At 46.3% G+C, this 288358-nt stretch overlaps 1 long non-coding RNA gene across 21 annotated transcripts; it reads left to right on the forward strand.

Moving 5' to 3' along the window:
• Positions 1-6: 6 nt before the first annotated feature.
• Positions 7-148061, forward strand: LOC113615468 (uncharacterized). Of its 21 annotated transcripts, XR_003431027.1 has the most exons (13): positions 19072-19124; positions 20521-20733; positions 22262-22381; positions 48702-48749; positions 50014-50357; positions 75382-75508; positions 77925-78113; positions 78310-78473; positions 78586-78720; positions 89783-89978; positions 130485-130562; positions 147343-147530; positions 147746-148061. It is a non-coding gene; the product is annotated as an uncharacterized LOC113615468 (long non-coding RNA). The 21 variants fall into 21 exon arrangements; XR_003431011.1 differs by lacking the exons at positions 19072-19124; positions 130485-130562; positions 147343-147530; positions 147746-148061 and adding exons at positions 7-131; positions 91722-93875; XR_003431030.1 differs by lacking the exons at positions 147343-147530; positions 147746-148061 and having other exon boundaries at positions 130485-130674.
• The last annotated feature ends 140297 nt before the right edge of the window (positions 148062-288358 follow it).

A 288358-nucleotide genomic window follows, 5' to 3' on the forward strand; every position in this document is an offset into this window, starting at 1 on the left:
CGCGTGCAGGTGCTTGTCCTTGCCGATCTGTACACGTGCGCCTTTCTCTGCAGGCGGCCTCCTTTTCCTGGCTTGTGATGAGGTTTCCAATTCTTGTTCCTGACTTCAGAAAGAAGATTAGAGAGACGCCGGTAGGTCTTTATGTTCTGAGGGTTATTGCTTGGGTGGGGGTGCAGGCTTTGGGGCCAGATTCTCCTGGCTCGCACCAGAAGGTTGATTTGCCCCATGTGGCACCCAGAGTTGCCCAGGCTGAGCGGAGTTGCTTCTGCTGATGACCCGGAGAAAGAAGACGTGGTGTGGGTTTGCCCAGAGCAGCTCACCGATGGCCTGAGCTGTGGCAGCCTCCAGTGCCAGGAGGAAGTAGCCATGTGGGCCCCTCGCTTACTGCCTCTGGACCTACTGCATTTGAAGGAGGAGGGCAGGCGGTGAAGACAAGACAATGTGGGAGGGTGGCCTTGGTGTGTTGCATCGCCCAACTAGAATGTTCCCAGATGATACTCCGAGGAGGCTTTGGGAAAGGGGCCAGCTTTCTGGCTGAAATAACAGGAGGGTTTGACGCTAGTAATGTGCTGCTTTGCTCATTGTGCCATCTGCTGGCCAGCTCTTCCAACTTCACCTTTTTTTTGAAGTATAGTTGATTTGCAATGTGTTAGTTTCTGGTGTACAGCAACTATTCTTTTTCAGAATCTTTTCCATTGTGGTTTATTACAAGATAATGAATATAGTTCCCTGTGCTATACGGTAGGACTTCGTTTATATATTTTATACATAGTAGTGTGTATCTGTTAATCCCAAGCTCCTAATTTATCCCTCCCCAAGCTTTTCCCCTTTGGTAACTGTAAGTTTGTTCTCTATGTCTGTGAGTCTGTTTCTGTTTTGTAAATAATTTCATTTGTATCATCTTTTAAGTGATATCTTAGAATATTTGTCTTTCTCTGTCTGACTTACTTCACTTAGTATGAGAATCTCTAGGTCCATCCATGTTGCTGCAAATGGTATTATTTCATTATTTTCTCATGGCTGAGTAGTATTCCATTGTGTATATGTACTACATCTTCTTTATCCATCCATCTGTCGATGGACATTTAGGTTGCTTCCATATCTTGGCTATTGTAAATAGTGCTGCAATGAACATTGGGGTGCATGTATCTTTTCAAAATAGAGTTTTTGTCTTTTACAGATATATACTCAGGAGTGGGATTGCTGGATCATATGGTAGTTCTATTTTTAGTTTTTTGAGGACCCTCCATACTGTCCTCCATAGCGGCTGCAGCAATTTACATTCCTACTAACAGTGCAAGAGGGTTCCCTTTTCTCCACACCCTCTCCAGCGTTTATTGTTTGTAGATTTTTTCATGATGGCCATTCTGACCTTTGTGAGGTGATACCTCATTGTAGTTTTGATTTGCATTTCTCTAATAATTAGCAACATTGAGCATCTTTTCATGTGCCTGTTGGCCATCTGTATGTCTCCTTTGGAGAAATGTCTATTCAGGTCTTCTGGCCATTTTTTGATTGGGTTGTTTGTTTTTTTTGCAACTTCAGTTTTAATTAAAGATGGTCGGTAATAAGAGCTTCCATGGCAGAAAGCTCTATGCAGTGCTTGGGGGGTATGAATGTAAAAACGAGGTGCTGAAACTAATATGTCAGTACGTTGTAAAGTATTTCTTCTCCTATTCCCCCTCTGACCATTTCTGCCTTCTTGATCTTTCTACCTTTCCCAAGGCATAGAGATGTCAGATACATCACAATGTATATTAAAACAGATTCTTAATGCTTGTTACCATGAAGATATAGCAACTGAGTTTGCATTTTCCGTATGTAGGGCTTATGCTGGGAGCCCAGGCATTGGCAAGGGAGCCCATTGTTTGTATCCTCTGGGTCCGTGAGGATGGATTGCCCTTTTTTTGAGTGGATGTGTGTCCATGTAGCTCATAGGCTGGGCCAGTGCATGGGGCACACAGAGGGGCTGCCAGTGTGTGCTCACAATGTGAATGATGCAATCCAGAGCCTGGGCTTTGGGGCCCGGGGACCTGCGTTGGGGTGTCAGCTCTTCTTTTCCTGTGTAGCCTTGGCACTTACTATCTCTGTGCGTCTCTCTCCTCTCCTGAAAACCAGGTGGCGCAAAATGCCACTAATGTCACAGGGCTTTTCCAGGGCACAGCCTTGGACGTCATGTCCTCTTCCACTGGGGCTTGGGGTCTGTCTTTGCTTCTACTTTTGCAGGTTAGAGGTTATTCCGGCAACAATGACTATGAAGATTTTGCTTGATTCCCAGGCTTGGTAAATTTCAGAGTTCTCTAACGGTGTTCAAGGGACTATGATGTGTCTTGGTAAAATTCCCTTATGCTCTTTGGAAGATCTCAGTTGTGCCATGTAGAAAATGAGATGATTGGTCTAGAATAGGGATTCTCCAACCTTTGTGCCCATGGAATATCTTAGTCTGGCTGGGGGTTCAACCTCCCAAAGAGATCAGAGGCAGGCTGCTCAGCCGAAGTAAGGCCTGCTCCCCACACCCCTTCTTCTTCCCAATCTCTTCCTGGCCCACTCCTCTTAAAGGCCCATGAAGCATTCCACAGAACCGAGTTTGAAACCCAGTGATCTAGATCTCAAACTTCAGTGTGCTTTCAAATCCCTCGGTGATCTTGTCAAATGTGGCTTCTGATTCAGAAGTTCTGGCGTGGACCTGAGATTCTGCACTTCTCAGCAGATCCCAGCTGATGCCTAAGTTGTTGGTCCATGGATATCATTTTGAAAAGCAAGGCTCTGATCACAGAATGCCTTTGATGTTTCACATCCTTTGATTCTGAGTTCTTTACTTACTGATACTCTGATTATATTACAAATTGAAAATTTGTGTAGAATGAGTGGTTTCCGTTGAGGGCAAAATTCTCAATTATACAGATGTGGAAACTGACCTGGGATGGAGGAGGAGAAGGATGAAGCAGACAGAATGTATTTGTTTCCCAACTTTGAGTGCCGGCAGCCTCTGTAAAATATTTTGTAAAGAGCACCGTGTGGGTTAAGAAGCCGTCGCACTTTGTTGAGAAGAGTTGCACTTTGGTTTGGTTGCAGTCTAGATCATAAGGAAGTCTCATTCTGAGAGTTAATGGACACTTGTCTAAGGGAACTTCTGGCAGAAACAAATGACCTGCTTTCAGACCCTGGCCGAGGCCTGTCTCCACGCTCCAGGTCTAAGTGAAGGTTTAGAACTGTGGACAGCTGTCGGTGTGTCTGGCATCCATGTGCTTTCTTGGTAATCTTAATGACGTGGCACGTAGAAAGAAGCCTTCGTGTAAACGGTCTCCATCCCTTCTATCCAGTGCTGTGTTGAGTGCCCCAGGTTCAGTGTTGGTAGAGTGCTCTGTCTTCTGCACTCCTTGCTGGGGCTCCTCCTGTGTGTGTCCAGTAGACCAGCTGCTTTACCAGACTATAGAGCTTTGCTTGTCAGCCTTTGTTTCAATTCAGTAATGTCATGGCTAAGGTGGGGAACCCACTTTAGCAAGGAGACGAAAGCTCAACTGCTAGAGTAGCCAGTGCGTTTAAATGTCACATGTCCTATGTGGAATATGGCAGAAGACCAGAATGTTCTTTGTGGCTTTGCCCAAGCCCTTCATTAAGAAGGATGAAAGCTTTCCCATGGGGGCAGAGGTGGCACGTGCACCGTCTGAGGAAGCGAGGGGAGACTGAACGCCAGGGAGGCTGGATCCCAACACAGAGGTGTTCTTTTTGTGCTCAGTTGGTGAGGTGAACAGTCTAGTAGATGTGTGTTCCAAGGGCTTGTCAAGGATCTTCTTTAGCATCAGGCGGGTGGGAAACAAAGAGGGAGTGTGCCCAACTTCCCCTCCTCCAGAAGCTGACCGTGTGGTGACTCGTCCATCAATAGCTCTGTCAGTGGCCATCGGATACCCTCATTCCTTCCTTCCTTCCTTCCTTGCTCCCCTCACTCTCTGGTGTGTGAGCACCTCCTTGGCGCCAGGCATTGGGTCTACAGAGATGGAGAAGACAGGGAACTTGCTGACAAGCCACAGACAGACAGGTGGAAAGCAGAAGGGGCCTTAAGAAAGGTGCATCTCATAGGTTCTGGAATCTCCGAGGAGGGAGGCATAACTTGTGGCCGGGCATGGTGAGGCTGGGGCTGTGGACTCTTCCCCAGAATATTCAGTTCACCATGGTTACCTCTGGAGGGTCTGTGCCTGAGCCTTCCTCGGACACCTTTTACAAAGCACAAGAACGTCTTTTCCCCGTCACCCCTCTCCCACTCAGTTTCCCACCCCTACCCCCGTTACAAAAGTAGCAGTGAGGAGTAGAGGAGCCGCAGATAGAATCCTCAAGGAGAAGAAGTTTCTGGAAGAACATCCTGTTCTTCTGGTGTTTCCTGAGCTCTTTTAAAGCTGGGGCCTTTGCTCACGTGACACAAGCAGATTTCTAATCCCTCTCCGGCCCCCTGTCACCCCAGCCTCCCCTGTAGCATAACCAGGCTTCCTAAAACACAGCTTTGCCCGGGGCAACCCCTGGCTCCCAGAGCTTGGCTTTCAAATGCCTGCACCTATCTGGCCTCAGCTTGCCATCTGTCAGATGAGGACAATAAAAATAGTCCTCAACTCGTGGGGTGACGATGAGCCCTCAGTGGGCCCGGGCTCAGCCATTGCTCTGTACACTTCACGAGGCTGTGACCCTAACGTGGCCTTCCTCATGGCGGCCCTCTCCTGCATCCTTGGTAGTGGCCGCACTGTCCACTCCCGCAGCCTGACTCTCCCGGTCCCCAGTCTTCCACGCTGCTCACTCACGGCAGGTGCCCTCCCTCCTCACTTTCTGTGTCCTCCTGAAGCCTCTGAGGCTGGCTTCAGGACCGTTCCTTCTCTACAACCTTCCAGAACCCTGTCTGTTGTACTCTTTTTGTTCAAGGTTACCTTGGGCGGTTTCTGTTTTATGTGTGTGTGTGTGTGTGTGTGTGTGTGTGTGTGTGTGTGTGTGTGTGCGCCCTGTTACCCCAGCTGGACTGCAATCCCTCTGAGGATAATGATCCCACCCAGGTCACCTTGGTACCGTCCCCAGAGCCTGCCCCTGCCCGAGGAGACACTGACTAGATGCTGACAGATGGTGGCGATGAACAGTTCTGTTCGTCGCCACGCGGCGCTCGTAGGCTTGACGCCACGACACGCTGCTGTGCTGCTCTGGACTCAGCAGGTGATGAGATCGGCCCTGCCCTGGGGGTCAGCATGTGTGAGGTGGGTCAGCAAGGCGGGTGTGTCAGTAATCTCATTGCAGGCAGGACCAGACCCTCTCCACAGAACCATCTGAAGTGCTGTGAGGCCTCAGGAGAGTCCGGGATGAATCTCCCTGGCAGATGAGGAAGGCTCCAGAGGGAGGCGGGCTCTGAGCTGTGCACCGAGGAGTGGGCAGGGTTTGGAAGGCGGTGATATAGGAGTCCACTCCAGAGAGGTGAGCTTTCGGTTGGGAGGACAGGAGATCAGAGGCGGTGAGGAAGAAGAGCCCAGGCAGAGGAGTTGGGGCCAAGGTGCCGCCCACATCTCACCTCCTTCAGTCCTGGAATCAGCCTGGCAAGACCAGTGCTGTTAGACCCACCGGGCAGATGAGGAAACCGAGAGCGCAGACGCCGAGGGACTCGGCTGAGCTCTCCCAGTTGGCCCAGGGAGAGTTGGGATTCAAACACAGGTTCAGCCAACCCAGGGTCTGTGTGGCCACCAAGCAGGGTGGGGACACAGGATAGACACTCCGAGCCTGGTGCCCAGGCTGTTGGCTGCTGCCCTGAGTTATGCTTCTGAAGTGCGGGGCCGTCCCTGTGCCCTGCATGTGTTCTTGGCCAAGCCCCTTTGCTACACATCTCCAAGGCAAGGGGCTCAGCCTCACTGCTTTGACCACTTCACCTCCTTCCAGCTCCCATGCAGTGTGGCTTAGGAACTTGGAATCGTGTTGTTCGTGAGCAGGTCCACAGCTTCCTTCAGGCTGCGGGGCGGGGAGCTGTTGCGCGTGAGTCAGGAGTATGCGTTTCACAGGGTATATATACTTCCTGATGGTACCCAAAGGGTCAGCTCACTCACCTGTGGCTGGTGCTCTCTTGAATGTAAGGGGAGGCCGACTCAGAGGGGAGGTTAAGGGCCTGCTGTGTGCCGCAGCTGTCCGGAAGCAGCATCCTTAAATTTTAATCCCTGGTACTGCAGTTGAGTGCTGCCAAAGCCAGCGGCTACATGTGTCCTCACACTTGAGGGTCCCACTGATGGATGCTCCAGAATAACCAGGGCACCAGAGTTTTCGTCAAGTCTGTCACTTGTTCCTGTGTGTAGTCCAAAGCCGTGTGACTTCGAAAAAGGCATACTTTGCTGCCAATCCCTTCCATATACATCTTCCTGCCAGGATAGAGTAGGGCTTGGACCAGGGTTGGTGGGGACATAAGGGAGTGAAAGTGTCGTCTGCCATCACAGCAAATCTGCCCTTGCTTTCCTCCCTCTCTTTCAGACATTTCGATGCTTCTCCCTCCTTCTTTCTCCCTTCTTGGCAAAACTACTTCTCAGAATACATCCTATTTGGAAAATGACTGTTATTCATATCAAGTTAATCCCAAAGAAGTACTGTCAAGTTCCCACTAAATAGCACCAAGATCGCAGTTTTAAATTGCTTATCCGTTCAGGAGAGGGAAGGGTCAGCGAGAGTCGGCGTGTTCTGAGCCACCCAACTGTCTGCAGAGAGGTGGGCGGGCACAGCTCCTGTGCTGCTGTCTGCGCTGGGGTAATGGCGAAGCTAACGGTCCTGCAAAGCTCTGCACTGCACAGCAGGCTTGCCTGCCGGTCCTTGTGTTCCAGTTCAGGAAAATGCCTCCAGATCCTTTTCCTCATCCCAGTATCACACTGGAATTTCCCTGGGCTCCTGGGAAGGCGTTATCATTCTCTTCGTTTTAGAGATGAGGCAGCTGAGAATCAGAGAGGGGACGTGATTTACCTCAGCTGGCACAGTAAGTGACCGAGGCAGGACTCAACCAGTCCTTCTGACTCCTACACCGCTGGCCTGCTCCCTGTCCCCACGGGGTGGGGGTGGGGGCGGGGGATGGAACATGGGACCTAGAAGGCCCTTTCAAGCTCGGGAAACACTGGATGCTGTGACTGTTCCATCTGGAAATTCAGTCTTGACCTATTCACAAGGTTGTCTTTCTCAGCCATCTTGTTGGTTTCTGCGTTGCTCAATTCGACTGTGTGCTGGCCCAGCACAGTTTTTCTCTGCTGGTGGTTCAAGAAGCCTGCCTCCCCTGAACTGCTTCCTCGTCCTGCCCACTTGGTGTCTACCAAACCTCATGCTAGATTTCTTGCCTCAGCCGTGGAGGAAAGACAGCTCTGTAGTTTGGGTTCCTTGTGTTGTGTCCCAGTTCAGGCTGTCTTTCCATCCCTTAGGTCACATGCTAATCACTCGTTCCCAGGTGCTTTTGCACTCTGTTTATCTGGAATTCATCCTGATTGCCTTATCTTTGCCTCTGGTTAGGTACCCTCCTCCCTTCTGCCTTATTATCTGGGTCCCAAGCCTTTTCTCAGTGTTGGTTCCCCTTCTGTAACTCTCTGGACCAGAGATGCACAGCGAAGCTAATGAAGTTCAAGATCAAGCTTCAGAGTCACTGGCATTGACAGGCCTGGAAGGGGCCCTAGCATTGTGGTATGCGCTAGTCGTATGGTTTGTAAAATCTACAAAAGGTATTTTAGCCACAGTTGGTTCAGAGCATCTCTGTTTCCATTCTGCTGTCTCCATCACTCCTGCTCTTATGTTGGGTGACAATACAGTGGCCATGGGCATATTGGGAATCTGGCTAAGGGGACATTAAATTGGGATACACTTAGTTTGGATTTGGAGAGACATATTTAAGGGGCTCCCAACCAATTCTGTACATGTTCCAAGTTATTGCTAGCCGTCTTGTATTGAACTTGCTTCCAGGAATACTCCTGCTTACCGTGCCAATGCGCACGGTACCAGGACAAGAGGTGTGAGGCTGGAGGGAACGTTGTGATGTCACTGTGCTTTACAGCACTAGGTACCAGAAGTATGTTGACAGTGGAAGAGCATCAAGGTTCACAATATATGGAGCCAGAAGCTAGACTGTGGGAAAGTCTTCCAGTCATGAATCAGATATGTAAACTCAACGAACACAAGTTCTGTCCTGTCAGGAATATACGCAGTGTGCAGTGTATGCAATTAGAAACACAAGCTATGTTTATATTCCTGTTTGGATGGGGGTTGTGTGAAATGGCATTCTTCAGAATTCCTGAGGTTGTGAGCACAGACACGAAACAAGAGTCCAAACATTGAGTGGTGTGCAGAAGTTAATGTAGCAGGCCTGAGACTGCTGTGCTTAGGAAGACCTGCTTGTGAGGGTGGCCTTCTGCTGGCATCTGGCATCGTGGCTCTCAGAGTGTCCCCAGTTAATGGAGAACTGATGAGAATGGCTCACTGTGCTTAGACTGTTTATACATACAGAGTGCTTTACGCTGGACCCCTGCTTTCCTTCTGGCAGTCTGGAATTCTCCCAGAAGGTGCATGCTAGGCAGACGCTGTCTATGTGGACAGCCTCGAAGAAAAGCCGTGGGCACTGAATCTGGGCTGCCCTGGGCAGCAACATCACACACGTCGCCGTGTTTTCTCTGCTGAGGGAAGAGTGTCCTCTGTGTGGTTCCACGTGGGAAGGAGAGAGCATAAGGAAGTCTGCACGTGGATTCTTCCAGGCTCTGCCTGTATCCTTCCCCCTTGTGATCCACCTTTGTGTCCTTGCTGCATTGCTGTACTAAATCTTAGCTGTGAGGAAAACTATGTGCTGAGTCCTGTGAGTCTCCGACTATAACAGAAAAGTGGGAATAATGTATTACAGAGGCTTATCAGGCAATTAATAAACATATGCTTTAGTTTCTTGTCATTTTTCCTGAGTTTTGAGATATGTCTAGCATTCGTCGACTTTTTCAAATGTGTACTCTATTGTATTTCTTTTCTCATTTTAAGTATTTACTTTTGTTCCTGATTTTGTATTGGTAATTTTGTATTCTTATCCTTAACGAGGGCCTCAAGTGTTATGAAGCCTCAGGTCCCACAAAACCTGGATCCGCCTCCGTCATGGATCCGAGACTTGCTCTCTCTCGTTGATTTTGTATTGTCACCTTGTATTTCGCGGGTGGGGAAATTAAAACCCAAAGGGGAAAGTCAAGCTTACTTGGCAAAACTGGGATAGGATCCAGGTCTTCCAACTCCCAATTTAATGCTTTTCTCCCTCCATTCCTTAAAGGGTTTTGATGATTTGTCTGTAAACGATGGCCATGATGCATTGGACGTACACTGGATGGCGCTTAGGAGACTGAAGCTCTAGTCCCTTCTCTTTCAGTAGATGGATAACCTTGAATGACCCCTTTCTCTTCTGCAGCACATTTTCTCCTTTTGTAAAATAAAGAGGCTGGACTAGATGCTCTTTAGAGCCCTTTCTCTCTCTGATGTTCCCAAAGATCATCATTCTAGAAATGCTGAATCACAAATCATAGTTGAAACCACTCATCTTCTTGTCCTTGGGTCTTCTCCATCTCTAAAAATGGAAATAAAATTCCCACCTCTACTGGTTGTTGTGAAGCCCCTGGCACCATTCATGATAGAGCAAGTAATCAAAAGTTGCTTCCATCCTTCTGTCCAATCAGGAACAAAGGTTTTCTTGTTTGATTTTTGGTCCTTGCCTTTGGAATCAAAGAATGTTTGACCAGCAAACCTAAATTTTAAAAAGGAAAGAAAATGAAATATACATACTCTGCTTTTAAACCTCTTTAAATGGAAGTATAGTATACTTTGCAAACAGGGAAAATGCACAAATATTAAGTGAACAGATTAACGAATATTCACAAAGTCAACACACCAATAAGCAGCATTTATATTAAGTAATAGAACATTGCTAGAACTCCCTTGTAATCCCTTCCAAGTCACTACTTCTGCCCAAGAGTAACCACTATTCTGACTTGTAACATCTTTGATTACATAAATGGAATCCTATATTACGTACTCTTATTATTGTCTGGATTCTCATACTTAATATTGCTTGAGATCCATTCAGGTTGTCACGTGAGCAGCCTTTCCTTTCTTCTCATTGCCATACAGTATTCCATTTTATGACTGGACTATGATTGATTGATCTATTCCACTGTTTGCGGATATTGGCGTAGTGTCCAGGTTTTTGCTAATACAGATAAAGCTGCTATGAATAACCAGGTATTTAGTTTCTTTGGTAAATATATGCCTCTGTTGCATATATGTCTAGAGGTGGAATTGAGGATTTGCAGGATGTACATGTTTAATTTTAGCAGATGGTGCCAAGTAGCTTTCCGTAGTGGCCGTAACAATTTACACTACCACCAGCAGTGTGTGAGTTCCCGTTACATCCTTGGTAGCACATGTTCTCACTTAGGTGGGTGTGCAGGGGGATCTTATTTTGGTTTATTTGGTTACATAGAGCAAACTTCTATGGTATACTTTTTTATGACTTCAGACTGAAGCACAGAGCCGTGTACCCATCACCACAATCAAGGTACAGAAAGTTCCATCCCCCCCCCCCCCCAAATTGCCTGGTGCTGCCTCTTTGTATTCCACTCCCCCTCATTCCTAAACCCTGGCAGCCACTGGTCTGATATCTATCCCTATAGTTTTACCTTTTCCAGATTGTCAATTACATGGAATCATGTGGTATGTAGTCCTTTGGGTCTGGCTTCTGTCACTTAGCAAAATGCCTTTGAGATTCATCCATGTGGTTGTGTGTATCAGCAGGTCACTCCTTTTAACTGTTGGATAGTGGCCCACTGTATAGATGTACCACATTTTGTTTATCCATTCACCAGTTGAGGGGCATTTGGTTTGTTTCCAGTTTTTGTCTCTTATGAATTAAGTTGTTATACATATTTGTATACAGGTTTTTTGTTTTCATTTCTCTTGAGTAACTATCTAGGAGCAGGATTGCTGGGTTACATGGTAAGTGGATGTTTACCTTTATAAGAACCTGCCAAACTCTTGCAGAGCGGCTATACCATTTTGCATTCCCACCAGCAGGCTGTGAGAGTGCCAGTTGTTCCACATCCTGCTGATGCCAGTTGCTCCAGCAGTTGGTATTGCTAATTTCTTTTTTTTAGCCATTCTGACGTGTGTAGTGGTATCTCATTGTAGGTTTTTTTTTTCTTTTTTTTTTTTGCGGGGTCCTCTCACTGTTGTGGCCTCTCCCGTTGTGGAGCACAGGCTCCAGACGCGGAGGCTCAGCGGCCATGGCTCACGGGCCTAGCTGCTCCACGGCATATGGGATCTTCCCGGACCGGGGCACGAACCCATGTCCCCTGCATCGGCAGGCAGCCTCTCAACCACTGCGCCACCAGGGAGGCCCTCATTGTGGTTTTTAATTTGCATTTCTCTGATGATTACTTATGTTGGACATCTTTCCATGTGCTTATTTGCCATCCATATAACTTCTTTGGTGAATTTTCTGTTCAGATCTTTTGCCCATTTACAAAATAGTGGTCCTTTCCTTTCCTTTTTTCTTTTCAGCAGCCATGAATGGGCATGGCTGTGTTCCAATAATACTTTGCTTACAAAAGCAAGCAGTGGGTCATATTTGGTCTGCAGAAGAACATAGTTTCCTGTTCCCTGCTCTGCACCCAGTGCTTCTCAAACTTGAATCTAAAGGTGCTTATTTTCTTATTGTTAAATTTATAAACTTTATTGTGAAATAATTATAGATTTAGTGGAAGTTGCAAAGAAACCTACAGGGACGTTCCTTCACTCAGCCTCCCCCAGTGTGAACATCTTGCATAACTAGAATATAATGTTAGAACAGGAAATTGACATTGGTGTAGTTCACAGAGCTTATTCAGATTTTATGAGTTACACATGCAAGTGTGTGTTTCTATACAATTGTATCACACGTGACTTTGTGTAACTTCCACCACAATCAAGGTACAAAACTGAGACATCATTACCATCACTATACGATCATCACTCCTCATACGCACCACTTTATAGCCTCCAGCACTTCCTACCTCACATCCCTTACCTTTGGAATCCACTGTTTTGTGCTCTATCTGTATAATTCTGTTTTTCCAAGAATGTTTTATACATGGAATCGTACTATAGTGTGCAACTTTTTGATATTAGATTTTTTTTTTTACTCAGCATAATTCCCTGGAAGTTCATTCAAGTTGTTGCCTGTATCAATAGTTCATTCCTTTTTATTGCTAGATACTATTTCATAGTACGGATGTACCACAATTTAACCATTCACACATTTTAATAGTTTCTAGTTTTTGGCTATTACGAACAAAGTGGCTATGAACATTCATGTACAGGTTTCTGCACTAATGTAACTTTTGATTTCCCTGTGATAAATGCCCCAAAGTGCAATTGCTGGGACATCTGATAAGTTCATTTTTAGTTTTTAAAGAAACTGCCAAACTATTTTCCAGAGTGGCCGCACAATTTTGTATTTCAACCATCAGCGTATGTAAGTGATCCATTTTCCCGGCATCCTCTCTGGCATTTGGTGTTGCCACAATTCTTTATTTTAGCCACTTTGAGACTTGTAGTAATATCTCATTGTGGTTTTCATTTGCATTTTCTGGACGGCTAACAATGTTGAAGATCTTTTCATGTCCTTATTTGTCCTTTGTATATCCTCTTTGGTTAAATGTCTCTTCATGTCTTTTGCCCATGTTCTAATGGAATTGTTTTTTCGATGTTGAGTTTTGAGAGTTCTTTATATAATCTGGATACAGATCTTTTGTGGGATATATAATCTGCAGAATTTTCTCCCAGTCTATAATTTGTCCTTACATCTCCTCTACAGGGTCTACAGAGCAAAATTTTCTAAATTTGATGAGGTATAATTTATCAATTTTTACTTTTTTGGGGGTAAAAAGTCAATTGAGCATCTTTGTGTGGATCTATTTCTGTGTTCTCTGTTCTGTTCTACTCATCTGTGTGTCTACACCTCCTCCACTGCCACACTGTCTTGATTATTGTATTGTTGATTTTTGAGAGTTCTTTATCTAGTTTGAATACAAGTCCTTCTTCAGGTATGTGATTTGCAGAGATTTTTACTCCCCCCCCCCCCCGTCTGTGTCTTTTCATTCTCTTAACAGTGACCTTTATTTTGTTTAATATCTTTATTGGAGTATAATTGCTTCACAACGCTGTGTTAGTTTCTGCTGTAAAACAAAGTGAATCAGCTATATGTATACATATATCCCCATATTCCCTCCTTCTTGCGTCTCCCTCCCACCCTCCCTATCCCACCCCTCTAGGTGGTCACAAAGCACCGAGCTGATCTCCCTGTGCTAAGCAGCAGCTTCCCACTAGCCATCCATTTTACATTTGGTAATGTACATATGTCAATGCTACTCTTTCACTTCGTCCCAGCTTCCCCTTACCCTGCTGTGTCCTCAAGTTTGTTCTCTACATCTGTGTCTTTATTCCTGCCCTGCCACTAGGTTCATCAGTACCGTTTTTTTAGATTCCATATATATGCGTTAGCATACGGTATTTGTTTTTCTCTTTCTGACTTACTTCACTCTCTATGACAGACTCTAGGTCCATCCACCTCATTACAAACAACTCAATTTCGTTCCTTTTTAATGGCTGAGTAATATTCCATTGTATATATATGCCACATCTTCTTATCCATTCATCTCTCAGTGGACACTTAGGTTGCTTCCATGTCTTGGCTATTGTAAATAGTGCTGCAATGAACATTGTGGTGCATGTATCTTTTTTTTAAATTTTATTTACTTTTTATACAGCAGGTTCTTATTAGTTATCTACTTTATACATATTAGTGTATATATGTCAATCCCAATCTCCCAATTCATCCCACCACCACCACCCACACCCCTGCTTTCCCCCCCTTGGTGTCCATACATTTGTTCTCTACATCTGCGTCTCTATTTCTGCCTTGCAAACCTGTTCATCTGTACCATTTTTCTAGGTTCCACATATGTGCATTAATATATGATATTTGTTTCTCTCTTTCTGACTTACTTGACTCTGTATGACAGTCTCTAGATCCACCCACGTCTCTACAAATGACCCAATTTCATTCCTTTCTATGGCTGAGTAATATTCCATTGTATATATATGCCACATCTTCTTTATCCATTCATCTGTCGATGGACACTTAGGTTGCTTCCATGTCCTGGCTATTGTAAGTAGTGCTGCAGTGAACATTGTGGTGCATGTATCTTTTTAAAAAAAATAAATTTATTTATTTATTTTTGGCTGCGTTGGGTCTTCGTTGCTATGCCCGGGCTTTCTCTAGTTGCGGTGAGCGGGGGCTACTCTTCGTTGCCATGCACGGGCTTCTCATTGCGGTGGCTTCTCTTGTTGTGGAGCACAAGCTCTAGGCATGTGGGTTTCAGTAGTTGTGGCACACAGGCTCAGTAGTTGTGGCTCACAGGCTCTAGGGCGCAGGCCCAGTAGTTGTGGCGCACGGGCTTAGTTGCTCCGCGGCATGTGGGATCTTCCCAGACCAGGGCTCAAATCCGTGTCCCCTGCATTGGCAGGCGGATTCTTAACCACTGCGCCACCAGGGAAGCCCACATGTATCCTTTTGAATTATGGTTTTCTCAGGGTATATGCCCAGTAGTGGGATTGCTGGGTCATATGGTAGTTCTATTTTTAGCAGTATCCTTTATAGATATCTTTTATTGATTTCCAGTATGTTCTGAAAACATACTTTTAATGATCACTATTCTTTAAAATCCATTGAGGTTTTTTTCTTTTAGTGGCCCATGATATGATTTATCTTTATGAATGTTCCATGTGCAATTGAGAATAATGTGTTGAGTGGCGTTTATACACACACACACACACACACACACACACACCAATTAAGTCAGATTGGTTGATAGTGCTGTTCAGGTAACCTATAGCTTTACTAATCTTCTGCCTACATGTTCTGTCAGTTACCTAGAGAGGAGTGTTGAAGTCTCTGATTGTAGTTGTGTATTTGTCCTTTTCTCCTTTCAGTAGTATCAGTTTTTGTCCAAATTTTTTTTTTGGCTGCGTTGGGTCTTCATTGCTGTACACAGGCTTTCTGTAGTTGCAGCGAGCGGGGGCTGCTCTTTGTTGAGGTGTGTGGGCTTCTCATTGTGGTGGGTTCTCTTGTTGCAGAGCACAGACTCTAGGCGCATGGGCTTCAGTAGTTGCAGCACGCAGGCTTCAGTAGTTGTGGTGCGCAGGCTCAGTAGGTGTGGCGCTCGGGCTTAGTTGCTCTGCAGCATGTGGGATCTTCCTGGACCAGGGATCGAATCCATGTCCCCTGCATTGGCAGGCGCGCCACCAGGGAAGTCCCTGTCCAATGTATTTTTAAGCTCTGTTATATATCTTATTTGAGAATTGACCTCTTTATTATGTAATGATCCTCTTTATTTCTAATAGTGTTCTTTGTCCTGAAGTTTTTGCTGGTGTTATTATAGCTACTCTGGCACAATATTTTACTATTTTTTCTTTAAACACCCAGTTATCTTTCTTCTTTCTTTAATTTATTTATTTTTCACTGCATTTGGTCTTCATTGCTGCGCGCGGGCTTTCTCCATTTGCGGTGAGTGGGGGCTACTCTTTGTTGCGGTGCATGGGCTTCTCATTGTGGTGGCTTCTCTTGTTGTGGAGCACAGGCTCTAGGCCTGTGGGCTTCAGTGGTTGTGGCACACAAGCTCTAGAGCGCAGGCTCAGTAGTTGTGGCGCACAGGCTTAGTTGCTCTGTGGCATGTGGGATCTTCACGGACCAGGGCTCGAACCCATGTCCCCTGCATTGGCAGGCAGATTCTTAACTACTGCGCTGCCAGGGAAGCCCCCAGTTATCTTTTAGGTCAATTAAATATAGGAAAAATCATGTATTTTACCTTCATTTATTTCTTTTTAGCATTCTTGATTTATTTGTGGAGATCCATGTTTCACCCTAATATATTTCTTCAGCCTGAGGAACTTCTTTAAGATTTCTTGTAGAGTAAGACTTCTGGCTATGATTTCCATCATTATTTTTATTTTTCTGAGAAAGTCTTTATTTCTTTTTCATTTTAAAAGTTAGCCTTATGGAGATAAAATTTACATACTGTAAAATTGACCTTTTTTAAGTGTACACTTCAGTGATTTTTAGTGAATTTGCAGAATCATACAACCATCACCCAAATCCACTTTTAGAATTCTGTCATCACCCCCAAAGATCCCCATACCATAGGTCAGTCACCTTTCCGCCCCCAACCCCAGGCAACCAGTAATATTCTTTCTATGCCGATAGATTTGCCCTCTTTGGAATTTCACGTAAATTGAATTGTACAATATTGAGTGTTTTGCGTCTGGCTTCTCTCACTTAGCATAATGTTTTTGAGGTTCATCCATTTTGTAGCATGTATCGGTTTTTTGTTCCAGTATTCCACTGCATGGATATAGCATAGTTTATTTATCTGTTTACTAGTTGATGAACACTTGAATTGTTTTCACTTTTTGGCTTTTATAAGTAATGCTTTTATGAACATTCGCTTACAAGTCTTTGTGTGGACATATGTTTTCTTTTTACTTCATACCTAGGAGTAAAATTTCTGGTTTGCATGATAAACTTATATGTAACATTTAAAAAATGTTTATTTCAGTAAATTAAACTATTTTTTGAAGAGATTGAATAAACTATTTAAGATACAATGTTTATATAATACTAGTCATTATCTATTTTGTTCCAGGTGATGATTTTTTAAATGTGAAACTACTCCTGTGTCATCAGACTATTATACCTTTTACAGCAGAAGCAGAGTGCACTATGTTTTACCTTTTAAGGAGCTGACTGCCAAGCTGTTTTCCAAAGTGGCTGGACCAGTTTACATTGGCACCAGCAATGGCACCTTGCATTTTTTTAAAGATATTTTCTGGGTATAGACTTCTGAGTTGCATGGTTTCTGATGAGAAATTTGATGTAATTCTTATTTTTCTCTCTCTATGTAAAGTTTCTTTTTTCTCTGGCTGCTTTCAAGATTTTCTCTTTCGTTTTCAGTAGTTTGAATATATGCCAAGAGGTGGTTTACTGGGGGCTCTGAACCTCTTGCATTTGTGGTTTGGTGTGTGTCATTTAATTTTGGGAAATTCTCACCCATTATGTTGTCATAAAATAAAAAATAAAAATAAAATAATCTCTCATCCCTCTGTCTTCTGGGATTCCAATTGGACTCATACTAGACTGTTTTATATTATCTTGGATATTCTTCTAAATTTTCTTTGTGTTTCAATTTGGGTAATTTTTGTTGACTGATCTTCAAGTTCACTGATTCTTTCTTTGGCTGTGTTGAGATTACTGGTGAGCCCATTGAAGGTATTCTTTATCTCTGCTACTGTGCTTTTCATTTCTAGCATTTCTATTTTGTTCTTTCTTAGTGTGTGTTTTTCTACTGCAGTTACCTGCTTATCTTGCATAATGTCCACCATTTCCATTTGAGCCTTTAACATGTTAACCATAATTATTTAAAATTCCTTGTCTGATAGCTCCAGTGTCTGTGTCATATCAGATTCTGGTTCTGATGATCACTTTGTTTCTTGGGAATGTGATTTTTCTTACCTTTTTGTGTGTTTTTATTTGTTTGTTTGAAGCCAAACATATCGTGTAGGCCAGTAGAGAATGAGGTATGAAGATTTTATGCCTGGCAATGGGCACATGTTTCCTTCTGCTGGGTCTTTAGAACAGAGTTTTGAGTTAACCTGGTTAGGAGTTGGATTGGGTTTGAGGTTGTTGTTGCTATGTCCACCCTCAGTGTACGACAGACTTCAAATTCCTATGGTGATTCCTTGTGCTTAACATGAGAGTTGGTTTTCCAGAGCAATGTCTTTTCGACACTGAACTTTAGGTCTTCCCTTTACACTGTGCCTCAGATGGTATCTTTGCATACTCTGTTTCCTCTTCTGTCCCTTTCCCAGTACTATTATGCTGTTACTAGTTACTTGAATTTATTTAGTTAGTGATGTGGGGAACTGGGATGTGGGCATTTTCTGTTGTTCTGCCCAAATCTCAGTCTTAGGTGCTAAGTCCACGGTATGGCCTCAGGAGTATGTGGTTCTGTGCCCAGTGTATATTTCTGCCCTTCCCCCAGGAGTAGTATTTTTTCCCCATTTGCTTCTCCCAGCTGCAGTGAATTTCCACCATTGCCCTAGAGTGTGTTGTCCTTTCCCCACAGAGAAAGGCATTGTTTTCCCTGGGGGAGATAGAGGAAATGCATGGGGTTGAGATTCGTATTCCTCCTGCATGGCTAACGCTCCTCTCTTCAAGGACCGCATCGCAGTGGTCCATTCTTAGGGCTCTTTCTGAGCTTTTCTGAAAGCCCCCAGCAGGATTCGTGGAGAAAGCGCTTGCAACAGAGTGCAGACCCCCCAGTCTCTGAGGCCCTCAGAGCCTTCCTCCTATCCTGCCAGTCCATAACCTGCCTTCACCAGTTCATTAGTGTTTGTTTCTAGCGGAACTCTTCTTACTGGTTTCTGGTAAGCTTACCCCAGATCAGTGAGTGCTCACGTCTCCTCTCCTCTGGTAGGGACTGTATCTCCTCAGATTTTGGGCAAGTGTGCTGCTCTGCAAACTCGGCTCTCCAATGCAGTAGAAAAATTCATGAATTTGAAGTTAATCTGGCTTATTTTTTGTCTTAACTATGGGAGTGACGTTTCTTCCACCTTACTTCATCCCAGAGTAGAAGATGAAGTTTTAGATTTTCTCAAGCCCACATTGCTCAGCCTCTCAAACGCCTTGTAGTTACTCCTCCATCGGCGTGTACAGAACCCTTCTTTCCTGTGACTTTTGTTCCTAAAATGTTCTGCTGTGCTTTGCAGTAAATACATGTTGACTATTTTGGGGTATTCCTATTTTCAGGTATTTCAGATGCCATTTTTTTTTTTTTTTTTTTTTTGGTCGGCGGCCCCTCCCTTCTTTGGCCTTTCCCCTTTGGGAGCACAGGCTCCGGACGCGCGGGCTTAGTGGCCATGGCTCACGGGCTCTGTTTGTGTTCGGGATGCGGGATCTTCCCGGACCAGGGCTTGAACCCGTGTCCCCCCATCGGCAGGCGGACTCTCAACCACTGCGCCACCAGGGAAGCCCGCAGGTGCCATTTTTATCCCTTCCTCCTCTCGGCAGATGCTGACACTTCACTGTTTCATGGCTGTTAGTGGATGATGTCTACCTGGTCATATTTTGGGTTTCATTGGGGGATGTTTTGTTGTTTTGTTGTTTATGGGTTGTTGTTCTATTATTCTAGCAGTTTATCTGTTTTATGTGAGAGATTCAAATTTAGGGAGATTCAGACCCATGATGCCACGCTGCTTAAAATCTTGCCTTCGTTTTTGGAAAGACACTTTTCCAGGGTTTAAAATTCTAGTTTGACAGTCTCTTTTTTTTTTCTTTAGTTTTTCAGTTAATGCAGTTTCAGAGTTTGGTAAATATCTTGAGGGGAAAACTGGCAGAATATTGGGCTCAGTTTCCCCTCTTTCTTTCTACCAGTGCTCTGCTGGTTTCTCTCCTCTTAGTAGAGGTCCTCAGTTCATGTTCTCACTCATATCCCCACCCGTTTACCTCATGCCCAGAATCCTCAAACATTCTGAGGAAAAAAATGGCTGCAGAGTGTCATTGCCTCTCTTTTCCAAAGTCCTGGCTGCCTCGTCATGCTCTAGTGCCTTCAAACAGACATTTTAAAATTTTATCTGGATTTCTTGGTTATTCTCGGTGAAAGTATTAGTCTACTACAAGTTACTCCATCACATTCATAATCAGAAGTCCACCTGTTTTCTGAGTATTTGCAAACTAAATTTCTTCATGAACTGCAATAATTGCTGAAGGGAGACATTTTGGGAGATTCCTTTTCATATAGATTCATCACTGCTTTTCAAGAAGAAAGACTCTTAAAGATGAACAAATATGACTGAGACTGAGGGAGACTGTTACATTAGTACATCATTTCCCTGACCTCTGTTTTAGCATGAAAAAGGTAAGGAGTTATTTAAGTTAGTACCAGATTAATTAGGTTAGAAACTAGTTTTTCATAGATATCAGTCCTAACTTCCGTACTGTTGGGGTCTGAATGCATGAGGCAGTGCTACTTTCCGGTCATTAGAAGCCCACAGTAGTGCTTCTACTCAAAATTCTTTCCCCTTGGTGTATTAATTCTTCTAGTAAAACACAAATAATACTCGGTTTTCTTCTCAAGGACTCAGACATAGGCACTCGCAGTAAATCACAGGGGCCATGTCCTGCTTTGGAGATAGAGGGCTTCATGCTGAGGAATCTACCAGGGAAGAGGAACTCCCTCAAGAATAGAATTTACTCTGCTAATTATTATGCTTCCTGCCACAGTGCCACAGATACCCTTGACTGTATGTTCCACAGCTGTGAAGAATGTTTCAAGAGAAAATTAGATTGTGTCTTCTGCAAGGTCTTCATCCTGGAGGCTCTCCAGAAAGGGTGATAGGGCTTCAGAAAAACAGAAAAATATCTTCTGTTCACAGGTGTTGTGTTTCCATAAAAGGAGTGTTTGGATCTTAGCTCTACTATTCACCAGCTGCATGACCTTGCGCCACTGACTCACCTCTGCATAAATTTCCTCATCTCTGAAGTCATTCTAACTACATTGGCTTCATAAAGCTGTTGTGAAGATCAACTGTAATAGTGGGAGGGAAAGTCATCTGTAGATTTCAAAGTGCAGCATACCAGAGATTGGGGTGAGCCCTATTGTTTCACCCCCCCTTTAGTATTCCTCGAGTCCTGGGGCTGGAAGAGATCAATCCCACATTTCATCTAATACAGTAATCTTCTTTGCAATGTCCCAGACAGATAGCCTTTTAGCTTCTGCATTCAGAGCTCTTTCAGAGATGGGATAGCTTTCCCTTATGCTTGTCTGCTAGCCCATACGCTGAGTCCCGGGATACCTGGAACTTCTCATCTCCTGTGACTGAGGAGGGAAGAGCAATGAAGACTTCAGAAGCCCAGAGCTATGCTGTGTGTTGAGTTTTGCCCTGCTTCTGATCTGGGACACTTGCAGCTTCCTGTTGGGATGTCTAGTCAGCTCTGAAAATGGGTTTGGTTTAATCTAGACCCCCTTCTCTAAACACATGGCAATTCCTAAGGGAAGGCAAGGGCTCGTCCACCCCTCCACGGCTTCTGTGGGTCTTTGGGATGGTTCTTCCCCTGAAAGGTCAAAATCACTTGTGTTTCTGGTAAGAACTGGAAACATCTAGTGACCTAAGTAGTGACTCTACAGGATGGGGAAGAAGAACTACTTAAGAAGCAGGAGGAACTGTTTAGCACCTATCAGATGAGCTAACTGACTAATTTATGCTGGCCATTTTTTTTTTTTTTTTTTTTTTTGCGGTATGTGGGCCTCTCACTGTTGTGGCCTCTCCCGTTGTGGAGCACAGGCTCCGGAAGCGCAGGCTTAGTGGCCATGGCTCACGGGCCCAGCTGCTCCGCGGCATGTGGGATCCTCCCGGACCAGGGCACGAACCCGCGTCCCCTGCATTGGCAGGTGGACTCTTAACCACTGTGCCACCAGGGAAGCCCCATGTTGAGATTTTAATTAGTTTGTTTGGTTGGTGGCTTATTATTATTACCTGCAAAGAATGTTATTTACAAGTTTATTCATTACTTGGATATATCTGTGTTCCTAAACTATCATTTCTAACCTTCTCTCATCCCATTTGCATTTTCCTAAGAATGCCTTCAGTTAATCTTTTTTTTTTAACATCTTTATTGGAGTATAATTGCTTTACAATGGTGTGTTATTTTCTACTTTATAACAAAGTTAATCAGTTATACATATGCTCCCATATCTCTTCCCTGTTGCATCTCCCTCCCTCTCACCCTCCCAGCATCATTACTTCTCATTCTGTAGGTGGAAATAATAAAGCATGGAGAGGCAAACATATTTGCCGAGACAGTGATTCTCAACTCCATTTTGGGGGCATTCCAGGGTGTCTCATAGGATCTCACAAAATTGCTCTAAAATTCTCAAAACCAAATTCATCTTAATTGGCTTTAATTTTTTAGAAAAAATTTCCAGCATTTTAGGGTAGGGTCAGTGAGTTTTACAAAAAAAATTTTTTTAAGTAAGACCAATGAAACGTCAAAATTACAAAAACGTTTGGGAAGCAGTGGACTAGTGAGTACCAGAACAAGCATTAAAATAATCCAGGTCAGGTACTGAGATGTATAAACTCGTGACTCATCCTCCATGGATCTGTATTTCCAAAGGCAGTGCGTTATGTGATGGCACAGCTAAAGATGCTTCTCTTCTGGGCAAGCTTTGCACAGCACTTGGGAAGGATCCTAATGGCCTTTTGTGATGACCTGATTTTTTTCACTGCTAGAGAGGTGAGAAAATATATGTACACTTGAACAGTGAGAATTTTAATTTGGCTGGACCACAGGCTCATTATGGGGGAATTATGTCAAATATGCTTGGAAAGGTAGGTTGGGGCCACATTTTGAGGGACCTTGAATACTAAACTGAGGTGTTGCAACATTTTTGATAGGCACTTTGGAAGCAGTGAAGATTTTTAAGCACGGGTTGGAGGAGAAAAGGCCGTATGAAATGGCCAGAGTTAGACTCCAAGGCTATTAATATGGCTAGAATGTGTAGGTTTGGCCAAATTGAGACAGTGAAGATGGAGAGATCCCTCAGAAACTTGCAGTGATCTGGATGAAAGGTGTTATGGAGGTTGTCCACCTTTATTATGAGCTTTGTCACTGTGCTGGTGTTTAAAAGCAGGTGGTGGGAATTCCATGGTGGTCCAGTGGTTAGGACTCCACACTTTCACTGCCGGGCCCAGGTTCAATCCCTGGTCAGGGAACTAAGATCCTGTAAGCCCTGTGGCACGGCCTAAATAAATAAATAAAAACAGGTGAGGTGTCACCTCTTGAATTCCACAGACTTTCTTGTTATGCTGGCTAAGATTTTGCCTAAAATCTTAAAAAAAAAAAACTAAAAAAAAAAAAGCTTTGCCTTGCCTTTCAGAGGTTCAAAGGCACTTACTTGTTCAGAATGTGCTTCTCAAGCTGTGTATAGTACTCTTGGCATCATGAAGTGTATGTAGTTCCGTGGAGCTCCGCATCCAGTTTGACCATCTCCAGTTTACTGCATTGGAAGAGAGGGCATCACTTCACACAGACCAACTCTGATCAGTTTCACCCATGCATGCTCTCAGATGTGCTGTGTGTGAGCTTGAACAGCGGGGCCTCAGTCCATTCTGACGCGGGAAATGGAGCATTTCCCTGTGATGTTTGACAGCCACTATTTGGCTTATATTTGAAGAGGAAAATAAAATAATTTTTTTGGAAAATATACTAATTTTGACCTCAGTTTTTCTACCCCTGAAAGCTTTTTTCTAAGAACACTAGTCAGTGGCTTGGGATACCCAGCAAATATTTACAGGATTAATTTGTTTCAATGAAAAAAAGTTATTTTTCCATACCTTTCATTATATGAACTTTTGGCAAAGGAAATTTCTCACTTTACATACTTCTTATAATAGACAAATTCCATCATCTCTCCACTAAGAGAAACAATGCTGAAAATAGTAGAATAATTCTAAAGTTATGGGAGTAACATAGTATCCACAGAAACCTTGAGTAAGTACCATGAACCTTGACCCTTATGATTAATTTGTAAGTCCTTGGCAGTGAGATGAGATGTGTTTTTTCACTGTGAAGCAAAGGAAACCTATCGTGTAACAAGTAAGTTTGTATACTGATGCTATATTGACTTTGTTGCTACCATGTCCTTACACAGACAGTTCATCTGGTCCCCACTGCTCCAGTTATTGTGATGAGTTGTGTATTTTTATTTCAAAGAAGATCTCTTTGAATTATTTTATTTCTATTTTGACCTACTTTAATCACTGCCCAGGTCTGCCCCATTCCACTAGGTGACACTCTTACCCATGAAACGACTTTAGTCATATCATCACCAGTAGTGGGCTGGGTTGTGCTTTTCTGTGAGGATGAAACACTTCTGGGTTGCTGGTATCCTTGCTCCCTACTCCTGAACTAGGCATCAAGATTCTGTTTCATACCTGCCTGCAAAGTCTCGTAAATGTTAATTGGTGCTATGGTAGGCACAGGGGCAAGATTTGAGCTAAACCACGGTCCCAGCCCTCCAGAAGCTCGCAGTGTAGTGGCAGGGGGCAGATTGCTGAAGAGCTAGAGAAGGGGGCCATGGCAGGGAAGGAAATGCTTTTGACTGGAAGCTCTGCATGACTAGAGGTTGTGAAGGCCTGGAGGTCCGAGACTCTGAATTGGGTGGCTGTTGGCATAGGGTGAGGGGCTCCCTGGCATGCAATGGAATGGAGAGACTAGCATCATTGCATTATTTCACTGGTAGTGCCTCTGGGTTCAACCCTGGAGGCCATAGAGGAAAGCAATGGCTGTGGCTGCTTCCTCCCATCCCAGAACTAACTAGGCTCTCCCACAGTCTCAGAGATAGACGATCAGAGGTTTCCCCACTGTTCCTGAACCAATGACTGGAAATATCTATAGCTCTCTCATTTGGTTTTATTTATCTTATTTTTTATTTTTGGAAAATTTTTTTAAAAATATAGAAAATCACACCCACGAAAGTAACCACCACCTATGTTCTACCAACAAGAATTAATCATTCTTATCATCTTGATATATTGGTTTCCGAAGTTTTCTGTTTATCCGTGATATTAATATATTGCCCCTATTCTCACTTATTTTAATCTATATTCTTCCCATTCATAACAGGACCAGTTCTTGGATTCAGTTATGGAATGCCAACATGCTTAGATATAAATGCCTCACAGCATGATGGCAGCAGAGAGTTGCTCCTCAAATGCAAACTTAAATTTTTTCTGGAGTTTAAAATTACATTGTAGAAAAAGTGCGAAATGCAGAAAGATGAAAATAAATTACCTGTAGCCCTACCACTTGGAGAGAACCAGAGTTGATGTTCATTTTGGTATATTTCCTTCCATTCTTTTTTCTATTTATACATAGTTTAAAAAAAATTAGCTTTGCATTGTATTTAATATTTTATAATCTACCTTTTCACTGAATGTTTTATGATTTAAATGTTCTTCTACCTCATGATTTTTAATAGTTGCCCAGTATTCCATCCTATAGCTATAGCTAGAGTTATGTCATACTTTATAATTACTATTGCTAGACATTAAATTGGTCTCCCTTTTTGGTTATTATAGTAATGTATGTTCTTGTGTGAATGTATGACTATTAGAATAAATTTCTAGAAGTAGAACTTCTCAAAGAGTATGAACATTAAAAGGAACTCTTTCACTGAATTTTTGTTTATCAAAGTAATATATGTTTACTATAGACCATGTAGAAATCACACATATACAAAAAAGAGAATGAAAAAGGATGTAAACGTCACCCATATTTTTACCACTCAGAGGTAATCACTATTAACATCTTATTATAATCCTTCAGTCTTCTTTTCTCTATATTCTGCGTCCTCTTTCATGAGCTTTTTACTTAATATATTCTGAACATTCTTTCAAGTTCATTATTCTACACTTTCAGTGGTTAACTAGCATTTCATTGTATGAAAGTATAATTTATTTGACCAACTCGCTACTGTTAGACATTTAGGTTATTTTTTTCCCTACTGCAAACAATGTAGATATGAGTATTCTGTTGCTAAGTCTTTGCAAAAACCCCAATTGCTTCTTTTAAATAAATTCTTAGATGTGCAATTATTGGTTCCACATGTAGGCACATTTTTCAGGCTTTCAATGAGTATTGCTAAACCACCCTATAATAATTGTCATGTTAGAGGTAGAGTATGGGCATGCCCCTTTTGTCTGAATTCTTGAAATCACTGAATTTTTGGCTGATTTGACTGCAAAGAATTAATATACTATTTTTTTTTACTTTTATTTTATTTTTTTAACATCTTTATTGGAGTATAATTGCTTTACAATGGTGTGTTAGTTTCTGCTGTATAACAAAGTGAATCAGCTATATGTATACATATATCCCCATATCCCCTCCCTCTTGCATCTCCCTCCCACCCTCCCTATCCCACCCCTCTAGGTGGTCACAAAGCACTGAGCTGACCTCCCTGTGCTATGCGGCTGCTTCCTACTAGCTAGCTATTTTATATTTGGTAGTGTATATATGTCCATGCCACTCTCTCACTTCGTCCCAGCTTACCCTTCCCCCTCTGCATATCCTGAAGTCTATTCTCTACGTCTGCCTCTTTCTTCCTGTCCTGCCCCCTAGGTTCTTCAGAACCTTTTTTTTTTTTTTTTTTACATTCCATATATATATGTTAGTGTATGGTATTTGTTTTTCTCTTTCTGACTTACTTCACTCTGTATGGCAGACTCTATGTCCATCTACGTCACTACGAATAACTCAATTTCGTTTCTTTTTAAGGCTGAGTAATATTCCATTGTATGTATGTGCCACATCTTCTTTATCCATTCATCTGTTGATGGACACTTAGGTTGCTTCCATGTCCTGGCTCTTGTAAATACAGCTGCAATGAACATTGTGGTACATGACTCTTTTTGAATTATGGTTTTCTCAGTGTATATGCCCAGTAGTGGGATTGCTGGGTCATATGGTAGTTCTATTTTTAGTTTTTTAAGGAACCTCCATACTGTTCTCCCTAGTGGCTGTATCAATTTACATTCCCACCAACAGTGCAAGAGGCTTCCATTTTCTCCACACCCTCTCCAGCATTTATTGTTTGTAGATTTTTTGATGATGGCCATGCTGACGGTGTGAAGTGATACCTCATTGTAGTTTTGATTTGCATTTTTCTAATTATTAGGGATGTTGAGCATCCTTTCATGTGTTCGTTGGAAATCTGTATAATTTCATCGGAGAAATGTCTATTTAGGGCTATTGCCCATTTTTGGATTGGGTTGTTTGTTTTTTTGATATTGAGCTACATGAGCTGCTTGTATATTTTGGAGATCAATCCTTTGTCTGTTGTTTCATTTGCAAATATTTTCTCCCATTCTGAGGGTTGTCTTTTCACCTTCTTTATAGTTTCCTTTGCTGTGCAAAAGCTTTTAAGTTTAATTAGGTTACATTTGTTTATTTTTGTTTTTATTTCTATTTCTCTAGGAGGTGTGTCAAAAAGGATCTTGCTGTGGTTTATATCATAGAGTGTTCTGGCTAGGTTTTCCTCTGAGAGTTTTATAATGTCTTTAATCCATTTTGAGTTTATTTTTGTGTATGGTGTTAGGGAGTGTTCTAATTTCATTCTTTTACATGTAGCTGTCCAGTTTTCCCAGCAACACTTATTGAAGAGGCTGTCTTTTCTCCATTGTATATTCTTGCCTCCTTTATCAAAGATATGTGCGTGGGTTTATCTCTGGGCTTTCTATCCTGTTCCATTGATCTATATTTCTGTTTTTGTGCCAGGACCATACTGTCTTGATTACTGTAGCTTTATAGTATAGTCTGAAGTCAGGGAGCCTGATTCCTCCAGCTCCGTTTTTCTTTCTCAAGACTGCTTTGGCTATTCGCGGTCTTTTGTGTTTCCATACGAACTGTGAAATTTTCTGTTCTAGTTCTGTGAAAAATTCCATTGGTAGTCTGATAGGGATTGTGTTGAATCTATAGATTGTTTTGGGTAGTATAGTCATTTTCACAATGTTGATTCTTCCAATCCAAGAACATGGTCTATCTCTCCATCTGTTTGTATCAACTTTAATTTCTTTCATCAGTGTCTCATAGTTTTCTGCATACAGATCTTTTGTCTCCTTGGGTAGGTTTATTCCTAGGTATTTTATTATTTTTGTTGCAGTGGTTAATGGGAGTGTTTTCTTAATTTCTCTTTCAGATTTTTCATCATTAGTTTATAGGAATGCGAGAGATTTCTGTGCATTAATTTTGTATCCTGCTACTTTACCAGATTCATTGATTAGCTCTTGTAGTTTTCTGGTGGCATCTTTAGGATTCTCTATGTATAGTATCATGTCATCTGCAAGCAGTGACAGTTTTACTTCTTCTTTTCCAATTTGGATTCCTTTTATTTTTTTTTTCTTCTCTGATTGCTGTGGCGAAAACTTCCAAAACTATGTTGAATAAGAGTGGTGAGGGCTTCCCTGGTGGCACAGTGGTTGAGAGTCCGCCTGCTGATGCAGGGGACACGGGTTTGTGCCCCGGTCTGGGAAGATCCCACATGCCGCAGAGCGGCTAGGCCCGTGAGCCATGGCCGCTGAGCCTGCACATCTGGAGCCTGTGCTCTGCAATGGGAGAGGCCACAGCAGTGAGAGGCCCGTGTACCGCAAAAAAAAAAAAAAGAGTGGTGAGAGTGGGCAACCTTGTCTTGTTCCTGATCTTAGTGGAAATGCTTTCAGTTTTTCACCATTGAGAACGATGTTGGCTGTGGGTTTGTCATATATGGCCTTTATTATTTTGAGGTAAGTTCCCTCTGTGCCTACTTTCTGTAGGGTTTTTTATCATAAATGGGTGTTGAATTTTGTCAAAAGCTTTTTCTGCATCTATTATGATGATCATATGGTTTTTCTCCTTCAATTTGTTAATATGGTGTATCACATTGATTGATTTGCATATATTGAAGAATCCCTGCATTTCTGGGATGAACCCCACTTGATCATGGTGTATGATCCTTTTAATGTGCTGTTGGATTCTGTTTGCTAGTATTTTTGTTGAGGATTTTTGCATCTATGTTCATCAGTGATATCGGCCTGTAGTTTTCTTTTTTTGTGACATCTGGTTTTGGTATCAGGGTGATGGTGGCCTCGTAGAATGAGTTTGGGGGTGTTCATCCTTCTGCTATATTTTGGAAGAGTTTGAGAACGATAGGTGTTAGCTCTTCTCTAAATGTTTGATACAATTCACCTGTGAAGCCATCTGGTCCTGGGCTTTTGTTTGTTGGAAGATTTTTAATCACAGTTTCAATTTCAGTGCTTGTGTTTGGTCTGTTTATACTTTCTATTTCTTCCTGGTTCAGTCTCGGAAGGTTGTGCTTTTCTAAGAATTTGTACACTTCTTCCAGGTTGTCCACTTTATTGGCATAGAGTTACTTGTAGTAATCTCTCATGATCCTTTGTATTTCTGCAGTGTCAATTGTTAACATCTCCTTTTTCATTTCTAATTCTATTGATTTGAGTTTTCTCCCTTTTTTTCTTGATGAGTCTGGCTAATGGTTTATCAATTTTGTTTATCTTCTCAAAGAACCAGTTTTTAGTTTTATTGATCTTTGGTATTGTTTCCTTCATTTCTTTTTCATTTATTTCTGATCTGATCTTTATGATTTCTCTCCTGCTAACTTTGGGGTATTTTTGTTTTGTTTTGTTCTTCTTTGTCTAATTGCTTTAGGTGTTAAGTTAGGTTGTTTATTTGAGAGTTTTTTGTTTCTTGAGGTAGGATTGTATTGCTATAACCTTTCCTCTTAGAACTGCTTTTGCTGCATCCCATAGGTTTTGGGTCGTCGTGTTTTCATTGTCATTTGTTTCTAGGTATTTTTTGATTTCCTCTTTGATTTCTTCAGTGATCTCTTGGTTATTTAGTAGCGTATTGTTTAGTCTCCATGTGTTTGTATTTTTTACAGATTTTTTCCTGTAATTGATATCTAGTCTCATAGGGTTGTGGATGGAAAAGATACATGATATGATTTCAGTTTTCTTAAATTTACCAAGGCTTCATTTGTGACCCAAGATATGATCTATCCTGGAGAATGTTTCATGAGCACCTGAGAAGAAAGTGTATTCTGTTGATTTTGTCTGTTCTTCTGCCTCAGTTATTCTGCTATTGATTCCTTCTAGAGAATTTTTAATTTCATTTATTGTGTTGTTCATCACTGTTTGTTTGCTCTTTAGTTCTTCTAGGTCCTTGTTAAACCTTTCTTGCGTTTTCTCCATTCTGTTTCTAAGATTTTGGATCATCTTTACTATCATTATTCTGAATTCTTTTTCAGGTAGACTGCCTATTTCCTCCTCATTTGTTTGGTCTGGTGGGTTTTTACCTTGCTCCTTCATCTGCTGTGTCTTTCTCTGCCTTCTCATTTTGCTTAACTTATTGTGTTTGGGGTGTCCTTTTCACAGACTGCAGGTTCGTCGTTCCCATTGTTATTGGCGTCTGCCCCCCATGGGTAAGGTTGGTTCAGTGTGTTGTGTAGGCTTCCTGGTGGAGGGGACTGGTGCCTGTGTTCTGGTAGATGAGGCTGGATCTTGTCTTTCTGGTGAGTAGGACCATGTCTGGTGGTGTGTTTTGGGGTGTCTGTGAACTTATTAGGATTGTAGGCAGCCTCTCTGCAAATGGGTGGGGTTATGTTCCTGTCTTGATAGTTGTTTGGCATGGGGTGTCCAGCACTGTGGCTTGCTGGTCGTTGTGTGGAGCTGGGTCTTAGCATTGAGACGGAGATCTCTGGGAGAGCTTTTGCCAATTGATATTGCATGGTGCCGGGAGGTCTCTGGTGGACCCATGTCCTGAACTCGGCTCTCCCACCTCAGAAGTTCAGGCCTGACACCTGGCCAGAGCACCAAGACCCTGTCAGCCACACGGCTCAGAAGAAAAGGGAGGAAAAAAAAGAAATGAAATAAAATACAAGTTATTAAAATAAAAAATTTAAATAATTATTAAAATGAAAATGATAAAAATAAGAAAGAAGAGAGCAACCAAACCAATAAACAAATCCACCCATGATAACATGCGCCAAAAATTATACTAAAAAAACCAAAAAAATGGACAGAGAGAACCCTATGACAAATGGTAAAAGCAAACCTACACAGACAAAATCACACAAAGAAGCATACACATACACACTCACAAAAAGAGAAAAAGGAAAAATATATATATAAAAAGGAAGAGCAACCAAATCAATAAACAAATCTACCAGTGATAATAAGCTCTAAATACTAAATTAAGATAAACACAAAACCATAAACAAATTAGATGCAGAAAGCAAACCCCAAGTCTACAGTTGCTCCCAAAGCCCACCACCTCAATTTTGGGATGATTGGTTGTCTATTCAGGTATTCCACAGATGCAGGTACATCAAGTTGATTGTGGAGATTTAATCCGCTGCTCCTGAGGCCGCACAGAGGAATTTCCCTTTCTCTTCTTTATTCGCACAGTTCTTGGGGTTCAGCTTTGGATTTGGCCCAGCCTCTGCATGTAGGTCGCCCTCTGGTGTCTGTTCTTCGCCCAGACAGGAGGGGGTTAATGGAGCAGCTGATTAGGGGGCTCTGGCTCGCTCAGGCCGGGGGGAAGGGAGGGAGGGGTGTGGAAAGTGGAGCGAGCCTGCGGTGGCAGACACTGGCATGACGTTGCACCAGCTTGAGGGGCGCCATGTGTTCTCCTGGGGAAGTTGTCCCTGGATCATGGGACCCTGGCAGTGGCGGGCTGCACAGGCTCCCTGGAGGGGAGGTGTGGAGAGTGACCTGTGCTCGCACACAGGCTTCTTGGGGGCTACAGAAGCATTTCATGCCCGTCTCTGGTGTTCACGCTGATAGCCGTGGCTCGCGCTCGTCTCTGGAGCTTGTTTAGGCGGTGCTCTTAATCCCCTCTCCTCGTGCACCCAGAAACAACGGTCTCTTGCCTCTTAGGCAGGTCCAGACTTTTCCCCGGACTCCCTCCCAGCTAGCTGTGGCGCACTAGCCCCCTTCAGGCTGTGTTCACGCAGCCAACCCCAGTCCTCTCCCTGGGATATCACCTCCAAAGCCCGAGCCTCAGCCCCGGCGGGTGAGCAGACAAGCCTCTCGGGCTGGTGAGTGCCGGTCGGCACCGATCCTCTGTGCGGGAATCTCCCCGCTTTGCCCTCCGCACCCCTGTGGCTGTGCTCTCCTCCGCGGCTTCGAAGCTCCCCCCTCCGCCTCCCGCAGTCTCCGCCTGCGAAGGGGCTTCTAGTGTGTGGAAACCTTTCCTCCTTCACAGCTCCCTCCCACTGGTGCAGGTCCCGTCTCTATTCCTTTGTCTCTGTTTTTTCTTTTTTGTTTTGCCCTACCCAGGTGTGTGGGGAGTTTCTTGCCATTTGGGAAGTCTGAGGTCTTCTGTCAGCGTTCAGTGGGTATTCTGTAAGAGTTGTTCCACGTGTAGATGTATTTTTGATGTATCTGTGGGGGGAAGGTAATCTCCACATTTTACTCCTCCGCCATCTTGAAGGTCCCCTAATATCCTATTTTAAAATTTACATTTATTTGGTTACCAGTGAAGCTGCTTTTTTTTTTTCTTCTATTCTTTACTCTTTTGCCCAATTTTCTGTTCTGCTGTAGATATTTTTTCTTAAGAAATTTAAGAACTTCTTTGTTACTCATGCAGGTTTTCTCCTTTGGCTAGTTATTGTGATATACTGTGTGCCTAGATTTACTAATATTAAATTGTACTCCTGAAATAATTCCTCTTTCCTTATGGTGTAGTATTCTTTTTAAAAAATTAATTAATTTATTTTATTTATTTATTTTTGGCTGCATTGGGTCTTCATTGCTGCACGTGGGCTTTCTCTAGCTGTGGCGAGTGGGGGCTACTCTTCGTTGCGGTGTGCGGGTTTCTCATTGTGGTGGCTTCTCTTGTTGCAGAGCACGGGCTCTAGGCACGCAGGCTTCAGTAGTTATGGCACAAAGGCTCAGTAGTTGTGGCTCGCGGGCTCTAGAGCGCAGGCTCAGTAGTTGTGGCGAACGAGCTCTGTTGCTCCACGGCATGTGGGATCTTCCCAGACCAGGGTTCGAACCTGTGTCTCCTGCATTTGCAGGCGGACTCCTAACCACTGTGCCACCAGAGAAGTCCTGGTGTAATATTCTTTTTGTCTTGCTGAGTTTGGTTTGCTGGTATTTTATTTAGGATTTTTGCATCTATGTTCGTAAGTGACATTAATCTTCAGTCTTCTCTCTCTCAGTGTTTTGCGCATGTGTTTACCAGGTTTTGTGGGTAGGATAACTTTAGTTTTATAACATAATGGGGCTTAGTTCCTTCTTTTCCTCTATACTGGAAGCTGTATTTAGAGGATGGAAATTATCTGTTCCTTGTAAATGATAAAGAACTTACTCATAAAACTGTCTGGACACTATTATATTCATTGGAGGAAATATTTTTAAACAGCACAGGTTTTTTTCCCCATATTTTGTACATCTTTGTGATTCTAATTGGCTAAGTTTCCTAGAAAATCATCCATTTTTGAGATTTTCAAATTCATTAGCAATATCAAGATTTATTGAGATATAATGCACATACCATACAATTCATCCATTTAAAGTGGTTTTTAGTGTATTCACAGAGCTGTAGATTCACAACCATCACCACAATCATCACAATAAATTTTATAACAGTTTTAAAACCCCCGAAAGAAACCCTATAGCCATTAGCACTCACTCCGTTTCCCCTTTATTCTCCCTAGCCCTAGGCAACTACTAATCTGCTTTCCATCTCCATAGATTTGCCTCCTCTAGACCTTTCATATAAATGGAATCATATATTGTAATCTGTAGTCTTTTGTGTGACTGGATTCTCTCACTTAAGGTAATGTTTCCAAGGCTCACCCATGTATTAACATGGACTAGTACTTCGTTCTTTCTTTAATTTTTTTAAATTAATAGACTTTTATTTTTAGAAGTTTTAGTTTTACAGACAGTGAGCAGATATTACAGAGTTCCCACATACTCCCCTCTTCCCACTCCTCTGACCATAGTTTTTCCCACCAACATCTTGCATTGGTGTGGTTCATTTGTTACAAGTGATGAACCAATATTGAAACATTATTATTAACTAAAGTTCATAATTGACATTAGGGTTCGCTCTTTGTGTTGTACAGTTCTGTGGGTTTTGACAAATGCGTCATGTCACGTATCCGCCATTGCAGTATCGTATAGAATAGTTTTGATGAATAGTTGGAGCACAGGGGATTTTTGGTGCAGTGCAGTCCTTGCCTCCCCCAGAACCGCTAGCAAACCACTGCGTCTATGGCTTCATCTTTTCCAGAATGTCGTGTAGTTGGAATCATACAGTATGTAGCCTTTTCAGATTGTCTTCTCTTAGTAATATGCATTTGAGGTTCCTCCATGTCTCTTCAAGGTTTGATAGTTCATTTCTTTTTAGCACTGAATAATATTCCTTTGTCTGGATGGACAACAGTTTATTTATCCATACACTAACCAAAGGACATTTTGCTTGCTTCCAAGTCTTGGCAATTATGAATAAAGCTGCTGTACATGTCTGTATAGAGGTTTTTGTGTGGACATAAGTTTTCAACATGTTTGGGTAAATACCAAGGAGCATGATTGCTGGATCAAATAGTAGGAGTATGCTTGGTTTTGTAAGAAAGTGCCAAACTGTCCTCCAAATTGGCTGTACCATTTTGCATTCCCATCAGTGATGAACAAGAGCTCTAGCTGCTCTCCAGCCTTCCTAACATTTGGTGTTGTCAGCTGTTTAGATTTTAGCCATCCTAGTAGTGCATGGTAATATTTCATTATTGTTTTAATTTGTAATTCCTTAATTATATTTGATGTGGAGCATCTTTTCATATGCTTATTTGCCATCCATATGTCTTTTTTTGTGAAGTGTCCAGATCCTTTCCCCATTTTTAAATTGGATTGTTTGTTTTCTTACTGTTGAGTTTTAAGGATTCTTTGTATATTTTAGGTACAAGTCCTTTATCCTACATATTTTGCAAATATTTCTCCCAATCTGTGATTTCTCTTTTCATTCTTTCAACAATGTCCTTCACAAAGCATAATTTTTGTGTGTGTGTGTGTGTGTGTGTGGTACGTGAGCCTCTCACTGTTGTGGCCTCTCCTGTTGCGGAGCACAGGCTCCGGACGCACAGGCTCAGTAGTTGTGGCTCACGGGCCCAGCCGCTCCGCGGCATGTGGGATCTTCCCGGACCGGGGCACGAACCCGTGTCCCCTGCATCGGCAGGCGGACTGTCAACCACTGCACCACCAGGGAAGCCCCCAAAGCATAATTTTTTTAAATAAAGTATAATTCTTTTTTTATAGCTAAATGATATTCCATTGTATGGATATACCAGATTTTCTTTATGCATTTACTAGTTGGTGGACACTTGGGTTTTTCCCTTTTGGCTATTATAAATAGTGCTACTATGAATATTTGTGTACAAAATTTTGTTTGGGCATAACATTTTTCATTTCTCTTGGATAGATATCTAGGAGTGGAATTGCTGGATCATATGGCTACTCTATGTTTAGATTTTTGAGGAACTGCCAGACTTTTCCATAGAAACTGCCTGACTTCTCCAAAGCAACGGCACCACTTTACATTCCCACTAGCAATGTAGGAGGGGTTCCATTTTCTCCATATCCTCACCAACACTTGTTATTGTCAGTCTTTTTGATTACAGCCATAGTAGTGGGTATGAGGTAGTATCTCTTTGTGTTTTGATTTGCATTTCCCTAATGACTCAATGCTGAGCATATTTTCATGTGCTTCTTGGCCATTTGCATACTTTCTTTTCCTCTTCACTTTGATATTCTCTTCCATGAGAATGTCCCTGATTCCACTGATACCTTCATACACGTGTTTTTCAAATATTAACTTCCAGGGCTTCCCTGGTGGCGCGGTGGTTGAGAGTCCGCCTGCCGATGCAGGGGACATGGGTTCGTGTCCCGGTCCGGGAAGATCCCACATGCCGTGGAGCGGCTGGGCCCGTGAGCCATGGCCGCTGAGCCTGCGCGTCCAGAGCCTCTGCTCTGCACCGGGAGAGGCCACAACACTGAGAGGCCCGTGTACCGAAAAAAAAAAAAATTAACTTCCACATCTGAGCTTTCTCCTGAGATTGTCTCGGATTCCCATCTGCTTACTAGAGATTAATGTCCCGATTGCATCTCAGAATTAGTATATCCCAACTGAAACTCATCAGCTTTCCTCCCAAGCTATTTATTCTTTCTGCGTTTCTAATTCTGTTATTTATACCATTATTCTTCTAATCACCCGAACTTGAAACTTGTCATCATATCTGGATGTAAGAGAAATGGGATAGGGAAGAGTCGATTCATTACCAAGTTCTATGTTACTTTCATAATGTTTTGCATCTGTTTTCTCTTTATTCTCTCCTTCTTGATCTCTAACCTCTTTTGACTTTCTCAGTCTCTTATTCTCCTGGTTCTCTTACGTCTGATTATTTTATCTCAGGTTATTTTTACCTTAAATGACCTTAATTTTTACCTTAAATGTTATTTTTACCTTAAATGATCTGCCCGTTTCTTGACCATCTTCTGTGATCATTATAAATCTTCTGCCTTGGTTATTTTTACGTAATCCCAAGATGTGAACTATCATTTACACACTTATAACTCCCAAATATATATTTCTAGCTCTGAAATATCTTGAGAACTTCAGACACATGTATCCAACCATCTGCAGGACATCTCTATTTCACAGACTTCTCAAACTCAGAACAGTAATCCTTTGGTATCCACGGGGGATTGGTTCCTGCACTCCCGTGGATACCAAAATCTGAGGATGCTGAGTACCTTATATAAAATGACACAGTATTTGCGTATAACCTACGCACATCCTCCTGTGTACTTTAATCTCTAGATTACTTATAATACCTAATACACTGTAAACGCTATGTAAATACTTGTAAATACCATGTAAATGCTATGTAAATGTTTACCGAAGCATGGAAAATTCAAGTTTTGCTTTGGGGAACTTTCTGAAATTTATTTTTCAAATATTGTTGACATGTACTTTGTTGAATCCGTGGCTGTGGAACCTGTGGCTCTGCCAGCTGTATGGTTAAACTGAACTAGTCCCATCCCAGCTGCCCCCAAACTTGCTCTGCCTCTCGGTCGATGGCAATGCCATTGATCTGGGGTCCTTTAGGATAGAAATCTGGCCATCATTCCTTTTCTCTCCCTCTCCCCAAAAGCCACACATTTACCAAATCTATTCTATTGGAAAATTGCCCTGAATCCGCTGTTTGTACCCCATGCTGCTGCTTTGTTCTGGCTTTTATCGGCTCTCATGTAGACGGTTTCAGTGACCTGTGATCTGGTCTCTCACCATGCTCCACACCCCCTTCCACCAACGCGAAGTTATTTTCCAAACTGAAAATTTAGTCATGGCCATTTCACTGCAAAGAACAAACAGAAACAAGAACACCACTAGTAACAACAAAATAAAAACATGAAAATATTTAGAGTCGCCCCGGTGGCTCCTCAGCCTCCTGAAGCAGATCGTTCAAGCTCTCAGCCGGGCGCATTGATGTGCCTCCTGCCTACTTCTTTAGCTTCATTTCTCACGATGCCCCTCCCCCATCTTAGCTCAGGCTCCAGCAATATTCTTCTGGGATGTTTAACAAGTTCCCTCTGCTCAGACTCTTCTTCCTGCCTTGTCTGCCTTCTTCATCCTTCAAAAGCCCTGTCTGGGTGTCCCCTCTTCTGGAGAGCCTTTTCTGAGGCTTCCAGCTCTGGGATTCTTCTGGACTTCATACAGTGTCATATTGCAACTCTTTTGTTTATATGTCTGTCTTTCCTACTAGGCTGTGAGCTCTGCAGGGACAGATTTTGGCTGATTTTCCAGCTATGGAGTAGATGCTCAGTAAATATTTATTGAATGAGTGATTGAGACGGTCCACGGGCCGAATGTTATCCTGGAAGTCTAACTCCATATGTCTAGTGTGCAATAACATGATAGCACAGGTCTCATCTTTTATTTTCTCTTAGTCAAAGAGCTCAAAACTTGCACTTTCTTGGAGGTAGGCATGATCACCTGGCTGGTATCCAGAAGGAATGCTTGATAAGAACCTGCTTCAGTGAAAGTGGACTTATGCTTTCCGGGGGTCTGTACATAAAGGAAATGCTTCTGTCTCCTCTTTGCCTGGCTCTTGGCATAACTTCTGATAGCTCCCCCATGCTAGGAGTTACTTCTGAGCCAATGAGACATCAGATTGCATTAAGGGATTGGGCATTATATCACATGCTGTCATTGCTAGATGCCTGCAGAGTTTTGGGTTCTAAGAAGCAATTGTTGACTGGAATTTCCCCGTAGAGGATGAACAACTGTATGGGAGAGAGTGGGAGATTAGAACAGGTCCAAGAATCTTTAGTCCGAGGATTTTAGTGAGTTTGTGATCCCCTCTGGGCATGCAGGATACAAGCCCTCAAGAACAGCAGTGTAATTTGGTAGAGAATAGCCCAGAGCTGCTCTAGGATCAAATTCTTCAGGTCCAGCAAATCAATTTGGTTTCCCTGGGCTTTGTGGGACTGAACTTTAAGACTGTTGCCTCTGGCAGTGACATCGCCAGAAATATCTCAGGGGACCCAGTACCCATCTGAGTAGACAAGCTTCAGGAAGTCCTGGATAAGCCTCAGGAAGTCAGGTTGTTGAGCCCAGTGTAAACTGCTGCATCAGGCTCCACACCCTTTCCCATGGAAACCTGAGCACAGGTCAGGCAGAGGTCAGTAGGGAGAAGGATTGGGGCTCAGTGACCTTTCTTCAGTGGTGCTCAGCTGTGACTCCTGTGTCCCTGGAGGATTAGCACCGCCCCTGCCAGAGCAGGTTCTCTGTATGTTATGCTTTCCCGGGCTGCACCTCCAATCCCAGTTAGGCCAGTGCCCTTCCCTCTGGGCAGAGTGACTTTACCCTGACACCTTGGTGAGCCTAATGGAAACTACAGCTTAGTAGACTTTGGTTTTATGGAATGAAATTGTTATTTCTGGTCCAGAGAGACTAAGCAAAAGCTAAAATTGCAGAAAAATTTTTGCAATACTGTGTAACAGTTTACAAAAATCTAACTGATTGGTTCAACCTTCACATAACCCAGTACCTGGCACTTAGTGGACATTCACATGTTTGGCGTATGAATGAAACTGGGGATTTATTATCTTATTTTATGGATGTGGGAACTGAGGCCCAAGCAGGTGAACTGAGTTTCCCAAAATCCAAATCTCCAGTTAGTCAGTGTAGAGCCTCGCTTGAAATCAAGTTCATTTCAGGTTGACATTTACTGAGTACCTCTCACATTACAGGCATTTGCCAGTGATGGATAAACGTGGTCCTCGGTTTTGAGGAGCTTTTAGGCTTGCCAGGGAGTCAGACACATAGGAAGTAATTTCAACACAGTGTGCTAAGTGCTATGATAGAGAACTCTGTGCAGTGTGATGGGGGTTACAGAGGAGGCGCGGCTGATCCACTCTGATGCGGTCACGAAAGACTTCTTGAAGAATTGACGCCTCAGTTCAGTTTTGAAGGTTCAGTAGAGGTTGGCCAAAGGTAGAAAGAACATCATAGGCTGAGAGATCAGTTTAATGGGGGACAGAGGTGTGAGCCAGCATGGTATGTTTCTGAGATCACTGGAATGTTCATTGCTGAGGGTAAAGTGGCAGGAATGATGACTAGAGAGGTAGGCAGGAATCAGATCACTGAGGGTGTCAACTTTGCCTCTCACGCCATTACTTCCCAACTTCGCTGACTCAGTCAAATCACCTGGGGAACTTAAAAAATATAAAGGTGTTCCATCTACATTCCCAGTGATCTTCTCGATCAGCTGGGTTTGACAGTCCCTTCTGGAAGCAACAGGAAGCCATTGGCAGGTTGGTAGCAGGGGAGGGACGTAGATCGTCATATTGGATCCCTCTGGTGGTGATCTACCTGGAGGCGGGTGGATTTCAGAGGGCTGCTACTGGAAGCACAGAGACCGTTAGGAGTCTGTTGAATTTGTCGAAGTGAAATTTCATGGTGAATGGAATAGGGCAGTAGCAGTGGGGATAGAGAGGAAGAGGCAGATCAAAAGAGATTTCAAAGTCTTGGAATCCTTATGATGTTGGGGCAAGGGTGCTGGCGAGGGAGAAAGAAGTGTCTAGTATAATTCTCCAGGTTTCTGGCATGGCTGCCTGGGTAGAGTGTGCTGTTTCTGACCAAGATCAGGAGTGGAGGGTGGAGAGACAATGAGGAGCAATTGATCAGTTCAGCCTGGAACCTGCTGAATTTGAGGTACTGTGAGACATCCAGATGGGAGGGCCGCTACTGTGTCCTGGAACTCAGGGCTAGAAACAGATACGGGCCCCTCTGTATGGGGGATTTAAAGCCACGTGAGTAGCAGAGATCTCTCAGGGTGACCTCATGGAGAGTACACCTTCAATTATTCTACCCCTTTCTGCCTTCAAGGGTTGTTCTCATGGGGAAGCAGAAACTTTATTTTTTTTTTAACTGTTTCAGCAAGACAAGGCAGAGTAATAAAAGTGGCATAGAAGATGGATTTAGGGAAGCTGAGTTGAAGCCCTGCCCCTGCCACTTCGCCACTTTGTGCAGAATTGAGTCTCTCTTAGCCTCTAGGTCTTCACCTATAAGACGAGAGTCGTAGGGACTTCCCTGATGGTCCAGTGGTTAAGACTCCATGCTCCCAGCACAGGGGGCCCAGGTTCGATCCCTGGTTGGGGAACTAGATCCCGCATGCCACAACGAAGATCCCGCACGCCGCAATGAAGACCCAGCGCAGCCAAAAAAATAAATGAATAAATATTTTTCAAAAAAACACGAAAAACAAACAAAAAAAACCCAAAACACTGCTATGCATCACATAGTTTAGAAAAAAAGATAAAAGTCGTAGGAATGTCTGCCTCACAGGATTATTGAGAAGGTCCACTGAGAACATGTATGTGAAAAATGCCATGTAAGGAACCATAGAAAACATTAGTCGTCCCCCCCCCCCAAGATATTTGGACCAATGTGTAGGAATTACAGGGAGGCAGGTTTCGGCCCCATGTAAAGAAAGGCGGTCTAATGCCTTGAGCCTTTGGCTGATGGGAAGAGCTTTGGGAGGTGGGAAGCTCTGAGGCTCTGGAGGTCTTTAAAGAGAAGCTGGGTTCCTAGGGCTTCCCTTGAGAGTTTTGTCGCCAGGGGTGCTGTAGCTCAGATAGTGTTTGAGTTATGAATGTACTTCTTTATCCTTCCTCTGAAAACTTTTACACGACTAGATTGTTTTCTAATTGTAAGAGTAACACAGGTACATGGTTGTTTCTTTTTCTTTAAAATCTCTTAAAGCCCTGGGTGTTTTGGCTCCTAAGTGGAGTCTCGGTTTATACACCCCTAATAACCAGGTAAACTGCTTCAGGGCTTATCGCATGGGGGCATTTATAGGCATTTTTATTCTAATGCTCTTTAATGAGGGTTTGGTGGACGCTGAAGTGTGTCTGTGTAGTGTAGCCGGGCCTCCCTAACATAGACAGGGCGGGCGAGGGGCGGAGGGAGGAGGGGGGAGGGGTGGGCATTCTGATGTCGAGACAATTCCGAATTAGACGTTCCTTTAAAATGATTGATCTTTATTACTTGCAAGCAGAAATGTTCTTATAAACAGCAAGCCAAATATTGCCAAGGAGAGGTCTTGATGGAGTATGTTCCAATGAATAGGTAAAGATCATTTGAAATCAGCACACTAATTATTTCTATGCAAATGAATGTTGTCAGAGAGCTTGGAAACAAGTTGTTCTCTGAGCCGGGTTAAACATCCCCTAAGAGCTCATGTTTATACTCCTAATTTACTCAGAAACCCATTGCTGCTGTTTTTTTTTAATAGATAGAGGAAAGGTAAAATATGCCAACCCATGATTAGATTATCACAAGTTTAGTAGTAGTTTGAATTGAATTATAGTTTTATGTATTTATTTTATTGCCAGTCACTAGTGTAACGCACATTTGCTAATGAGGCCGAATTTTCTTGCTAACTGTCTCTGCACAGCGATTATTGCTCTAAATGAAAGGTCTCCACCCAAGCTATTTGATGAGGAGTTATCTTTCTGATAGTTTAGGTGACTTCCTGGCTCTTTTAAAAACATCACCAAAACAATTGTCCCAAATAATAGTCATTTCATACCTAGCAAATATTCTAGCTAGGAAAATGCTACTATAAACCATATAGAGGTGAACAATTTAAAAAAGCCAAGAATGTAAGAAAATGCATTCAGTCCTAATTGTGGGTGGATCCTAATTTCATCTTTTCATTCGGCAGGGCCTTCATGACCTTTGCAAGGCCCTGGGTCAGCTTTCGATTATCCTTTTTCGTTGCACTGTAGCTATGCCAAGGGGTGGTGGAGAGAAGCTTCTAGCTGATCTTTTGAAAAAGCGAGTGTTCAAATAACCCTTGCCTCCGCCACCTCACCCCCTGCCCCCACTGCTCATCCATGGGGACTGGTGGGCCAAGAGGGAGGGAGGACTCTGTCTACGATGGCCTGGACTTCAAATCCTGATAGGGCCAGGTGGGGCAGCAGTAGGGGTGGAAGACTGAGGAACGGAATATGGTGGGATGGAAGTTGGGGGAAGGCAGTATTAGGTCACAAGCCAAGCCACAAGAAGATGGGTCAGAGTTAGGGGTAACAGATACGAGGAACGGTGGAGCATAGTTCAAGTCTAAGCCAGTCAAACCCTGCTTGGGCCATGGTGACCCAGCAAGGTGTTAAGCTTTGGCCTGACCACAGATGGAGGCTGGGCAGCTCAGTAACCAGGCTGTTCTGTAAGAGGCTTAGAGTTTACATTCGCTTACCCCTCACAGATAGCCCTCTATACCAGTAAATTACTCCACGTGACACACTGCCTGGACATTTTCTAGCGGGCTGGCTTTAGCGGGTGATGAAGTGTGTTGGAAAGAGGCCCGCCGGGAGAGGACAAAACTCAGGTTTTAGCCAGTCCTCTGCCACTAACTGGCCAGGAAACCTTAGGCGAGTCATCTAATCGTTCAGAGCCTCAGTTTCCCTGTGTATAAAGTGAGGCTCGAGGAGGTAGAGACGCACAGCTCATCCGTCACTTGTGAGTTCTGAAGCACGGAAGACAATTCTGTGGCCTTCGGCATTCAGCTTGTTTGACTTGAGGGAAAGAAACACACCCTCAGCACTACATTTGAGCTGAACCTCTGGAAACCCCAAGAGTCAAAATTGAACTCTCTATAGTCAAATCCTTTCCCCAGCTTGTTTGCCGGAGCCAGGAGTGTTGAAGAAAGTCTGTGTTCTGTTGGGCTATTTAGCATTTGTGGGAATAGCACAGAGCAAGCTGCACAGAGTTCTGCAGATGCAATAGCTTCTGTACTGTGTTACAGCAGAGGGCCGCTGTGTTCCAGGGACTCCGATGGGGCTGATAGCCCCCTAGTGACGCAAACACCACCAGCAAGCTGGAGCCCTTTAGTCCTTTGCCAGAATCACACATGGCTGCTTTGCTGAGGGCTGGGGTTAGATTGAGGGCTTTTCTGAACTGCCCACCCTGTCGGTTCCACCCTCGTGAGACAAAAGACATAAGGGCTGCCAGTGGACTTTAAAATGTAAATTTAAAAATAGCCCTTAATTACAAAGAATAGCTTTAGTTATAGCTTGCTGCAGGCAGACCACACATTCCTGAGTGGTTTTACAAACGAGGGAATGGCGAGTAGTTGACAGCACCGCACCGGTGAGTTCTTCACCGGCTGCTGGTCCGCACCTAAATTGTGATCCTGAAGCACCGCGGTTTTCAGCCAAATCACAAGCAAAACACATTAACACAATTCGTTTCCCTTTTAATTGCGCTACAAAGAGGAGTCTGTCTTTTGCCTTTTTTGACGTCTCATCTTAAAAGCAAAAAGACTTGAGCTAAATCTGTGTCTATACCCAATAAAGCTTGTTTTCATTTTCTTACCCAGCCAGCTAAGATTTATACATTAGTTATTCAACTGATGCATCTTAAACATCCTAGTTAAAACACACACTGCTGGCCAGGCACTGTTCACCCCCCAGCAGACTTTTGCTTGCCTGCAAGGAATGAATACTTGAACTGTAAATGGGTAAACTCAGACTTTCCATATGGCGAGGTCAACAGAACTCACGGTGAACATACAAAGGATAGAAAACTAATTATTACTGAGGTTCAGGTAAGCGATTTCTTAGGCATTTTAGCTGTCATGCTGTGGAATAATTGTAAACCCACCAGGAAGGAATTGCAAAACACAACCTACTTATCCCTTCCCCAGTGGCTATATCGAATCTTTTTTTTTTTTCTGTTCTGTAGTTTGTGCCAACCCTCTATTTAATCATTAAAAGGAACGTTATTTTAAGTGTTGCTTCCTCAATGACAGCGTTTGACTGAAATCGTACAGAATGGTGACTTTGCCCAGAGCGCGACTTCCACATTCTGGCATGATTTGAGGCAATCAGAGCTATTAGTAATGGAATGCAGAGTTCCGTGGCAATTTTATTTAAAGTTTTGTTTAAGTTAATATTACATCTGACTAATGTAACCATCTGTATCCAGCCAGTCCCATCAGTGACAACATAAAATCGTTAACCACCATGTCACAGGCATCAAGTGCTTTGGCTTTGGTATAATTTTATGAGCATGCCTTCTTGTACTACTTTATTACTATCACTGAGACATCAGTAACAGCAGCAACTTTTCCAGGCACAGCACAGAACCCAAGCTAGGGGTGTCCTAGCTTTGTGACTAAATTCTTGCTGCTCCTAGGTCTTGGCATGTGCTATTACCTTGGCCAGGAATGTCCTTCAAGTGTTGGTTTAAAGGCCTTCTCGAGAGGTCCCCCCTCTTCCCTCTGGTACTCTTGACCACTGTACCCATTTGTTTCCTTCGTAATATTTATCATAACTTAAAATGATAACTATATATTTTTTCTTGTCAATTGTCTCTACTGCGAGACTACAAGCTAGATGAGAGCAGAGAGCACGTCTGTTTTTGTTCACCCATATGTCCCCTTGCCTAGCGCAGTAAGGAGGGACTCTGGACATTTGGGGGAGGGGACTCTAAACGGTTTAATGAATAAACGAGACAATGTGGCAAAATTACAAGGAGGCAGGGACCCCGTATGCTGAGGACTTCCAGAACAATCTCGTGGTTGCGTTCGGTCCTGCGGAGACCTGTAGGACTTTACAACGGTATACTCACGGGCATACTGGACGTTTCCACCTGATGATCCACAGACATTTCACAGTCAACGTTCCAACCTTTAACTCATCAGCTTGCATCTCAAATCTCTTTTTCCTTCTCAGCGTCGTAGCTTGGATAATGGCACTGTCATGCGTGTCATCACCCAAGTAAAATGCTTGGCATTCATTCTCCCCCTCTCTCCTCAACCCCAGCACCCAGTCCTGTGAGTGTATCCTCCTGAATGCCACTTGGACCTGTCCTGTCCTTTCCACCTCCATTGACATGACTTTTTGGTTCGGGTCCTCTCTATCGCTTATTGAGACTCCTGCAAATGCTTCCTGATGGGCTCGCTGCCTCCCTGGTCTTATACCCTAAAGACCACCTCCCTCCCTGCAAAGACTCAAACACTATCTTCTGTCCCTCTTTCCAGAATTCAGTAAGGACTGGCAATGTGCAGAAGTAGCTGGAGCCTTACTAAGAGATAGTAAAAGATTGCAGATATATGATTTCTTCAAGATTAATTTCCTTTTTGTTTTTCTGCTATGGTTCCAACAGAATAAGCTATTAAAATGCTTTGAGCTTCTGAACGAAAGCACAGAACTGTGCCAGCAGAACACCATAGAGGCTTCCTTTATTTTCTGCTAGCATCTATCTGTGATGGATGATATGACCGTGAATCTTCACTTAAATATGGAATGCTGAAATAATCATAAAATCCCAGAGTGTCAGAGCTGGACAAAGGCCATCTGCGTCCTATGTCTTGAGGCTCAGAGAAGGGAAGGGCCTTATTTAAGGTCACAAAGTGATTTAACTGCAGAATTAGGACTCAAACCCAGCTCTCTGTATTCCTCAAGTGAGCATGAGGCTTCATTTGGATGTGTTATCAGAACATTTCGCAGCTCTGTGATCCACTCCCCGGACCACTGTACTGTGCTGTAACTTTTTCATCTGAACTTTTTTTTTTTTTTTTTGCTTCTCTTGTGCCTGAGTGCTAATCGGTGAGATTAGAAAGTCTGGTCTGATCTTAATAAAGTGACTTACGCTTCAGTGATCATTTCCAAAGGGAGCACTTGGGAGCACTAGAGGTTTCTAGGAGCTGCCCTGGGTGCCTCCATGTGTATCAGTCAATGGGTCCCAAGTAAACAGGGCTCTGGGCTGCCCATCCCCATTTCATACTCCATATGAAGTTTTGTTTTCATCTGTTTTGTACGGGCTACCGCTACCCTTGGATTGGAGTGACTTCGCGTTGAAGAAGTTTTGAAAACTGCCTCAGGAATGCATTGGTGGTTTGCTCCCCCATTTGCGTATTCCAATTAAACAATATTTCTGTGGTTTTGTGTTTATTTTTGTTTTTACCTATCTCTTTACAATGATAAAGGACAGGAAAAACTCCAGGCTTGCTCATGTGGGTGCGGTAATGTGAGTATAGATTGTCTGTAACTTGCTGGTGGACCAGTGCCTGAGGCTGGGGTTTTATGATGTCTTGGCTACGTGTTAGTGTGGATGGGTCCGGTCTACCTAAAGGGTCCTGCCCTTCCTCTCAGGCCAGGGAGTACGTGGGACTGCTTGGTAGAAGATGTGTTGTCTTTAAGAGTCTAGTATTTTTTTTCCAGCTTACTTGAATTCCACATCTTCAGTCTTTGACACCGACCACTGGTAAGCAAAGTGGAAGGTCGGACTTCTGAGAGCCAGACATTATGGTGGCATAGTAAAACACTACGTGGCCATCCATGGAAGGGGGAGGTTGATATTGAAAATTGATGGAATGTGTTCACTGTGACAGGTCCCAGGAGATGGCCTCCCAGTTTCTGGCATGGGAGGGGATGGTGGGAAGGATGTAGGGGCTTTGGAGGAGGGACAAATGGTATGTCTCACTTCACTGTTTTCCTTTGGTGCTCAGAGATGTTGACATACTCTTGATACTTCTTGACATGATGAAAGGCAAGGCCACCCCTAACTTTGGTGGGCCTGGGGCAAGGGCGCAAAATACAGGCTCACTGCAAACTCCCCTTTCTCTCCAAGCTCTTGGCTCTGTCCCTTACCCTGAGGGGCCCTCCACACAAGCCTATAGACACCAACCTTGCTCCTCAAATTGTGGACCCCAGCCCAGAGCATCAGCATTACCCAAGCACTCATTGGAACTGTCAACTCTCAGGGCCTACTCTAGGCCTACTTAACCAAGGTGTGGACTTTAATAAGATCCCAGATGATTCACACGCACATTAAAGTTTGAGAGGTACTGTTGTAGCCCACATGGTCAAGCTTCATCATCACCGGGTAGAAGGGTAACAGCTGCTCAGTGGACACCCGTCGTTCACCACTCAGGCCTAGGGTTGTGTCCATCTGTGGTTTGGTCCATCCTCAGGAAAGCAAAACTAGGGCAGAGGATTGCCAGGCCATGAACACAGGCTTGGGGCACATGGGCAGGGAATTTCAAGGTCTTGGGTAGTTTGAGAGTGGCATAGAAGAGGGAAGCATAGACGTTGGGTGGGCAAGTCCCCTTGGCCCCATAGATTCCTTGCTCTATGGGCAGTGGTGAGGCTGGAGTGGGGCCAGAGCAAGGCCCTGTAAAGTGTGAGGTCTCGGGCAGGGACCTTGTTGCCCCAGTGTAAGAGCGATGCTGTTGAAGGTTTTCCTAAATGTCCATGTGGATGGGGGTAGGGTGGGAGCGGTTCATGAGTCCTCAGGGTACTGAGCCGCTGCCGTGCCTTGCTGGCTCTTTGTGGTGTGGCGGAGTAGTAGTGGTGGGGCCATTATTGCTTTAAAAGGGAATCAAAGCGAACTGTTCCAAGCACACTCTTGAGTAGCTAGGGAGATACATCTGTTGACTTCTCTGTCGAAGGTAAACCGTGGAGGTGCTGCCTCTAGTGCCTAATGACAATTCAATTAGACCAGCTGTCGGCCTCTAGTGGGAGCCAGTTGGATGTGGGTGTAAAGGGCTTTGAACAGCTGCCTCCACACCTAGGTTGCAGGCAGTTTCCTCAGTGAATTAAGAGCAGTAGCTGGTGTGGTTGGGGTGAGGTGGCCAGTGGAGGGATGAGGATGCCATTTTGTATCCACTGCCACCTAGGTGATGCCACGGTTGTGGGACAGAAGCAGGTCTGAATGAAGTCCATTAAATCGCTATCACATCTCAGCTTCTTCATCTGTAAAATGGGTCTAACAGTCCTTTCCCTGCCTGCCTTGCAGAGATGTTGGGTGCCTCTAGTGAGATAATGAACGCGAAAATGATCTTTTGTCTGTCAAGTGGAGTCCACGTGAAAAAAATGATGGTCATCCTGGGGGCTTCCCTGGTGGCGCAGTGGCTGGGAGTCCGCCTGCCGATGCAGGGGACGCGGGTTCGTGCCCTGGTCCGCCGGGAAGATCCCACATGCCGCGGAGCGGCTGGGCCCGTGAGCCATGGCCGCTGAGCCTGCGCGTCCGGAGCCTGTGCTCCGCAACGGGAGAGGCCACAGCAGTGAGAGGCCCGCGTACCGCAAAAACAAAACAAACAAAAATGGTGGTCACCCTACCATTTGCTATCTTTCCTTTGTGAGTGTGCTTTCCATTGCATATGAGTTTTAGATTTAAGTTGTGTTCCCCTTAGCAATGCACAAGGCTCCGTACAAAGCCATCTCTGCCCCTCTGCCCAATGCCTTCCAGCCCCTTCCAGTGGTGAAGATGCCCTGCTGTGGTTCTTGTCTTTGCAGTTCCACAGGCGGGGGAGGAGGGTTTTGTATTGGCAAACATTTCTGAAAAGACAAATAATTGCTCTGGAAAGAGAATTCTTTTCCCTTCCAAATATTCATATTTACTGGTTTAAATTGATGTCACTTTATTTGTTGGCTAGCGCTGTACAGTATTCCACTGAGCAGTAATTATTCCTTTGCTGTTGCAGGAGTTTGCCGAGAGAAGGGAACTAAATCTAAAAGAGTGAATCCATCTGGTACGTATGTTGAAGCTCTCTCTGAGGCCACTGACACTGAAATGCTAATGCTAGATTTTTATCTACTGGTATCACTTAGACATTGATATAATTCGAGCTAGTGCCTTGGATTGCTGAATCAAAGGCTGAATTCCATTCCCTTACATGGCACTGGATGCCCTGCACAGTGGATTGATGACCTTGGCAGAGCACAGGGGTGAAATAGACCTTGCATTCCAGACCTGCCATCTGATTGTCAGACTCTAGTTGCCCCGGCCCCCCCCCCATCACGGATAGGTGCTAAAGGTCTCAGCCGGAAGACTCAGTGACGTTCAGTGCCTGAAGCATTAAGGACTGACCTTGGCAGGCGAGTAGTAATCCACCCCACCCCCGATGCTGCTCAGTAGATAACATCTGGAAGTAGTCTGATGACTCAGTACTAAGTGCCCCTGGGAAGAGCCCCTGAGGCCCGTGGGCGCTAATTAGTCTGCAGTCACCCTTCTTTTTTTTTTTTTTTTTTTTTTGCGTTACACGGGCCTCTCACTGTTGTGGCCTCTCCCGTTGTGGGGCACAGGCTCCGGACGCGCAGGCTCAGCGGCCATGGCTCACGGGCCCAGCCGCTCCGCGGCATGTGGGATCTTCCCGGACCAGGGCACGAACCCGTGTCTCCTGCATTGGCAGGCAGGCTCTCAACCCCTGCGCCACCAGGGAAGCCCTGCAGTCACCCTTTTTACATTAGGGTGTGGGTGAAGCTGGGACAAGCTCCCGGAACCCACTGAAGGCTGTCCTGCTTCGTTGGGGCTCTGACATCCCTCCTAGGCTTTGCTAGGCCTTTTTCTGGGGTGCTGGGCTCTGTCTCGCTACCTGGCTGCCAGCTAGGGTCCAGTTCAAGTAAACTCTTGTGGGAACACAGTGTTTCTACCTGCCTGATGACTAGTACTGCCACTGCTGCCCAGTCTTTCCTAACCGGATTGCCATCTGAAATAGCTAGCTTGCATTTGTCGTAGTTTTCTGATCTTTGTAACTTGGAGGGCCGGTCAGCCCCCTTGGGGACAACTCTGTGGCTCTCCAAGTTCTGCCTCCATTTGACCTGTGCTTGTCCTTTTCCTGCTCTCCTGGCATTGAAATCTTTGCAGTCCCCACTATTGCTATAAAAGCTTTGCTGCAAAATATGGGCAGTAGTCTATCTTATCCCATAGTCCAGTTATACATCCATGGGACACTCTGGGCATCTCACAGTTCACTTGGGGTGAACCCACTCACAGTTCTTGCCTCTTCTCTCCAGGAAGCATTAACCGAAGAAGCCACAGGGGGATCTGCCAGCCTCCTATGAAATAAAATGCTATGCGATACCAAACAGCTAACTGTCCAGATTTATTAGAAAAATCTGGCTGCCCTAGCTTTTTGACAACTTTCTCTTTCCTCTGTGGTCCAGCGTGAAATAGACTCTCCAGTGTGCCTTGTCATTGGGAGGAATTTGAAACTGCCGTGTGTCACTGGTGCATGGCTGAAGAGAAGGCAACGAAAGGATGACCACCATTTCCCCCCGAAAAAACTATTAGGGAAGGTTATTGATTATTTTCCAAATACCTTCCACCTTCATCAGAGGACATTATGATCATTAAAGAGGTACTGTCATGTAGCTTTTTAAAAATAGTTTTCTCTTTTTTGTTTTCTTAATAGCGACTGTGCCCAAGTCCCTCTTTACGGCCCAAAGGTGATGTTTTTGCTTTGCCCATAGAATTTCTGGCAAATGGACTCAAATTGCTACTGCTTTTGTCAGCTGGTGCCTGGGTTTACGTCAAGGTCTTTAGGAAGGCCAGACAAGTTCAATTACACAAACCGTTGTCGACTGCTACCAACACGCTGCCCCTCTCTCCTGTACGTCTTTTTCTACCCCTGCCTCCCGCCGCTTTCCATATAGGCTTGGAGGTGTCATTTTTCTTTCAGAACTCCAGGTTTTTGGTTAAAAATTATGCTACATGTACATGTTAGCAAACTTTTTGGTGACGTCTGAAATCGGGTGGCATTTGCTCTATACAGTAACCAGATCTCCATCATATGCAGATTATCCACAGCATATCTCCTTTAAAAGTCCTTAATGACATGCATTGTGCTTAAGCCCTCAAACCAGTTCATGGGGTTAAGAGGGAACCGTTGTAGCATTTCTGCCTCGTGCATGTAGTGAATGTTGGTGTTTGGTCTTTTAGTTGTGGCTCCTGGACTAACCTTCGCTGTTGTCATGGACCACCTGGACCTCTGGGCTGCTCTTTTGTGTTGAGGCGAGAGGGGATGTTTTGTTTCCTCTTGTTCTGCATTTGTTTCAACACCATGAGCATCAGAGATCTATTAACTAAGAAAACTGTGGCTCTGTTCTCCTGCCAGACTTCTGATTTCTCAGTGCCCAGGTGAGAAACAGAATCCTATCTGGAGTAGTCATTTGCTGCAAGCTCAGAGCACACGGAGGGCCCAGGAACATACACTGCACCTGTTTTGTTTTTTTTTTTTTGGAGTTGAAAGGCTTCCATGAGGCTCCTCCCGTCTTCTGGCCACACTGAAGTAGTATTTTGAGAAGTGAGGTTTTCCTTTCTTTTTTTTTCTCTTGAGATCTGAGATCACTGTTTGTTTGTTAGTTTGTTTAGGCTCTTTAGCTCATATATGGGGTATGTAAGCCTTGATATCGGCTGTTCTGAAGCATCATGTGGAGTAGTATGCTTCAGTTGGTACATTTGTTACTTTAAGAGATCAGCGAATGGTTTGTGGTGCCTTTTAAGATTTGTTTAACACATATTTATCGAGTACCTCTTATGGGCTACGTGCTATGCTGGGTGCCAGGAATGAACAGATGAGAAGGGCGCAGTCCCTACTCTCAGGTTGTCTCATAGTCTAGTGGGAGAGAAAGACATATATCAACAAATGGCTGTAGCACTCTGAGTGGGGTAGAAAATTCCTGGTCAAGGCACTGGCATGAGCAGAGGTTGACAGCAGGGAAATACATGGGTTGTTCGCCGAGCCACAAGTAATCTAGCATAGTGGAATGAGGTGTGGATGTTGCAGGAAGCTACTGGAGAAAAGACTGGAAGGTAAGGTAGATTTGGGTCAGATTTTGAAGAGTTGAGATTTTTAGCGTTCAGAACATGTTAGAATCCCTTGAACTCAAGATGTTGGATCAAAGTGACAATTTGGTCGACATTCTTAGAACTTTTGTTTAGTTTAGCAGGAGGTGGAAGAGAAAGCTATTAACGCTGAAAAACTGGTCCTAGGCCCTAGGGACCATGTGAGTCAGAGGTTAGAGCATCCAGTATGGCTTGGAGCTGCAGCTCTGCATCAGTCAGAGATGCATGTGATGTGTCTTTAGTTTAGGGAGGGGAGAGAAGATTTGGTCTTGGAAGAAGGATTGGGAAGGAAGGATAGTAGAGCTGCACCTACTCCCCAGTCAGAAATTTATAGTTTGATTTCACTATCATCTTGTCATGTCCCAGAACATATGGAAGTCCATATTTAAAAGTCAGTGTGAACACCTCACATCCAATTCAGATATAAAGGACCAATTTGGTTCATTTATGTGATTCCAGTTCACAAGCAGCCATGACATGATCAAATGACTAGGCTTGCAAGAGCAGCCAAAGATGGAGCCATTTAGGAATGCATTGGGCATATGATGGGAGCTGTTGTTGACAGTGCACCCTGATCCAGGCATATATAACTTACTCTGTGGTCCAAAGCTACAAGTACTATCCCTGTTCCCAACACACCATCTTCCAAATGGGTGCCGTGTTATAACAGGCAGTATGGTTGGATTGATGTGGCAGTACACACAGAAACACAGCTTTCACTAGAGGCTTCTCTCTCCTGATGTTTTGGATGAGTTGGGTATTTTGGGTGAGTCTCCTGACTCTTCTGGGTGATGAAATGGGCTTCACCATAAGCCATCATTCATCTTGCTTCATCTCTGTGTTACTTTGCTGTGAGATGCACAGGTCTTTCCTAGGCTGCTCTGCCTTATTCACTATTGGAGTGTAAGAGGTATTGCTCCTTTACAGAAGCACAGTACAAATTCCTCTAAACGTGAGCAGAGAAACTCTCTGAGGAAGAAATGTCTCTAGAACGAGGTATCAGGGTCCACTTGGGCAGCTGTCCTATTGTGACAGAGATGCTCCTAGGGAGCCCTTTTCTCCTCAGCCCTTGGAGAAACATGTACTTTCATGAGGATTTTATAATACAATCTCCAAGTCCTTCTGACGACTTATTCTAAGTATCCCTGATTACTTAGAATCAAAACTCTTCATTCATCCCTATCTACTGTTTTTATCATTGCTTCTTTTGGAATTATGATCCTGGAGATAAAAGTCCTACAAATATCTGGAGCCAGTGTTCAATCTAGAGGGACCTGTCTTAAAGGTCTCATGGTAATTGAGTTTCTCTATTAAAAACAACGTAGGCTAGACCCTCTTTTCTTCGTTAGGAATTCTAAGCACTGGAGAGGAAATTCACATACAACCCTGCTGCTACCAGCATCTTGTTCCTTATACTGGATCCCCACTAGAGTGTGCACATATAGGATGGTTTAAAATTATTTTTATCAAGGTAATAGTACAAATGTTCTTTTAAAACATCAGGCTTGTAACAACACAGACAACAAAAACAGGCCAGCACGGCTCCCTCTTAAGCCTGCTCCTTTGGAACAACCACCTTTTAACCATTTTAGTTATTGCCTGTGGTATTTACCTTCATATTTTACATGTTTTTACTGCTATTCCTTGGTTCATTATTTTAGATGTTGCTTGTTGACTTCCTGTAATGGTAGATGAGACTCTAGCTGTCTCGTAGTCATGCTTGGCTAGTGTATGCTGCAAACAAACCTCTCCTCATTACTGGTGGCTTGATACAACAAAAGTTTATTTCTTGCTCCTGCTACATGTTCACCCTAGGTGGTTAGGGAACCTCTGGCTTATGCTGGTCCTCTAGGCTGATGGAGTCTCCATCACAACACCCGATTCCATGATCTCTGCAAATAACAGGCTGACTACATCCTGGCTCTCAAAGCTTCTGCCCAGTTATGTCACAAGGCAGTTTCCCTCATGTTTTATTGATTGAAGGAAACCATAGGGCCACAGTTAATTTTAAAGAAGGCCAGAAAAGGGCAGTCCTACCACATGCCTGGAAGGAGATGCCCTGGAATATTTGTGAACAGAATCCCTCCATCTTCCCTCCCCTATTGCCCTAATATAAGTAAATTGCATATTTCTTCAAAATCGGTATTCAATGTTTATATTATTATAGCTTTGTAAATATTGGCCACTGGTAAGCCAATGCATTAAGCTTACATGTCCTTTTTTAAATAATATTTTATTTTCCCTGGGGTCAGTAATTGCTTAATTTTTATTTGCCTGGTTTTCTTTGTATTTATTCCTTAGTTTCTCTACAACATCCATCAGATTTGTCAAATAGTTCTCAGTATTATTTTCTAAATACTAAAAACTATCAGATAATATATCAATTTTATTTTTTCCTGGAGTGTTCCAGCCTCCTGCTTCAGTCTGGGCTAGTTGCTCTCTAGGCTTGCTGCACAGGTATCATCCTAGGACTTTCTGTCACCAGTTTCATGTGTTAGAGTCCTAGTTTTCTGGGTCCAAAGTCTCCCTCTGTTTTGGTTTACTCACTTGTTCTGTTGAGGCACATGCTCTAGTAGATTCCTAAATAAAGGCGTATGGGAAGTGTATTAGTCAGCTTTTTACTGACTAATGGTTATGCTGTGGTGGTAAATTATTCTAAAACCTCAATGGTTTACACAACAAGTTCTTTCTTACTCATGTCTTCTGTTCTTCATGGGTCAGCCACAGCTCTCTCTTGGTATTTTTCATTCTTGGACCCAGGCTGAGGAAGAAACCCCTTTCTGGGAAAAGCAGTTCTCACAGCAAAAGAAAAGGAGCACTGACAAAACCAGTGATGACTCTCAGTGCTGCTGCTCAGAATTGGCACATGTCACTTCTGTTCACATTTCATTGGCCAAAGCAAATCTTATGGCCAAGCCAGGTGTCAATGAGCATGGAAATGCAACTCTCCTAAAGGCAAAATTATATAACTCATCATATGAAGTAGATAGTTTAGCTACATATAAAATTATAGGTTGATTTTTTTCTCCCAGAATTTTAAAGACATTGTCTCCTAGTTTTCAATGTTGTTACTTAAAAGTCTGCTGCCAGTCTGTCTCCTAATCTTCTGTATAGGATTTTTTTTTCTTATACAGCTCTAGAAGCTTTTAGGATTTTCTTTTAACCCATATTATTCAGAAATTTTATGATGATGTGAATTGGTGTAGATCTTTATGCATTCATCTTTTCTGGCCCTTCCTTTTGCCCTTTCAATGTGGAAATTCATGTCCTTAGTATCTGAGAAATTTTCCTGTATTATTACTTTAATAATTTTCTTCCCTCTTTCTTCTTTCTGAAATTTCAATTATTTGGATGTTAGACCTCCGTGATTATTCCTCTACTTTTCTTATCTTTTACTCTCTTGGTCTTTATTATGTTCTACTTTTGGAGAGATTTCCCTATTTTAATCTTCCTACTCTTTTTTTCATTTTGATTATCATATTTTCAATATCCATCAATGCCTTGTTTTCTATCTTTCTCATAGCGTCCTTTCATGGTTTGTGTATACATATATATATGAAATACATAAAAATACACATTTATATATGTAAATATATGTAAATACATATAAACTTTTCTTCTATTCTCTCATTTTAGAGGCTCTCCCTAAATGTCTTGTGATCCTTGGCTGTCAATTCGTGTTTAAGAGTTGAGCCCTCAAAAGCTGAGTGGAAGCGTTGGATGGAAAGGCAGAGCTTGCCAACTAGTGGCTTCACTGTAGAGTGATTGGGCAGCGACTGCCTTTTTGTGGGAGGACATCCAAATGTCAGTATACAGGGGAATTTCCTCTAGTGACCTTTACTTATTCAAGGATAGAATCCCTTAGCCTGCCTGCACGTATTTTGGGATTGGGGGTAGGCTGGCTGGATTCCTGCCATTCCATATATAGACTTTCACTTGATCCCTCCATTTTCTGTCATGTGCCTCATCCCACCCTCTACTATACCCAGTGTTCCTAGTGCCCCGAGTGTGTCTGATCCAGTGTCTTCAGAGACTACAGCTTTTGTTTCCTGGGCACAGAAAGGGTGGATGGAACGGTTGCCTGGCTAGCTGCATGGGATGAAGGAAATGTGGGAACCTACTCCTCCACGTACATACTTTCAATTCCTGTTTTCCTGTATCTTACCCCTAACGTCTGTGGTACCTGGTATTTTTAAGTCCTAAGCCTTCCCAGAATTCTCTTGGGGCTAACTGGCTCACTTTTCTTTGGCATTTCCTTCAGTCTTCTAAATTGACACACACTCCTCCACTGACTTCCCATCTTCAAAAAATGTGTTGACAGCTCTCATCCACTAAGGTCTCCTTTCCTATTTTCTTAGTTTGTGTGGACTTGTACACTTCTCTCTCTTCTCTTTTCTCTCTCTCTCATTGTTTTGTTTTAATTTCTTTACTGTTGTTTTAATGGGGCTTCGACAGAGAGAGAGAGAGAGAGAGAGAGAGAGAGATAATCACATGTGGTCAATCTGCCATGTTTAACGAGAAGTCAAGCTGTGGTTAAAATGTAGTTTTCTTTACCTCATGCTGAACTAAACATGACCTTAAAATATACCCTTGATCTTCTAAATAAAAATAGCATTATACTTGGATAGGTGACATGCTTTCACTACCAGATTTCAAAGGCAAACTTGAATTTTGATGGGAATTAAAATGTATTTAGCACTTTCTGACACTGAACATGGTAAATAAGTAAACAAATGAATCGATAAATAAAAAGAAAAGTTGCTATAATGTATAGTCTCAGTTTAACACTTCAGATCCCCTTTTTACCCTTTCTCCCCTGCTCTGGGCCCCTGGAAGTAGACTTCTATGGACTGTATCACCCAGGCTTCCTTGACCCTTGGCTTCCAGTGGATTTGGCCAATGGGAGGTATCAGTGGGGGAGGGAGGAGGATTAGAGAGTTGGGAGGAAAGAGAGGTCTGGATATTTATTTCTCCAGCTCCCTCTCTGCCAGGTCACATTTGGCAATGATGGTGTTCCTCTATTTTGTGCCACACCTTCTGTTGGGTTGTCCCTTTCCAACAGCCTCAGTTTTTACCAGACTCTGTTCTCCTTCCCACTTCAGGACTAGGATGGTAACAGCTTTTCCCTGCTGCTGGTTCGGGCCTGCTGCCCAATCCCCTGGTCCCCTTTACCCTGCCCACACCTTCAGTTATACTTTGTGAATGTGTCCTCTGGTTGCTGCCAGGACCCTGGCTGACACAAATGCTATAGTAGAGCTATCTCATTATAGTCCAGGTACTTTTGGACAAAGTACTTCACTTGATGGGTCACAGTTTCTGTGTGTGAAAAAGTGTTGATGTGGCGAAAGGTGGTCTGGTCTCTTGCCCGAGAGCCCCTTCCAGTGCTGACATCTGCACTTCTGTATGATGCAGTGGTGGTCCATAGCCAGCTTGAGCTCCAGTTCTCTCTCCTGACTTTGTGGACCACTGTGGATAACCCTGAGTGGTAGATGATCACGAAACATTTTCTTTCTTCCTTTGTGAGGCAGTTTGCTGGAGTAAAAACAATACAGACTTTTGGAGTCAAACCAGGGTTCAAATTCAGGCTGTTACTTCCTTGTTGAATGACCTTGTGTACATTACTAAACGTCTCTAAGTCTTGGGTTCTTCATCTTAAGATGAGGGTGTATGATGAACACTGTTGGTTACCTGTCCAATAGCCATTTTCTTCTTCTCTGTTATAAGAATGCTGGTTTCCATAAGGTATGGAGTGGAACTTTTAGTTGGGTGTTGTGATACTTGCAGCTTGTGGTGGACACTACTAGTGTTTACTAACATCTGTTTCTTCCCTTCTGGGAGTGTGAAAGACGGTGGGACTGTGTGAGTACCTTCCCTGCTTAATTAAGGCCTTGCTGCCATTTCAATATCTTCTTTACCTTGTATTCAGAAATGTCCTTTGAAATCCACATACTTAATGACCATGAGGGAAAACGGCCTGTGTCACTTCTCGGCTGAAGCAGAGAAGAGCACGTGTGCCATCTCTGTGTGCTCTCTTCTCCCTGCTGTGGCAGCTGGCGGCACTACTTGTGGTAGAGCCTTCATCAGTCAGAGTCCCTAAGTGACCATGAAGAGCATAGAGCCTCGTCAACTTGCAATGAACATGTAGCATTAGTGAGAACAAACTGTTGTCATGTTAAGCCAGTGGAGTTTTGAGGTTAATTTGTCAGTTAATGGACAGCTGAAAGCCTCCCTATGGGCATAGGACATTATCTTCCTTGAAGGGTTGTATGAATTAGACTTTCTGGATTTGGTTCCTAGCTCTGTTATTTATTAACTTCTGTGACCTTGGTCAAGTTACTTAAACTTTCTGTGCCTTGGTTTCCTCATCTGTAGCACAAGGTTAAGCATAGCTCCTCCCGTGTGGAGTTGGTGTGTGTATTGAAGAAATTAATATACATGGAGGACTTAGAACAGGGCCTGGCAGGCAGTACGTGCTATGTAGTGTTTGCTGTCAGAAAGTATATATTTCAGAGTGTCCAGCACAGCATGTGGCCCTCATCAACAACTGTCGCTGGAACCTTCATTGCTGTTGTAAGCATTAGAACGCTCCATGTAAAGTCTTGGCACATAGTGATTGTGCTTACATTTTTTAAAAAAATTTATTTATTTATTTATTATTTTTGGCTGTGTTGGGTCTTCGTTTCTGTGCGAGGGCTTTCTCTAGTTGCGGCGAGCAGGGGCCACTCTTCATCGCGGTGCGCGGGCCTCGCACTATCGCGGCCTCTCTTGTTGTGGAGCACAGGCTCCAGACGCGCAGGCTCAGCAGTTGTGGCTCACGGGCCTAGTTGCTCTGCGGCATGTGGGATCTTCCCAGACCAGGGTTCGAACCCGTGTCCCCTGCATTGGCAGACAAGTTCTCAACCACTGCGCCACCAGGGAAGCCCCCTTGTGCTTACATTTGAATATATGCTCCTCATCTGTTAGGTCTCTTAGAATGAGATAAGCATTGCTCTCTAAGACTTCCTTTACAACATAGGAGTCATTAAGTGTGTGGATTTCAAAGGACATTTCCGAATACAAAGTAAAGAAGATATTGAAATGGCAGCAGAGCCTTAATTATGCGGGGAAGGTACTCATCAGAAGTGGCACTACCCATAAGGTTGAAGGCAAAGCGACCCACAGAGAATCTGCTCTTGGATAACGAACATTTGACTGCATTTGTCACTTAAACACTGTCTGTCCATGCTCTTTGTTTTGCAGCTGAGGGAACTTACGCCCCCGGAGAGGGGAAGGGGCTGGTCTGGAAAAACAGAGTCTGTCAACAGCATAGGCAGGACTAGAGCCCAGGTTTCTTAACTCCGAGTTCACTGGTAGGTAGAAAAAGCCAGGTTTGATCTTTTAACATGTGTGCTGTTTGGAAACTAACGCTGAGCAGGCAAAACTCTGGACTTGATGAGAAAATTAAAATAAGGCTGCTTTCTAGTCTGCGCTTTGCACAGCTCCTCATCTGTTTTGTTGGTGCTGGATAGCCCATGCCTTTGACTACATCAGAAGAAGCTTAATATTCTATCTTAATGCGTCGTCATTGGCTGTAAGAGTGTCCTGTCCATTCTGGCTTTTGGGTGGCCTGACCAGAATCACCACGGGCTTTGCTTCTTAGCCAACTAGAGGAAGGCAGAAATGAAAGCGGCCTGCCAGTGTGTTTTCTTTGTGTGCCTCTCCTTGGACACAAACACAGGAGGGGGGTTTCTATGGAGCAGCTAGTCTCCCCCCCATTTCGGATTTTGCTGAAGCAGGTAGTTGAACTCTTTGAGGAAGTCTGGGTCTTCTCTGTCTCGGGAAATTACTGATAACATCAGAGCCAGAAAGAGGTGAGTAAAATGGGCAAGAAAGAAAATTCATAAAAGTCACGCCAAGATTCAGATTTATAACCCCACCCAGTTCTCCCCCAGCAGTCCTTTCAGCTGTGACTTGCTTCCCAGGAAGCAGAAAACAATAGTCTACTGATTGAATTTCAGGCTAAACTTCAGGCAATTAAAAGTAAGGGAAGTAAAACCTAGTTACATTTAGAATCAAAGTCCAGATATCTCCATTGGGAGGCATAGTCTGTGTGTATACTTTGCAAGGTGGGCCTAGTTCTGAAGCCAAACTTGGAAGTGCATTCGTTTCGGTAATTAATCTCTCGCTCCAAGTTTCTAGCTTGTCTTTTTGGAGTTAATCACCTCCAGGAAAGTGCAAAGGTCTTATAAGTGAAGAGAAGGAAAAGCATATTAATTGTAACTGGACTAGGTCCGTATCATGAGAACTAGAAAAACCTGAGATCTTGGGATGAAGGGAAAGCCACTGGACAGCTGGATTTTAAGGTAGGGAACATGGGGTAAAGACTCCGTTGTTACTTCATGATCCCCCCTGCCACCCCAGGAGAATTTAACTGTCTCTTTTGCTTAGCTTCCCAGAGTAGGTACCATATTATTTAGAAAAGTATACTCATTTATCTGAAGTTCTCTAAACGCATAACAACTGCCACTTGTAAGTCATTTTTATCTTTCTCTGGTAGCCCTTTCTCTTATTCTTCTCTCTAGCACTCATTCCTTTGGTCAACGAATATATACCAGAGGGCTAGGGGTCGACTATGTGCCAGACGCAGTGCCAGCACCATGGATATCATGGTGACTGAGACGGTGTCCCTCTTGTGTATTGCAATATTCCATAATTCAGGAACTCATTCAGGGCTTAGCTGGGTGATTCTTGTCATTGACAGAGATCACTCAACGGTATTTAGCTGGAAGATGGGCTGGTCTCGTGAGCCCATCACCATAGCTTTGCTCATGTCTGGTGCCTTGGCGGATGGCTGGAAGGCTAGGCTCAGCTGGCCCTGTCAGCCAGAGCACCTACACCCAGCGTGGGGTGTCAGTGCGATTGGTGTTCTTTTTTTTTTTTCAAAGTACTAAATTCATTAACTTGAGATGTCGGGTTTTCTTTCATTAATAGTAATCTTTTATTTATTTATTTATTTTTATATTTATTTTTGGCTGTGTTGGGTCTTCGTTTCTGTGCGAGGGCTTTCTGTAGTTGCGGCGAGCGGGGGCCACTCTTCATCGTGGTGCGCAGGCCTCTTCACTATCGCAGCCTCTCTTGTTGTGGAGCACAGGCTCCAGACGTGCAGGCTCAGTAGTTGTGGCTCACGGGCCTAGTTGCTCTGCGGCATGTGGGATCTTCCCAGACCAGGGCTCAAACCCGTGTCCCCTGCATCGGCAGGCAGATTCTCAACCACTGCACCACCAGGGAAGCCCAACGATTGGTGTTCTTATGTGGAAGCTCTGGGCTCTAAGAGCTAGTGTTCTAGTGATCCAGGTGGAAGATTCATGGCTTTTTATGACCCAGCCTCTGATGTCCCAGAAAGTCATTTCCACTGCATTCTCTTGGCCTAATAAGACACTAAGGGCCAACCCAGATTCAAGGGGAGGTGATTACATTCCACTTCTCAGTGAAAGAAATAGCAATGACTTGGCAGATGTCTTTAACACCACAGACAGAGCTGCTCTCCTTGAGAAGATTGTACGCCATTGGAGCAGGGAGCAAACTGGTCAACAAACAATCCAGGCCACCTTGAAGAAATGACTAGAAAGCCTGTTGAGTTGTACAGGACTGCTGTTTCATGACTAAGCGGCAGAGAGCGTAGGGTTGTTCCCCTGTGTTCTCCTGGAGAGTTCCTGTGACGCCCCCTACCCCTTGCTCAGTGTTCCATATTGCACCCGAAAAACCAGCCAACTCTGCTGGCTAGCGCATGCTCACAGGGCATGGTGCACAGCCTCGTGTCCACCGCAGCGGCCTCCATCATTCTGATTGGCTAAAATCCAATTGTTTGACTGAGATGAGGGTTTGCTAAGTGATTACTAATTATTAGTCTTGTTCAGTCAGAATACTGGCATCGCTGTCCCATCCACTGGGACAGTTCCCCCTCTTCTTTATTTTGCTAACTTCTACTTATTCTTCAGAATTCAGTGTGAGGAGCCCCTCCTTCCTGGAAAACTTTTCTTGACCGTCCTTATCCCAGTTGGATTTAGATGTCTTCCTCTGAACTCCCTTAGCCACCCCTACCCCTGGCTTATCTCCATCATTATTATACTTATCATATTTTACTGTAATCTTTGATTTTCCAACTGCCTTCCCGCTCCCAGATACGTGTCTCTCCCGACATACACGGCTCTCCCAGGTGAAGGCAGATATTGAAAGAATCATTCCAAATGCACTGAGTGTTCCCAAAATGCCCAACTCTGAGCCACACAGGTGGTGATAGGGACTGTGTCATTGTCCCTGTTGTTGCCATGGTGCCTAGTATATAATAGCATCTCCATAAACGTTTATTAAGTACATGAATGAATGGTGGTGGTGTATTAGTTGAACACGTAGGTAAACTTACGTCACCCGAATGTCATTTTTTTTACTGTTAGAGCCCTCCCTAAGACTTTACCAAGCTGGGCCATGATCCAGTTCCATAAGGAACAATGGGGGCAGAGCCAACATCTGGGCCCAGCCCAACCCCTTTCTTGCCAGCCAGATTATGCGTGCCTCTGTTTATCCCTGGGTCAGTCTGATGTCTGGAGCTGCAAGGTGGTACCTCTCACGTCAAGGTTTGGTCTTCTCCCTTGTTAACCCTTGACTTCAGCCATCATGACCCTGTTGATGGATGAACTTCAGTGTCCTGCTGCCCATGTCCTGTCCTTCGGAATAATTTTAGGCAGCCCTTGACTGGGGACCGTGTCCTAGACCTGTCCTGAGCAGACATGCCTTGCCCTCTACCACCTTCTGGTGGACCTAGCTGACAGCTCTATTGATCGGTTCTGGTAGATTCTCCTTCCAGTATTGGCTTTTCCTGCACAGAATGTGATTTCTAGATCCTAGTTTCTTAGAACAAAAAAGGCATAGTCTTTGGAATCAGACATAATTGGCTTTGAAGGGACTCTTCTACTTGCTAGTTTTATCTCTCTGAGCCTAATTTTCTCAGCTGTAAAAATGGGGGTAATAATCACAACTTGGTAGAGTGTTTTAACTGTAGTGCCTGCCATGTAATTGCTAAGAAAAAGGCAGTTCCCTCACATGTTCCATAATGGTGTATTGACTTTTGTATTCAAAGCAGACATTGATGCCTTTCCCTTCGGTACGTCATTTTCTTTTAGGGTGTTTTCGTAGATGGTGATGGTGATTTCCTTCTGGGGCTGGCCTTGACCACACCATTACCAGAGCTTCTGGACTCTGGTCACATGGCATGTGTTGTATCTGTCACTAAGATGAGATTGAGTCAACATATAGGGCACAAGTAGCCATCATTGTTTAAGTGACCATTGTCGCAATAGATTTTTAGAAAATTTTATCAGACCTTTTTCAAGAGCATATGCAAGAACATAATGTACACCGAAGAACCCAATTATCAAAGCAGTCTGTAGTACGGTTTTCCAGAGAAACAGAACCAATGGGAGAAGTTCCACAATCTGCCATGTTCAAGCTGGAGACCTGGATAAAGCCGGAGGTGTAGTTTGAAGGCCTGAGAACCAGGAGAACCAAAGGCAGGAGAAGACCGATGCCCCAGCTCAATCAGTCAGACAGAGATTGAATTCAACCTCCCTCTGCCTTTTTGTTCTATTCAGGCCCTCATTGGCTTGGATGATGTCCACCCACATTGGGGAGGGCTGTCTTCTTTACTCAGTCTACCCATTCAAATGCTAATACCTTCCAAAAACACCCTCACAGATACACTCAGAAATCATGTTTAATCACATATCTGGTCATCTGATAGCCCAGTCAATTTGACACATAAAATTAACCATCACACTGCCAGGAAACTCCATTTGCTCCCTCCCTCATGTTCTGCCCAGCAAGGTATTTTCAGCTAGACCTGTAGGCATCTAGATCAAACTTGCTCGGAATTAATTTGCAGCAAGGTAGGAAGGGAATAGATACAGGTACCTGCAATTTGGGCAGCACTGCCCTTAGGGTCAGGGTCAAGGGCAGGGGCCTTGACTTGTTCTCTGGCCTGCCTTGTTTGCTTAGGTAGGACAGCCTTGCTGGTCTATCTGGCCTGTGAGTATCTTGTGCTGTTCCTTCAACATTTTCACTATTCACAGTCGCTGACGTCTATCCTTATTATACGCTTTCTTGTTGTAAAAGAAAACACGTGATAAAAATGCAAATAAAATAATCATATTAAGTGAAATGTAAGTCCCCTTCTCCTAGTGATCCTATGTCCCCTAGTTCCCTCCTCCAGAGGCAACTGGTACAGCCACCTTCTTGGGGTTCCCTCCAGAGTGAGTCTTACACACATAAGCATAAATGCAGATATTTGCAAGGTCTTGGGGCTTATCATCTGACTCTGCTCACCAGTTTGCATCCTTTGGCTTTCTGTTCATTTCTCTGGAATCATCTCTCTCTGCTACCCTGTTGTGGCTTCATCATTCTTTACTTCTCACCTGCTCTCAACCTGCTGCCCTGACCTAGTAAGACCTTTATCTGGAACAGGAAGAAGTAGAATTCATCGTTTAGAAAGAAAAAAGCATTTCTAGTTTCTATTTCCATTCTGTGTTGTCTAACCCTGCAAAATTAAATTACGCCTGTTCATCTGCCACTGACTCACTGCATTCCATGAGCAAAGCCATTTGCATTTTTCTTCACAACAACATCTTTCTCCTCAGGATGCTCTGGCAACTAATATTTTAAAATTCTCAGAAAAAGTCATAATAATAAAGCCTTTCCATCCTCAGCGTCTAGAAATTGAATTGAAACCAAAGCATAAAGAAGTATTATTGAAGAAGCTAAATAGTTTACAAACTCAGCAATGCCACGTAGAAGATTAAATCCAGTCGATTGGGAATTCATTTAGGGCACATCTGCATTCTTTGTTTCTAGACGTGGCCACATGCACAGTTCACCAAATGCATCTTCAGAGAGTAAGATATGTTGAGGTATTTAGAAAATGGTAGCATCGTACTGATAAAGGAGCAATTAGTTCTATCTGGGGAGGTGATAAATCCCTACAGAACACTGGGCTAGACTTTGAAGGTTGTGTGGGAGTTTCTCAGATAGGCAAGAGAGGGAAGGGCATTCAAAGCAGAGGGAAAAAATATCAGAAGAGTGCAGAATTGCAAAAGTGCCCTGGCGTATTCTGACAAAGGTGAAGAGTCCATTTTGACTAAGGCATGAAGTGGAAAAGTAGGCGAAAGACAGGCTTTGAAAGACACATTCTGTGCTAAGAAATTTGGATTTTTTTTCCTGTAAGATAACAGGAGGGCCCTGGAGAGCTTTAAGTATGGAAGTGATGTTGCCAATTTAAAAAATTTTAGATTATCATGGCAGCAGTGTGGAAATCTGACGGAGGGAGAGGGACTGCAAGCTGGGGTACCAGTTACCAGCTGTTTCTTTTGTTAGTCCCAAGTGAGAAAGGATGGGAGCTTGAGCCTGGGCAGCGACAGTGGGGATAGAGAGGAGGAGTGCATTTAGATGACCTGACGGACTACCTGTGGTGGCTGCGGAGGGAAGTGGAGGAAATGAGAGGATGGAAGATGGAGGACGGGAGTGAGGATGGAAATGAGCCCACAGAATTTCAGAGTTGGAAGGGGCCGCGAAGATCAGCTATCCTAGGCTAACTAAGTCCTTTCGGTTTCATCCCTACGTGTGATGGTCTTCTTTGAATATGTCCAGTGACAGGGTGCCCATTATATCTCATGGCAGCTTACTTCATCTACAGGTTGTTCTATTAAAAGTTCTTTAGGCCGCACCAAAATCCATCAACTAGTATCTTCTACTGCTTGGTCCTAGATTAAATTCCCTGGGGCCACCCGGGCCAAGGCTAATCCTTTGCCAATGTGAAAGCTCTTCACATACTTAAAAACAGCTTTCATATACTTCTGTGTCTGCTCTTGTCTAGAGTAAACATTTAAAGTTCCTTCAGCTGGTCATCAAATGACATTGTTTTCTACCCATCTATCATCCGAGAGGGCACAAAAGGCTTCCTGTGGAGTAAAGTGTGTCAGTTTCTTCCCTTGTGATTTTTTACTGGTCCAGATAAACTCAATGAAAGGAACCTCATATTAAAGTCAACTTGGAAAGGAATAATATGGAAGTATTTGAGAAAGAGGTAATAAAGGCCAGTCTGGTAACACGATTTCAGAAGCTTAAGCCTTGAATCGGTTAGGGTTGGTAGTGATACCATTAACACGGATATCAGAAAACAGGAGATGACTCTCACTATGACTTGCAGAATGAAAATGTTAGGAAACCACAGACTCTGGAGTAGGAAAGGCCTTTAGAGATGAGCCGTTCCAAGTCCATCATTTTACACATGGGAAGAGTGAGGTGTGAAGGGGCAAGAGACATGCCCAATGTCCCACAGCTGGTCATTGGCAGAGCAAAGACTAACCTAGGACTTCTGATTTGTAATTCAGTGCTTTTCACCTATACCATGTGTTCCCTTAATTTGGAAGGCAAGCAAGGGCCAGCTAATGAAGGATACTCTTTTACTATCTTGTCTCTAATCACTGTCAGCCAATTATATTTCACTCTGAAATATATTTCAAAGGGTATGTAATTATATAAGAAAGTTTTTGAGATTCTTGTATTGCTCTCCAAAGCACCCCTGCCACATTCACCAAAGACTTAGCAGTTCACGTCACTTTGAGTTTTGAATTGATGTGAACATCAGTGAGGATAAGTCCCCATTAGGGCAAGAATTTGTACACTGAATGTTTTAATCACATGGGAATGTTGGTAAGACATTTAGAAATAGGAATGGAAATATTGGCCAATAATGCATATTACTGTGTGATGAAACTACTGATGCCCTGTAATCATACTGTTGCAATATCAGTATAAATAGAAATTCAAAATGGTAGAATACCTCCTGACATGTGAGCAGTGTACATGAGTTTTCAAGTGTTGAAAATCGGGAGCTATTGCTAAGATTCTGGGGTATCAGAGACATGGCACACACTCTGAAGGCATTCCGTGGATACTTTTTATTTGAAAAAAAAAAGGGTGCCAATCTCCAGATTTCATATTTATGTAATCCCCCAAAAGTTCACAGTAGCAGACCTCCCATGAATCTAGGTCCCTCTCAAGCTGAGGGCTTCCAGGTGGAAATTACAGTAACTGAGACGAGCCACTGGCCTTGTGTGAAGATGTCCTGCCCCTGGTTCTGTCTCTGTGACGGACTTTCAGAGCTAAGTGAGGACTTAGCAGCGTGACCGGATGATAATCTTCAATCTCAAAGGCAGAGTCATTTATCATAGTTGTGTCTGCCAGCCCAGACGAAATGAATGTAGCACAGTGCAAAAGCTCTATAGTCATTTTACCAGAAACCAGTGCATGTTGGTCCATCAGGAGGGCGTCCCAGGGCTTCCCTGGTGGCGCAGTGGTTGAGAGTCCGCCTGCCGAGGCAGGGGACGTGGGTTCGTGCCCCGGTCCAGGAAGATCCCACATGCCGCGGAGCGGCTAGGCCCGTGAGCCATGGCCGCTGAGCCTGCACGTCCGGAGCCTGTGCTCCGCAACGGGAGAGGCCACAACAGTGAGACGCCCGCATACAGCAAAGAAAAAAAAAGAGGGCATCCCACTCCAAGATAGAGAAAGGAGGGACCACTTTGAAAACATGCTTCTGTAGGGTTATTCAAGAGTCTGCTATCAGAACTTCTTCACAAGTATCCATCGCCAATATGTTTAGACATCAGTAGAATAATCTCAGTATCTGTGTATGAATGATTTTTTGAAAAGTCCATTTAAACTCAGATACAGATTATAGTTTCCAGAAAATGTGTACCCGTGAAACGTTCACGGGAAAATTACCATCTGAGAGAAAGGATTACAAAAAACCTGCTAAATGCCCTTTTAAAAAATGGGCCTAACTCTATGTTTCAATCCTAAAGGATGGCCTGCCGTTTCAAATCCATGCCATCATTTATATGATACTGATTTTATTGTCACACTTTGAAAATACTCTGTCCTGTGTGTTTATGATGGCCGTAAATGTTCGGAATAACATTTGGAGACCAAGTCACTATTCAGAGTAAGGGAAATAGAGGCCTATGTAGAGAGGTTAGAGCCCATTAATGGGCCCAGTGTTTAGACCTAAGAAACCTACGTAAGACAACTTGTCTTGAAAAGCAAGCAAAAGAAGCTCTCAAAGTGACTCTATTTAAAAGTCCACATTTTGTCCTGTCCAGGAATCCTTAAATGGTATATGTTTGTAAACAGAATTGACACTCAAGCATCCAGCCACAGCCCGCCCTCCGTGTATGCTGAGGATGTGGAACCCATGGATACGAGTGGCAGGCTGTACTTCGCCATTTTATATAAGGGACTTGCGCATCCCCGGATTTGGGTATCTGCGGGTGGGGGTGGGTACCGGGGGACAACTGTATACTAGGCGTCAAAACTCTCTGGGTGAGCAGATTATAGCTTTGGCACGTTAGCACGTCCAGAGCACAGTAACTCCCCACTACAGACCTGGGGCTGCTTGCGTCATCAAGTCAGTGCCTGGGGACTCACTGGTTCCAGTTGTATTGGTGCTAGCTGGGGAGTCAATATGTTGCTTAACCCAGACTAGCTAAGGGGCTTTGCTCCTGGGGAGGGGTAGGAGGGAAAGTGAATGTTTTGCTCCCATTTTCCTCGTAGTACATTAGAAACAAAGCACAAAGTTGGCTGGAATCAGTGTTAGCATTGCCCAAAGCAGCTGAACTCTGATTTAACCAGATGCCATAACTATAGCAACAGGGAAATACTGGAATTTTGAGATTAACCATGCTACTGAAATTTACTAAATATAGCACACTTTGTGGTGAGGTGCATATTATAGGTATTTCCTTTATTTTTTAAATGACAGTGCAAGTCAGGCTATGGAAGGAAAGGTAATTTATTATATATAATGGCTGCTGAAGTCTCCCTACTCCCTATTGATCTATATCTATAAATGTGTGTTTTGAAACCAAATGAGATAAATCAGCTTGATTGTCCAAGGCATGGATGGAAATTGGGCTACCATAAAGGCTATCTTCAGATTTGTACCGGTGTTGGAATATTCATCTTTGGGATTTAATGGAAATAACTTCGGGCTGAGTTAGGAGCCCTGAGTCCCAGCCTCCGTTATTAAATCACTGTGCGATCTTGGGCAGGTCCCTAAAGGGATTCTGGGTCTCAGGTCCCGCATATTTCTAGTGCTGGAAGCTGAGCTGTTCCAGCTCTCCCATTCTAGGCTTCTGGAATATTTAGGGTTAAGTTTCCCCCTGCTTTGGCTCTGGAGGGTACTTACTGACACCGTGTGGAATGAGAAGGAGAGATTCACATCATGAGATCCCTGGATCAGGGAGGTGGTGACATGTACGACTGGGGGTTTTCTTACAGGTTTTCCTCTGGTCAGGGAAGTGCTGTCTCCACTCCGCAAGCCCTATAAAGAGATTGGTTATTGGCTTCGTGCTCCTTCAGTTCTCCTTTACCTCCTTGACCCACAGCTGGGCCTATGTGGCCTCCAGAGGTAGGCCATCGCCGCACTCAGCAAGGCTCTGAGCCCCATCCTGTCTGTATTCAAGGGAGACGTAAAGGGTCCAGGGTCATTGAGGCAGCGTAGCTGTAAGTTCTTCTCAGACTCTGTGCCTCAGTCCTAATAAATCGATTCTTGATATCTTCCCGTGACCAACCCCTTGCCTTCTCCTCCACGCCCAGGAGCTCATTGCTTGTCTGTTACCCACTCTTCTTTTACCAGAGAGCCTAGGTCCCTGCCTTGGCTTCATACTAGGTGTCCTTGTCCTTGGAAAACTGGAACTCTGCTGCTCTTTTCGGTCTTCAGGTCTGAGCCTGGCCACTGCCAGACCTCTCTGGATTTGTCCATCAGCCTGCAGAGATCTTTGTCTATAGCTTGTGTCTGAGACTCCACAATGCCTCCTCCTTCCGGTCCAGCATAGCCCCTTGTTGCTTGCTACTGGCTCTCACTGAAGCTGCTGCCTGCCTTGCCTGGACCTCTGTCTACTGCTTATTACAAGACCCTCTTAGGGTGTCTCCATCTGCTCTGTGGGGACACTGCCCTGTTACTCACTTCCGGGCCTTCCTGATGCTGCCTATTAGCCTCTACTTCTCGTATGTCATTGGAGATCCTACCCTTAGAGCCTTCCTGGGCCTATCTGGTCTCTGGGTCCTGGATCTCCCCAGCTTGGTCTATCCCAACCCCAGCCAATTTCCAGTTAGAGCCTACAAAGTCTTTGTGGACATTTCTTGGGCCAGGTTTTCCTACCTGGGCCCATCCCTCAGGATGGAAACTACTGTGTCCAGACTCACCCACTGTGTGCCAGTTAAAAAACAGCCTCATAAAACTTTGCAGTCAATGACTTCGTAGGATAAATTCAAGTTAAAAGTATGAGATGGACGGTGAGGGAGAATTTCTGTATCTCTGTAGCCTATGGTAGGGAGAAGAGATGCTGTTGCGAATTTTTGAGCCAGAAAGAGAGAATTAGGTGAAAGGTGAAAAATGTCCTTGAGATCTTTTGAGAAGCAAAGTTGCATGTGAATCTAAGGTGAGATTGTTATTGTTGTTAGTAGTCAGCCTAGTAGTATTCAGTTCCTTGCAAAGGTGCATCTGGCTTAATGAAATAACCCAGGATCCCAGCCCCCATAGCAGGGGCACGCGTAGTGGCTATAGCTATACGCCCTTGTGCTGACGACTTATTCTTTCTGAACCTCAGTTTCCTCATCTGCCAAATGAGGCTTTGTGGAGATAATATCTTTGCTCATTTATAAGCTCTCAGGGTGGTGTCAAGAATGCCAGTTAGTGGGCAGTGAACGTGAAAGTGTTTTAAGAACTGTAATGCATCCTACAGACAATTCGGTCTTCCTTGCCAGTTGGGTGAGAGCCATAGACATGGAACCTCTTGCCCGGTGTTGGTGGACAGCAAAGATTGGGATCAGTGAGGGAATAGCAGGTCAGAAATAAGGCAAGTGGTGTGACACGGAGCCAGAGAAGACTGGGGAGATAGAATACAAAGCCAAGTGCTTTAGGGAGCCAGCAGAGCCGGCGCACAGGGACGTTTGAAGGAGAGGAATTTCCTGAGTGGAGAGGAATTTCCTGAGCTAGAGCGCAGGGGCTACTGCCTTCTTTTTGTTTGCCACTTGCTGTTGCTGCTCTAGCAGCTCAGACTGAAGCTATTTTGGAAGCAGTTAATAGCAGTTAAAAGAAGAGTGGAACGAAGGTGAGGGATTATTCTTATAAGGTCTGGCAGGATTTAGGGACCAGGGAAAGGGTACAAGGCCAGTATCAGCTAGCCCAAGGTAAACCCAATTCAAAGGAGAGTGGTAAGTGGCCTAGGTGAGCAGCAAAGGCAGGCTGCATTTGGACACTGTGATGATTAACTCTATGTGTCAACTTGGCTAGGCCATGGTGCCCAGTTGTTTGGTCAAACACTAATCTGGATGTTGCTGTGAAAATCTTTTTTTATACGTGATTAACATTTAAATCAGTTGACTTTGAGTAAAGCAAATTGCCCTCCATGATGTGGGTGGGCCTCATCCAATCAGTTGAAGGCCTTAGGATGAAAGACCGAGATTTCCCAAAGAAGGAGGAATTTGGCTTCAAGACTGTAACATAGAAACCCTTCCTGAGTTTCCAGCCTGCCTGGCCTGCCCCCGCAGATTTTGAACTCAAGACCGCAGCATGAATTCTTACCTGAATTTCTTACCTGTCAGCCTGCACTACGAACTTCAGGCTTGTTAACCCCTACAGCTATGTGAAACAAGTCCTTCAAATACTGCCCTGCTCTCCCTCTCTCCATATATATATATATGTGTGCATGTGTGTGTGTATTTATATATACATGTATATGTGTATATATGTATTTATATGTGTATATTTATATATTATCGGTATGTGTATATACACATCTGTATCTATCTATCCTATTGGTCTGTTTCTCTGGAGAACCCTGACTGAGACAGACACATAAAGATGGCAGTGTAGCTTAGGGCAGAGACAGTTGCAGGATCATTGAGGGCCTTAAGTGTGTGGTCATTGTGAGTTCTTTTACTGAAGTTGTCAGTCAGTCACAAAGTATTAATTGAGTTCCTGCTCTGTCTACCAAGTGAGTATCTATTGTGCCACAGAAGCTGGTTGGTACAACCTCTATCGACGCAGATCCCTGAGAGGTCAACCCAGAGCCTCAGTGGAAGGCTCTCACTTTTACACCAGAGAAGTTTTACTCCCCTGGGAGAACATTGAAGGCTGGGTGTCCTCCACCAGGGGTTGGGGATCTGACTAGAGAGGGCTTCCAGCTCTTTCCGGCTGATAATGGGGTCAAGAAGGACTTCTGAGAGTCCTCTCACTCAGACTTAATAGAGTCAACGCCATCGAAAGTGACTGCTCGTTTGGTCTAGCTCCTCCTTATACAGATGAGCCCTGGAGAGGAGAAGCCGCTTCTCCAGGCCACACAGCAAGTTGGTGGTGCAGCCAGGCTGATCGTTCAGATGGCCAGACAATAAGTAAGGAAGGAAAGAAAGGAGAAGGAAATAGAGGTCTGAATTCCCCTTGTGGTTTTACTATAGGTCATTTGTTGAGTAATTGTCCCAAAGTTAGGAAACATTCCTATTTTTCCCAGCTGGATCACAAGGAAGGAAAAGAGAAGAGTCTGAAAAGTAAAGTAAAAGAAAATTTAAAAACATATTTATAAGGGCCCTCACTGCTAAATCACAGAGTTGAAGATGATCAGTGTAAGTGAGTTTCATTGGAGAGCTAATTAGCTTTCCTAGGGAATTCTCTAATGGCAAGAAAGCCACAGCACTGTCCAGCCACCTTACCACCTTGACCAAAGAGTATTTGCCCTTGTTAAAATAAAGGCACACTTGGATTGCTGTTCACCAGATCTCCCTGTTTCTCCCCATATTTGCTGAGGAATTTAGTTGTCTGCCATGAGCATACTAAATTGAATTGATCAATGAAAATGCCACATGTGTTCATTTGTTTTAACTTGACTCTGATAGCTCCATCCACTAAACCTACAATGAAGTCGTAACTCTTTGAAAAAATATAAATTAAAAAACATCCTGGCAGTTCAGAGTTCGGGATGAATCAGTAAAGGTAACTCTTTCCTTTGCAGTCAGTATTGCCGCTTTGTGCCCGTGTTTTCCATTTAGGATTTGTTAGTGTAAATCCTCCTCATACATCACTGAAAGCGTTAAGATTTATATGGCAGAATATAGTCTGCATTAGGCCTTTAGGAGAAAGTGGATGACCTAATAGGGTTTTCTACCTTTAATTTGTACTGTTCTTTGTGGGAGGACATTTTAAAATAAACTCTCATATTTGGGAACGTAGTGTTCTGCAAATGGCATATATCATTACCAATATGGGATGTTTTACTGCACTTTCCATGGAGTCCCTGGGCTCCTTACTGAGATGCATCCTCATGGCAAAGCATCTTTTGTGGGCAGGAGAAGGACATTAACTTCTGATCCACTCCTTCCCTGTTTGGAGCACAGCCCAGCTTTGATCAGCTCCTTAAAGAGCCTTCTGTTTACACCCTCTCATAGGTCTGCGGACAGTATTTGCCAAGTACATTGGAATCTTGGCCAACAGGTGCCACTGGGGCGGGGAAGGTATTCATCAGCTCCTTCCTTTGGTAGCTTTCCTTCTAGTTTTCCTCTTTTGAGGTAGTGAAAACTGCTCCAGGCTGCTTCTGTGATCTCTATATTCTCCCCCTTTTATTTCTTTTCTTTTTATATCCTTTTCTCCCTTCTCATATACCAACTGATGGGACAATTGAGTGACTTTCATCCATTCATTCAAGCATTTACTGGGTTCTACTTCATGCAAAGCGCCGTAAAATAGTCTGAGGTTTTAGTTATTCTCTTCTGTCTTGTTCCTTCTTAAATTATAAATGTAATACATATTCATAGTAAAAATGCAAACAGTACAAAAGGATATGAAGTGAAGAGCCCCTTCACGTCCCTAGTCTCACTCCTTAGGCATAATCATCAGTAACAATTTCTTGTGTATCCTTCCAGAACTTTTCTATGCATACAAAAGTGTATGTATGTATACATTGATGCAACCATATACATATAGGTTCATACATACACATATATGCTTTTTCAGGAAACACTGGCTAGAGCTAGAAACAGTTTTGTAAATTCACTTCTACGTATATATATCTTGGCACGCTTTCCACGTCAGTACATGCAGTCCTGCTGATTCCCTTTAAGGCTGCATGGTTAAACGTGACTTTAGGAAAGCCTGAGGTTTTGATGAGTTTTCTATAGAGGGCACTAAAGATGGCCAATTTTTTGAATGTATAAACTCAATTTTCATTCACTGTCCTCAGGTTTCTTTTACCTTTTCTGTATATTGAGGGTGTTACCCAGCTATGCATTCCAGCACTTGAAGGATTCCAACGGCTTGCAGATGCTTCAGGGAAATCAAAATTAGCTTGATCGGTTTCCCTACCTGCACACCATGTATCCACTCTGGCCTTGGACCACTTTCAAGGGAGCTGCCAATCCAGTCTCCAGGGCTTGTCTCAACCTTGATGACAGTTTCTTTCCTCCTTTTCGTAAGAGTTTCTCCTTCAGCTTCAGCCTATATTTTCTGGTCCAGCCTCATTGACTATAAAGTTCTTGCTTATTTGGACATGTTCTGTCCTTACTAGTTTTCATTTGGCCATGTACAATTTGAGCCCTCCCTCAAGGAACTGCTAATTCTAGCACACCCTTATTTGAACACTTATTGTACATCAGACTTGTACGTGGCATTTCCTTTAATCCTCCCAACAAACTCATGAGGGATGTGCAATAATTATTCCCAAATGATAGATGAGGCACAGAAAAGTTAAGGACATTGTCCAAGGTCACACAGCTAGTAGGTGGAAGAGCTGGTATTTGAACCCAGGTTCATCTGACCCTAGAAGCTGTGCTTTTAACCAGCACATGTACTGTCTCCCTAAGTCAGCAAGTACTTCTTGGCTAGCCAGTCATTGCAGAGCAACCCTAGTTTATCTGTGAGCCTGTGCTTCTCTAAGGACAGGCCACAACATCCACTTCCTGAGTATGTGCTGCATGCCAGGCTCGAGAGGGTGGCGCTGAATTCTCACATGCTGGAATAGCATATTCTTGGGAGCTAAACCATGGAGGGGATCTTGGGTGGGAGGAAGCACTTCCTGCTTACAATTCAAGCTGGAAAGGGATTCCCACATTACGAAGCCCCACAGTCCTTCCTGTGTAATACTGTTAGAAGACCTCAGGCAGAATCAGCAGCTATTGGGCATTTTTGTTTAATCTCTTCATGTTCCACCTCAGTTAAAGACACAGGCTTACAACCTCTACTTTGACCAAAACCACCAATCTACAAGAGGGAAGTGGTCTTTAATTTTATTTTCCAGATCAGAGTTCTCCACTTTCCCTACCAATGCTGCCTTCCCTGGGTGTTGCCTCTTGGAATTCAGATTGATCTGAATGAGGTGTCCAAGATAAAGTACATGGTAACTAGGAGATGATTTCTATTCTGGTCTCTCTCTCTCTCTCTCTTTTTTTTTTTTTGTCTCCAGTCCTGATTCTCCAACTGCCTTGCCTTCTTGTTTTGGGGATTCAGAATCTGGACGTCATGGCCCAGTCACTGAATTGGGAATTTCTAAGTCCCTTGGAGTCCAAAAGAAAGACCATTCTAGATGTCAGGTAAATGCCTTTCATTTCTTAACTGTCTGATAGAAATTGAATAGTTGGAAGAGTATTTACTTACTTATTTTCAGGTTTTCAGTCTTATTTACTTACTTATTTTCAGGTTTTCAGTTTTATTTTATTCCAAGCATGGGAAAATAAACCTGAAAATCTGGAAAGGGAAACGTCGAACCAATAGCAGTTGCCCTGGAATTGTGGGACTTTCGCAATAATAAATGTCTAGATGATGTGTTTATTCCAGTCCCAATCCAATTCAATTCAACAAATACTTGTCGAATACCTGCTGTGAAAAAGATAAAGAATGACTAAGACATGGCTCTCACCCTCCAGGAGTTCACAGTCTAACAGGGAAGTCAACATGTACACTGTTCATTCTCATACAAGGAAGATAATAATAAAGGTATATACAGAAGTTTAAACAAGGTGCTGTGGGAGTATTGGAGGAGTGAAAAATTAAATTTAATTAGGGAATCTGGAAATATTATGTTTGAAAGAAGATTTTGAGCTTGGTTTTAAAGGGTTGATGAGACTATTGCAGGAAGACTTCAGGTGTGAAAACCTAGGGGAATGGCGATCGGTCTGGAAATACAACTGGAGAGGTAAGTCTGACCGTTTATGGACTTGCTCTGCAGACAAAAGAAGCCTTGGATTACCACCCTTCCCTAAACAAAGAGGAATCTCTTCTGTAGCATCACAGTCTCTGTGTGCTTCTCAGTGGCCTCTTTGTACAGACGGATGCCTTCCAGTTACATTCGTATTCATTTGATGAAGATTCTCTATATGGGAAATACTTGACTTTATAATACACAACACATGCGATTGATTTAAACAGCTCCAATGTATCAATAATGCATTTAATTTATTTCTCTCCCCAACAGTGTATGTAGCTATATGTACTTTGATTATATTGACTAAGATTACAATCCACGTTGATATAACCTGAGAGTAGTTGTTCATGATCTGGGTGGTATTGCGTTTGAAATTTATCCTACCCTGTCATTGGTTCCACTCACTTTGAATTTATACTAAACCAGTTCTAGCTGTTACGTTAGGTTTCTCTTTTACTAGCTCTATTTATTGTCTTTCTCTGGTATTCCTATAAGAATGTCAGATGAAATTACATCAGATGCTTCTCTCTCTAAGATATGTTAACTTTGTTCCATCCTCTTTCACCATTCAGCTTGTCATCCTATCATGAACAGGAGTTAGCTTTGTTTGGTATGATTTGTGTTTGAAGAATCCATATTGACTACTGTTTATCACTTGGGTTTCCCCTAGGTACTCATAAATGACTGCCTTAATAATTGTCCCCACCGCTTACCAGATATTGAAATTAAATTTATGAGTTTAATTCCCTGAGTTCCCTGGGGATTTTTTTTTTTAAAGAAAAAGGAACAAGGCAGTCTCATGACTCACAGCAACTCTTCCATAATAAAGCGGTGTGATAAAGAAAAACATTTTGCAGGAAAACAAATTTTAGTTTTAGCCTTCCAAATGATTATTATAAAAACTAACGAAATACGATTTTTTGGAAATACTAAAACACATCCTGTATCCTTGAAAACTACTTATTTATTGTGCTCACACATATTTTTAAGGGCCATAACAGATGCCTAGGCAATTGGGAATTTGGTCTTTTTATATTCAAATTGTTGTATGCTTGGAAAATAGCCCAATAATGGCACTTTTTAAAAGGTTATTTTGTAAGTACTGTCCGTCAGACATATGCTAAAGTACTGTTTCAGGTTGCTGGGGCAACCTGCCTGCCACAATTGTGGTTACTATTTATGATTTAATGATAATGCATTGACCTGAAACCCGAGTCTTACCTTCACTGAATGCAGTGCAGGCGCACTGTAGGTAGGCTGTAGGTAGACCATAGCTACCTCTAAATCTCAGTGAATGACTAGCAAGGGATTGATGCACATGTGTTAGCAAACAGTAGGATCCCTTGAAAGGGATGGATGTGTAGAACATTGGACAACACCAAGAGCTCTGGTAGAGCTTAGATTTCTATACTTCCCCAGCTAAGACTCTGTTAACTGAAGCTAGGAATATGTGGAATGACTAGTTTACATCAGTCTTGGTAGAGAAGTAACCAATTTTCTCCGACGAAAGCAGTTTGGACCCAGTAAATGAACAACATGCTGACGCTATAGTCCCTTTTCTTAGTGTTCCTTTGAAAAGTGGTAAGGCACATTTCTTTTCCGAGCCAGTACCAGCCTCTTTCCAATGGCTTGGTCTAGAGGCAAATGATGTTCAAGGGCACTTTTTTTGTGTAATCTTTTTCAATAGGTGTGACAGGTATTCCGAAATTTGTATCACAGTGCCTTATGCTTTGGTGCCTGTTAAAACTATAATGCATAGGTTTTTGTTGTTTTTACTTGTTTGTGTGAATGTTTTCATTTCAAAGACTGCCATCCAGGGCCGTGCAGCAACTGAGTGATGAGAAAATACCCCACTATGCGATCCTGGCGTGCGCTAATATTGAGGGTGAGAGAACATGCTTAAATCGTCTTACCAATTTGACAGGAATGATTTCAAATCTGGCACACTGTGGCCTCACTCCTCGCCAGTGTGCCCCTGGAAGAGCAAGCCCATGGTGAGCTCCTCAGAGTTTGTTAATGGGAGGAAAGCCTTGGGTTTAGGGAGAAAGTATTTGGATAGCATTTTAAGAAGCCCTTCCATTTTTAGTAGAGTAGAAAAATCTACCTCTGAGTCTGCACTACGGTCTTTTCTCTGGATGAGTACAATGACTGTCTCTCTCACATTTTTCTGATATTTATTCTGCAAATCAGCTACATGAGTCCCTGCCACTCTCCTGAATAAGCTTCCAGGCATTACCTACATGTTGTGTTCCTGTGGAGGGGTGGCAGTAATCTCAGCTAAGATAAACCGGAGCTTCTGTGGATAAAGCGTAAAGGCAGTGAAGTGTGTGCTGTAAGATTTAACGCCTCTACAGGTAATTTTTTTTGGAGCGGGGATCTGGCATTTAATCAAATCCAGAGGCATTATGTAAATTTAATCACCTTGTAACACACTAGTAATTTTATTATCTCCTTTTCATTTGACAGTGCTTAGATGCAAGTTGAGCTTGGAATTCCAGAGGTAGAGCATTGCTGATTGGAGGCATATTAAGAGAAAAGTACTGTGGAAATGAGATAAAACCTTTATTCTTGCTATTGACTGTTGTCTTCGTATGTGTACAGGTATCCGACAAAGGGTTTTTAGAATAAAGTGTGCCTGTTTAAAGTTTTCCACCTTTCTTAAAGCCCCCAGTGAATTGCAATGAGACTGTTTTGAATGGACTATGTTAAATCTATTTCTGTCAAATGGAAAACCTTCACACAAATGCGATGTGATTCAAACTCTCCCTAATACGGGGGCCGCCTTTATACTTGTGTAGCCCATTTTGCTTGGCCTCTGCTTACTAGAATCATGTCTAGTGTTAGATTATTTATGCCATAAGGTCTATTTAAAATTGAAGACAGTATTTACATTCGTCAACACCAGTTTTGATAGGTTTTTAAAAGGTGCAATGGGGTCGATGATCTTGGATAGACAAATTATCCATCACCACATCACTGTTCATATTATGAGACTGAGGAAGAAAAAATCTGGTTAAGTTGAATTTCCCAAAAGGCACTTGGGCTTTTTGATCTATGATTCACACTAATGATTGTGTCTAATGAAAGTAATGAAGCTAAATACTTTATCTGTGATTTAAAGAATGAAATTAGAAAGGAGGCAAGAGGGAAGGCATGATAACCTGTTGAACTGACCTTGCTAAGGCAGGAGAAATGGCATTTTGGGTACATTTTCTTTCTTTGACTTCTCTGTTTTACTTTCCCCGTTCTCCTTCATCTCTTAACCTGAAAGAAACTCTTGAGAACATCTCTTCTCCTGAAGACAAAGATTCTATGAGCTCACCCATCCATATATTGGAACATGGAAGCCCCTGGTCAGCCAGGAAGTCTTTCCTTTAATCACCTGATGTCTCTCCTGCTGTATCTTGCAGGCATGAAAGCCAACAACTTGGGCAAATGCCCCTAATTTGGGTTCAGTTTAGATGACCGGGTTTCTCCTACCTAGAGTGCTACTTACTTCAGTGAAAACTCTTCTTCTTTCTAAAAACCCTTACTAGCTCTATGAATCATAACATGTCCTCAGTATGGGAAATCAAAATGGTATAATCTGAGATTAAGATTGAAGTGCCTTACTATCCAGTTTCCCATCAATCTTATTATTTTTTCTCTGTTTATCACTGATGCCTCAGTTTTTTCATCCTAAAATGGCGATAATGATCACTACCTAAATTGTGATTGGTATAAGGAATCAGTGAGACACTGGATGTGAAAGTATCCAGCACTAGGTCTGGCCTAGAGCACATGCTCAGTGAGGGCAGGTTGAATTAGAATGATCTTATGGTTAGGAGGATAAAGAGTTGACTTTTGAAAGATCTTTATATATTAAATACAAGTCCTTTGTCAGATATGTGGTTGGAAAATATTTCCTCCCAGCCTGTGGCTCGTCTTTTCATTCTCTTAACAGTGTCTTTCACAGAGCAAAACTTTAAAATTTTGAAGTCCAGTTTATCATGCTTTTGGCATCATATCTAAGAACTCTTTACCTAACCCAAGGTCATGAAGAGTTTCTTCTATGTTCTTTTTTTCTAAAAGTTTTATAGCTTTATTTTCTACATTTGGATCAATTATCCACCTTGAGTTAATTTTTGTGTAAAGTGTGAAGTTTAGGTCAAGGTTATATTTTTGCATATGGGTGTAAAATTGTTTCAGCACCATTTGTTGAAAATACTTTTTTCCCATTGAATTGCTTTTGCAACTTTGTCAAAAATCAATTGGCCATATTTATGTGAGTCTATTTCTGGACTCTCTGTCTGTTCCATTGATCTATGGCTCCTTCCCTTTGCCAGTACCACACTGTCTTGATTAGTGTGGATTTACCGTAAGTCTAGAAGTCAGATAGTGTTATTCTTTCAATTTATTCTTCTTTTTCAAAATTATTTTAGCTCTTTTAGTTCCTTTGCTTTTCAAATAAATTTTACTTATCTAAAAAAATGTTATGTTGGAATATTGACTGGAATTGCATTAAATTTATAGATCAGTTTGGCATGAATTAACATTTTTACTATGTTGTTTCTTTAAATCCATTAACACAGTATATCTATCTGTATATTTAGATCTTTTAAAAATTTCTTCTATCAGTGTTTTATGGTTTTTAGCATACAGAGTCTTTGCATATTCTGTTAGATTTACACATAAGTATATTTCATTTTGTTCGAGCTACAGTAAATGGTGTGTGTGTGTATATTTTTAAATTTTAGTTTCCAATGGTAACATTGGGAGTATATAGAAATATGATTGATTTATGTATGTTGACCTTATATCCTACCACCTTAGTAAGCTCACTTATTATTTCTAGAAAATTTTTTGGTCAATTCCTTGGGATTTTCTGTCTAGACGGTTATGTTCCCTGCAAATAGAATTTTATTTATTTCCAATATTTATGCTTCTTGTTTATTTTTCTTGCTTTGTTGCATTGGCTAAGACTTCCAGTGTGATGTTGAATTGGTGGCAAGAGACAATGTTTTGCATTGTTCCAGGTCATAAGGAGAAAACATTCAGTCTTTTTACCATGAGGTATGATGTTATCTGTAGATTTTTTGGAGACACTTTATTAGGTTGAGGAACTTTTCTTCTATTCCTATTTGCTGAGAATTTATATTACTAATATATATTGACTTTTTTCCAAATGCTTTTGCTGCATTGATTGATATACAGGCATATCTCATTTTATTGCTCTTTGCTTTACTGTGCTTTGCAGATATTGCATTTTTTTTACAAACTGAAGATTTGTGGCAATCCTGCATTGAGCATGTCTATCAGTGCCGTTTTTCCAACAGCACTTGGGACGCTTGTGTCTCTGTGTCACATTTTGGCAATTTTTGTGATATTTCAATCTTTTTCTTTATTATTATATTTTTTATTGATGATCTGTGATCAGTGATTGATGTTATTATTATAAAAAGATTAGAACTCGCTGAAGGTTCAGATGATGGTTAGTATTTTTTAGCAATAAAGTATTTTTAAATTAAGGTATGTACATTTTTTTAAACATAATGCTATTGCACACTTAATAGACTACAGTATAGTATAAATACCACTTTTATATGCACTGGGAAACCAAACAAGTCATGTGACTTGCTTTACTGTGATATTTGCTTTATTGCAGTGGTCTGGAACCAAACCCACAATATCTCCAAGGTGTGCCTCTAATCATGTAGTTTTTCTTCTTTAGACTGCTAATATGGTGGATTACATTGACTGATTTTTCTGTTATTGAACCAACCTTGTAATTTTGTGATAAACCCCACTTGATTGTGGTGTATTATTTCTTTATATATTGCTAGGTTTGATATGATAATATTTGTTGAGGCTGTCTATGTCTATATTCATGAGGGATATTGGTCTGTAGCTTGCTTTTTTGGAACTGTTTTTGTCTGATTTTGGTATCAGTATTAGGCTTGCCTCATTAAATCAGTTGGGAAACATTTCCTCCTTTTCTATTTTTTGGAAGATTGTATAGAACTGGTGTTATTTCTGCTTTAAATTTTGTATAGAATTTGCTAGTGAAATCATCTGAGCCTGAAGATTTCTTTTTCAGAAGGTTTCAACTACAGATTCAATTTCTTTAATGATAATAGGACTGTTTATTTCATCTTGGGTGAGTTTTGGAAGTTTGTGGTATTTAAGGACTCATTGCTGTTTTGATCTTTACAATAATTCTGTGACATAGGCAAGACGGATAGTCTTAAATCACTGCTCAGAACAGTTCCTGGTACATAGTAGAAGCTTTGTTAATTTTAGTAGGATGAATTTGTTAAATGAACTCCATTTTACAAATGTGGAAACTAAGGTTCAGATTGGTGAAAGCACTTGTTGAAAATTATTTAGCTCATAAGTCACACTGTTAGGACTCAAACCCAAAAATAAAAAATAGCTTTTGAAGAAGAAAGAAAAAACGAGGAGGGAGCTAATTCAGCATCTATTTTGTGCCAGACATTGCTGGATACTTTTATTTAACTTGTCTCATTTAAATTCTGACAGCAATCCTGTGATATAGGTGTTGCTATCTCCATTTTAAAGGCAATGGAAATAAAGCTCTGCATTAGTCAGGGTCCTAACAGGAAATATGGCACACTTCAGTCAGGATAGTTTGAGAAGGGTTTACTAAAGCGACTATTTACAAGACATAGGCAGGGTGTAGGGAAGCCATAAGGGCTAGCGAAATACCCTATGGCTAGTATAGTGGGGCTGTTACTCCACCACTATCACCCAGGCCCAAAGGCATGAAGGAGAGGAGAGGCTAGAAAGAGTGTCTGGAAGGAGAGACCTCTAGAGCAGGTAGCCTTCGGATGAGCAGTGGTATTTGGTCAAGGGACATAGCTAACTCCCCACAGGGTGACTTCAGAGGCAGGAAGCTAGGAGGAAACTACACTCTTCTCCCAATCTTTGATCAATGGCCAGAGTTCCTTTCTGACCAAATCCAACCAGAAGCCAGGGACCAGTCAAACCTGTTGATATAATCCATACCAGTTTCCTGGGGAGGAAAGCAGGACAGAGAGTGAATCCAGAGGACAAAGATGTTAAGTAACTTGTCCAGGGTCACACGGCAACCTGGTAAGAGGCAGATTTAGGATTCAAATTCCAGAGCTCTGGTTCTTGACACTGCGCTTGTCCATCTTCCCCAGGGGACTGACTTTCAGGACCAAAGTGGCAGAAAGGGCCTGTGATTAGTCCCCCAGTGTGTATATTTTCTCATTTTATTTCTCTTTGCCCTGTAATGTAAATACAGATACTTTGGTATTATAAAGCACCATTAGGGTACCAGAGAGAGGTTAGAAAGAGAACGCTAGGAGGTGGAAGGAGTTTTGCCTGAGTGAGGAACCAAGAAAGGCGATGGAAGTTAAGGGAAAGACTCTAAGAACTGGACTATGAGCAGGCCAGAAGCAAGCAAATTAGGCTACAAATATTAAGTGAGTGTTTGCTATGCTAGCTACAGAAGGTGACAGAGGCTAAAATGTTCTAAAAAGAATCAAGGTTGAGCAGAGTTCCCTGTGCTATACAGTAGGTCCTTGTTGGTTATCTATTTTAAATATAGCAATAGATACATATATATGTATAACTGAATCACTTTGCTGTACACCTGAAACTAACACAATGTTGTTAATCAACTATACTCCAATATAAATAAAAATAAAAAAATAATATTTTTAATTTAAAAAAAGAATCAAGGTTGAATGAAAAGGAAAGAAACCCTTTGAGGAGCTTATGTCATGCTAGGGGCTAGAGGTGAGAGAATTTGTATATTCTGACTCTGGAATTCAGCTGATAAGCTGTGGACCCAGGCTAAGATGGCTGCCTGGAGCAGCCTCAGGGTTCCTTGCTAAGAGCCTAACCTGCTGGTGGGTAAAATAGGTAAGAAAATAAGTTGCTGAGAAAGGTGGCCTCCATGACTTAGCTGGTACCTGCACTTTGCTTAGATGTATATAACCTGTACCTTAAAACCCCTCACATTGGACAAGGCAGGCCAACATGCAACCAGCAGGTACTGAGGTAAGGCTGTGGGCTCTGAGAGAGAGAGAGGAATGAGAGCCTCTCTTTAAAACTGAGTGTTTGACCTCCCTGCTTCCTTACTGTGATCTCTGTAATGACAGCCTCAGGCAGTGATACACAGTCTGGTCTCCTCCTCTCAGCTACTGTTGGGTCAGTCTCTCCATTCATGGTTTTCTGAGGGGCTCTGGTAGCCTGGGAGCTGGTTTGAGCAAGACCATCTTGACCACCAACCCTTGCAGTATCTGGCTCAGTAGTTCTCAACCTTGACTGAACATAAGAATCACAGCAGGTGGAGGGGGAGAGGGGACATGGACATCTTCAGAGTCATATGAGCAGCACAATTATACAGGGCCCCATGCTCAGAAGGGGGCTCCATGCCGTGGGTTTAATGCCTTGCGGTTGCCATTTGAAATTCTTAATAATTTTATTTTTGAACCTGTGTTTTGTAAGTAAAGTCCAGTGGGACAGTAGAGAAGGTACTGGGGGCTTAGAAGCTCAATTCACATATGGTTCCACCTCCCATTACCTCCCCATATCTTCAAGATGGGTTCTTGACTGCCACTCCCTTCGTTCCAGGTGCCCGAGTCTCCCTTACCCTCCCCCACCCGCATCCATGTCCATCCATCTCCAGCGGGAGCCTCGATGTGGGGAGGGTCAAGTCAGGTGCATGCACCCTGCAGCCCCTCAAGGTGGAGCATGGCAGTGACCATCCTTGCACTTGGTTCACAGCACCACGCACATTCAGTGGGGGTGAATCTCTTGCCCATCCCTGATCCAGATACCTAGTGCATCCTTGTGAGGAGGTGGTAATACCCTTGAGAGGTGCCTATATGCTGTCGGATGGGGTGGCAGGCATCTGCCTCAGGAAGGGAGATGCCTGGGTCAACTTCCCTGCCCTCTGATAAGGCACAGCATGTCAGGCCAGCAGCTAGAAGAAGGATGAAACCAAACAGTTGTCAGGCCCGAGCACACACATGTGACACAAGTCATGGGGTAGGGTTCTCAGGTGCCAGTAAGGGTCTACACTTGCCTCATGAGTGCCTTCCCATGCCCTAGAGAGTGTCCTTTGGGCCTACTCCACATGTAGGTGACCCTCTCTTCCTCCATTATAACTAACTTTCTTGAGTCTGGCTTTGTGTTCATCTCTTCTGGCCAGCTCAAGTCACCTTCCAGGGCTGGGGCATGCAGTACAAATTGTGCAATTTTGGTGATTCTGCATATGAATTAAATGCTCTGGTATTTTTATTTAAAACTGGTATTGTACAATGTAAAGATGAACGGTAAGATACATGTTAATAATTGAGATTTTTACTTTTTCTTGACTTAGAATAATATTGAGTAGCAAATAGAAAATATCATGACAAGTTGAATGAAAGGCTGCAGAAGAAAGGAAAAATCTGTACATTGTAGTACCTTAGTGACACTTTTACCCCGCTTTTTGAACAAGGAGCCCCACGTTTGCATTTTTCACTGGGCCCCACAAATGATGTATTTGATCTTGCCTGGGTGTATATTTAAAACATGGAGGGAAGGCTGGAATAAACTCCGTGGTACTGGATTAGAATCAGAGATATCCATATAAAAATGTAAGCTTATCTATATCCATATATAAATATATACATGTAAAGGTAAGTAGATTCAGGCATTAATATTTATATGTGTGTATACATGGATTATTTTACATGCCTGTGTTCCCTCGCTCTCTCTACTGGCAGGGCCTAAAAGCAGCAACATTCAAATAGAATTGAGCTTACCTAGAACCACATCTTGTTTTCTAAATACCATTCTCAAAAAAAAGAACTAGGCCTAGTAATAATTTTAGAGGGCAAGATATTTGCATAGCTTCAAATTGTCACCCCCAAAATATTTAATAATTGCTCTGGTGGTTTCAACATGTGTCCACAAACTCTTTGATACTCCTCCCTACAGGTGGTGGAGATTAATTCCCTTCCATTGAGTGTGGGCTGGACCTAGTAATTCAGTTCTAATAAAGTATGGAAAGGGACAGATAGTAGTTTTACTATTTACTATTTATATTTTCTAGTTAATATATAAGTAAGTTGAAAGTGAAAGCAGAAAAAGATATGCTATGCAAATATTATTCAAAGGAAAGTGGGAATGGCTATATTACTATCAGATAAAGTAGACTTCAGAGCAAAGAAAATTACTCCCTTGCTCTTTTTCCCGCCTTCTCTGGTTTTAACTGAGATTTTCTGTGATTCCATTTCATCTCCTCTCTTAGAATATCAATTATACTTTAAAACTTTTTAGTGGTCGCGCTAGAGTTTGCAATATACATTTTTAACTGAGTTCATCTTCAAATAACACTTTATTTTATTTTATTTTACATCTTTATTGGAGTATAATTGCTTTACAATGGTGTGTTAGTTTCTGCTTTATAACAAAGTGAATCAGTTATACATATACATATGTTCCCATATCTCTTCACTCTTGCATCTCCCTCCCTCCCACCCTCCCTATCCCACCCCTCTAGGTGGTCACAAAGCACCGAGCTGATCTCTCTGTGCTATGCGGCTGCTTCCCACTAGCTATCTATTTTACATTTGGTAGTGTATATATGTCCATGCCACTCTCTCGCTTTGTCCCAGCTTACCCTTCCCCCTCCCCATCCATGCAAATGGAAACCAAAAGAAAGCTGGAGTAGCAATTCTCATATCAGACAAAATAGACTTTAAAATAAAGACTATTAGAAGAGACAAAGAAGGACACTACATAATGATCAAGGGATCGATCCAAGAAGAAGATATAGCAATTGTAAATATTTATGCACCCAACATAGGAGCACCTCAATACATAAGGCAAATACTAACAGATGTAAAAGGGGAAATCGACAGTAACACATTCATAGTAGGGGACTTTAACACCCCACTTTCACCAAGGGACAGATCATCCAAAATGAAAATAAATAAGGAAACACAACCTTTAAATGATACACTAAACAAGAGGAACTTAATTGATATTTATAGGACATTCCATCCAAAAACAACAGAATACACATTTATCTCAAGTGCTCATGGAACATTCTCCAGGATAGATCATATCTTGGGTCACAAATCAAGCCTTGGTAAATTTAAGAAAATTGAAATTTTATCAAGTATCTTTTCCGACCACAATGCTATGAGACTAGATATCAATTACAGGAAAAGATCTGTAAAAAATACAAACACATGGAGGCTAAACAATACACTACTTAATAACGAAGTGATCACTGAAGAAATCAAAGAGGAAATCAAAAAATACCTAGAAACAAATGACAATGGAGACACGACGACCCAAAACCTATGGGATGCAGCAAAAGCAGTTCTAAGAGGGAAGGTTATAGCAATACAATCCTACCTTAAGAAACAGGAAACATCTCGAATAAACAACCTAACCTTGCACCTAAAGCAATTAGAGAAAGAAGAACAAAAAACCCCAAAGGTAGCAGAAGGAAAGAAATCATAAAAATCAGATCAGAAATAAATGAAATAGAAACAAAGAAAATAACAGCAAAGATCAATAAAACTAAAAGCTGGTTCTTTGAGAAGATAAACAAAACTAATAAACCATTAGCCAGACTCATCAAGAAAAAAAGGGAGAAGACTCAAATCAATAGAATTAGAAATGAAAAAGGAGAAGTAACAACTGACACTGCAGAAGTACAAAAGATTATGAGAGATTACTACAAGCAACACTATGCCAATAAAATGGACAACCTGGAAGAAATGGACAAATTTTTAGAAATGCACAACCTGCCAAGACTGAATCAGGAAGAAATAGAAAATATGAACAGACCAATCACAAGCACTGAAATTGAGACTGTGATTAAAAATCTTCCAACAAACAAAAGCCCAGGACCAGATGGCTTCGCAGGCAAATTCTATCAAAGATTTAGAGAAGAGCTAACACCTATCCTTCTCAAACTCTTCCAAAATATAGCAGCGGGGGGGACACTCCCAAACTCATTCTACGAGGCCACCATCACCTTGATACCAAAACCAGACAAGGATGTCACAAAGAAAGAAAACTATAGGCCAATATCACTGATGAACATAGATGCAAAAATCCTCAACAAAATACTAGCAAACAGAATCCAACAGCACATTAAAAGGATCATACACCATGATCAAGTGGGGTTTATTCCAGGAATGCAAAGATTCTTCAAAATATGCAAATCAATCAATGTGATACACCATATTAACAAACTGAATGAGAAAAACCATATGATCATCTCAATAGATGCAGAGAAAACTTTCAACAAAATTCAACACCCATTTATGATAAAAACCCTGCAGAAAGTAGGCCTAGAGGGAACTTTTCTCAACATAATAAAGGCCATATATGACAAACCCACAGCCAACATTGTCCTCAACGGTGAAAAACTGAAAGCATTTCCACTAAGATCAGGAACAAGACAAGGTTGCCCACTCTCGCCACTCTTATTCAACATAGTTTTGGAAGTTTTAGCCACAGCAATCAGAGAAGAAAAGGAAATAAAAGGAATCCAAATCGGAAAAGAAGTAAAGCTGTCACTGTTTGCAGATGACACGATACTATACATAGAGAATCTTAAAGATGCTACCAGAAAACTACTAGAGCTAATCAGTGAATTTGGTAAAGTAGCAGGATACAAAATTAATGCACAGAAATCTCTGGCATTCCTATACACTAATGAGGAAAAATCTGAAAGTGAAATCAAGAAAACACTCCCATTTACCATTGCAACAAAAAGAATAAAATATCTAGGAATAAACCTACCTAAGGAGACAAAAGACCTGTATGCAGAAAATTATAAGACACTGATGAAAGAAATTAAAGATGATACAAATAGATGGAGAGAGATACCATGTTCTTGGATTGGAAGAATCAACATTGCGAAAATGACTCTACTACCCAAAGCAATCTACAGATTCAATGCAATCCCTATCAAATAACACTTTAAATGTAGTGCAGGTACCTTATAACAGAGTATTATTAAATCTTCCTTTCCATCTCTTGTGACATTGTTGTAATTTACTTCACTTATTCATATGCTATAATCAATCAGTATATTGTTACTATTTTTACTTTAAACAGTTATCTTTAAACCAATTAAGAATCAGAAAAATAAAAGATTTTACCATACCTTCATTTATTCCTTCTCTGACACTCTTCCTTTATGAAGATCCAAGTTTCTGACCTCTATCATCATTTTCCTTCCCCTTGAAGAACTTCTTTTAACATTTTGTGCAGGACAAGTCTTCTTTTATTTCCCTCCATTTTTGTTTTTTTTCTGAGAAAGACTTCGTTTCATTTCTATAGGATAATTTTGCCAGATATAGAATTTGGATTGGTGTTTTTATTCTTTCAAAACTTTAAATATTTCATTCCAGTCTCTTCTTGTTTGCATGGTTTCTGACAAGAAGTCTGATATAATTCTTATGCTTGTTCCCTTGTAAGGTGTTCCCCCTACTCTGTCTTCCTTAAAGATGTTGTCTTTGTATGTGGTTTTCTAAAGTTGGCTAGAGGGAGGCTGGAGCGGGAGGAATGCCATTCCCCAGTTAGGATAAGGTGTGGCAAAGTCTTTTTCCTTGTAGAGTTATGGAGAAGGCTCTAGGCATACTTCACAATGATTTTTCTTTCCCTCCCCCGCCAGATTCACAAGAGGATCTTATTCACATCTTTATTGTGAGAATTTGGTGGATTTCCTGAAATTTGGGGGGTGCCCCTGTGCCTTCAGTCCTCAGAAGTTTCTCACTCTTACAGTAGTCCACATTCTTCCTCCAGCAATTTGTCAAAATTACCAGTTTTGGTGTTCCTACCAGTTTATATTCCAGAGCCTTCTTTTCCAGGTAAGTAAATTACAGCTGTATCTCTCTGGATCTTCCTAAATCTTTAGATTTTGGGGTGGTGGTTTGCCCTGCAACCTCGGTTCTCTAATGGGTCCAAGAAAAGTCATTGATTTTTTTTGGTTTGCCCAGTTTTCTTGAAAGGATGGGAGTGATCACTTCCAAGTTCTTTTCAGAAGACTATTTCAAAATGTATATGAAAAGGCACAGGTCCTAGAATAGCTAAACAATTTTGAAAAAGAAGAAGGAAGTAGAAGGAATCAGTCTACCTGGTTTCAAGACATTATATGGTTACATTAATCAAGACAGTGGGGTTTCGCAGAGGGATAAACACACACATCAGTGGAACAGAAAAGAGAACCCAGAAGTACACCCACACAAATATGTTCAACTGATTTTTGACAAAGTTGCAAAAACAAGTCAATGGAGGAAGGATAGCCTTTTTAATAAATGGTATGGGAGCAACTGAACATCCATAGGCAAAAAAAAAGAAACTTAACCTAAACTTCACACCTTATGCAGACACTATCCAAAAATGGACCATGTAAGTTTGCAAAATGTAAACTATAAATCTTTCAGAAAACAGACATAGGAGAAAATCTTTTGGATCTAGGGCCAGGCAAAGAGTTCTTAGACTTGACACCAAAAGCATGATCCATTATAAAGAAAAAAAAAGGTAAATTGGAACTCACCAAAGTTAAACACTTCTGCTCTGTGAAAGACCCTCTTAAAGAGGATGAAAATACGAGCTATAGACTGGGACAGAATATCAGTAAGCCACATATTCGACAAAGAATAAAGAACTCTCAAAACTAAACAGAATAAAGAATAATCCAATTAGAAAATAAGCAAAAAATGGCAATGGGCATTTAACTGAAGAAGATATGTAGATGACAGATAGACACTTGAAAAGATGTTTAACATCACTAGCCATTACAGAAATGCAAATTAATACCATTATTTGATATCACTATATGTCTATTCAAACAGCTAAAATTAAAATAGCGATAATACCAAATGCTGGTGAGGATATGAAGAAACTAGATCTCTTATACACTGCTGGTGGGAAAGTAAAAATAATACAGCCACTCTGGGAAATAGTTTAGTGGTTTCTTAAAAGACTAAGCATAAACTTACCATACAACTCAGCAGTCGCACTCCTGGTCATGTATCCCAGAGAAATGAAAACTTCTATTCATACAAAAACCTGTACATGAATGTTCATAGCAGAGCTATGTGCAATAATGAAAAGGTGAAAATAACCCAAATGTCCCTCAAAATGTGAGTGGTTGAACAAACTATGGTACATCCATTCCATGGAATACTACTCAGCAATAGAAAGAGTAAACTTCAGATACACACAACAACTTGGATGGATATCATGGGCATTATGCTGAGTAGAAAAAGTCAGTCTCAAAAGGTCACATACTGATTGATTACATTTATATAATATTCTCTAAAATGATAAAATTTAAAAACTGGAGAACAGATCTGTGGTGTCCATGGGTTAGGTATGTTGGGAGGAGGGTTGTGACTATAAAGAGGTAGCATGAGGAAGATCTTTGTGGTAATAGAATTGTTCTGTTTCTGATTGTAGAAATTGTTCTGATTGTAGTGGTATTTACAAGAATATACACATGTACCATTGAGGGAAACCGGGTAAAGGGTACACAGAACTTCTCTGTATCACCTTTTCAACTTCATGTGAATCTACAACTATATCAACATAATATTTTTTTTAAATAGTAGCTTTACAGTGGAGAAAACTGGAAGAAATCTCCTTAACCAAGTCATCAAGGCTGACATCACCAGTATGTCATATTGATACCATGTACTTCCTGATACTATGTGATGAGAAAGGTACTTCACTTCTGTGCTATCCTTTCCCAAGATACATAATCCCAATTTAATCATGAGAAAACATCAGACAAACCCAAACTGGGGGACATTCTACAAAGTACGTGACGATCTTTAAAATTGTGAAGGTCGTGAAACACAAGGAAACATTGAGAAATTGCCATAAATTGGAGGCAACTAGGAAGATAGGATGACTAAATGCAGCATAATATTCTGGATTCAATCCTGGAACAGAAAAAGGACATTAGTGGAAAGATCTGTGAGGCACATTATACAAAATAACTGCTCAGTGCTCTTCAAGATCATGAAAGATGTGGAAGGACTGATAAACTGTCATACATTGGAGGACACTAAAGAGATATGACAACTAAATGCAACATGGTGTCCTGAATTTGATCCTGGAACAGAAAGTGGACATTACTGGAAAAATTAGTGAAATCCAAATAAAATCTATAGTTTAGTTAATAGTATTGTACCTAGGTTAATTTCTTAGTTTTGATAACTGCACTATGTTATGTAAAATTTTGATGTGAGAAATGCTAAACGAAATGTCTGTGCTGTTTTTACAACTTTTCTGTAATTTTAAAATTATTTCAAGATCAACTTAAAAGCTAACACCCCCCCTCCCCCCCAGAGATTCTAATGTGTAGTCAGGGCTGAGAACTGCTGCTATCTCATCCATTAGGTCCTGCCTCATGGGTTTCCACTGTGTTCTCCTACTCTCCTCCATCAAAATTGCCCTGCTCTGGAGGGATTTGTTCTCAACTGGCTGCTGGTCTAAATAGAATGAGGGAAAAATATTTCTACCACTATCCCAGTGGGAAACTCATTTCAAAGTTACTAGTATGGGTACTATCCCATCTGCTCTAGCCAGGTGCCATTGTATAGTAAGAATTTCCACCTGAGAGATTCATTCCTTTGTGTAAAGCATCATTACATCATCATTTTTCAAGCAGCGCTTATGGATACTGGAACATAAATTCAATAAGAATTATGAGTCATGTGAATTGGTATATCAGGGCATTTTCTACAACACCACAAAACACTGGGCATCTGTGGAGGAGAGAGCTAAATTTGTCTAGAGTTCGCCACAATCCATTTTAACTCTCTAAACAGAGAAGGCCAGTCCTTGGTGGGAGGCAGGAGGCTGGCACTGTGGGTAGTTAGAGCCAGGTAATTCAAGACAGCACTCAGAGCGTGATTCTCAGGTCTTAGAGAACTGCCTAAGGTAGAGAGATGGTCGACATCTTGGATAGCGAACTCCTGTTGCTATGACAGCTTCCGGGAGCACACTTGTCTCATCGGAGTCTGGGGCTTATTCAGTTGGCTCCGCCCTCTCCTGGAGTGCTCTGTTTCTTAAAAGGGACTTGCCCTTTATTTTGCTAGGATTAGTCATTATGGGTTGGTGAATTGCCCTTTCCCCGCCTCCACCCCAGCTTTTCATCTGCACCCTAGAAGGGAGGCTTGTGTCTTTGGGCCTGCTGAGAGTCCTCCAAGAGAGCTGAGCTGAGAGAAAATTAAGAACAGCTGGGGGTAGACACAATGACATCATGTGCCTCTAGCATAAAAAGCAGCTCACAAACTCTGATTCAAGGAGAGAAAAATAATGGGAACTGGAGAAAGGGGCTGAGACTTGGGAACTATGCAAAGGCTGATTACCGGGGAAGACAAGAGAGATTAAGCTGGGAGCACAAGAGCTAGCTGAGCTATTGGAACTCTTAGTAAGGACCTATTAATCTAGTATTTAGCACTTGGAGTCTATAGATTTAGCAGCTAAAACTAAATGGGAACAGATTGGTGAAAGCTGTGAAAATGCCCTGAGGTAGTCTATAGCTAGGAGTAAGATTAATAAAGGAAATGGTTAGAAACTGAGCTTTATTGCAGAGTAACTTGCAAATTGGACTCTTTGCATATACTTTCCTCTTTTCTCAATTATTCTATAGGAAGTTGCATGGTTTACACATAAAAGTAAATTTATTGGTGTGCATGTATCTTTTCAAATTAGTGTTTTTGTTTTGTTCGAATAAATACCCAGGAGTGGAATTGCTGAGTCATATGGTAACTCTATTTTTAGTTTTTTGGAGAAACTTCCATACTGTTTTCCACAGTGGCTGCACCAATTTACAGTCCCACCAACAGTGTACAAGGGTTCCCTTTTCTCCATATCCTCACCAACATTTGTTATTTGTGTTCTTTTTGATAATAGCCATCCTGACAGGTGTGAGGTGGTATCTCATCATGGTTTTGATTTGCATTTCCCTGATGATTAACGATGTTGAGCATCTTTTTATGTGCCTGTTGGCCATCTGCATATAGTAGTATTATTTACAATAGCCAGGACATGGAAGCAACCTAAGTGTCCATCAACAGATGAATGAATAAAGAAGATGTGGCACATATATACAATGGAATATTACTCAGCCGTAAAAAGAGTGGAATTTTGCCATTTGCAACAACATGGATGGACTTGGAGGGTATTATGGTAAGTGAAATAAGTTAGAGAAAGACAAATACTGTATGGTATCTCTTATATGTGGAATCTAAAAAATACAACAAACTAGCGAATATAACAAAAATGAAGCAGAGTCACAGATATAGAGAGCAAACTAGTAGTTACCAGTGGGGAGGGGAGACAGGCAATGGATGGGGGAGTGAGAGGTACAAACTATTAGGTGTAAGATGGGCTCAAGGATGTATTGTACACCACGGGGAATATAGCCAATATTTTGTAATAACTGTAAATGGAAAGTAACCTGTAAAATTGTATAAAAAGTAAAAAAAAAATCTTTTAAATAGCTTCACAACTGATTATTATAGTGTTTCTAATTCTCATATTTACATGATTCAAACATTTCCAAACACAGATTTAAGGGCACAAGGTGGGTGTGAAGAGTTGGGTCAATAGTTTGGAATAAAAAGAACTGTTTTTTGGTTGTCTTTTTACAAAAGTAAATTTATGTATTTTTTTTTCTAAAGCAGTAGATTCCTCTACATAAAATACTGATGTTTCTTTGGAATGGTATATCCGTATGAGACTGAATGATAGACTTGTACAGCTTGAAGGGACCTTAGAGATGATGCAGTTCAACCCTAATTCTACAAATGAAGAAATTGAAGCCTAGAGAGTTAGGTGATGTGTCCAAGATCACACAGCTATTGTGTGACAGAATTGTGGTTGGAGCTTAGGTCTACTAATTCCCAGGAAAGTGCTATTTTCACCCCATTTTTTTAATTTAGTGCAGCCATGCCCAAAGAGAGTCCAAACTTCTGTCAGTGGTTATCATAGGTGAAAAGCAGAGCCCCTCAGGTGAATTCTGCCTCTACTGAATTTTCTCAGAAACCTTAATGTATTAAGCATGACGTGGAAAAGTTTGTTTCTTTGGATGGGTGAATAAACCCCTGGAAGGATGAATGTATAACCTAAACCTAACAGAATGAGAGTGGAGTCACTAACATTAATCTGAGAAATCTGATTGAAATTTATAACAAAGGTGGTCTGCCCAATCAAAAAAGAAAACTGCTGTGGTAACCTTAGGAGTTACTGAGCATTGATCCTCTTAAATAACATAACTTATGAGTGCAACTATTCCAAAAGAAAGACAACAAACTTAACAGACTTTACCAGACAAAGCAAACTTAATAAACTAGTCAAAACAATAATTGAAAACAAACTAGTATATCATTGAAGAGCTAAGGGAGCGTATTGGTAACATGAAGCAAAAATAAACAGTTACAAAGAAGAATCATCTAGAAATATCAGCTATGAAAAATATGAGTTGAAATAAAGAACTTGATGGTGGGGGGAGGTTAATAACAAGATGGGTACAAATGAAGAAGACATTAATGAGCTAAAATAATAATTGAAAAATATGAAAAAAATCCTTCAGAAACATGGAAGATGTAGAAGATGGAAAGAGAAGTGTCATGTCAGTTTAATAAGAACCCAAGAATGAGAGAAAAAAGAACTGGAGAGGAGTTAAGCATTTGAAGAAATAAAGACCAAGAATTCCCCAGTCTTAGTGGAATATGGATGACTTCAGTTTGAAAAGATTCAGAGTTTGCTAAACAGGTTATATAAGGTAAACCTATATCTAGATACATTCTAGTACATTTTTTTAAATATCAAAGACAGAGAGAAGGGACTTCCCTGGTGGTGCAGTGGTTGAGAATCCGCCTGCCAGTGCAGGGGACATGGGTTCAATCCCTGGTCTAGGAAGATCCCACATGCTGCAGAGCAACTAAGCCCGAGCGCCACAACTACTGAGCCTGCGCTCTAGAGCCCATGAGCCACAACTACTGAGCCCACGTACCACAACTACTGAAGCCTGTGTGCCTAGAGCCCGTGCTCCGCAACAAGAGAAGCCACCGCAATAAGCCCGCACACCGCAACTAGAGAAAGCCTGCACATAGCAACAAAGACCCAACACAGCCAAAAATAAATAAATAAGTAAATTTATTTAAAAAAAAAAAAGACAAAGAGAAGACTTCCTAGCAAGAAAAAGCAGATCATCTACAAAGGAACAAAATCATACTGATGTCTCAGTACTCAAAATACAAGAAGACAGGGGAGTGTTAATTTTCAGTGTTGAGGGGAAAGAACTTGGAACCTAGAATTTTATACCCAGCTAAATATTATTTAAATGTAAGAATGAAATATTGTCAGGCATTCAGGGCCTCAGAAAGTTTACCCCACAAAGACTCTCTTTGAAATAAGTCCAATAAGACAGTACCTATAATAAATATAAATGGGCAGACTTCCCCAGAACCCTCTCACAAAGTTCCCTTTAATTTCTCAGATCTATCAACACTCCTCTTACTTTGGTCACATCTCCAGGATTGAGTTTATTTGGAGGGAGCCAGTGTCTGAGGTTTGTGGGCTATTTTGTAGGATCCTCAAGTGGCTCATTTCTGCTTTTGTTACAGTCTTTTCTTCCCTGTTAAACTTGCAAATTACTGAGGACACAACATTATTCATTTCTGTATTTCCAGTAGTACTTGTCACAGGGCTCTGTATGTGGTAGGTATTCATTAAATGTCTGTGCCAGGAAGGAAGGGAGGAGAGAGGGAGGGAGAGAATTTTGAGGCTGGAACCTGAAGCTAGGGTTGTTTCTATTCATTTTTGTGACATCCTAATGTGTGTCAATATATTGCACTGCTGTGGACCATGTTTCCCGTGTTAAGTCTGACTGTGAAAGACTCAAAGATAATTGAGCATTATTAATTTCACTAACATAATATTAAAGGCAACCTGCTTACTTTAACTCCACTTGAATTGACCACTTACTTGGTTTTCCGTGGCCCTCAAACTCCCTCTGAGTCATTAACGATGGAGAGTGATATACTCGCATGCCAGTAAACATTCCCAAGTCAGGAGTAAGAAGGGAAAATAACCCACAAAGCTTTGTTTGGTCTGGAATCTGTCAGTGCATCTCCACAGAGCTGGTGGAGATCTCTCTTCCTCCCTCTTCAGGGAGGCAGTTCTTTTTGCTCATCTGTGACTACCAGGGCTGAGGGGGCATCAGAGTTATTCCTTTATTCCTTCCAATAGGCAAATGTCATCTTTCCCATCTACCTAAAAAGCATTTGCATATGTTTGCTTGTGAACTGTTTTTCAAGCTCTCCATGGTTAACAAACACCAAAGAAAGGGATCTGGACAGACAGAAAATGACAGTAGCAGGCCCCCAAAACACATATATGACACATGCACATCTTGGAGGCCCACATTGTCATAGGCAGCAAATGTCAACAGAGTTCCTCCCCACCATCCTCTGCTCTGTGCTTTCTTACCCCTGATTCAGTTATCGGTCATGTTGAGTTGAGGTTGTTAGCAGAAACTTGGCACCTGGAATTAATCGAGTTATTGCTCAGATACTTGGAATTTTTACTAAAAATTCTAGAAAATCATGTAACATTTGGGCATTACGTGGATTTAATTCAGTAAATAGTCACGGAGCACCTGCTCAGTTCAGGCTCAGTGTGAAGGAGGTGCCAGCGGAGGAGTGCAAATGAACTGGACATTCAGAGCAGGGATAGAATATGTCCTAGTGGAACAAAAGGAAAGACTTCCTGAGAAGGTGGCTTTGGGGACTGGCCTTAAAGAACAGATAGAATTTCTACAGGCGGAGGCATTCCAGGAGGCAAGAACACCTTGAGTAAAAGTAACAAGGTGAGAATCACAGGATCCATTTAGGACTTGTAGTAGTCTCCATGTATTGAGTCATTAGTTTGTGCCATGCGTAACGTTAAGTGCTTTGCATGCATTCTCTTGTTTAATTGCCACTCACGGCAATCACATTAGTTACAGACAGTATCATCCCTACTGTACAAATCAGGAGACTTAGGCTCACAGCAATTAAGTAACTTGGTCACCAGCTAAGAGATGGCAGAACAGGAATTCAGACCAGGTCTGTTGGGCTCCAAAGCCTAAGTTCTTTTTTCCTTTCCTCCCTCCCTCCCTCCTTTCCTTCCTTCCTTCCTTTTTCAAGTTTTATTGAGATATAATTGGTATATAACATTGTATTGATTTAAGGTGTACAACATGGTGATTCAATATATGTGTATACTGCAACATGATTACCAGAATAAGTTTAGTTAACATCCATCACTTTACCACTAAGCTCTATGCCTCAGAAATAAACATGTGACTGGAGAGAAAGGTTAGGGCCATGCTGTGGAGAGCTTTAGATGTTAAGTGAAGGATCCTGAACTTAAGATGGCAGATTGTAAAGTTAAAGGGAAAGGGATTTGTCGGTAACAAGAAATGGTCAGTAAGGGGTCAACAGATAAGAGACCAATGAACAGCTTCAAAACCTCACTTCTTTCCTCATTTGTTCTTTCCCTTCCTGGGAGGGGAATGGGCTAAGTAGGAGAGGAACCTCTCTGTTCCTCTTAGGGCTCTTGTGTAGAATTTCCTTTTGAAAAAATTTTTATTTTTGGTCCTTTTTGTTCTGCCCAAATTTTTGCCACTGTATATAGTCTTATTGCTGAGAAAGGAGGGTCAGAATTTGAACTTCTGTGTCTAACTGGAAAACTGGACTGCTTAAATTTCATTTCTTTTTTGTTTCTTTGGCTGCACCACGTGGCTTGTGGGATCTTAGTTCCCCGACCAGGGATCAAACCTGGGCCCTTGGCGGTGAAAGCGTGGAGTCCTAACCACTGGACCACCAAGGAATTCCTTGGACTGCTTAAGTTTCAGTTCCAATTGTGTTACATTGGGTAACTGAAGCCCCTCTTATCTTTTATAAATTAATTCTTAAGATTAGTTTGGATGTTTTATGTAATTTATCCTCAGTCATAAAAAGAGGATTCATTAATTTCCCATGGATATAATCTTCCTTTTCACTCTCATCCAGAAACTAGAAGGGCCTCCTGCCCTCACTTGGTTACTAGTTACCTCTTTTACCCACCTTGACTTGGGATCCTAAAGGAGCAAGGTCTTGAGGTCTTTAGACCTTCCAAGCTGCAGTCCAATTCTTGACCTTCCACATGAAAGATAACCTGAGGAACCCTTAATGAATTTGGTGCTGGTTCAGGCAGAAACTTAAAAAAAGATTTTATTTTGAAATAATTTTAGACTTCCAAAAACTTCCAAAAATAGTACATAGAGTTCACTTCATCCAGCTTCACTATATGTTAACACCTTATATAATCATAGTAAAACTTCAAAACCAGGAAATTAACATTAATAAAATATTATTAACTACCTTACAGACCTTATTCAAATTTCACCAGTCCTTTTTCTGTTTGGGGATCTAATCCATGATCCCACTCTAATCTGGGAAGAGTTCCTCAGTCTTTCTTTGTCTTTCATGCCCTTGACACTTTTGAAAAGTACTCATCACTTATTTCATAGATTGTTCTTCAGTTTGGGTTTGTCTGATGTTATCTTATGATTATATTGAGTTTATGCTTTTCTGGCCAGAATACCACAGAAATATGTGTGCCCTTCTCAGTGCATCGTATCTGGAGGTTCATGATATCTGTGGTATTGGTGATATTAACTTTGATCATTTGGTTAATGGGGTGTCTGCTGGTTTCTCCACCCTAAAGTTACTGTTTTTCCCTTTGTAACTAATAAGAATCTTGTGGAGAGATACTTTGAGACTATGAAGATATCCTATTTATCATTATGCTTTTGCCCACTAATTTTTGCATCTCTCCTCTTTCTTAAACACCATGAGTTCACACTGATACCTCTAATTCCAACCTAACAGCACAGGGCTCATCCTAACCTCCCTCCTTCCCTTATTTTTTTTAAAATTTTTATTGGAGTATAGGTGCTTTACAATGTTGTGTTAGTTTCTACTGTACAGCAAAGTGAATCAGTTATACGTATACATATATTCCCTCTTTTTTAGATTCTTTTCCCATGTAGGTCACCACAGAGTACTGAGTAGAGTTTCCTGTGCTATACAGTAGGTTCTCATTAGTTATCTATTTTATACATAGTAGTGTATATATATCAATCCCAATCTCCCAGTTCATCCCACCCCGCCCTTCCCCCTTGGTATCCATACATTTGTTCTCTACATCTGTGTCTCTGTTTCTACTTTGCAAATAAGTTCATCTGTACCATTTTTCTAGATTCCACATATAAGCCATATTATACAATATTTATTTTTCTCTTTCTGAATTACTTCACTCTGTATGACAGTCTCTAGGTCCATCCACGTCTCTGCAAATGGCACTATTTCATTCCTTTTTATGGCTGAGTAGTATTCCATTGTATATACATACCACATCTCCTTTATGCATTCCTCTGTCAATGGGCATTTAGGTTGCTTCCATGACCTGGCTATTGTGAATAGTGCTGCACTCAACATTGGGGTGCATGGATCTTTGTGAATTATGGTTTTCTCCATGTATATGCCCAGGAGTGGGACTGCTGGGTCATATGGTAGTTCTATTTTTAGTTTTTTGAGGAACCTCCATACTGTTCTCCATGGTGACTGCACCAATTTACATTCCCACCGACAGTGCAGAGGGTTCTCTTTTCTCCACATCCTCTCGAGCATTTATTGTTTCTAGATTTTTTGATGATGGCCATTCTGACCGGTGTGAGGTGATACCTCATTGTAGTTTTGATTTTCATTTCTCTAATAATTAGTGACGTTGAACATCTTTTCATGTGTTTTTTGGCCAACTGTATGTCTTCTTTGGAGAAATGTCTATTTAGGTCATCCACCCACTTTTTCATTGGGTTATTTATAGTAAAAAGCTACAGTAATCAAGACAGTATGGTACTGGCACAAAAACAGAAATACAGATCAGTGGAACAGGATAGAAAGCCCAGAGATAAACTCACGCACCTATGGTCACCTAATCTATGACAGAGGAGGCAAGAATATACAGTGGAGAAAAGACAGTCTCTTCAGTAAGTGGTGCTGGGAACACTGGACAGCTACATGTAAAAGAATGAAATTAGAACACTCCCTAACACCATACACAAAAATAAACTCAAAATGGATTAAAGACCTAAATGTAAGGCCAGACACTATAAAACTCTTAGAGGAAAACATAGGCAGAACACTCTATGACATAAATCACAGCAAGATCCTTTTTGACCCATCTCCTAGAGTAATGAAAATAAAAATAAAAATAAACAAACGGGACCTAATTAAACCTAAAAGCTTTTGCACAGCAAAGGAAACCATTAAAAAATGAAAAGACAACCCTCAGAATGGGAGAAAATATTTGCAAACGAAGCAACCGACAAGGGATTAATCTCCAAAATATACAAACAGCTCATGTAGCTCAATATCCTTCCCTTATTTTTTAACTCCTCTCTCCAACGGTGAGAAAGCTGACACTCATTATCTAAAATACATTCACATATTTGATCTACCCTAATATATAGTGTTCTCACCTCCCTTCTTTTCACCCTATTCCTGCCTACGCCCCATAGGTAAGCAAGCTCATTCACTTCTGGTTTACCATTTCTGTATTTCTTTTTGTGCAAATGAGCAGATACCTGTAAATTTTCTTGTATCCCATACTTTCCTACATGAAGGATAACATACTATAGAAACTCTTTTACAATTTGCTTTTTTCTCACTTATCCTGGAAATCACTCCATTTCAGTTCATAGAAATCCTTCTTATTCTTTTATTACAGTTGCATTGGAACTCCCTTGTGTGGATATAGCATAGCTTATTCAAACATTCTTCTATGTATGGGCATTAGGGTTTTTTCAACATTTTGAAATCACAAACAATGCTGCAATAAAAAACCTGGTATGTATGTATTTTTGTATTGTCAGAGGTGTAGCTTCATGGGTAATTCTTAGAAGTAGGATTGCTGGGTCAAAAGGTAGATGCATGTTAGTTTTGTTTGTTAGCTATTGGCAAATTCTCCTCCACGAGAATTGTACCAATGCGCATTCCCATCAGCAATGGTTGAAAGTGCCTGTTTCTCTGCAGTCTCACAAATAAAATTGTTCTCATACTTTTAAATTTTCATCAATCTGATAGGTGAGAAATGGTACCTTGGTGTTGTTTTAATTTGCATTTCTCTAATTTTGAGTGAGTTGAAACATCTTTTCATATGTTAAGGGATATATAGTTGTGAATTATCTGTTCATGCCACACCCCCTTTTACTGCCAGGTTTTTGGTCCTTTGTCCCTCAATTGTTGAATATTTTTCGTATTTTAGGAAACTAGCCTTTTGTGATATATGCTACAAATATTTTCTCCCAGTTTATCAACTTTCCTTTTACTTCATTTTTAGTGCTTTCTGTTGTGCAAAGATTATTTGCTTTTATGCAGTCCAATTTGTCAGTCTTTTGTTTTCACTGGATTTTTAGTCATAGTTATAAAACCTTTCCCTGCCTCATAGATAAAGAGGAATTTACACGTTTTCTTCTAGTACTTGTATGGTTTCATTTTTTACATTTAGATCCCCCCTTTTTTTTCTAGTTTATTCTCATGTATGGTGTGAGGTATGGGTCTTATTTTATAGTTTTCCAATGGTCCCTGCACTGTTTATTTAAAAAGTGACTTGAAATGCCATCTTCATCACTGAGATTGATGATTTGAGATGCCAGTTTCATACTAAATTTCCATATATGCTTGAGTCTATTTCTCAATATCTCTTAAATAAGGTGATGTTTATACCCAGCCTCTCTCATTGCCTGGCATGTAGCAAGTGTCCTGCAACTAGTAATTTCCATAAGAAGCAGAATATGTAAGAACTGGAAAGCCAGAATATGGGGAAGTGACAGTCATTGTTAAATCTGATAGTCTGATGGTGGGAGCTTCAATACCATGCAGTTCAGGGCTTAATCCAGAATCTCTCTAGTCAGGAGACTGGGCCAGAAGCAGATGGTACTTTGGAGACTTTTGGGATATTGAGGAAAGCTCACTTTTGGTATGCTTGGCCTGAGATTCCTGTAGTCTGCCCAACTACTGTTGTTGGTTGGCTTTCTTTTCCTTTAAAAACGCTGTCTTTTGGTACATTGGGATCAGTAAATCCTACAAATGGACCACTATGGGAGGATATTCAGTTCTGTATTTATTGTCTTCTGGAAAACTCATGATGCAGTAACTGCAAAGACATATACTAGTCACTCCATTACGAAAACTCCCACCTCCACAACACCATGTGTATCTCATGTATTTTATTTTCTATATTTATGATGCTTTGATATTGTGGACCCTTGTGGACCCAGGGCAGGACTGACCCTACCAGAATTAGCTAATCTGGGATAAACAACTTACATACAGCACATCTTTGATATGCAAACCAACTAATCTTGAGTCCATACCCCATCCTCCTCCTTTTATCAGGCTTCCACAGTCCAGGACACTATCTCTCTGCCCTAAATCATCCCAGAGCCAGGCGCTAGACAACTAAGAACCACCCCTATAGCCCAGAGCCTGCCAAAATTACTCAAACTATCCAATCCTAAAGCTGCCCTTCTTGCTTGACCTGTTTCTCCCATCCATCTCTTGGGAAACCACAGGAAAGGCTTTTGCCCATACTTTCCCCTCACTTCTTTTGCCTGATGGCTGACCTTGGTGGTTCCCTGTGTGGCCCTGTGTGGTGTGCCATGTCCCCTTCTTGAGAACTGTGAGTAACAAACTATCTTTTCAATGGCAGTTGTCTCCTGATCTGTTTGCCTAGCTATACCTGAATAATAATAAAACCTACATTTTAAAACACCATAACAATGTAATCAACCAAACCCAGAGTGTGGGGAATTCTTCAGCACAAATTGCTTAAATTTTTACTAATTTAATTAGTTTAAAATATGTTTTGTTATTGTTGCAATTTTGCATTCTTTGGTTACTAGTGAGACTGAATTTCGCATACTTGTTTAGTAGTTCCGGTTCTTCCTGTGAAGAAGTAAATTGTGTCTTCTTGTCCTTTGACCGTTTTATTTAGAATGTGTTTTAAAGCAAACGGGATCAAAATGATTCACAGATTTAAACGTAAAATATTAAACTTTTAGAGGAAAAAAATGTACAGATCTGGGATTTGGTGAAAAATTCTGAGACTTGATACCAAAGCCATGATCCCTAAAACGAAATATTTATAAATTGTAACCCATCAAAATTAAACTTAAAAAATTAAAACAAAACAAAATTTAAAACGTTTGCTCTGTGAAAAACAATGCTAAGAAAACAAAAGACAAGCTACAGACTGGGAGAAAATATTTGCAAACTACGTATCCAATAGAGGACTAGAATCTAGGATATATAAAGACCTCTCAGAATTCAACAGGAATAAAACAAATAATCCAATTAGAAAATGGGCAAAATATATGAAGAGACATTTCACTGAAGAGGATCCACAGATGACAGATAATCACATGAAAATACATTAAACATCGTTAGGTATCAGGGAATGCAAATTAAAACCATAATGAGATAACACACTCTTACCATTTGCTCATGCCAGGTTCCTACTATATTATATTATGTTATATTACATTATATTATATCATATCATATTATATATTCACTCATTAAAAAAACCATAATGAGATATCACTACCTACCTATTAGTATGGCTATAATAAAAAATAGTGATAACACCAAATGCTGATGAGGATATAGAGAAACTAGAATTCTCATACATTGCTTGTGGGAATGTAAAATGATAGTCATTCTAGAAAAAATGTATGACAATTTCTTATAAAACTAAATATGTAAGTACTATATAACCTGGCAGTTGTACTTGAGTATTTATCCCAGATAAATGAAAACTCATGCTCATGTAAAAACATGTACACAAATATTCATAGTAGCTTTATTCATAATAACCCCAAACTGGAAACAACCCAAATGCCCTGCAGTGGGTGATAAGTAAGCAAGCCATGGTACATCCATGCCATGGGATACTACTCAGCAATAAAAAAAAATGATTTACTGATATACACAAAATCCTTGATTGATACTGAGGACTTGATGGTTGTGAAGAAACCCAAGCTCAGAAGGTCAATACTGTATGATTCCAAGTATGTAATCTTCTTGAAATGACAGAATATACAGATGGAGGATAGATTAGTGGTTGCCAAGGGACAGGGTCAGGGATGAGGGGTATAAAGGAGTAGCATCAATGAGTACCTCTGTGGTGATGCAACAATCTTTTATCTTAATTATGAATATGATTGCATGAGTCTGCACATGTGATTATATTACATAGAACCTCTCACACATGTGAGCACATATGAAAACTGGTAACAACTGAATAGCTCTGTGGTCTAGTTAACTGTATTTTACTACAATCATGCAAGGTGTCACTACTGCAGAAAACTGGGGGAAACAGTCAGTGGACTCTATGAACTATATTGCAGCCTCCTGCAAATCTAATTATTTCAAAAATTTTTTTTAAAAGCCACGCTAGATTTTTAATTGGAATAGCATTGAATTACACATTAATCTGGGAGTCACTGACACCTTTACAATACTAAGTATTCCCATGTTCACTTATTCATTGCCTTTAAAAACTGTTTAAGTCATTTATCACTTTTATCAACCAAAATAGGACAAGGGAGTTTAATGTTAGCTTATTTCAAGTTTAGGGCAAACAAACTTACTTTATTTTTAAGCATTTTACTCCAAATATTCTGCATGACATAAGAGTTTCTGGAGTTTTACAATCTTGAGAAAGAAAAATGGAGCTGGAGGAATCAGGCTTCCTGACTTCAGACTATACTACAAAGCTACAGTCATCAAAACAGTGTGGTACTGGCACAAAAACAGAAATATAGATCAATGGAACAGCATAGAAAGCCCAGAAATAAACACACGCCTATGGTCAATTAATCTATGACAAAGGAGGCAAGAATATACAATGGAGAAAAGATGGTCTCTTCAGTAAATGGTGCTGGGAAAACTGAACAGCTACATGTAAAAAAATGAAATTAGAACATTCTTAAACACCATGCACAAAAGTAAACTCAAAATGGATTAAAGACCTAAATGTAAGACCGGATATGTACAACTCTTAGAGGAAAACATAGGCAGGACACTCTTTGACATAAATCACAGGAAAATCTTTTTTGATCTGTCCCCTAGAGTATTGGAAATAAAACAAAAATAAACAAATGGGACCTAATTAAGCTCAAAAGCTTTTGCACAGCAAAGGAAAACATAAACAAAACAAAAAGACAACCCATAGAATTATTTGCAAATGATGTGACCAACAAGGGATTAATCTCCAAAATTTACAAACAGCTCATGTGGCTCAATATCAGAAGAACAAACAACCCAATCAAAAAAATGGGCAGAAGACCTAAATAGACATTTCTCCAAAAAAGACATACAGATGGCCAACGGGCGCATGGAAAAATGCTCAACATCTCTAATTATTAGAGAAATGCAAATCTAAACTACAAAGAGGTATCACCTCACACTGGTCAGAATGGCCATCATTAAAAAGTCTACAAATAACAAATGCTGGAGAGGGTGTGGAGAAAAGGGAACCCTCCTGCACTGTTGGTGGGAATGTAAATTGGTGCAGCCACTATGGAGAACAGTGTGTGGAGGTTCCTTAAAAAACTGAAGATAGAGCTACCCTATGATCCTGCAATCCCACTCCTGGGTATATATCTGGAGAAAAGCATAATCTGAAAAGATACATGTACCCCTATCATTGCAGCACTATTTACAATAGACAAGACATGGAAGCAACCTGAATGTCCATCGACAGATGAATGGATAAAGAAGATGTGGCACATGTATACAATGGACTATTTCTCAGCCATTAAGAAGAATGAGATAATGCCATTTGCAGCAACATGGATGGACCTGGAGATTATCATACTAAGTGAAGTAAGTCAGACAGAGAAAGGCAAATATCATATGATATCACTTATATGTGGAATCTTAAAAAAATGATACAAATGAACTTAGTTACAAAACAGAAACAGACTCACTGACTTAGAGAATGAACTTATGGTTACCAGGTGGGGAGGGGTTCGGGGGAAGGATAGATTGGGAGTTTGGAATTGACATGTACACACTGCTATATTTAAAATAGAAAACCAACAAGGACCTACTGTATAGCACAGGGAACTCTGCTCAATATTCTGTAATAACCTACATGGGAAAAGAATTTGAAAAAGAATAGATACATGTATATGTATAATGAATCACTTTGCAGTACACCTGAAACTAACACAGCATTGTAAATCAACTATACTTCAATATAAAATAAAAATTTTAAATAAATAAATAAATAGAAGGAGAAAGCGTACTGGCTTTTTAGATATTCCTCTTTATAGTAATTTTTAGAGTGTGCTCTCCAGATTACTACATATATCTCTAACTTTACACAGTCTAAGTAAAGATAATACTTTATATAAAATATAGAAACCTTCCAACATTAGAGGTCAATTTAACCCTTCTCTGTCCTTTATTCTGTAGTTGTCATATGTATTACATCTGCATATAGAGCCTACGAGACAACATCATCATTTTTGCTTTAAATAGTTGTATGTATTTTAAGAAATTAAAAGGAACGCAAATAGCTTTCGGTATTTAGCAAGATATTTGTCACTTCCATTTTTTAAAGGAGTAACTCATTTCCATCTGGTTAATTTCCCTTCAGTCTGATAAAGAACTTCCTCTTGTCAAGAGGTCAAGTAGTATCTAGGCAGCTGCTCAGTTGGCTTGTCACACTTACATAGATTCAGCTGGTAAAGAGACAACAAGTCCAAATGGATTCAGTTTATTACTTAGGCAACAAGAGCAAGATCAGTCTGGCACTAGTACCCGATATCTCTAGTCCCACAGGATGATACTGAGCCAGAGGGGCCAGGTGACAGGTGGCATGAACAATGGATTGTTCTGCCACTGAGGAGTCAACTTTAAACAACAGCAGATATTTTTATAGCATGCAGCTAGCTGTACCCTGAGGAGGGGGTGGGGCATGGTGGAAAGTCCTGTGGTCAACTGACATTAGGGAGATGGATGAGAACAGCCCTGTGATAGATCCTCACCAGGCTGCTTATTTCCTTTGCTCCAGGAGGAATTGCAAAGTGTTCTTCCAAGACCCAGGTTAGACTGTGGTCACGCCTTGACTAAGTGGTCCATATAGAGCCAAAAATGTCATTGGGGCACCGTGTTGTGGAGCTCTTCTCCTTCCTACACCTTTAGTGCTTCTTGTAGTTCAGGTCTGCTGGCAAAGTTTTTTTTTTTTTATACTTTTGTTTTATCTGAAAATGTCCTTGTTTTGCCTTTATTCTTGAAGAATATGTTTGCTGAGTATAGAATTCTGGGTTGGCTTTTTTTCCATCACTTTAAAGACGTTGCTCTTTTCTGGCCTCCATTGTTTCAGATGTCATCCATATTTGAAACTTTTCCCCCTCTGTATATAAAGCATTGTTTTTCTCTGGATACTTTTATGATTTTCTAATTATGTTTGGTTTTCAGTGGTTTGACTGTGATAGTCCCAGAGTTTTCTTTTCTACCTTCTTGGGGTTTGCTGAGCTTCTTGAATCTTTAAAGTTATGTCTTTCTCTAAATTGGGGGAAACAAGCCATTACACATTCATTGTAGTTTTCTACCTCATTCTCCCCCACCTCTCCCTCTAGAACTGTAATTTCATGTATGTTAGACCTTTGGATATTGTTCCATATGTGCTAGAGGCTCTGTTTGTGTTTTTGTTGCCTAAAATATTTTTCTCTCTGTTCTTAAGATTGGCTATTTCTATTGTTCTACCTTAAGATTACTGAAACTTTGCCTCTTCCATTTCCATTCTGTTGTTAAGCCCATCCTATGATGTTTCTAAATTTGTTTTCGGGTATTATATTTTTCCAGTTTTGGAACTTTTATTTGGTTCTTTTTTTTTAATGGTCCCTATTTCTCTGATGTGATTTTCTATCTTTTCATTCATTGTGAGCATATTTTCTCTTACTCCCTTGAGCATAGTTATAATAATCAGTTTAAAATTCTTTTTTGCTAATTCCAGCATCTGGGTCATTTCAGGTTTGTTTTCTGTTGGTTGTTTTAGCGCTTGCAAATGGATCACAATTTCCTGGTTCTTTATATGTTGAATAACTTTGGATATTTTCAGTGTTATCTTATGGGTACTCTGGATTCCGATTTATTCCTTCAAAAAATATTGATTTTATTGTTTTGGTGGACAGTTGATGTGGTTAGATTTTAAACTCTAAACTTTGCTTCTTGGTGGTAGTTGAAATCTTAGTTCAGGGCTTTGATCTTTAGCTAAATCCTTTCCCACTTATGTGTGGTTCAGGAGTCAGCTGAGTTTGGGAGGGTCTATAGACAGAAATTGGAGCTCCCTCTGTCTCTGGCTCTCTTCTTTCCAGGATTCGCCCCTTACTTTCCAATGGTTGTGGTCCTGAACTCTGTCCTATAGTTCTTCATACCAGCAAGATTGTTAATTTACTGTTGGTGTCTTATTCTTGGTGTCCTAGCCGCTTAGCAGTTTTAGTTTGCCCTCAGTCTAAAAGCTGTAAAAATGGGTAACTCACCTTGTGTCAACTCCCCTTCAGAATATACCTGCTTCTGTTCATCCTCCAGTCTCTTCATATTGTGGTTTCTTTATAGTTTTCCCAGAGTATATAGTTACTCTCTACAGGAGGATCAGCAGAAGAAACTATGGTGCTCCATTTTGATTTCACTCTTGCCAATTTGTCCTTAATGTGGGATTCTGTCACAGAAGGGAGTCTTGGCACGTCAGCTTTGAGAATGCATAGGGGCTAGATTCCTTCAGCCGCTTCAGTCCTTTTTGCCACAGGCCCCTTGCACTCACTTGGTATTAGAGAATGTACAACCCATCCCAGTTTCATCTGCTATTCTCAGTTGTCCCACCATACTTTCCAGGGAATACCCATTGGCTGTTTTTCCTAGTGAGATTCTATTCCACTAGAGTTGTTGGCTATCCTGGGTTGTAATATGTAACTCTGAGGAGAAACTAAACCTTAAGCCTTGGCTGGTGCCCCTCAGTGAGTTTGATAGGGAAGAGATGCCTCCGGGGAGAAAACCTCTAGTGTTACAAATGGTGACTGGGCCTCCACATTCCTTTCTTTCGAGAGAAGCCTCTCCCAGTTGTAGTCCTGGAGCTTTCAGGGTTACTGTTGTGTGGATGCAGGTAGGGAAGAACTCTTAAGGGACAGCCAATCCATATGCACATGTTATCTAGGACCCATCATTCCAGCCAGCCCTGAATTCCACCCCGAAGTTACCCTGCCACCCCTGGTGGGTACAGGTCTATGGCTAACATGCCTTCCGGTGGCAAAGGGGCAGAAAATGGTCTTCTCAGGGCAAAGATAAGGAGAGAAAAAGGAGCACATTAAAAAAAAGTTTCCCACCTTAACCTCTGTCCATTGTTCCTGTCCTTCTTTTGCAGGCTGCCTTCCCACCCTCTACCCCCCGCCCCAAGTCCTACCCAACTCAGCTCCCTGACCCAGCCACCCTTTGTTTTCCTAGAGGTTTCCTCCCTGCTTCTATGCTACTTTTATAGAACCATTCATCTCTGGATTCTGTGATGTGTCCTGGGTTGGGTTCTGGCCAGTTTGTAATTTTGCAAGTTTAATAAGAACTGGGATAAATACCTTTTTTTTTATTTAAAACAATGAAAATACCTAGAATTCTTTAGGTATATATTTCAGGACATTGGAACGTAACAATGAGAGATTCCTTCTAAACCGTAGAAGACCTTCGAGAATTTCAAACAATGAAGAATAATTGATCCTCAGCTTTGGGTGCTTCCCCAGTTAATGACATAGACATAATATTACCATCCATGGTATAGATGTAAAATGTACCTTTACAGATGTATGTTCTAACAGTATAGGAGATGATTTTTATTTTCATAAAATGTCTCACCAATAGGCTAGAAAGTAATGAATGACTTTTCCTGTGGCGTTATTGACCAGACATAGGACTCTGGTTGCAATATCTGTTATCTAATAAAACTAACAATATCTGATTAATTTTTTTTCCTGTACTTATGGGCTTTGTTTATAATCTTATGAGGGTAAGTTATAATTTGTAGCTTCTAAAGAGATGAGGATTCTAGAAAGTTTGAATGAAAAACAGGCCATATAAAATTCCTCTAGCTCTTAATTTTGTCTGAACTATTAAAACCCAATTAGACAAGACCAAATTCCTGTTTATTAGAAGCTTCAGAAATCTTATAAATGAATACTAACATAGTTATGGGAGTCCATTGCTTTCTACTCCATGCAGTCTTTTGCAAAAAGGCATTGTGTCCTATTAATAACAAGTGTGTGTTCCATGAATATACTCATTCACTTTGAGAAGACAGCCCCAACCATTTACAATCCAGTGATTCCAACTGTTTAAGCAAATGAGTGCATGAGCCATTAGCCAGCTTCTTTCCTTCTTACATCTTCTCTCATTAGTACTCCATCCCCATCCCCATGTCTGTCAAAGCTCTGTTCATGTCCTACATGACCAGCTCAAAAAATATCGAGCCCAATCCCTGCTCCATAAGACAGAATTGATTGTTTCCTCCTTTCTTCTTCTCTAACACCTAGCCCAGAACCTGACCTGCAGTAAGTGGTAGGTGAATGCAGTAAGAGTAAAACCAACTGCAGAATGTTATCATTTTTAGATTGTCCACAAAGATGGTGCTTTCCAAAGGCCTTTCTCCTTTACTGCCAAGACCCACGCAAGTGTGCTAACCAAGACAGACCGCTTGTCTAAGATTTACTGTGGCTATTTATATCGGAAGCGGAGGGAACCAAGAAGCATGGCATTTACTGAGCCTGTGGATGCCTGCACTAGCTTGCCTGTGCTCGAGGATGTAGGGCAAGGTACTCCTGATTTGTGTGCTTGGCCGGGGCATGCCGTGAGCACGGAGATGGGCCTCTTCCATCAATCACAGGCTTCTGCACTCACCGTGGCCCAACTACAAGGAAGTGTGTAACAGATGTGTTTGGTGATATTTTCAAGGGGAAAAAAGTACTATTAGAATACAAGGTGTTGACTTTCTTCTACAGAAAACATCCCCTCGTGTTTCAGCTGAAACCCTTTGAATTTGGAAGCCTTTCAAAGAGCAGTGGCTATCCCTTTTCTGTTGCGTTGATGAATGAGTTATTCACCTCTGCCCCCTCCTCATGTGTTCCTCATTTGAGGCAAACATGATGCTCGTTTGACGTTTGCATCCTCAGATTAATTCCAAGTGGAACAACCTAATACATCTCCCCGGGGTCGGAGCTTAAATTCTGAGGACATCATTTTTTGTTTTCGAATGAAGCTGACTTCGAGAAAGAACAGCCGACCAAGAAGCATTGCTGGCCTTCTCTGCTTTGCCAAGCATCTCTCGCGAGAGAAGAGCTTGTGGAATTTGGCTCCATTTCCCACAGCCCTGGGATAAGGGTCGCATGTAAACAATAATATCCTGTGCTACTTGGGCCTCATTTAACCGTCTTTGTTGCTTTAGAGGACCTGCCAAGCAGGGTGTTTCTCAGAGCTCATGCTTGACATTCCAGAAACTCTGTAGAGTCCACTTCCAACATGGAACTCCATACCACCGAGCTTGTGACTGTTGGTGCACTCCTGATTGCCACCGAGCTTCGCGTTGACACGTTTTTTCAAATCACATGGGAAGTGTACCCTCTGTGAAGAATGAATCTGGTCCTCTGAGGGCGGGCCTGTCATTGCAGGAGGCCTCTGCACTTACCACTTGGGTGTTTCCTTAGAAAGCTGCGGTAGCCTGGAGCCTAGGATGACCACGTTTGCTGAACTAGGAACAGTGAGGTGATTTTTGCAAGCTAAGCTGTTGTGTTGTTGGTAGATCAGTAAGCTGGCAGTCAGAGACCTGGGCTCTACTCCCCAGCTGACTAGCTCTTTGGTCTTGTGAAACGTCCTTGGTCTCTCTGGCCTCAGTTTTCACATTCTGAGATGATAGGATATGCTAGGTAATCTCTACATTCCTTTCTGGCCCTAAATTTGATCAGGTGACATAAAATAGTAAACAGCAAATTGGGAGTCAGGAAACAGAAGCTCCCAGTCCAGGCTCTCCTGCTTACTAACTCTGACTTGGGACAAGTCACTTAGCCACCCAGCCTCAGCTCTCCATCCCTGGAGAGGCCAGGGTCTCCTCTACCTGCCTCACCTGGTGATTGGGCTGATCAGGTCAGGAAACATCTTTCACTCAGCACTTACTGAGCAACTGCCCTGGGGCACCAGCTTGATGGATGGCGAAGATGTAAAGGTTATTACATCATCTGTTAGTTAGAATCTAGTGAGCTCTTCCTACTGTCAGGCACTCAGGTATGGTATCCCGTGTAGTTTCCATTTTATGGATAAAGGAACTGATGTTCGAAGAGGTTGAATAACTTGCTCAGGATCATGTAGCTAAGCAGAGCTGAAACTGAGATTTGTACTAGTATTCTGTTCTTCATTTTAAAAGTTAAAAACATCTCACCTGCTGCCAAGGAGCTTGTGTTGCTATTATTATTGCTTTTCTGGGCCACAGTGCCCGAATCCCATGACCTGGAAGCTGCATGCACGTGAGGCAAAGGAGGGGACCAGTCTGGCTGGGGCTGAAGGAGAGGTTCTCTGTGCAGACACTGCCTGGAGCAGCACAGTCAGTGAAAAGCCCTGAGGTGCAGCCCAAGTCCATAAAGTGCATTGCTCAGGCTGAGGGACCAAATGGACCAGGCATTAAGGTGGTAGATAGGGAAGATGTGGAACCAGCAGTGAGGATAAGAGCGACGCTGTGGCTCATAGGCCAGCAAAAAGTGCTTGGGTCCAGTTGCCAAGACAAGCCATTCTTTGAGGCTAGTTTTGAAGTGTCCTTACCTGTAGGAGAAAGACAAGGGGCTAAACGAGTTCTAAGGGCACCCCCATGTCAGACGTTCCCCACGTCAGCAGGTCTGCAGAGCCTCCAGGGCTCTGAGCAGCAAAGAAGTGATCTTGCTGGGTGGGCCACTGTCCTCCCTCAGAGTGTGACCCTGAGTCCCTGAGATGCTAGGATTCTCTTTTGATTATGTCAGGAGCTGCACTGGCAGGACCCTTACCCCCCAAGAAGCAAACAGCCCAGCTGCCTTCCTGCTTTGTGACACTCTTCCCAGGGTGGCTCCGCCATCGGGGGAAGTGGTCTTTCCGGCTTGCAGAGGGTTGTCCAGCCACACCTAGTTCCCAGGGACATGGCCCAGCTTTTTGTGCTGCTGCTTTACCCCTCTAACCCCACTGCTTTCTCCCACCTCTGCTCGCCCTAGGGTTGGCCCGGCCCCGAGAGAACAGTTGTTAGAAGGATGGTGTTCAGCCTGCTAAGACTTGTGCGGCTGGAATGATGGGCTTAATGGCAGAAGCAGGCCAGGCAGTGGGGGAGAGGGAATCGAGCCCTGGTGCTGGATACAGACACTGGGCCAGAACACATGCTTGGGGAAGTGGCCTTGGTACAGGCAGAGGCAGGCAAGTGAGTGCGGAGCAAGGGAGCAGGCCCAGGGGCCGCAGTGACATTCTGGGAAATGGTCAACGTTGAAGGGTCCACAGTAACTAACTCAACAGTAATAGCAATGGCAGGAGCAGATACTTATATGGATGGGCGCTGTACCAAGCACTTAACATAGCTTTACTCTTCTGATCTTCACACCAATCCCATTAGGTAGCAATGCTCTTTCCCCACTTTACGAATGAGGAAACCGAGACACCGAGAGGTTCAGTAACCTGCTCAAAATCACACAGCTAAAGAGTGGGTATGTGAGTATTGCTTGGATCTTCAGCCAGTTGGGGAATCATCATCTAGAAGTCCCCTCCTTAGTGGCCAGACCCATCAGTGGGCCAAGGTTCCAGCTCCAGAGAAAAGGGTGGGCAAGGCCAAGGCCGGGCGGAAGGGCTCATCCACCCAGCAGGCACGCATTGAGGACCATACTCCGTGCCACGTGTTGGGGGAAGAGACAAGTAAGATATTCTCATCTGCCAGGGCGCTAGTTCTAAAGGGGGCAGAGATAGTTGGTAGGACAACATGGAGAACTTAGGGATAGGAATCGAGGCAAGAGGCTAGTTGTTAAGACTGCGTCAGTGTAAGAGGTGGGCTTGGGGAGAGTTCTGGTCCGGGAGCATCACGGCTTCTCAGGCCGCTGTTCTGGGGGTACCAGATCCAGGAGAGCAGCCTCAGGGCTAAGGCCAGGCATTGGCCCCTATGCCTGTGAATGGGTTGGTCTGGGAACTGGGTTGGGCTTGAGCCTCTAGGCGTAAGGATAAGTGGGTCTAGCTGTGGGGATCTGAGTAGAGTGGGGGAATTGAATTGGGGGCTCATGGAACAGAAACCAGGAATGACACCTCAGCTCCTGTGGAGCCTGTTTCCCTGCTACTATTCCTGTGGAAGCATTGGCCCCAGCTGGGGTAGAAAGCGAAATTAATTTGACACCAGGAGATCTGGGCTCCATATGTTAGTAGAAACTGTGATGTCTGAACATTCTTGCTGGGATCGCTGAAATTCTTAATAGAAATTCCAGGAAGACCAGAGACATCTGGGAAATATATGTGGATTGAAGTGGAGAGGAATACACAATCTTTTGGGGAAAGTTTCCAGGATCAAGAACCAGCTTTTTTTTTTTTTTTCCAATTGTTTTTTCCAAAGTGACACGTTAAGTAATGTATGTGAAAGACTTTGTAAACTACAGGGCAGGACCCCGGTGCAAGGCCTTGTTAACATCTTCATTGTTCCAGATCAAGGGACTGGCGACCTGAGGAGTTCACAGGAGGAGATGGAAGCATTTCCGCTCCCCGCCCCAGCACCTTCTCTCTGCAATTCAAAAGAAATATTTGGAGCAGATTCTTAATTCTCTGCTGTGCTGACTAGTCACATGTACATCATCCACCAGGGCCACTGCTACCTGCCGCCAGGGCTCGGATAGGTGCAGGAAGAGGCGGGCAGAGCCCCTTGCCCCTAGCAAGCTTAGCCCATCTCAGTAAGACCGTGAGACCCAGGAAAGTTCCGTGGATTAGAACCCTGCCTGGGGGTCAGGCTGCCGGAGTTCAAATCCTGGCTTTGTGATGTCAAGTAGGTTACTTAATGCCTCGTCTATAAAATGGAGAGTTAAACGTTAGTTTCTGCCTCACGGGATGGTTGGGTTACTGACTGCCTGTAAAGTACTCAGCCCAGCACCTGGCCCACCCTCAGCACTGGGTAAACGTCAGCTGCCCTTATTCTCCTTTCCCTCTCCTCCACCCTCCTCTTCTTCGGCCTTCTCGGCCTCCTCCCCCTTCGATTTCCCCTCTTTTTCCTCCTCCTTCACCATCAGAGGGCTTTCTCGTGGCTTGGTGGACTAGGGACCAGGTCAGCCCGGCAGGCTGTCGCCTCTCTGTGCTGCTGGCCTAGTTTGGGTAACTAGATCTGGGTCCCTGAGCCCCTGCATTCAGAGCACGAGCCCTCCAGGGCTGTGACTGTGCCTAGCCCTTGCCCCTTCCCGTCCCAGTCCCTGTGACTGAGGTCCTGCCCCCCAGTCTCAAAGCTCCCCGATGCCTATCACTAGCTGTCCAGACACACTGGTTACCTGACTGCTCTTTTTGGTAATAGTGGCCCACCCAGCAGAGATCCTCTGGGTGTGGGGTCTTTATATCCTCACCTGCCACACTACACTGTGACCTCAGATGACCTGGTACTTATCTCAGTGAACCTTTCCAACAGCCCTGTGAGGTTGCACACTTCCCTTATTCATTCAGCAGACACTCATTGATCACCCGCTCTGTGCCCTTGGAGGTGTGACCAGCGTGGCACAGTGGAAAGGGAATAGGGGTATTGGAAGAGGCCCTCAGGCAGGATGACAGAGTGGGTAACCTGAACTCCTGAGTCTCACAGACCCACACTTGAACCCTGGCTCTGCCACTCACAGCTGTAACCCCAATTCCGTATACCTCAGTTTCCTTGTGTGTGAAATGGACATATGAATAGTCGCTATTTCACAGACTGCCTTACAAGCTTCATTTTCTGCTCTGCGCTCTCACATAATTTGTACATTCCTCATATTTCTAGTCCGCATTGCAACGTATTCTAATTCCGTCTGCCTTCCCAGCTGTTTTTCTGAGCCCCGGAGGCAGGAACCTCTTGTTTGTGTTTGTATATCTAGTGCCTCCCCTAGTGCCTGGCCCAGAATATACATACGTTCAATAAGTCGATGCTGAAATGTTAGCACCATGTGGTCATTATTTTTCCAGGTCTGTCTTCCTCGTTAAGCTGGAGGGCAGATATGTATTTGTTTCAGTGTCTGCAGAACGCGGCAGGGCTCTGGCTTGGGGCAGGAACTCAGTAATGCTGATGAAATGAGTGGCTGGACGAGTGGGCGCGTGAGGGAAGGAATGAATGAAGGAACAGGTGGAGGCTGTTGATTAAGACGGTTTCTTAGAGGCTCACTATTACTAGCGAGGTCACTGTCAGCCTGAAATTGATTTGGATGGATAGTAGCAATGTAAGGTAAGGGATACTCTACTTTCTGAGGCCTGATCCTCCTCAGTCTTGTTCGAGGATTCAACACCGTTGACCACCATTTCCCTGAAATCCTTTCCTTGTTTAGTGTCCGTGAGATTGAACTATTTGGGGTTTTCTCCCACTTTTCTGACCCCTTCCTCGTTCCTCGTTTTGTTTTGTTGGTGTTGAGTCTTCCTTTTGCTCTTCCACCTCCACTACCCACCTCACTGTGATGTAAGTATTCTCTATGTTTTGGACTGGGCCCTTTCTTCTTTCCCAGTGAAATTAACCGAATCCCAAGGTTTCACTCCTTAGAGGCATCTATATGAACGACTCCCAAATCTCTCTCCAGCCCTGACATTTCTTCTGAGCTTCAAGTGTGCATTTTTAAGCTCCTGCTGCACATCTATACTTGGTTCTTTGGCTGTCTTCCTGAACTTCATGTTTAAAATTCTCATCCCGGGACTTCCCTGGTGGCGCAGTCGTTAAGAATCCGCCTGCCAATGCAGGTGACGCGGGTTCGAGCCCTGGTCTGGGAAGATCCCACATGCCGCGGAGCAACTAAGCCCGCGTTCCACAACTACTGAGCTCGCGTGCTGCAACTACTGAAGCCCATGCGCCTAGAGCCCGTGCTCCGCGGCACCGCAATGAGGAGCCCGCACACCACAACAAAGAGCAGCCCCGCTCACTGCAACTAGAGAAAGCCCGCGCGCAGCAACGAAGACCCAACACAGCCAAAAATAAATAAAATTAAAAAAAAATAGCATCAAAAATGTGTTATAAAAAAAGTGAAGCACAGAGAGGTTAGGGAACTTGCCCAGAGTCACACAGCTAGCAACTGGCAGAAAAAGGACTTAAAAATATAAATAAATAAAAATAAAAATGAAATTCTCATCCCTTTTTCCCTAAACTTACCTCTTTCCCCATCTTCTCTTTTCTCATTTCCTCCATCTTCTCTTTTCTCATTAGCAGTAGTGCCTTTCAGTTTTTTTAGCTCATATATATATATATATATACACATATATATGGCATAGTCGTTATAATACATCATATATATTATATGTAGTTATAATACATTACATATGTTATATGTAATGTAATAACTACTATGCTATTATTACATCTAACAAAATTAACAATAATTCATTAATATCATTTAATACCCAATCCATATTCAACTTTCCCTGATTTCCCCAAGGATATCATTTTATAGTTAATTTGTTGGAGTTCGCACCCAAACAAAGCCCACACATTGCACTTGGTTATGTCTCGTTAAGTCTTTTATTGCTTTTGAGTTGTTGGAGAAACCCGGTCATTTGCCCTGAAGAATGTCTCACATTCTCAATTGGCTTGATTGTTTCCTCGTATTGTCCCTTGAACTCGTTTCTCTATCCTCTGTAAACTGGTAGTTATGTCTAGAGGCTTTGATTAGATCGAGGTTGAAATTCTGGGGAAAGAATACTTCACAGTCAAGGCTGTGTACCTTCTATCCCGTTATTTCATGAGGCAAATAATGTCTGATTGCCCCCACTTTTTAGCTATACTAACATTGATCAGTGGGCTCAGATAGTATCACCTGGAGTCCTCCATCATAAAGATCCCATCACCCCTTCCCCTAATGGCTTTAACAACCAGGGATGATTACTGCTTAGGTCCATTATTTCATTAAGAGTTGCAAAATGGCATTTTTCTAATTGTTATTCCTTCTTCATTTATTAGTTGGGGCTTTTCTATAAAGAAGAATTTTACTTATCAGCCATTTAGTTACCTTGAATTACGGTGTAAACAAAAAAAGAAAGGCAGGATAAATGTTCGATACCTTCCTTTTAAAAACATCAATTTTCGGAATGAGTTGGTATCCTAGCAACCTCCAATGGTGACCAACCAAGTCTTTTAAGTATTGCTATGAACCAATGGATTTTTAATGTGTTTCGATCCATTTTAGTCGTTCATTTGGTTGCTAAAGTTGTCTCATCTTAGGTCAGTGAGGGTCCTTTCAAGTTGGCTTCTGTTTCCTTTTGTCATGATAGATTTCTTGATTTTTGGTTTGATGAGATGTTTCAGGCTCATCTTGTACAATTCCAAACCCAGTCCTGGAGTCAGCCATTTCTCCAAGGAGCTCTAGTTCCTCTTGATGTAAAATGGTATTAAGAGAGCACAGTCTGGGAATTCCCTGGCGGTCCAGTGGTTAAGACTTGGAACTTTCACTGCGGTGTGCAGGTTAAGTCCCTTCTGAGGGCTGGGTTTCCTCACCGCTGCTAGGTTGTCAGGTCTTTTTAGTTAAAAGAGTTTAGAAAATGCGTATTTTTTTAAAAGGGAAAGTGATGAGTTCCTACTGATAGTTCAAAGTTGAATTTAAGAGTATAGGCTTTTACTTAACATCTTTGATTTTGTAACTGTCTCTTCTCTCCCACTCTGAAAGTCCTGGTTCCTAATGATATTAATATAATTACTTGCATTCCCCTATATTATATCTGTAACAATTTCAAAGGAACAATTCCAGTGTTACTACCAAGACTACCGAATGCAAGTTAAGATGTCTTTGCTCTTCCTTTTGCCTTTAGAATAAATTCTGCTAGGGAGGTAGTCAAAGTACTGTGTTTTAAAGTCACTTGAAGTAATTTTTCTCTGTGTGGTTATGTTACCAAGTTGATACACAGTTTGATTCATTTGCTTCTTTTTTTTTTTCTGGGTTTTGGGGATTGTTTTTCCTTCCCCTGTTAAATTTAATTTGTATAAAACATTTACATAGTTCCAAAGTCAAAACGATATAACAGGAGATATTCTAAAAGTCCTGCTTCCATCCTGCCTCCATTCTTTATCCTCCCTCCCTCTACAGCAATCATGTTTATTAGGTTTTGGTTTATGCATCCATTGTATATTTGAATATTAAACAAGTGAGAATAAGTAGTTTTCCATCCCCTATTTCTTACACAAATGTAACATGTACTACAAACATTGCTCTGCTCCCCCTTTTCCACTTAACATGTCCTAGAGATTGTTCCATGTCACCGTATGGGGAACTTCCTGGCTCCTTTTTTTTTTTTTTTTTTTTTTGCGGTACGCGGGCCTCTCACTGTTGTGGCCTCTCCCGTTGTGGAGCACAGGCTCCGGATGCGCAGTCTCAGAGGCCATGGCTCACGGGCCCAGCCGCTCCGCGGCACGTGGGATCTTCCCAGACCGGGGCATGAACCCGTGTCCCCTGCAGCAGCAGGCGGACTCTCAACCACTGCACCACCAGGGAAGCCCTCCTTTTTTTTTTTTAACTGTATAGCATGCCATCCCAAAGAGGAACCATAGTTTGTTCAACCAGTCAGTCCATATTGACAGATATTTGGGTTGGTTCTAGTCTTTTGTTATTACAAAGGATGCCGCCACATGTGGTAGAGGTGTCTGTCCCATGGTTCTCCGGGCTCCAAGCCTCAGTGGCATTCTCAGCTCTCCCTTCTGCCTCCTTCTGTACATCTAATCACTTCTGAACCCTGGTGATTATTCCTTTGTACTCTTCTTGTTTCTGCCTTTCCGTCTCTGTTGCTCTCTCCCAACTTCAGGCACTAGTTGTCTTTGCCTGGATAATAGCAATAGCAGTACAATCTCTACTTATTTTCTTCCCCAAGCCAGTCTGTGCTGCACACCACAGCCAGATTCATCTCCTGAAATAATTCTTTTGTCGTGATCTCTTCTCAGCCTACTCAAAAATCTTCAATAATTGCATAAAATCTAAATTCCTTTGTTTGGCATTCAAGGCCTTGTGAACTGACCCAAATTTCCTTTCCTGATATTCATTCCCTCTACTTTGGTCTGTAGGCATATTGCTCTGCATATGTGATTTACCAAATATCTTTATACCTTTATTATACCTTTATACCTTTATACCTTTTTACCTTATTACCTTTTTACCTTATCTATTTTTCAAAGTTCCATTCGAATTCCAGATCTTTGGAAACCCTACTGGGACCTCAGCCCAGGCTCTCTTTCTCCCTTGAGCTGCTATTCTTTGTGATATCCATTTGAAACTGAGCATAGACTTAGCCCCGAGCCAAATGGAAAGCTCTTATTAAGACCATCTGGTCACTACTGTGAGATCTAAGAAATTCATTGATACATTCACGAAGCATTAACTGAACATCAGAGCAGCATCCCAAGGTGAGGAAAGTGGACCTCTGGATTGGCTAGGGTTCATTCTGACAGTGACCAGGAAGGATGTGGGATTCGATCTGCCTGGAAGCACAGCTAGGAAGATGTTCCAAGGGGGCAATACTTGACTGAGAAATGTGGTAGTAGATTGTGTGTCCCTTCCAAATGTGGATTTAATTCCAGTTCAAGGAGAAGAAATTGGACTTTTGTCTGGGGAGAGGGTCTTGTCCAAAGGCTATTGAGTCAAAAATTCCCAAATCCTGGGAGAGCACTGCTTTTGTCACCTTTCTCCCATCAAGATAAAACACAGCATTTTGTTTGGTGAGAACCTAGGACTCATCCAAGCCTGACATTGCCTAGGCCACCAGCCATGTGACCGGGTGATTGGCCAATCACAAATTACAGAACACTGCATTCTATACTGCTTCTTTTCTGTACTTTTCTTGTTGGGGTTGCATTAGCCTTAGTTTCCTAAATTTTGTTTTAAAACTTCACCGTCTGGGACTAGAACTATTTTTGCTTTATTTATTTACAATTTAACCTTTCCCCTTTATTTCCAAAAGGATTTGCAGAAGCTTACCAGTTTAAACATAATGCAAAGTAAGACATAGAACAGAATTGTCTATTTGAAAAAGAAAGAGTCGATATCTCCAAATACTCTGGATGAGTGGAATGCTATAGCTGTTGAACACTGACATTAACTCCGGATTTCTTGGCAGTCAAGGTTAAGGGTTACAGTGGTGTGTATTATCTGAGAACCAGAAAGCAGCTATATTCCTCTTTTAAGATCATCTTCTCCCTGACATGAAACTCAAATGAGGATTTGTCACAAGAACCTTGCATAAGCACATGTGGTAACGTAGTGACCCATGTCTTTAACTTTTACAAGTGAAACAGAATATAACACAGAAATACCAATCAAATCAACAATGCTTATATGAATTGAATTAGGGTTTTGTTTTTGTTCTTGTTCTTGTTTGTTTGAAAAGTTAATTCAACTTGCATACACTGCTAGCTGAAGGCTGAACTGATGCAACCACTTTGGAAAGCTAAACAAACATCGACCCTATGACCCAGCAATCTACCCCGTAATTCCACTGCATGTATTCACCAAAAGACACATACGAGGATGTCCATTAGAGCATTATTTAGTGCCAGCCAAATAACAGAAACACCCCAAATGCCCATCAGCAGTGGATATATAAATAAATTGTGGTGCATGTATACAATGGAATACGGTACAAATTAACAAGAACATGGGAAACTCTTACAAACATCATGTTGATCAAAATAAGTCAGACCCTAAAGAGTGCATGCGCTGTGTGACTCAAGTCGATTGTATTAGAAATCAGGAATAGTGCTAACTTTCAGGAGGAAGGGGAGGAAGATGATGGGCCTGACTGGGCTTCTGGAGACTGGTAACGTTCTATCTGGGGGCCCGGGTAGTGGTTACTTGGGTGTGTTCACTTTATGCTCATTCATTGAGCTGTACAGGTATGAACTATGCACTTTTCTATACGTGTGTTATACTTCAGCAAAAGTTTCAGTATTGATACATGAACATGATAAGATTTCAAACTATATAGAAGAGTGTACAGTGCAAGGGAAGTAACTCTCCCACTCTAAACTCCCATCCCCTCTCATCAGAGTCTATTACTATTGCCAGCTTCCTGTGTATTCTTGAAATGTCCTGTAATAAACAATGGTGTGTACATGTCCATAGGTACATCTTTATTCCTTTTGTTATTTACAAAAATGGAAGCACACCACATGCATTGTCCTGCCACGTGCTTTTTCCATGTAACACTATGTCTTGGACATCTTTTCCTATCAGTGGTTGGGAAATATCTACCTTCTTCTCTGTCAAGGCTCTGTAAAGTATTCCATTGTGGGGATGCACTGTGTTTAACCAATCCTCTATTAGTGAACATTTGGGATTTCTCCAGTTTTTAAAATATGACAATGGTATATTAAATATTAAAAATATTTTACACATATCCTTAGGAAGGCCGACATACCATATCTTTATCATTCCAGCAGAGTCTGTTTGCCTTTGTCCTCCAGTATTGAAGTAGATCTCTGGGTCTTTGGCTCAGCACCTGTTGAGATGAGCTTGTAGTTATGAGCCATGTTGGATGACATGTATGCATCTTTAAATACCGGCATCACAACGAGATGCTCACTCTGTGAGAGGCACATGGGGATGGAGACTTACTGAGGGATTAACAGAATCACAGCATCTACTTTACATTCTCTCTAGGGCAGAGCAGGGTCATTGAGAAGAATGGTAGGCACAACTGCTACACCATTTCAATTGTTGTCTTCTGTCTCTCTCAACTCTCTTTCCTCTATCTTTCTGTCTCTGTCTCTTTCTGTCTCTCTCACACCTTTCTCCCCTCTCCCTCTCTGTATGCTGAGTGCCTACTTTTGAATCTGTATGACTCGCATATGCATATGGTGTGATTCCACTGTATATCTGTAGGATCAATTCCAAGATGTGGGATTTTGTATGTATGTCTCTTCAAATCATATATATGTTTTATATCATTTCATTATGAAAAAGACATACAAAAGCAGATAGAATTATATAAGGATACCCCTAATCCCATCACCAAACCTCAAAAATGATCAACCCATGGCCACTCTTTCAGCTATACCACATTCACTTTCCCTCTTTCTGTAATATCTTGAAGCAAATTGCAGACCTCAGCTGTAAATAGTTCAGTGTGTATTTCTAAAGTGTTAGGACTCTTAAAAATATCCACTATGCAATGATCACAGCTCAAAATGAACAAAACTTCACTAAAATCAACGAATATCCAGCCAGTGTTCCAGTTTCCAATTATCTTACAATTGGGGTAAAAGGATTCTTGTTTGTTTGAATAAAGCCCTAAATAAGAAGAGATACTGTAATTGACTGATATAGCCTTTTAGTCTCCTTTAACCTGCAGGTTCCCCCCGATCTTTCTTCATCTTGCAATTTATTTTGTGAAGAACATGTATTCTTTTCCCTGTAGCATTTCCCACAGTCTGAAGTTTGCTGATTGCATCCCCATCGTTACATTGAATAGGTATGCTAAGTACCCTCGGACTCCGTGTTTTCTCTAAATTAGTAGTTGATTTTAGAGGCTTAATCGGATTCATGTTGAAGCTTTTTGCTTTGGTTTTGGTGAGACTATGTCAGACATATTATCTGGTTGTCTCTTTTGATGTCAGCCACTGATGATCAAGTCTAGATTCATTCATTCATGAAGGATTGCAAAATTGTTATATTCTTAGTTTATATTTCCTTCTTTATTTGTTAGCTGGAATATGTCTGTTTATCTACTACTTGGTTATCTGAGGGCACAGCTTCTATAAGAAGGTAAGATAAATGCCTGATTCAAAATACTGAGCTAGTTCGCCAGCATCTGCAAGTAAAGTCAGTGAGTGATTTTTTTTAAAAGTATAATGATGAATTTATGGATTTAAACATATTTGATGTATTTTAATCCATTGTTCTTATTCATATTGAGGCTTGCATTGGCCATTGGGAGCCTCTTTAAACTGGCTCCTTAAGTCCTTTTTACATGACTTTAGTAGTCTTTGCTTCCTTGCTAGGTATGGTAAGATAATCCAGGATCATCATGGACATTTCCTGCCCCAGATCTGAAGAACCATATTTTTAGATATCAACGCAGTATAGTAAAAAGAACACAGTCATTGGAGTCAGATAGACTGGGATTGAATCCTGCCTGTATCTCATACTGCTTGTATGGCCATGTATAACCTGCTTAATATCTACCCACTTCAACTTTCTTCATTATTAAAAGGAGCTAATAACACCTATTTTCTATGGTTCTTAAGAAAATTAAAATTATAGACATGTAACTATAAATATGTGTGTGTGTGTGTGTGTGTGTGTGTGTGTGTGTGTGTGTATAGAGAGAGAGAGAGAGAGAGAGAGAACCTAGCATAGAGCTTGGCACATAGTAGGTACACAGAAATTCAAGTTCCCTCTCCATTTCTTGTACTCTTCTTACTCAGGTGACAGCATCACGTCTTCTATGATTACTTAAGCTTCTGTGTTTAAAGTGTGGAATGTTCTCTTTCACATATGGCAGATACTCAATACATACTTACAAATTGATTTTAAGGATAGATGCCATCAAACAGATGATGGCAACACGTGTTAAGCTCTGTGAAAGTAGGCATTGTCTCAATGCAGTTATTTTTTTAAAAAGCATTTCCTTTATTTTTAGAGTACCCATTCACAGATATTAATAAAAATTCCTTCTAACTATCTCTGCCCAACTCCCCAGAATGAGGTGTGATGGTGATGCCAGCCTTCCATTGTGTTAAAGGAAGGAGCATGGATAATTCAAAAGGGTAATCCAAGACAGTGTCACTCCAAAGACACTCATTTCAGTTTGAAAGACATCATTTAATAGATGTAGAGCAGATCCCCCTTCTTAAGTGAGCTATACTTACACTACAGTTCAGATGGCTTTTCCTCAAGGTCACAGCAGCTAAAGAGGATAATAAATCCAGAATGTACTGAGCAAGCCACAGAAGTCAACGTGGCATGACACGGTTACCCTAGATATTCTGCCACTCCTGTGTTGCTCTGGCAGTGTCCTCAACTTAGGATCAGAATTAGGAAATTGTCAGGCAGCCTCAAAGTCCCAGCTGTAGCAGCCACTGGAACAGCAGGTGCTGCAAAGAGCACAACCTTTTGACAATTAACTAAAAGATACCGGATGAAGGTGGAAAGAGTGGTGAGGAGAAGAGTCACCTCAATTAAGCAGTACCCTGCAGTGGCCTTGCATAGCATCTATTCTAGGTTGAATTGGGTTTTTTTTTTTTTTTTAATTTATTTTATTTATTTATTTTTGGCTGCATTGGATCTTCTTTGCTGCGCATGGGCTTTCTCTAGTTGCGGCGAGTGGGGGCTTCTCTTCATTGCAGTGCGCAGGCTTCTCATTGCGGTGGCTTCTCTTGTTGCGGAGCGTAGGCTCTAGGCACGCAGGCTTCAGTAGTTGTGGCGTATGGGCTTCAGTAGTTGTGGCTCGGGGCTCTAGAGCGCAGGCTCAGTAGTTGTGGCACACGGGCTTAGTTGCTCCGCGGCATGTGGGATCTTCCCAGACCAGGGCTCGAACCCATGGGCCCTGCATTGGCAGGCAGATTCTTAACCACTGTGCCACCAGGGAAGTCCCTGAATTGGGGTTTTGAGAGGACTTGCTGGATGATTCTTTTGCCCGGCAGCTGCTTCCCCCAAAGTACCCAGTGAACATGTTGTCATATGGTCCTGTGCACTCAGAAGATGCTGACTTTCAACTAGGGCAAGCTGTGTGACCACCCATCCATGGGGCCCGTTCTCCAAGCTGTCGTCCTGTGTGGCGTGGAGGAAGCTGTGCTGACTGAGGGCTCAGCTCTGGAGCTATTTCCCGTCTTGGGATGGCTACCCAGGATCCCCTTCCCATAAGCCCCAGGGGTCGACTCTTAATCAGCATAAGGGCTGGCTCTGTGCCAGAGGCTTTAGGGGCTCTTTCTGTGCATTCTGACACTGAATCCTCATATCCGGTGTGGCAGGGTGGGTATGAGATGCACATTTGATAGACGAGGAATTGAAGGTTCAGAGAGACTCAGTGGCATGTCACAGATGCTTGACCTCCCCAGCTTTGTCCTGGCTACTCCCAGACTCCACTTCCTAGCCGACTTTTCTTTCATCTTAGGGACTTCACCGCCAATCAGCTCCTGATGGGAAGTAGGCAGGGGAGAGCAAGTATACCAAATAAGGAAAGGTGATTCTGGCTGTATCTGAGATCTCCTAGCCCTAAAGTTACAATTCTAGACCATAGTCTGATAAGAACAGATGTATTTAGAGCCGGGTCAATGAAGCCAACTATTGGAAGTGCTCCTGTCCTGGGAAATCTGGTGTTCTTGGTTAACATAGCTTTGAGTCCTCACTGACTCCTTTCCTGCTCTCTTGTCATTTACTCCACTGGCCTTCCAGGAATGGTGAGGTGACCCCCGCGACTCACAGGTACAGTGTGGTTGGGCTGCTAGCTGAGCCCTGGACAGACTGCATCTGCAGTCCACATTGCTCTAACCAGATGGGCCACCGTATTTTTCAGGATTGATGCTGGAACAAAAAGCTGTGTCACCATGTAAGGCTGTGGTCAAATAGAGAAGGAAGCCAAATTTGGGTATGAAATATTTAATCTGAGCCAATCAGACCCATGGAAGTATCATGTCAATGCCAAGTAACTGTCAGGAGTCGAAATTATTTGAACATGTGCTCAGTATATTTAGTATTTTTCTTGTTTGTTTTACTTTGTGATAAAGGATTGCAGATAAATGAGAAAAAAAATGAGAAGGAGAGATACTATTGAGGTTTTTACCTCATCTCAAAAGATTATTTTTGTCACAGGGCATCTGTATAATAGGTGATAAGCATTATTAAATAGAACAATTTTGTTTGACAGGAGAGTTCAGTTAGGAAACATTTTCTTTGGGAATAACATTAAACATTGTATTTTTTTGTTTGTCTTTTTATTGTTGAGTTGTAAGAGTTTTTTATGAGAAGATGTGGTATATATGTACAATGGAATATTACTCAGCCATTAGAAGAAGGAAATAATGCCTTTTGCAGCAACATGGATGGACCTAGAGATTATCATACTAAGTGAAGTAAGTCAGACAGAGAAAGACAAATACCATAGGATAGCACTTAAATGTGGAATCTAAAATACAACACAAGTGAGCCTATCTACAAAACAGAAACAGACTCACAGATATAGAGAGCAGACTTGTGGTTGCCAATGGGGAGGGAGGGTGGGGGAGGGATGTAGTGGGAGTTTGGGATTAGCAGATGCAAACTATTATATATAGAAGTGATAACCAACAAGGTCCTACTGTATAGCACAGGAAACTCTATTCAATATCCTGTGATAAACCATAATGGAAAAGAATATGAATGGAATATATATGTATATATATATATATTTGTATAACTGAGTCACTTTGCTGTACAGCAGAAATTAGATACAACATTGTAAATCGACTATACTTCAATAACATTTTTTTAAAGAGTTCTTTATATATATCTAGATACAAGTCCCTTATCAGGTGTATGGTTTGCAAATATTTTCTCCCATTCTGTGGGTCATCTTCTCACTTTCTTGGTTATTTCAATATATGGTTATTAAACGACACATTTCTAAATAACCCATTTCAAGATAAATTAGAAAATGTTTTGAACTAAATGGAAATGAAGACATGACATTACAAAATTTGTGGAGTGCAGCTAAAATAGCGCTTATAGAGAAATGTTTAGTGTTCAGTACTTAGTTTAGAAAAGAGCAAAGGTCTAAAGTGAGCTATCTGAGCTCCGCTGTAAGTAATCGTTGAAGCAACTGTCTACGAAGCATCATCAGAGGGGTCTCCAAAGCAGTCAGGCCAAGCTTGTGCTTGCAGCAACAGTGTATGTCCACAACATTCCTGATACTGTTAGACTTTGCTCTTTTGCCAAATAGATGGGCATCAAAGGTGTCTTCTTGCTTCAGTTTGTATTTCCCTGATAAGTAGGGAGTTGACTAGCTTTTCGTATCTTGAATGGTCTTTCAGGTCTCATCCTCTATGCAGTGCCTGATCATGGTTTTTTGTTGTTTGTTTGTTTTGTTTTTCTCCATTTTAGTTGGGTTGTTTGTCTTTTACTTTTTGACCTGAGAATGTTTTACGATGTTATAAATGCGAATATTTGCCACTTATATCTGTTGCAAATATCTTCTCGCAGTCTGTAGGTATCTTTGAACTTCATGTTGTCTTTGTTCTATAAATGTTTTAATTAAAAGAAGTCAAATTTGTTAATATTTTATGGTATGGCTTGTGTTTTTCTCTTAAGGAGTCCTACCTTATCATAAATATAGTCTCCTTTATTTTCTTTTAGTGTTTTAATGTTTTATTTTTACATATTGCTTTATAATTCACCTGGAACTTATTTTTGTATAGGGATTTCCTTTTTTTTCACATGGCTATCCAATCATCTAAGCACTATTTATTAAACAGTCTATCCATTCCCTGCCTCTCTGCTGTTCTATCATTGTCATATACGAAGGTTCCCTACATCTGAGCTTTCTGTTCTGTTTCAGTGGTCTGATTTACTTTGCCCCTATGCTCATACCACATAGTTTTATTACTGTAGGCTCATAAGAAATGTTGCTGTCTGGTAGCATGATCCCCTGCTCATTCTTTTCTTCTTCTTCGTGAGTGTTTTTTTCATATCCTTGCCCCTTTGCTCTTCCATGTAAATTTTATTGTCAGATTGTCAAGTTTGATGAAGAAATCTATTAGAATTTTTATTGAAATTGAAATGAATTTATGGATCAATTTTGGAAGAATTGCCATCTCTGTAATACCAAGTCTTCTCTCTTGTGAAAAGAATGTGTTTTAGAGGGACCTCTTGAACTATCTGAAAGTGGTCCCACCTCCAGGGATCTCACTCAACAAAAGCCAGAGTTAATGATACTTATGCTGAAGTACCTTGAACTGTGTGTAGAATTCAGTCTAAGTGCTATGTTCCATAATTGTCAATTGTACATATAAGGTCAACCCAGTAGTGTTTGTCTCCTGCGTTCTTTTATGTTTTTATTGCCATATCTGTTTATTTGCTCCAGATCTTAGGCACTCAAGGACTTAGCACAAAAACCAAGGCTGGAGAAGAACAATGAGAGGCTAAAGAGTTCCACTTCTTGGTATGTAACCACATTCTCTGTCTTCAGTGAGAAAATCGTAGGATGTAATGCAGTTGGTCTAGATTGAAAGGGAAAATTTTGAAGTCTTTTGATATAAAAAATGACAACTATCCTCTGAGTTTCTAGTTTGTTTTGCTTTTTCCATTTTCATATGCTCTGGGGCTATTGTTCAGCTGCACACAGCATTATCACCAAAAGCATGACTACATAATGCCTATAAAAAGTGATTCCTAAGTACTTAGATACAGGACCAAATTGTCCAGTGTTTACCCTCATGTGTTGGTGAAGACTTTTAGCCACGGTTTCAGAGTCTACCAGGCATTTGCCTATTTGTCTGCTATGGAACAGAAGCTTTCCAGCCCCGCGCTGTTTCCTCCCATATCTGGACACTTAGGCCTATTCTATCAATGTTTATTTTTATTAATTAATAGACTTTTGGGGGAGTTTTAGGTTTACAGAGAAATGGAGCAGAAAGTACAGAGAGTTCCCATATACTCCCTCAGTTTCCCCTGTTATTAACATCTTGCATTGGTGTGGTGCATTTGTTGCAATTGATGAACCAATATTGATATGGTGTCATTAACTCAAATCCATAGTTTACATTCGGGTCACCGTTTGTGTTGTACAGTTTTATGGTTTTCAGTAAATGCATAACGTCATGCATCCACCATTACAGTACCACATGGAGTAGTTTCTCTGCCCTGAATATCCCCTGTGTTCCACCCCCGTCACTCCCCACTTACCCTCAAACTCCTGGCAACCTTGGATCTTTCTCTGTTTTTTTTTGTCTTCATAGTTTTACCTTTTCCAGAATGTCATATATATTGAACCATACAACATGTAGCCTTTTCAGACTGGCTTCTTTCACTTAGCAATATGCATTTAAGGTTCCTCCATGTCTTTCCATGGCTTGATAGCTCATTTCTTTTTATTCCTGAATAGTATTCCGTTGTCTGGATGGACCAGTTAGGCCTATTCTTAATCCGTTGCTCTTTGATGTACCGTTAACTGTGACAGACAACCCCGGACCCTAAATTACAAAGCCCTCTATGCCCAACCGTCGTCAAGGACCTATTTGAACAACCAGTCCATTTAAACTCATTTCCTGGCCAATGCAAACAAGTGATCATTGGGATCAGAAAAGAAATTAGCCAAATTAATTGTCATTGACTTGACCAGACAATTCTATCATGATGGTCAGACTGGTGGGACTTGTGGGTCTAGCCTGAGAAGTAGGCCGGATGGTCCAGTGCGAGGAGCCTGGGCCCAGGAGTCAAGCTCTCTGCGTTTTACTCGCAGCCCTACCACCAACCTGTGCTAACCACTCCCCGCTGTGGACCCCAGTCTTTGAAGGTTTTGACAGCTTTACTGAGGACGAATTCCAGAAGAGCTTCAAGTCCTCTCTTACTGATCGGCCATCTCACCTGTGGCATGGGATGTCATTTGTATGTCAGAGTATATATACCCAGGCAGCAGGCCCAAGGACTCACAGACAAGCCCTTTGTTCTTCCCAGGGGATGGGGCTGTCCTGCATGCCCCTGAGGACTTTGCAGAACTTTCACAGAAAGGAGCTCGGAGATAAACAAAGGGTGACACTGAACACAGCATTTTCTTTGACCCTGGAAAGACCTTTTCTTCCTGTATTGTTAGACCAAAACAGATGCAAAGGCATCATCGATGATTAATGCTGCTGGATGGAGCTGGTTCACTGTAGATCTGGACTCTCCTCTTCTGCATGTCTGTGGAAATCAGAGGGCTACTGCCCTTTGGAAGTTGCAGCTCCCCTTTGCTCTCAGGAACTGACTTCCGTGAGTACCTCTGAAGTTTAGAGTTTAAATATTAGCTGGTTTTCACAATGAAGTCTCCCCACTTTTCATTCCCTGCATCTTTTGGGGGACGGAAGGTCGTTCTACAGGGTTAAAACAGAAACTTAGCATTCCTTCCTTCTTCTGCAAATTAATTTGGTCCACAAACCTCTCCTGAGAGACTCTTGATTCTATGCTGGGCCCTCGGATTGAGCTTGGTGGTGGACTCTGTGGAGACAATGGAAGTTCCTCTGACCTTGGGGAGCACACAGGGCTGGACAGTTTCAGGTCATGGCCAGGAAGCCTACCATAGCCCCAGCTGCCCAGTTAGAAACGCCTCACTCCCTCAGCCATCACTCACAATTTGGCTTCTGGGGTTCAGACTACTTACATCGCACGTGGGTGCTGGCAAAGCCCACTCTCTTGTCTCCCTTGCTCCAGGCTATCCCCACTGTGAAGGACATTCCTCCCACTGTGAAGTCATGCCTCCCGCTCCGAAGGCCTGGCTCTCCCCTGGCTTCAGAACGAAGTCCCAGCCGAGGCCTGGTGTTCAGGGCCCTCCTCACCCTAACATTCTACTTCCTACCTAACTTCCAAGATCTCGACCACCCCTTTCCCCAAATCGTCATGCTTCAGACATCCCAGACTTACGGGTACACGGGACGCTCAGGTACCAGAACCTGATTGTCAAGGCCCTCACCCCATGCTGTATGGAGAAGAGAACCGGCACAGAGTATTTCCGAGAGCAACCTGGAGTCTCCAGGAGCACGGGCTACCAGGCTCCTTGCTGCAGATGCTCACACCCTCTTCCATGAAGGAGACCCCCTCTGACTGCCGAAGATCGAGGGAGGGAGGCGCAGCAGGCAGACCCCCCAGACCTGTCCTGAGAGGAATGGGGAGCCTGCCTCCCAGTCTGATATGCTCCCGCCCACCCCAGGCAACGTTGCCTTCAGCGACTCTTTATTTATTTATTATTTATTTTTGGCTGCACTGGGTCTTTGTTGCTGTGCGTGGGCTTTCTTTAGCTGCGGCGAGCGGGGGCTACTCTTCGTTGTGGTGCGCGGGCTTCTCATTGCGGTGGCTTCTCTTGCTGTGGAGCACGGGCTCTAGGTGCACGGGCTCAGTAGTTGTGGCTCGCGGGTTCTAGAGTGCAGGCTCAGTAGTTGTGTCGTACGGGCTTAGTTCCTCCGTGGCATGTGGGATCCTCCCAGACCAGGGCTTGAACCCGTGTCCCCTGCATCGGCAGGCGGGTTCTTAAGCACTGCGCCACCAGGGAAGCCCCTTCAGTGACTCTTAACTGACCATCCACTGGGCACCAGGCACTGGGCTGGTGCTGGGCTCCTGGCTTCAAGGAGCTCATGATCCAGCAGGGGGCATAGAGCTCTATAAGTGGGTACATTCATTTGCTAGGATTGCCGTAATAAGGTACCACAGACTGGGTGGCTTGAACAACAGAAACTTATTGTCTCCTGCTTCTGGAGGCTGGAAGTCCAAAATCAAGGTGCTTGCAGAGTTGGTTCCTTCTGAGGCCTGTCAGGAAAAGATCTGTTCTAGCCCTCTCTCCTTGTCTCATAGATGGCCTTCTCCCCGTGTCTTCACGTGATCTTTCCTCTACACGTCTGTGTCTTAATCTCTTCTTTTTATAAGGACACCAGTCATATTGGATTAGGGCTCCCCGTAATGACTTCATTTTGACCTAATTGCCCTTTTAAACACCCTATCTCCAAATCCAGTCACATTCTGAGGTATTGGACTTCAACGTAGGGAAAGTGGGGGACACAGTTCAGCCCATAACAATGGGTAATGGGAGTTTAGGATAGTAAGGGCCATAAGGGGATGGAGTTCTGGGGCATGCTCTCTTGACCACATGCACACTGCCAGCCAGGACTACTGCTGCCAAGGCCTGCCTTGAATTGAGCAGACTGCTAGTAAGAGGCAGTCATGGATTTAACCTCACAGCCACGTGGTTCCATGTAGCTCTTTCGTCAGCTCAGCCACGGAGTCTTCCAGGTGAGAAGCCCAGGCCCCTTGCTTCCTCTGGTCTGGCCCAGATCCCCTTTGGGAGAAAAAGAGTTCCTTATAAACCTCTTCCTGTCCAGCCCCTGGAGAGCCAAAGGGACATGGGCTTAGGGCACAGAGAGACCTGAATTCAAATCCCAGCCGGGCTACTTACGGCCCTGTGAGTATGGACAGACAAATCGTATCCCTCCAAGAGCCTCCTTTCCTTCTTCTATCAAATGGGGTGATAACTCTTGCCAGGCATGATTATGGAACTAAAATGAGAATATCCAGGGGAAAGCTGTGGGGCCAGCCAAGCCGGGAAGGTCTTACTCTCCGTGTCCTGACGGAGCCTGGTGTTGGGGCTCGCCTGCAATCACAGTCACTCGATGAGGGTGGACCGAATGTGACCGAGTACATGGGCGGGGTGGGGGCAGTGTCCCTCCACTGCAAGTGCTTCTGTCCTCTGTGCCCACAAACCCAGAGGGAGGGTCCGGGTGTTCTTTTTACACCCAGGGCTGAGGGGAGGGGGGAGAGTTCCCTCCATCATGGAAGGGACAGAAAAGAAAAACAAAAGGTTGGATGTGGATAGTGAGTAGAGAGGCCCAGGAAATGTCATTGATCTGCTCCTTACCGGTGTACACGTGGACTGGCCCAAGCAGGGTCAGGCAAAGGTGCCAAGAGCTATGCCGCCCATCCCCCCAGCTCGTGGTCTAGCACAGAGTAGCCAGACTTCCTGTTGCCTTTCTAGGTGAGAAAGGTCTTTTGGGACTTGTGTTAAGCATGGAGTATGACCATATATTGGTTCATTTAATGGTCACAGTCACCATATCAGGTAAGTAAAGTAGTAGAACTGGGATTTGAACCCAGGTCTCTGATTCTAGGGCCGGCCTCCTAGCTCCTAGGCTACACTGTTTATAATGAAAAGACTGGGGGATAAGAGAGGCTGAAGACCTGGTTTCGAGTCCTAGCTCTGCCACATGCTGGCTGTGTGACCGTGGGCAGCCCTCTGTGCCCCGGTTTCCTCATCAGTTAGATGGGGGGTGGCAGGAGTGATAGCCCTGCGCGCGCGCACACACACACACACACACACACACACACACACACACACCGGGATGATAGGCCCAGTTTGTCAGTCACTCACTCAAAAACCACATTCTAAGTGCAACTTGTCTGCCCCGTCCTCTAGAAGGCTGCTGCTTTCTATGTCCATCAGACCCACAGAAAAGCCTGGCTGAGCTAGGCCCCAGGAGTCACGTGCAGAGTTGGTGAACTTTGAACGGAGCATATCTGAGAAGGAAGGTCCAGTCCAGTGGGAAAGGGCTTGTCGGGAGGTGGCGCTTCTCCTGTTTCTATTGCAAACAGGTCCTAGATCTACTCAGAGCTCCTCTTTGCTGGGGACATTGTCATCCGTGCCACCACTTTCTTTCTCCTAAGCCCTGGGAGGGGGCTCCCCTCGGGACAAGCAGCAAGAGAGAAAGAAGGTAGCTTGTCCACCCCTGAGCTCTGTGGCCCACATGGTGGGGGGTGGCCTGGAGCACAGGAAGCACCGTGGCCCCGGGTCTGGAAGCCTGAGCGCTGGCCCCAGCTTTGCTCTTGGTTTTGCACAAGTCCCTCCCCTCTCTGGCCTCAGATTGAGGGCGTTGACTCATCCCATCCCTGAGCTCCCTTCTCACGCAAAACCTCCCTGCCTCCAGGCCTGTGTTCCAGCTCTGTGATCAGGGAGCTGACAGGCCTTCTGGTCAGGGTCGGAGGTGGCCTCCTGCCAGCCCAGTTGAGGGTTTCATGCGGGTCCTGCCCGCGCCTGCCTCGCGCGTACTGCTGGTCAGCCTTTCCACAAGTCCTAAGCAGACACCCGTTCACCGTCCTTCGAGACAAATTCCACGTAAGAAAAGTAACACGCTTTTAAGCAGCCAAGCAGCAACTAGGCACAAACCTATTTCTTCACAAAGCGTGTCCACCTCTTGGCCCATCTGCCTCTGAGTAGCCTGAAGCACAGCAAAGATGGTACGTGTCCCGGCCATGGATTTGGGACTCAGCCTGCCTTGAACATCGCGCCTACATTTCCCCTCCAGTGATACCTCGATCCCGAACGACCCCAGCTCCTTCCCACATATACTTGGCCCAGTGAAAGCAAATATTTCAACAGTTAACTCTCTGACCCCAGTCCTTCTCTCTTCATGCTAAATGCCAGTTTAGGAAGGAAAAAATATTTATCGCATTCTTGCATGGCCCTTTTACACCAGATTGAATGGGTGACAGGCAGGAAAACGGGAAAGGAAATGCCTGGAATATTTAGTGGATGTGGTCATCATGTTTGATTTGATCTCCCCCAATGCAAATACGAATGTCCCACTTCATTTGCATGTGAGTCTTTTCTGCCACAGAGGGAGGGGTGGAAGAGCCAGCTCAAGTCCGCAGGTGATCTCGGATGGAGTGAGGCCTTGGCTGGGACTTAGAGCGGTTGTGCTGGGCCCCAGGTGGCTGGGGGTGTGATCTCTAGGGGCTGCGGAGGGGACAAGGTCACATGCAAATACCTTATCTCAACTGAGCGCAGCTTGGGAAAGACCACGATTTGCTTTTGCAGAAAACCGCTTCCCTGGTACCGCTCCCGGAGGAGGCCATGGGAGGGGAAAGAGTGCTGGGCTTGGAATAGAATTACTCGATTCAAGTTTCAGTTCCACCACTTGCTTGACTTGGATGAGTTTCTCATCTCCTTGGAGCCTCAGTTTTCTCCTTGGTATAAACGGGCTTAAAAATCTCCGCTCCATCAACCTCATAGGGCTGTTGTGAGGAGTCCAGGGGAAAATGCATATGCAAGCCGCTGTCAGCTGTCTTACTATTATTGTTTATGTTATTAGGTGAGGAAGCCAAAGAAAGTCAAAAGAGCAAATAGGCGGCAGTTCCGTCCTGAGGTGATTTGAACTCAAAACAACTCATCCAAAAGAAGTCTTTTGGAACTTGTCAAATCGTTCTTAAGAACTTCTGAGCCCCGGGCTTTAGGCCAGAGAGCAGCTTGAACACACTCTGAGGCCTGTGGGAGCCTGCTGCCCTGCCCAGATGCTCTCACTTTCCGCATCTGTACCATGTGGCCTAGACACCCTCTGCAGCCCCTTCTAGTGTGAGGCAGCCTGCTGTCTGGTGCACATTGATCATGCGTTCCAGAGGTTTCTCACACGGCACTGGGCCTTTGCCGGTAGGAACTTCGGCGTTGCTGTAGGCCCAGCCTTTTGAACAGCAGGCCCATCTGCAGCTCAGGTCTACTCTAGCCTAGCCTTTGCTAGAGAACAGGCCAGCGTTGTGGTCAAATAGCATGAGTTCTGGAGGGAGAGCCACGGGCTCCTATGCAACAGTCCTCTAGGCCTCGGCGGAGACAATTCTAGGGTGAGTCTCCCCAGCCCAGCCAGCCCGGAGATCAAATAAACAGAAGGCCACAGACTCAGGACAGTTTCTCAAAGAACCTCCCAATCGGAAGGATCAAAGTATTTAGATGAAAATTTCCATATTTCCAATGGGCCTGATTTAAATACACAGGAAACTCATTGTTGACCATTGCAAACCATTTATGAAGGGCTTATGTTTTTTCTTCCATTTGGCTGCTACCAGACCATGAAAGAAACAGGTCTACAGAAACTTCACCTTGACTCCTGTTAGCCTTGCTGCGGGGTTTGACTTCTAGAAGGTTTCCTCATATCCTCTTCATCCTCATGAAACCCAGGATCCAAGATGCTGCCCGAGTGATAGAGCAGTTAGAATAGTTGCTACCACGAAAAGCTGAGAGTCTTTCCCTTCTCAGATTTCACTCTTTCAACCTACTGCCCTGCCTTCCATCACCTCCCAGGAGCAGGCCCTCCTCCACCTGACATTCAAAGCCTTCCCTAGTTCATCTGTTCAGTGGAGAACAGGGGAGAAGATGCTGGGCTTTAGATCTAAGCAGATCTGACTTCGAATGCCAGCTCTATCTTATACGTGACCTTACTATACTTTTCCTTCTGAGCCTCTGTTTTTTCATATGTCTAATAATGCATCATGGAGCTGTTGTGAGGATCGAAGAGAATCTAAAACAGAGTGGATATATGTGTATGTGTAACTGATACACTTTGCTGTACAGCAGAAAGTAACTCAACATTGTAGATCAGCTGTTCTCTAATAAAAATTTAAATAATAATGATAAATACAGAGCATCTGGCCCAGCACGTGACCATCGCAGCTGCTCCGCCATCAGTGGCTGTGAACACTGTGACTCTGTCGTGCGCAATTTGGCCCCAACCTGCCCTCCAACTTTTCATCTCATCCCTTCCACACTCCCTGTGCTCCAGCCAGATTTAGTCTTTGCTGTTACCCTAAGACTCTCTGAGCCTCTGCTTTGACTTCATGACTTAGCTTATGCCCATCCCTTTACCTGGCACATCTTCCCCCTTAGATTCACCTGTCTAAAATCAAACATTTATTTCAATAGACTCACCAACCATAGAAAACAAACTTACGGTTACCAAAGGGGAAAGGGGGGAGGGATAAATTACGAGTTAGGGATTAACAGATACACACTCCTATATATTAAATAGATAAATGACAAGGTCCTACTGTATAGCACAGGACTATATTCAGTATCTTGTAATAACCTATAAGGGAAAGGAATCTGAAAAAAAATCTATATCTGTATCTATCAATATGTCTGAATCTATCTATAGAGAGATTACATAGATTCAGATTCAGATATAGATACCTGAATCACTTTGCTCTACACATGAAACTATCACAATATTGTAAATAAACTATACCTCAATTTAAAACAAACAAACCTATATTTCAAGTCCCAGCTCTGGACCCTCAGCTTGGTAGGATCGTTTTACCTCTGCGTCCCTGTAGCCCTTCAGCCCTCTCATGGTGCCGATCATGGATCCCGCCCAAAACACCACTATCTCAAGCCTCGTACTCGGTGCTACAGTGTATCGTGGCTCAGACTCTGTAGCTACCTTCAAGGAGCTCAGTCTGTTGAGGAAGCAGAGAAACGGGGCCCCTGCTAGCAGCGTATCTAGGTTTGGATCCTAAGTAGCTGCCTCATGCTCGCCTACCTACAGACAGACCCACAGGTTGCTCATCAAGGACCCCATCTTCCCGTGTTGCTTTGAAGCTTCTGATTCAGACAGGTCGAGCCGGGCCAAGGACGGGGAGATAATCGAGGTGGCGATGAGAGCTAAGGCTTCTGAGTGAGAGAGACCTGGGTCATAACCCTGCTTCTTCCCCGCTTACTAGTGACTTGTGACCCTGGGCCAATCACTTCACCCTTCCGTGGAGTGTTTCCGGGGCGTGAATGCGAAGGGCCAGGCCCAGGGTGGGACACGTGGTGGGTACTCCATAAAGGCTCATTAGCGGACTAGTGGTATTTGTCCTACCACCATAGAAAGTACTGCGGCACAGATGGGCTTTTCTTGGGTCCCAGTCAAGGGAACTTGTATCTAGAAGTGCCAAAGTACGCTTTCGCAGTGAAGCCTTGCCCACGAGGCTACCCTGAGACGCGGGCCCTGAGGAAAGCAGTTCAGAGAGGCCCCAGTGGCTAGACGTAGCGGCTGTTCCTAAGGATGTGTTGACATGAGGTCAGTTTGTGATGATCTCACTTAGTGCTCTGGTGAAAGCTGGCCACTGGGATGTCATTGGTGTGTAAGGAAAACTGTGTCTCTTCCAGGAAGAGCTGCCTGTGACCAATGTGATTGGTGGTGATGGGGGCCAATGAGGAAGGTTTGGTGACAGGTGCCCTGTTGCAGCTGACACAGGGATGAACTCGGCACAGCTCCCACTTAACACTTAGTGCTATGTCCTCTGTGTGTCCCTGGGCAGAATCCTGGGTGGGGCTCAGTGGCGGGCTAGGCCGTGTCCTTAGCAGGGTAGCCTGCTGGAGACAAGGAGACAGCTGGGACTGAGAAGGCCCGGCAGTCAGAGTGGTGAGGCAACGTGGGTATGGCTTCTGCAGGTACTGGCCTCTGAGGTGGGGCTCATCTTGCGGGTCAGCGTGGCAGTGGGAGCCTGGCGACCCTCGAAGTCTGGGCTTGGAGGTATATTGCCAGACGCGGAAACTTTCGCAGCAAAAGTCGGCGGCAGCTGGTGGGGAGAGGGGCTGTCTGTCACCTCTGTGGAGGGACCAGACAGAAGCCAGGCAGGGAGACAGGACCCGATCCCAGCACACTGGGGCTCAGTGCAGGGCTCCAGGTCCAGCGAGGGCTGACGTACTCAGCAGGGAACCTGAGGCAGAAGCTCATCTGTGTGGACTGGGCCAGTGTGGTTGGGATGGGGACAGGCTGGGGCTGTGCGGAGAGGCCCAGGGCCTGGCTGTGAGGGCCACGTGCTGGCAGAGACTGATAGATCGGCTGACCCAATTCCCTCTTAGCTCTTTGTTTATTTTCACTTGGACACCCTTTTAAATGTTACTTGGCTACATTTTTCCTCATTCGTTCAACCAATATTTGCTTACTGGGCAGCCGCTCCCATGAGGCCCTCTCCTGTATTCTGAGCAGACTAGTGACACTGAGACCGTGGCTGTCTCCTCAGAGGCCTCCCTCTGTCCACCGGGGTTGGCAAGGACGATGAGAGTCTGCACAGGGCAACACGGGAGTCCAGCAGTCTTCTCAAATGCAAAGTGTAGGAAATTCTAGACTCCTCACAAGGACTGGTTTGATTTGATTCTCACAGCTGAGACCAGAGCCTCGGGGGAAATAGAGCAGAAATGGCCAACTTCATTTGGGGCCCAGGAGTTTTCTCCAAGTTAGCAGCAAAGCCTCATGGGAAAATGAAACTCCCAGGGAGGCTTAGGTACCTTCTCCCTCTGGGATGAGGTGGAGTTTTCCTGCAGAGAAGGATATGTGAAGGCCCTAGATCCTCCTGGGACCAAAGATTTCCCTTCTGATGATCCAGGGACTCGGATTTTATTTTGAAATGGGATGAAGAATGGCAGGCATGGCTTGCCGGGGAGTGAGAACTTCAGCCCCTGGAAATTCAGGAGAGGACAGAAATGCCCTGCGGCTGGGGCCCCGTGGAGGAAAGGCACCACCGTCCCCTCCCAGAGAGGATGGTTCCAGCGCAGGAAATTCACCAAAGGCAATAATAGGAGTCACTAGTGGGAACGGCTGTTTTGCTTTTAAAAATGTTTCGACAGGTGTCGGGAGGAAAATGACACTGTGCCAGAGCTCAGGGCTCAGAAAAGAGGAGGCAGCTCTCAGTGCGCTTTCTGGCCTCCTTCCATCCTAAAATGGCCTATTTTTCTACATAGAATAAGAAAATGCCCTTGTCCCCCACTTGCCTCCCTCCCTCTCTCGTTTTGTTCCAGTTTCATACAGCCATTGTGACGAGCAGCCTTGGTACAGCCTCGGGAATCACATGTCCACCTCTATAGCCACCTGCTCTTAGCATCTTCCGCTAGCGACCCACCCAGGCCCATTTACTTGGCTGGAAGGACTCTGAGTGCCACCTCATTCCTGGGCCAGTGCTGTTATTTGTAGGACAGCTCAAAGGTACCCCTGCATAGCCCCAGTGGAGAACACTTCCAATCGCTAATCCTAGGAAAGACCGGGATTCACAAAATCCCTCTGAGGCCAACGTTCTCTCTTCTGTTATCACTATGGTTTTTTTCTTTTTTTGCAAAACGGATTTTTTTTTCAAAATGTAACAGTAATTCTTTAATACTAAGTTTTTTTGTTTGTTTTTTTGTTTGTTGTTTACACATGAACAGAGGGGCACCTGGGACCGCAAAGACTAGGACGTCTTAAAGGCCAGTGGCACCAGACTGCGCCAGCATCTCGACATGTGCACACACAGCTGTTGATTGCAAAGCAAAGTGCCAGGCTCAGCCCGCAGCACAGAGCAGACCGATCCCCATTTTCCCCCAATTCAGACTGGGAATAAGGACAAAGTAGACAATTAGAAAATTATTTTAAACATGTAAGAAATTCCTCTAAAGTAATGTGACTCATTTGTGTTCATCCTGGGGTGATGGAAAGATTGACAAATTTGGAGGCAGAAAGTCTATGTTCAACTCTCCCCTTTGCCATGGACTAGCTGTGTGACCTTGGGAAAGCTGGTCACCCTCTCCAGTCCTTCATTACGTCATTAGTAAAGGGATGGTAAAGCATCCAGCCACAGGCTTGTTCAGGATAAAATGAGGTAAGGGATGTGGCAGTACTAGAAAGTGGCCACAGGCTCACCATCATCAAAACCCCCATGAGGAGCTGTAAGTGGGTACTCCGTGCTCATAGCATCTGTGGGACTTGTCTTGAGAGTCTGCCTTTAGAGCTGACCAGCCAGTCCCAGAACACCTCTGTATCACTGGAGCCAGTCCTAGAACACCTCTGTATCACACCTCTGTATCACTGGAGGATAATTACTGATTATCAGTAACCCAAAAGACTTTCTGAGAGAATATGGAGAAAGGTGGATGGTTAAACCAGGAAAGGCTGGATTGGGCTACAAAGGGTGGTATACTTCACAGTCTCCAAGGGCCACCTCTACAGCCCCACAGGGTCTGAACAACAGCAGCTACAAGAAAGCGTGTAGAGCCTCTCAAGGGACAACTTTGAAGGGAGACATTTCCTCGATGGCCTAAATTCTGGCTCCTCTGCTTTAAAAAAAAAGTCTCATTATCATGATTTCCAGTATAAAAGAGCGTCCATGTAAATGTCGAGTCAGTTGCATCCTGGGAGCCTCCCTTTTTCAATTGACTGAGGCTACTGGAGAATCCATAGTCTGTAGGACTGCTTCCAGTTCTATGTTCCGGTTATGATTCTGCTTCTGGGAACATGGGTGTGATGATAGGAGCTTGCCTCGGTAGTGCTCACAGCAGGATACTGGAAATAAGAGGAAACACTTATAGAGCCTTACTCTTCCCACGAGGTAGGCACTGTCAATTATCCCTATTTTACAGATGAGGAAACTAAGGAACAGAGAGGTAAAGTGATTTGCCTAGGGTCACACAGCAGCTAGGAAGTGGTAGAGCCAGGATGCAAACTCAGGGAGACTGACGCTAGAGTCCATGGAAGGGGACTCTATTGGAAGGGGTCTTGTGAGCTGAGTCTTCCAGAATGCTCTTATCCAACAGAACTGATGAGAGCACCAGTTGCCCAGGGCAGAATCTCTCTTTGTCTGAGTGCTGCCACTTGGCTCTCAAAAATACAAGAGCTCTGAGGGGGTTATAGTGCATTGAGTGCTGTCCCCCCACAAAAAGATACGTCTGCCCAGAACCTGTGACTGTGATCTCATTTGCAAAAAGTGTCTTTGCAGATGTAATTAGTTTAAGGATCTCAACATGAGACCATCCTGGATTTAGGATGGGGCCTACGTCCAACGACAAGGGTCTTTATGAGACAGCAGAGGAGAGACACACAGAGAAGAAGGCAATGTGAAAACGGAGGCAGAAACTGGAGCAATGCGACTACAGACAAGGAAAGCCAAGGACTGCTGACAGCTGCCCAAAGCTAGGAGAGTGCCATGGGGCAGATTCTACCCCAGAGTGTGGTCCCGCTGACACCTCGATTTGGGACTTTTGCCTCCGTAACATGAGAGAATACATTTCTGTCGCTTTAAGGCACCTGGTTTGCAGCAATTTGTATGGCAGCCCTAGGAAATGAATACAGGGAGTGAGCCCCCAGGAGGAGTCTCGAGGCACCATTGCTCCTCAAATTGAGGTCAGTATGGGGGTGGGTAGCAATACTACCGACCCTTTGGAAGTGTCCACAAGAGTGGTAGAAGGTGAACTCGGCTCTTTCCGGGTCCACAGCCCTCTCCACTCAGAGGCTTCCAGCCCAGTGCACAGAGCTGCTCAAGAGGGGCCTTGGTTCCCGGTGGTATCCAGGAAACCCCAAGAGTGGCCAGTCATAATGGCCCTCAAGAGGGCTCCTGCATTCCGCTTAATTTACCTTTCAGCTCGCTTGAGCTGTATTTCATCCCTTCTGGCGTATTTTGTTTTGTACCTTGTAAAGGGGATGGGAAGGGAGAGAGGACGGAAGAGAAGTGTTTGTTTGCTGGACATTTTGACATTACTGGCATTGGTATTGCTCTTGCCTGGAGACAGTTTGGGAACACGGGTCTTCCATTAATATTCTCAAGATCTGAGGACAACAGAAAGTAGAATGGCCACCTAGTAAGTTCAGCCATCCTTCCCAGGCTCCATGGTTCCCACTCAAAGACTGAGCAGGTGGGAGCTGCTGGGTGGTTGGAAATAACAAAAAGATGGCGGAAGGGCCAGGGATTGAAGCCCAGACGTCTGGGTCTCAGCTCGGGCTCCTCTCCTTGGACGCGCGTATAGGTTCTTATGAGGTCCAAAGCTCTTAGGTCACACTTGAGAAAACCGGCCCAGAGGGAAGCAGGGACTCGCCCCAGGCTGCACGCCGTGCTGTCTGCCAAGCTGAGGCTGAGAAGCAGGCGCTTTCCGGCCTGTGTTGCCAGGCAGGCTTAGATCCACTTCCTGGTCATCATAGAATCCAGGAGTGCGGCAAGCCTCCTAAATGATTTTTCTAGCTGTAAGTTCTCTGTCCCTCTCCAGATCCTCCGGCCTAGTGCCCTGCTGTTCCCGGGGCACTGTGACCACATTCCACTTAATTATTTAGGTCCCTGCCTTGTCTCCTCTGCTAGACCACAAGGCTCAAGGTCGGGTCCTGAGCCTGGTGTGTGTCTGTTTTCTTCCGGCTCCTTCGGGGGCCCAGCCAGGGCCTGGCATAGAATAGGAGTTCAGCGCATGTTTATTGAATGAATGAAAGAATGAGTGAATGAATAAATGAATGAAAATGGATATGGTAACAGTAGAAAGTCTTCTGTGCTAAACTACATACTAAGAGTGAATTAGAATGGATTCATTTTTATATTAAATGACATTAGCATTTCAGATTTTAGCAGAGAAGAAATTGTAGACAAATTCCTGCATCCTCATTCCCCAGTGATGGCTAACCCCGAAGATTTAAAGGAGAAACAGTAACCGAATGTCACTCTTTTTCTCTCCTTCTCCTTCGCTGCTTAACGGAGCTGTGATACTACGCATGCTATGAAGTGCATTTTCTATCATTTCAAACCTCATACACGAATCCATAAAATTAGCTGCTAACCTTCTCCCCTTCTTTCTTCCTTGCTCTGGCATCGTGTGGTTAATGCACCCTTGACCATATTTGAAAAGCAAAGTGCACTCAGTGGCGTGAACCCACCTGGGGCTACCTAGCTGGCTTCATGGATGTGTGTTAGACAGCTCTACTGCGGGCAGGGTGTGCAGGGCCCGGGGCGGACCTGGGCTCCGGGCCTGGCAGCTGTGAGTGTGGCAGGCTGGACGTGGGATGCCCTCAGTGAGGCCTCAGAGCAGGAAGAGGTGGTGACCGTGGGGAAGTGGCTTGCCTCATGAAAAGGCCTCTCTCAGGGAGGCCAGGCAGGAGCGAGGACCCCCGTCCCGGAAGCTTCACTGGGGCCGGGCCAGTGGGGGCCACGTACGGGGACTCATCCCTGGGTTTCTGCGTGACCATGGTCTTTGGTAAAGCAGGTTTGAGGCAAGCCTGCTGTTCGAGAGGTGGTAGTGGGGAGCCCTGGGCTCCCCCCATTGCATCGCTCTGAGATCTTGGGCAGGTTACTCCATGTCTCTGAGTTCAGTTGCCTCTTCTGTAAATGCAGGCGGTAGCATCCTGTTCCACAGGAGGCTGAGCTCTGTGTACTTGCCACAGACCGTGGCCCACGCGAGGCGCCCTACGTGTGAGTCCTGGGGTGCGGACAGTGGAAGACGGTGGAGGTGTCGTCGTAGTGTGTTGACAACAGCTTCGTGTGGATGACTGCCCTTCTCTCAGCCTGGAAACGGGCTCTGAGAGGTGAGGGGCCTTGCTCAGGGTCCAGTGAAGTGACAGAGGCCACGGAAGCCAGGTTCCCAACGCTTCCTCACTTGCCCCTGCCCCGTCCAGGCCATTGAGAAGAGCAGAAGTGAAGCCAGGGCTGCAGCCCGCTGTGGAGGGCAGGTTTTCCTCAGAAGGGGCTCTCTGCAGGCTGTCAGTGAACTACGTGGACAGGCAGCCAGCAAGATGTCATGGCTGGGACTGGAAATTGTGTTTGCTCGAAGAAGGGGAAAAAAGAAAGGGAAAATTATACCTCGCAGACCTTCGATGTCAGATTGACGTAAACCAGCCAAGCAGCTGGCTTATCACGTATTTCGGCCATGCTGGCCTTCCTAGGGAAGGGGGTTTGGAAGCATTTTCTAGGTGAGAAGAAATCAGGAGGGAGGTCTAGAGAGGGGAGGGGAGGCACGCAGCCCTCGGGCGAGGAGACGCGGGGTTTTGTGACTTCCAAATCTCCAGCAGGTGACAGGTGCATCTTCCAGAAGCACGCCAGGCTTTGTCTGGTATTCAAGGTGGGGTTCTTCTAAGGAGATCAGTCAGGGCAGGTTGAAAGTGGGGGAGGGAAAGGCCAAGCAGGAGGGAGGCCATGCTGTCAGCCCGGTGAGAGAGACTTCGCCTGTGCGCCCAGAGGGCAAGGGCTGGCCCCGCCCAGGCCCCTCCTCTCTCAGGAGGCGTGATTTCGTGGGCTGTTCAAGGAACCGAGGCAAGTCAGGTCTGAGCAGCCTAGTCGCCTCCTCTAGACTCTGGTACGTTCTCCAGCCTCCCTGCCTGACCCTCTCGGCTGTGAACTTAACTTGGGGAAAAGGAGGTGACCCTGGCTGGTGACCCAAATATGTTGAAATGAGGGGGAAGCCGGCCCAGGGCTGGCATCTGGCTTGTCCCACTGGCGCAGCAGCCTTGAAGTTCCGTGGTCCTCCATCCTCACCACAGGGAAGCTCCTCTGGCCTTGGCGTTCACCTGCCCTCCCAGAATGCAGTGGCCAATCCATTCGTCATGGTGCCACAGCCTTTAAGGCACATGGTTAACCTTTGCTTTTAATTCCCCTGAGCGCTGAGGAATGGGTTGGGAGTGAGAGCCATGGACACACACTTCAGGCTTCGTGCGTTCTGTGTGTCCTCTCTGATGCTGCAGGTGTCGGGGAGCTGAGAGGTCCCTGGACGGACGCTACTTTCTGTCTTTCTGTCAAATCCAGACAGAAGAGCACTGACTGCCCTGACTTTCCGAAAGCTGCAGAAGGCACCTGACACCGCCAGGATCACGGAGGGGCCCATCAGTTCCCAAGTCCTCTGCCCGGCGCGGTGCAGGACTCCCCTCTCCAGGTTGGGTTTCTATCGGAATACCTCTAAGGACATGCTCCCCCGGCTTCCAGTGGCAGCCTGCTCCAGGCTCAGGCAGTGCCAGTTGTGTGGAAGTTTCCCTTTGAGCTGCACTTCTCTCTGAAATGTCTACCCACCAGCCCCGGTCCTGTCCTCTGCGTGCACTTGCCCGTGACAGCTCTGGCCTAAGCTGTGGACTCTCATCTTCTTTTCTCCAGGTTGATCGATCGTCCACTCCTCTTCCGTCATGATTCCAGGACCCTTCACCAGCCTGTTCTCCCTTCTGTTCACTTCTTGTTTCTCTCCACACAGCTAATTCTGTAACCTGTTTGGAATAAATTGGATTGTTCAAGGAGAGGTAAAGATCTGAGTGGATTTCCCCTTGTATTCGCATCCGGGTTCCCCTGGAGCACTTGCTAAATAAACTTTCATTTCCCCGAGGTTCTCTTTCACCTGGTTTGGTGCTCTTTCTAAAATAGTTTCATCCATGGCTTTACTTTCCCTTTTTTCCTTCAGACTCTGTAGCACTTTCCTATTGCTACTGTAACTAAGTACCACACACTTTGTGGCTTAAAACAATACACGTTTATTATCTAACCATTTCCGAGGCCAGAGTCCAAAATGGGTCTCACTTGGTTAAAATCACGGTGTGGGCAGGGCTGCTTTCCTCCAGAAGGTTCTAGGGGAGAGCTGGCCTCCTGGCCTCTTCCAGTTTCTAGAGGCCTCTCCCATCCCTTGGCTCATGGCCCCTTCCTCTGTCTTCAAGGCCAGCGACAAAGCATCTTCAAATTTCAATCTCTCCCAGCCCTCACTCCCTGACTCTGCTTCCGTTATGACATCTTACTCTGACCCATTTTTCTTACTCCCTCTTTCACTTACTAGGAACCTTGTGATTCCATTGAACACACCCAGATAATCCAGAAACATCTCCCCATCCAAAGATCTTTTTTTTTTGGCTGCGTTGGGTCTTCGTTGCTGCGTGCGGGCTTTCTCTAGTTGCGGCGAGCGGGGGCTGCTCTTCGTTGCAGTGCGTGAGCTTCTCACTGCAGTGGCTTCTCTTGTTGCAAAGCACGGGCTCTAGGTGCACGGGCTTCAGTAGTTGTGGCACGTGGGCTCAGTAGTTGTGGCGCACGGGTTTAGTTGCTCCGCGGCATGTGGGATCTTCCCGGACCAGGGCTCGAACCCGTGTCCCCTGCATTGGCAGGCGGATTCTCAACCACTGCGCCACCAGGGAGGCCCCAAAGATCTTTAATTTAATGACATCTGCAAAGTACATTTTTCCATTTAAGGTAACATATTCGCAGGTTCCAGGGATTGGGGCATGGACAACTTTGGGGGGCGGTCATCATTCTGCTACCACAGACTCCTGCTGCAAAGCCATGGCGTCAGCAGTTAGCAGGATGAGTTTCGTTGAGTGTGGATAGAGTCATGTGGGGCTCCCATCCCTTTGTGCCCACCCGGGGCCCCGGCCTCCACTCACAGAGGGGCGCTGCACTACGGGGGGGAGGGGCGGAGTGCACGCAGCTCCACCGCACAGAACAGCCCCACGTGCGGTATTCGAAGCATCTAGTTCCCAGGAACTCTTCTTTTAGGTCCCTAATGGGCCTGGCATGAATAAGAATTTGGTGAATGAATGACTGGCTGAAGAATGACCTGCTGCTCCGCCCACTGTGTTCACAGGACCTTCATACGGCATCCGTCAGCACATGGCAGTGGTCCGTGCAGAAACAGCCAGTGGCGCCCCTGAGTGCACGTATTCAAGCCCAGGCTCCTCAGGCCGGCCTGTGTGAGCCCCGCTTACAGGAGTCTCACCGGACTTATCCACGAGCCCTGCCCTCTGGCCCCACTAGACTGACAGGAATAACGGCCAGTTCTGAGGGCTTTCCCTGTCTGAGCTCAGTCCGCACACAGCCCTGCACGCAGCTACTCTGACTGTCTCCATTTTACGAGGAAGGAAACAGGCGTGGAGCAGGGCGGTAAGTTACCAGGCCCACGGTGAGTGAGCAGCGAGCACGGCCCACGGTTTGCACCACTGTGTTACAGCACCTCTCAAAATCCCCTGTGCTGCTGTCCTGTGTCCTCCGGGCCTTCGTCCTTGCTGCTCTGACCTGAGCCGGTTTCTCGTTCAAGCCTGGCTCCTGCCCTCGTCACCCCGACTCTTCTCACGTCTTACCTCCGCAGTCAGTGCACCTTGCGGGGTTCCGGACGGCAGCGTGGGCCGTTCCCGTGCCGGGATGTCTGGGCTCAGCTCAGGGGCCCCATGGATGCTGCAGTTCTTACATCTCAGAGCCCCATGACCTGCTGGGCTGACTCAGTGCAGGCCCCACATGATGGGGGGCAGCTGATTCTCGACTGAGCTCCACACACTCCGCACCCGAGAGGGGACACTCTAGATGAGAGGTTCTTAACCTTTGGTGTGTCACGGGACCGCTTTGAGGCTCCGATGGAAGCCATGGGAGCTTCTCCCCAGAAAAAGACTCATACACACACCTGTGGGTCTTCTATGGGGGTCCCTGGCACTCCTGGAAATCCACCTGGGGCCCCTGGTTAAGAAGCCCTCCCCATGGAAGGAAAGCCGGCCTCACAGATCCGCTCGTGGGTACCAGTCGTATTGCCAGGGCCTTGCAAATCCATTGTCTCATTGACCCCTCCCAGCTGCCTGGGAAGCAGGCCTTCCACCACCTACCCTAAGCCACACAGCTGGGAAGGGGGTGTGGGCACGGTCAGCCTGGCCCCCAGTCTCTAGAACCCTTGGTTCCCCCAGGCTTTGCATCAGAAGCTGACAGGCCATGGGCACGGGCCCTTCAGGTGAGGAATTGGCTACAACAGGCCGGTAGTGCCCCCGGCTGCCTCCTCAGAGCTCTGGGAAGGAGTCTGGGAAGCAACTCTGGTTGCTGACCAGCATCCTGGGGACCCCGAGCCTGAGCTCTGGCCTGAGGGTAGAGCGGCTGGGGGATGGGCTGGCGTCAAGCCTGTCAGAGCAGAGGGGCCCGGATGCTGGGAGGAAGCAGATAGTGGCCAGAATAGGATTTCCTGAGGTGCCTGCAAGGTCAGGGGGAGGGCTTGAAGCCGGGGCGGACCCTGGGGCCTCACTGGGAGGCAGCTCTCTCGAGGACACACGACTGCCGGAGGGATGCTGCAGTCCGGCCCGCCAGGGCCTGCGGACTCTGGAGGTAGTGGAGCCAGCTTGGCGGCATCGGAGGAGGTCAGAGCACTGGGCAGGCTGCAGGGCCCCCCAGGCTCAAGCGCTGTGAGGTCAGGGTCAGGCTCTGTCGCCAGCTTCTTGCCGACTTGGGGTCATCCCTTCCTGGCACTGGCTGCGGGCCTCTATCTGTCCAATAACTAGGCCATCTCCTGGGGCCCCTCCCTAGTTGTGACGTCTGAAATTCTCGGATCTCTGTCCTTGCTTCTGCCGGGGACCTGGGACCATCCTGACTTTCCTGAGCCACGAAGGAAGTTATCTGTGACGGAGCGAGAGTACATCATTGTCAGTTCGGCGGTCCGTGTGCCGGCCCTGGGCTGGGTGCTGAGGCTGCAGTGGGGAGGCCCACCCTGCCCCTGTCTTGGGGCTCCCAGTTGGGCTGGGACAACTGGTCTGTGAAACAAGCATTGAGCAGCTGCCTGCGCACCTTGATCATCTCTGTAACGTGCGCAGGAGCTGGCCGTTCCTGATCTGAGTGGGGAGACAGCCTGTCCCTCCGTCAGGAGTGGCACGGACAAGCAGCCCGAGCAGACAGGGTGAGGAGGCGCCGCGTGACTGTCATTCCCGCTAGGGGCTCTCGGGCCGTGAGGCTGGTATGAGAGCAGTGTTCAAGCAGTGTAACTTGCAAAGCTCTTGTGGGGCTGGAATGAGAATTTCTTCCCATGCCCGGAGCCTGGCCAAGGCAGACGCTCCACAAATGGTAGCTCTTACAGCTCCATTTTACAGACAGGACAACAGAGGCCCAGTGAGGTTTATAATTACTTGTCTAAGATCGCAAAGGCACTTACCGGCAGAACTTGGATTCTCAGCCAGGGTGGACCGGCTGCCAACCCACACACGTTTCCTCATGCCACTTGACTCTGCATTAGTTTTGGCTGGTTCTGAAATCAAAAATCTCTCGTTTGAATGAAAAATTTGCCAGAACCATTAATTGTCACGAATATATGTGGGTCGTGAGCAGTTCCCCAAGAGACACTTTCTGCCAGCCCTGGCCTCTGAAAGCCCTTGTCTATGCCCAGCTTGAAGCTGGTGCCAGACTGCTGGGTAGGATGGACTTCCACTGCACGCGTACGTGTGCGCACGCGCACACACACACGTCACCCTGCCCCCTACCTTCTCTCCTTAGCAGAGTGAGATGCTTATTAGCTGCAGTGCTCTGCCCACAGCCAAGGTGGCTGGCTCGGGATGGGGACACCAATTCCCATCTGGCTCCTTCCTTTCTGTCCTCTGTGGTACCCGAGGCCCATGGGCTCCCTCATTTCTTAGGGACATCACTGATGGCCCTAACCCCAGCCACAGCGCTTGTCAGGCAGCCACAGCTGAGGGTTGGGAGAAGCCTCTGCGGAGCATGGAGGGGAGGAGTAAGGGCCCAGCCCTCTGCCCCAGCTCTGTTCCCAACTCATGGCCTGAGCTTGGGCAAGGCCTTTCTCTATCCTGGGCCTTGGAGTGTGCCTGTGTAAACCCAGGGGCTTGGACGGGAGCAGTGGCACCCAAACCGTGTTCTCTGGCATTCCCAGGGTGGCAGCTTGGGGAAACAGGGATAAGGCCAAGAATGGGGCTTCTCCAAAGAAGACTCTCCTTTAAAAGATTGGAAGCCACTGGACTGTATGACCTCCGAGGGCCTTTCCATCCCTGACATCCCATGATCGTGTGTGTGTGTGTGTGTGTGTGTGTGTGTAAGAGGGAGAGGGCGTGACTTGTTCTGGCATGTTTGTAGATTACCCGTGTGCTGGGGATGTGTCTTCTCCCCTGAACCTCCTGACTAGGATTGCCAGTCCCCAAACCCCCCACGGTCACCAGCACATTACCGTGGATCTGATCTTCATAACCCTTATTATGAAACTATCGTTCATAACATTTATTATGAAATCATTATGTACTCATGGACTTTTTTTCTCTTCCCACCTAGAATGCCTGTTCTCAGAGCACAGGGCCTGTGGCTGCCTTGCCCGCCAATTTGTCCCTGGTGCCCTGCAGGCTGGCTACTCCATAGTTGCTGTTGAGTCAATGACTGTATGCGTCAGGTGTGCCTCTCTGAGTTTGGGAGGGATGGAGGGATCCTGGGTAAAAGGGAAATCAGGGGACTGCTCTCAACCTACTGAACCTGACCTTGGCCTCAGTCTGAATCCCGAGCCAGTCCCTAGTCCTGTTGCTGCCTGCTCCCTCAGGGGAAGTTTCCATTGGCTGAGAGAGCAACAGGCAGAGGTAGCAAGCAGGAAGGCAGAGGAGGGAGGTAAAGGGGAGAAACTTTGCCCACTCACCCCCCTGCCATTGCTTAGCTAGGAGTCCGCCATTGGACTTTCTTCTTTAGCCAGTCTCAAAAGCTGTGACGAGTTTGGGGGTCCTGTGGCTTCAGCTTGTGGAGGGGCACACCCAGCCTGTCTGGGCACCAGCTCCCGGGCCACTGTCCCAAGAGGTGGCCTTCCTGCTTTAGAAAAGCCTTCATCGTGCTGCCTGGGTGGGCACTGTGAGGCCAGCACTGCCGAGTTGAGATCCCGTTAACGAATGCAACACGGGCTTCTGACTTGCTGCTGTTTCCGTTCAGACTAACACGGCCTCCACAAATAACTGATCAGACTGCTAGACGTGTGCAGGGCCTAGGGAAGGTTCCAGACAAGCGTCCTTTCCAAGCTTCCTGCCGGCAGCCCTGGAAAGGGCAGGAGAACACTGTGCTTCCAGTGCTTTCTTTAAAGATGCTATCAATGAGTCAGTGGGTAGAATTTGTGCCCTTTCGGTCACAAGCTGTGAGGCCAGCCAAGCTCATGGTGTTTGCCTTCCCCAGAAGGCAATACGTGTTTGCGTATTCATGGAGGCTGCCTTGTGTGGGAGAAGGTGCACTGGCTCTACACTCCAGAGAGACACCAGGATGGGCATGCAAGTTCAAGTCCCGGCCCCGACACTGGCCAGCCCTGTGAACTTGGGCCACTCCCTTCACCTCCCCAAGCCTCCATTTCTTCATTTTATGAGTGAGAATAATAAGGCCTGCCTCTTGGGGCTGTGTTTGAGGAGTGACTCATACATATGAGATGCACGTGACCCAGTGTAGTCCTGGACTAGGCCGGAGTTGATATGTTGGGCCAGTCTGATTACAGCAACAGGTCCCAAACTCAGAGATGGCACTAGTGCAGCTGTGCCAGCTGTTGTTACAGTCAGGTGTTAATGAGTGTCACAAGCACAAGGAAGTGTCTTCAAGGAAGATGCTCCCAACCCCGGTCAGAGAACAGAATTGGACAATTTGGGGAGCTCACCTGCCACCTGGTGGGGTGATAGAGACTCCTTCATAATATGGCCATGAGCTTTGTGTATATGTGTCTATCAAGCCCTTCTAGAGTCACCCATCAATAAAGCCATGTGAGGACTTCTAGCTTACCAATCTCTCATTGCCTACAACTTTCACTCTGTGTACATGACAGTGCATCATTACCTGGGGGTGGGAGGAGCTGGTAACAGTTTTTTTTTCTCTAAGTAGATGGCATTCCATTTTAGCAGCCACTGGGAGCTAAACCAGAGGACCTCCTCCGAGGGCAGTGGTGCTACAGAGGGTGTTAGAATCTTGGGCTTGAGTCCCAGTTCTGTCATTTGCTGCTTTTTTTTTTTTTCATTGCATTTCACTGTTGCCTGGCCATAACCCGAGCATCAATTACAGCAGAAGAATGAGGGTCTCCAGTGCCAGTGCTGAAATGTGGCCAATTCCTGGGCACCAACCTAGGAGAGCAGTTGGAAAAAAAATTATTTTGATTGAGATATAGTTGATGTACAATAATATTGACCATATTCCCTGTTCTGTACATTACATCCCTGTGATTCACTTATTTTGTAACTGGTGGTTGGTACCTCATAATCCCCTTCACCTGTTTCACCCACCCATCCACGCCCCCTCCCCTCTGGCAACCACCTGTTTGTCCTCTGTATCTATGAGTCTGGTTTCATTTTATTTTGTTTTTCTGGTTGTTTTGACTTGTAGATTCCACAGGTAAGTGAGATCATGTGGTATTTGCCTTTCTCTGTCTGACTTACGTCACTTAGCATAATACCCTCTGGGTCCATCCATGTTGTCACAAATGGCTAGATTTCCTTTTTCATTATGGCTGAGTAATACTCCGCTGTATATATGCACCACATCTTCTTTATCCATTCATCTGTCGATGGACATTTAGGTGGCTTCCATGTCTTGGCTATCGTAAATAGTGCTGCAATGAACGTGGGGGTGCATGTATCTTTTCAAATTATGGTTTTCTCCAGATATATACCCAGGAGTGGGATTCCTGGATCATACAGTAATTCTGTCTTTAGTTTTTTAAGGAACCTCCACACTGTTCTCCATAGTGGCTGCACCAATTTACATTCCCACCAACAGTGCAGGAGGGTCCCCTTTTCTCCACACCCTCTCCAGCATTTATTGTTTGTAGACTTTTTAATGATGGCCATTCTGACCAGTGTGAGGTGATACCTCATTGTAGTTTGGATTTGCATTTCTCTAATGATTAGTGATGTTGAGCGTTTTTCCATGCGCCCGTTGGCCATCTGTGTCTTCTTTGGAGAAATGTCTATTTAGATCTTCTGCCCATTTTGCGACTGGGTTGTTTGTTCTTCTGATATTGAGCCGCATGAGCTGTTTGTAAGTTTTGGAGATTAATCCCTTGTTGGTCGCATCATTTGCAAATATTTTCTCCCATTCTGTAGGTTGTCTTTTTGTTTTGTTTATGTTTTCCTTTGCTGTGCAAAAGCTTTGAAGTTTAATTAGGCTCCATTTGTTTTTATTTCCATTACACTGAGAAACGGATCTGAAAAGATATTGCTGCAATTTATGTCAAAGAGTGTTCTGCCTATGTTTTCCTCTAAGAGTTTTATAGTCTGGCCTTACATTTAGGTCTTTAATCCATTTTGCATTTATTTTTGTGTATGGTGTTAGGGAGTGTTCTACTTTCATTCTTTACCTGTAGCTGTCCAGTTTTCCCAGCACCACTTATTGAAGAGGCTGTCTTTTCTCCATTGTATATTCTTGCCTCCTTTGTCAAAGATAAGGTGACCATAGGTGTGGACGTTTCTCTCTGGGCTTTCTATGCTGTTCCATTGATCTATATTTCTGTTTTTGTGCCAAGTGGTGTTAGAGAATTGAATTCATTGTTTAGGAAAGACACCATATTTGGTGTCAGAAAAAACACACGCTAGACTTCTTGAAGTCTATCCCGTACACGCATGATTTGAGGTCAGCAGAGAGTTGGGTGTAGTTTACACGTAGGATTTGAGGTTCTTTCTTTCTGCCTCTCATTTGGGGGGACTTTCTCCCTACTATTCAGCTGCTGTGGTTGCTCTGAACTCCATGCTGAAGTTCTTCAATCTCAAAAGGCTGCAAGTTCTCCAGCAGAGTTTTAGTTGCCCTGCCTGGTGCCGAGTAGGTCCTGTCCTCAAAGCTAAACATCATAAAAAATGGGGAAGTGACCTAATGTCATCTTCTTCTTCTTCCAAGTGTTTGCTCCCCTCTAGTATCTGCCTGCTTTCAATCTCTCCCTACTGTCTTCAGGTAATGTGTTTTTATTTTTTTGTTTATTCTCCACGTTTTTGGTTTTATCTGCAGCAGGACTGGTTCAACAAGAATTTACTTGTCCATCGGTGGAAGTAGAATCTGTGGCTTTTTTTCTTTACTCTTTTTTTTTTTTTTTTTTTTTGCGGTACGCGGGCCTCCCACTGTCGTGGCCCCTCCCGTTGCGGAGCACAGGCTCCGGACACGCAGGCCCAGCGGCCACGGTTCACGGGCCCAGCCGCTCCGCGGCACGCGGGATCCTCCCGGACCAGGGCACGAACCCGCGCCCCCCGCATCAGCAGGCGGACTCCCAACCACTGCGCCACCAGGGAAGCCCTTTCTTTACTCTTTTAATCACGTTTTTGGTGAATTGTCTATCCTTTAAATCCCCTCAGCACCTTGTATTTCTGTTCTGGGAGCATTCCTTGCCTGGAGGAGGTGCAATGTGAGAGGAACGTCAGAGAAGGGTAAGGTCGAGATGGTGAGCTCTTCGGAGACTCCCTGAGGCCCCGGCCCATTGCCTTTCCTCCCTCTACAGGTTCTCCCTGGGCCATTTCTTCCATTCTTGTGCTTTAACTTCCATCTCTCTGCAGTTATCTCCCTGATGGAGGTCTCTAGCCTGAACCTCTCCCCACAAAGCCAAATGCTTGTTGGATGTCCGCACTGAGCATTCCACAGCCACTGGGATGAAATCTCTAACACCCTCTAATGCCAGGCAGTCAGCTCTTTCTCCAGCACGTGGCACCAACATCTACCCGGTCACCCAGGCAAGACTTCTCAGCAGCACCCTTAACTCCTCCCTCTCCCCCAACTAGTCAGCCACCAAGTCCTGCCAATTTACTTTCTAATTGTTTCTAGAATGTAGCTCCTCCTGGAAAGCACTCCCACCACTGCTCTACTTTAGGTCTTCAGCACGTCTCACCTGTATTACTATAATCGTCCTCTCACTGGCACCCTGTGCATATCCTCCTCTATGCATCAGTCAGAGCGATTTGCCTAAAATGCTCATTCAACCATACCAACCCCACGCTTAAAACCCTCTAATGGCTCCGCCCTCTGAAAAACGGGGGGTGGAGGGTAGAGACAGCCAGACCTCTTGAAGGTGCTACAAGCTGAACTAGTTCGGACCCCCGGCTGGGCTCAGGCAAGCCCCTTGTCTTCTCTGGGCCTTAGTCTCTTCATCGAACAAATAAGGCACTGGGAATAGTTCCGTGTGTCCCAGCGGGTGTTGGCTGGCTGCGAATCTCCTGCAGTGCTTTTTCCACGTGGGCCTGGAGTCCAATATGCTTGGGTGAAGTTGTGTTCTGCATGGGAGAGTCACCGTGCACCCTGGCCTATCACAGGCCCTGGGAAGTTGGGCGATCAAGAAAGCTCGCTGGGGCTTCCCTGGTGGCGCAGTGGTTGAGAGTCCGCCTGCCGATGCAGGGAACACGGGTTCGTGCCGCGGTCCGGGAAGATCCCACGTGCCGCGGAGCGGCTGGGCCCGTGAGCCGTGGCCGCTGAGCCTGCGCGTCCGGAGCCTGTGCTCCACAACAGGAGAGGCTGCAACAGTGAGAGACCCGTGTACCGCAAAAAAAAAAAAAAGCTCGCTGACTTTCCTCCACTCAGCTTTACTCAAACTTTGTCACCACGCCACCTTTTTGGAGCTGAGCGGCTATTAGAATATAGTAAAGCCCCTAAGTGTGGCACATGCTTTGGGAAAGGCTGGAGGGGATGATTACCCGGGGCCTGCGCTGCTTTGCTAGCTGGTGATTCCGCCGAAGTTAACTGTCTGAGGGAAGAGGATGACGTCTGCCACGGCAGGTGCTCAGATAATGGGCGTTAAAGACGGGGTATAATAAGAAATGGATGAATTGGATTGAAAGAGAGGCTACTTTGGATGCAGACAATAGATTCCCAGCCACAAGAGGAGAGCAGATTGTTCTCAGAAAGAAGTGAGTACGAGGCTTCATGGGAAGAGGACGCTAACCACGGTGACGACGGGGACTTCTGTGGTCTACGTGCCTGCGCGGCCAGCTGTGTCTGTTCAAGGCCATTCCCAATTGACAGCTCCTCTGGGAAACTTTACCCTGGGACTCAGGGGTGGTGGGGAGAGAAGCTGCCCCACTCATGTTCCTTTCATTGCATATAAGGCATTGCTGGTACTTGTAAATGTCGACTCTAAGTAGCTCTGCTATTAAATCAGCTCTTTTATATCTCTGGACCATGTCCTGGACAAGGCAAAAGGCTTCGTGGCACTGGGCGTGGGCCTGGCCGGCTGTATTCCTCAGCTGGGCCCTGCATTAACACAGATGGCTGGCCAGGCGGTCCGCCCAGGGCTGTGTTTTTCTAATCAAGTAGGCCAATTTAGCGCATGGGAAAGACCAGTCAGCTGGGCCAAGTTGCTCTCCCCTCCTGGTAGAAATCACATAGGCAGAGACAGGGGAAGCTTCCGTGAATGGCTTTTCAGGCAGCCCCAAGTCACTGAGGTCCTCTCCTCTCCAGCCACTGCAGGGATGCTCACTGGGGTTCACCTGCATGCCTTCCTGTCCTGGGGCTGGTGGCAGTGACCGGACCCTCTGGCCTGTTGGGGTCTCCCAGCACCTCTCACTTCCGGGGCTGAGACGAGGGCAAAAAGCATTTCCTCATCCCCCAGGCAGGAAGAATGGGGTTTCGTCTACTCCATCAGTCCCTCTCAGGAAATATTTCACTTACTGGACTACGTGGCAGGCGCAGTGCTGCAGACTTTCCATGCCCTGACTCACTAACTCCTCATAACAACCCCACAGCGCTCAGTACTGACATTTGTAGACGGAGAAACCAAGGCCAAAAAGAGTATGTAAATTAATTTGCTCGGGGCCATGCAACAAGGGGGTGGCAAAGGTGGGCTCCCGACGCAAGTCGGCCTGGTTTGCAAAGCACCTGCTCTTGACCGTGACACCACATTGCATCCCTGTCAGTTGTTCACTCGTTTGGCTCCACCAGAGGTGGCGGGCTCTTTGAGGGCAAGGGCCATTTCTGGTTCATGGCAGGACCTGGCACACAGTGGGTGCTGAGGGGAGCCTGGTAGTCAGCACGAGGCTGCCTGTGTCAGAGCACTGTGGTTCACTCGTCAGGGTGCGGGGGAAAGTCCTCTGCCATGTAGGCTCAGAGAAGCAAACGCATCTGCTCCTTACTTCCCAAGGCTGGCATCCCCCAAAGATAATTAATGTGGAGTCTCAGCTGTCGAAGCTCAGAGCGTATTCCACATCGGCTCACTCTGTTTCCCCAAACAAGTTTGCATTGTTTTGAAACCATGGTGCAGGGCACCCAGAGAGCAAATAGAAGTTTATCCCCACACAACAGGCAGTAACCAAGGCACCGAGAGTGCGTGGGACAGCTTTGGGGGTCTGAAGGGGTAAGGCCGGCTAGTATGGAGGGTATGTGCATTTCAGAAAGGGGCCCAGCCCGGTGGAAGGCAGCCCAGGCAACTGAAGCAGGGGCCCTGGGGCTGTTCCTACCCTTTAACCCGATAACTCTCCCTCCTGAGATTTGATTCCTCAGGAAGCATTTCAACAGAATTGAGAAGATATGCGCATGAAGATGTTCATGCCGAGAGTGGCTGTAGCCCTATAACACTGGGAACAAATGAATCGCCCAACAATAACGGGTGGCTAATTAAATTACGGCATGTCCATTCCATTGCATATTATGAGGCCATTTAATATGCTCATTCTGAAACTTGCAGCAGGCTGAGGAATACGTGAAACAGAAGAAGGTTTTGTAAAGAAGGTGCCATTGTATTTACATTGCGATCTTGCAACTTACAAACACTGTCTGCACAGTAAACCCTTAAATATACAGAGCTCTGTTAGGGTGATGGGATTTGAGTGATTTCTTTTTTAAAAAATGTCTTAATCATAGTTATATTGTTTTCACATTTCCAAATGGAATAGTGTGTGTCGGGGGGCAGGGGGAATCAGCAAATAATTTCTCCCCAAAGTTAAATCTATTTGCAGTGGATTTCTACATCTACTTGAGAATAAAAGTATATATATGAGGAACAGGAACAAGAAGAAAACAGGTGCTGGCCACCACTTGATGCCTGACCAGGACCATGTCATGTTAGAAGCCTGGATCCTTCCATGGTACGGCTGGCTATTCATGAACCTTTGAAATGGATAAGGCTGTAGCATCTGGTCCATTGTTGCCATTCCTACATCGCCAGCCAGCCCTCATCTTAAGTCTTTAATTTGCAAAACGTTCCTGCCTATCAGTGAACAGGGGTGAACCCAGAGCTTCTCTCGCAGATGAACCAAAGGAAGTGGGCATTCCTTCCCCAACAGGATAAGGAAGCGTGTCCCAAGTTCCCAGCTTGAATGTCTTGTCGGGACCAGAGCGGTCTTTGGAGGCAACAGTGGTGATCCCCACCTCACGCACCCACCTTGGGTGCAGTGAACTCGGCCGAGGTTCAGAGCGTTTGGCTTTCCTACCTTCCCACTTCCCCATTCCTGCTACCCCTTTCAGAATTGGCGCCTTTTGAGATATTCAGCTTGGAATAGCTGGCGTGCAGTCCCTCACGTCGCCATGCTAACTCACACCCAGCGGCATTTAAACCCAGGGGTGACGAGATGTGGGGGACCAGTTGGCTGCCTTGGGTTGAGGCTTTTGGTGTTCCTGCTTCAAGACACTGCATTGGCCATCCCTAAAGGCTGGATTTGGGTGAAGAAGGATACAGATATATAGATATATACTGACCCTCATAGCCAGGACTAGTAATAAGGAAACTAATACTAAGAGGTGAAATGACCTGTCCAAGGTCATGTAGCTAGAAGTGCCATTGCTGGTGCCTTAGCCCAGGTCCCTTGCCTTCAAGTCCGGTGCTTTATGGTAGGTGGCCCCTGGGGAATGTGCTCTGACTTAGGCGTGTCTTAATGGCACATCCTAATACCACCAACGTATGCACAAGCCTCGGGTGAGTGTACTGTATGCCCATCCCTGTGCTGGGTATGCGATGGGACAGCAGTTAAAAAGATGCCTTGTCCATCTGCCCCCAGCAAGTTCAAGGGTAGCCCTAGAAATGCCTCAGAGGCTTAGTCCCACAGCCCTTGCTGCTTGTTCTGTGCGGCTTTCAACTCTCGTGACCTCATCCCCTGTACCAGCCTCGGCTCGCCTCTCAGTTACCATTTGTGCTCTTCTTTTTATTTTAATGTCTTTATTTGTAAAATATAATGGACAAGCAAAAAGGTACATAGTCAAAACAATACAGATTAACAAATTGCTCTAAACACTCATGTAACTGCCATCCAGATCAGAAAGATAACATTGCTAGCATCCCGGACGCTGTGCACATGTCTTCCCAAGCGTGACACCTCCGATCCCTACTGTAGGAAACCATTAGCCTGACTTTTCCCACAATCACTTCCTCACTTACCTTCTTAGTTTGGTTAAGTGGTAACTGAAGTATGGATCCCTAAGCACTCTACTTTAGCATTGCCTATTTTTTTGAACTTAATATACATGAAGTCATGCAATATTTATTCTTCCTTCTGTTGTTTGCAAGATTGATCCATGTTGTTGGTATAGAACATTTCTATTACCTCAAAAAGCTCCCTGGTGCCCTCTTGCAGTTGAATCCCTCCTGCCCCAGCCCCAGGCAAGAACTCATCTGCTTCCTGTCACTATAGATTAGTCTTGCCTTTTGTAGAATTTCATATAAATGGAACAATGTAGTACATATCCTTTTTGTCCTATGTTTCTTTTGCTCACCACAATTTTTTTGAGCACACTCATGCTGTTGCATGTATAGGAAGTTTGGTTTTCTCCAAAGCTGTGTAATATTCCATATTGTGCATACACTACAACTTGTTTATCCATTCATCTGTCAATGGCATTTGGGTTGTTTCCAGTTTTCATCTACTAAAAATGAAGCTGTTGTGAACATTTGTATACAAATATGTGTGAACATATGTTTTCGTTTCTCTTGGCTAATATTTAGTAATGGAATTTCTGAGCTGTATGGTTACTATATGTTAAACTTTACAAGAAACTGCCAAAGCTTAAGAGATCCAGTTGCTCCACATCCTTGCCAACACTTGTTATTGTCCAACTTTTAAAGTTTTGCCATTCAAGTGAGTGTGAAGTGATCTCTCTTTGTGTTTTAATTTGTATTTCCTTGATAACAAATGATAGTGAGTATATTCTCCTGTATTTTTTGGACATTCGTATGTCTTCTTTTGTGAAGTGTCCTATTTAAATTGTTCGCCCATTTTTAAATTGGGTTCCTTGTCTCGTTATTAAATTGTAAGTGTAATTTGTATATTCTCTATACAAGTCTTTTTTCAGATATATAGTTGGCAAATTTATCATTTAATTTTCTTAGTGGTTCTTTCACAGAGCAAACTTTGATGAGACCCAACGTATCATTTTTTTAATATGGTAAATCCTTTTTGTGTCCTATCAAGAAAATGTTTGCCTATCCCATATTTGCAAATATTTTTCTATTTTTCTTCTGAATTTTTAAATAGATTTAGCTTTTATATTTAGATTTATGGCCCATTACAAGTTAATTTTTATATATGGTATATGATAAGGGTTCAGGTTCATTTTTCCCCATATGAATATTCAGTTGTAATTGCACCATTTTTTTTGAAGTTTGTGTTATCCTCCATTGAACTACCTTGGCACCTTTGTTGAAAATCAATTGGCCAAATGTGCGTGAAGCTATTTCTGGACCTTCTATTCTTTTCCATTGATTTATTTGTCTATTCTTACACCAATACCACACTTTTCTGATTATTCAGTCTTTATAATGAGTCTTTAAAAGTCTGTCAATATAACTCCCACAATTTTGCTGTTCATTCTTAAATTTTTATTTGTAAATTGACATTTTCATATATATTTCTGTGAATTTTACACAAAGATAGATTGATGTATTGATAACTACCACGACAATAAAAATACAGAACAACTCAATCTAGGGGCAGCCTAGAGGAAGATGCAGAGAAACTGGATCACTCATACGTTGTTGCTGAGAACATAAAATGGTACAGACATTCTGGAAAGTAGTTTGGAAGTTTCCTAAAGAGCTAAACATGCAACTACCATGCAATCTAGCAAATGCACTCTTGGCATTTATCCCAGAGAAATAAAAACTTATGTCCACACAAAACCTGTACACAAATGTTACAGCAGCTTTATTCATAATAGCCTAACATTGGAAATGATCCAGATGTCCTTCAACAAGCGAGTGGTTAAACAAACTGTGATGCATCTATACCGTGAAATACTATTCAGCAATAAAAGAAAAGTACCATCAATGTATGCAACAACCTGAACAAATCTCCAGAGTATTCTGCTAAATGGAAATTGCCAACCCCATTTATGATTGGCTTTTTTATATGTATGATTTCATTTATATAACATTCTTGAAATGACAAAATTATGGAAATAGAGAACAGATTTCTGGGTAATAGGATGAAGGACGGGTAGGGGAAGGAAAGGCTATAAAAGGGCAACATGAGAGATCCATGTGGTGATTTTTTCTTTTTTCTTATTTATTTTCTTTTTTGCTGGTGGCTATCCAATCGCTCCAGCACAGTGTGTATCATTGTTCCCTTGTTTGTGATGTATATGTTTTTCTCCTGACTTCTTTTGTGACTTTCTCAATGGTTTGACTATGATATGGCTAGGCATGGTTTTCTTTGTATCTATGCTGCTTGAGGTTCACTTCACTCCTTGGTTCTATAAAAGTCATAATTTTCCTCAAACTTTAGGACAACCTTGTCCATTATTTCTTAACATATTTCTTCTGCCTCATTCTCACTCTCTTCTCCTTCTGAGACTACAATTTGCATGCATATTATACTATTTGATTTCTCAAGGTCCCTGAGGTTCTGTTCATTTTTTTCAATTTTTTTCTCTGTCCTTCACATTGGATAAATTCTGTTCATTTGTCTTCAAAGTTACTGAGTCTGTCTTCTGTCTTTTTCAAACTAATACTAATCCCACCCAGTGAATTATTCATTTCAGTTATTGTCCTTTTTCAATTCTAGACTTTCATTTGGTTATTTTGGGTAGTTCATTCATCAATACTATATTTGCCTTTTATTCTTAGAACATATTTTTTTTCATGGTTGCTTTAAAGTCTTTGCTAAATCCAACATCTGGACCGTCTCAAGGTTGATTTCAATTGACTGCTCTTTTCACAATTTCATGGTTCCTTGTAGGTTTAGTAAGTTTTTATTGTATACTTAACATCAGGGATGATATCTTGTTCTGCCTATTTATAGCCCAGACTCAGCCAAAGACTTTCAGGGGATCCCACATGGACTCTTTTTTTTTTTTTTTTTTTTGCAGTACGCGGGCCTGTCACCATTGTGGCCTCTCCCGTTGTGGAGCACAGGCTCCGGATGTGCAGGCTCAGCGGCCATGGCTCACGGGCCCAGCCGCTCCACGGCACGTGGGATCCTCCTGGACCGGGGCACGAACCCGTGTCCCCTGCATCGGCAGGCAGACTCTCAACCACTGCACCACCAGGGAAGCCCCCACATGGACTCTTATATGTTGAATTATGTTCCTTCCAAATTCATGTGTTGAAGTCCTAACAACCAGTACCTCAGAGTGTGACCATATTTGGAGAGAAGGTCTTTATGGAAGTAATCAAATTAAAGTGAGGTCATGAAGGTGGGCCCTCATCCGATATGACTGGTGTCCTTATAAGAAGAGGAAATTTGGACACAGAGATACCTATAGGTGGAAGGTGATGTGAAGAGATATAAGGATGAGATGGCCGTCTACAAGCCCAGGAGAGAGGCCTGGAACGTATCCTTCCCTCATAGCCCTCAGAAGGAACCAACTCTGCCCACACCTTCATTTTGGACTTCTCGCCTCCAGAACTGTGAAACAATATATTTGTTTAAGCCACCCAGTTTGTGGTAGTTTATTATGACATCTCTAGAAAACTGACACATGGACTTTTTGTGCTTATTCCCACTTGTAGCTCTCTCCTCTCCAGTACCCTATCCCAAAGATCACAACCATTTTAGCTTCCCCTAACTCTGATCGCTGCTTTCTCACCTCAGTAGGACCACCATTCTCTGCTGGGATTCCAGATTGCCTCCCTGCAGTTAGGGAATTTACCCCACGCAGAGAACTGGAGCAATTGTGGAGCTCGTCCTTTGCTTTCAGGGATTGAAGTCTTGTGCTATCTTTTGCCTAAGGTCAAATGTCAAATTTATATGCCTGAAAGCAATTGCTTCATATATTTTGTCCAGTTTTACCATTGTTTACTGTGGGAGGATTCCTCTGCTACATAATTGGTAACACTTCTGGAAGTGAAAGTTCCCCATATATTTTTATCTGTAACCCTGCCCACTTCTTCCAGTACTGTTGCATCATTTCAAAGTAAATCCCAAACATCATTTAATTTAATTATGGCTGTGTCTGATATTTTCTTTTTGTCTTTTATTTCAGCAGTTTTACTGTGATATGCCTCAGTATATGATTCTTGTTTAGGTCTGTGGGCCTCTTGAGTCTGTGGTTTGATGCCTTTTATCACTTTTGGAAAGTCTTTAACCACTAACTCTTCAAATACTTCTTCTGCTCCCATTTTCTCTTTCCTTTCCTTTCTCTTCCTTGGATACCAATTACACATAGGTTAGATCTTCTCATGCTATCCTCTCTGTCCCTTTCTGTTCAGTTGTTTCTCTGTGCATCTTCTATTTTTTTTCCAGTTCATTAATTCTTTCTTCAGAAAATCATCCAGAGTCAGTTTCTGTTGCTTACAGTGAAGAACCCTGATTGATAGAGGACCCATAAATCCTTGTTGAGAACTTGGAATATATCCTTCCCTATTCTCTCCACAACCTAGCCATCCTTTGAGGTCCAACACAAATCTCTCTTCTAAGAACCACAGCCTAAGTACTCCATTCATCCTAACAGCATTTCCTGCATATTTGTTTTGAGCCAGGCTCTGTGCTAAGTGCCGAGGATGTATAAATAAATTGGACCTTGTTCATTTACTCAAAGAATCCCCGTTATGATGATAAATGGATGATCAAAAAAAATGTGATAAGGGTGGTACTAGAGGCTTAGTGAATCCCTGGCTCATGGCTGCCTGACCCTGATGGGGAAATCAGATTTGAAACGTTGAGGCTTCCGGTTTTGATAGTGGAGGATTAGCCCTCCCACTGAAGAGAAATAAAAATTCTAGTTAAAACATTAAAAAGAGTCTCTCCAAAATATTAAAGATCTAATAAAATACTAGGAATTAGGGAGGTAAGATCTGAAAGAACAGAGAATCAGAAAACTTAATGAACATGTGGAGCGTTTAGATAAAGGAATTTATAGGAAGGATATTGGGTAGCTCACAGAATTGCCGGGAGAATTAGAGAATCAGGCTTGTTGGCCATGTGGCTAGATCCACAGACAAAATCATGGCACAGAATTAGTCTGATAAGGACACCTGTGTTGGCACCACTGAGCAGTAGACCTTGTAGCTTGTCCACTAGTATCACCATGGATGGCCTCTGGCATCCCTGGTACAGCTGCTCCAGGAAATTGGATGCTGTGGCAGATTCTCTGCTGGCCCTGCTTGTCTTCAGTATTAGCACTGACCCCAAATCTAATGGCCTGAGCCTCAATCATACACCCCACTCTAGCTTCAACAGGAAGCTAGGAGAGTAACAGGTGCTTTCAGCTTCCTCAAACCTGCAAATGGAGTTAAGATGCTTGGCAGGCAAAAAGAGATAGATATCTACCTCAGGCCCACATCAGGATTGTGTGGCCTCGCTGCAACTGGCGCATCTATGGCCAAAGCTGGGCACAGGCGTGGATGGGAGCAGCCACTCACGCCTATGTCCTCCCATGCTGTACACAAGGACCTGTCCTCTTGTGTGTGCAGCTCATGTGGAGAGGCTGTCCTCTTCAGGTCCCCTCTCCCCACCAATGTCCTACCACATCTGAAGGTCTGTGTGCCCCTTGGGGTTAGGAAGCCAACTTGCCTCCAGACTTAAATACAGAGCTCCTTGCCCACAATATGAATCCCAGCTCACATCCTTGCTGTTGTGCATTTAGTGCTTGCAGCGCCTTCCTAGGGCTTCTCCCCAGTGTCAAGGGCTGAGGCCAGGAGCTTCTCATATAGAGCGTCAAGTCCCAGGGCAGTTGTCTTTTGTGAAGGTTTGGAAGACTGCTGAGCAGGGCAGACAGTCAAAATCCTCTATTCCTTCCATAGCAAATGATTGCAGCCAACTCTGGGGCTTTGGTGTTTACGTGATGTTTATGTCATTATTTGATTTCTTGGCGTTCAGAATCCTTATTAATATACATTTGTGTCTCCCTGTGGAAATAAAGAAACGTGTTCTCTGTGTATGGCCTGAACATGTCTTTATTTAGCCTGGCACCTGCCTTCCTCCCCAGCATGTTAGTTTAACATCCGCGCTGTTCCCTTGCAAATCTCCAGAGCTTACAATTCTTAGAGGAAATGATTTCTCTCTCTCTAGGAAGATTTCCCTTTGTCCCCTTAACTATCCTCTGGGGCTAATTTCTTACATCACAGGCGGGTGAGCTGTGCCAACAGCTCCAGCAGGTGGGGCCACTGAGCACCCCTCCCCTCGGGCAGAGGGAATGTCCCAGGCCAGAGGGACTGCTGCTTCCAGGGACCCTCTAGCCCAGAGAGGTTCCAAGGATAACTCACTTGCCAGGGTTCCTGTCACCTGCACTGGGCCATGGTTTCTGCCAGCTGGGCTCCAGGCCAGCTCTGGGCGAGAAGGAACGTGTCACCGGAGCAGTCCTGGGTGGTTGCCGCTCACTAGCACCAAAGAGAGCTGGCCCTCGGGTTTCAAGAGTTACAAGGAGGGAATGAGACTGTCTCTAAACAGCCCTTGAGAGCTGGGCCCCTAGCCAGAGGACTTCCTGCGTGGCTTACTGGTCTACCAGCTGGGTGCTGGGCATTTGGGGCCATTCCTCACAAGCGTCTCCTGGGGCCTGGGAACAAGTTGTCAGCCTGGCCACTTGTTCAAGTGTTCCTCTCTGGAGGTCGCCCAGAGGGGACAGCGTTGGGGGATTGTGTCCAGCCAGGCCACAGAGTCAAGGAGACCTGCAGATGCCTCCCGGCTTCCCCAGGAGAGCGTCCACAAAGCCCCTGGGGCAGGGCCTGGCTCATAGTAGGTGCTCAATAATCCATACTCGTTATAAAAATAACACTGAACTTGAAGACTGGAGTCTGAGTCCCGGCTACCTCAGGAATGAACGACAAATCGCTCCTCCTTTCTCTGCCTCCCTCTTTAGAACTGAGTTGACAATGAGGGAAACAACCTGAAAGAGCTTTGATTCCTGTCAACTGCTGCCCCAGAGGGAGAGGGGACTGTCCCAGTGGAAAGGAAGCCGCATCACAATGAGCAGAGCGCACCGTGCGCCATGCTGGCCGGGTGGACACTCGGGGAAACGTGCAAAGAAGTCAAGTGGTCTTTTCTTTTTCAAATTATTTATTTATTTATTTATTTATTATTTTTGGCTGCGTTGGGGCTTCGTTGCTGTGCGTGGGCTTTCTCTAGGTGCAGCGAGCAGTGGCTACTCTTCGTTGCGGTGCGCGGGCTTCTCATTGCGGTGGCTTCTCTTGTTGCGAAGCACGGGCTCTAGGCTTGCAGGCTTCAGTAGTTGTGGCACGTGGGCTCAGTAGTTGCGGCTCACGGGCTCTAGGGCACAGGCTCAGTAGTTGTGGCGCACGGGCTTAATTGCTCCACGGCATGTGGGATCTTCCCAGATCTGGGCTCAAACTCGTGTCCCCTGCATTGGCAGGCGGATTCTTAACCACTGAGCCACCAGGGAAGCCTCAAGTGGTCTTTTCTTAAACAACGGCCCTGTGCTCTCCCAGTCACTGCCACTACCTCTGCACCCACATGCGCCGGGGCAGGAATATTCACACGCTAGGCTGCCCCACCCTCCCCACGCAGGCGGCGCCCACCTTTCAGGCTCAGGCTTTCTTCATCTGCACCCGCTCTGTGTTGATGGGGCTTAAGTGATGTTGTGAATATAGAAGTGCCCTTGCATCTAGAGAGCAGCATGGAAAGGACGGGTTTGCTTTCATCCTGCATCTGCGTCAGTGTCTACTAGAAATGGGAAGTTGATTTAAACCTGATGTTTTGCACACACATGGCCCTGTTTGGGCCCTGCTTCTCCGGGAAATGTGCCTCCCTGTGTCACAGGCCTGGAAAAGCGCATTTGTACCTGCAGGGAGGGGGTGGTGTGTGTATGCGCACACACACATGTGCATTAGTTTGCTGGGGCTGCTGTAATAAAGTACCACAAGCTGGGAGGGTTAAACAACAGAAACGTATTGTCTCCCAGTTCTGGGAGCTGGAGTCCAAGATGAAGGTGTGGGCAGGGTTGGTTCCTTCTAAGGGCCATGAGGGAGAACGTGTTCCAGGCCTCTCTCCCAGCTTCTAATTGTTTACCGGCCATCTTGAGTGTTCCTTGGCTTGTAGAAACATCACCCTGATCTCTGTCTTCAACTTCACATGTTCTCTCTCTGTATGTCTGTGCTCTAATTTCCTCTTTGTATAAGGACACAGTCATAGTTGATGAGGGCCTGCCTACCCCAGTACGACCTCAGCTTAACTAATTACATCTGCAATGACTCTATTTCCAGATAAGGTTGCATTCTGAGGTCCTGGGTGTCAGGACTTTACCATATGAATTTTAGGGGGATACAATTCAACACCAAACAGTATATATGTATGTTTTGATGAAGCAGTGTCTTTAAAGGGTACCTGAGTTCCAAGCCACTGGGGCCTGTCCACTCTCCCAGCTCTTCAGCGTTTCCTCATTCCTGGTACCCCAGCCCTGACACAGGTGGAAAGAAGCCTGGGCTCCATCCAGGGGCCAGGTGGCTGACAGAAGGGGTGTGTGGAGGGCCAGAGAACTGCCAAGCCTTGTAGCCCTGCATGCCCGCCCGCCTGGACCAGGACGGAGCTCCTGACACTCTTTTCGTTTTTGTTTTTTTTTGCGGTACGTGGGCCTCTCACTGTTGCGGCCTCTCCCGTTGCGGAGCACAGGCTCCGGACGCGCAGGCTCAGCGGCCGTGGCTCACGGGCCCAGCCGCTCCGCGGCATGTGGGATCTTCCCAGACCGGGGCACGAACCCGCGTCCCCCGCATCAGCAGGCGGACTCTCAACCAGTGTGCCACCAGGGAAGCCCCTCCCGACACTCTTTGAACTAACTCCATTCTCTTCCCTGCTGGGGCCGATAGCCTCCTTCTCTGCACTGCTGCGGCCTGCCCATCTCCTGAAGGAGCACTTTTCAGCTCCTAGACCTCTGCAGCCCTCCTGGACCTGGCCTGTCACATGCCTCCCCTAAAAAGTGTTCCTGCCGGGGACAGCTGGTGTGACCAAGTTGCCTCTGAGGTCTGCAGCCTGGACCTGCATGCCCGTGGCATCCCTGCTTCCCTTTTCCTTGTGTCTGTACAGCCCAGCCATGGGGCAGGCTTAGCAATGATGCAGCACGGCTTTCCCACCCCCTGCCATCGCTGGTCACTTCTTAACCCAGAAACTTTCCTATTGACAATACTGGTCAGAATCTGGCCCCATCATTCCTGTTCTCGGGAGGCCAAGAAGCTCGGAGCCAAGCGGATTTTGGTCCCAGTGATCTCAGCCCCCGGTCTCAGTGAAATGACTTCTCTCTTTTCTCTGAACGTTTCTGACTTCTCTCTCAAAGGTTTAGTCCCACTGCCCTCTTTAATCTGTGTCTTCGTTGTGGGCCACCTCAGATCTTTAGAGAAGTATTAAAAAAAAAAGGTGTTTTCTTGACTTATTTATAAGTTAGGTGGGCAGGATTTGGCTGGTCTGGTGGAAAGGGCCCCAGTGTGTCGAGTCTAGAGATCTGGGATCGATTCCTGGCTTGACCACTGACTAGCTATATAAAATCAAGCCAATCAGTGTATCTCCCTGAGCCTCAATTTCACGATCTGTCAAATGGAATAGCAATCTAGCTCTTCCCACTTCAGGAGGCTTTTGTGGATCCTGATAAGATTTTTTTTAAAAAAGCAGTAGCTGGGGGCTTCCCTGGTGACGCAGTGGTTGAGAGTCTGCCTGCCGATGCAGGGGACGCGGGTTCGTGCCCCGGTCCGGGAAGATCCCACATGCCACGGAGCGGCTGGGCCCGCGAGCCATGGCCGCTGAGCCTGCGCGTCCGGAGCCTGTGCTCCGCAACGGGAGAGGCCACAGCAGTGAGAGGCCCGCGTACCACAAAAAAAAAAAAAAAAGCAGTAGCTGGCGCCTTCATAGTCCATAGTGTGAGGCGGGCACCGTTCTAAACAAGTTGTATGTATTATTTCATTGAACCCTGACAACAACCCTAAGAATTAGGTTCTATTATCATCCCCACGAGGCTCAGAGATTCAGAGACTTGCCCCAGCTCACACAATGAGTAAGTTTCCAACTGCAAGGGCCTGGCTCCTAATTACCGACTCTTATCCACTGCATAGCCTGCCTCTCACGGTGCGAGTGAAAGTTCAAGAGATGGTGACGTTTTGTAAATGTTAAGGTACACCCGCAGTTCGGAGGATGCTGCCTGTATTTTCATTTGTTCTGGGACCCAGCTTCCCCATCACGAAAGTGCAGAGGTCGGCCTCATGGCCCCTTAGGTCTCCGCCCTCTCTGACAAGCTCTCATCTTCGTGTGTCTCGTGGAATATGCAAAAACCAGATACACGAATGTGTTCTTTATCCTACTTCTTAAATGATCATATTTGTTACCAGGGTAAAGTGATACTCGTGTTAGAAGTTGGAACGCTGTTTGTATTTTTGGCTGTATGATTTGATCATGAGACAAAAATCAAAAAATAGCTTGGCACCAACCAGAACATTCTAGATGTGTGTGAGGCCCATTCCCCAGCGACCTATCGAAAGTCTTGGCTCTCTCAGCCTATAAAAGCATGTGTTGCTACCAGAGAATAACAGCTTATGCCATGTCGGGCTCTTGAGGATACCAGCTCCTGTGGGCTTGCTCCAGGGGGCCGGTGCTGGCCGGCGAATGCCCTCCCGTCACGCGGGAGTGTGCAAGGGGGGCAATCCCCCACAAGGGCCTGTCTTAGCTTCTCAATGGGAGTGCCTGGGAGGGGCGCTCATTTTTTTAAATGGCCTTTTCAGGGAAGGGAATGAGGTGAAAGGCCCTTCGGATTCATCCTCAGTATTTTCTAGAGCCTCCCACTTACGCTGAGGCCTCTTCAGCTCCACCAACAGGCTGCTCCCTGTGCAGGGGCCCAGGCTCTTAAACCCTCCTCCATCACTGGCACGGGGCACTGAGCACGGTGCCCGACGGGGCTCCCAGTCGTGAGGCCGTGGGGCAGACCAGCAGCCTGTCACTCAGGAAGTCGGTACCCAGGAGGCAGAGGTTTGGGTGCTAAGCAATGGCAGAGAGCCTCTGATGGGAGATGCGGCAGGAAGGAGGGCAGACACCTGGCCTGGGACCCAGTTCTTCAACTTGCTCCCTGCTTCCCTGACTGCCCGACACTGGGCTCCGGCCGCCGCTCCCCAGAGACTCCTTCCAGTGCCAGGGCCCCTTCTGCTGGGATCCCGCCTCCGTCTCTACCTGTCCCTGTGCCTCCGAGGAACGCGGCCCTGTAGAGTTATCTCCTCCCGAGGCGAGTTCTCTGGAGTGTCCAGAGGAGCTAGGGCTACAGAGAGTGTTCATTCAGTTTGCCCCCGGGCAGCAGCCCAGCTCAGGTGCAAGAGAAAAGCCTGAAGTCGGAGTGAGAGCTCAGGTCCTTTCCTTCGGTGCTCGGAAGGGGCAGGCGGCTGCTGACCCAGCAGTTCCCTGGTGCCCCCTTTCTGCCAACAGTGGCTCGGCTGTGCCAGCGTCCTCCTCAGCTGACCACGCAGCCACCAAGGCTTGGTTCCTCTTCCCTGGGAGTTCTGCAGGGCTCTGAACTCCCAGGGCTTCTCCCCCAGCGGCCCCGCAAAATGAGCCATTCAACCCTCTTCGTGATTTTCCACTGTCTGTATTGTTCCAGCCCGACTCGCCCCTCGTTAGTTCTGCGCTCAGAGGGTTCCGTGAGCCCCGCGCCCCAGAGGCTGTAGTCCAAAGCCAGGTGCAGCTTCTGAAACCCTCTGCGATCTGGGTCCAGCCTGCGGGCCCAGCCTCTCCTCTCATGACATAACCTGCTCCCCTGGCCTGCTTGAGACCCCCTAGTGGCGGCCTCAACTTCTCTCTGAACGGCCCTGGCCCAAACTGCCCTTCTCTTCCCAGGTCTGACGCAGCCTACCCTTCTCTTATGCTTAGAAGAAACTCTACTTCGTAGTGAGGGCCTCGTATATCCAGGTATGGATTAAGTGCTTTCCATGTAACTTTTTATTTGGCCAATTCCCCGTGTCAGCCCTAAAACATGGGGACGGTTATTATACTTGCTTTGCAGATGAGGAAGCCGAGGCACAGAAAGGGAGGCTGCACACCCCCGGCTAACGCAGGGCCGAGCTGAGATTCGCACTCAGATCCGTGTGACTCTGCTCCCTCTCCCTTCCACTCTGGGACCTCCAAGCCACCCCCAAGCCTCCCTCTGGGACCACTGTTCCCCCTCGTTTTTTCCCTTCTCCCCCACTGCACTGGATGGGAGTCCTTGGGTGCCAGCGCTCCTGGTCTCTCTTTCCCTCACTCATTCCTCCAGCGCCCAGCCCAGGCTTGGCACAGTCCAGGCCAACGTCAGGTGACCTGGTGGGAGCTAGAAGTCCACCTTGGCTGGTTTGGGGGTGATGAGCAAAGCTCCCCAGGCCACGCCGGGAGAGGCCATATGGATTGTAACTTAAGGTCACCAAAGACCGAATCTCAGAGGAAAGCCATGCCCTCGGACCCCAGGGCTGGACCCCCCAGTCAGTCATGGGTGTGCCCCATGCCCAGTGGGGCTCCCGGTGCCCAGAAAGAGCAGCTCGGCAAGGCTGGGCTGTGCCTTTTGCCCAGCCTATGAGAAGGGAGCTGTGTTTAGGGCCTGACCAAATCTTTGGCAAGAAAAAGCAACGTTTACAGAAAGGAAGCACCCACTGCGGGGGGCTGGGGAGACACGGGGTGAGGGCAGGGATGGGAAAATTCCAAGGGGTCTGTTCTGGGCTCGTGTAGATGGTCGCCACACTATAGGTAGGGTGCCTGTTTTTGACTTAAGTTCAAATTAAATATAATTAAAAATCCAGTTCCTCCGTTGCACCAGCCTCATTCTGAGGGCTCCAGAGGCACGTGTGGCTCGTGCCTACATATGATCAGCACAGATCTAGAACTTCCATGATCGCAGAACGTTCCACCGGACAGCACCGTCCTGGCCTGTGGAGGCCAGCGGAGTGAGCGGAGCTGGGCTCCCGCTCTGGATGTCCGTCCACGGGCTCCCCATCTGTCCTGCCCCAGTTACTGGGCTCTCTCTCTGGCACCACCAGGGAGTGTGTGAGTGACAGCACCTCACCTCCACCCTCTCCAGCGCTCGGGTTTTCTTGCCCATCTCGCTTCGCCCTGGAGCTCACGTGCAGCTTTCCCTGGAGCTGGCGAGTAAAGAGCTTTACTAGAGTATCATTTACACCAAGTAGGTGAGCTCGTTAGACGCTCCTGACAGCGGTTTATACAGAAGTTGGGTGGAGGCAACTGCCCGGGGCTCTGAAAAGCAAATCAAAGTATCATCAGGACTCAAGAGGCTATCAAAGGGACTCCGTTTGTCCACACCAAGGAAGAGGGTCACAGCTTCTTTTTTTTTCATAGCTAAAAATGTTTCTTAAGTGCTGTTGTCTGTCAAGATGAACTCGAATCCCTTGCTGGTATTTAGGAATCTGAGAGGAAATAAAGATGAGACTTGACCATTGAGGTCTGACAGTCGAGAGCCCGTCTTCCTGATAAAGGACAAGTGGTGGAAATCGCGGGTGTCTGCAGGCACTTGGGAGAGGGCGGGGGTGCAGGACAGAAGCGAGGTTTCCGCAGAAAGCTGGCGATTCCCGAGGCCCGCGTTGCAGCCGTGTGGACAGCTCCGGCTGCCTGCTTGTGGGCTGCGGGGAGGTCTCCGATGCAGGGGTATGCTGGGCTGTCCAGCGACCCCCCATTCTTCAAATGCAGGGCAGTGGGCACAGGAGCAGGGGTGGCACAGGAGAAGGCCTGGGAGGAACCAAAGGGGCAAATGGGCAACACGGGCTACTCAGAACTCACTTTCTCCATTGCTTTGGATGTTGCAAAAAGAGGATTCTTTTTGCAGTTTCAGCTTGGGATCCAGCGTATCAGACCTGGCTTTGAGTGAACAATAGCCTCTCCTATCTTCCTTGTTCTCTTGTCCCTTGTACGAGCGCACACATGCACCCCACCCCCAGCTCAGACTCACTTTCAAAAATGAGATCTGTCTCACTGGGGGTAAAGGGTGCGCGCCGTCTCTCTGTATTATTTCTTACAACAGCATGTGAACCTACTATTAAATCAAAATTAAAAGCTTCACTTAAAAAAAGAGGAAGTCGGTTCCTGGCTGGGGGCACCTCAGGCCAATCCCATCCTACTCTGGGCTTCAGTTTCCTTCTCTGTAAAATGGGACTGATGGAGCAGCCAGTCTCTGCCGGAGCCAGAACGCCAGCCAACAAGAACCTAGGAGGGCCCTGGGCAACAGCTCTTCTGGGGGCAGCCACGGGGTGGTCTGACCAGGGGCTGCATCTCCATCTGACAGCAGGGGGGAAGAGGCTTCATCAGGTTTGCCCGGGGTCACTCTGCCTGTAGGCGCAGGGGATGATTCTGGAAGTCACGTCCCACCGCTCTGGATCCAGCCTCCCGGCTCCCACGTGATGTCCCATCCTACTGGCCGGGGGCGGGGGAGACGTCATGCCGCAGGCGTTTTCTCCTGGGGCTTCTCTCCTGCCTCATCCTTGGAGACACAAGGAAACCCAGAAAGTTGGGAGGTGAGCAGGGCAGACACACTGAAATGTGAGATAGCAGGATACAGCACCAGAGCTGTCCTTGGGGCACCAGAAACCACCACACTGGGGACCGGGGCTTCAGCTCAGGACCAAGCTCCCTGGTCCCACTGTGTGCCTGCCGCTGGCCGTCCCAGGGCAGCAGGCTCGCTTTCCTGTCTCTCCCTCAAAGATTGTTTAGTCTGCTGCCTCCCGTTCACCTCGCGGGGGATGACTGTCGGGAATTGATTTATCTGGGAAAAGAAGTTCAAGCCAGCCAGGTCTACTGGAAGTGGCAGAGCAGGTGCATTTTAAGCCCTTTGTTGAGGGAGGAAAATAGAGCAGCCTCACGTCCCCTATCACAAGCAAGTTTCCTTTAAAGCAGAGGCCTCGCCCTGTGCCTACTGGCCGTGCACCGGAGCTGGAGCCGGCACCTGGTGAGGCTCGAGACGGTCCTTCCCTGCCTGTCTCTGCAGCAGCTTGCAGACGGGCTCGGAGATGCATTTGTGAAGATGCTGGAGCGTCAGGCTGCTCAGAAGGCCCCCGAGAGTAGATGGAGGGGGAGCCCCATTGGTACCCGGAGGGCCACGGCATAGGGCCTGGGAGCCAGAGGCCCCCCTACTGCCCTCAGAGGCCCCAGGACTGGGACGGATGGCAGAGGATCTGACGCTTGCTCCTTGCCAGTGGGACCTGCAGCCTCTGGGACCTGGGCCGGTGGGAAGATGCAGGCTGGCCTCTCACCAGGGACCCTTTCCTCCACATAGTCAAAATAGCTAATAACAATGTAACTCCCCCCCCAAAAGCAGCCGACTTCACAGAGGCTAGCATGATGTCATCCATCCCTAGGGGGCCTCCACACATTTGGGCTATTTTCGTAATCGACAGTAAAAAAGCCCCTGCATTAGTCATGCCGTGGATAGAAGTCTGTCTCATTTCACTCCTGAATCCTTGCCTGTGAATGCGACAAATGAAAGGTGGCCCTGGAGAGAACTCCTGAATCGGGCTTCTGCAGTGGCCGCGGCTCCACGCTCCCTCAGCCCCCGAACCCCGCACATGCGCTCGCTCGCTCCCTCATCCACTTCACCACCATTTCCTGTGCCAGGAGCTGGGGGCGGAGGCTTGGGCTGTATTCTCCAGGAACCCACCACCTGTGGGGAGGCAGGTCTTCAAATAATCTTACTCCAGTGTGCTGAGTGCCGGGATGGGACAGGGGTCCCCCGCGCAGGGCCAGCTCACTCGGCCCGAGGCAGGTGACTTTGGAGGAGTGGCATGTTGCCAGATGGAAAAGCCACGTGTGCCTGTGTTTGGAAGGATGGGACAGGGGATTGGTGACGGCCAAATGTGCCCGGGAGGGTGGACAACAGTGAGGTTAGAGGGCCTGGAAGCGAGGCCTGGTGGGGTGACCGGGCAGGGCCAGCTCGGGCAGCACCTTGTCAGCCCCACTGGGGACCTGGGCCCCGGCCTTCCTCTGGGCATTCCTCTCTCAGTCTGAATGAAGGGGACAGGGAGGCCTGCCTTAGGCCTGTGCTTTCTGAACCCTGGTAAGCCCTGCTATCTGAGGGCCTGGTCGACAGGGCTCGAGCTGCCTGGGGGGCTGCCGAATGCCTTCCGGTCCAGCGAGTTCTTTCTAGATTGGGAGGCGCAAGTCTAGACTGAGGCAGTCTGTCCCTAGCTTAAGGGTCCCGAATGCACAATGGGGCCTTTAAAAGCAAAGAATCTTGGTTAAAGAGCAAATATCCCTCCAGATCCTGGGAGCTGCATGATAAACTGCTTATGTTAAGAAAGAAAAGGCCGACAAGAGTCTGTGGACGAAGAATGTTCAAAGAAACCTGCAGGATCATCTCTGGCCAAGATGCAGCCTGCGAGGGCCAAGTGGTTGGCAGCAAAGGCTACGCTGCTCCAGTGGGGTGACGGCTGTCCCTGCCCCAGGCCAGCCCAATTGGATAGCAGGCCAGACCGGTGGCAGAAAGGCTCCCCCAGAACGAAATGCCCCATGAGCACCCATCTCTCTTCCCCTGAGCTGTGTCTCGACACCAGCTAGTTCAATTCCAGCCCAGACCTGGCCAGGATCTCATGCAGTACTCTATCCTTTCTTCCCTGCTTATGTGGTATTTTTGATGGGTTCACCCGTGAAGAAAGTGCTTTTTCTGTAATGTTTCTGAAGGCAGCCTGTCATCTAACAGCAATGGCAGGCATTAGTCACAGCTGGTACTGTTTGTTCATTCTACTAAGAACTTAACTACAGCCTTGACAATATCCCTAAGGATTGTGATTTTAAAGTTTTTAAAATAATTTTAATTCAAATTGGTAAATATATTCAAATTGGACATTATTTTAGAGAAGTTGCAAAGGCAGTACAGAGAGCTCACACATACCCTTTGCCCAGCTGCCCCAGTGGTAACATCTTACATTACCTTGGTACAGTTATCAAAAGCAGGTAATCAGTGTTGGTACAATGCTATTAACTCAACTACACACCTGAGAACTGTGATTTTATTTACAGATGAGGAAACTGAGGCTCAGAGAAGTGAAGTGACTTTACCCAAGGCCCCACTCCCAGGAAGCAGAGGAGTTGGGATTTGAACTCGGGGTTGCCTGCCCACCCTGTTCACTATAGCACATTAGTTTCAACCAGTGACAGCTGCTGGTTGTGTGTCTGGTTGGTGTTTAAACACCGTTAGCCACTGTATCCGTTTCCTACTGCTGCTGTAGCAAATTACCAGACGTTTAGTGGCTTAAAAGCAACACGCATTTATTATCTTATAGTCTCAGAGGTCAGAAGTCCAAAATGAGTTGCACTGGGCCAAAATCAAGGTGTGGGCAGGATGGCGCCCCTGCTAGCGGCCCTAGGGGAATAGCATTTCCTGGCCCTTTCCAGCTTCCAGAGGCCACTGCATTCATTGGCTTGTGGCCCCATCCTCCACTTTCAGAGCCAGCGAGGCATCATTCTGACCTCTGCTTCCGTTATCACATCTCCTTCTCTGACTCTTCTGCCTCTCTCTTTCCTCTTTTAAGGACACCTGTGATTCCACTGAGCCCACCCAGATCATCCAGGATCACTCTCCGTCTTTCAAGATCCTTAACTTATCACATCTGCGCATTACCTTTGGCACGTGAGGTAACGTATTCACAGATTCTGGGGATTAGGATGGGGACATCTGGGGTGTCATTATTCAGCCTCCCTGAGCCGTACATGAGCTCAAAGTCAAGGAGGAGGGGGTCAGAGTACAAGGCATCTCATGCCAGGTTCAGGCTGGCCACTGAGGCATGTTGGAACGCTTGATGGAACAGGCTTTACTTAGTACGACGATCTCTAGGTCCATCCATGTTGTCACGTTGTCATCAGCATGTCCCCAGTGAGGCATAGATTCCAGGCCAATCTGACACCTGCAAGGCCTTGGTGTCCCAAGCCTCCACTGTGGCTATAGGAGCATCAGGACCGCCCAAGGCTGGTGGAGCCCTTTGGAGCCTGTTCCAGTTTTTATCCCATGTCATAAGGCAGGCCGAGACCACCTTCCCCGGGGGCCCGGGATGGAACCCGCCACGCCCTCTCTGGACTGCATCAGGTCGAGCCACCACACCCACAGGGAGCCCTGGGGAAGACGACTTGCAGAAATCCATGGCAACCCAGACTCACGCTGGGGGCTGCAGAGCTCCAAAATGGCGATTGGCCAGGGGGCTGAGTGCTCTCAGCATCGCAGGGAGGGGGCCCCCCAGCACCTGGCCTTCGGCCTCCTACCCCTGGGAGGCATTCCCTGGCACGCGGTGGTTTAGTCCTTGCTTGAATCCTCCTCTAGGATGAGGCATTCTCTCCTCTCTGAGATGTGTGATGAGAAACAGGCCTCCCTGGCCGCAGCTTCCATCAGCCGGCAAGGGGCCCCTGAAATCACTCAGATGCAATCAGCTCCCTGTGTCTTCACGTGAAAGGCCTCTGGCTGCTCCAAGCCAGTTTCTGTGCCTGTCCCCACCCCTCCCCACCCCGCCAAATACACACACATTTTCTGAGCTAAAGCACTGGGGCAAACAGGGAGAGGGCCCATCCACAGAAGGCCTGCAGGGCCCCGGGCAGGCAGGAGGATGGGCAGCTCTGGGGGCCTCTGCAGCCGTACCTTGCAGGCAGATCACAGGCGCCGCCCTAACTGGCATCCAGCGGAATGACGCGCTTCTTTCTCCTGCTTCCTGTCTCCCCCGAATCCCCTCCCTTTCCAGATGGGCATCGATGATTGGAATCCACCAATTGCAGGGAACTGACACTGAAACAAGAAGAAACTGCTAACCTAGCTCATCTTCTCCAACACTTTGAGACAAGAGAGGTATCAGTCCCCACAACGTGGCTTGAGATGCCTTAGGGGGAGGGCAAGCAGAGTCGCCAATGCTTTCCTATTCCTGCCAGGCTGGTGGGCCCGAGGGGTGCCGTCTGGTCTCTGCCTGCTGGGTACAATCTGCCTGATTTGCCCCAAACCTGATGTTAGCTGGGACCTTTGCCTGTGGCACTCCCAGCCCTAACTTCACCAAGGTTCTGCTTTGCCCAAGCGTGCCCCAGAGCCCTGGATGGTCTTTGAAACAAGCACATGGTCTGGGAGAACTAACTCCCATCATCTTCATGGATATGATTACCAGGAAGCAGGGGGGTGTCAAATAGAGCAACTTGACCCTGGAACGAGTCCCATAGGCTTGGGTTGCTCACCCCAGGTCTGCCTGCAGAGAGCTCCAGGTAGAGGCCACTGCTTGACTCGTCAGGGAAGCGTAAGGGGCTGGTACGGTGATGCCTTCCTGTTTCTGTTGGGGAAGGAGCCCTCAGGTGGGGCTGTCAGTCTCTGGAGAGAGTCAGAAAGATGTGTGTTGACCTGACCTGACTCTCTCAGCCTCAGTAGGCACGTTTGTAATATAAAAGTCGAGGGGATGATTAGGTTTGATGGTTTCCAAACTTTTGATGGTCTATGATTAGAGCCACGTTTCCAAAGGGCATGTCCTCATCTGGGAGTATCTTTTCTTTTAAATTGAAGTATAGTAGATTTACAAAGTTGTGCTAATTTCTGCTATACAGCAAAGTGATTCAGTTAGACATATATACATTCTTTTTTTATATGCTTTTCCATTGTGGTTTATCACAGGATATTGAATAGAGTTCCCTGTGCTCTACAGTAGGGCCTTGTTGTTTATCCATTCTATATATGATAGTTTGCATCTGCTAATCCCAAACTCCCGATCCGTCCCTCCCCCACCCCCCTCCCCCTTGGCAACCACAAATCTGTTCTCTATGTCTATGAGTCTCTCTGTTGCATGGATAAGTTCATTTATGTCATATTTTAGACTCCACATATAAGTGATGTCATATGGTATTTGTCTTTCTCTGTCTGACTTACTTCACTCAGTATGATAATCTCTAGGTCCATCCATGTTGCTGCAAGAGGCATCATTTGGTTCTTTTTCATGGCTGAGTAGTATTCCATTGTGTATATGTACCACATCTTCTTTATCCATTCGTCTGTTGATGGACACTTAGGTTGCTTCCATGTCTTGGCTATTGTGAACAGTGCTGCTGTGAACATTGGGGTGCGTGTATCTTTTCGAATTATGCTTTTCTCTGGATATACGCCCAGGAGTGGTATTGCTGGCTCATATGGCAACTCTAGTTTTAGTTTTTTAGCTTTTGGGGTTTTTTATAAATTTATTTATTTATTTTTGGCTGCGTCGGGTCTTCGCTGGGGCCGCGCTGGCCTCTCACCGTGGTGGCCTCTCCTGTTGCGGAGCACGGGCTCCAGGCGCATGGGCCCCAGCAGTTGTGACACGCGGGCCCAGCACTGCAGCTCACAGGCTCCAGAGCGCAGGCTCAGCAGCCGCAGCGCACGGGCCCAGTTGCTCCGCGGCATGTGGGATCCTCCCAGACCAGGGCTCGAACCCGTGTCCCCCGCACTGGCAGGCGGATTCTCAACCACCGCGCCACCAGGGAAGCCCCTATTTTTAGCTTTTTTAAGGAACCTCCATACTGTTCTCCATAGTGGCTGCATCAATTTACATTCCCACCAACAGTGTAGGAAGGTTGTACCGCGAGTATCTTTTGACTGGTCAGGTGAGTAGCATCCCAGCTGCCAGGCCCGGGGCCCCAAGGCCCAGGCCTAGAAGTCATGGCTGGCAAAGGAGCCAGGCCTCCTGTCCCCTGCTCCACTCCCTCCCTTGCGTTCTCTTTTCACGACTGTGCAGCTAACGCTATATTAGAATGAGTTCCTCAATTTAGAAGGAGAGTGAGAGCTGCGCATCCAAATGCCTGAGCAGTCTATTTTTATGGCAGCAAAGATTTCTGGGGAAGAGTCACAGGGGAGCTCTGTGGGCCAAAGGAGGAACGGGCGGGTGGTTGGAAAGATGCAGCATTCTGTGCAGGATTAGGTATTCAGCTTAGGAGCGCGCGTGCGCGCGCGTGCGTGTGTGTGTGTGTGCGCGCGCGCGCGTGTCCCCATCCCCAGCCAGGGCGCAGGACGGCCTCACCCGTAGGGGACAGAGGCTCAAGCTGTATGGCGTGTGTGGAGTTATGTCGAGATTGGGTTTTCCTGTGGGAATTAGATACTGGCTTGGAGGACAGCCCTCTTTGGCCGTTGAGGAAGGGACCCCCGTTCAGGGTGGTAAATGCGGCACGTGCTGTGGGGTGCAGACCCTCGGCAAGTCGCCTCTGTCCTCAAAGCTTCAGTTTCTCCAGCCATAAAATAAGGGAGGCAAAGTAACGCCTAAGGTCCCACAGCCAGGCCAAGCTGGGAGCCCATCTTTAGGGCTTGTTCATCAGCTATCTGTACCCTGCCCACTGGCTGCACACTGCCCAGGGAAGTGACCGAGTGAGGCCACACACAACTCCATTTCCAGAAGTACCTGGCCCGGCCCCAGGCCTTCTCTAGGTGAGAGTCCTAGACTGTGGCCTCAGGGGCTAAGAGCAAAACAGGAGCCTGGGCCAAAGGCGTGGCTTCTAAGCCCTGCAGCCCAGGAAGGTCTTTGAAACAGAGGTCCTTGTAGCCTGGCTACAGTGAAGAGGGCCTGTTACCACGCTCAGGGGGCCTCTTGTGTATGGTGTCCAGAGATCACCGAAGGGGAGGGGGCGCCAGGCTTGGTCTCGGGAGTAGCTGCATTCTCACTGAGGAGCAGGGGTGATGCTCTTGGCGCTGCCTTCTGCAGAATGAAGCTACAGGAAAAAGAAAAACCAAAAAAGCCTGTCTTTGCTGCCAGAAGGTTAAGTGAGACATTTGGTGCTGATCACTCACTTTCTCAAATTCTTTATTTCTTTGCAGGTAGAAGCTTCCCTCCTTTTTAATGACGTCATGACCTCTAGGCTCTGGGAGAAGGAAGCGGCCCTCAGGCCCCAGTGTGTGGGGCTCACCCAGGGACGAGCGGGCAGCGCAGTCAGGAGGCACACTTCTCCCCCGTTAAACTCGCCAGGATTAAGACTGACAAAGGCCCAGAGACAGAAACCTTCCTGCTGGGAGGGCTTGCCCATTAACCAAGCTGACACCCCCTGGACACCCCCAGGGACTTGGTGAGGCATTTCTGGAAATGGAGTTGTTTGTGACCTCATTTGGCCACTTTTTCTGGAGGGCATTTACCCCTCTCTGAACTCCAGTTGACAAGTCTGTCACCTCTTGGAATAATCTCCAAGGTGCTGCCACGGCACTCCCCAGCCCTGTGAGCTGGGACCAGTAACCTCCGCCCCCTAGGGAGGCTGACCTGTCCCCTAGGATGTGGCAGACCCCTTCCCCAGCGTTGCTTTTGGCCAGCCTCACAGCACAGTGAGGATGGATGAAAATCGTCCTCGTCCTACAGGTGAGAAACGGAGGCAGATGTTCAGAGGCAGAGCCAGGGTTCAGGTTCCAATCTGCGGGGTCCCACATAGGAAGTCTGCTCCCACACTTCTTGGCTAGCCTGGGGGGCTGTCCCAGAAGCCTGGCTAGCCTCCTCCTAGCCCTTGTTCTGATTTTCCCAAGCTTGCCGAGGTCTTGGTCTTCACAGAGAGCATCCCTCTGGTCTCCCCACACTTGGGAAGTGCTGAGGGGCAGGGGCTGGGAGCTCGGCCAGCCTCCGGCATCAGGGGCTCAGGGAAGGGGGCGGCCGGGGGTATGGTGGTGAAGGGATGGGACGGGGAGCCAGCCCTGAAGAGTGGCGATAGGGAAGGAGGAGATGGGGCTCAGATGAGACACTTTAAGGAAGCAGAATCTGTGGAGCTTGGAAATAATTGGCCGTGGAAGCGAAGTAAATGGGAGATACGGGATGACCCTGAGGTGACTCGTGGGTTTCTGACGCAGGCCTTGGGGTGGCTGGTGGTGCGATTTCGTAGAACAGGGAACCCAGAAGGAGCAGTATTGGCAGGTGAGGGTGGAGGTGATGAATTCAATTTTGGAAAGTTTGCTGAGTTGGAGGTGCCCATTACGCAGTTGGGTATCCAGGACTGGGGCTCCGGACAGAGGGGACGTCTAGGCAGGAGATGTCGATTTGGAGCTCGTTGGCTTCTAGATTTGTCCTGTCCAATATGGTGGCTACTAGCCACATGGGACTATTTAAATTGAAACTAATTTTAATTGTAAAAAACTGAAAACAGAGTTTCTTTGTGGGATGATGAGAAAGCTTTGGGAATAGGAAGTGCTGACGGTTGCACAACGCTGTGAATGTAATTAATATCATTGAAATGTACACAAACAGCGGCTAAATTGGCAAATTATATATATATATTTACCACAACTTTAAAATAGAAAAGAAGAAGGATTCATTATGATTTAAAACCCAGGTCCTCGCTCACATGCGCCACAGATCCAGTGGCCCAACAGCCACGTGTGACTCGGGGCTCGTGTGTTGGACAGAAAGCTCTGTTGGGCAGCACTACTGCGGCGAGCGACCAGAAGCCTGGGGCTTCCTGGGATCGCTGGGGAGCGTGGGGGGAGAGGAAGAGGGAAGAGGGTGGGGCAGCCCTGTGAGGGGCTCGGCCTCTGAGGGCGGGGCAGCAGAGGAGGAGATTTCGATGGGGTCCCGGGCGACAAGTGCTGATGGAGAGCTCTACGGAGGGCTGAGGGAGCCCGAGAGAGAGCAGCCAACCACATTCCAGGAAATATGCCTGACTTGCTGTTTCCTCAAATAGTCCATGCTTTCCTACCCCCGGGCCTTTCTTCATGAAATCTCTTCTGCTGGGAACGCTCATTGCCAACCCCGCCAAGCCCTGTCCAAACGCTGCCCGGGGTGTATGAATCCCGGATCTCCCAACCAGAAACAGAATCAGGCTCTGGTGGTTTTTCATTTATTAGGAGCCTTTTTACAGATTAAGACCTGCGGAAGGATTTGCATGAGGGAATCAGTCTGTACCTTGGTACGTGGTATGGGAGTCTGTCCAAATCCGGGGACACCAGGCTTCTGGAACCCAGGAGAGAGGACCTGCACAGTGGCCTCAGGGACGCTCAGAGAGAGTAGGGGATGCGATGAAATGGTGCGGGGGGGAGAATCCTGCAGGCAGTGGTAGAGAAGCAAACGCTGACTGGGAGGGCTAGATCCAGCCCTGGGAAGGCTTCTTCTAGCTGCCTGTTGCTGGGGGTGGGAGGGACCAGGATGGAGGACGCCGGTTGCGCTGTGTGTCGGTGAATCCCGGCCTGGGCTTGGAGCTCAGCTCTGGTGAGGCTCTGCCAGTGGCCCCACACAGAGGCTCGTTCAGCAGCCCTGATCCAGGTAATGTTTCTTAGCAGCACTGTGCTGGGCACGGAGGCGGGCTGGTCCTGCACGTGGCCCTCTGCTCCATTAAGAGGCAACCTGCACTCCGTGGGAGAGGCCACCCTGAGCTGACATTCAGCTCCTTGCCGAGCCAGGCTCAGTGTAGACCTGGGCTGAGCCTCCAGCTGGTGCCCTGGTTCAGTGAGAATTAGCCAGAGCCCCCTGGCAGCACCCCCTCTGCTCTGCCAACCCAGGCTGCACCTCCGGGAGAACAGCACCCTTGGGTCAGGTGGACGCAGCCGGCGGCCCTCTGCAGCAGTTGTCTCTGCTTCTCTCCCTTGAGCTGCAGTTCCTCGAGGAGCTGCACGTGGTGTGGACGCAGGACAAGTGTCCACAGAGATCCACAGTTGAGTTCAGCACAACCGATTTTCCCTTGCACTGGCTAGTTCTGCGTTCGTCCATGTGCTGGCTGTAGAGACAGCTCACACTGGCACATAGAGCCCGGGTTCATCAATGACAAGTTGCAGAGCCTTGCTCCCTGCTGATCCAGCTTGGAGCCACACACACTCCATGTAGACACAGGCTGCAGATCCCCCAGCAGCCCTGGATCAGCCACGTACTGGCTGTAATTGGGTGCAGATCCAGGTGGCAGTGCTCAGCAGGGCCGTGCACCCTCTCAACGTGGGCCACGTCTCCACGAGACAGCCCGGTGCGTTTATGCAGGCAGGGGCTTGGCTGTGCCAGTGCAGGTTGCAGTTCCTTGAGAAGCCTTGCTTTCTGTGGAATCTGCACGGTTCTGCGTAGACACCGGCTGGTGTGCCGTTGCAACCTCATTGTGAGTAGACAGAGCCTCGTTCTCTGCAGACATAACGGTATTCAGGACGGATGCAACTTCATCCGGGACAGAGAGTCTCGTCTTGGGCAGATGCAGCCTCCTCTGGGGCTGCCCCACCTTGTCCTGGGCAGCCGAGGTCGGGCTGTGCGCAGACCCAGCCTGTGTCTCCACCCGGAGCTCTGGGCTCATATAGACGTAGCTTCTGGCCGCACAGCCCACATCTTCTTGTGGAGTCTTGTCCTGTACAGATGTAGCTTGGGCTGGAGACACGGTTTGTGCCCGAGGACAGAGCCACCGCCTTCGTGGCTGTGCTGCCCCAGCCGCCGAGGCTCACCTTGCACACACGTCTCTCCACTGAGGCTTCGCACAGCGCTGCCCCAGCCGCCGGCACCAGCAGGCAGAGCCGTGCGCCCAGGGCAGCCCCATGCACAGGTGACACGACCTCTGACGCCGTGCGCTGCCTTGTCCGCAGATGGACCAGCCGTCAGTTCTCCGCAGTACTGTGGTCCATGCGGTGGCGGTCTGCATCGCCCGGGAGAGCCGCAGTCCCTGGTGTTGGCTCCGCCTGTGTCTCCAGGGTGAGCGCCGTTCGTCCTCCATTGGTTCCATCTGTGTACTCTGGCCAATCTGGGCCCTGTGCAGATCCAGACCGCATCTTATAGAGTCTTGTGCTCTGGGGATACAGCCCTCCTTTTCTCGGGGAGTCTCCTCCTGCGTGGACACCATCTGCACCTCCTTAGAGGGCCCAGCTCCATGCAGACGCAGGCTGTGTCCCCTGGCAGAACCTCGTATCAGGTAGACACAACCCTCATGGCCACACGGAGGTTTGGTTGACATAGACGCGGTCTTGTGGAGTGCGGCTCCCTGCGGACCCAGGCTGCTTCCGGCCGACTGCCCTGCCTGCGGTCCCGGCTCGCTCAGGAGGCCCGGTCCCGACAGCTCGGGCTCCACCCGGCCAGGCCGCCGTCTGCGGCAACATCTGCTCAGGCAGCTGTGGGCTCAGCTCAGCACCGGGACCCAAGGCCCTGCTCAGGGCCTCTGCCCCCTGGGATGTGCAGAGCCTCGAAGGTTTGCCAAGCGTGCCGGGGGGAGTGGGCAGCTGAGTGAGGCAGGGGGGTGGGCGAGGAGGAGAAGACAGAGGGTCGGGGGAGGGCTGGGAGTAGCACGAGCCGCTGAGAGGAGGACCATGGCAGCCAGTCTGAAGAGAGTGTGAGTCTCCAGGGAGAAAGGAGGGGGCATCCTCTGCAACGCCCTGATCAGCTCCAACCCCAGTCAGAATGAAGCCTGGAGAGTTCCGTGTAAGCCACCCCGATTCCCCAGACTGCCTACTTCCAGGGCAGCTTTAAGTTGTGTCTGAGGAATAGACCCCATCTAAGCAGCGGCCCTGTCCGGGGCAGCTGGAGGCAGGACCCCGCAGACAGCAAGCAGGCAGTAACTGCCCAGGGGAGTCTTCAGGGTTTCCAGCTGGAAGAGTCCCTAGAGGAAGTGGAGCCTGGCACGGCCAGGCGGGGAGTCAAGACACACCCAGAGCCCAGGTCTCATGCAACCACCTGTGCCTGTCAATGACAGGTTCCATGACTGCCATCACCTTCTAGGATTGGTGAGGCTCTTTCCTTCTCCCTCTTGCTCTGCAGATGGGCAGCTGAGCCCCGGGGAGGGGCAGGCTCAGACTCACCCAGGGTCCACATGAGTTGGTGGTACCAGGGCAGGAACCCAATGCCCTGATTCTAAGACTGGGCCCTTTTCTTCTCCTGGTCCTTTCCTAGAGCAGGCAGGGGCGCCGTGCTAGAAGATGGAGCCCAGTCTCTAGGAAAGAGGCCTAGGAAGTGCTAACCTCCGTGGACTTAGAATCCTTTTACTGCTGAATATGCTCCCCCATCACACCAAGAAGACGCTGGCCTTCTGGCAGATTGAGTGGGAGGTGAGCTCAGAGCAGCCTTAGCGCAGGGACCATCCCCATCCCATGCTGAGGATCCAGGAACATCGCCCGCTGACTACCTGGTACCCAGCCAGCCAACCTGAGGAGGAGACAGGGCCCCGGAAATTGGGCCCAGGTCAAAGCTGAGGAGCTGAAGACAGGAAAGGAAGAGGACTGACGGAGTTGTGTGTTGACGGAGAATTCCTGGGTGAGGGAAGGCAGCAGCAGCTTCTCATCTCCTTGGCCCAGACCACTTGATGGGCAGTGGCCACACCAGAGGGGGGATGCCACCCCCATACCCCTCAGCCCCTTTGGAAAGTGGGTCCTAGGACAGAGCCCTCCCATTCTATTCACACTACCCAGACCCCAGCAGGCCATGGGGCATCTGTACCTTTACAGTATTGATAAACCACCTATCCCTTCCATGAACATGTGCCATGAGGGATTTGCTGCCCCCTCTTTCTCTGACAGCTAGGTATTTAGTATCTGTCTTTATCTGAAAACATTGTCAGAAGTACCACGTAGAGGTTTTCCTGTCAGCAGGTCACCAAAGAACCAAGGCAAACATCATGTACCTTTCTTGGGAAAATGTCTTGACAGTTTTCACCAATTCCTAGAAGCTGCTCACTGTAGAGTCCCACAGTCTTCAAGTCCTTCTGAATCCTAGACCTGGCTTTCAAATGGGCTTGAATCAATGAATATCCGGTTTCCAGCCTGAGTTTTTCATGCATTTGGTATGTTACATTATACAGGCCCTTCTCACTCTCTGGGCTCCAGGTTCCACAGAGGTGGCATTCTCCCCTAGATGGGGATGACTAACCTGTGCTCTGAGGATGAAGCCATTTTTGGTGGCCTGGGAAGTTGTCATAAAACGTATCAACAGCCAAAAGAACTCCCAATATTAAGCAACTGCTAATATTGTGAACAAACACAGAAGTCCCATGAGGGAGATTACATTCATTATCAGCATCCTAACGTTTTTAGACTGATGTTTCATTAATGATGAAAATCTTTTATCATGGATTATTGATCATAGCTAACTCTCTGTGCCAGATACTATTCTCTGTATCATAAGTATATTAACCCATTTCATCCTTATAACACCCACTGAGGTTAATGAGGTGGATACTATTGTTATCCCCTTTTACAAATGACAGGTGTGCTCAGGGTCACACAGCTAGTGAGTGGGGGGGCTAGTTTCAGACAGGCCACACATTTAACCACTGTTCTCTTCTACCTCCTATTCAAATACAGTTGACCCTTGAACAACGTGGGGGTTAGGGGGGCCCTCCCTGCAGTTGCAAATTTGCATATAACTTATAGTCAGCCCTCCATATCCATGGTTCCTCTGTATCTGTGGTTGCACATCTGCTGATTCAACCAACCACAGATCGTATGTACTGTCGTATTTACTATTGAAACATGTCTGCAAATCAGTGGACCTGCGCAGTTCAAACCTATGTTGTTCAAAGGTCAAGAGTACTTGGCAATTTCTATTCTCCCCATTCCTTTGTAGCTTGACAAGTTACATTGTCTAACCTCTGAATCTCAATTTATTTATCTACATGAGGGGAAACCAACAGGACCTACCTCCTAGTTGTTGCAGGGATTAAATTTGTGAGAAGAGCCCGTTAGAGAAGAGCCCGTTACACTGTGCATGCCCCATACATTCTTACTGTTGTAAATAGTGTACATGACAGTATTTACATCCTATTCTTGCATGTGTGGTATGTGGAGGAATATGGATGGTTTATACACATTTAAACTGGCTATTTTGGGACATTACAGTAATGACTCTACCAGGAGTTTCAGATGCAAATGCAATCAACAAGCATTGTCAAGCACTTTCACATACATCTTCTGGGGCAATATACAGACAACCTTGCAAACGTTATTATTCCTATTTTGCAGATGAGAAAAATGAGGTTGGAGAGGCTGTGTGAATTTCCCAAGGTCACCCATCTGGGAAGTGGTGGAGCTGGAACTCCAACCAAAGTCCAGTACTCACTCTCCTCTCTGCAGGTTGGCCACCACCACCTGTCCTGAACAACCTCTCAGGCTTTCTGATAGACTTGGATGTTTTCATTGGATGATGGACAAGCTGAGCAAAAGCAGGGGAAATATGGCTCCAAACCCCATCCTGTTCCCCTTGTTCCTTCCCCAGCCAAGGGCCAAAGCTGCTTTCACCTGAGCACACAGTTCACACTATCCAACCAGTGTGAGTGTAGTGGGAGCTGAACCCATGTATCGCCAATGCATTTGCACCTTCCAGACATATTACTATGACTTTTCTGAACCCATTCCAATAAGGCCTGCCTCAGCTTCCTTGTTTTAATAAAAGGTCTCTTTTAGAGATTAAAAACAAATAAGTGAAACAGTACATCTTAACTCCATAATGTCACTCCGCACAGTAAGTGTGGGTTTGTACTGTCCTTCTTCCCTCCCACTTCCCATTGTCCAGAGATTCTATGTAATAAAAATTAAATGATACAAAGGGCTAAACAAAAATGGAAATAACTCAGAATCTTTTTTTCTTTTTTTAAATAATGGCTTTAATGAGACATAATTCACATACCATAAAACTCACCCTTTAAAAGTATACGGTTCAGTGACTTTAGTATATTCACGAAGTGGTGCAACCATCACCACTATCTAATTCCACATATTTTCATCACTCCAAAAAGAAACTCCATACCAATTAAGCAGTCGCTCCCTATTTCTATTTCCACTACCACCCTGTCCCTGGTAACCACTAATCCACTTACCGTCTCTATGGATATGCGTTATTCTGGACATTTAATGTAAGTGGAATCATACAATGTGTGGGCTTTTTTAAATTATTATTTATTTTTGGCTGCGTTGGGTCTTCATTGCTGCGTGGGGGTTTTATCTAATTGCGGTGAGCCGGGGCTACTCTTCGTTGCGGTGCGCGGGCTTCTCATTGCGGTGGCTTCTCTTGTTGCGGAGCACGGGCTCTAGGCGCGTGGGGTTCAGTAGTTGTGGCTCGAGGGCTCTAGAGCTCAGGCTCAGTAGTTGTGATGCTCGGGCTTAGTTGCTCCGCGGCATGTGGGATCTTCCCGGACCAGGGCTCGAACCTGTGTCCCTGGCATTGGCAGGCGGACTCCTAACCACCGCGCCACCAGGGAAGTCCCGATGTGTGGGCTTTTGTGACTGGCTTCTTTCACTGAGCTTGATGTTTTCAGGGTTCATCTATGTTGTAGTATGTACTAGTACTTCATTCCTTTTTATGGCTGGATAATATTGCAGTGTATGGCTATACCACATTTTGTTTATCCATATATCAGTTGATGAACATCTGGGTTGTTTCCGTCTTTTGGTTATTATGAATAATGCTGCTGTGGACATTCACGTACAAGTTTTTGTGTGAACATATGTTTTCATTTCTCTTGGGCATATGCCTAGGAGTGGAATTGTTAGGTCATATGGTGACATTTAACCTTTCGAGGAACTGTCAGACTGATTTCCAAAGTGGCTGCACCACTTTACATTCCCACCAGTAATGTACGAGGGTTCCAATTTCTCCACATTCTTGCCAATGCTTGTTGTTGTCCATCATTTTGATTGTAAGCATTGTAGTGGCTATAAAGTGGTATCTCATTGTGGTTTTGATTTGCATTTCCCTGATGGCTAATGATGTTGAGCATCTTTCCTGTGCTTATTGGTCATTTGCATGTCCTCTTTGGGGAAAGGACTATTCAAATCTTTCATCCTTTTAAAAATTGTGTTGTCTTTTTATTGGTGAGTTGTAAGAGTTCTTTACATACACTAGTTATAAGTCTCTTACAGGATGTATGATTTACAAATTTCTTCTCATGGTCTTCTGTCTTCATTCTCTTAACACTAGCTTTTGAAGAGTAGATATTTAAAATTTTGGATGAAGTCCAATTTATCAACTTTTTTCCTTTATAGATTGTGCTTTTGGTGGCTAAGAAATCTTTACCTAACCAAGGTTGCAAAGGTTTTCTCCAATGTTTCCTTCTAGAAGTTTTACAATTTTAGGTTTTATATTTAGGTTTATGACACATTTTGAGTTGATTTTTTATATGTCATGTAGTATGGATCAAAATTCATTTTTTGCACATGTATATCTAATCATTCCAGCATAATTTATTGAAAATATCATTTCTCCACTGAATTGCTTTTACTCCTTTGTCAAAAATCAGTTTTCCACATAGGTGTGAGTCTTTCTAAACTCTATTCTGTTCCATCGATCTATTTGTCTTTCTTGACCCAACACTACTCTGTCTTGATTATTATAGCTTTATAATAAGTGTTTATAATCAAGTAGTGTAAGTTTTCCAACTCTGCCTTTCTTTTTTCAGAGTTGACTTAGCTATGCTACGTCCTTTGCATTTCCATATGAATTTTAGAATCAGTTTGTTAATTCTATGCAAACACCTCCTAGAATTTTGATTGGTATTGAATTAAATCTATAAATCAATTTGGGGGGAATTGACATTTTAACATAGTAAACCTTCTGCCCCATAAACACGGTATATGTCTCTGTTTATTTGGTCTTTTTATTTTCTCTTAGTAGTATTTCTTAGTTTTTACTGTGGAGGTCTCTCACATGTTTTCACAGGTTTATCCCCAAGTATTTCATATCTCTTATGCTATTTTTTAGAGTAATTTTTAATTTCAATTTCTGATTGTTCATTGGTAATAAATAGGAATAAAACTGAATTTTGTATATTGATCTTGTATCCTATAACCTTGCTAAACTCACTTATTAGTTTTACTAGCTTTTTTGTAGATTCCATCAGATTTTCTACATAGACAATTCATTGGTTGTGAATAGACAGTCATATTGGTTGTGAATGTAGCCAGTTTTAATTCTTCCTGTCCAATCTCTATTGCCCTCCCCCCCACTTCCTGTCTTGCTTTCTTTTTTTTCTTTCATTTTTGATTGCCCTAGCTAGAACCTTCAGTACAATATTGGGTGGAAGTGGTAAGAGTGGACATTCTTGCAAAGTTCCCAATTTTAGGGAGAAAGCTTTCATTTTTTTTGTTTCTGTTTTTGTTTCTTTACCATTAAGTTTTAAGTTAGCTGTAGGCTTTTTGTAGCTGCCCATCATCAGGTTGAAGTTCCATTCTATTCAAAGTTTGTTGAGAATTTTTATCAATACGTGTTAGATTTTGTCAAACGCTTTTTTGACATCCATTGCAATGATAATGCAATTTTCCTTTTTTAAAATTTGTTAATATGGTAAAATAAATTGATTGATTTTAAAACTTTAGACCAACCTTGAATTCTTGAGATAAATCCTGCTTGGTCATGATGTATTATCCATTTTATGTATTGTTGGATTTGATTTGGTAAACTTTTGTTCAGAATTTTTGCATTTACGTTTATGAGGCATATTGGTCTGTAATTTTCTTTTCTTATAGAATGTTATATTCTGGCTTTGGTATCAGGATAATGTTGGCCTCAGAGAATGCCTTGGAAAGCATTCCTTCTGCTTTCATTTTCTAGGAGTGTTTTTTTGTAGGGTTACTTTTATTCAATCCTTAAATATTTGATGGAATTCACCAGTGAGGCCATCTGGTCCTGGAGTTTTCTGTGTGGGAAAGTTTTTAACTAAAAATTCAGTTTCTTTAATAGATATAGAGCTATTCAGTTTATCTATTTCTCCAGGAGTCAGCTTTAGTAGTTTATGTCTTTTAATAAATGGGTCCATTTCATCTAAGTCACCAAATGTATTGTCATAAAGTTGTTTATGATATTATCGTATCCTTTTAATATCTGTAGAATCTGTAGTGATGTCACCTCTCAATTTCTGATATTAGTAATTTGTGTCTTATCTGGTTTTCCCCTGATCAGTGTGGCTAAATGTTTATCAATCTTATTTATAATATTGGTTGCAATGACTCTTTATTGTTTTAATTTTCTATTCTATTGATTTCTGCTCTGGTCTTTATTATTTCCTTTATTCCACTTACTTTGAGTTTAACCTGCTTCCTTTTTCTCATTCCTTAAGATAGAAGCTGAGGTCATTGATTTGAGATGTTTCTTCTTTTCTAGTATAGGCATTTAGTCCTATAAAATTTCCCCTAAGTACTACTTTAGCAGCATATCCACCAAATTTTTATACATTGTCTTTTCATTTTTATTCAATTCAAAATACTTTCTAATTTCCTTTATTTCCTGTTTCATGTGTGGATTATTTAGAACTATATTATTTAATTTCCAAATAATTGGGAATTTTCCAGAGATCTTTCTGCTATGGATTTTTAATTTAACTCCATTGTGGTCAGAGAACATACTTGATATGGCTTGAATCCTTTTAATTCTATTGGAACTTGTTTTATAGCCCCAAATGTTGTCTATCTTGGTAAATGTTCTATGTAGATTTAAAAAGAATGTGTATTCTTCTCTGATTGGGTGAGATACTCTATAAATGTCAAATAGATCAATTTTGTTTATAGTGTTTTTCAGATCTTCTATATCTTTAATGATTTTTTTGTATACTTGTTCTATCAATTATTGAGAGAAGGGCATTGAAATCTCCAATTTTAATTATGTATCTGTCTATTAATCCTTATGTTGTGTCAGTCTTTGCCTCGTGTAATGTGAAGCTCTCTCATTACGTTTATAAACTCATATTCTTGGTGAATCGACCCCTTTATCATTATGGAGTGACCTTCTTTATTCCTGATAACATTCTTTATTCTGAAATCTACTTTGATATTAATATTCCTGCTCCAGATTTCTTTTGATTAGTGTTGGCATCATGTTTTTCATCCTTGTATTTTTGATCTACTTGTGTCATTATATTTGAAATGCATTTCTTGCAGGGAGTATACAGTCAGGTTTTGTTTTTTAATCCTATCTCATGATCTCTGTCTTTTTAATTTAATATGGTGTTTAGACCATAAATCATATAATATGATTATTGGTATTATTAGATTTAAGCCTACTATCATGCTATTTGCCTCTTATTTGTCCCATATATTATGTGTATACCCTTTCCTCTATTTTTAAATCTTCTTTGGGATTAATTGAATATTTCCTAGATTCCGTGTTACCTCCTTTGTTGACTTTTTAGCTATTACTCTTTGTTTTGTTATTTTAGTGGTCGATTTAGGATTTACAGTATACATCATTAACTTATCACAATCTGCCTTTAAGTAATATTAGGTAATAGTATACCATTTCATGTATAATATAAAAATGTCTTTACAGTATACTTCCATTTATCCCCTCCTGTCTTTTGTAATATTATATAATTTACTTATGTTGTAAACCCTACACTCAGTTGTTATTATTTTTGTTTAAATAGGCAATTATCTTTTTTTTTTTTTTCTGTACGCAGGCCTCTCACTGTTGTGGCCTCTCTCGTTGCGGAGCACAGGCTTCGGATGCACAGGCTCAGCGGCCATGGCTCACGGGCCCAGCCACTCCGCGGCATGTGGGATCTTCCCAGACCGGGGCATGAACCTGCGTCCCCTGCATTGGCAGGCGGACTCTCAACCACTGCGCCACCAGGGAAGCCCGCAATTATCTTTTAAAAAATATAAATAATAAGAAAAATCTTATATATATCCAACTAGTTACCATTTCCAGTGCTCTCCTTTCCTTTGTATAAATCCATATTTCCATCTGGTGTACTTTTCTTCTGTCTGAATGACTTCCATTAAAATTTCTGCTGATGAATTCTTTCAGCTTCAGTTTGCCTGAAAAAGTCTTTATTTCACCTTCATTTTTGAAAGATATTTTCACTGAGTATAAACTGTGAGATCAACGAGGTTTTTTGTTTGTTTTTTGATCCAGTACTTTGAAGATGTTGATCCACCATCTTCTTATCTGTATTGTTTCTGACAAGAAATCTGCTTTGATCTGTATCTTTGTTTCTCTGTACATAATATATCTTTTTCCTCTGGTTGCTTTTAAGCTTTTTATAATTACCACTACTTTTGAGCAATTTGATTTTAACATGCCTTGGTATAGTTCCTTCATGTTTCTTGTGCTTGGGGTTCATTGAAATTCTTGAATCTATGTGTTTATAATATTCATCAAATATGGGAAAATTTTATCCATTATGTCTTCAAATGTATTTTCTGCCCCTTACTGTTCTTCAGGGACTCCAATTACACATATATTAAGCCTTCCAAATTGTCCCACAGCTCAGTAATGCTTTGTTCTTTTTTATGTACTCTTTTCTTTGTTTCATTTGGATGGTTTCTATTACTGTGTCTTCAAATTCACTAATCTCTTATCCTACAATGTTCAATCTTCCATTATTCCCATCTAGTGTTTTTTTCATCTCAGATATTATTGTTTTCATCTCTAGAAGCAATTAATTTGGGTCTTTGTATACCACACATGTTTCTACTTAACTTTTGAACATAATGGAATACTGTTATAATGACTGCTTTAGTGTTCTACTAATTCTAACACCTGTTTCAATTCTGGATTGGTTCCAATTGATTTATTTCCTCATTATGGGTCATACTTTCCTGCTTTTTTGTGTGCTTGGTAATTTTCTATTGGATGCCAAACACTGTGCATTTTACCTTATTAGGTGCCAGATATTTTTGTATTCCTATAAATATTCTTGAACTTTCTTATGGGATACAGTTCAGTTGAAAATAGTTTGAACTGTTCAGGTTTGCTCTTATGACTTGTTAGGCAGGACTGGAGCAGTTATCAGCCTAGGGCTAATTATCCCCCAATACTGAAATACGAACCACTTGTATGCTCTACCCAGTGCCCTGTAAATCTGAGATTTTTCAGACTGGCAGGTGGGAGCAGGCATAATCCCCATAGTTGCATAAGTGCCAGGCACTGTTTTCTTGTAATTGCTCTGGATGTTCCTTTTCTAGGCCTCAGGTAGTTCCCTCACATGCATGCACCAATCAATACTCTACTGAATACTTTCAATACAGCAGATTTCTGGAGCACTTTCTATGTTCAGCTCTCTAGCACTCTGTCCTGTGAAATTAAGTTTCCTTGGACTTCCTGGATTCCCCACTCTGTTTCCTCAACTCAGGGAAAACACTGAGTTCCTTGCTTGGGTTTTCCCTCCCTGTTCTACAGCCTGGAATCTCTCTCTAGGAAACAAATTGGGGCACTGTAGCGCTCACCTCATTTGTTTCCCATCCCTGTCTTTCATTCCTTGATGTCCAGCATCTTGCAAAGTACTGGCTTTTTAAAAAAATATTTTGTCTATTGATTGTTCCAGGAAGGAAGGTAAATTCATTCCCTGTTATTCCATCTTGACCAGAAGCAGAAGTCTACCACCCTTTTTAAAAACTCTAAGCCTGGGGCTTCCTTGGTGGCACAGTGGTTAAGAATCTGCCTGCCAGTGCAGGCGACACAAGTTCGAGCCCTGGTCTGGGAAGATCCCACGTGCCGTAGAGCTACGAAGCCACAACTACTGAACCTGTGCTCTGGAGCCGGTGAGCCACAATTACTGAAGCCCACATGCCTAGAGCCTGTGCTCCGCAACAAGAGAAGCCACCGCAATGAGAAGCCCACGCACTGCAACAAAGACTCAACGCAGCCATAAATTAATTAATTAATTAATTAATTAAATTAAAAAAACAAATCCTAGGCCTTATCTTTAGATAAACTTGAAATTTAAACCTTTTTTTAAAAAAATTTACTAGAATATAATTGATTTACAATATTATGTTAGTTTCAGGTGTACAGCAAAGTGAATCTGTTATACAAATACATATATCCACTCCTTTTAGATTCTTTTCCCATATAGGCCATTACGGAATACTGAGTAGAGTTCCCTGTGCTATAGAGTAGGTCCTTATGAAATTTAAACCTTTATCTATTTTTAAAATACCCTTTTTATCCTTGATAAACTATCTTTTAAATACCTCCAATGGAGCCCAGATGAATGGGGGAAAATAGCGTCTTGGGAACATTCAGGAAGGGGAAGGGAAGAGGCCTAATTCTACGTGAGTGTTTGTCATCAGGACAAAGTATTAGGTCTGTATATGTTCTTGGTGGCCCCCAGGTTGAGAACAGCAGTGGTGACTTGCTTGGGTGGGAAGATCACTTCTTTCCCTGGCATATGGCCTGCTGACTCCCTCACTTCAAAATGAATATACAAACAAACAACCTGCCCGCCTGCTGCCCCTTCAGTGCCAACTCCATATACACATATGGCTGCCAAATAAAATACAGGATGCCTGGTTAAATTTGAATTTTAGATTAAAAAAAATAATAATAATATTTTCATATAACTGTGTATAAGTGTATATATATTTATATTTATTTTTTCATTATTTATCTGAAATTCAAGTTTAACTTGAGTCTTTTTTAAACGTGTTAATGCTAACAACCTTATGCACACAGCAATATGATCTCCAGCTCTCTGGGACTGGTCAGAAAAGGCTCTCATCTCATTTCTGTCACTGAACAGCTGTGTATTAATGGATAAGACAAGTGACTTGGGGTGATTCACATACTATGCCTAACTCGGCACCTGTCCTCCAGTAGCTGCTCCATGAATAGGATTGAGTAGCAAAGTCAGATGCAGATGCTCCTTCACAGACTACAGATCACACACTTATACCCGATCACCTCTGAGCCTCCTAACATTCTCTATAGTGTGGTTGATGAAGATGTTATGTCCACTTTACAGATGAGGAAAGTGAAGCTCAAAAAGGCAACTACAGCTTGGCAGAATATGTAAGTGCTCTTTGAGTGACCCAGAGAAGGAGAGGGTTTGGCTTCTCACCCCAGCTCTTCCCCTGGTAACCTCTCCAGGCCCACTCTCCACACGTGGCCAGTGAGCTGGGCCCAGGAAATGTACTCTCTGAAGGTCTAGAGCTTAAGTGGCAAAACCATGATGAGAACATTAGTCCCCCATAATCCCGGCAAGCCCTTTGCTTAGAGGGGAGCCCCATGTTCCTGGAGTCTCCAAGGAAGCCCAGGCTGGCTACTTAAGGGGTAGTGGACACGCTTGTCACCATCCTCAGAATATTTCACTCCCGATTAATGTGGCCCACATGGTATGGAAAGAACTCAAAGAAGCGAGAAACCAGGGCTCTGGCCCTACTTCAACTGCTGACTCACACAGGGATCCTCTTCCTTCTCTGCCTCAGTCACTGCCTTAGTTTCTTCACCTCTAAAATGGGGATCATATTTTTAAAAGTCAGGAAATGACTTTGAAAACGTCAAAAGTGCTGTGGAAATGGCTGCCGAAATCTGAACAGCAATGTAGTTCCAATATCAGAACCCTCATGTTTGCCCTTTTCTAGCAGTAGCTGCTTATCCGTCTGTTTGCTCAGACCCTGACTGCGGTGGTGAGTGGGCAAGGGGAAGATGTGGAGAGGCAGGAGGGAAGGGAATAAGACTTCTCTTCTTTTTCTTAAGATCTTTAAGAAGCTCTTCAAAGGGCAGAGAAGACAGTTATTCCCAGCTCTTCCCAGTACTTGTGAGATGCTGAGCTTGGGGACTTCTTGCTGCCTGGGCCTACAGAGGAGTGAGCTACCAATTTGGGCTTGCTGCCTACAGCCTTGAGAGACTTAAAAGTTGGATAAAGGGGGCCAGGGGCAGACTCAGGAAGGGCTAGTCATATATCTCTACTGTCATAAACACTGCAGCTGTATTACTGACTCATTTTGCATCACATGGAGCTAAGAACTAGTGCTTATTAGCAATCTCTCAGCAGGAACAGAAGACATGTTTGTTTCTTATGCTACTGTGTCTGGAAAGTGGGGGAAAAGACAGGAAACTACAAGCATTTTTTGATGCTCACCATTTGGGTGAGCAGAAGGCTAATAGCCAAACTAACATCAGTAAGATAATGGAGTAAGAAGCTCTGCACCCTCCTTCCCCTCACAAACACACCAATTCAGCAACAATTCATGGGCAAATTCCCTTTGTGAGAAACCAATTTAAATACTTTTGCAGTCCAGGTGAACATAATACAAGACTCACCAAGAAAGGCATATGCTGAGAACTATAAAACATTAATAAAGGAAACTGAAGATGATTCAAAGAAATGGAAAGATATCCCATGCTTTTGGATTGGAAGAATTAATATTGTTAAAATGGCCATACTACCCAAAGCAATCTATAACTTTAATGCAATCCCTATCAAATTACCCATGACATTTTTCACAGAACTGGAACAAAAATTCCTAAAATGTATATGGAACAAAAAAAGACCCAAAATTGCCAAAGCCATCCTAAGGAAAAAGAACAAAGCTGGAGGCATAACCCTCCCAGACTTCAGACAATACTACAAAGCTACACTAATCAAAACAGCATGGTATTGGCACAAAAACAGACACATAGATCAATGGAACAGAATAGAGAGCCCAGAAATAAACCCACACACCTATGAACAATTCATCTTTGACAAAGGAGGCAAGAATATACAATGGAGAAAAGACAGTGTCTTCAGCAAGTGGTGTTGGGAAAGCTGGACAGCCACATGCAAATCAATGAACTTAGAACACACCCTCACACCATACACAAAAATAAACTCAAGATGGCTTGAAGACTTAAATATAAGACATGACACCATAAAACTCCTAGAAGAGAACATACACAAAACATTCTTGACATAAATTGTACCAATGTTTCCTTAGGTCAGTCTCCCAAGGCAATAGAAATAAAAGCAAAAATAAACAAATGGACCCTAATCAAACTTATAAGCTTTTGCACAGCAAAGGAAACCCTAAACAAAATGAAAAGACAACCTACAGACTAGGAAACTAACACAACATTGTAAATCAACTATATTTCAATTAAAAAAAAAAAGACTCATCAAGGCCAGTAGGGAGATTTGGGACACCCTTTTCCAGAGTCCCTGCCCCCAGTGCAGTGCCATGTGGTCAGAAAGAGACCCCCCCCCCACCAGGTATCTGGGAGGAAACCACTGAGTAAGGCAGGAAGAAGGAAGATGGAGCAGGAGGAAAAGCCCAAGCTGTGGGCTGGCCTCAGCCACATGGCTCTGACATTTCCAGTCCTCCAGTGGCACAAATGGGTGCATGGGTCCAAACTTAAAGTCCGAATCCTACAGATTTCAAAGATCAGGGTCTACAGAGTATACTGACACTTTAGTTATTCCAAGGTCGCTTAGCTGGTGACCTAACAGAATCAGAAAGTCATCAACCTCAGAAAGACCTCTGAAGAGCTGACATTGTCCTAAGTCTCCTGCCCTTCCTTTACCAGAGAGCTCTGCAGGATTTGCACAGTCTGTGGCTCTTATACCCACATGTCTATCAAGTTCTGCTGCCAAGTCTCTCAGCCTGTAGCACATAGAAGCAGCAAATTAGAAAGAGAGGACCAGAGCTACTAGAAATGAGGCTGACAGACATCAGAAATGGCCTCTGACAGTGAGGAAGGAGGCAGCAATATTGTACAAAGCAGATTCCAAAGAAAAGGTTTGGCCACTGGGATCATTTATCATAGGAAAAAATTGTCTGGTGATGGTAGATAAATGAGGTGTTACTGGACTTCCTTTGCCAACTGTGAATTCCCAGGTTACCTCTTGAAGAACTAAGCTTGTCCTTCTGGACCTGAGCACCTTGCTCAAGACATAAGAGTATTAGGGTTCAAGGAGCAGAAATCATTTTGATCCTTTATACATAGAGATTATGCTACTGATCTACTGTTAGAAAGACAATGAACTCCAGTGTTTTGACTGAAGCAACGTTGGGTGAATGCTTCATATTCTTTAATCCAGTCCCACTTTTGAATACAGCATTTAATGGGGGAGCCAAATGGCCTCAGCTAAAGCTGGGAATCAGGAGGTGAGCCAAGTATCTCCTTGCCTCAGTCAGGAGCCTGGCTTGCCACTGGGCCCATAGCCTAGTGCACTCAGTTGAATAGTTCCCCCCATCCCAAATACATGCCTGCCCTAAACTAGTGAATATTTCCTTATTTGGAATAGGGTCTTTGCCAATGTAATTACTTAAATTAAGATGAGGTCATACTGGACTAGGGTAGGCCGTACTCCAATAACTGGTGTCCATCTAAGAACAGAAAACAGAGACACAGACACAGGGAGAATGCCATGTGAAGATGGAGGCAGAGATTGGAACATCAAGGATTGCCAGAAAACACCAGAAGCCAGGAAGAGGAAAGGAAAAATCCTCCTCTAGAGACATCAAAGAGAGCATGGCCCAGTGAACACCTTGATCTCAGACTTCTAGTCTCCAGAAATGTGAGAGAAGAAATTTCTGTTGTTTTAAACCACCTCACTTGTGGCATTATGCAATGGCAGCCATAGGCAACTACTGCAGTCTGCATTTTTTAAAATCAGTGCAAGGCCCAAAAAACACCAGTGAGGGACTCCTGAGAGCTAAACCAATCTGGACCACTAGTTAAGATGGGTTTATAGGTTTACAGTTTGAGACACTGCCACCAAAACACGGCGAGTATATACTATAAAGAGACAATTTAAAAGGCGTAGCAGCACTAAAAAAATAAAATGTATATCTCAGTGGACCAAAAATGGGGGCTAGACACACATGCTAAACAGGGATAAAGCCACAGGCCAGCTGAGGTCTGGATCTAGAAGCATACTGAGACAACCAGGCATTCTGCTCCTATGGGGTAATGAAAAGGGACTGGATTTTACTGCTTGAAATCAGATCCTAGGGTGGCGCTTCCCCTTTCATAAAAACATTTATAAATACTACAACCAACCCCCTGACAGGGGCAATGGTTTACATCAAGCTGCAAACCTAGTGATGTAGGATGAACCAAACACAATCTGGCAGCCAGGACCTGGCTCAAGCTGCCTGTAAATCTAGTGACATTCCCCAAATCACAGAAGAATGGAGGCCTTGAGCCACGAGCTTATGACCTGATTCTTGACTGGGGGCTCTAGGGTGCTAAATGGAGACATTAGCAAGACTGCTCAACAGGAAGGGATATGGGCAGAGAAAAGATGAAAGTGCACTACTACATGAGATGAGCCAAAATTTCAAAACACATCACGAACACTAATACTAGTAATGTCAGCTTAAAAAACAACACTCAGGAGATGAATTTAATCCTGATAAAATGAAAATAATACTGCAATCTGAAAATGACTTAATAAAAGCTATGTTTAGCATCCTCAAAGAAATAACATCAATTAAAAAAAAAAAAAACAACTAAGAAATCCTGTACCAAACCAGGCATAAATGAAACAAGAACAAGTAGACATGAAAAAGAACCATTTAGACACTATGGATATTTCTGCTTATATTTGCTCCTCCCCACATTCTCAGGTCTCTAGGATGCTAGGTCTAGCTCACCTAATCCAACAACCCTATATGTCACATTCTTACTAGCATTTATCTTTTTCTTGCCTAGACCCACTTCTGCTCTGCAGACTCCTTAATCTGTGGCTAGAGATGGATTAAGGAGCAGGTAAGCAAGCAGCTAATCTGTGAGTTGGCCAAACATCACTGGATACATTGGATATAGGATGTCAATTGATTCACACACAACCAGACCCCCAGTGTCTTGTCCATTAGCCTGCCCTTCCTTCTCTATGCATTCTCTCTCAACCTCCCTGTCCTGTGTGCATTCCTCAAAATCCCATTCTCTACCACATGAGCACCTCCCACTTCCCGCATCCATGTGTATTCCCTACTGACTAATAAGAGTTCTACAGTTCCCATGGTACAGTGACTAATTTTACAAGTTCCCTTTTGTACGCTCATTCACACTCTTTCCAAAGACCAGTATTTCTCAATACGTGGTCCCTGGACCAACAGCATCTCCATCACCTAGGGACTTGTTAGAAATGCAAATTCTTGGGCCCCACCCTAGACTTACTGAATCAGAATCTCTGGGGGTGGCACCCAGCAGTTTGTGTTTTAACAAGCCCTAGGATGATTCTGATGCGTGCTCACATTTGAGAACTGCCCGCATAGACATTTGTGTGATAAGTTCTTACAACACACCAGGTGCTGCATTCAGTGCTGGGCATACTCTCTCTTGGTGTTATAGCTGGCTTTCTAAAAGGCTCCATGGGGCCATATAAGAGATTCAGGGGCTCCCAGACTGGTGAAAAAATAATCAGTACAGCATGGACTAAGCAAAGAAAAAGAAAGAGCAACATATATGTGGTTGACAGGGCTGAAGCAAAGGATACAAGAGAGGAAAGAGAAGGACTATTAATGGTACTTGTCCAGAGCTGGGTAACAGATGTAATGATTGTAGCCTGACTAAGATCAATAAACAGGGTCACACAGGGGCTGGGAATCTTCTCAGATAAATCCATCAGCCCCTGAAGCCTGGTGCTGGAGAGACAATAGAAGAGACAGAAAGTGTGTGATACATTTGCTGATGCCAAGTGAAGTTGAATTGTATCAGGACTCAATCCATGCTAAGTAATTCGTCTTGATAAACACTAGTTCAGCAGTGGGCCAGTGCACAAGGCATTTGCTGAGCTCCTGCTATAGGGAAGCAGAAATGAAACAGCCACAATCCCTTCCCACCAATAGCTCACAGTCACTTGGGGGCAGACACAGAACCAGTGCCTGTGGTACAATCCAGACCCACTCCAAGAGGGAGTCGTGGGGGCCCCAGGGGAAGGCTTTTGTGGGAAGATGAGGTTTGAAGGATGGCTGAGAATGGCCAGGCGGAGAGGATGCAAGAGCTTGCCAAGCAGAGAGGACAGCTTGTGTGATGATGTGGAGGGTGAAAGGGAAGAGCAAGAGGTTTGGGATGGCTGATGTGGGAATGTAGGTGTCAGTGAATAGCAACAGAAAAGGCAGAAGAGATAGATGGGGTTGGAATGGGTTGTGGCACTGGGTTTCATCCTATAGGTGACGGGGAGTCACTAAATATTAAAGAGCAGAGGGGTGACATGGCAGACTTGATGTGTTAGAGAGATCATGTTGAGGGCTGTGGAGACAATGGCCCTGAAATTGGAGGCAGTGAGGCCGTGAAGCCCATGAGGAGGCTGTGTGAATAGTCCTGGAGAAAGCTGATATGCACCTGAGCAGGATCATTGGCCCCAGCATAGAATGAAGAGAACGGATTGGAGAGCTCCTGTCAGGACCAGGTTCTGTATGGGGCTCTGGGGCACATAAGATGAACCAAATACAGCCCCTTCCCTCAAGAGCTTAGCATGTGGAAGGAAGCCTAAGACAAGGACGTAATGCAAGGGAAATTGACTTCCTTCTCCTTGTATCGTGTATGAGTTTCCTGTGGCTGCTGTAACAAATTACCACCAACTTAGTGGCTTATAACAACACAAATGTATTATCTTACAGTTCCGGAGGGTCGAAGACTGACATGGATTGTCGGGGCTGTGTTCCTTATGGAGGCTCCAGGGGAGAATCCAGTTATTTGTCTTTTCCAGCTTCTAGAGGCTGCCCACATTCTTGGGTCATGGCCCCACATCAATGCTACCTCTGCTTCTTTCATCATATCTCTTTCTTTAACTCTGACCCTCCTGCATCCCTCTTATAAGGACCCCTGGGTGATTTAGGGCCAATCCAGAAAACCCAGGATGATCTCCTCATCTCAAGATCCTTAGGTCAATCACATTTGCAAAGTCCCTTTTGCCATATGCCAGGTAACGTATCCACAGGTTCTGAGGATTAGGACGTGGACATCACTGGGGAGCCATTACTTAGCAACCACATATGAGAAGGGTTCTTATGTTTTCACGAATAAGCACGCTCCTTTTGGATGCTTACTCCCTGCCATATATTTTCACATTTAAGTCTTGCAGGGACTCTAAGAAGGCATGTTCCATCCCTACCTTTTCAGTTGCCACATGGCAGGCCTTGAGGGAGCACCTATTCTTGGGGCTATACCTTCCGCCTCCATATCTGTTCCTAAACAGCCAACCACTTTTGTTACAAAGCTCTACGTTAAAGTTTCATCTTCTACATTTCTTTTTTTGAAAATAGCTTTATTGTTTTTGCAGAAAAAAAGATACATGCTATTTAAAACCAGCAAACAATACTGAAAGTACAAAGAAAATGAAAATCACACCCAAATCTCATTTTCCAAGGATAACTATTCTTAACATTTGGCGTACATACTCCAGACAGCTGTCTTTGAATCATAAATATTGTTCTATAAAGCACTTTATCTCCACTGTACACCATGAGTATCTTCCTATATCAATACTTGTAGATTCCTCAAAATGGGCTTGCTGGGTCAAAGGCTGTGCACATTATACATGCTGATACGCATGGCCAAACAGCCCTCAAAAATATACTAATTTACACTACCAAAAGTGCAAGAAAATCACCAGTTTAGTCAAGCTTTTAAACCTTTGGCAATTTGATAAGTGAAAAACAAGATTTTTTTCTTGGCATTGCTTTGATTATTGGTGATAGTATCTTTCCACATATTTATTGGCCATCTGTACTTATTCTCTTAGGGAATGATCTCTTCAGGGCCTACTGCCCATTTTTCTATTGGGATGTTTGTTCTCTTCCTTATGGATTCTTAAGAGCTCACTGTAGAGAGGGTTATAAAGCCTGTGTCATATCTGTTAGAAATATTTTTCTCACATTGAGATATAACATATGTATTTAATATATGTAATATTCTATATAATATATAGCATTGAGATATAATACATACTTAAAATATAATATGCTTTATATGTAATATATTACATATTGTATATAATATTTATATTTTATATAATATAAAAGTTTTTCATTTATATGCAGTCAAATTGATAACCTTTTCCTGTATGACTTCAAGTTTTTATGTCCTGTTTGGAAAAACCTTCCCAAACCCCAAATTATAACTTATATAATGAGAAAAAACTCCATGTGTTTATTCTTCTTGTACTTTTATGGTTTCATATTTAACATTTAAATCTTTGACACAGCTGGTATTTATTTTAGTGTAGGGAGTGAGGTAGAGATCTGACTCTATTGTTTTCTAAGTAGCCATTTTGAAACAGCCATCACCACTTATGGAATAATGCAGCCTTTCAACACTGATTTGAAATATCAACTTTATCATATACTAAATTTGCATATATACTTGGGTATACTGGGGGGCTTTGTGCTTTAATCAGTTGATCTGTTGGGTTTTTTTCCCTGTGCAAGAACTTTACAATATGCTCCTCTATCCAGTAGGGAGAGTTTGTCCTCTTTGCTTTTCTTTCTGAATATTCTTGCCATGTGCTTATTCTTCTAGATGATCTTTTGAATAGTTTTATCCAGTTCCAGGAATCCTTTTAGAAGCTTTGAGATATTATTGAATTTATGGGTCAATTTACAGACAATTGATGTATTTTTAATATTGAATCTTCATATCTAACAACAAGGCATGTTTCTCCATTTACCAGGTCTCCCATTATGCCCCCTAATACACCTCTGTATTTCCTGTGGTTGGTTACTGTAACAAATTATCACAAACTGGGTGCTTTAAAACAACAGAAATTTTACTCTATCATAGTTCTGGAAGACAGAAGTCCAAAATTTCTATCACTAGGCCAAAATCAAAGTGTCATCAGGGCTGTACTCCCTCCAGGGGAGAATCTGCTCTTTGCCTCTCCCAGTACCTAAGCTTCCAGCATTCCTTGGCTTGTGGCCGCCTCACTCCAATCTCTGCTTCCATGGTCACACTGCCTTCTCCTCTGCGTGTCTGTGACAAGTCTCCTGCCACTCTCTTAAAAGGATACATGCAGATTGTACAGGATAATCTCCCCGTCTCAAGATCCTTAACTTAATCATACCTGCAAAGCTACTCGTTCCATATAAGGTCACATCTACAGGTTCCACATTGAGAGCCATTATTCAGCCTACAACAGTAGTTTCGGGCACCACTTAAGACTTGCAACTGTGTATTCCCATAGCTGTAACTCTCCTTTAAATACCCCATAAGCTCACTTTTATTAAAGTGTGGAGGGGCTTCTTGGACTACAGACAGGCGAAAGAAAAGAGTCCTGGAGGGGTACTGTGGAGCAGAGGAAAGTTAAAACCACACCAGGACTCGCCATAAAGGTCTGACCCTTTGATTCCTGAATTCATAAACCCAGAAGTTTCATCCTCTGCTGTAATTTTGAGGGCCAATTTCTTAATTGCCTATGAAAGTGATATGTTAACTGATATGCCTTGAACATACATTCATGTTTGCATATGAAGAGTGAATAGGGAATTGCGGAAACAGATTCCCCAACCTGTGCCCTTGCCCTAAGATGACCTCAGAAAACAGTGTTAACTGCCAGTTTGGGTGGCAGCAGGCAGAACCGCCAGGTGGCTGAGCTTGGAGTCAAGAAAGCTGAGTTTTGGGTGTGACCAATCACTTACCTCTCTGGGCCTCAGTTTCTTTGTCTTTGAAATGGGACTATGGATATCGCTGTTGCCTACCTCACAGGGCAGAGGTCACGCGTGCGTGCACCTGTAGAGGTGAACACGGATGGCCAGCCAGGCACGTACTCCTGGGCAGCAAGTGGTACCATGGCCTGAATCCTGGGCTGTCCCTATAGGACGAATCAGGCCCCTGGGAGCCATCAGGTACCACCCCTGCCTCTCAACCGCCCAGACCTGGGACCTGGAGCCTAAGAGGTTTGCTGCTTACGTTGAGCTTTGTAAGTGAATGAAGCAGGTAATTTGATATTGATGTGACAGCTACGGGAGAGGTTTTGCACGTGTTTGCTTTGTAGCCTGAGGCTTCCTTGGTGCCGGCTTCAGGGCTACATACAATTTCTATCTTCTTTCCCACCTCTACCTCCCCAGAGAGGTGATGGTGGTAGATGGAAATTAAGAAAAGCCTCAGTCCCTTGGGAAGATTAGTGAGTTTGGTTTGGGGGGAATAAATCTGAGTCGTGGATGAACATTTTGTCACTGCAGCGTCTAGGAGAGAGTAGAAAGAGAAACACATACTCAGCATTATCTTGCATCCCAGGGAAGAGAAAGCCAGGCTGAGTGCCGAGGCCTCTTGTCTATTGGCTCTCCCACTCCAAGGCATACCTGTGGTTCCCTCCTCTGCCCAATCGAAAGCAGATCTAAAAGGCTTTTCTCATCTGGATAGGTCATCCAGGACCTCCATCCCGTCTTTCTCCAGCTGGCTCCTGGCTTCATCCTTCCTCCCATGCTGGCCATTGCACTCATGGCCCAGCCACCACTATGACGTCAGCATCTTTGGAGTACATCAGTGAGGATCATTGGACCGAGTGCCTGGGGCTGATACCCACAGGCATTCAGAACCCACGGGCCATGGGGCATATGCAGTATGTCGAGGACCCAGTCTATATTATCCCCAGGCTAAGTTTTCAGAGTTCCCTAAGACTACCCAATAAACCGCTCCAGGCCCTTGACTGAGGTACATTCCCAGTTGCCCACCCTACGCTCACCTGCTGCCATCTGCCATCAATAGATATACCGATCTGCCTTTGGCTCACTGCCCCCGTGGGTTCTCTGTCTGTGCACAGAGCAGGAAGACACCCGCTTCCCATTTGGGTGAAGCTTGGGGCTGGCCAGCTTGCTCTGTGACATGTGATGACTTCTGTTACCCATCCAGTGTAGAGCTGTCCCTTTCCTGTCTTATTCAGGTGTTCGGGACCAGAGCAAGCCTCTGCAGGGCAAAGTGAATCAGGTAGAAGGTCCTAAAGGGCTCAGGACAGTGAATACTCAGTGGTCGTTGCTCCCTGAAACCCAAGAAGCCGGAGCTAGTCCGACCTTGTCATTCTTCAGGTGGGGAACCCAAGGCCCAGGAGGTCTCCAGTCGTCAGCAGGGTTGAATCCACATCTGATTCCGTGCACTCTCCACCCCACCGGCCTTCCTCAGCTTCCCACTCTCAAATTCATTTCGACAAGAACTCAGGTTTCGGGACTTCTCTGGTGGTCCAGTGGTTAAGAATCCTCCTTCCAACGCAGGGAACTTGGGTTCTATCCCTGGTCGGGGAACTAAGATCCCACATACCTCCGGGCCAAAAAAACCAGAACATAAAACAGAAGCAATACTGTAACAAATTCAATAAATACCTTAAAAATGATCCACATCAAAAAAAGAACTCAGGGGGCTTCCCTGGTGGCGCAGTGGTTGAGAGTCCTACTGCCGATGCAGGGGACACGGGTTCGTGCCCCGGTCCGGGAAGATCCCACATGCCGCAGAGTGGCTGGGCCCGTGAGCCATGGCCGCTGAGCCTGCGCGTCCGGAGCCTGTGCTCCGCAACGGGAGAGGCCACAACAGGGAGAGGCCCGCGTACTGCGAAAAAAAAAAAAAAAAAAAAGAAAAAAGAACTCAGGTTTCAAGTAACAGCCCCGTTAGTGGCATGAACGTGGCAGTGAAGGGGGGCTGACGGGGGGCATCTCTAGCTTGACAGGCGTCAGCCCATAACTGTGAGGCTCAGAGCCAACGGCAGCAGAGACAGGTTTACCCCAGGGAGCCCTGCACCGTTGGCATGGACTCCAGTAGGAGAGCATGTTTCTTTCTTTTGAGAAGAGAAGGGGTGTTGCAGAAGTGGCCATGGGGAGCTACCAGGCATGTTTAAGAGCACCTCTCAAGTTTGAGCCCCTGAGGCCTTTCCAGAACTGGGGGACTGGAGTGTCTTCTGGGGCTGGAGCTAAAATATGGCCCTAGCAGGAAAGCTTCGTGTAAACTGATTTGCTCTTCTAAAGCCCGAGCAGCCTGTGCACAGAGAGCCGCCGAGCCAAGACGAAGGCCGCTGGGGCACTAGGCAGACCGTGCTGCCATCATCTTGCCCTGTGCTGGGATTAGGTGCCCATCACTCCAACGGTTCTGAGGAAGGACCCAGCCAGAGTGGTGGCCACTGAGCTGCACACAGTGTGTGAGAGCCTAGAGGATGGTGTCAGCACTTTCCCATTTCCATCAATGTCGTTGTCATCACTGCAAACCAAAGCCCCCCATGACTGCCGGCCATCGAGTGCCTCCTATGTGCTAAGAATGTTATAAGCATTCACTCCTACACTGATTCTCACAACTACCCTGCAAGATGGGGATTATATTAGTTCCACTTTATAGATGAGGGAAGCAATGCTCAGAGAGGTGAAGTTACTCATCAAAGTCTCACGGCTGGTAAGCAAAAATGATACCTGGCTCTCATTCTTGAGATATTGCCCGTCACATCTAGAGACAGAGTGTACGGAAATGGAATCAATGCTCCCTCCCAGGGGTTGATGTGAACTCCCGCTTATTGAGCATCTACTATGTTCCAGGAACTTTTAAGGACCTTTTCCCACTGAATGCTCACAATAGCCCCATGAAGATGGTACTATTATTATCTCCACTTTAGGGGTCAGGAAAACGAGTCTTCTAGAAATTACCCAACTTGACCAAGGTATCACAGCTAAAAAACAGCAGAGCTGGGATTTGCAACAGTAAGCTCTACTCTTAGAACTTACTGAGAGTAAATCCGCAGAGACAGAAAGCAGGTTAATGGTTGCTAGGGGCCAGTGGGAGGCTGAAAAGGTAAGCGAGTGCTTAATGTGTATGGAGTTTCCTTTCGGGGAGAAGAAAATGTCCTGGAACTAGACAGAGGTGATGTTTCCACAACACTGTGAATGTACAAAATGCCAACGAATTGTATGCTTTAAAATAATGAATTTTATGTCACGTGAATTTCACCGCAATTTTTTTTTTTTTTTTTTTTTTTGCGGTACGCGGGCCTCTCACTGTTGTGGCCTCTCCCGTTGCGGAGCACAGGCTCCGGACGAGCAGGCTCAGCGGCCATGGCTCGCAGGCCCAGCCGCTCCGCGGCATGTGGGATCTTCCCAGACTGGGGCACGAACCCGTGTCCCCTGCATCGGCAGGCGGACTCCCAACCACTGCGCCACCAGGGAAGCCCCACCGCAATTTTTTTAAAAAGCGGGGTACAGTGAGGTTAATCAACAACAACATTTGTTGAGGACCCCCAAGAGCTTTTTTGTTTCTGTGGATTTTTTCTCTTCATGTTAACCATATTAGAAATAAGACTGTTAAAATATTTATTTATTAATATGAAATTAACATAATAAACTGATTTCATGTAAATATAAATAATGGAAGGAAAATAAGTGTATTTTTCAAAACAAAAAGTTGTGTTGAAAAGAGTTGCATTATTTTACATTTTTTCGAATTTCTCCAATATCTAGCTTGAGAAAAGACAGCCAGAGTCTCACATGTACTTCTCTGTTCAGTTACGCTGCATTGTTATGGTTGAAGTGTATGAAGGAAATCTGGCCTCATGTAGACATGCAACTAGAGAAAGGAGGACTAGGGACTTCCCTGGTGGCCCAATGGTTAAGACTGTGTGCTTCCATTGCACGGGGCACGGGTTCCATCCCTGGTCAGGCAACTAAGATCCCGCAGGACGTGTGGAGTGGCCAAGAAAAAAAAAAAAAAAAGAAAAGAAAAAAGAGGAATATTTCAATCGACTTTTCATGTAATTATGGACATTCTTCTTTGATAGAAGACAAAAAAATCAGCCATTGGTTGTTTCTTACAGGTTAAGTGCAGTGTGGAGTATGAAACCGCATGAATGAATCCTCCGTCCTTGACCCCAGTGACCCCCCCCTCTTATCCTTTGAAGGGATCTTTTACTGGTCGTGGTTTGGGAGCATCGTCGTGCACTGGTCCCTGGGAAGATGTCAGCGCCCTGCCTTATGCAGACCTTCCCGGTGCTGACGCATTCCATTCTACACCAGAACATCACCTGTGTTACTACCACCATCCATCCCACTGGGCAAAGTCTTTATCTGTTGGGAAGCTGTCATGTTCACAGTGGTGGTTTTTCAAAATTCTTAATGGTGCTCGAAATCTTAAATTTTATCATTGGCAAAAATACTGTCAGTTGTTTTCCTTGAATTGATGGGCCCACTTTGTTCATTTACAAGAAAATGTCTGCCAGATCTCCAAATCAGAATAACATTAGTTAGTCATTCTTTCAAGTAAATATGATGTTCTGTGAAAAATCAGCCAGCTCAACTCACAACTCAGAACCATCACATGAGTGTTCTACCTTGAGTCGAACTTGTACTTGGGTTGCTAGCAGAAGGGCTCTAAGCATATTTCTCATTTTGTCACACAGAATTTTTAAAATATGGGTACTCAAGGGTCAATATTTAATCAAGTTAATTATTACTGCTTCGCTAACAACATTCTAAGGAGAAGACGGCTTTTTGTTTTTGAACTGTAAGCTCATGATGACGAAGAATCCAATGATGACTAGGACGACTTGATGCCAGCGCTGTGATTCGTACTCAAGCCCCTGCTGTTTCACCCACCACTGATTTTGCACCATCGGTGCCAGTGCCAAGCTGGTGGGAAAGTCAAAGAACATTTTAGCGTTGCTGTGAAAATCGTTTGACGTCATGGATCCCCTAAGAGAGTGTTAGGGACCTCCAGGATTCCTCAGATCTCACTCTGAGAACAGCTGTAAGAGGTTCTGCATACATCTTCTTGTGCCACCTCCCTTAATCAGGACTTTTTTTTTTTTTTTTTTTTGCAGTACGCGGGCCTCTCCCATTGCAGAGCACAGACTCCGGACGCGCAGGCTCAGCGGCCATGGCTCACGGGCCCAGCCGCTCCGCGGCATGTGGGATCTTCCCGGACCGCAGCACGAACCCGTGTCCCCTGCATCGGCAGGTGGACTCTCAACCACTGCGCCACCAGGGAAGCCCCCCTTAATCAGGACTTTTGATGGCTTCCGGTTGTCTGAAGAATCGGGCCTGACCTCGGCCCAGGCTGATGGCCCAGGACACGGGGTTCCAGCCAAGTGGGTCACTCTCCATTTTCCAAGGATGTCCTTCCATGCCCTCGCCCATGCTCTCTCCTCATCGACAATGCCCTCCTCGTCAGCTCAGACCACTGAGACACTCTTTATTCTCCAAGGTCCAGATCAACTACTGCCTCTTCTAGGAAGACTTCCCAGGTTCTGAAGTGGAAACCACCCAGTTTTCCTCTGAGCTTCCTGAGCCCGCCCGTGGCACATCTTCTTTAGCACTTAGCAGGCTGGGTGTTCTATTAGAAGGAGGTGTTTCCATGTCTGTGAGCTCCCCAAAGGTAGGCATCGAGTCTTTCCTCTCCATTTCCCTGCAGTGCAACCTTGTTCATCCCCGGGGTTGGGGGGCATTTGTTGAATTGCACTGGACCGCGAGGCCAGCGCCCGCGATGTCAAACTGGAAAATGCCAGGTGGATGCAGCTGCGCCCGCGCTGAGCTCAAGGAGCGTCTTCTGACTTTTGTGAGTCCCCAAGAAACGTCTCCATTGGTATCGATACTTGTCCGTGCTTTTGCAAATGATCTTATTTCAGGGATAAGGAAAAGGGGTAACACTTGTGAACCACTCGGACCCCAGGAATCTCAGCTCGTAGGGCTGGAAGCATTCTCGAGAGGGAGGAAACCCCCTGGCACCAGGCTCCACTGAAGGTGCTATGTCTCTTGCTGTCCGTTTTTCAGATGACACGGTCCACGCCCCTGCAGGAAGGTTGGGTGCTGTGCCACAGGGAAGACCTGAGGCCCTGATGCTTCCATAGATCACCCAGCCCCCTGCGCCCACGTGCCCAGTCCAACCTGAGCTGGAAGACTTTATCTCATTTAAGGACTCATTTTGGAAACTTGCAGAATCATAGCTGATGCCTGCGGAGATGCACTTGTTTCAAAGGCCGATTTAATTTTGGTGCCTTTGGCCTCAATAGCTGTTTCCTGATTTCCAGGAATTGTTCTCAATTTAGTGGTTGCCAGCTCACAGCTCTGTGCACAGGCCCCGGCCCGCCTGCTGTGCTCTAACTTTACTCAGTGATCACGTTAGCTGGCAGGGGCGTGGAGCGGGGAGATGGAGGGACCTGCACAGGCTGCAGCAGGGCTCAGTTGGAGGAGGGGACGTGGGCAGTGGAGACCGGGGAACTCTGAACCAGGGCCCAGAGAACACAGGGCAAGGCATGGAGATGGGCGAGAAGACTCAACACTCAGCATGAGTTGGTGCCACAATGGAGGGGCCAGAAAAGCAATCAGGGCCCTGGGCTGTATCAACAGAGGCAAAGCGTTCAGAGCAAGGGAGGTGAGTGTGCTGCTCCCTTGTTCAGTTTAGTGTGTAAGGCATGGGCTCTGGAACCAGGTTGTCTGATTAGACTTCTGACTCTACCACTTCCTGTCTCTGTGACTTTGGGCAAATGACTTAACCCCTCTGAGACGCAGATGGTCTTTTTCATCTTTTCAAAGGGCAGAAACTACTTAAAAGTGCTCTTAGGAGGATTCAATGAGATACTAGGTGTCAATTGTTTGTACATGGCTTGCCTCGGCTCTGCTCTGCCCACACACCAACCAGATATCCTGGCTAGTTCTGGGACTCACACTCAGAAGGACCCTGGCAAACTGGAGCATATCTGGAGGAGGGAAGGCTGGGGGCAGGGAGAAGAATGACCATTTGCCCATTGGGAGAGAGGGCATCTCCTGATGTGGCCGGTAGCTTCCTTGAGGGTTGGGATGTGGGTGGTGGAAGTGACTGAGATGCAGCTTCCGGTGCAACAGAGGGAATGACTTCTTCAGGTTCCTTCTGGTGGAGGCATACCAGGGGGACGAGGTGGCCACAGGTCAGACGAGTTACAGGACAGGGGGGCAGGGAGTGGCAGTCAGGCCAGGCCTCTGGGCTGTCTGAAGCTCAGCTTTGTCCTGTCCCCACCCCGGGCTGCCACTCCAAAGGCTTTCTGCTCTGGTTTGGTGCACGGCGAGGGGAGCGGCCGTTCCTAGGGACCCCCAAGCCCCAGGCCAGCCAAAGGCATCCCTGTTGGAATTGCAGAGGGGACTTTCTACTTAATTGCTTTGGAAGGTGAGGTAAGCATATGAAACCTGTGAATAGACAATAATTTGATTAATAAAAACAAACCTGTCCAGCACTGGAGCCCGCAGAGAAAGGCACACGGGGTTTGGAGCTCTCGGCCACTGCCTGAGCTGCTCCATTCCCTGCTGTTGGACCAGGGCCTTGGGGTCATTTGTGTTTGAGGAGAGGAAATTCACCAGGGTTAGGATTAGTAATTTACCTTCATCTCCACTCTCCCTGGCTGATACGGGTTGAATGTTTGCGTCCCCCCCCACAAATTCATATATTGAAGCCCTCCCCCCCAATGTGATGGTATTTGGAGGTGGGGCCTTTGGGAAGTGCTTAGGGTTAGAAGAGGTCATGAGGGTGGGCTCCCCATGATGGGATTAGTGTCCTTATAAGAAGAGACACCAGAGCTGCTTCTCTCTCCGTGCACACATACCAAGGAAAAACCATGTGAGGACACAGCAGGGAGGTAGCTGTTACAAGCCAGGAAGCAGCCATGACCTGGGACCAGATCTGCTGACACCTTGATCTTGGACTTCTAGCCTCCAGAACTGTGAGAAATAAAGGTCTATTGTTTAAGCCAGCAGGGCAAGCCCAGTGGACCAAGACACTGGCCCAGTGGCTGCTGCGAGACAGCCAACTGAATCTGAAAACGAGGCGTTGCAATCACGGGGTAGCCATTCAGGGTCCCCAGGAGCAGAAAGCAAGCTGGCCTGGGACTAGCTGCTGCTAGTCCTTGAGTCTCCAGCAGGCCTGGGCTGGGGGTGGGGGTGGGATTGACAAGATTGTGCTCCATGGTCTTGGGTTGTCAGAGTGGCCCTTCTCCTATCTGGGCCTCAGCTTCCTCCCTTTCAAATGGGATGATGACCCTTCTGCAGGGTGGTTGGAGTTCAAGCATGCGCATGCATTCTATAAGCCCGAGTACTCTGGACGGGGCAGGGCTCTTGGCCTGGAGGGAGGGGTGCTGAGGAGGAATCGCCCTCCTGAGCCTTTGGGAGCAAAGTAGCAGGGAGTACCCAGCAGGTGAGACCAGCTACCCAGCGTGTAGCAGGGAGGACCCAGCAGGTGAGACCAGCTACCCAGCGTGTAGCAGGGAGGACCCAGCAGGTGAGACCAGCTACCTAGCGTGTAGCAGGGAGGACCCAGCAGGTGAGACCAGCTACCCAGCGTGTAGCACACCCACCGCCATGGTGTCCATGGGCCACTGATGTCCTGGGTGTCCCTTGTAGGGGGGAAGAAAGCCAGGGAGGGCCAGACCACAGGCAGCAGGTGGCAAGCCAGAGCTTCCAAAGAGCCAGAGACTCCTGGGACGCCGCTATACCAGCTGGGCTCTGAAAATGACAGCTCTGATCCCCGTTGGCCCAGACACACTGGTTCCTGGGATTCCATTTGACAGCCTACCCATAACAAAACCACTGGCATTTGGTGGTGTACCAGGTGGTCAGAGAATGAGAAACCACAGAGGCTTCCCTTGACCTTCAGAGTGAGCTCTTACCGCCTCTTCTCGTATCCTTTTGGAATTCTGGTTACATTATTTACAGCTCTTCATCCGCTCTTCATTCCCGAGCCTTCAGAGGCTCCTGCAGAGGCAGAGGTGGCAGAAAGGCGCATGCGGGGAGGTTATTCTTTGTGTTAGAGGGATAACGTCCTGCACAGGGTCACCTTGAGTGAGGCCCAGGTAAGAATCCCATTTTGACTACGTTCACCAGTTCCTTTCGTGCTGTCTAGACACATTCTGGGAAGCGTCTTCACTTACTCGAGGGTGGAGGGAGAAGGAGGCCTCTGGCCTTTGGGGGGCTCGTGTGCGGGTCCCCAAGAGAGCTGATAGGTTGTCTAGAACATGAGCAGCATTGAGCTCCCGGACCGCAAGGATCTCCAGGGACAGGAAGTCATCTTGTAAAGCTGCTGGGCGTCTGGGCTCCTAGCCTTCGAGTGGGCCCGTCAGGCGGTGGAGTGCAACCTTAGACCAGGGACACCTTTTCCGGCCCGCTCACCAAAGAGCAAGGGCCCGAGTGTGAGGGAGGGGGACTCCAGCTGCCACTTGCCCCAGGACACAGTGCTGCATTTTCCTGCCTCATATGCGACCGCTCTTGCCTCCATCCTCTAAATATCTTTGTCACATAACGAGACCCTGGGGTTCAAAGGGAGCTCTGAAAGGAGCTTTTGTCCGTCAGTTTTAGACTTTTATGAGTCACAAGCAGTAATGAGCTTCCCTCCACCAGCCCAGACACACATTGAACCAGGCAAGGCTCCGGGGGAGATGGTTCACCCCGAAAGCGTGGTGAGTACAGTCCGCAGATGTCCAGCAGGCAGGGGCTGCCAGACTTTGGGGGTCGAAGTCCAAAGTTAAGGCAGGAGTGAGGCACGGGTGCAGGCGAGCTCTCCGCAGCTCCCTCACTCCACAGAAGCCGGGGAAGCCCTATTTGGACAGCTTGACAAGTTGCCCTACTGTATACGATTCCCTTCGGCACATTTACAAGCAACTACTTTCATCCGGCTCTGCTGTTGAGCAACGGGGATACTGAGGCCCAGGGAGGGGAAGGACCTTGCCCAGGGTCGGAACACAGCCCTCCTCACCAGAGGCCAGTGGCCTCTGCAGACCATGCCTGCGCGGCCTGCACCAGCTGGGTGCGGAAGAGGCTTGAGTCCATGGGGTTGGGGGAGGGACTGGGTGCAGGCTGGGAACGTGGTCCACAGGCGTGGGGTCCCCAAGGGTGTTCACATTCCCCATGCACGGCAGTGGCTGCCACATGCCAGTCCAGCCGACTCACTTCCCTCTCTTGTCCACCGTATTCAGCAAGAAGAGGCAGAAACGGACCCAGAGAGGGGCAGAGGGAGATTGATTTTAAGGAAGCAGCTTGTGCTATTCTGGGGACTGGCCAGTCTGAACTCCGCAGGGCAGGCCAGCGGGCTGCAGTCTTGAGTCTGACAGCTGGAAATTCAAGTGGGGCTTGTACGCTGCAATCTGGGGGCGGAATTCCTCCTTAGGGGAACCTCAGTCTTTGCTGTTAAGACCTTCAACTGATTGGATGAGGCCCACCCACGTTATGGAGGATAATCTGCTTTCCTTAGAGTCTACTGACCATAAACGTTAATCACATCTAAAAAATACTTTCACGGCAACATCTAGACTGGTGTCTGACCAGACAATTGGGCAACCGTGGCCTGACCAAATTGACAACATAGAATTCACCATCACGTCCACCATCCCCTCTGCACCAGCTCGGGCTGGCTTTGGCCCAGCGGATTGTGAGCCAGGGCCGGGAGTGGGGAGAGGGTGGCAGTGCCGGGAGTGCTGGGGAACAGAAGGTCAGCTGATGGGCACTGGAAGGCTCAGCAAGAGGATGGGGCCCCTGGGGTGGCAAGAAGAAGCAGGTGCCCTGTGTTCAGGGGACAGGGCCCTCTGGCAGTGGGTCTAGCCAGTTCTCAACAGGGTGACATGGGGTAGGAGTCCTGAAGCCTAAAATTTAGGGCTGCCCAAGGAACCAAGACTCTTCCTGGGGCCGGGGGAGGCGGGGGGGAGGCGGGGGCATGGCGGATCCTGACAGCAGATGACTTGGTCCACACTTAGTTTGGAGGGATGCGCTGGAGGACGTCCAGGAGGCGTATAGACAAGGGCCTGGAGCTGCCGAAGGCCCTGGGTGTAGGTCATAAATCAGAGACCCAGAAAAGTAAAAGGTGCCGCTGGGTGGTGGCCTGCCGGGGGGGGAGGGGAGATGGCCTTGACCAGGGCCTGGGCAGCTTGAGGCCCTGTGGCGGATGCTTCCCCACCTCCCACAGCTGCCCTTGGCCTAAGAGGCTGGCCTCCGTCCAGGGCTCAGCCCCCCATGAGCCATGCTAGGTGTCGGCAAATTCTCCGTTGGAGTCCGGGCCTGGCTCGGGGCTTGGCCTAACTCTGCCCCCCTGGGGACACCCATCCTTGCATCTCCCCTCCCCCACCCAGCCCATAGTGGCCACACCCTTGGATTCCAGCTCCCAACCCGACCTTGCATGAAGAGGACAGAGCAGGCCAAGGCCAGGCACGAGGAGCCCAGATTTGTGCAAACGCCGCCCCCCGCCCCCCACCTGCTGGCAGCCCGGTCAGCCCTTCCCCCCCGCATCTGCCCCCTTCTAGTTGTCCCCTGGTTCTCTGCCCCAAGCAATGACGCCCTCTTTGGTGTTCCCTGCCCTTCTGCGTGTCCTCTCAGCGCCAGCTGCTCTGGCCGCCTCGTGCCTGCGCCTGGGAACGCGCGCTCTCTCCAGCCTTTCTCTGGGCTCCTCTAGGTGGAATTCTCTTCCCCAGGGCCCGGCTGCAGGCCGGCAGGTCTAGTAGGGTTTCTCTTCCTCCGCGAAGAATGGGAGGAGGGCTACAGAGTCTCCTTGGGAGAGGCCTGGCGCCCAGGATCTCTGTGCAGCCTCCCGTTTAAGGTCATGGAAATCCTAAGGCAGGTGCCAATCATATCCCCATTTCACAGAGGAGCAGACTGAGCCTTAGAGAGGGTGAGCGGCTTGCCGGAGGTGGTGAGAGGGTAGAGATGGGCTGTTCCCTGCCCTCAACAGAAAGCCAGCGGTGGGGGAAGCAGCCTCCTGGAAGCCCCAGCTCAGGCCTCAAGCCACTGAGACCATCCCTGATGGGGAGGCCCTGTCTTTGGGTGCAGACTGCTGACTGGGGGCAACGCAAAGAAGAGGGTCTCAGAGGGACCCCAGACTGTCCCCAGTGCCGCAGCCTCGAGCTCCCAGAGCTCGGCTCCCAGTAGCCCATGCTCCTGGGCCCATGGCTCCTCAGGGACAACAGGGTCTAGGGCCGGCTCCTTAGCTACTCCAGGATATTGCCGTGACCACCTCCCCCCACCTCATATTCTAGAACCTTCCTTTTCCCTCCACAGTGTAACTCCTACCAGGCTTTTCACGCTTCCCTGTACCTCCTGCCCCTACCTTCCCCAAAGCAGGGCCATAAGTTGCCACCTTCTCCCCAGTAACTTTCCCAGGGTATTGCTCAAAGCCCAGCAGTGCCGCCACCCGGGCCTCCCCCATGTGCCCGTCTGGAGGGGTTTTGCCGCGTCCCCCTGACTGCCGGACACCCTGGGTTTGCGCTTGGGGATTCCAGCCCTTGTCGCAGAATGTGTGTGGCTTAGAAGGGAAGTGTCGCTAGTGGCGGAGTGTCTCAGGCAGCGACGAAGTAGGCCTGGGTCATTGTGTGCCCCACTGCTGCTTACCCCCGGGGCCTGGAATAAGTGCTCAAGGAAAAGAAAGTGAGCTGGCCCTTCCTTCAAGGAACTTCTTGGAACATGTGATGGAAAGATATTCTAGAATACTAGAACCAAAAGACTGGGGCAGCGGACAGGGCCCCCAAAGCGGCTCTAGGGCAGCCTCCAAGCCAGGTTGGGCATCCGGGGCTCGGGGGCTGCTGATAAGAATGCAGATTTCCCAGGCCCTGCGCCAGAATCCCTGTGTGGGCGGGAGAGGGGGACAGCCAGCTGCACATTCAAAGGGCTCTTCAGGTGCTTCTGACGAATTCTACAGACCGGGGAGGCCAGGGCCAGCTCACACAGCGAGTCATCATAGACTGGGCCCGGAACTGTGGCTCACGCTTCACACGGCGGGCCTCTCTCCCCTGTGTCATCAGGCCCGCCGCTGCCAAGGCTGAGGCGCTGCATCTGTGACATCTTCAGAGCTGCCCATCGTCAGCTGTGGTCTGTTATGACTCATGCCCTCAGGCAGGATGGCCTTTGCCTGCCAGTGACTCACGGATGCAGCTCCTCAGTCTGTGGGTGGGATGTACTGTCTGTGCCCCTGGGGTGGGAGTGCCCGTCTGTTGGCAAGAAGCCTGCACATCCTTCAGTCCTTCAGTCCAGCCTTCCGTGCGCTGCTTCAGACCCAGATGTACTGCTTGTCCAGCACTCAGCTGGGAGCTAGAGCTGCGGTGGTGAACACACAGTGGTGAACAGGAAAGTGCAAGGAGCAAGAATCCCATCACCTGGCTAAGGTGCGACAAGGGAGGGGCTGTGTGCAGGGTCCACGGGAGTCACAGTGCAGCCCTGGGGGCCCCAGCGGTACGATGCTTCCTATGGACGGATGTGCTGCTCTCTCCCAAGGCTCTTTCCCACTTGTCCTCTCTTTTCCAATTCTGTTTTTTCTTTTTTAACATCTTTATTGGAGTATAATTGCTTTACAATGGTGTGTTAGTTTCTGCTGTATAACAAAGTGAATCAGCTATACGTATACATATATCCCCATATCCCCTCCCTCTTGCATCTCCCTCCCACCCTCCCTACCCCACCCCTCTAGGTGGACACAAAGCACCGAGCTGGTCTCCCTGGGCTATGCGGCTGCTTCCCACTAGGTATCTGTTTTACATTTGGTAGTGTGTATATGTCCATGCCTCTTTTCCAATTCTGATCGCAAGGGTAGCCAGGATGGTGAATTTTGTCCCATTTTCCACACCAAAGGGCCAAGGTTGGGAAATAAGAAGTGACTTGGCTGATGTCAGCCAGTCCTGAACTTTCTGCTGCCTCTCATTGCCCTTCCAGGGTCCTTTTCTGCGATGGGAACCTCAGGCAGAGGAGCCCCTACTCCTAAGAGGAAAGCCCCCTCCACCTGCCCCCAGGCCTCACCTGGTGGCTTCCCCAGCTACCTCCAGGTCCCTGGCAAGAGAGCTGCAGGGTCAGAGAAGCACGGGTAAGTGTTAACCACTAATTCTGGTCAGGACCATGGTGGCCAAAACCTCCATAAAGCTGTGAAAATGTGGTCAAGGGGTTATAATCAGTGCTTTAGGAATGCTCACAGAGTAATCTCCTGGCTCAGTCAGGGTTCTCCAGAGAAACAGACCAATAGGAGATGAGATAGATGGCTGGCTGGCTGGCTGGATAGATAGATAGATAGATGACAGAGTCATCAATACACAGATGATAGATAGATAATGACAAATAGAGAGATGATAGATGGATAGATAGATAGGTGGATAGATAGTACATGGATGGATAGATATAGATAGATAGATTGATTGATTGATTGATTTTTAAGGAACGGACTCCCTCAACTGTGGGCCCTGGCAAGTCCAAAATCTATAGGCAGGCCAGCAAACTATACACTCTGGCAGGGGGTTATAATGCAGTCTGGAGGCGGATTCTCTTCTTCTCTGGGAAGCCGCAATCTTTGCTCTTAAGGCCTTCAACTGATCGGATGAGACCCACCCACATTATCAAGTCTTAGTAGTCTTCTTTATTTAGAGTCAACTGACTGTAGATGTTAATCACAACTACAAAATACCTTCACAGCAACATTCAGATGAGTGTTTGATTGAAAAACTGGGGGCTATAGCCTATGCCACACTGACCAAGTTTAGGCCTTGGTAGATTATTTGGCCACTTGAATCTTCTATAATTACCCTCTTGCCCCCCTGACCAGGAAGGCCTAAGTCAGGTTCTCAGCTAGGAAGGACCTTGAACACCCAGAGCTCAGTATCTGGCTCTTTAGCTGGGTCAGAGTGAAAAACAGGGGGAAAACACAGCCCCTTCAGGGATCCATAATCAGAGGAAGCCACTTTGAGGCAGGCTACCAGCACAAGCCCTTAAAACCCCCATGGTGTCCTGGAGCTGAGGGGCTGGCTGGATACCCTGGTAGCATCTAGAACTGTTCAAACTGCAATTTGTAACCCATATGTGGTCGTCCTAAAATCAAGTTAGCAAGTCTCAACCAGCATATATTTGGAAACATGAAACAGAATAAAAAGAAGATAATAACAAAACATCCAGGTGCACTGCCTTTCTTGTAACAGAAATAACATAGATTGGGTGGCTTAAACAACAAAGTCTCAGGTCTCGAAGCTAAGAAATCCAAGATCAAGGCACCAACAGATTTGGTGTCTGGCGAGGTTCACAGACAGCCTCCTGGTTGATAGATGGCCATGTTCTAGCTGTGTCCTCATGTGGCAGAAACGTTGAGGGAGCTCTGTGGGGTCTCATTATGAGGGCATTACTCCTATTCATGAGGGCTCCACTCTCATGACCTAATCAACTCTCAAAGGCCTCACTCCTAACACCATCACATTGGGTATTAAATTTCAACATATGAACTTGGGGGGAGACACATTTAGTCTATAGAATTCTGTCCCTGGACCCTCAAAATTCATGTCCCTCTCACATACAAAATACATTCCACCCAAGAGCCCCAAAAGTCTTAACTCTTTCCGGCACTAACTCTAGTCTTAGTTCTTAGTCCAAAGTCTCATCTAAATATCATCTAAATCTAAGTCAGATATGGGTGAGACTCAAGGTACAATTCATCTGGAGGCAAAATTCCCTAGCCGTGAATTGTGAAACCGAACAAGTTATAGGCTTCCAAAATCCAGCAGTGGGGGAGGCATGGGATAGACATTCCTATTCCAAAAGGGAGAAATAGGAAAGAAGAAAGGGTTAAATAGGTCCTAAGTAAGTCCAAAATCTAACAGGGCAAGCAACATTAAACCTTAAGGCTCAAGCATAATCCTCTTTGGCACCATGCTTTGCCTTTCAGACTCACTGGGATGGCCAGGGCACCTCCACAGCTCAGCGGGATGGCCTGCAGTAGTGCTCTTCCGGGCCTTGCCCCATGACAGCTCTTTGCTGGTACCCTGAAGCTCTCATGGGCTGGAGTCCCAAACTCATGGCTCTGCTTGGCCACCCTGTCCTTTGGAACCTAGGTGGAAGCAGCCATGCCCCCCCCAGGCCAGTACACTCTGAGCCTATGGTTAGAGTAGCAGCCCTGATGATCTCTCCATCACCTCTGGGGTCCTTCTTTCCTTGGTTTGAAGAATAGTCCATATTCACGGCTGAATAGCTCTATGGTCCCGTCCTGTAGGGTCTAAGAAGTTAATATTCTCCCTTCATTTTGTCCCATTTTCTCTGTTTCCTTTAGTACCAGCTGGCAGTGTTTCAGCTGGCATAATCCCATCTCTATTCCTAGCTTTTGTGGAGAAGGTCGATTACATCTGGAGTTTCCATCCACACTAATTTCCTTATGAAAGAGTCATCTGGCCACACCCTTAGTATTCTCATTTTTTTGCAATATGAAGAGGCTGAGAATTTTCCAAATCTTTTTCTGCTCCCTTTTTGCTTAACAATTCCATCTTTAAGTCATTTCTCTCTTCTCACATTTTACTATAAGCAGTCAGGAAGAGTCAAGCCATACCTTCAACACTTTGCTTAGAAATCGCTTCATCCAGTTTCATCACTTGCAAGTTCTTCCTTCTACAAAACACTAAGACGTGGACACAATTCAGTCAGCTGCTTTTCCACTTAATATCAGCGATCACCTTTCCTCTAGTCTCTAATGACATGTTCCTCGTTTCCATCTGAGACCTCATCAGAATGGCCTTTACCGTCCATATTTCTGCCAGCATTCTGATCATGCATACCAGGTATTCTCTAAGAAGACTGAGGCTCTCTGTTTGTAGATATTTGTTATAGCCGCACCCCGACTTCACAGTACCAATTTCTTAGTCTCTTCAGGCTGCTGTAATACAATACCATAGACTGGGTGGCTTAAACAGCAAACATTTATTTCTCACAGTTCTGGAGGCTGGGAAGTGCAAGATCAGGGCACCAACAGATTCAGTGTCTGGTGACGGCCGTCTTCTTGGTCCACAGATGGCCATCTTTTCGCTGTGACCTCACACATCATGGCAGAAGGGACAAAGAGCTCTGTGGGGGTGTCTTTTATAAGGGCACTAATCTCATTCGTAAGGGCACCACCCTCATGACCTAATCCCCTCGCAAAGTCCAAATACCATCACACTGAGGATTAGGTTCTAACACACAAATTTTAGAAGGATACAGACATTCAGTGCATAGGAGCATCTTCTGTAGTAATGGTTAAGTATTCGTTCTTAAAACTTTTGTTATGGTGTATGTGTATTTGTATTGAGTCTTGATACAAAATGTATGTCTTACTATAAATATGTTTGAAAGTCACCAATGTATCCAAACAAGCCATTGGGCAGATAAAGAGACTGGGGTCTAAATTAGGGATGGGACATGTTTAAGGTGTTGTAATGAGGAAAAACAGAGAAGGATGGGAATTCAAGTGGTCTCCTGACCTGAGCCCGTGTGCTCCACGCAGGCTGCCGGGCAGTGGCAACAGCCACCCGGGGCTGCAGGACTTGACACTACCAGGGAAGCTCAGGATCCCCAAACAATCCTAAGAACATCTTGGAGAAGCAAACAGAAAAGGCTTTCTAAAGTGCATTCAAATATACAGCACAGTACTGGTGACCATTTTACAATGTATACATGTATCAAAACATCAAGTTGTGCACCTTAAGTTTATACAATTTTTATTTGTCAATTAAACCTCAATAAAGCTGCAGAAAAAAGCATCACAAAAGAAAAATGTGCGTTCACCTTTGGGTTGCAGCGGCATATGCAAAGTGATTTTACTCCTTAGAAGATGCTGGCTTTTTGTATGTTGCTTCCTGCTCACCACCCACTCCCCCGGTTTCTAACTTTTCTTTCTTTTGAGATATCTCTGCACCAGTCAGGGTTCACTTAGAAAAGCAGAGTGGTCAAGGTGATGTAGAATGAGAGGGTTACCATGGGGATGCGACCCGCTGGCCGTGGGAGCTGGTGGAAGGGCCTGTGCATCAGGTATTGGGCCTGAAGTCGTCCAGACCAACAGTCAGGAGGGAAAATGGGCCGCGGGCAAGAGCAAGAACAAACCATCTGTCTCTGACCACCTCCAACCTCGGTACAGTGGGCGACCTGCAAGGGAAGCTGGCCCCCTCACCAAGAGCTGCACACACACTTGACCCGGCTGGAGGAGGAGATCTGGCGGGAGCTAAGGCAGCGGGACATGGGGGGCCAGGACTGCCCCATGACGACAAGAGAAGTCAGCGGATGAGGGACACTGCCCTAGCTGCCACAGCACTGGCTTCTCGCTTCGCTTCTGTCTTCCAAAGTCATCCTATTCTCACGTGGCTGCCACTAACCCAAAACTGAACAGGGAAGGGAATTCCAGGCACTGAAGCTCCAGTTTTACTCCAAAGCCATGGTTTTTAGCCATTTTTAGCTCTCTGAATAAATATAGTGCCTGAGTGAAGAAACAGCAGGGGCTGGAAATCTAGAAAACCCTGACATCCTGAGACTGGTTGAGTGTCCTTCTGTACAGGGCCTGATGGGAGGGGGGCATGTCATCTGCAGGTTCAGGGCCTCACCTGCTTGTTCAGGATCCCCAGAACACTAACAAGCCCAGTTCTTGCCCCTGCCTGTTCACTTAGGCTCCTGCCTCACCCCTGGTTATGAACTGAGTGTTTGTGTCCCCCCAAAATCACACTAACTCCCAACGTGATGCTATTTGGAGGTAAGGTCTTTGGGAGGTAATTGGGTTTAGATGAGATCATGAGAGTGGAGCACCTGTGATGGGATTAGTGCCCTTATAAGAGGAAGGGACCAGAGCTTTCTCTCTACCATTGAGGACACAGCAAGATGGCGGCTGTCTGTCAACCAGGAAGGGGTTCTCCCCAGGAACTGAATCTGCCAAAGAAATGTTTATTGTTTAAGCCACCCAGTCTGTGATATTTTGTTATAACACCCCCATTGACTAATACACCCCTCAAGTATTTCTGTGCACTTCTTACCTTCTTCCTTTCCAGAATCCATTCCCATTTGCTGACACCTGCTGCCCAGGAAGCCCCTTACAGAAACCACAATGCTAGTTGGCCAAAGGCCTTGCCAAAGTATCTGGCCCTGATACTGCCCCAACTGCCCAAGCCTCCTCGTAACACAGCAGAGGGAGGTTCTAGCGGTGAAAGGAAAAACAGCCTTGACTCTCTATCTTGGGCATATTTTGTGCTCTGAGCTCTGAGAAGCAAGACACTTTGGCCCCAGAGGCTGCAGGTCTCTCAACAGAGCTGTAACTCAGGCTGCTTTGGATGAAGTGGTTGCTCTGGGATTCCCAGTCCAAGCCACCTAACTCCTCTACCTTCTTCCACCACCTGCGACTCAGGCCTCCAGGATGCCTCCAAGCAGGTCTGTGGGCTGTTTGCAAGTCCCCAGGCTGAGCCCCTCAGCAATTAACTGGGAGTTTGAGTGTTAACCCACCCACTTATCCCCCTTTCCTGGTCTCAACTCCCACTGGATAAAATGTCTCTGTGCTCCATCCTCGAAAAGAAAGTGGTCCTGATTCCCTCCCAGCATCTTCTCAGTTAAGATGGAAGCTCAGCGCAGGTTCTCAAGAGGACCACACCCCTCCTGACACTGTTCATTCTTTACCAGATTAGGGAACATAGACGTTCCAGCTGGTCTTCATGTCCCAACCATGGGCCTGGCTGTCCTTATAACCTTCCGAAAACTTCCATTTAGAAGAAGAAAAACCTGCCAGGATAATGCAAACTGTGTTGCGTGGTGAACACAATTTGGCCCAATTTGAGCATCCCACGTATAGCAAGATGAGGGACGTGCAGCTTACTTTGGGGCCTGGTATCAGGGCCTCACGAGAGATCATTGATAGGAGAGCGGAGCAGTTCACAAAACAGCAGCCCTTCTGGGAATAACGTTTCCTTAGAGTTTAGGGAAATGAGGATGCCTCTTTCCATCACAAGTAAATGTTACCGAGACACATACTTATCAATGCAGCCCATCTCTCGTGCCCTCTGCACCCCATTGCACATTGCCATTGGCTGTCATGGTCATCCCTTTTAAACTTGACCTCAGTTCAGAAGGGAGAAGGGACCTGGTTTCAGGTCCCCACTAGAAATTTCAGCAAGATCCCTCCCTTCATTGCCAGATGCTCTCTTGGGCCCCTTCTGGCCCAGCAGGCTGAGGCCTGAGAACAGTAATGGTGGTCATCGTAACAGTAGCCCAAGTTGCTTACGTATATGGGTGTGGCCAGGGGCCACGTGGGTAATCCGTAGATGGTGCCAGGGTAGGCTGTGGCCCCGGCCTGCAGCCATAGCTCGTCCTCTCCTGGAGGACTCAGTGGTGGAAGGAGTGGCACTACCACATACATATAAACTTCTCCAGGGCTGCTCTGTCACACAACTCTAGCCGGCGACACCCACATTGTACTCTAGGCCTAGCTGTGGGCAGCGATTAAGCTGCGACCAACCAGGGCCAAGCTGTACTCCCAGCAGGGTCCCCAGAGGTACTGTCTGAGGCTTGGGGGCTACATAGGCACCACAAGCTGCAAATGGTACCCCCTAAAACACAACACTTGGGGTCAGATGACGAAATGGCTCCGGAACCAACAGTCCCGGTTTTCGTGCCCTGTTTGCTTTGCCCTCGAAAGCGGATTAAGGGCAACGCTTCTTGAGAGAGTCCCCCTAATTCCAGCAACCAGACCTCCCCTGAGTGCCTGCTCTGAGGTGGGCCTTATGCTAGGGTTTTTCCCCCAGTTTTATTGAAGCATAATTGACAAATAAAATTGTAATATATTTAAAGTGTACAATTTGATGTTTTGATATACATATGCATTGTGAAAGGATTCCCACAATGGAGTTAATTAACACATCCGTCGCCTCACATATTTACTTTTCTTCTATGAGAACACAATTTCTACTCCCCTAGCAATTTTCAATTCTACCATACAGTGTTATCAACTATAGTCGCCATGTTATACATTAGATCCTCAGACCGCATTCATCTTATAACTGAAAGTTTGTACCCTCTTACCAACCTCTTCCTATTTCCCCTCCCCCTCAGCCCCTGGCAACCATCTTTCTCTCCGTTTCAATGAGTCTGATTTTTTTTTTCGGATTCCACATGTACGTGAGATCTGGCTTCTTTCACTTAGCATAATGCCCCCCAAGTCCGTCCGAGTTGTCTCAAATGGCACGATTTCCTTCCTTTTTAAGGCTTTATAATGTGTGTGTGTGTGTGTGTGTGTGTGTGTGTGTGTGTGTGTGATCACATTTTCTTCATCCCTTCATCCATCAGCTGAAACTTAGGTTGTTTCCATGTTGACTATTGTGAATAATGCTGCAGTGAACATGCGAGTACAGATATCTCTTCAAGATCCTGATTACTTTTATTTTGGATATATATAGACACAGAAGTGAGATTGCTGGATCATACGGTAGTTCTATTTTTAATTTCTTGAGGAAACTCCATACTGTTTTCCATAGTGACTACACCAATTTACATTCCCACCAACAGTGTAGGAGGGCTCCCTCTTCTCCACACCCTCGCCAGCACTTGTTATCTCTTGTCTTTTTGATGATAGCCATATCCTAACAGGTGTGAGGTGATGTCTCACTGTGGTTTTGATTAGCATTTCCCTGATGATTACTGACGTTGAGCATCTATTCACATGCCTCTTGGGCAAATATTCTTTCCCATTCCATCGGTTGCCTTTTCACTTTGTTAATGGTTTGCTCAGCTGTGCAGAAGCTTTTTACCTTTATGCCATTCCACTTCTTTATTTTTGCTCTTGTTGCCTTTGCTTTTGGCGTTAAATCCAAAAACTCCTTACCAAGACCGATGCCAAGGCGCTTATCCCCTACGTTTTCTTCCAGAATTTTTATGGTCTCAGGTCTTACATTCAAGTCTTTAATCCATTTTGAGTTGATTTTTGTGTATGGTGTAAGGTGGGGTCAGTCTCATTGTTTTTCATGTGGATATCCAGTTTTCCCAACACCATTTATTGAAGAGACTATCCTTTCCCTTAATGGGGGTACATTTAACGGTTCAAAATGATCCCTAAGGAGCCCTCACACAGATGGCTGTAATTGAACCTTTTTTCTTGTGTAATATAGCACACAAAGAAAAGTGCTTAACACATAAACGTAAAGCTTAACAAATTGTTGTCAACTCTTGTGTAACCATCACCCAGATCAAAACATATAACTTTGCCAGCTCCCCAGAAGCCCCACATGCCCTTCCACTCACAATCACAACCCCCAGTCATATCCCTGACTTCTATGGTGATTACGTCCTTGCTCTTCTTTATACATTATCCTCTAAGGGTGCATTGTGGAACCCCATGGATTACTTTTGCCTATTTTGAAGTTTATAGAAATGGAATAATGCCACACATAATTTTTAACTCATATTGTTAAACTTTTTGTTTTGAAATCGTTAAAAATTTACAGTAAGTTGCAAAAGCAGTACATGGAGGTCCTCTGCACCCTTCACCTAATTTCTCCCAGTGGTACTGTCCTGCAACACTAGAGCACAGTATCACACAGGACATTGAGACTGGTACAGTCCACTGACCTTATTCAGGGTTCAGCACTCATTTGTGTGTATATATATGTGTATACTTTATGCCCCATGCACATTCTTTTTTATCTGACCTCTTTCACGTAACATTGTACTCTTGAGTTTCCTCAATATTTATTTTCATAGCCTACTTTTCCTATGAATGGACCACACTCTATTTACTCATTTGGGCTTCCCTGGTGGCGCAGTGGCTGAGAGTCCGCCTGCCGATGCAGGGAACACGGGTTCGTGCCCCGGTCCGGGAAGATCCCACATGCCGTGGAGCGGCTGGGCCCGTGAGCCATGGCTGCTGCGCCTGCGCGTCCGGAGCCTGTGCTCCGCAACGGGAGAGGCCGCAACAGTGAGAGCCCTGCGTACCGCAAAAAAACAAACAAAAAAAATCTCCAGAATATTTGCTCATTCTACTGCAGTGGACTGTTGGGGGGCTCCAGGGTTTGGATACTGTGAGCATTGTCGTCGTGTCTCCTGATGCACATGTGTACTCATTTCCCTTGTGTAGATAACTAGGAATGGAATTACTGGGGCATTGGCTGTGGCTATCTTCAATTTTACTAGATAATACAAACTTTTCCAAAGTGCCTGTCCCATTGTACACTCCCCCCAGCGATGCACGCATGTTCCAGGGCTCCACAACCCCACTGACGCTTGTTCATTTTAGCCATTTGGGTGGGTAAGCAGTGGGTCTCATTGTGGGTTTCATTTGCATTTCCCTCCTTACTAGGAAATCAAGCGGCATTTCACACATGTATTGGCCACTTGGATTTCCTGATTTGTAAATGACTCAAGTCGTTTGCCAGTCTTTCTATTGGGTCATCTGTCTTTTTGTTAATAACTTGTAGGACTCGTAAAAAAAATATTCTGGCTACAAGCCCTGTGTCAGTTTTATATGTTCCAGATACTTTTTCCCAATTTGAGGTTTGTTTCTTCACTCTGTTCATCGGTCTGTTTATCCAGCCTTATACCAAAACCACAGCAGGCAGATGTCTCTCAACAATTACTGACCCAGGCTGTGCTCGTTAGCGATTAGAAGGCTAAAAGTTAGGTATAGTCAGATTAGTAAGGATCTTGAAAATCAACTGGAAAGGCTTGGACCTGACCCACGGAGCAGAGGAGTTCCCCAGCATGTCAGGGAGCATAAGAGAGAGATTATGAATAAGCATCTTAGGAAGATAACTCTGGGAGTCGAGTCTCAGCACGAGCGCACAGAGCTAAGAAAAGAATGTGGAGGTTATTGGAGTGGCTGAAGGTTGAGGTCACAGGGGCCCAGATGAAGGAGGTGGCAGTGGAAAGAGAAAGGAAGGGATACATCCAAGATACGTTTAGAAGAGAAAGCTGAAATGATGGTACTTTGTTATGAGTCAGTGGAAGAGGGAGCTGGAGACTGAAAACTGATGCCAAGCCTTCCAGCCCAGAAACTGAGCGATGCTTCTGGTTTGATGAAAGAGGCTCATAAAATAGTCAGGGGAGTGTGTTTTCCACCACTCAATCCTGAAAGTTCAATTCATGTTCCAGAGAAACAGGCAGAGGAGTCCTGACTGTACACAGATTCGCTGAGCCGGGCTGTTGAGAGATCACCCATGGCTTTGGACTTTGGGGAGTTGAAGCAGGACTTTGAGCCCTATTCAGTCCCCCTTGCGCCTTGTTGATTGAATCTCCTTTGCAGTCTAAACCCAGTTGAATCATATGAACATCTTCGTGCACGCTATTTGATCATTCCGATGGTAAAAGTCACCCAGACTGAAACCACAGCAGCAGCGAAAATAGAGACCAAAACTCAAGGGAAAACTCACCTAAAAAAACAACAGGTAGCTCTAGGCTATTTCATGGGAGACTACGGAACATGTGTAAAAGGTACATTGAATCCTTGTCAGTCCTTGTACATGTGCTCTTTTCTGTTGGCCTTGTATGTTTAAACGCGTGTAGCAACAGCCCTCTCGATCTCCTTCCCCTGCCGAAGCATTCAGGTCTAATATTATTACCGAAAAGCCAAAAGTATATTTACAGAGACTGAATGAGTCTAAAGAGAAGATAAGTCAAATCTCTTGAGAAAATAAAGTCCCGGAGCAGATTATGCTGTGAAAAGACGAAAAGAGTGTTCGCAACTCCATAACGCCATCAGTTGGGTTTTTAAAAAGAAGCCATTCACATTTTAGGTCATAAAATCATTCCCTTAATCCCTTAAACATCAAATAAAATTAAGATTTAAGATAAATTCACTTGATTAGAAATGATATGAAAATCTTCAGCAAATAATTAAAAGGGATTTGGTAACATAATAACAGCTAATTCTAGCACGTATTTAATAAAGAATGGATTACGGGAGGAGTTGGTGTTGACAGCTTTCTCTGGCTATCAGGAAATAGAAAAGCCTCTCCTTTGTAGTTACTACTAATGTTTGCACATGAAATCAAAGGTGCTGGGAAAGCATGCCCCCGGCGCGAGGGGCCGAGTCAGGAAGGCGAGGCCTCTGGAGGTGACTTCCCCTGAAAGACAGCCAGAGCCCGCAGTCAGATGAGGCTGAAACGTGGTGTGGGAGCCAGTGCTGACTCTTCTCCTGGGTCTCTGAAACCTTATGGTCCAGCCACTCAACCTTCAAACGTAGACTTGTTTCAGAAAAGCCAAAACGCACGAGTGTTCTGAGCCTGGATACTCATCCCTGTCACTCTCTCATTCATCCACCCACTCAGTCAGTCATTCATTTACTCACTTCACAAGCATTTCTTTGTTTTTTAAATTAATTTATTTATTTTATTTATGTATTTTTGGCTGCGTTGTGTCTTCGTTGCTGCGCACGGGCTTTCTCTAGTTGCGGCGAGCAGGGGCTGCTCTTCGTTGCGGTGCGCGGGCTTCTCAATGCGGTGGCTTCTCTTGTTGTGGAGCACGGGCTCTAGGCACGCGGGCTCAGTAGTTGTGGCTCGCGGGCTCTACAGCTCAGGCTCAGTAGCTGTGGCGCACTGGCTTAGTTACTCTGCAGTATGTGGGATCTTCCTGGACCAGGGCTCGAACCCGTGTCCCCTGCGTTGGCAGGCGGATTCTTAACCACTGCTCCACCAGGGAAGTCCCTACAAGCATTTCTTCAGTGTTTGCTGTATTCCTGGTGCTGAGGGGCCTGCAGAACAGGCCAGACGTTGGTCTCTACTCTCAAGGAGCTCACCTTCTAGTGAGCGACAGAAGTACAGACAAAGTCACCACAGCACAGGGCAAAGGAAAATAAGGGCAACGTGGAGAAAGGAGGATCCAGGCAGTGTAGAAGAAGTCCTACTGCTAAATTCCGCGTCATTTACTTGTCTTATTTTTTGTCTCTCTTCCCCACTAGGAGGTCAGCTCCGTGAGGGCAGAGGTTTTTATCTGTCTTGTTCACTCCTGGATCTCCCGGTGCCTAGAACAGTGCCTGGTACTCAGTGGGTGCCCATTAAAATATCTGTTGAATAAGTGAGTGAATCATGGGAGAAGGAGGGAGCAACTTGATGGAGCTCTCTTTGGAAAAGCTTCACAGAGGAGAGAATCCTGGAGACGGGCTTTGCCAAAAGAGAAGGCTCTCGGAGAACAGCCAGAAATAAATAGCATCTTGGTTGGAGGGAGCAGCTGGAGTACGAGCCTGGGGGTGGGAAGCTGCCTGGTGTGTTCAAGGAACAGACTTGTCCAGCAGAGACGAATATAGGACACCAGGTGAGAAGGATGCCAGATAAGCTTGGGACCAGGTCTCCGAGAGCATTGAAAGCCAGGTGGAAGTGCTGTGTGTTCTCCTGCAAGTGCTGGGGTCTCTAGAGAAAGAAATAGGACATGCATTTACTGAAATGGCTGACAGCCTGGCTTGCACCCTAAGAAACAACAGAAGAGCTCCGATTCCCTATACCCAGGACCTTGTGAGCACGCCCTGTGTCTGCAAGAAAAGAGCAACAGTGTGGAAGGAGTTAGCAGCAGAAGGTTGAGCAGGGAGGGCCCTGGCAGGGAGAGAGGTAAGGGGTAGGGCTCAAGCTGGGCCTCCCGGTCTGGCTGTCAGTCCCGTGATGGGGACAGGCCAGCTGATCCCAAGGGCCCCTGCAGCCCTGACATTCTGGCACTCTAATTATAGAAGTGAAAGCTTCATTTCAGTTAGCTGGGGAAATCCTTGGGTTCCATGTCACCTCCCAGGGCTGGCAGTACAGCTGGCACTGAGGCAGTTAAAAAGGAACGGAATGGAAATCCAGAGAGCCTGCATCAACCCAATGGTCGCTCAGCAGACTTTTTGCTTCTAGATGTCAGCAGCTCTTTCAGGAATGCAAGACAGCAGGCTCTGCACAGGCCAGGGTCTGGGGGGTGGTTTCTGGTCTTTTCTTTCTGCTTCGTGAAGAGGATGGCTCCTCTGGGCCAAGAAGAAATCAAAGACCAGGTTCCTTCCAAACTTTGCTTCCAAAAAAAGGCAGTAAGAGAGGTAGAGCTGTGGTCTAAAGGACCACAGGGACATTCTTGCCATAAACAAGTCTCAGTTTTCACAGAAGTTCTTCCCACAGGCAGCTGGGAGGGAAGTGCCCATTCCAAAATGCTCAGCTGGGCTGCCCTGCTTAGGTCTGTGCAAGTGGGGCCCGTGGGAGGCCAGCAGCGTTGGGCGCCCTTCCTGACACAGAAGCTGGGCCTCCGCAAGGAAACCAGCTTAGGGAAAAGATCTATGACCCATCAAACAACTGGTTACTACACAATCACCAGAACCAGTCACGAAAAACAAAATAAATACACACCTCAAATGAGCTCTAACTGCTAATTTCTCTGGTTTGACTGAATTCCACTGTCTGGAAAGTGTGAGTGTAGCATGATCTGAGCTAGACCCCAACCCCACGAAGCCCAGCAAAGCCACTCAATGTATTTAAGGTTGAAAAGCAAAGGTTTCCCATCAGTGCAGAGGGATAGGATGTGAGTGGGTCAGGAGGCCAAGGCCCAAGAGGGGTTTGGCCTTGGGACCTGGCTCCGGTGGCATCGTTGCTAGATGGGGAGCAGTGGCGGGGCCTGGGGTGAAAAGATGAAAGGTCCAGCTGGAGCCCAATAAGATCCAGGAGCCACGGGATCCTGGAGCAGGGGCAGGGAAGGAGGTGGGAATCCAGATGGAGATTGGGGAACTCCCTTCAGGCATCTCCTCAGTGGTCTGAAGCCGGGGGGTGGGGTGCGCTGAACGTCAAGTTTGGACACAGTCGGTTAGAGGAGCTTAAGGAATCTGCAGGGGGAAAAGTCCAGCAATCTTTTGGATACACAACCCTGGCACGGAGGGGAGAGGGAGGGCGGGGGAGCCCGTGCTGGGAGCCCGACGGAGTGACGGCCCCCTCGCCCACCCTCACCTTCTCCCTTGTCACCATGGCCACCAGGTTCCCACAGCGGGGTTTCTGGTTCAGTCCAACCTCTCTGCATCCCTGGAGCCCCGTGCCTGGTCCTTCGGGTCCCTCGCTGCCCGGGGTGGGGCTCCTCTGGGGACCTCAGCTGCCGGCCCCGGGGGGCCCAGGGCTCCTGCCAGGCTGGCCTCTCTCTGCTCTCACGCCTTCATCCTCATGCTTGCCCTGGGGGCGTCTCACGCCCGCAAGCCTGTCCTCTGCCCCGCGGCTGCCACTCCCGCTGGCCCTCTGTGGATGGCCAGGTGGGAGCCCGAGGGGAGGAGAGGCCGCCTCTGCAGGCTGTGTCACCGTGTCCTGCTCCGCCTTGCGGGGACAGGAACCCAGCCGTCTCTGTGCCGCGGGGCGGGCACCCCTGGGAAAGCCCATCAGCCAGCACCAGGACCAAAGCGGGGCCAGGGCGCGGCTTCTGAGACGCATCCTGTCCCTTTAGGGACTGTGTGCTCGGCCGATGCCACCTGCAGCAGGTGACCAGAGTTGCCCAGACCCGGCCGACAGAGTCTCCGAGGAGAAAAACCCCACCGGGCCCCAGTGTTAGACCAGCTCCTGCTGGCGATGGGGCTGCCTGCCGAAGCTTCCGGAGCCCACGGGCACCTGGGGAGGCCCTGCCGAGGCCCTGGCCCGGGACACGGGGGCCGCGTGGTGGCCCTGACTTGCAGGGGACTTTGACCACAGCCCTGGCCCCTGTGGGCCTGGTCTTCCCACCTGTCAGCAGCTTGCGGGGGCGGGGCGGCTGGCCGACCGGAAGGGCCCTGCCTGTCCCTCCCATAGGCCCCCAGGGACTGAGACCAGCCTGCTCAGGGCTCCAGGTGCACCAGGGCCTGTCCCCTGGGCCACCCTGGGTCGGCTCCGGCTGCCTGCTGCCCCGGGACGGGAGGCCACGCCAACCTCGCACCCCTCTGTGTCCCCCTGCCCCGGTCCCATCACAGCTCTAGGGGCGGGGTGCTCGCTCCCACCGTGGCGGTGATGAAGAGTACTACCCCCAGTTTCTCCTCCCACCAGGTGACACCAGTCTGGGTGTCTGGTGTCAGAGAGTCCAGGGAAGCCAAGGTCCTTCCAGACCACCCCACGTGGGCTCCTGGGGCTGAGCGCTGGGCCTCGGGCAGGTGGCGTCCTTGGCTTGCGTGGTGGCTGCTTGCTTTCTGCCTCTTGTTCATTTTATAAAATATTTATATTTTAACCCTCCGGGGACAACTGTGGTTCTCTGGATAAAAAAAAAAAGTTGGTGTATGTCCAGCCCTGAAAGTAAGAAATACTCAGTAGTCACAGACCTCACCAAGACTGCCAGGGGTCAGAGGCTGTGAGGTTGCAGCCCTGAGATGCCCTGAGAGTGGCTGCCGGGGACACGGACGTCACCATCACCACGCCCACACCCCTCCACGTGCAGGGTCCGCTTTCTCAGATGTGAATTGGCGCTGTAGGTGGTAAGGACCAATACAAGCAAAGGACAGAAAAAGCCTGCGGAAAATGTGGCAGGCAATCGAGAAAGGGTTTCACACCTGGGAGGAGGGAGACTCCTCTCCCACCTCTACCCCGCAGCCGCAGAAGTTGCTGGAGACCCCACAAGGAGCACAGTGGCCAGGTTGGGGCCAGAGCTGGGGCCCAGGGTTCCTTCCAGCTATTCAGGAAGGTGGCATTCGAGGTTTGCAAGCCCCCTCCCCCTTTGCCCAGGCCCTGTAAGCATCCGAGGGGAGCCCTGCACCCCGCCTCTGAGCAGGTGCAGACCGCCCCGGCCCAGCTGCCTCTGCGCGCAGCTGCGAAGCCAAGGCCGGCTGGGTCTCTGGGCCTTAGAGGCCCCTGTGGTGCAGGTGTGGGAAGGGGGATTGAAAGGGCCTCTCGTTGAGGGAGGACCATTGCAGCTCAGATCCACCCTGATTCTGCCACTACCTGGCAGAGGGGCTGACAGGTGGGAGTGAGCCTCCCGAGGGGCAGGCTGGGGACGGGCGGTAGGCTCGGGGCTGTCATCAAATGTCTGAACCTAGTCTTCTGAAGCAAACGGAGAAACTTCCTAATATAATATTAAAGCTGTTTCCACTGTGAGCTGTTTGCATCTCAGGTGCCCTTGTATTTAGTCTGCTACAGCGGTGAGGTTTGGGGACGCTTATCAGTAAGCATTTTAGCAATTTTCCACACCTCCTTGTGGTTTGGGGAGCAAGGGCTGCCATCTGGGCCACTTCCTCATGGGAGACAGTTTCAGGACAGGTGTAGACACCTCACAACTTCGCTGGAGAAAAGTCCCCAGATCTGATGCTCCTCCCAGGAGATCTCTTTGCCTTGCTAATGAGACCCCGCAACAGCGAATTTCAGTTCCTGACAGACAGGTGACAGAGGCTCCGAAAAGCCGCCCCAGCCCTGGGTTACCCTGGCCCGTCAGGCCCTGGCGCCCGTCTGAGAGCGCTCAGTTTAGCTCAATTAACATCTCAAACCCACAGTTTAGGGCGAAATCTACATACTACATAATCTAAAAGCAAACATTTGCCTTTGATAGCTCTAATTTATGCACACAATTTGCTTACTGTTGGCGTCTAAATTATTATTTTTTCGAATTGCTTCGCGGCAGAAAATCAAAGCCTGCTGAGTTATTGGGTTTTTTTTTTAATCACACTCGACAACTTATTTTCTTGTGTGTGTGTGTGTGTGTGTGTGTGTTTACATAAAACATCTAATTAATCCATGCAGTCTGGAAACTTTATGTTTAAACCTTTCATGCTCAGAAAACAAACTGAATGAAAATGTAGCTAATTTGTATAGAAGCTTCTTTTTTCTTGTCTCCTCAGATACATCAGCAAACACGTGGTGAGAACAGGAAGACTGCGAGACAAGAAAATGAATGAAACTCCAATCCGCAATGTATTCAAGGAGTTTTACTGCCCTAGGAAAAGGTTCATATTCCAAGAAAGAAGTTGAGGAGGGCCACCTTTCTTCCTGCAGCCTTAATTTCAGAAAGTGTTTCTCTGAGAGGCCCCTTCGGCCCAGCATGGTTGGGTGAGAGCCCTGCAGCCAGGCGGCCCCAGTCCCAGGTCCCAGGCGCCGCAGAACAAGTGCTTCCTGCACCAGGCGTCCCTTCTCCTTGCCGGAGCCTCCTGCCAACCTTTCTCCTTAGCATCCCTGCCTTGACAGACCAGACCACTGAGCCAGGACAGGGCTTGTCTGTGCCCCTTGGTTGGCCCCGTGAAGAAGCCAGGAGACAATCTGAGAGGTGCCTGACTCCAGATCCTTGGCTTTTGGCTTCTGTGGCCTCAGTCTTTGGGGTTTTTTTCAGTCTTGAGCTGCCTCGGAGGGCGCATCTTCATCTTTATAGACGCATCTCAATTTGGCAAGCTTTGCCGCCCTTCCCTTCCTCCTGAGCCCCAGCTCTGTCAGTCCCCACTCCCAGCCTTGGCCTGGGACTCAAATCCCAAGAGACAAAGAGGCTATTTAGGTGCAGATATCTCTAATGAATGAAGAAAGGAGAGTCACTGGTCTAAGCCATTTCTCCTCCGACAGCACAGCAGCCCAGGGGCCTGCAAGGGATGCATGTGCTCAAAAGCCTGCCTTTGGAATCCCTCCTGGAACCGGCATCTGTAAGGAAGAACTGACGAATTACTACCCTGGGCAGAGCGCAAAGACGCCTCCAGACAGGATATGGGGAAAGGTCCGGGGAACAGGCATATTTGACTAGACTCTGCTCAACAGACAGATTATAAATCGGCCTTGTCACCAGGGGACTGAGGGTGAGAAAGTGGCGGAATGGGACTGGAGGCTCCTTGGACATTTCCTGACTGCCTGTTCTCTGCTGGCGGGTGTCCGCAGAAGGGCCGCTCGCAAAGCCCTGTCACCACCATGGCTACCACTGCCGGCCCCATGCTCCACCTTTAGCTAAGAGTGGCTGGTCAGGGTCCGGGTTGATTAGAAGCTGCACTGGACTTGAAGTCTTGATACTTTTGCAGTCTGGCTTAGAAAAAGGCTGTGGTGGAAAGGAAGGTTCCCAGGGCTGGGCTTCAATTGCTCATCTGCCGTTCTCACCTCTTCTCCAGTATCAAAACGTTTTGCAGAGTCCACATGACAGCAGCTAGCAATACTTTTATCATCTATCAAGGAACAGAAAAGGCCAGTCTTACAGATACGGAAGGCACATCTGTCTGTAGACAGCGCTTGGTGTACACACGGATCTGTGAACTCCCAGCGGTCACGCCTCCACTCACTCAGCCAACGATGACCGAGGACTCAGGCATGGTCTCTGAGAAAGTCAGTATCACTGGCCTGAAATCAAGGTGCCAGCAGGGTCTCGCTCCCGCTTAAGGCTCTAGGGGAGGAGCCTCCCTTGCCTCCTCCAGCTCCTGGGGGCTCCAGGTGTTTCTTGGTTCTCGGCCGTGTCATTCCAATCTCTGCTTCTGTCTTCATGTGGCCTTCTCTGCATTTCTCCCCTTCTTAGGACGCTTGTCGTCGGATTTAGGGCCCACCCAGATGAATCAGGATGATCTGATCTTGAAATCCTTAAGTTGATGACATCTGCAAAGACCCTGGTTCCTAATAAGGTCACATTCGCAGGTTCCAGAGGGACACATCTTTGGGGGCCACCATGCAACACCCTACGGTATGAACATTGGCCATATTGGGAAGCACGCATGGTCTTCAAGACCTTTTCCAGTGCTAAGTCTCCCCAGAGTTTGCTGCCACTGCTGTGGCGCTCGACCAGGCCCTCCTGCTTCCGGACTGGTGTGTAGCCGGCAATCTGTATGTCACCAGAATTCTAGTGTGTTAGATTCTGGGAACCTGCCTTTCCTCTGAGTTGGTTAGTTTTCTCTCCCAGCCAGAAAACTTCTCTGGGGAAAAAAAAAAAAAAGGAGAAGAGAGAGAAGGAAAAGAAAAACGTCCCATGCAAAGGGAATATATATATATTCTTCCATTTGGCCATTAGAGTTGCTTTCTCCAAGGCCAGCTCGGCTCCAGCCTTTTGCTCAAAAGCCTTTGACGGCTCCCTGGTGCCTGTGAGATGCTATTTGAGCTGCTCAGTCCGGCCCTCAATGTTCCCCACGTGGACCCCAGCCTACGTCTGCAGCCAGACTCTCCCCACTACCTCCCATCCTCACACACATCCCTAACCCAGCCTGGCCCCTTTTCCCCCAGAATCCCCTGCCCTCTTCTGCTCCCAGGAAGTATCCTGCTTCTTCACCTAGGATACTTTTCCACACCTGCCCACCTTCTTTCCATCTTGCCAGGCTCAGTTCCAACCCGACCACTTCCTAGAAGTCTTCCTGGCCTCGAAGAGCTGACAATGACTGTCTCTCTCTCTGCTCTAGTCCCTTCCCGAGGGTCCATATCAAGATTATGATCGGCCTTGTGGCTCACTCACCTAACCAGGAATCTCTTTCTCCCTCTAGGGGATGGAGTTGAACTTGCCCTTGGGTCCCTGACACCTCGCACACGGTAAGCTATGCAATGGATTCTTGTTGAATGGAATTGAGGGTGATGTATGCATCTAATTGCTTCCTCCAGTGCTTAGCTGGTAAGGAAATTAACCAATTCCAAGAGGGGAAAAAAAGGTAGGAAAACCAGCTGAGAGAGAGATGGGATCCAGAGACGTCCAGGATAGCAGATGGCGTCCACAGAGCCTGAGTCCTGCCCGGGCCTCTCCTGTCGCCCCGAGTCCAGAGTCCCTCAGGCGCCCCCATTGCCTACTCTTTGAAGGCCCGCAGGTGTCTTGGCCCAGGGACTTGGGGCTCATTCTGTTGACACCTCAGATGAATGAGGAGGTTGTTGAGATTGCCTCAGTCTTTGCCAGTGTCCCCAAAGTCCTCTTCCTGTGCCCTCCTTGCTTCGAGCCAAGGTCAAACCTCTTCCTTCCAGCTCTTCTGGCTTTTGGGAAAGTAAGACCCCCAGGCCCATGGCTAGATGTCCTACCCAAACCCCAACTAAACAGCACTCCTGGAGTCTGTGCCTAGAACCTCCCTTCTCAGGATGCACTGCCCCCCGGGCAGCCATCGCGAGCTGCTCCCGTGCACACCCGCCGGCTCAGGGACCTGCCGTCTGTGTCCACAGCTTCTTCTCGGTGCCTCAGGCTCTGCACACCTGCTCCCTTGGGGACATCAGCTCAAGGACTCCATCCTGCCACCACTGTGGTGTGGGGGGAAGATGGACCATGAACTCTGACGTCAGCCCTGGGCTTGCATCCCAGATATGCACTTTCCTAGTCTGTGACCTGCTCTGAGCCTAAGTTCCCATGAATTCATTCATTCACCTACTCAGTAAAACAACAACAAACTGTCGTGGTCCTAACGCGGGTTGGAAAATAATTTCCAGACACAACACAGAATGTAAAGAAGATAGAAATTATTAGAGGAAAGGGTCGCTGCCAGAAGAGTGGGCCGACTTCCTAGTAGTCTAGGAGAGTCAAGCCCGAACATGTGCTATTGATCAGTTTTTATAGCCAGGAAACAAAGGAATGGTCCGAGGTGAAAATTTCATTTACTGCTTGGTCGAGGCACATATACCTTCCTTCTATAGGGTGGGAGTGGGACAGGGCAGATGCCTTTCCTTAACTGGGACAGGTCCCGTGGCCCAGGTGGGCTCAGGAATTTCGTAACCATCGCAACACGGCAGGGAGGGCGATTAAGAGTCTGGTAGGGGGTGTAACGCTGAAACTTTTTCAGGCAGGGTTGTCCTTTGTCCTTGAAGCACTTTGCGGAGCACCTACTGGGTGCCAGGCCTACTATGTGCTAGTAACCATTGGGGTACAGTGATGAAAAGGACAGAATCCCTGCCCTCAAGGAGCTCACCATCCTGATCTCGTGAGGCACTAGCCACGTGAATAATCATAATAGAAGGAGACCAAGGTTATAATGTTGGGGTCCCGTTCTGTGACTACTGAGCTCCTAGCAATGTCCCCCTCTGAAGCATTATATTATAAAACACAGCAAAGGGCTAGGGGTTAAAGAATTCTGGACTTGTGATAAAAATCCATTTTTCCTGCAAGAATTTCGATCAGAGAGATGTTTTTTACATTGCTGTGGGTGTATCTGGCTCTCGCAAGCTAAGGTAATCAGCTGCTCCAAATGGACGGAACAGACGTGAACACCACGGAGCCCTTTCTGAACAGCACAGAAAGGCAAAGTCAGGCTTCTCAAAGACCCCAAAACCATGCATCCTCAATTTTAAGATGGTGTGAGTGATAAGATGCAAATAATTGAATAACAGTTTTGCAGGAAGAAGCAACACTGCACTGAGTTGCCCATGGATAATGACAGCATGGCAACATTGACATGTGAGAAAGCAGTAAGGTCGAGCTTCCAGAAACTCGCTCAGCAGCCTACTCCCAGCCGCCCGAGGCCTGCGGCACAGCCAGCCACGCTGCCAGCACAGTCCGCTTCACCCATCAGCCACAGGTGACACTTCCTCCCCCTCCCCCTCCCCCCATAGCCCTAGCTCCCAACTCTGGTCCTGTCATTACCAAGAGCCAGCTGCAGATTCTAGTGATGCTTTTCTGTCCCACAGGAGTCCCGGCAGGAGGAGTCCTAGGCCTGGACCACAGCGGTACCTGACACGTGGCGGCGGGAAAGTGATGGTAAGAGAGATAAAGTGATGGTAAGAGCACTGGATAGACGGGATTGGCCGTTGCGAGGCTATGGAGAGAAAAGGGGCCGGGGGAGTCAGGGGAGGGCCCAGGTTTCTGGTCAATGACTGAGACGTGGGCCCCAGGAGAGAAAAACAGGTGTCAGGTGGACCCCAGGGCTGGACCCCAGGGCTGGATCCACCAGAGGGTCCCGCTCTCCGATTTCTCGTGAGGCCATCTCTGTACTGCTTGGGGAGGGACCAGGGAGACTCAGGGTCGCTTTCCCAGGTCAGAAATGCATCCTTCCTCTCTTGAACGCACGGTTCATGATCGTAGCGGGCAGTTCACGCAGGCTGCAGGCTGGGCCGTCAGCAGCCTTGCAAACGGCCCCCCAGCCTCGCCCTTCACGTGGGCAGGTCTGCAGTCCTACTGCTGGGGTGCCCACCCTGGTCCCCCCCTCCCTGTGCACTGGGGCCGAGGGGAGTGCCTGCTTTGTAAGGTTGAGGTAGCGATAAAATGAGATCGTGCTCTGGCATCTGAGCCGCGCCTGCTGGGGCCCTGATAGATGCTACGCACGTGTTAGCTTCGCTGCTGCTGGGGGGCCGTCTCCCTCCTTCTCACTCATTCCTCGCCCTGATACTGTTGCTATGGTCCGTCTACTGGTTTCCTGCGGCTGCTCTGACAAAATCACCACAAACTTGGTGGCTTTAAACCACAGAAATGTATCCATTTATACAGAAATGTATGTACAGACGTACGTGCTTCTTCTCTCATAGTTCTGGAGGCCGGAGTCTGGAATCACGGTGTCAGCAGGGCCACGCCACCTCTGAAAGCTCCAGCAGTGCCTCTCCCAGCTTCTGGGGACCCAGGTGCTCCTTGGCTTGTGGTTACATCACACTCCTCTCTGCCTCTGTGTTCACACGACCTCCTTCCCTGTGTGGCTCGAAACTTCCTCTGCCTCTGTCGTATACAAACCCCTGTTACTGGCTGTAGTGCCCACCCGGATTATCCAGAATATCCCATCTCGAGATTCTTAACTTCATGCACCTGCAGAGACCCTTTTGCAAATAAAGTCACATTCATAGGTTCCCAGTGGACCCATCTTTTGGCTGAATGTCACTACAGGCTGAATGTTAGGATTTCTCATCATTCCCAAGACCACAGGCCACACCACTTACATTTTCCCTGGGCTGGGCCCCTGGAGGACGCTCACAGAGCTAAGTGCCCACAGCCATGGAGGCAAGGCCGCAGTTTGTATCAGCTCTCCAGAGCTCAAGGGGAAAGGGGCCCTGGAGATCAGATCACCCAAGCCGTCACCAGCCTGGCAGAGGAAAGGGAGGCCCCCAGAGGACGCCCTCCTACTTACTTTGTGTGACCGGCGCTTGCTGCTGGGACAGTGTTAAGTAAAGCCCTGGGGCCCAGACTTTGCTCAGGGATGCAAATGGGCTCTCCCATCGCCCCGAGGACTGCAGACACACGCCAGCTGGGTTCCAGCCTTAACTACCCCGTCTGTCACTTTAGGCCACTTGAAAGAGGTAAACTGGCAGCAGTGAGCCTGATGTGAAGCCAACACAGCCGAAGGCAGTGGAAGCTTTTAGCAACCTGCAAAGGGCCCCGCAGGAGGCCCTGATGGAGATGCCAACTGCCCTACCGCTGTGGGGCCTGGGGGGCCTGGGGGCCGGTGGGGCTGACCTGGGGCTGACCTGAGTCCCACGTTAGATGGGAAGCACTGAGGCCTCCACGTTGGGAAAAACAAGGACTAGCGAGGAAAAGAGGGCGGGGAGGGCGGAGGTGGAGGGGCTGCGAGGAAAAGAGGGCGGGGAGGGCGGAGGTGGAGGGGCTGCTCGGGCAGAACTCAGTCCCCTCGCACATTTCTAAGAATGCAGTGATGGAACAGAGCCAGAGAAAGACCATGCCTTTCACCAAAGGGGGGAGGGGACAACCCAGTGACCAATTTCGGTGATTAGCTGCAAGAAGAGGGCCCTTTATTCCGGGCGTGTGTATGCCTTTTAATTTCCTCTTGTGGGCTCCTGAGGGGGCCCGGTAACCGTGCAATTGGTATTCCTGGCCAGCCTCGGCAGATGCGGGCACTCGCTCCGAGAAGGCTCCAGGTGTCGCGGGGTGCCACCTGCTCTGCCGGCTTCCCGATTAACTGCGTCGTACAACCTGCCAGGGGCGGGCGGGCGGGCAGCAGCGGGGCCGTGTCGCAACGGGGCCCAGGCTGGTCTCCTCTGGCCGGTGAGAGGCGGGAGCGGCGAGGTCCGAGTGGACCTTGGCGCCGTCCCTGCTTGGTGCGAGACATAATAAAACCTTACTGTCGGTGACAGGGGACTTGGCTCCCTCAGGCAATTGAAAGCACAGAAGTTACAAAGCAGCCCACTGGGGTGGGGGTGGTGATCTGTATCACAAGAAGACCCTTGGGGCTTCCCTGGTGGCGCAGTGGTTGAGAGTCCGCCTGCCGATGCAGGGGACGCGGGTTCGTGCCCCGGTCCGGGAAGATCCCACATGCCGCGGAGCGGCTGGGCCCGTGAGCCATGGCCGCTGAGCCTGCGCGTCCGGAGCCTGTGCTCCGCAACGGGAGAGGCCACAGCGGTGAGAGGCCCTTGGCTTCGTAAGAGGAGTTCTCCTGCAGCTGCTATCGATGGTGCCCCAGGGGTGTTAAGGATTCGATTTAGAAAACAGTGACTCGCCCCTAGCTCTTGCACAGCAACTCTGCCTTGTAAAACTAGCACTTCTGGACTGACTTTGGACCAGCCTCCCAGCCCCGAGATGTGCGGTATTGCCAAAGACCCCAGCTGTCCTTGTACTAGCTCACACACGGAGCCCTGGCAATTTCTCAGAAACAGATGTGGCTCCTTCCCAGGCTGGCACCTGGCTTCGGAGGTGAACGCAGTGGCCAAGTGCCGGGGCCCAGGAACGGAGGGACATTGGGGGGAGTGGGGTGGGCAAGACCCGAGTTTCCGTCCTGCTGGGCCCCCAGCAAGTTGCGGGGCCTGTTCCCTCTTTGGGCCCTTAGTGTCCACGTGCAGAGAACAAGGGAGTCTTGACGCACTTCCGGTTTCACCATTCCAGGAGCTCCACCCATGGGCTGGCGGAGTGACCCTGGAGATGCCCTTGACCTACCTATGAAGTGGGATAGGGACATTGCCCTGAATCATGCCCAGAATGATGGCGACGGTATATGTTTGCGAAAGTACTTTAGAAATTGTGCCTTTTACAGAGCGGCGGTGGCCCGCGTCCCTGTAAAAAGAGCATCTTAAAAGTCACCTCTTTCTCATCTGAGGGCTCAGGTGGTCTGAAACCTGTTCAGTGGGTGCCTGTGCTCCAGGTGGGGAGATTTTCCAGGGATCGGCTTCCAATGAACGCTCGATGCAAGTAAACTCTTTCCCCTACATTGTGACATTTCGAGAAAAGTAGGTTCCCAAAATGCAAAGTTCGTGCTTCACAGAATTTAACTGGCCCGAAGCTTGGAATACAGTGGGAGCTTATGTAAATGACTAGGAAGTGCCCATTAGATATAGAGTTTTGAAATTAAAACTAATTTTTCGAACTTGCCCAGGGTCCGTGAAGGGAGGGGGGCGCGGGCCGGGAGCAGTCCCTGCGTAATTTGGTGGTGGAAGCCTAGATCTTTGCCCCCATCCCACCTTCCACCCTAGCCATTGCTCAAATTGAGGGGAAGTTTGTAGACTTCGTAAGGATCCAAAGTGGTTTCTAAACGTTCTGAACTCCAAGAATTGTTCTAAGAGCTAGGAAGTTTGAGGGACTTAAAATGAACCAGGACAAAAGGCAGCAGAGGTAGGAGAGAGAAAGAAAGAGAGAGAGGGAGGGAGGGAGGGAGAGAGAGAGAGGCTGAGAGGGAGGGAGATGGGAGGGGAGAGAAGAGAACGAATGCCAGCATTTCCTGGTGCGTTTAATTTTCACATCACGAAGCACCCGGAGGCAGGCAACCATGATACCGCCTACTGGGGCCACAGGGAGGGACCTCTGGGCAGGGAGGATGTGGAACTCATTCCTTCCTGCCCCAGCCAGATCTGCCTGCTGCTGTTTGGATGCAAAGGACGACGGAAGAGCCCGTGAAAGTTACCAAGGGTCTCCTCTCTCCAACGGAGATGAGCGCTGCCCCACACTCCCCTCCCGGACAGTACTCCCCTCAGTGCCAGGAGCCTGGAGTCAGACAGAGGCTGCCTCGGGTCCACAGGGGCACCGAGGAGTCAGGGAAGGAGGCAGTGACAGAATCCGGACATCACCGATCCAGGCTCAGTCAGCAGGATCCTCATCCGGTCAGCGATGGACTGACTGTCCTTGCCTCTCCAGCCAAGGACAGGCCGCAGCCTCCATGCTCCTAGTCGACGAGCCTCAAGTAAGGGACTTCGAGCCGGTGGCTCCCAGCAGCTTCCTGCTCCTGAAGCATCATCTTCTTTTCCTGAAGTCTTCCCATCCTGCAGCCCCCACCCATGCAGGCCCTGGGGAGGCTTCTGCCTCTGTCTAGGTGATGAGAAGACTGATTTCTGTCCCAGTTTGGCCACTAGTCAATTCTATTAGTTTCCTATGACTGCTGAAACAAATCACCACCAAGTTAGTGGCTTAAAACAACTCTCTTATAGTTAAATCTCTCAACTGACTCACTTATACTTTTGGAAGGTGGAAGCCCGAAGTCACTTTCACTTGGCTAAAGTCAAGGTGTCAGCAGAGCTGGTTGCCTTTGGAAGCTCTGAGGGGAGGATCTCTTTCCTGGTTCTTTCCAGCTTCCACTGGACGCCTGCGTTCCTTGGCTTGTGACCCCTTCCTCCATCTTCAAAGGGCATCCCTCCAATCTCTGCTTCTGGCATCACGTTGCCTGGTCCTCTTTTGTCTGTGTCAAGTCTCCCTCTGCCTCTCTCTTATACCGACACTTGTGATGGCATTTAGGGCCCATCCAGAAAATCCAGGCTAATCTCTCCTTCTTGAGATCCCTAATTTAATCACATCTGTGAGGTCCCTTTGCACAGGTTCTAGGCACTATAGGGCATGAACATCTTTGGGGCCAGGATTCAGTCTCCCGCACCAGGTATCTGTCTTTGGACGACTAAGTCGCCTCACTTCTCTGAACCTTAATTTCCTTATTTGTACAGAAGCTATGAGGCTCCCCCTCTTCACCACTTGGGCTTAATGGGTGTTTCCAGGGAGACAATAGATGTCGTGGCATTTTGTAAACTGTCGAGTGAAAACCAGCATGAGTGCTTAGGCCAGGTCTTGTTTCCCTTCCTAAAAAGCTGAGGTCCCCTCAGTTTAGTCACCCACAGCCCAGGAACTCTGCCTTCACAACCCTCTCCAGGCATGTCTCGATAAATGTTCTTGAAGTTGCACTTGTTCCCAAGCCGGCTTTGATCCCAGGCACTGGCAAGTGATCATTTCAATTGGCCAAAATTTCCCTTCCCACTCTGCTTCGTGCCGGTTCCAATGAGACCCGCGGGTGCAGCAATAGGATGCTGAGTGTGCAGCCCTACGCACACTGCTTGGCACACAGGAAGGGGCACGTGGTCATTGTTCTCCAAGTAGCAGCTAAGGCAGTCTGTGCCTGTCGGCTCTTTGCCGCCTCAGGAACCATCCTGTACTGCTTCCCCTGCAGGATACCATCAGGTCATGGCCAGCAGCTGCAGCAGCAGGAGCGCACACCCCGCGGCACTGGAGCCGTCCCCGTCCTCTGCCAGTGGCTGTCCACAGCCACTGTGGGGCATCAGGTCCTGTTGTCAGGCTCAGCTGGCCAGCCTGCCTGAGGACAGGTCACAGTTTGTCCAGCAGCTGATAGGAGGTCGGCAAGGGACAGCAAAGGCTCCGAATGCAGAGACTGGCAAAACCTCCTGGGTGCACGGCCACAGCTGGCTCCCGGGCGGGGCAGAGAGCATGGAGATTACCAGCAACCTTTCAAAGGGGAACAGTTGTCTCTCTACCCTAAACCCAGGAAAGTCACATCTGGTACCACCCTGAGGGGGAGCAGGGAGTGGGCTTTCAGCTAAGTCAGTGAGAAACTGAGACCAGAAAGACCCTTTCTGAACATGGCCTTCCCTCCCCCCCCCCCCCCCATCGTGCCAGTGTGGAGACGGGATCCACGGGGAGCGATGGTTGGTGGGGTAGGAAACTGCTGGGGGTACCTTGGCCATTATTCCCAGAGACAGCCAGGCTGGCAGCTTTCACTCTGGGTGCTGCCCTTCCCAGTCCGGGCCTGCGGCCTCTTCCCAAGGGCTCTGACAACTTCAGAGCACATCACCTTTTCCCGGGGCATTCTCCAGATATTTCCACTTGCTGGGATGCCCTACAGCCCTGAAAAGGTACAGGGCACTGACACTCTTTCCATTTTACAGACTGAGGGAAGGAGCCGGGGGAAATTAACTCTCCCAAATCATACACACGTGGACCTGGCAGCAGACTCCCTGCTGCCCAAACCCAAGTCTTTGTGTTGTACTCCAGCACTTATAAGTGCCTTCTGAGTGCAAGTCCACAGCGTACTCATTTCCACTGGAATGCACGGCCACTCCACACAGTGTGCCAGGCGACCCTGATGTATGAATTAGCAGTGGCGGTTCTCTTAGAGGAAACGAAATATACTTTTGCACACTTGTTTGCTTGTTTCTCTTGGTTTTGGGTTTTCTTGGTTGTGTGGACTGTATAAGGCAACTTGGCACCTGTCACTGACCCCAGGTTGATCGGTGGACACAGTCATCTCTGCGGCCAGACCGCAATGCAGGTAAGGATTCTGGAAACAAAAGGACTCACTTCTCTCAGGATTTCGGGATGGAGATGTTGCCCCCTCCTGATAAAAGCTTAGCTCCAATGCGTAGACACCGCCTGGAGAACGGGACACCTGGTCCTGGATTGGATCCGGAGCACGTAGGGGGCGTGCTTCACACAGTGTGGTCCAGGGGCCCCCGAGGGTCCCGGACACCCTTTCTGGGGCCCACAAGATCAAAACCTTTTCCACAATAATATCAAGATGTGTTTGCCTTTTCTGCTCTCCTTCTCTCGCAGCTGCACAGTGAATTTTTCTAGAGACAGCATGACACGTGATATCACAACGGATTGAACTCAGAAGCAGATACCAGAATCCAGCTGTCTTCTTTTAAGCCTGACGTTAAAGAGATTTGCAAAACTGTAAAACAATGTTACTCTTCTCACTGATCACTTTTGTTCCGGAAAATATAGTTATTTATGTTAACACGCAATGGGTTTATTCGTGTTACTTTGAAATGAATTAATAAATAAATGGTTTAAAGTTTTCTTAGTTTAAATTCCTAAAACTGTAAATATCAGTAGATAGAGAATGCCTATAGAACTAAAAACTCTTTTGGGGTCTTTGATAACTTGTTTGGTCCCATCCAACTGGGGGACCCTCCCATTGGACATTTGGGAACACTGTGTGGGGCAGGAAATAGCCCAAGGTCACCCAGTGATTTATTGGCAGAAACAGGCTTCAACCCGGGTCTTCTGAGTGTCGAAGCCTTGATTTCCAGAGTATTTTTGTTAAAAGCTTCAGTGACTGGGCTCTGGGGCAAAGGCCAAAATGAACCCACAGTATCATACTTTCCCCAGCTACCAAATCCTGGCACCTCTAGTGAGTCTCAGCTCTTTACCCACCAGGGATTTTACCCTCCTACCACCTTGAAGAATTACGGTAAAGGAGAGAAACTCATCCGGACCAGGCAACAAGCCAGTGGCCCAGTAGAACCAGGATCTGGGCTTCCAAGCCCCCGTCAGTTGCTGTTGTACTGGGGACCCTGGCCAGGAGAAAAGCCCTCCCTGGGCCAATCAAAAGTATTAGGGCTTCCCTGGTGGCGCAGTGGTTGAGAGTCCGCCTGCCGATGCAGGGGACACGGGTTTGTGCCCCGGTCCAGGAAGATCCCACGTGCTGCGGAGCGGCTGGGCCCGTGAGCCATGGCCGCTGAGCCTGCACATCTGGAGCCTGTGCTCCGCAACGGGAGAGGCCACAAGAGTGAGAGGCCTGCGTACTGCAAAAAAAAAGAAAAAAAGTATTAAACCTGGCCAGGGCTTGTCAACCCTTGAAAAGGCGGAGTGCCCCTCCAGCAGCCCTCTCCCCAACTCTGTCCACAGGACATTCCCATGCATTCTTACCTCACTGCTCTGACACCCTCCCGCATCCTAGGAGTGGGAGTTTTTCAAAGGTCTGCACCTATACAGATTACCTCATGGCGCTGAGAGTGTCTGACATCTGTAGACACCAGGCAGTTCCCTTAAACGCCTTTGTTCTTTCATCAATTTCCACACCATCACCAGGTACCTGTGTGTACAGATTGTTCATAAGTGCTGTCTCTGGCGCTGTGGGCCCTTCCATCAAACCCCATTTGATTTTAATAGCACCGGTGCCCTCGTGTTTGTTATTCCAGACCTCAGACTGTCTGAGCTGCAGAATTGACATGCACTTTCTCTATGAATTGTTACCAGAAGATGAGAGGGGAGGGGTTGTGACTTGGGTACCACTGACCTGACGGTTCGTGTTAGTAAACCTCGTGTTAGTAAACCCAGCCGCGTACTCATTTAACACTGTGGCTTTTAAACAAGCTTGACACTGCAGCATCCTTGCTGGCTCTCTTCCAGCCCATTTGCAAGTTGCGAAAGGAGCTGTTGAATCTTGCTTTGCCATAGACTTCTGTGGCCTCCCCGGCCTGGAGTTTTCAATTTCCCAGTCTTGGCGGTGGGTCAGGTAGAGCTCAGCATTGCTGGGAGGGTTGCACAGAAGGGAAAAGGGAGAGCACACTCTGGAGGAGGAGAAACCCAATATCTCTACGCCCCCTGACATGTATCATTATTAATCGAGAATCATTCTTTCTGTGGATTTGTCACAATTGCCTTCTACAACTGGCTTCTTCATTTATTTCCAATTTACATAATCACGGAGGGCTGTTGATAACATGGAAATGCTCGAGAGTCAATGCATCAACATTTGCCTCCGGATCATTTTCTGCTCTGATTTGACAAGTCCATTCCTATCATAAATAAAGTTAACCTTTTGCAGCCCTGGACCCGGCAGGGAAGCTGGCTGCATCTCTGCAAGGGTCATTTATCTCACATGATAGCTCAAGTTAGGTGCTCTCTTGTGCTTAGAGGTTTCTTTTTCTTATATCTAAAAAACAAAATAGATACAGCTTCCAAAGCTGACAGAAGAAGAAACAGAAATTTTGAGCAGTCCAATATCTATCAAAGAAATTGAATATTAGTTAAAAATCATCCCACAAAGAACCCCCAGGCCCAGATTGATTCATTAGTGAATCCTTCCAAAATTTAAGCAAGAAATAACATTGACCTTACATAAGTTCCTGCAGAGAGTAGAGAAAGTGGGAACACTTCTCTTTGCGATGAGCCCACTATAGCCTTGCTTCCCAAACCTAACAAGGATATTACACGGAAGGAACATTATAGGCCAATTTCTCTCATGAACGTAGGTTCACAAATCCTTAGCAAAATGTAACCAATTAAATCCTGTATATATATATATATATATATATATATATATATATATATATATATACACACATATAATATTTATTGATATATTTATTTATATGGGCATCATATATAAATATACACATATAGACATATCCCTGTTCAAATTCCATTCATATATATGCCCATTCATATATATATATATGTGTGTGTGTGTGTGTGTGTGTGTGTGTGTGTTTAGAAAGAGAGGGAAAAGAAGCACTTCATATTTCCTCTGGTGTTTTCAGGAATCACCTCCTTGTACTTCAATTCTTGACCCAGTATCTGCTTTAGGGAGAAACACAAACTGATTCAACCACTAACTGGGGTTTATTCCAGGCATGCAAGGGTGATTTAATATTAGAAAATCAATTAATGTGATTAATCATATCAACAGAGATAAAGGAGAAAATTATACAGTTATTTAAATAGTTGCAGAAAAGCATTTGACAACATTCAACAGCCACCCATGATACAACAAACAAACAAGAATCTCTTAGCACACTAGGAATAGAAGGTAAGTTTCTGCTCCAATAAAAGAAAGCTACAAAAAATTATAGTAGCCATCATAATCAACAGTAAAAATTAGAATCTTTCCCCATAGATTGGGAATGAGAACAAGCTGCCCACTATCACCACTTCTGTTCCACATTGTACCAGAGGTCCAACCCAGTTCAATAGAAAATAAATAAATCCTTTATTCAGAAACCACATGATTGGGTACATAGTAAATCCAAAAGAATCTACAAACTATAAGGATTCGTAAAGTAGCAAGATACAAAGTCGATATATAAGAACCAGTTATATTTTTATATATCAGCAGTGAAGACCCAACACAACCAAAAAATAAATAAATAAATGAATAAAATAAATTTAAATAAGTAAATAAATTACTATGGGTCAATTGAATATAATACGGAAAAAGATACACTGAGACTCCCACCTCATGTCATAGGTCAAGTTTAAAAGATTGAATACGTATATAAAACATATATATTTTAGGGGAACATAGGAGAATATCTTCATGACTTTAGAGTAAGCAAAGATAGCTTAGATGAGACACTGAATGCACTAACCATATTAAAAATATAATTAGACTACATTAAAATTAACAACCTTTGTTTATCAAAAAAAACAGTAAGGCTAACACAACATTGTAAAGCAACTATACTTCAATAAAAATTAAATAAATAAATAAATAAACAAACAGGAAGAGTGTAAAAAGGCCAGCCTCAGAGAATGGAGAAGATATTTGCAATATATAATCTATTCAGGTCCATTGTCACATTTTCTATGGATGTATCTGTCTTTTTCCTATTGATCTGTAGGAATTCTTTATATGTTGTATATTCTGGATGGTTCTTTGAGATTTATGTCCAGAATATAAATCCAAAGAACTATCTTGAATATATGAAGAATTCTTACCAATCAACAAGAAAAAGACAATAGAAAACTTGACGGAGGACCTGAATAAACATTTCATCAAAGAGGCTATTCAAATGGCCAAAGGATGTGCAACTTCAGAAAAATGCACATGACAACTACCATGCGGCACCACTACTGTAGTGGACTCTGTCGTGTGTTTCCCAGATTCCCCCTTCAGGACTGAAGCATCCATCTCCCCACTTGCTGAGAGTGCTAGCTGACAGCCCACAGCTGAGTTCCCCCTCCTGGTGATTGCCCTTAGCTAGAAAGAGCCACCTAGCCTGAAGTCACCTCCTCTCCCCAGGGGAAGCCTGCATCCAATGACTGGTTGAAAGGAGGTTCAAAAGCTCAGTCCCCAGCCTTAATTTGGAACAATTCTTAAGGGTCATTCCAGCTCCAGAGTTCTCCACAGGATTGCCTGAGGTCTTTGGTGTGACTGCATCTCAACCCAGCCTCTCCTCTGCCTAATCCTGTTTCCTCCACTCCCTCAAAGATATTGTTCCTGAGAGCACACCTCAATATACTTCCTGCACAGTAACATGTATCTTAGAGTCTGCTTCCCGAGGAAGCCAACCTGGGACAACTACACATCCACCAGAATGGCTAAAATGGAAAAGACAGATAATACGGTGTGTTGATGAGACTGTGGACCAACCAAAACTCTCGTAGACAGATGTAGGCCAATCAAATTGCTCATATACTGCTGGTGGGAGGGTAAATTGTGCAGCCACCTTGGAGAATGGCAATCTGGCAGTATCTACTACAGCAAAACATACACACATGACCCAACTATTCCACTAGTAAGTATGCTAAACGACAGAAATGCACATATATGTTCACCAGCAGATATGAACATAAATGGTCATAATGGCATTGTTCATACTGTCCCAACTGGAAACAACCCAAATATTCACCAAGTGTAGAGTGGGTAAATGAATTGTGGCATATTCACATACAAATCTTACAATGTTGAGTAAAAGAGAAAAACCGGACACAAAAAGAGCAAGTTCTGTATGATTCCATTTAAGTAAAGTACATAAATAAGCAAACACTGGTAGAACTCAGGACACTGATTACCCCTGGCTGGGAGATTAGTGACCATCAGGGTAATATGGTGGTTTGGGACCCCTAATGTTCTGTTTCTTGACTTGGGTTCTGGTTACACAAGTGCATTCACATTGTGACACGTATCTAGTTGTACACACATGACCTGGGTGTTTTTCTGTATATACTACTTCAATAAAACAGTCTTGAAAAACTGAAAGGACACACGTACACACACATACATCCAGAAACTAGCGAACGTTCAGGCTCCCTGCTCTATGTACCCTGACTCCTGAGGCTTGGACTGGGATTTGGTAGAGGGGCGGCCTCACCGGTTGAGGGTTGGGAGAGATACTGGAACCAAATCAGATTTCATACTCACCTGCCTTGGCCTATTGATGGGCAATATGGGGACGGGCGTGGTCTTGTCATTACTATGTGGGTGGCAGCTTGGGAGGGGCGACAATTCTCCCTGATGAGTCAATGGAGATACTGTACAAGCAGGGCACTTGGTGCTGATGAAAATAAAAAGCTTTCTTCCCCGTCTGTTGCAAAGGTTCAGCAGGTACGCTCTTTGATAAATGGTCACAGTAATGAAATTTACACTCTTTAATCACAAGGGCTATAACTTAATTAAAACCACATCGAGGATTGATTTGGGCTGGAGAGCTCTCCTGGTTCCTGGGCTTTATTAAATTTTGTGTTTCTTTGCTCAGCCTGATCTGACAGGCTCAAGTGTGGAAGTCGGTGCCCGAGGAGCTGTCACTGTCCTGATGGGATGAACCCAGTTTGGGGCTCCGGGCAGGCCAGGGTGAAGGGAGATAAGGGCCACGGTACCCATAAAAGGGGGCCCAGGCCTGCAGCCTCTCACTGCCTTTGCCTGCAGTGTTTTCCAGGCAGCCTATAAGAAGTCAGAGTCTTCATGATTCTGAGTCGGAGGCAGGGATCTCTTTGAACCCACTGACTGGGGTCCCTCAGGAGAGATCTGATGTTGGGGAAGCTGATTTAATGCTCAAAGCCAACTTGTGAGATTGGAACTGTAGCTGTTCCCATTTTCTACACGTGGAAACCTCAGAAGAAAGAGGGGTGATGACTTGCCCAGATGGTTGTGGAACATAAGTGCCCGGGCAGGTACCATCCATACAGCCCTTCCAAACAAACACACCTCCTCCACACACACACACACACACACACACACACACACACACACTCACATCTGTGCAGATACGCCCTGATACAGACACATACCCGTAGAACCGCAGCCATCTGCACCCCCAAAACACACACTCATAGGTAGCTACACACACCTAAACACATACACACACATACATACACACCTGTGCTCATACACTGTTTTTATAGATACACACTCACAGACATCCACAATATACACACCCACACACACACATCCATATATGTACATAGGCACATGCCCTTACACACATGAATATGCACACACATTTCTACACACATACACACCCATGGATATCTACCATGCATACACTTACATACACTCCCAGACGTGAACACACACACATACATAAACAAAGACACATGTACATGCACATACACCCATACATGTCAATGCACGCAAAGATAAACATATACACACACCTACACATGTACGTGAACACACAACAAATATATGTGCATGTGGAGGGTGTATGTACACATCCAAGCGTTGAATACACATAGTCACACTCACACACCTGGACACACACGACTAGTGAACACTACATACTCGTGAGCATGTACACACTCACACCCATTGGCTCCCACAGGCCGTCTGTTAACGCCAAGCACAGGAAGCACTTTCTGGAATCTGGGGCTGGAGGACAGCACTGAGAAGCCGGGTCTAAGTAGCATGATCCGTGCTCCCCACCCTGACCTCAGCCCTGGAGACCCTGGTGCCGGCCTGGCGGGGCCTCCCCTGCTCCCCGAGAAAACAGTGGCGTCAGAGGCCCCTTGGCTACCCAGGCCCCCGCCACACCAGCACACCTCTGCCACCTCGGAAGAACCCAGGCCACCGTTGCAGGGGACCCTGGGAGCTCTCCTAGATCAACGACAGCAAGTGGCAGGAGACTAGAAAACGATGCCAGAGAGGATGACAGGACTGCAGTCAGATAGCGCCTGCGGCCTTGCCAGGGAGCCGGGCCTTCGTGCTCGGTGCCACCCACATGTTAGAAGTAGGCGGCGGAAGCGGAGGATCCCTCCGGTGCCCCATAGAGAATGGCGAGAGGCGTGCAGTCTGGCAGCGGTGCGGCCAGCGCAGCCATCCGGGCAGGGACGGGGGAGCTGAGGCCGGAGTGGGCGGCCGCGGGTGGTGAGCTGGCTGGAAGAGAGTCTGGCCGCACTTGGTCATGGGTCTCCTAGGGGCGTGGGGGAGAGGGAGGGAGGGAGGGAGGGAGGATGACATCCAGATTCCTGGGGCCGTATGGCTGTCGAGGAGAGCAGGGCCCCAGCCAGGCAGGCTCCGCTGGCATGGGGGAGGGCCGGGGCTGGGGCTTATCTGGGGGCCGTGAGGAGCGATCGAAGGGTTGGCAGCTGAGGGGGGACTTGGTTGCATTAACGAGCATCAGACGGTTACTGGGAGGGACCACATGAATGAAACAGAAAGGCAGGCAGGGCCTCAGGAACAACGTGCGCCAGCTTCAGGGCGGGATCGCGCTGTCAGACCAGAGCCAGCAGAGCGGGTCCCTACCCAGCACCTCAAGGTAGCTCCCCAGGAGGGCACAGGCAAGATGGCCTTGCAAGGCTCCACCTGGAGGCCAGAAGCCCGAAATCGAAGTGTCTGTAGGGCCCACGCTAAACAGCTCATCTTAACTTGTTACCTCTGTGTAGCCGCTACCCGATCTGCAGATAAGCTTGGCTTTAAACCCTCAGAAAATATCAGGTAGCCTCCTGTGCTGCCCCTCAGCCACCTTAATCCCTCTGCACCTGTCCCAGGCCCCTGCTCTCATCCCCCAGATGCATCTGCCCTGCAGGGTCCCCTGACTGCCCGTGGGCGCGGTTGCTAAGCCTTCATCGGCCACATTTCAGTCGGGCACATCCTAGAAGCTTATTTGTTGTTTTCTCACAATCCAGAAAGAGTCTGGCTGTTCAACTGTGCATTCTCATTGGGAAAAGAGGTTAGCTGGGTCCAGCACGCCTGGGGTCCAGGTGAGAAATGGCCAGCGATGGAGGACTGCCGGAGCGGGCTGCAGGGCACCCCCAGTCCTCTAGCAGTGGGGGGCTGGCTGTCTCAGTGAAGTGAAGAAGATCCAGACCTGGGTGCAGACAGACAGCAGGAGTCTGTGAGACAGACCCCAGGCCTCTCTCCTCTGCTCACCCGGTCCCTGGAATAGGAGGGACGATGGGGTCCACCCCTCAGTAAACATCCTGTGTTAATGGTGAGGGCACGAGTGTCACAGGGGCTAAGAGGGGCAGCCTGGGGGTAAATCCTTTCCCAGGGGCCTCCCTCCAGTCCTGGGACCTGGCTGTGTCTCTTTCCCCATCCACAGATGGGGATGTAAGAGCCGAGCCATCAAAGCCCCACAGTTGACGGGAGGGCCAGACGCCACGGAGGCTGGAGAGCATTTCTGGAGCCAACCGCTGAGCTCCGTGCAGCTGTGAGGGGTTTGTATCATTTGTGAAGGGAATGGCTATGTTGGAATAGTAAGCATGAAGCCCAAAGAAGCAAATATTCCTACGTCTACAGCACCGCTTATATATGCCCAGGCACGGGGCCCCTTATACCGATTCCGTCTTTCAAGCAAATGAATGCCCAGGTACCACCTGCCTGTCTTAACCTCCTAAAGAGTGGGCTCCATTGTCAATTCCCATCTCCAAAGTCTTTACCCTTCAGTGACATCTCCCTTTGTCCAGTGCCACTGGAAAGCCCCTTGAGACGCTTGCTTTTTCGACCACGTTGCATTTGGTGCAATCATTTACCAGTTTGCTAACAAACTTGTGACCCCGCTGCACCACTGCAAATGATCACATCGCTATCTCTGCTTGAAACAGATTATCCTCCTTCAAACTGTGTATATGCTTCGTTGAAATGCTTCATGTGGTTCTGGGTTCTGCCTGTGTATGTATAAGTATGTATCTGTGTATATATACGGATACATATATACAATATACAATATATATATTGAAAGAGAGAGTGAGAGAGTTGAGATCGTTTGGTAGAAACAATCATGGTCCATTAGCAAGTAGAGCTCCCTTGGGCTGGAGTGCCTTGGGAGTGTCTTTTAGGTGCCCATGATTTTCCCCCCACTCTTCTCATTCCTCCTCCTATCTTGCCATCAAAAGTGTTAAGACAGAGCTATCTGCTCACAGAGAATCAGGCTATGTCTCTACAGGTGAGATTGATGGGGAAGAAGCAAAGGTCATATTTAATATGTCACAATTAAAACGGAGACCATTTAAAAATATTTATCAATTCATTAACAAATTTTTTAAAAATCTACTTGTTAACTCGTTGAGTGCCCGCACATTTGGTCAAACGTTATTCTGAGTGTTTCTGTGAGGGTAGTTTTGGATGAGATTAACATTTAAATTGACAGACTGAGTAAAGCAGATTGCTTGCTCTGATGTGGGTGGGCCTCATCCACTCAGTTGAAGGCCTGAAGAGAACAAAAAGCTGACCCTTTCCCAAGTAAGAGGATTCCTCCTGCCCGATGTCTTCCCACTAGGATAGAGGCTTTTTCCTGCCTTCAAACTTGAACTGAAACATTGGTAACCACGACTAACAATCTAGAGAGATATAACCGCCAACTGACAAGGATGGAGGAGAGAGAAAGGAATAGTAAAAACAATTCGTCTACAAGAAGGCAAGAAAGACAGAGAGGACTTGTGAGACTTCTTTATATATTTTAGATATGAATCCCTTATCAGACAAAGGATTTGCAAATATTTTCTCCCAGTGTGGGACTTGTCTTTGCTTCTCTTAGCAGTGTCTTCTGAAAAATAGAACTCTTAATTTTGAGTCTGCTGGCCTTCACAGTAGAACCACACCATCATTTGTCCTATTTCTCCAGCCTTCAGACTCAGACTGGAACTACACCTGGGTCTCCAGCCTGCCTACTCCCCCTGTAGACTTTGGGACTTGTTGGCCTCCATAATCGTAAGATCGTGTGAGCCAATTCCTTACGATAAATCTCTCTGTCTCTGTCTCTCTGTCTCTGTCCTCTCTCTCTGTCTGTCTGTCTCTCTCTCTCTCTCTATATATATCCTATTGGTTCTGTTTCTCTGGAGAACCCTGACTAATACACGATTACGTGTCAACACAACATTTGTCTTATGAAAAATAACTGTATTTTTCTAAACAAAAAATGTAATGAGAAGAGTGGTATTGCTTTACATTTTTGCAAAACTCTTTACTGTCTGGCTGTTGTGTATTGGTTTGATGTGATTTCAAATCCACTTGTTTATGACCTAAGTGAAGTTTTTTTTATTGAAGTATAGCTGATTTACAATATTATGTTCATTTCAGGTGTACAGCATAGTGATTCAGCACTTTTGCAGATTATACTTCATTATGGGTTATTACAAGGTAATAGGTATAATTTCCTGTGCCATACAGTACATCCTTGTTGCTTATCTGGTTTATATAAGGTAGTTTGTATCTGTTAATCTCATATCCCGACTTTTCCCTCCCCTTTCCCTCTCCCCTTTGGTAACAAGTTTGTTTTCTATGTCTGTGAGTCTGTTTCTGTTTTGCACATATATCCATGTGCATTATTTTTTAGATTCCACATATAAGTGATATTACGCAGTATTTGTCTTTCTCTGTCTGACTTATTTCACTTAGTACAATACCCTCCAAGTCCATCCATGTTGCTGCAAATGGCAAAATTTCATTGTTTGTTTTATGGTTAATATTCCATTGTATATATGTACCCCATCTTAATCCAATCATCTGTTGATGGGAACTTGAGTTGCTTCCGTGTCTTGGCTATTGTATGGCCAACCAGACACATGAAGAAAATGCTCAACCGCTAATTACCAGAGAAATGCAAATCAAAACTACGAGATATCACCTCACACCTGTCAGAATGGCCATCACTAAAAAGTCTACAAATAACCAATGTTAGTGGATATGGAGAATAGGGAACCCTGGTACACTGTTTGTTGGAGTGTAAGTTGGCACAGCCACTATGGAAAAGCATATGGAGGGTCCTCAAAAAACTAAAAATAGAGCTACCCTGTGATCCAGCAATTCCACTCCTGAGTATATACCCGAAAAACACAAAAACTCTAATTTGAAAAGATACATGCACCCCAATGTTCACAGCGGCACTGTTTACAATAGTCAAGACATGGAAGCAAGCTAAGTGAAGTTGTTTTAATTCACTTGTTTATAACAAAGACCCCCCCCCCTAAAAAAAAGTTGTTTTTAGAAGTAGAGTTGTTTTGATATCAGAAGGAAGTAAGCCGTGTCAGGATGTCATCATGTCATCTGTTGCCGTTGATAAGCGCTCAGGAGCTCAGCTGCTGAGGGGCCCCGCTGGGGGCTCATCCCTAAGAACAGATGAACTGGCAGCTATGGCTAGGGGGCATGTAGACTATAAACACAAGAGTTTGTGAGGACAAGCCAGAGTTTCAGTCTGGGCAATGCTACCCTTTGCTAATCTACCTCTCCGAAGACCTTGGGACATTAGCTCCTGCCCTGGTAAAGGCAACTACTTTCCTGAAGTGGTTACAAACCAAGCAGTGCCCCTGGAAAGAGATCAGCCCGCTGGTCAACACCACCACGTTGTTCCCTAGCAACATGCTCTAGCAACGAGCGACTTTTATTTTTGTGCTGGAAGCTGGATGTAAACTCTGTTGGCAAAGCCACCCCTCCCAAGAAACCAAAACTCGTAGAAAAGGTACACCTCAACCGGCTTTTGACTTTCTTCCTTTCACCTTCCCTTGCCTGGAACAATGGTGTGATTAATCTATCATTGGATTGGAGTATGTTATTTCTTTTCTGGCTTATTAGGAGACATTATCCTGTATGTTATTGGCTTGTGAAATTACAGTTCCCGCAGTGAATCTGTGTGGGCAAAGACAATCTCAGTCCCTGGGCATAATTTGCTGTCCCCAAAATGAAACACTGGCTTGATAGTAGAAAGCTGGATTCTCCTATCTGCTCCTGCATTCAACCTGTTGTGATCTCACTCATCACGTAGCCTCTGGAAAACTCCACTGTACGGGTGTGAGAGGAGAGTGGAAAAGGCAACTAGCATCTTAGTATCATTGTGAAAATAGTTTCAATCTTTCAGACCCACTGAAATGTTCTTGGAGACTCCAGGGGTCCCCAGACCACATTTTGAAAACCATTGCCCTAGAGATTATAACACTCATCCTTGACTTATGAAAGTTGGATGTTCATTTGTACCTTTACTCTCTTCCCAGACAATGCAAGGACCTTAAAATGCTTTAATTCTACTTGTCCTCTTCCGTTTCCTATGCTATTGTACTAGCGTACTTTAATTCCGTATATACTTTAAATCCCCCATAATATTAAGATCTCATTCTTATTGTTTTATACAGCCTGTGTTCGTTTACATTTGCCCATCAATTCACCCTTTCACCCACCTTTTCTAGTTGTTCTCATTGAGAAGAATGACCCACATTCCCTAGTCCACCCTTATCAGAAATAGAAACCAAATAAAACTTTAGGTATATCGTGCCTTCCACCTGGAATGATGTTTGCTCCATTGACTCTGTAGCAAAGTCAGAGCCTTCCAAGTCCTTTTATTCATTCCACATTCAGAAGAGATCTATTCAGTGCCTACTGTGCTCCAGGCATTGTTCTAGAAACTTCTGTAATGAGACCAGTACAACTGAGGAACTCAATTCTTAATTTTGTTTAATTTCAATGAATTTAGATCCAGTAGCTACTGGACTGAGCAGCACAGTTTTAGATACTAGAGAGTGAAAATGAGCAAAACTGACAGAGATGCCTGTGGTCCTGGGGCTTATATTCTAGTGGAGGAAGAAGTCCTACCACGAAGAAGTCCTCATCTGAGGCTGCGCCCCCGGACATCTGCCTGAACAGCAGCGGCTCAGGAAATGCAGCTTGACTTGAAGGTGTTAAATGGGTGCAGACTCCCAGAGGAACTTTGATGGGGAGGATCTGAATTATCCACCCAGGAGCATTGGGTAGAGCAGTGGGAAGAGCACACGCTTTTGAAGTTGATGGTCTGCGTTAGAATCCAGCCAATGGCCACTTACTAGCTCTGTGACTTTGGGCAAGTGGCTCAACCTCAGTGAGCTTCAGAAATTCCATTTGGGAAGAGGCGTTAACGATGCCCACCTCTCGGAGTGGGTGTGAGAACTGAATGCAGTGCTGGGCACTCAGAAGTGGTTCGAATGTCCATAGACCTTCCCCTCCCCCAAGCCCGTTCTGTTACTTGTGGCCCCTGGACTGCCCAGGCCGCTGATCCTCCAAGGCCTTAAATCTGCAGGTCATTAACACCCCCAGGGAAACCCACATTAGCTGCTTCAAAGGCACAGGGACAAGTCAGGGAGGAGACGGGGCCACTCCGGGACAAAGGGTACAAATGACAATGAGAGGAGTGTGGGGACTTCCCTGGTGGCGCAGTGGTTAAGAATCCACCTGCTAATGCAGGGGACACGGGTTCGATCCCTGGTCCAGGAAGATCCCACATGCCATGGAGCAACTAAGCCGGCGCGCCACAACTACTGAGCCTGCGCTCTAGAGCCCACAAGCCACAACTACTGAGCCCGTGCGCCACAACTACTGAAGCCCACGTGCCTAGAGCCCGTGCTCCGCAACGAAGAGTAGCCCCCCGCTCGCCGCAACTAGAGAGAAAGCCCACGCGCGGCAATGAAGACCCAAAGCAAAGATAAATAAATAAATACAAAATAATTTAAAAAAAAGAATGTGTCTTTTTTCTGGCCTGAACTCTTGCCCTGGGCATTGGCCCCCTGACCCAGTCGCCCAAAGCAGTGTGGAGACCCCAGAGCAAGCCAGGAGGCAGCCGGGGGAGAGGCCAGCTCCTCCCTGCGTCGTCGGTGTGGAGGGTGCGTGGGCCGGCCAGACCTTGTGGTGGACACTCCTTTCCTCATGTCTACAAAGTAGGATTTCCAGGGAAAGAAAAGTGTCAGCCCTTCTTGTGGGTGCAACTTTGGGCCCAGGAACTTGCCTGTGGTCTGGGGGTGCAGCTCCACATTAGTCCCGCAGGCTGGGGCAGCTGCCCCTGCTCCTTCCTGAGGCCTTCCTTGGACTGGGGACTTGCTATCCCAAAGGATTCCCTGTGACAGTCAGGCCAGGCCCAGAGGAAGGCAGTGAGCCAGGCTTCCCCAGCTGCTGGAGGGAGAGCAGCTGCGAAGCATGCTGGGAAGGGGATCAGACAGGCGCTGGTAGAAATACCCAGCAGAGAAAACAGGAGAGCTGGCTTCAAAATCTGTGAGTCCCAAGAACGAGAAGAACAGCTTGCATTTTGTGTGGGCCTGTGACCGTGACCTCCTCCTACCTCTGGGTCCCCCTCCTCCCTGTGAAACTCAGAACATCTGGATCACTCACCCACCCCGGCCCCCAGTGCCCGCCCCCGCCACTGCCTCGATGGCCCTGTGTTGGTGCCGCTGCTGGCAGGCCCTCTGCTGGGCCTGTACTTCTGTCTGCTTCCCCCCTGCCCCGCTAGCTTGCCACCCGGGTGCGGACAAGGCATGGGTGCTCGCTGTGTTTTTCGTCTCTGGAAAACATCTGGAGCCCACATCTGGTGGCCAGCCCCGAGTCTGCCAAGAACAAGGGCTCAGTGGCTGCCTTCAAGGGCATCCGGTGTGTCCTGCCTCTCTACACGGGAGTAGGTACCACTTCCCTCCAATTCCCCGGGGCAGTCAGAGCCCTGGGAGGACCCAGCAAGTGCCTAGGGAGGGGGTGTGCAGTGAGATGGGTGGAGACATTTGAGGGGGCCTAGCACCCACTCCTTCTTACTGCTCATCATTAGAGCTAGCTTTCTAGCTGCTTCCTCAGTTAAGAAGCAAAGTACCCGCAAGCCCCTCCTCTCCTGGTGAATCATGAGGCCATGTGACCCCCTGGACCGCATTTTATTCATGAAGCCCAGGGTGAGGTCCAGTTTGGAGCCAAGCATCACGGGGTCACATACTGGGCAAAACAGGGAAGATGAAATCGTTTGGGGACAGAAAGCTGGGGTGTAAGTGCGTCTCCTCCTCGCGCTGTGACCTTGAGCAAGGTGGTCTGAACTTGATATTCCTGGCCCGAACTTTGTCCGTGGCCCTGCTCCGTTGGAGATGCGGGAGTTTAGGGATGAGTTCTTGGGTTCTTGAAGAACAGAAACTAGATCCTGCTTCCCACTATGCCACGGAGAGGGCCAAGCAGCTCTGGGTGCCCTCTGCCAGCTCACCTGAGGGCTGCTGTGACTTGAATGCCCACATCCACAGACAAACTAGTCCGCTCACCGCACCCGAAGCCACCGTCACCCACCGGCTCTGTAGTGAAGGCCAGGCAGCTTTGGGTGTCTGAGGTACCGGCCCTCTGGCAGGGGCAGGTCCAGGTGACTGCGGTGCCCAGGACAAGGATGCTTCCGGCTGGCAGAACTTCCTGTGGGCGGAGTCTCTCCCCCTCCCCCGGGGTGCCCAGTGCGCAGGGCTTTCAAGAGGAGCAGAATTGGCGCCCCCAAAATATGCGTCCTTGGCATAAGGATTATCTTGACCAGGTTATTTTTAAGAAACGGCGGACCTAGGAGAAACTCTGAAAATGAAGTAGAGGTTACCCCTTTGTAAGACACATTTACATTTATAAGAGAAATCTCCATTTGTAAGGGCGTCTCCCTCTCCATACTGGGAAGAGAAGGAAAACTCTCAAACTCTAAAAACTCTTATCAGTGGATTTAAGACTGAAATCTGCATAACAACCATACCCTTGTTTACTGACCTTTGCCCGATAACCTCGCATAACTGGCTCCCTCCGCCCACCGACATCTTCTTTTGTCTTTAGCTGGAGATGATATTTCAGGTGGCAGCTCGGGCCCTTTGTGGGAGTTACTCAGTTTTCCTGGGTCTCTCCCATGTATACAGGAGGAAAAGAAGGTATGACACTTCTGCTTGTTTTCCTTCTGTTACGGGGGCGTCTCAGTCAAGAACCTAGAAGGGTAGAGGGAAAATTATTTTTCCTCTCCCATGGCGGGCACGAGAAGCACTGAGAGCTTCGGTGTGAGGACCAAGGCCTTCCCCAAGAGGCCCATCTCCCCTGCTCTCTCATCCCCGGCTTCCCTGGTGCTTCCCCTGCGCCCAGCGCAAAACCTTGACTAAAATCAAGTTCTCCTGTCTGGTGTTGGAGCAATCTGGCTTTCCAGCCACTCATTTTATTTGTATTGCAAATGTTTCTTTTATGGGACCTGATATGTGGAGTTGGGATTGATGAGGGTGCAAGCTGACATTTGATGTATAGACAGGGAACAGAACACACTGGATAAATAACTAACTGAAGTTACAGGGAACCACTGGCTTAGGGTCCTGGGCTAGCTGTAGGGGGACAGCGGTCAGAGTGGGTTGCTTGTAGCCCAACGTCTCTAAGCAACGGTTTTTGTTTGTTTGTTTTTAATGAAGTATAGTTGATTTACAATGTTATGTTAGTTTCAGGTGTACAGCAAAGTGATTATGTATATATCCCTTTTCAGATTCTTTTCCATTTTAGGTTATCACAAGATATCGAATGCTGTTCCCTGTGCTATACAGTAAGTCCTTGTTGATTATTTTATATACAATAGTGTGTATCTGTTAATCCCAAACTCCTAATTTATCTCCCTCCCCCCACCTTCCCCTTTGGTAACCATAAATTTGTCTTCTATGTCTGTGAGTCTGTTTCCGCTTTGTAAATAAGTTCATTTGTATCATGTTTTAGATTCCACATATAAGTGATAACATTCGGTATTTGTCTTTCCCTGTCTGGCTTACTTCACTTAGTAAAATGATCTCTAGGTCCATCCATGTTGCTGCAAATGGCATTATTTCGTTCTTTTTATGGCTGAGTGATACTCCATTGTATATATGCACCACATCTTTATCCATTCATCTGTCGACGGACCTTAAGGGGCAGTTTTTTAAAAAGTGTCTAACGTATTGCACTTTCACGACGCTTCTTCCTTCTGACTGTGGGATGATGAGTGTGTTTGTGCAGGAATTTGGCAAGCTGGGGACCACTTCCACTGCCTTGTGTCTCATTACAGAAGGTCTACAGCTTGGACCAATGGGAATTTCTCCAAGCAGGGCAGTGCACCTCTTTGCTACCCTGGACTTTAATCAGTAAAGGGAAAACTATTGTAAAGCGATGCAAGTTAATTTACCGATGTGCATTGATTTCATGATCATAATCTTCTGCTTCTGCAAGTAAGGGGTTAACTCTACAGGTCAGATGGGTTGGTCTCCAGTTCAGTGGTGCCTGGTGATAATTCAGAGTGTGCTTCACCCGCCTCTGATCTGCACACATCGCCTTTGCTGTCTCTACAGTTTGGACACGCAGCTGACCGGCCCAGAAGCCACAAGGCTGAAGTTCATCTCATCAGTTCAAGAGATGAGCTGATGAGATGCCAAACACTTTTCACTTTTTTGAAGGTCAGTGAAATAACTTATACAGAACACAATTGTTGGGGACTTCCCTGGTGGCACAGTGGATAAGACTCCGCACTCTCAATGCAGGGAGCCCGGGTTCGATTCCTGGTCAGGGACCTAGATCCCACATGCATGCTGCAACTAAGAGTTTGCATGCCACAACTAAGGAGTCCGCCTGCCACGATTAAGACCTAGTGCAACCAAATAAATAAATATTAAAACACACACACACACAATTGTTGCTTCTTTTGCTTGTCCCCGAGTCGCTTCGTATAGCAAGTTAGTACTCTTTATTGGCCTGGGATAAATGGTAACAACAGGTGTCTTGCGGATCCCCTCTCATTGTGGGCTGGGTGCAGAGGCAAAGTAGGGTGGTGGCTCATGGACCTTCCCGACTGTTAACCGCAAATCGGACCTCGACCAAACCTTCCCTTGGAGTGTCCACGCAAGGTAAGGAGGCGTAGGGCTGCTCTTTACTGTGGGATTCCCAGGAAGGTAGAGGCAGAGACAGGGTGGAACCAAAACCAGCCCAAATTGGAGCAGGCAGCAGACTGCCAGTGCCCAATACACATGCCCAGATGCCAGGGCCAACCAGGAGAAACCAAAGATGGGCTTTCAACACAATGCGGAAAGCCAAGAGGTGCAGCCTGGCGACCTCAGGTGCCAGGGGCATAGGGAGCACTGGAAGAAGGAGAGAAATGGCTGCTGCAGAAGGGATCTAAGGTGAAGAAGTAAAGTGTAGTCAAGAACTAGAGTGCTTTATTCTGTCTGAGGGATCCGTGCCCTCCTTTGGATGGTTGACCCCAAGGCCCCCCCAAGATTTCTCATGTTACTTTGGTGGAAGTTGTGGAGCCGATCTGTGTGGGGACCTCACGGCTGGGAGCCAGAGTGATGCCACTTCTAGAGCCACCCATATTTCTGGGCATCCAGATGGTGTGTTCTGTTGGGGAGACAGATTTGGGGGATGAGGGGCCACATGCGTGTGAGTAGTGCTAGAATTTTCTGAAGGAAATAAGAATGCCTTTCCCATTATGAGTGTGCCTGGTTCTGAAATCTATTTTCCCCACTTTCAATATAAACTTTGACAGAAAGATTTGTTCATGCTTTCACAAGACTCAGTCCCAGTGAATTCCACCTGTCAAAGTGACTTTTTCAGCACAATAGAGTTTGCTGTATTTTTGACACCTGTTCTGTAGGGGCACTGTCGTATGTAAATTGCTGGAAAAGCCAGTTAATAAAACAATATGATCATTGCTGTCTTTCAGGTGGCATTTGATCTTGTGGGCAGAGGGTTTCCTGTGGGGGCTGGAGACTGGATTCTCCCTACACCTTCTGCCGCCAGCCCCCCACTAGCTCTTGCCTCTCCAGTCCTCCAGCCTCCTCGCTGGTCTCCGTGGGTCCAGACTGGCACTCAGCGGGCAAGGTTCCTTGAGCCCACATCTGCCTGTGATGCTCCCCTGCCTGTAGCCCTTCCATTGCGTCCCACTGTTTGGGATAAAGGCCAAACCTGCCACAAAGGGTCCTCCGTGCCCCAGTCTGGCCACACCTCGCTGCTTCCCCAAGTTAATGGCAATGGAGGTGGGTCTTATAGGTGCCTTGGCCACACCCACTCTCAGAGCTGGCCCACTGAGCATCACCTGTCACCATGCACCCCACAGGAGCATCGGGACCAGGACCATTCCTTCATCTCGCCCCCCAGGGAGGCCTGAGGCCAGGAGCCAAGCTGCATGGTCCCTCTCAGCTCTTTCAGGATAACCCCTCTACTTACCGCTGCAATATCGTTTACAAGTGTGTGACGGTCCCGAAGCAATGGGGATAGAGAAGAGAACTGTGGTGTAGAAGTCAGAAGTCCTGGGTTCTAATCCCCTCTCAGCAAGTAACTCCCGGGGAGTCAGGGTAGGGGGCGACACTGGTCAGGTTAATTCCCTTCCCTGTGCCTCTGTTTCATCATCTGTGAAATCGGAATACAGTAACAGTGCTTAACCTACAGGGGTAGTTGACCTCTCCTCTTCTCGGACCGACTGGGCGAATAAGCACTGAGACTCAGGGCTTTTCTTTTTCATTCACTTTATACTCAATTTTTAATTCAGCTTCTGCCTGTGCACACAGTCAGACCTTCTTGTTTCATTGCAAATCCTTTTAATTCACCACACTCTTCACTGGACCCTACAGCATCACCAGCAGGAGAACTGGCTCTCTCTCATGACCCAGCAACCTCTGGGCCACTAAGGAAGGTCCTTTCTTCAGGATGTAACTGATGGCCTGCTCCATGGGGGTGGGGGGGTGGTGGCTGGGGGGGTGTGAGGTCTCCTGGGACAATGCAGGCACATGTGTGAATACGGCTTTGCTCCCTTCCTTTTCCAAGCCCTCTGGCACCACTAGCAGGGAATTGTCTAGAAGACACTGAACTGAACTGGTGAGACAGACCCAGCCTGCTTGGTGGAACCTTCCCAAGCCAGGCTCATGGTCAGTTGCTGCTGGGACCGTGGACTCTGGGCCATTCCCGTTCCTGTCTTGCATCCTGCCTCCTTGCTGCCTACTTCCTCCGCCCTCCTCAGGGCCGCCCCACTACCTTCTAGTATCTCCCTTGGTCCAGTGGTGGGAAGCCAGGTCAGGTGGAAACTGCAGCATTGGAAAGAGGAACCCAGGGAACCCAGGGAAGCCTTCACTGGTGGAATATATATGATGACACACACACACACACACACACGTGCACGTACATGCACACACGTGCTCACACACACAGCCAGCCTTGTCTTTGCATCTCTGGTCCCCGCGGGCTGGCGGCGGCTGCCCTCCCCGCCTCCAGTCCACCATCCCCTGCTACAGCCCTGCAATCTGTAGGCAAGACTGCTGTGGTGGCCTCCTCTGCCTCTTGGCACGTCCACTGCACAAGACCCTGACCTTGGGATTGACTCCTCCCTGCTTTCCCTTTGATAATTTGTGTTGTTCTCCTTCTGCCATCAAGTGGGGCCCCACTGGGCAAGATGAGGGGCTGCTTGGATGGGCTGACATCATCCCACAGCCTCATTGGCCACCTGACCCTGTCAGTTCATCATTTAGGGCCCCCGTGGAGCCTGGACCCTGGTGGTTGCTACAGGGAAGCCTCAGGCCGCACCCCCAGCCTTCCCGCCTGTTGTCCAGGCAAATGGCTGGACATGGCGGCTGCTTCCCCCTCACTGCTGGCCACCCAGGGAAGCCAAAAAGAGGAAAACAATTCAGCCATTCCGAAAGCATTGTGTCACTCTTGGAAACGTAGTCAACATGCCCATTTGAACCCTCCATGCTTGGGCTTTTCCTTTTCGTAGCTTGGAAAAACATTTCCGTTTCCAAGCCAAACATTTCTCCCCCAGCCCTCTTTGCGAAGCATATGTGGCATTCGGTTTTGGGGTTTTGTTTTGATTACTTTGTTCTAGTTTGTTTTCCAATCTCCAGCAACATCCTCCACTTTTCTGCAGCTTTGGGGGCAATGTCACCGGGGCCCTGAGCGCCATGAGAAGGACTGAGTTTGAGTCGTGACTCTGCCACGTGGCGTACGCTCTTAGGCAAGCCAGTGACCAGACAGTGGCCACCCGCAAGCCCCCTGGAGGCCTGGGCCCCACAGTGCAGGTGCGAGGGGGCTGCTTTGGTGGCTGTAATTGCCCATCATAAGCTCACTGTGTGTGGGGTCTGGCCTGCTGGGACAATAAGGGTCCTCGTGCAGACAGGGCACCGTTTGGGTTGGGGGGCAACTCATCCTGGGCTACTGCCCAGGCACCCTGACTTGGCTCAGATGAACGTCCTGACATCCCAAACTTGAGGCCATTTTTGCAGGGTGCAGTGAGATGGTGAGTCTGCTGTACCAGTTGGTGCTTAACTGGTTCCCATCCACATACCGTGATCCCCATAGGGCTTTCAGGGGGATCTGGGACACGCACCCTGAAGCCCCAGGCCAACCCAGCAGCCATCTGAGAAGACTGGCTTTGCCCAGAGTGGCTCTGACTCTAGGGGCTGAGCCCCTATCATGAGTTTTGTTTTATTCTCAGGCTCCTGTGCTAGTTTCCCCTAACCCTCAGCCCCAAACGCTCAGAGCCAGCAGGGCCCTGGCCGGGAGCGCTCGTGTCAGGCTCGTCACCCACAGAGGGGCGGTACCCGTTCTTTGCTTGCCTCGGCCTTCAGTCCGGCTTGCCGTGTACCGCGATGGATACACAGCTCTCGTTTTTCCTTATTTCTTTTTTGAAAAAGTGGCAAATGGTTTCAGATGTCTTTTAAAAGAGAACACAGGAGGAGAATTGGGTTTTGCTATATTGTGTATTTGAGAGGCATTTTGACATTTATTCCAGAAGAACCCTTTGGATGTTTAGTACCCATCGTCTGGCTATCTTAGCAAGGTGGCTGTATTGGTTTTGCCGGGGCTGTTGTAACAAAGTCCCACAAGCTGGGAGGCTTAGAACAACAGAAATGTATCGTCTTACAGTTCTGGAGGCCAGAAGTCCAGGATCAAGGTGTCAGCAGGGTTGGTTCCTTCTATGAACTGTGAGGATAGGACCAATTTCAGGCCTCTCTCCATGGCATGCAGACGGCCGTCTTCTCCCTGTGTCTTCACATGGCTGTTCCTTTGTGTGTGTCCCAATCTCCTCTTCCCATAAGGACACCAGTCGTATTGGATTAGACCCACCCTAATGATTTTACTTTGGATTTCCTCTGTAAAGACACTATCTCCAAGTAAGGTCACATTCTGAGGTACTGAGGGGTAGGACTCCAACAAATCCGTTTGGGGGGAAGAGGGGACACAACTGAGCCCCTAACAGTGGCACTCAGAGCCTGGGCACCCTTCGCGGGGGTGGAGTCTTCCTGGGCTCAGGAGCGAGAGGCTCACTCCGTCCCCGGAGCTGCTGTGCTGCCGATTGAGCGGTCACTCCAGAAAAGAGAAGGACATTACTGCCCTCTAGGCCCAAGGGGAGGCTTGGGAGGTAGCCCTGAGGAAAGCGCAGAGGTTCAACAAGGGGCTGATGCCTCAGACGGCAGGGGCCTCTGTCTCTCCTCGCGGACCCGGGAGCAGCTCTGAGCGAGGACTCGGGGCAGGGACTCAGTCTGTGGGCGGCGCAAGAGGGGGCCTGGGACCAGGAGAAAGATGGGGGATAGTGGTTCAAACGTGAGAATTGTGGAAAATCAAAACTGGGGACTCCACTGTTTTTCATGGCACTGACTTTCCCAAGGTGAGGCTACAAAGCGAGTTGCCACGTGATCCCTTCAGATCGAAATGCTTTGCACACATGGGAAGGAAAGCTCTGAACAGCTTGTGGGGCGTCTGTGCTCTGAGGCCGTGGTGGATGGATTTGGCCTGAGTGAGAAATAGCCGGGCTGAGAGAGCCGCTAGTGCAGTGTCTGCCTATTGGCAGGGCTGCTCCCCCTGTTAGCACACTGGGTCTCCAGCTTGCTTGAGGAGAAGTAGTTGGCCGGAACCTCCGAGTGGTCCAGAGAAACGAGGAAAAACACATGCTCTCCGCGACGGGCCCCGGCACAGTTAGCCCTACTTCCTTGGAGAAAATGGCTTCTTTCTGGGACTTGAGCTCTTCTGAGTTAAGTTTATAGTGTTGCTAGATCCTTCTGCCCATATGATAGGACCCAACCCCCAGAGGTAGCAACAGTGAAATGGGTTTTTTATGTACTGCAAACAAATTTGGAAATAAATTGAAAATGCTTTTTCTGAACCATTCCGCAGTGGTCGAGGTGACAGCGCTTTGTTTTTTCCCTTCACCAATAACAGTGCTGAGATCTCCTCGCTGGCGAGGATTTGATCTAAATTCAGAAGACAGCCAGCCTCGGTAACAGCTTAGCTCTCACGTTCCTGTGTCTCGTGTTTTTGGTGCTTCTCCTACTGGGGGGGAGGCGCGCGAGGAAGAGCTCCTTGTCTCATGGCCATTCGGCATGGCACGGGGTGCGCAAGGCCCCTCCATCACGTGTCCAAGCCAGACCAGCGAGTGCAGCCTCAAGGCGGCAAAGGGATGGCTCCGGAAGGCGGATCAACGGCACATCTTGGGCGCCACCCCAGCTGTGTTGTGTCTTCACATCTGGCTGAGATGGGGTGTCCCGACAACATCTTCAGACCACAAACCCCTACTTGGGCACACTCCAGAGGCAGAGCCAGGTCACAGCAGGGTCTGTGGTGGCCAAAGGCCCAAGTCCCTGACCGATGTGAATGCTGGCTTCAAAGTCTTATCCTTAGGCAGGGAGCTCTGGCTAAAGGCAAGTGTGGGCAAGAAGCCGCAGCGCCCGAGGTCGACAGGGATGTCCCAGGTACAGACTGCAGCACGAGCCTGAGAGAGGCGTGCTCATTCTCCCAGTATCTAGTACCATTTGCTAGCTAACCTTGACACTGACCAAAGTCTGGGCTTGGGGCACAGCCGGGTGGGATCTTGTTCTCCTCAGTGTACCACTGTGGGTTCTCAACTCAGGGGCTGGTGTGGTGCCTGTTTTCCAGCAGGCTCCATCGCAGCCTGGCCGTTTTCCTACCGAGCAACCAAGTCACCCTGTCCAGAGCCGCTCCCTACCACGGGGCCTATTGGAGTGAACTCTGGGCGGACACCCACCCAGCTGGAGCCGACACTCTGTTTCAAGGGACTAAGCTACTTTGTTGGGGCTTTGCTGTGATTGGACACGTGTATTTTGCATGAGATTTGATTTAAATTTAAATCTCATTTGTAATGCCTCAGGGGTAAGGCTTTCCCAACTAAGGAGAAAAAGAAGGCAGTTCTTACCCCTTGGGAGGAATGGAATTGCTGCTTTGAGTGTTGCTGACCTGGGTAGGTTGTTGGTTTGTTTGTTGAAGGTGGCTGTCTGGACGGTTCATTTGTCTTGTTTTAATCTATTTTACTTAGCAGATTGGGGAGAGGTTACTTTTTTAGTTTTACATTTTTTTTAAAGAACAAATTACTTTGGCCATCAGTCTGCGCCCTGCTTCCACCTGGTTGCCATGACAGCAGCTGGGATTCTTGAAGGGCCATTCAGGTACAGGGGGATCCAGAGACCAAGTGACCCCAAAGAATCCTCCCAGCTCTGATGTTTCTGAACTGTATGAACCAAAGGTCAGTTAGTGGAGAAAATGTTTGCAAATCATATATTTGATAGGGTCTTATATCTAGAATATATAAAGAACTCAACAATGAAAAGGCAAATGACCCAATTAAAAACGGGCAAAAGACCTAAATAGACGTCTCTCCAAAGATGATACGCATGTAGCCAATGAGCACGTGAAAACATGTTCCACACCATTAGTCATGAGGAAAAAGCAAGTGCAAATCAAAATCACAATGAGAGGATACTTCACAGCCACTAGGAAGGCTGTCATTTTTTAAAAAGGAAAATAAGTGGCATGAGGATGTGGAGAAATGGAACCTTCACACACCGTTGGTGGGAATGTAAACTGCTGCAGCCACTTTGGAAAACAGTTTGGCAGCTCCTCAAAAAGTTAAACACAGGGCTTCCCTGGTGGCGCAGTGGTTGAGAGTCCGCCTGCCGATGCAGGGGACACGGGTTCGTGCCCCGGTCCGGGAAGATCCCACATGCCGCGGAGCGGCTGGGCCCGTGAGCCATGGCCGCTGAGCCTGCGCGTCCGGAGCCTGTGCTCCACAACGGGAGAGGCCACAACAGTGAGAGGCCTGCGTACCGATAAAAAAAAAAAAAAAAAAGTTAAACACAGAGCTACCATATGACCCGGCAATTCCACTCCTAGGTGCATACCCCAAATAACTGAAAACCCGCGGAACCAAGGGGGGCCGACCATATCTGCAAATTTCTTCTTAGGGTGACAGAGATATTCTGAGATTAGATAGCGGTGATGATTGCACAACCTTGAGAATACACTAACCACTGTACAATTTCAAAGGGTGAGTTTTATGGTATGTGAATTATTTCACAAATTTTTTAAATGCAATAAACAAAGTAAAGAAATAAATCAGTTAAGGGTCTTCACTGCCTATCAAAGAAATGCGTGTTTGGTGTTAACTTCAGTGAGATCTGGAATCGGTACCTTTTGGCATCTGTTCTTTTCCAGCTTCTAAAGCTGCCTAACTTCATGGTTAAGAATATATGTTCTGGAGCTAAACAGTCTGTGGTTGGAATTTCAGCGTCCCACTTTATGGCTGTGTGACTTGGGCATGTCAGTTAACCTCTCTGAGCCACCATAGCCTCTTGTGTAAAATCAGGGTAATCCTAGCACCCACCTCCCCAGTATTGTTGTGAGGATTAAATACATACAAAAAACCTTCACACAGTGCCTGCTGTACGATTAATACTTAATAAATGGTCACCTCCAGATGACCGGGTTCTGGGGAGGGTACCACAGTGGGCAGTAAACCGGAGCCCTTGATTTGGGGGGGTTCCGGTCCTTTCTATGTCACTTACTAGCTACGACCTTGGGCAATCACCTCCCCTCACTGATCCTCAGTTTCTTCATTTGTAAAAATAGATCAACTCATCCTGCTTTCCCACCTATAATCAGCCTGCTTCTGGGGCCTTTTTAATGAGGAAAAAGTATCTGTCTAGACTGTCTAGTCCGGGATTTCTGTTTCAGAGATCTCGGTTCCATATGTCTCAAAACGGCACCTCCTGGGCCAGCATCTGCCCTCTGTTCTAGCTCAGCTCTGGTCCACTGGAGCCTGGCATGGCCCACATGCCCAAGGAAGGGCTCTCTACCCAAGCAAGGCTACACCCCGTCCTGGGGTGTAGACCAGGGTCCCGGTCCTGACTCTGCCACGGACCCTGTGGGGCGGGGCATGGTCTCGACTCTCCTTTCTGGCCAGACAGGAGCCTGGGCTGGCCGCTGTCTCGGGCCCTTGCGGCTCCCCATCCCTGGCCTTGTTGCTTGTTTTGACCCCCAGTCCGTGCTGACGAGCCCACTCGTGCAGCTCTCATCCGAGCACTCACCATTTCACCCGGCTCCCCAGGTGCTGAAACCTCTACACCGCCGTCAAAGAGTGCTTTTTGCCCTGGCTCAAAGTGCTTTCAGAAAACAGTGGTCCCCGGCTGAAGCGAGTGTGAATGGGGGGGTTGACCTAAATGTGACTGGATTTGCGAGTCCCTCCTTGTTGCCTACAAGCCGATCCGAGTGGGGCTCTTGCTTTAAAATTGTTTATTGTGGTAAAATTACATAACATCACATGTAGCCTTTTAACCATTGTCCAGCCATCACCACCATCCATCTGCAGAATTCTTTTCATCTTGCGCAACAAAACTCTGTCCCCATGAAACATTAACTCCCCTTTCCCCCTCCCCCAGCCCCTGGCAACCACCCTTCTACTTTCCGTCTCTATGAATCTGACTACTTTAGGGACCTCACAGAAGTGGAATTATACAGTATTTGTCTTTTTGTGACTGACTTCTATCACTTAACAGAAAGTCTTCAAGGTTCATCCATGTTGCAGCAGGTGTCAGAATTTCCTTCCTTTTTTAAGGCTGAATAATATTCCGCTATAGGCACGGAGCACATTTGGTTTATCCATTCGTCCATCAACGGACATTTGGGTTGTTTCCCAAGTGGGACTCTTTTATATAAGGAGTCCAATGGTGCGGGGAGAGAGGGCAAGGGAAAGGGTAGGAAATAGGGTGTCAGCCTATCCCAGGCCTCATCTCTCTTCCGTGCCTCTTGGTCACCTGGCAAAAGCTGGCTCTGGCTGAGGAGGAAAGAAGGCAAAGGAGGCCTTGTGAGAGAAAGATGCCGTGCTAAGAGGCGAGGGGCCCTGTCCCGTCTCTCCTCAGCCAGGCAGCAGTGACTGACATGAGCAACCTTCTAGGATCCTTACTGAAAGAGGGCTGCTGTGATCCTCCCTGTTCTGGAAGCGATTCCACCAACACCCAGCCTTCAACCCTTGATCTAGAAGCTTGCAGGGGAGTGGCCTGCCTGCCAATCAGAGAGCAACTTTGTAGGACAGGAAGGCTTGCGTCTGTCTACAAAAGTCTTTAATGCTTAGCATCTGCCAGGCTGATGCTGAGGCTAAAAAGATAAGAACAACGGTACCCGGGTTGGTGCATGTTAAATATGTCACAGCCACGACGCAATTTGCAACGGACTTTGAGAGCCCATTGACCAAATCTGAAACTTCTGCTTATATCCAGGATCTTGACTGTACACGTATTTGTGGAGTCACAAAACGTCCTCTCCTTTCTTGTATCCCTGTCCATCTCCAGCATAAGACCCTGACCCCCACGTCCACATCGACGATTGATGGGTTTTCTGAAGCCTTGGCTGACGGCTCCCGAGCTAAAGGAGTATGCCCTCAGCGGGTCTGTCCGCCGTCCTATGGCCCCCGTCCCCATATTCAAGACAGATGGGGAAGTGATGGCCCGAATGTCCCAGAGTGACAGCCCGTGAGTCACAAACACGATTATTCTCCCTCGGGTATTTCAGTTGGTCTGGGAAGCCTTTCCATCACAGACTGTGAGTGGCACGAGCATTCTGCCTGATGCGCCCACCTGAAAAAGAGGGTTCAAGACACAAATTTGATCAATTGAGGCTGGGCTGGGCCTCTGGGTACATAAAGCAAAATGCTGCTCTTTTTCAGAGAAAATGTTTGACGGCTGTGCCCATACACTTCTCCCATGGCTAGCGGTCCAGATGGCTCGGGCTCCTCTAGTCTAGAAGGGCTAGAAGGTGGGCGATGCACTGAGGGTCAGAGAGCAGGGAGCCAGGTCTCCGGATGTGCTCCGTAAGGAGTGGGCCCTGGGATTCAGTAACATTTCCTGAGATCCTCCAGCAGGCCTTGTGGGGGGCAAGGTCACCAAGGCGAGTTGGGTGAAGATTGGGAAACAGACCAGGGCTGAGCAAGTGAGGCAGGCCCCCGGGGCTGTAACAGGCCAGGGACTCTGAAGACGGCCCCAGCCGGCCCAAAGGTGGGACCGGGACGCCTGGAGATTTGATTCCAGCTTTCCTTTGAGGTCAGCCACTTTTATTTTTCCTGGCCCAGGGCCAGCCCAGGGACAAGGATGGGTGACATGACTGTGCCCTCACCTTTTCCCTCCCCGCCTCTTGCCTAGGACCCTTTCTATAGGCGCCTGAGAGGCAAGTCTACAACGTGGCTTTTTCAGCTGGCCACTCTCCGGGGAGGCTGATGGGGTGAGGGAACAGGAAACACAATTTCTATGGCTGCACAGAGTCTTTTAAGACATTTAAAAAACTATTGAGAAGTGCTGGAAGGGGGCTAGCGGTTCAATGGGCCAGGCAGATAAGGGGACCCCTAAAAGGAGTAAAAAACACCCTGTTAGGTTGAAATGTAAATACAAACTTTTGCATGAATAAAGCACTCAATGAAATGAATAATTTAGTCTAGCCGCGTCTTTTGTTTTGATCCTAAGTGAGAAGACGGTGGCAACTCTTAACAAATGGCCCCCGGTGACTTCATCGGAGGCCAGGATGTGCCCAAGTGGTGGACTCAGCCCCTCCCCGAGCTTACTGCATTCCCAATTAACACTTTTCAAAATGAAATTTAGGCTGCTTTTTTGCCCTTCTTCCTAATGAGGTTTCTTCCTTCCCCGCTGCCTTGCTACAGAGCGTGATGCTGTCTGAGTGTGTTCATATGGTGCTAGAGTGTGTTATCTGACCTTGATTGGTGTTTGGGGAGCCGATTAAATAGATTACATGGGGGTTACCTTGGCAACTGTCTTCGCTGATTTAGCAATGCGGTTCATTCTTGGACACAGGACTCTCGGCAACTCTGTGATCCCACCGCTGCGCGTTAATCATTAACACCAAGTTGGACATCGGCTCTGCCAGACAGCAGCCAGGAGGAGGCTGGGGAAGGGCTGGACAGTCTTTTTAGCTACGATTGAGGTGGTCACCTCTGGGGGCCCTAAATATGGTGCCACCGGGAAGAGGGTGGCCAGCAACCATCCTGGGATCTGTCTGTCCCTTTGCCCACGGTCCTCAAGGGGGTTGACAAAGATCACATAGTTTGGTCCATTGGGCTACAGATGGGCTTGTCGTGGAGATGCAACCCACGCCCACTTCCGCCCTAAGCTGGCACGGCAGCCATGCTGGTGGTGACCGGTGGCCAGTTTGCCCCTCCGTCATCCCCACGGTACAGCAGGAAAGCAGAGACTGAGGCTCTGTGGTGTGGAGGTTCTGGTCCCGCTCTGCCACTCCATTCATGGTGTGACTTTGGGCAAGTGTCCTCGCCTCCCTCCTAGCACTAGTGTGGACACAGAAAGTGCCTGGTACCCAACCAATGCTAGTGATGATTATTACCCGGCTCTGTGGCTAGCAGAGCGCGTGCCTGTCATTGTATGTTGAGATCATTTTAATTACTTACACTGAAGCCAAAACTCAGTCTGGACCAAAATAATTCTTGTCTATTCGATGGATGTGGCTGAAGCTCTGAGTGGCTAAGGAGTCTGGGTGGCACAGCGGGTAAGTGACAGAGCTGGGAGCAGAACTCAGGATAGGCTGATCCCCATCTTGGGCTCTGGAGCGGTGTCTGCCCGGGAGCAGACAGTTGGCAGGGTCAGAGGTACCCACTGCTCCCCTGTCGTGGATCAGAGAAGTGGCCCCTCCCTGATCTGGTGGCTTGAGGCCCGGGGCAGAGAGCAACCAGAAAAGGAGCCCACAGCCCACCTGAGCCGATAAACGTCAGATGACGAGGGACCGTGCCGCACAGCCAGCTCTCCGGCTCTACGGGACCACTGCTGTCTACTCAGCAGCAACAGGAAAACAAGAGGATTCTGCCCAAAAAACTAGGAAACCCGCACACCCATGAAGCACTGCAGGGTTTGCAAAGCATGTTCATGTCCACCTTTATCCTTGACCGATGCAACAACCAGGGCAGGGAATGGAGCAGGGAATCATCTTTCCATTTCATTCCTGAGGGGGCTGAGGGCGAGAGAAGTTACCTCCTAGGCTGTGGACTTTCCGTACGTGCGCTCAGGTTTCATTTTGAAGAGCTGATGCCTCAGTGTTAGCGGAGCTGAAAATGGGCCTCAAGGAGGACAAAGTGCCGGACAAATGGCCCCCAAGTCTTGGAGTTTGTGACTGTCCAAGCTGGGAGCACCCTTGGAGCCCCATCTAAGCCCCGGGTTCTCTTCCTTGTTTACCTGCCCCCCAATCCATGTGGAAGGGGGAAAGAGCGTGGGTTTTATTTTCATTCATTCATTTATTTATTTGGCCGCGCCTCGCAGCTTGCGGGATCTTAGTTCCCCGACCAGTGATTGAACCCGGGCCCCAGCAGTGAGAACGCCGAGTCCTAGCCCTGGACCGCCAGGGAACTCCCAAGAGCGTGGGCTTTAGAGTCAAGCAAAGTTGAATTTAAACCCTGACTTCGCTGGGCACTCACTTTATTGCTTCCTCCCTGGGAATCAGTTTCCTGGGCTAACAGCTATTTTCATGGGTTCTTATAAAGACTGGAGATAATACATGCAAATTATTTTATCATGTAGGTAATGGAATACTCTGGAACTTTTTTTAAGCAAAAATTTTCAATAGCATGAGATCTGTGTTTTGAGAGCACGTGAACTTCTATGAAGAAGATAGAATTGGGGGGGGGCGGAGTTTAGAATAATCCAGGCAAAAATGATGATGGATTGGACCAGGAGAGTAGCAGTGGAGATGGAGGGAACTGGGTGTATTCTGGACATTTTTAGGTTAGAGAATGGAAAAGACCAGATGAAGGAGGGATAGAAGTCAACAACAACTTGGCTTTCTGACTTGAGACACTGGGGGTTGGTAGTGTGATGGTATCCCGTGCTAAGATGGGCAGCACTGGGGAAGAGGCAGGTTTGAGGAAAGGGAGAGGAGACGATGCGTTCCGTTTGGGGCAAGTTGATTTGAAGAATCTGTAGCACGTTCGGGGCTGACGTCTAGGGGACCACTGGTTCTACAGCCTCTGAGGCTTAGAGCTGGAGATGAAGATGTGGGGACCGTCAGTGAGCAGAGAAATGTAAACTGAAATCGTGGAACTGGGTGAACTTGCTCAGGGAGATGAGAGCAGCTGGGAGCCCCAGAAGAGTTGCAGGCCAGGGAGTAACGTGATTGTATGTGCAATTTAGAAAGGTCATGTCATGAGATGTGGAGGCTGAATTGGAGGGAGAGAGATCAGAGGCAGGGCACCACTCCAGAGTTTACTGCCAGTAGAACTGGTCCCAGAGCCAGAACTCCTGCCTCCCGGTCTGATTCAGGTTCCACTTTATCGTTTGGCCACAGGCAGTGGTGTGCTGGAAATGGTTTGTACTGGCTCTCAAAGATGATCAATCCATTTTCTGAACGTTTGGAGCCAGCTGTCAGATGACATCACGTTGGTAGTTTGAATCAACCATGATGGGAGTATTTACACCACGGACATTAACTGTTATGAGCAACCACAAGCCCCAGGTCACTGCAGACACATCTTCCAGGACCTAAGGCTGTGCCCACCGCCGGGGGCTGTGACTTATGGTTTGGTAGCTGCGTGTGAAGAACGTCTCCTTTAGAATTAGACGTTAAAGGGATTTCGGGGCCAGCACTCAGGCCTGAGCCTTAAAAAATTGTTTATAGCACCTGCCCCAGGGATACCCAACTGGTTATGTTGATTTACTGCTGAGATCAATAACCCAAAGAGAATTTCCACTTCCCCCACTTGCCACACCAAGTCTTAAATTATGAGTTAGGGCAAAGGGGGACTCTGACATGGGGTCTCATTTCACCTCCACTGTATTACTTTGGATATGGAAGACATTTGTCTTGGCCTTTTAACCTGGCTTAGATCATCATGGAAAAGGAGAAACATTGCAACACAAATCCCAAGGAGGAAGATTCAGGGATGTGAGAATTCCAAGCAGTGAAAGACACCATTTAAGAAGGAGAGCAGGGGGAATTCCCTGGCGGTCCAGTGGTTAGGATTCCGCGCTTCCACCGCAGGGGGCACGGGGTGGATCCCTGGTCGGGGAACTAAGATCCCACATGCCTCGTGGAGCGGCAGGAGGAAAAACAAAAGACAAAAGAGAGAGAGAGAGAGCAGAGCTCCACAAAAAAATGGTAGATTATTTGCCGTACATCATCTTATTTTGTATGTAAAAGCCAAATGAATTGGGAGGTTTGCAGCCTCTTGGAGTGAAAGGAGTTACAGAGAAGACAGTTTCTGCTGTTCACCCTTAAATAAATAGCTGCTGTTCTTGCTTGTTAAAATGTAAAATTTCCAGATCTAAATGTCAGAGAATTCTAGGAAAAATTGCAAAACCATTACTTCATAAACATGTAATTGTGCTATTACTGCTAAATGTGATGACATTCTATAAATATCACAGTTCAGCCCTCATAGTCTATAAATAGACCCAGTTAATCACCGGAAATACATTTGATTTTTTGAATTATAATGGAGTCAATAACAGTCTCCATTTTCCAGTGGCAGAGTGCACTCCCAGTCTTGGCAGTACCTTTCCCTCTGCTCGGGCTCCTCCGTGAGATGTAAATGTTCTCCAGCGAGTATTAGGAAGAGGACGGTGGGGGGAGGGGAATCAGAGCCTCAACCCAGAACGCTGGGAAGTGTTTAGACTACGCCACTGAGGCCTGTCGCCCAACACTGGGATAGACGGGTGTTGGCACGGCTGACCGCCCTGCTCAGAGTGCCATTGTTAGGGGTGCGTGGACAGCTGATTAGATAAGCATGGGATGCTGCGGACTCAGAAGTGGATGGAAGGGCCATCTGGAATGCCTTCTATTCAGCGCCAAGCCAGGCCATTGAAACTGAGGGTCCTCAGTGTGTCGCTGATGCTTTCCCAGAATCCCCTGCTATAAACACCTCACTAGGCCACAGACTTGGCTATTTCATAGCTTCACCCATGCCCCCACTTACACAGTAAAGAACGGTGCATGGCTCACTGGAGAAAAGCACGATTCTCCCCTTGCAATACACACATCAGTCCCATCACGCGGTTAGATCAAGAAGTTGGATTGGGAATTCCCTGGTGGTCCAGTGGTTAAGACTCCACGCTTTCACTGCCATGGCCCAGGTTCGATCCCTGGTCGGGGAACTAAGATCCCATAAGCCGTGCGGTGCACCCCCGTCCCAAGAAAAGAAGTTGGGCATCTTTGGGGGGTCTCAGGGATTCTGTGACCAAAGAGAGTTATAAGCTACTTGTTTTCTGAGTCTCAGTTTCCCCATTTGTAACACTGGAGGGCAGGAGGGCCGTGGTAAGACAGAGCAGTAACTGAGATGGGAGAGTTTCGTTCCAATTCTGACATCACCTTGGGCCATGACCTTGGGCAAGTGTTCTCCTTTCTCTTGGGCTCAGTTTCCCCAACGAGGTTGGAGAAAGGAAGAGGGAGACTCTCAGCCCTTTGACCAATGATTCAGGCCTGTCGGGTGGCTCGGTCAGTCAGCCACCTTTGCTAAGGGAGTCCCTGGAATCTCTTACATTCTGAACACACAGATGAGTTATGATTATTGTTCTAGAAAGACTTTCCTTTGTATATCCCTACCCTTGACTCTATAAAGGATTGGGGGTGGGGCAGGCATTGTCCTATATTAATAAAATAGGAATATTGAGAAAAAGTAAAGAATTAGAGGGAAAGGGAGAAGCAAACCTGATCATTCCAAGAAGTAACATAATTTGGGGACTAAGCATAAAATTTAGCCAGGAGCTTACTGGCAACCAGAGTAAAAAGAGAGAAAACATGGAGAATTCCAGAATTTTCATTATCACAAAAAAAGAAAGCACCTTTTTCCCTTCAAAGGGACATCTTTTTCCCCAATAGCCCCAAGCTCAGAAAGAAAAGCATTTTTTAAAGACCCAGGATTTAGAGTAAAGATACCCGGTGGAACACTAGTCAAGAGTTTCATAACAAACACAGAAGACGTTCCTGAGGCTGCTTTGGAGACCGACTTTTTGTCCAGCCTAGGGCTCCGTATTCAAGCAGACCTTCACGGGTGCAGTCGCAGCGGGGGCTGAGTTGGTGGGGTCCCCTGCCTTTTTGGCTCAGGGTCAAAGGTGTTGAGATATGATTGTCTTCTCATGGTGCGCCCCAAGTAAGGTAATTACTTCCCCTTGACAAACATATCCCCTTCACTTTGGGCTGGTAATTGGAAGACGGGTAGGAGACACGGGGTCAGGTCGCAAGGGACTGTACTCAAGTAGAGAGAGAGAGGACTTCTTCCACGGAGCTGCCACATGGGGTCCCAGAGGCACCAGACCTCTTGGAAGAAGGTCCTGCTCTCACTACCCAACGCTGACCAAAGTCAGAGGGGAAAGGAAAGGCCGGCGGAGGCGTCAACAGCGCTCAGCACTCCACGCAGTGCGCTGGTGAGTAAGGACTCGTGCCTTCAGGGCTGGCACCATTCTGCAGGCCATGGGAGTTGGCCTCTTCCCGGGATACTCACAGGGCCCGGGGAGTCCAGGCTCCAGGGGTCTGAATTTCACGTGTCTCAGTGAGGTCCTGAGCCCATTGGGTCGGGAGGTGGTGGGAATGGCAGGCTCTTGGTGACACGGGCCTGTAATGGGTGTTTTGCCTGTGTCACTCAACCTGTGTCCACACAGAAACACGGTCCCTGAGATCCATTCCACAAAGCTATTCTGAGTCCTTACTCCATTTCTGTGCCAGGCAAAGAGGGGCCCGGCTACAAATGAAGCCAGTCATCGCCATGAGTGAACAGCCTAACGGGGGGGACAGCTACGGGAGCAGAGCATTCCAACAGGGCGGTGGGCGACAGAGGAGAATCCTAAAGAAAGAGTGTGAACCAGCTGACGAGGGGAGCTTGGTGGCCCATGAGGGCCAAGTTGGTGCAGCGCCTTTCAGGCCATTCTAAGGGACTTGGAATTTACCTTGAGGACAATGGGAACCCAAGGAAAGGTTTGGAGCAGAGAAGGGCTAGGTGGAGTTCAAAGCAGAGGTCAAGGACCCGACCAAAGTCACCCGGCTAGTCAGGACAGGGGAAGGGATGGAGGGGCCAGGGCTCACCTCCAGGCCCTTATGCCCCAGCTGGGTCTCTGGGCCACTTTGCCCTGACACTAGCTGCCTGTGCCAGTGAACCTAGAAAAGCTGGGAAGGAATTCTTTAGAAGATATTTAGAACATACACAGTTCTTAAAGGCACACATATTACTGACAATGGCTTCCCCGCCCCGCCGGTCCCCCACCTCGCACCTCGCTCATGGACGGCCATGCTGCGGCGGGGTTCCGTTTACTCTCATCCAACCTGATGCGCTTTTCAGTTAGAAAATATGAGTGTCCGCGGAGACCCAGCTGGCTCTTTGCTCTCTTTGTTTGGAAATTAGAGATATCAGCTAGCAGACTGAAAAGCCCACATCAGATCTACTAAAATCTCTTCCCTTCCAGATTTCATTTTTGCTCCTCAGGAAAGGAGGAGCTGTTCTTTTAGAATGATGGATTTTCTTCCTTTTCAACTCTGGGAGAAGGTGGTTCTTCTTACAGAGGCACCTGGTGGGCTCTGTGCTGGGGGGCGCTGAGGGGTGCTGGCAGGACTCACCTTGCCCTCCAGGCCTGGGGCCCCGCAGGTTGCATCTCTGAGGGGCCGCGGTCCCTCCCACCCTCCACCGCCCTTCTCAGTTTGCTCTGTTTCCCAGCAAGGCTGTCCCCGTCTCCTCCCATCCTCTCTACCCGTGCCTGCCCCTACCAAGCCCTCCAGGCATGGCACAGGATCTCAGTGCCTTTCCCCTGGGAAACCTGGGAGGCAATCTGGACCTTTCCTGGGATCATCACCCATGGTGCCTGAAGCGGAAAGGATGAGCGGGATGAAGGCTGCTGTCGATGCCTTTGTGCAAACTCAATTCATGATGCCCCAGCACACACTGGCATGTCCCCGCTCGGCTGATTTCTGGGGATGGCGGTGGAACAAGGCCTCACCGGCCACAGCTGCTTCTCCCATCAGCCCCTCCCCTACCAAGTGCCTCCACTGAGGTATGGAGTTCGTAGCGGAGGGATGTCAATGCCTTCCAGTTCGCGGCCCTCTCTGAGAACCACACGCAGAGGGCATAGTGATTGACTCAAGGTGAGGCCAACCCTAATGCTGAGGAACAGGAAGGAGCTGCAGGTGAGTTTCCCTCAAGGACCACAGGCAGGAATCACCTGGGAGACCAGCAAGTACAGCCCCAAACAGTTCAGGGGGCAGTGGGGAGGCTGGGCACCCAGAGGTGGTAAGTTCACCAAGGAAACTCTCTTCCAAGGAGGGTTGGAGGAGAGAACAGCAGAAGCTGGGAATCTTGTGGGCCAGCGAAGCGAGGTGCCCCATGGAGAGCGCGTCAGAGATGGCCGGGAAGTCCCATTGGGCGAGCACATAAGCTACGAGTCAGGGGCTCAGCTGCACCCAGTCCAGCTCCTTCCTTCCCGCCGAGCAGTTTGGCTTCCTCATCTGTGGAGTGGGGCTAGAAACCCTACCTGGCAGGCCGCGGGGAGGATTCCAATTCTGGAGAAATATGCCGTCCGTGGGGGTGCACGCTGCCACTTTGAAGGGCAATTAGCCAACAAGTCACTCAACGAGTCTATTTTGAGCCCCTGTTACGCACACTAGGCTGGGCTTTGGGGAGACTGGACACACCCAACCTCGCTGCCTTTCATTCTCTCTGCAAAAGAAGATATACCCCTTGGCCAGAGAGGGAGAAGGTTCTAGGCAGAGGTGAGAGCAGCTCA

Source organism: Aethalodelphis obliquidens, unplaced genomic scaffold (genome assembly GCF_003676395.1).
Source record: "Aethalodelphis obliquidens isolate GAN/ISIS:26980383/991018 unplaced genomic scaffold, ASM367639v1 scaffold118, whole genome shotgun sequence".
Classification (NCBI taxonomy): Eukaryota; Metazoa; Chordata; class Mammalia; order Artiodactyla; family Delphinidae; genus Aethalodelphis; species Aethalodelphis obliquidens.